A 278,439-nucleotide genomic window follows, 5' to 3' on the forward strand; every position below is an offset into this window, starting at 1 on the left:
TGTGTGATTCACTTAAAGGCAACAGTATACATGGATGCAAAATCAGGGCACTGGATTTCCTGGAGCTGAGTTACAACCTGATGTGAGCTGCCATGTGGGTGCTGGGCACCAATCCAGGTCCTCTGCAAGAGTAGCAAGTATTCTTAATCACTGAGCAGTCCCTTTACCCTCCCTGCCCCACCCACCTCCATCTTGTACTTGGAGATAATGTCTTCACTAGCCTGGAGCTTGCCAGGTAGAATGGCTAGCTGGGCAACCAGATCCCGGAATCTGCTTTCCCTCGTGTAGGATTTGGGAGCTGGAAAGAGGGCTCAGCTTTGAAGAGCACTCATGGTTCTTGTAGAGGACCTGGATTTAGTTCCCAGCACACCTATGGTGGCTCACAACCCTTCATAACTCCAGTTCTAGGGCATCCTATGCTCTCCTCTGACCTCTGCGAGCACCTGGCACACATGTGGTACATACACATACATGTGAACAAATCTCATAAGATAAAAATAGGCTGGCGGTGGTGGTGCATGTCTTTAATCCCAGAACTTGGGAGGTAGAAGCAGGAGGATCTCTGTGAGTTCAAGGCCAACCTGGTCTACAGAGTGAGTTCCAGGACCAGCAGGGCAACACAGTGCAACCCTGTCTTGAAAAACAAACAAACAAATCATCATCTTTTTTTTTTTTAAGTGAGCCCTGGGCTGTCATGATGGCTCAGAGGGTGAAGGTATTTGTAAGCTTGGTGACTTGAGTTCAATGTCCAAAATCCACAAAAAGGCAGAAAGAGAAAACTGAATCCTCAAAGTTGTCATTTGGCCTCCCACCCCCAAAAACACATACAATCTACACACACACACACACACAAACACACACACACACACAAACACACACACACACACACACACACACACAAAACCTAACTCCAGCAAGATTGATTACTGGATAAAGACACTTGACACTAAGCCTGATAACCCGAGTTCAATACCTGGGAGAAGTATCTACCATGGTGGAAGAAGAGAACTGAGTCCCAAAGATTGTTCCCTGACCTCCTCAAGTGCACTATGGCACACACATCCAACCCCCTCTTCCAAAATAAATAAATGTAATAATGAAAAAATTTCAAGTTAGATCATTGCATGTTCTCATCAATTTCCATTTTATCTGTGTGCTTAATAGGCTAGTGGTGGCCAAGGAGGAAGCACAGTGCATCCCCAGGGGCTCCAGTTACAGGAAACTTATCCAGTGCTACCTGACCAGTTTTCATGGGCATGAGATAACCAGGAACTTGCTTAGCTTATTACAGTGCAAATAAACCCGTAAGAAAGGCGGCATAAAGAGAGTTGGTGGAGGGCTGGAGAGATGGCTCAGTGGTTAAGAGCACAGGCTGCTCTTCCAGAGGTCTTGAGTTTAATTCCCAGCAACCACATGGTGGCTCACAACCATCTGTAATGAGATCTGGCGCCCTCCTCTGGCTTGCGGGCATACGTGGAGGTAGAATGTTGTATACATAATAAATAAATAAATCTTTTTTTTATATTTATTTATTTATTATGTATACAATATTCTGTCTGTGTGCATGTCTGCAGGCCAGAAGAGGAGACCAGATCTCTTTACAGATGGCTGTGAGCCACCATGTGGTTGCCGGGAATTGAACTCAAGACCTTTGGAAGAGCAGGCAATGCTCTTAACCACTGAGCCATCTCTCCAGCCCCAATAAATAAATCTTTAAAAAAAAAAGAGAGAGAGAGAGAGTTGGTGGAAATCTTTGTTCTGAAATGGGCATGGCATCATAAATTACAGCAAAGATTTTTAAAAATAAAATTTTATGTGATGTAATAGTATTGCTCAAATTTAATGTTTTGATGAGGCAAATTATATTGTTATATAATTACCAAGAATCAGGAAAATTGCTGGAGTTTGATGGCACATCCCTTTAATCCCAGCATTTAGAAGGCAGAGCCAGGCAGATCTTTGAGTTCAATGCCAGCCTGGACTACCAGCCTGGTGCTGCGGGCGAATGCTCTTTTTTTTTTTTTTTTTGGTTTTTCGAGACAGGGTTTCTCTGTAGCTTTGGTGCCTGTCCTGGAACTAGCTCTTGTAGACCAGGCTGTCCTCGAACTCCCAGAGATCCGCCTGCCTCTGCCTCCCGAGTGCTGGGATTAAAGGCGTGCGCCACCACCGCCCGGCGGGAGAATGCTCTTGTACACTGTAAAGATTTGTTACTCATACTGGTTTAATAAAATGCTGATTGGCCAGTAGCCAGGCAGGAAGTATAGGCAGAGCAACCAGACTAGGAGAATTCTGGGAAGGCAGAGAGATGCAGACACCAGCCTGATGCAGAGGAAGCAAGAAGAGAATGTCTCACTGAGGAAAGGTAAAAAGCCATGTAGTTAAACACAGATAAGAATTATGGATTAATTTAAGTTGTAAGAGCTAGTTAATAACAAGCCTGAGCTAAGAGACCAAACAGTTTATAATTAATATAAGCCTCTGTGTGGGACTGAATGGCTGCAGTCCTGGTGGGACAGAAACTTCAAGCTACAGCCTGCACTACAGAGCGAGTTCCAGCACAGCCAGGGATACACAGAGAAACCCTGTCTCAAAAAACAAACAAACAAAAAGTATCAAGAAAATCAGACCTGGAAAACTGCTTCAGTGTTATCTAATCCAAGTCACTCATTTGACATGAGGCTTAAATAACAGAGGCATTGGGGACTTCCATACTTACAGGTAGCCAGGTTCTAGTCAATCACAGGAAAGAATACCCATCATCTCTCTTTACCATTTGTCTATCATCTATCTATCTATCTATCTATCTATCTATCTATCTATCTATCTATCGTCAGTTTCATTTGGGAGAGTTACCAAGAACCCACAGGAAAGATTCTAAATTGACGTCTTAGAAACAGAATCCTGAGAGGCTTTGTTGCCTACTGTGGTATTGGAATGAGAATGCCCCCCATAAGGTCAGCTGTTTGAATACTTGGTCCCCAGATAGTGGTGCGTTTTTTTTTAAAACATTTATTTAACTTTATGTGCATTGGCATCAGATCTCCCGGAACTGGAGTTACAGACAGGTGTGAGCTGCCATATGGGTGCTGGGAATTGAACCCGGGTCCTCTGGGAGAGCAGCCAATGCTTTCAACCACTGAGCCATCTCTCCAGCCCCAGATAGTGGTGCTTTTTGTGTAGGTTTGGAAGGTGTGGTCTTGATGGAGGAAGTATGTCACTGTGGATAGCCTGCGAGATTCAAAGCCACATGCCATTCCCAGTTCTTTTTTTCTCTGCCTCCTGCTGATGGCTCCAGACATGAGCCCTTGGGCTTGGTGCTCAGGCTTCCATGACTGCTGTTACCCTGCCGTGACATACTTTTGTCCCTCTGGAATCATAAGCCCAAACAAGCTCCTTCTCTCTACACAGCTTTGGTCATGGTGTTTGTCACAGCGATAGAAACGTAACGGATACAACTACATTGTCCCTACTCTTGGGGATAAGATGCTCCCAATCATTATTCTTAGCCATTGCCACAATTTTCCAGAATCCTACTGAATAAAAAGAAATAAGCTGAGCACCAGCGTTCATCTCTTTCTGCTTCCTGACTGCAGATGTCATGGGACCAGATGCATTGAGCTCCCACTGCCATGACTTCCCTGCTGTGGCATATTTTGATCTCACTCTGACACTCCTGAGGTTGCCAATAAAGTTCACTTTGAATCAGAGAGCAGAGCTAGCTACTAGCTGACCGAAATTAGCTGTAGAGGTTTTGGAGAGCCAAGGGCATATAGAGAGACACAGGAAGTAGTAAGGATAGTTTAGAAGGATTCTTGGCCTTTTTTGGATTGAGGAAGGAAAGAGGGAGGAGGTCACTGGTCACTTCTCCACAGCATCTCTGATCATTCAGGTTCTCACCCGATATCTGACTCCTGAATTTTTATTGATAGAGTATAATTAGATAAACTGTTCACATTCCCCCTGTGATGGGCTGTGCCTGGAACCGCGAGGCAGAATGCACACCTCTTCAGGTTGCTTGTGACAGGGTGTTTGATCATAGTGACAGAAAAAGTGACTAAGATCAGTGATATCTCATTGAGCTGTTTATTTTTTTTAGGTCCATTTATTATTTTTAAGTATTTGTGTATTGAGGGGGGGGTGTTCACATGAGTGAATGTGCCCACGAAGAGAAGAAGAAAACATTAGGTCTCCTGGAACTGGAGGTCCAGGTAGCATTGGGTCTCCTGGAACTGGAGGTCCAGGTAGCATTGGATCCTGGAACTGGAGGTCCAGGTAGCATTGGATCCTGGAACTGGAGGTCCAGGTAGCAATGGATCTCCTGGAACTGGAGATCCAGGTAGCATTGGATCTCCTGGAACTGGAGGTGCAGGTAGCTGGGAGCTGTCCGCTGTAGGTGCTGGGAACCTAACTCCTTTATCTCCTGTCTGTTGAAATGTATGTTAAGTATTTTTCCATTTTGTTTTTTTTTAAATATATTTATTTATTATATATACAATATTCTGTCTGTGTGTATGTCTGCAGGCCAGAAGAGGGCACCAGACCCCATTACAGATGGTTGTGAGCCACCATGTGGTTGCTGGGAATTGAACTCAGGACCTTTGGAAGAGCAGGCAATGCTCTTAACCTCTGAGCCATCTCTCCAGCCCTCCATTTTGTTTTGTTTTTGTTTTTTGATACAGGATTTCTCTGTGTTATGGTCCTAGTTGTCTTAGAACTTGCTCTGTAGATTAGGCTGGCCTCTGCCTCCAGAGTGCTGGGATTAAAGGTGTGTGCCACCACCGCCCGGCTTAATAAAATATTTTTTAAAGTGTATAATGGAGTTGACAAGGAGAAGTAAATAAAGGTCCCCCCATCAATGTTTGCTAAGATAGAGCAAATGTTTGTTGTGTCATCGGGCTTGGTGGCAAGTGTCTTTATCAGCCTCTAATAATATCTTAAAAGTGAAAGGAAGAATTTAAATTCTTATGCCTTTTGGTACCCATTTGTCTTGACCAGATCACCAGATAGCTCCCTACATCCTGTCTGTGGTATCTGACTTAACACATTGTTTTCAGTACAGAGGGTCAAAGTTGAGATTCCTCCAGGTGACATGCCACAGAACGAAATGACCAGCGCTGTAGAAGGGTCAACGTGAGTGGCTTTCTTTCCTAAGAAAATGGAAATTGTTTTTGATCTTCTCTTCTGATCAGGTGGAAAAGAACACACTCTTTCCATAAGTAACTAGTGGTGAAGCTGCCCACACATGCCTGAAGCTAACACTCGTGCACAGGGCCACCAGGGAACAGTCAGAGGTCAGATTGTACTAGCTGCCTTTCCCCTGCTGTGATGTGTGTTGGTTTTTGCAATAGTCAGACACAGGATGCAATGAGCCTAGTGGACCCCTCCTCTATTCAAGGCTACAGTTTTGCCTGAATGAAGCATGACTGCTTTATCCTTCGAGGCAATATGTGGTCTACTCACCAGAATGAATTTTACTTCACTTTACTTTACTATTTATCTGCCACTGCCCTGCACATCTGTCATAAGTTTTATCACAGACCAGGAAAGTGATGATGGAGTAAGTGCACAGGACCACAACCTACGTAAGATGGGCTCAGTGATGGAGTAAGTTCACAGGGCCACGACCTACGTAAGATGGACTCAGTGTTTCCCAGTTGGTTATGAAAGTTATAGCTGACATTTTTTTATCACCGTGGCATCAGAGGGAGCTCATTGTCTATATCTCACTGCACTCAATAGAGCTAGGATTATTCCCTTCTCCAGTGGAAAGTCCCATAGGTCCCGCTAGGCAAAGACTAGGTGATAGATGTTCTCTATACTTGCAAAGGTCCATTCTCAAGAACATCCAGACAATAGGCTCTGTGTGTACGACCGAGGAATGTAATTTTCTGCTTGATGGCTGACGTGAGTGTTCTGCACGCCTGTTCTTTGTTGCTTCCGTCTGTAGATCATAAAGTCGTTATCAACATCATCTGTGTAGCATTATTCCCAGGACCAGCAAGGCCTGCTTGCCACCGACATAAAACCTGGTAGCTCAAGGCTCCCAAGTTGCAAAGACAGCCTTGTTTCTTGCTTCAGCAACTGTACCTCTCCTGCTTCTGACAGTGAAGTGTTACCTCTAGACCCATGTTAGATAGAATTCCATCATCTCGCTGGTACCCAGGGAACCCAGTTTCTTAGTAGCTCTCCTGCCCTCACCTGAAGACACAGTAGAGATGGCAGAGCCCTCTCAAGGATGCTCCACTCATTTTAAGAGTCCATTCTGGGTTGCTTTGGGGACAGATGTGGCTAGGATAATGGATACTGAATGCTAATTTAGGTAGTAGTTCAGTAAGGTCCACATGACCCCATGTGGGGGACCACAAAAGAAGCGTCAAATTCCCTCTTGGGTTCTAGTAATTATGCCTTAGATACACTGTAAGTGTGCTGTTATTTTGTGAGCTTGTATTTATTTTTATAATCTAGTCAGCATAGCTTTTTTCCTTCTTTTTTGTGTGTTTTCATATGTACCTGTGTGTTATGTATGCGTGTACATGAAGAAGTCAGAGATCAATATGGAGCCTCTTCTTTAGTCAATTCCCTGCCTTACCTTTGACATGGCGTCTCACTAAACTTGGAGCTCACCAATCTGACCCAGTTAGACTGGTTTTCTGACTGGCCAGGGACCTTCTTCCTTCACTGCCTCCTCAGTGCTGGGACACGCACGCTTCTCTTCCCTCCTGTGTGCTGGTTACTGAACCAAGGTCCTTTTGCCTGCACAGCAAAAACTTGACACTGAGCCAGTATTCTTTTTTTTAAAGACTTATTTATTTATTATACATACAATATTCTGTCTGCATGTATGCTTGAATGCCAGAAGTTGGCACCAGATTTTATTTTATTTTATTTTATTTTATTTTATTTTATTTTTTTTAACTTTCCCACTTTTAATATTTATTTATTTATTATGTATACAATATTCTGTCTGTATGCCTGAAGGCCAGAAGAGGGCGCCTGACCTCTTTACAGATGGTTGTGAGCCACCATGTGGTTGCTGGGAATTGAACTCAGGACCTTTGGAAGAGCAGGCAATGCTCTTAACCACTGAGCCATCTCTCCAGCCCCCTTTATTTTATTTTATTATTATTTTTTTTAATATTTATTTATTTATTATGTATACAACATTCCTTCCATGCCTGCCTGCATACCAGAAGAGGGCACCAGATCTCATTATAGATGGTCGTTAGCCACCATGTGGTTGCTGGGAATTGAACTCAGGACCTCCGGAAGAGCAGTCAATGCTCTTAACCTCTGAGCCATCTCTCCAGCCCCCGGCACCAGATTTTATTACAGGTGGTTGTGAGCCACCATGTAGTTGCTGGGACTGAACTCAGACCTCTGGAAAAACAGTCAGTGCTCTTAACTGCTGAGCCATCTCTCCAGTCCCTGTCCTTTTTCCTTTTCCTTAATTATGACCCTATAAACTCTCAGCAGGGTTTTCACATTCCACATAAGCAGAATATATTTTTGAAGTACAGTTCTTTCAAAATCATTGTGAAGGGCTGGAGAGATAGTTCAATGGTTAAGAGAACTGATTGCTTTTCCAGAGGACCCGAGTTCAAGTCCCAGCAATCACATGGTGTCTCACAACCATCAAGAGTGGGATCCGATACCCTCTTCTGGCATGAAGGCATACCAGCAGATAGAGCACTCATACATAAAGTTTACAAAAAAAAGGTAAATGTGAACACAAAAGTTATGAAAAGGGCATATCAACTTTGACAGTGTTTGCTAGACAGATGTGCTAGGTGGCTCATGCGTGCAATCCCAGCAGTTGGAAGGTGAAGACAAGGAGTTTCAGGAACTCGAGGTTACCCTTGTCTACTTAGCAAGTTCAAGTCCAGCCTGAGCTACGTGAGACCATTTGTCAAAAACAGAGATTGAGGGTTAGAGAGATGGCTCGGAGGTTAAGAGCACTGATTGCTCTTCCAGAGAACCTGAGTAAAATTCCCAGCAACCACATGATGGCTCACAACCACTTGTAATAAAATCTGGTGCCTTCTTTTGGCCATGCAGGCATACATGCAGGCAGAACACTGTAAACACAATAGATGAATCTTAAAAACAAAAACAGAGACTGACTGATTTTGAGATAATTTATCACTTATGTATGACTGCATGCCAAACCTTGCAAAAACCTCACAAAACCTCACAACTTTAAAGAAACCATTTAGCTCACGTGGGTTGGTGCTTTGACCCTGGCTCAGCTGACTGGACCTGTTTCTGATTTAGCTCCATCTCAGCTGGGCTTAATGCGTGTATCGGCCACCAGGTGGCAGGTCACTGAGGGGCTACTCATCTGGATGGTGATCCTTGTGTGTCTGGAGGATGGTGATGAGTAAGTCCACGGGTCTCTGTCGTCAGACTAGCCTGGGCACAGTCTCCAGAGACAAGAAGCCGGCCTAGCCTCTTAAGGCATAGACTGCCGTTTGCTGCTTTGTGTTAGCCAAGGAAAAGTCACAGCAACAAACCTGACTGAAGACATAGATGGACTGGGGTACAGTTCAGTAATGGAGTGGAATATTTGGCATGGTTAAATCTTGGGGTTCAGTCACTAGCACCAGAGAGGAGAGTGTGTGGGGCACAGGGAGTCAGAAGTGGGGAGGAAGGAGGAACAGGCATAATTTGGATGGGAGGAGCTACAGGGTCTCATTGTAAAGCGGGGCTCCTCTCCTAAAAAGGCCAGGCCTTTTTTAGGCACTCTATTGTAATTCCACACTGGAGATGCGTGGTTGCTCAATGCTCACAAGACAGATGGCTTAGCCCAATCATTGAGCTCCCAACTAATGAGAGATTGTCCCAAAATAAGGTAGAAGCTGCTTGTGGTGGCACACACCTTTAACCCTAGCATTTGGGAGATAGAAGCAGGTGGATCTCTGGGAGTTCAAGGCCAGCCTGGTCAACAAAGTGAGTTACAGGACAGCCGGGGCTACACAGAGAAACCCTGGCTCAAAAACCAAAAACAACAACAACAAATGATGTAGACAGTACCTGAGTAACACCCTGAGGTTGTCCTCTGGCCTCCATACTCACACACACACACACACACACACACACACACACACACTCACTCACACAAAATCAGAGGAGTGCTTAAAAAGAGGCATGGATGCTTGCAACCATTTTACAACCTCTGCTGAGTCTTTTTCTTCCTCTCACTTGGAAAAAAACTTTAATTTATATCTTTTGCCTATAATCAACCCTTTGCTAATTTTCATATCTGCCCTTCAAATAACAAAGGGTCGACCCTCTTTGTGAAGCTTTTTGGTAGCTGCCACAGGAAGCCTCCTGTGTAACATTGTGGACTTATCACAATATTTTTATGTGGGACTGGCAAGGTGGCTTTGTGGGTGAAGGTGCTGCCTGCTGCACAGGCCCAACAACCCTAGTCCAGGCCTGGAACTCACAGCGGAAGGAGAGAACTGACCCTACACTTGTCCTCTGACTGCCACACATGCTGGGACTGCCTTCCCCATACAAATGTCATACGCACACACATGAAATAATTCAGATATGTTTATTTGAAAGAAAAAAGCAGATCTTTTCAGGGAAAAAAAAAAGGCAGGAGCAGCCTGTGCGGAATTGTACATCAATACATTTTAAAAAATATTTTATCGGCCGGGCGGTGGTGGCGCACGCCTTTAATCCCAGTACTTGGGAGGTAGAGGCAGGCGGATCTCTGTGAGTTTGAGACCAGCCTGGTCTACAAGAGCTAGTTCCAGGATAGGCTCCAAAACCACAGAGAAACCCTGTCTCGAAAAACAAAACAAACAAAAAAAAATATCACATTATACTGAGTGCATTTATTTAATTCTGTAGTTCTATCTTTTTATCCTCATGAGATGGTTAAAAAAAAATACAGCCAAACCATTCCAATTTATGAACATGGATCTCTGGCTGTTATTTCATTTTTGTTTCTGCCGGGTGGGTGTACTTAATATTCATTTTGTCCTCAAGAAAAATAATTGTCCCTATTTTGGTCAGTATTGGGAAATACAGCTTTGTCGGGTCTTCTGAGACAGAATCTGGGGATGTAGAGGCTGGCCTCAAACATCTTTCTGCTTCAGCCCCACAGGTGGGGAATTATAGGCAGGTACCTCCATGCCCAGATAAATATTTTTTTACATTTATTTATTTTTATTTTTGTTTTGTTCTTTGTTTTTTTCAGAAGATAATTATTTTTACAATATTAATTCTCCTATCGTAAGATGGGAGATCTTTCAGCCTTCTACCGTCTTCCTCAATTTCCTCGGTGTTTTAACATTTTTATTGTAGGGATCTTTTACTTCCTTAGTTAGGTTTATTCCAAGCTAGGTAGCAGCCACCTTCTCTTCCCCTTTCCCACTCTGTCTGGGATTTTTTTCTTTTCTTTTAAAGAATTATTTATTTCCGGATGAGTGTTTGGTCTGCAAATAACACCTGCAGGCCAGAAGAGGGCATCATATGCCATTACAGATGGTTGTGAGCCACCATGTGGGTACTGGGACTTGAACTCAGGACCTCTGGAAGAGCAGTCAGGGCTCCCAATTGCTGAGCTATTTCTCCAGCTCCCTGTTTTTAGTTTTTAAAGATTTTATTTATTATGCATATAACATTCTGCCTGCATGTATGCCTGCACTCCAGAAGAGGGCACCAGAGCTCTTTGTAGACGGTTGTGAGCCGTGTGGTTGCTGGGAATTGAACTCAGAACCTCTCTGAAAGAACAGCCAGTGCTCCTAACCCCTGAGCCACCTCTCCTGCCCCACGTTTATTTATTTATTGTTTACATGTGGGAGTGCACGTGTGTAAATTCAGAGGACAACCTGAAGGTGTTCATTCCCTCTTCCTACCACAAGGGTCTCAGGGACTGAACCCAGGTCCTCAGGCTCTGCAACAAATGCCTTTACTTACCGAACCCTCTCACCGGCTCCCAGCTTAAAACAAGCCATTTTCTCCACCCAGAAACCTTTACAAAGATAAGCCAGAAAGAAAACTTTAGTAAGGAAGACGCAGGCTGAGCTTATCCTTCTACGTGGCCGCGCAAACACCACCTATCACACAGATGCTCTTTGGAGCCCTGCCTGGTGATTAGCCTTCACCAGTCCTCCAGTAAGAGAGTTTGACAAGGCCATTTGTTTATCCTAAATTCACCTGGTAATTAGGTCACCATCTGCATCAGTTAATTGGTTTTATACGATGGAAAAAGAAGTTTTCTTTATGAACGAGCTTGCAGTTTTACAATTGGGAGCCAGACTTTCACCTGTCAGGGCTCCTGATCATCCACAGGAACAGGGAGACGTGGCCCTGGTATAGCTCATCAGATTATGTCTCTACTTATGCAATGAAACATTTTATAATATAGTGGTTATTTCATATTAAGAAGATATTTAATAGAAAAGAATAAATTCATATAGAAGTGTAATAGGTTTATATATACTGTATAATAAGATTTCAAGTAAATCTGAATGACATCTTCAGAGAAGTAACTAGACAACTAGAATTTGAGTGGACAGAATATTTAAAGGAATACACACCATTTTGAGACATGAAGAACTTAATTTTCTTATCTAAAGAACAGTAGGGAAATCTTTCCTTTGTTCTTCGGGGGGAGAATCGCACTCCATTTCAATCTGTCCTCACCCTTACCTTGAGCAGAGCTCCTCTGGGTCAGCCGTGGTCTTTAGTAACCATGGTGTTCGGCATGCTTCTGTTCTCATCAGCCTGGGATTGATTAATCCAGTCCCTCGTCCATCAGGTCATAATTAGATTGCATGCGCCAGAGACAGGTCTGGACTATGTTGATTCATCTGTGAGTCAGAGGCAGACTCCTTTCATTACGGAAATTATGTTGCATAAAAGGAAACATAATAAACAGATAAATAAATGTACTTAATAATTTATTTACAGTCTAATCACAGGTGCTATTAAGCATAACGAGGACAAACAAAACAGCATGAAGGCCTGAGCTGGAGGGGGTATTGTAAGAAGGACAGGGGTGTTCGAACCGTGAAGGATGTCAAGGAAGACCAAGGGAGTCAGTGTCACAAGCAAAGAAAATGAGATTTTTGGCCGGAGGAAGGGAACAGATGTGAATGGTATTTGGCTATGAGGAGGAATATGGGAAAATGATCTGTGGGGCCAGAGAGAATTCTGCTTTAAAACATGTAAAGTTGGAGTTTTCTCTTTTTATTTTTTTATTTTTTTTATTATTTTGATTTTCGAGACAGGGTTTCTCTGTAGCTTTTTGGTTCCTGTCCTGGAACTAGCTCTTGTAGACCAGGCTGGCCTCGAACTCACAGAGATCCACCTGACTCTGCCTCCCGAGTGCTGGGATAAAAGGCGTGCGCCACCACCACTCGGCTAGAGCTTTCTCTTTTTAAAAAATGTATTTTATTACTATTATCATTGAAACATTTTATGCATATGTCTCTGTGTGCAGGTGCCCATGGAGGCCAGAAGAGGGCATTGGATCCCTTGGAGCTGGAGTTATAGGCAGTTGTGAGCTGCTTGATGTAGGTGCTGGGAACTGAACTTGGCTCCTTTGGTAGAGTGGTGAGGTCCCCTAACTGCAAAGGCATCTCTGCAGCTCCTGAGATGCCTTTGAAAAAGAAAACAATAACAGCCAAAAAAAAAAACCTACCTCTCTTTTGATTTTACGTACATGAGTGTTTCCCTTGCATGTGTGTTCATTGTCCTAGCATGTTTGTCTATGTAGCACCAGTGTGCCTGCTACCTATGGAGAGCAGAAGAGGGCATCAGATCCCATGGAACAGGAGTGGTGAGCAGCCATGTGAGTGCTGAGAATCAGTCCTGGGTCTTCTGAAAGATCAAGTGTTCTCAACAGCTAATTTGCCTCTTAACATCAAAACACAGGCTAGCCTGTGACTCCGCCTCCGGGTGATCTAACACACTCTTCTGTCTTCCTTGGACACCCGTTCACACCTAACATATGCGCACATGCAGACACACCCTCATAAACAACTAAAATTTTAATTAAAAAATCAAAATACAGATGTTGAGGAGACAAGGGGTTAGCTTTAATCCACATTAACTGTTAGCAGGCGGTAACGTGAGAGGAAGCAGGGTACAGACATGGTTGAAAGCAGGGATCCAGACTTCCCTTGCTGGATACGATGGTGTGGTTTGTGGAGAATGCATGCTCCTATGAAAACAGATTAAAATGGAAATCAGATTTTCAAAACTTAATCTTTATGATCTCTTCAGAGAGCTGCCTGGCTAACTAGGACCTGAGTGGGCAGAGCATGAAAAGGAAGTGGAGTGGAAGCCAAAATTCTTCATCTGATTTCGTCCTGCCGGCATCTGGCTGTGACTAGGAAGGCTGCTGAACCCAGTGTAAGGAGATTGGGTAGCTGGGCGGCTGCAGAAGAGATCAAAATAAGTGGCAAGGGTGAGCTGTGGAAGGTCAGACTCCGGGAGACAGGGTTCCAGAGAGGAGGCGGGCAGGTGGAACCTGAACTCTGACTTGAGGGAGGTCCCCTTCCCTTGAAGGCTTTCATCAATGCAATACTGCATTGCACAGGGGAACAAAACTGTGGGTGAGAAGCCTCTAATATCTGCCAGGCTCTTAAGGTCAAAGAAGAAAACCTTGGGTTTCAAGACCTAATCAAGAAGAGGAACCCTTCAATAAACACACTTCTTTATGGTTGTTGTTGTTGTTGTCGTTGTTTTGTTTTTTTCAAGACAGGCTTTCTCTATGCAACAGCCCTAGCTGTCCTGGAACTCTCTCTGTAGACCAGGCTGGCCTTGAACTCACAGAGATCCACCTGCCTCTGCCTCTTGAGTGCTGGAACTAAAGGCATGGACCATCACTCCTGACCTGTAAATGCTCTCCTTTAGGGACTGAGACAGCTCAGATTCACATAATGAAGTAACATTAAGGTGTCCCAGAAGACCTTAAGAGTCACATAGCTGGAGACTGGAGAGGTTGCTCAGCAGTTAGGAGCTCCTGCGGTTTTCCAGAGGACTGAAGTTCATTTCCCAGCACCCACATCAGGCAGCTCACAACCTCATGTAGTTCTAGTTCCAGAGAATCAGATGCCCTTTTCCAGGCATCAGCACATTTGTATACACACACACACACACACACACACACACACACACACTCAAGGGGCTGGAGAGATAGCTGCAGTTAAGAGCATTTACTGCTCTTGCAGAAGACCCAGGTTTCGTTCCCAATTATCTGTAACTCCAGTTCCAGGAAATTCAACAGCTTGTGCTCATACATACACTCAGGCATTCCACATACACATAAAATAAATAAATATTAAAAATAAAATTTAGAAAAGAAACCGAACTTTGAAACTACAAATCTGCTTGACATTAAGATCACTTTTGTCGGGCCAGGTGTGGTGGTGTACACTTTTAATCCCAGCACTCAGGAGGCAAAGGCAGGCGGATCTCTATGAGTTGAAGGCCAGCCTGGTCTATAGAGTGAGCTCTAGGACAGCCAGGTCTACACAGAGAAACCTTGTCTTGAAAATCAAACAATCCAAAGGATCACCTCTGACCGGCTTGATAAAGAGGCAAATAGATTTACTACTTAAATGGGTCACTAGACCATCACAGCAAATCCAAAATAGATCAGCATGTATGCCATCAGCTGGTTTCCCATTTAAGAACTCAGTGCAATGTGTTGAAGAACATACAGTGATAGACTTGTTGGATGTCCATGCGGAAAAACAAATTCACAATGAGCCACAAGCTTAAAACAGAAAAAGGAAAGGGGGGTGGATAAAAGGCTGGAGAGATGGTTCAGTGGTTAAAGCACTCGCTGCTCTTGCCAAGGACCAGAGTTCTGTTCCCAGCATCTACTTTGGGCAGCCCACAGCCTCCTGTAACTCCAGCTTCAGGGGATCTAACGCTCTCTTCTGGTCTCTGTGGGCACATAGAATCTTTTAAAACTTTTTGTTTGGAAGAGGGTCTCTATTGTGCCCAAAGTGGCCTGGAATTCTTGAGCCTCCTGTCTCAGTCTTCCATGTGTTGGGATTATATGTATCCATCACCATGCCTGACCTTTCTTCCCTTTTGTTTATTTGTTTTTCTGAGACAGGGTTTCCCTGTGTAGCCCTGACTGTTCTGGATCTCATGCTATAGACAAGGCTGGCCTTGAACTCAGAGATCCATCTGCATCTGCCTCCTGCGTGCTGGGATTAAAGTGTGCACCACCACCGCTTGGCTCCTAACTTTATAGATACTTAGGTTTAATTTAGTCATTGTTGAGAAGATTACCATTTTCCTTATGGAATGACCTTGGTAACTTTATTGAAAAGGTACAGTTGCCCACGTGAGTTTTTGCACCTGCTGCTAACGCCAAGTTCTTAGAGTCATGTTGTCTTTCTCTCCCTTGCTACCTATTTAGTCTATCACCAAATCTAGCTGACTTTAACTTCAAAATATTTTGTTCCTATTGGCACATCACTCCAAAACCATTGGCTGCACCGTCGTTTTGCTTGTGTATCTTGCAGTCGACAGGTCAGAGTAGGAGAGCGTTTGATTAGGGTCTGTCCTAGGCAGGGTTTCTATTACTTCAATCAAACACCATGGACAAAAGCAAAGTGGGGGAAAAGGTTTATTTGACTCCCATTTCCAGATTGCAGTCCATGATTGAAGGAAGTCAGGACAGGAACTCAAACAGATCAAGAGGCAGGAGCTGATACAGAGGCCATGGAGGTGTGCTGCTTACTGGCTTGTTCAACCTAACCCAGGACCACCAACCCAGGGATGGTATCACCTATAATGGCCTGGGCCCTCCCCCATCAGTCACTAATTAAGAAAATGCCCTACAGGCTTGCCTATGGTCAATAAATTGGAGGTATTTTCTAAGTTGAGGTTTCCTCCTCTCAGAAGACTCAAGCTTCCGTCAAGCTAATGTAAAACTAGCCAGGACAGGGTCTGACGTGGTTGCAGTTGGGTGGTGTCCCGGGCTGCAATCATCCTCAGATTCTTCTGTATTCATATGTCTGCTGCAGAATCTGAGCTCAGGCATCCTTCTTCCTGTCTCTCTGTAAGGGTCTCAGGGTCTCTTGATTTGCTCTCTCTTTATGGAACCGCAGAGTAGCCAGATTCTTACATGGAAGTGGAAGATTGTGAGGGCAACAGCTTGGTAAAGCTGCAAGTCCATTATCAGCATCTGCAGTCGCCGGCTTCCTGCTGCCCTCAGCAAGGTCACAGCTGCTTGCATCAGGAGTGGGTGAAGAACCTGGGTGCTTTCTTGCTCCGAGCCCCTCGCTGATGTTGTTGAAGTGGTTATTATGGGATTCCCAACCAAAGTGAACATGCAAATGTGTCTTTATTCAATAGCTGCGGTGGATTGATTGGCAATGCCTTCTAAAAGATACAGCCATGCCCCAAACCCTGGAACTTGTATCACTTTTGACGACAAAGGTGTGAGTGTCCCTTAATGTGATAAAACATCTGGCTCGGTGGGATGGGGGATGGGCAAGCAATCGAGAGCATATGCAGCTCTTACAGAAGACCCAGGGCCCTGCCGATTTTGGACAAGCAGTGACTAGACCTGGGAGAGAATGTATTTTTCCCCACATACCCCATCTCATTTACACTTATTTGTTAATGTGCCTCAAGAAGCTAGAGCAATGACCATCTTCTGCTCTCACTGTGTGCCGAATATCAGGGCCACAGAAAACGTTTCTCAGCCCGTCTCTCTAGTCACTTGATGGTGACGTTGCTGGATGGCCTGTCAGTGGAACTACTGATCTCAATACAACCAGTAAAGTTATTTCTTTAGGGACTGGAGAGATGGCTCAGTGGTCAAGAACACTAACTGCTCTTCCAAGACTCTAGGTTCAATTCCCAGCACCCACATGGCAGTTCACAACTATCTGTAACTCCAGTTCCAGGAGATCCAATGCCCTCTTCTGGGTTCTGCAGGCAGGAGGCTTTCATGTTTGAATTCTAGGCCAGTCTGGGTCATAGGATGGCACCCTATCTCAATCAATCACACACCAAAAAAACCTTAAGCAAGTATACACTGTAAAACTAATCAAATCTCACAGGTGGATGGAAAATGTCTGTTGCTAAGGGGTTTGGGGTAGCAATGCCTCACCTTGTTATAAGGAGTAATAACAGCTTCTTGTTGAACAGGTACTCAGAAAAGGAGGTCAGAACCATCCTCTGGCTCAGCAAACATGCAAACAGAAAATTCAAAGCCAGGCATGGTGGTGCACACCTTTCAATCCAGCACTTGGGAGGCAGAGACAGATCTCTGAGTCTGAGGCCAGCCTGGTCTATATATCAAGTTCCAGGCTAGTCAGCCAGGGTTAGATAATGAGACCCTTTCTCAAAATAAAATAAAATAAAATAAAGGAGAGAGAAAAGAAGGAAAGGAAGGAAGAAGAAAGGAAGAAGGAAGGAAGGAAATTGACAAAAGTATAGCACAGGAGGCATTTAACTCCTCCTAGGGCCTGTACTGTGACCTGTAGCCCTGTCTTCTGCTGCTTTGGCTTCTCAGGGCACTTCACGTTCTAACCTCCAACTCTGTGGTAGCAAAGCCAGTGGTGGCATCTGCAGTCCTCAAAATTATTTTCAATCTGAATCAGTGGACAGCATAGTCTAAAAAGCATATCTATGTGTATATATGCCATGCCTATGACCTATGTAGTATGCGTGCATGTGTCTTCGTGTATATGCATATGACCATAGTGTATATGTGTGCATGCATGTGCCTATGTGTGTGCTGGATTATTTGAGTTTTTGTCTTAAAGGGCAAAGGAGCCCAGCTTTCTAGGGTCCAGGACACAGGCTCTACCCTGCAGATGCACAGAATGTGATTTTGGAACAAAAACATATTCTGATTTCTGATTAGTAATATATGCTTGAATAAAATCAGCACGAGGCTTTTGGTTTTCTTTTTTGAGACAAAGTCTCATTCTTTAGCCTAGGCTGAATTGGAATTCATGTGCAGTGATGGAATTTATATGCATGAGTGCGCGTGTGCATGTGCGTGTGTGTGCACGCACGTTCGCACGTGTGTGTGCAGAGGTCAGCAGCAGGCTTCAGGTGTCTTCCTCGGGTGCTCCTTTCTACTAGAAAGCTAAGTGCACACATGAAAAATCTCAGAGGCTGCACTGGCACTGAGAGGGAGACTAGCCATCAGCGTGAAAAACAGATTCCCTGCCTCGTAATGGGCGTCACATAATCAACTGAACCTGTTGAAAATGAGCGTGTTGCTTGATATTTTGTAGAAAGTTCTGGCAAGTACATCAGGCTGAGAGCCTACAGGCCCGCAGCTGACTTCAATCAAAGCCTCACGAGCTGCAGGTGGCAATCCCACGAAATGCTGCCATCTTTGGCCAAGCCTTTAAAACCAGAGCAAGTCAGGGAGAAGAGCGAGTGTGGGCTTAGGCCGGGAAAGATGGAGATTTTTTTTTTTTTTTTTTTTTTTTTTGCCTAGTGTGCCATTATGAGAAATCTTCTCCTATCTGCATGCTTTCAGCTTGCTCCAGGCTGCCCAGGTGAACAAGGTAAAGACTCTCCGCTTTCTTCCTGCTGTCTAATTGACCAGCTCTGGGCCTGAACGCCTCGAGTTTGTGTATTCTTACGAAAGGCCCCGTTGGCCTTCCCCTCCCCCAAGCCACGGAGTTAGCTACCCCAGCGTCACGCTCACAGCCTTTCTTCCTCCTTAAACTGACTTTATTCAGCCCTGTCCCCGACGCACTAGCTCGCAGCTCGGGGACTCCTTTGCTTCTCTTGACCACTGGGAGTATCGAGCTACAGGACAGCAAAGGGATACGCTGAGGGTTTGTGGGCTAGCGTGGGCTAGCATCATCCGCTCTGAAGACCTCAAATCCTGGTAAATAAGCCAGGCGTGCTGGCGCGCACCCGTAACGGAAGCACGTGGGAGGCAGAAGCAAGAGGACCAGAAGGTTGGGTCATAGCCAGCGAAGTGGTGAATTTAAAGCCGTCATAGGCTATGAGAGACCCTGTTGCAAAACAGTAATGATAACAACAAAATTCTGCTAAATTAAAGGAACAAGCTGATGGGTGGAGTTGTGCCGCTGATATGTGAGACCCTTGAGGCTCCCAGGTCAAAGGTTTAGGGACTGGCCCTCCTTCCTCCAAGCCTGGAGAGCTGGGACTGCGTTTGATGAACCTGTGTAGGCCGGCCCAGCACAGAACAAATAGAGCAGGGGGGAGGCTTGCTGACTGGCTTAAGGACTCCTTTCTCTCCTGCAGAGCTGGCATGAGATTTCAGGCAGTGATCTCCTGTGGAGGTAAAGAAAGGGGCAGGACAGGGCTTCTGAGTCCACCCCGCACCTCTGGTGTGTGAGATACACTCAAGAAGACAGGCTCCGAGGAGGTGACCTGACTGGGATGTTGTGACTGTGCCTTGCAGGAAGCTGTGTCTGAAAAGATGGCCCTGTTGCGACATCCGTCTAGAACTCCTGAACGCACAGACTTGGAAGCAGTTCTTCCTTCACCAAACTAGGCAAGAACACTCTATGACCCGGAGCCAAGCCAGAAGACTTCATCTACAAAGAAATACCTGGGGACTTTGGTATGGACACCCAGTCGGTATTTCCCCCAATCTATGCAGTCTTATATTCTCACTGGCTAAGAGAAGGGGAATTAGAATTTAATGGCTGAGGTTGCCGCCTAGCCGTGGAACCAGTCCTGATTCTTGTCTTGTCTCCTGTGATCTGGGGGAAAGACCCAGAGTGATGGGGTAACAGCGTAAAGCCAGCCCAGCCCTATCTCCCCATTTCTCCAGAGCCTTCCTACCCTCCCCACAATATACAGAAAATTGAATTGGGAAAATTACTAAATAGCATAAGCTGTTATTTCCCTTTCCCTAAAAACCTCCTTGACAGTTTTCTGATGGGGAGCTACTTTAATTTTTACATTGTTCTTAGCATGTGCATATGTGATTATGTAATACACATGTGTATGTCAGAAGACAACTTTGTGGGATCCATTCTCCTGATAGAAAGTCTTGTTGTTCGAGACAAGGCCTCATCATGTAAACTGGCCTGGAACTCGATATGTGGACCAGGCTGGCTTCAGACTTGAGATCTGCCTCTTTCCTGGGACTGGAAGTGTATATACGTATCGCCACGCCTGGTTTTTTTTTTTTTTTTTTTTTTTTTTTAAGAAGGGTCTCATGTACCAAAGGCTGATGTAAAATTCCCCATATAGGAAACAGCAATGACTTTGAATTTTGGATCTTTCTGCTTCCAAATGAGGGCTGGGATTAGGGTTTATGGGATTCTAGGAGTCCCCAGGAACCACTTGGTATCTCTAGAAACAGATTAAAGAGTAAAAAATCTGAATCAGAGGCCAACCTGCAGCTTGTTTGGCTGCCTCTCTTCGTCCTTCCACAGCTGTTACCCCAGCCTTCCTGCAAAGAGAGAGGGAAATGGAAACCAACCTTTTTGAGTCACTCCTCAAGTATCTAGTGTCCAAATATTGTTGGGGTTTCCTTGCAGGACTGGGTAATGTGAACTATCTCTCGGGGAGTGGCTTGACCAGAGAAGAACAAGGAAGATCGGTTGTCTGCATGGTAATAGACTTGACTCCGCCTTTCTGCCTGGGATCTTCAAGAGGTGAGTCTGGCCCAGGAGCAGCTAAAGGGACCTAGACCTGAATCCTGAATTCATCTCTTGTTGCAGAGACGGGGTCTCCTTGTGCAGCCCGGGCTGTCCTGGAACTCCCGATGCAGATTAACCTGCTTCTGCCTCCCCAGCGCTTGGGTTTAAGGTGTGCACCACCACTCCTTTTTTTTTTTTTAAGATTTATTCATTTTATGTGTACAAGTGGTGTTTTTCCTGAATATATGAATGTGTGTCACCTGTGTGCCTGGTGCCTGTGGAAGCCACAGGAGGGAGTCAGATTCCTTAGAACTGTAATTACAGATGGTTGTAAACTTTGGGTGCTGGGCCCTGAACCCAGGTTCCCTGCTGATTCATTCTCCGGGGCCTCTCCATGTCTTAAAGTTTTCATTTTAGAAGCTTTCACTTACTCAGGTTTACACTCAGATATATATATATATATATATATATATTATTTCTTTTTTACTTTATATGTGTGTGCCTGTGAGTTTACAACTGGGGGCTGGCAGAGGCCAGAGAGGGCTGTGGGATGTTGGGTAGGCTCTGCGAACCCACCTGGGGTCCTCTGCAAGCGCAGTGACTGCTCTTCTGAACCACTGCTCTAGCCCCGTTCTCCAGGTTTGGTTGTTGTCTTGAGGCTGTGCTTCCTTACTTGCTCCTTCGCTTTGTTTATTGCTAAGAGGAAGGCCACTGGTTTGTTTTGTTTGATGTTAACTTTGTAGCCTGTCAACTTGCTGGGAGCTTTTCAGTCCTAAGAGTTTTCTGGTGGAGTCTTCAGGGTCTCTTAAGTACAGAATCACAGCTGGGTGGTGGTAGTGCACGCCTTTAATCCCAGCACTCAAGAGGCAGAGGCAGGAAGGTCTCTGAGTTCGAGGCCAGTCTAGTCTATGAGAGCTAGCAGAATCACCAAATAAGGCTACTTTAGCTTCTCCCTTTCCTATTGGCATTCCTTTTGTTTGCTTCTCTTGGCTTATTACTCTGGCTAAAATAATACCATAGTGTGTTAAGAGTGGAATAAGCATGGCTTTCCTTGTCTTGTTTCTGATGTTGCTGGAAATGCTTTTGAGGGCATCCAAGAGGGAACAGTAAAGGAACTGCGGATGTGACTGCTCGTATGACTATGGTTTTATTATAGATATGAGAACAGCCAGAGGCATCTTAGAGTCCAGAGCAGAGAGAGGAGGGAATCTGAACACGGCCAGCAGGCTGGTCATGGCCAGAGCTCAGGAAGCAGGGGAGCAAGAGGGAGTAGTGGAGACAGCACGGGAACAGAGCACAATGAGAGTAAGAAATGGAATAGTGAGTTAGAAGCAGGTGAGTAGTGCAAAGGGCCGCGAGACTGGATGGGTGAAGGCGGAGAGATCGGACGCTTATGAAAAAAGGAATCCCACACTGGCTCAGAACTAAGAAATAGACCGATGTTTATTAAGGGGTAAAACTTACAAAGTCAGGATTCTCTGTTTGAACCATGGATAAAGATCAGATCCAAAGCAAACTGAACAGTAAATGGGCCCAGGGGAAAGCAGAGAGGAAGGGGCCTTCCACATCCGGGTAAATAGTCTGAGGCCATGTCCCAGTAGGCGGGTAGTTGCGAGCTATACACCTTCCCTCAGTACCTCCCCCTTTTGTTTAAATAAGAGAGTTCTAAAGCTACTATAAAATTTTATACAATAAAAACAAATATCCTATTCTAACTAGCTTAAGTCTTATAAATAACTTGGCCAAGTCCTGAGAGGAAAGTAACTACATTCATCTAGTCTTCAACCCCATCGAAGATCCAAGAAGGGAAATAATATTACCTGAGTAATTAGGAAGTTCAATTAAACAATTTCCAAAACATGCAATAAATCATAGAGACAACTGGCTGCCTGGGCAATCACCCAAAGTCACATTTGCAACTTTGAAGCAACCAACTTTGGCTAAGGCCTAGAATAACTGACAGATGTTTTTTTTTTTTGTTTTTTTTTTGTTTTTTTTTTTTTTTTTTTTCCGAGACAGGGTTTCTCTGTAGCTTTTGGTTCCTGTCCTGGAACTAGCTCTTGTAGACCAGGCTGGCCTCGAACTCACAGAGATCCGCCTGTCTCTGCCTCCCGAGTGCTGGGATTAAAGGCGTGTGCCACCACTGCCTGGCAACAGATTGTTTTTAAAGGCAAGAAAATTTTCAAAACCGTCTTACCCTGTCTTGGCAAGATTTGACAGTTCTGCTTATCCATTTCCGGATACTCCATGGCTTGCTCAGTTCTAATACCACCTAGTACCACCTGCCCAGGAGTGGCACTGCCCACAATTAGGAAAATGCCCTCCAGACTTGCTTAGAAGCAATCTGATGGAGATGGTTTTCCAGTCAAGCTTCCTCTTCTCAGATAGCTTGTGTCAAGTTTACACACACAAAATCACCACCAATACAACAAAAACTAACGAGGACAGTTTGTCAAAAAACAACCCTTATTGTGTTGAAATATGTTCCTTCTATTCTGAGTTTCTTCAGGATTTAATATCATGAGATGTTGGAATATGCCCTTTTCTGCATCTATTGACATTCGATTTCTATCCTCGAGTCTACTATTATAATTTATAACAGTTATTGATTTTATATATATTAAACCGTGTGTGCATCTTTATAATAAAGCCAACTTAATTGTGGGAGTGATCTTTTTGGTATTATTTTTTTCTATTTCCCCGAGACAGGGTTTCTCTGCATAGCCCTGGCTGTCCTGGAACTCACTCTATGGCTGTCCTGGAAGTCTATTGACTAGGCTGGCCTTGAACTCAAGAAATCCACCCAAGTGCTCAGATTAAAGGTGTAAGCCACCACCGTTCAGCTCGGTATATTCTTTTTCTAAGACTTATTTTTATTATTTTTAAATTATTTCTATGGGGGCAGATATGTGCACATGAGTGCAGGTACCTGTAGAGGCCAGAAGAGGGAGGCAGATACCATGGAGCTGAAGTTACAAGACAGTTGTGATTACCCTAGGTAGGCACTGGAAACTGAACTTGAGTCTTCTGGAAGAATAGTATTCTCATAACCACTGAGCTGTTTTTCCAGCCTCCTGGTGTACTCTTGAATTTGGTTTGCAAGTATTTTGTTGAGAATTTATGTATTTATGTTCAACAGGGAGATTGACTGTTACTCGCCCCCCCCATACCGCTTTTTTTTTTTTAAGGTTTATTATGTATCAAGTGTTCTGCCTGCATGTATCCCCGCAGGCCAGAAGAGGGCACCAGATATCATTACAAATGGTTGTGAGCCATCATGTGGTCGCTGGGACTTGAACTCGGGACCTCTGGAAGAGCAGCCAGTGCTCTTAACCTCTGAGCCATCTCTCCAGCCCCCAATTCTCCCTCCCCCCTTTTTTTTTGGTTATGTCTTTTATCTAGTTTTGGTATTGGGTAATAATAGCTTCATAGAAAGAATTTGGAAGTGGGGCAGTGGTGACGCACACCTTTAATCCTAGCAGGTGGGAAGCAAAGGCAGGTGAAACTCTGAGGTTGAGGCCAACTTGGTCTACAAAGGGAGTTCCAGGACAGCCGGGACTGTTAACAGAGAAACCCTGTGGTGAAAAGACACACACATCTATGGCCATACCACCCTGAACTCGCCCCATCTCATCTGATCTTGGAAGCTAAGTGGGGTCAGGCCTGGTTAATACTTGGATAGGAGGCCACCTGGGAATATCAGGTGCTGTAGGCTAAAAAAAGAACACACACATAAAAGTTTGGTAATGTCCCTTCCTAATGTCCCTATGGTGTACAGTAGTTTAAGAAGAATTGGTGTTAGTTTTACTATGAAGGTTTGGTAAAATTCACCGGGGTAATTAATCTGGCCCTAGGTATTTATTTGTTCATCTTTTTTGTTTTGTTTTTTTACCTTTTTGCATATGTATGTATGTGGTAATGCATGTGTACATTCCTGTTCATATCTCAATTTAATTTTGGCAGGTCATGTACACCTAGAAATGTATCCATTTTTATTAATTTATTGGAAAGCATTTATTTTTAAGGTATAACCTAATGAGTTTCAGAATTTTGCTGATATCTGTCATCATGGCTATCTTCTGTCATTTTATTGATTTGGGTAATTTACTTAGTTTTTTATTTTTATTTCATTAATTTCTCCATCTCTTTATTACACACGTATTTGTGTATGTATGTGTACATGCATGTGCCTACAATACCATGGCGTGTGTGAAGGTCAGGACAACCTGTGGGAGTCATTTTCCTCCTCTTATCTTGTGGGTGTCAGTTCACTGAACTTAGATTAACTAGTCTTGGTGGCAAGTGCCTTTACCTGCTGAGTCACCTACCTCACTGGCCCCGTTGCCCGGATCTTAGTGATTTATTTACGTCTGACTTTGGGGTTGCTGTGTTTTATTTCTCAGGCATTCACTTATTTGAGGTTTCTCTGAAAAGAGATTGTTTTGAGAGAAGCTCTCACTATGTAGCCTTGGTTAGCCTGGAACTCCGAGATCCACCTGCCTCTGCCTCCTGATTTCTCTTCTCTCTGGTGTTCTCTCATTAATGGAGGAGCTTGGATCTGTGAGCTTTCCTCTCAGGACTGCTCTTCACTATATCTGATGGCTTTTCTATGTTGTGGTTTTGTCTTCAATTCAATTCTAGGAATCTTTGTTCCCTTTTGATTTCTTCAATGACTCCACTCAGTATTCGTCAGTTTATTTGATCTTCGCAAATTTGCATATGTTCTAGAGATCCTGTGACTGTTGGCTATAGCTTTACCCCAGTGTTACCAGAGAGAACACAAGCAAATCTCTTAGAATATACACCATATATTCTGCAATATTTGGGTAGAATGTTCTATAGATGTCTAAGTTTTTTTCACTTATGAAATAATTTAATTCAGTATTTGTTGAAATAGGAGCGGCGGGGCTGCATCCCTGGCACCCGGCCGCCCATAGGCTAGCTCTAGCTTATGCTCCGAAATAATTACACGGAAACTGTATTCTTTTAAACACTGCTTGGCCCATTTCTATCTAGCCTCTTCTAGGCTAACTCTCGCACCTGGACTAGCCCATGTCTAATAATCTGCTGTAGCCCACAAGCTGGCTTACCAGGAATGATCTTAACCTGCGTCTGCCTGGAGTGGGAGAATCATGGTGACTCCTTGACTCAGCTTCTTTCTCCCAGCATTCTGTTCTGTTTACTCCGCCTACCTATGTTTTAACCTATGAGGGCCAACCAAGCAGTTTCTTTATTACTTAACCAATGAAATCAACAGATTGATATATGGTTCTAGAGATCCTGTGACTGTTGGCTATAGCTTTACCCCAGTGTTACCAGAGAGAACACAAGCAATTCTCTTAGAATATACACCATATATTCTGCAATATTTGGGTAGACTATTCTATAGATGTCTAAGATTTTTTAACCTATGAAGTAATTTAATTCAGTATTTCTGTTTATTTTTCTGTCAGTTGGTGAGTTTCGGCCAGTTGGTGAGAGTGGGGTATTAAAGTCACCCACTACTGTCGTGCTGGGATACATCTAACTTTCCAGGGGTATTCTGATGTGGGAGTGTCATATATCAATCTGTTGATTTCATTGGTTAAGCAATAAAGAAACTGCTTGGCCCTCATAGGTTAAAACATAGGTGGATGGAGTAAACAGAACAGAAGGCTGGGAGAAAGAAGCTGAGTCAGGGAGTTGCCATGATTCTCCCACTCCAGGCAGACACAGGTTATCATTCCTGGTAAGCCAGCTCTTGGGCTACATAGATTATTAGAAATGGGCTAGTCCAGGTGCGAGAGTTAGCCGAGAAAAGGCTAGATATAATGGGCCAAGCGGTGTTTAAAAGAATACAGTTTCCGTGTAATTATTTCAGGGCATAAACTAAGCTAGCCATGTGGCGGCCGGGTGCCAGGGACGCAGCCCCGCCGCTCCTATTTCAACAGTATTCGTTCTCCAAGCTTGAGTACCCCATTGTTTGTTGCATATGCTTAAAATTGTAACGTCCCCTTGATAGATCATTTTCTTTCTTCCTTTCTCTTTCTTTCTTTCTTCCTATCTTTCTTTGTTTGTTTTTTTTTTGTTGTTTTTTGTTTTTTGAGACAGGGTTTCTCTGTAGCTTTGGAGCCTGTCCTTGAACTCACTCTGTAGACCAGGCTGGCTGGGATTAAAGCATGTGCCACCACTGCCCGGCAATGGATCATTTTCTTAATCAGAATGAAGTGATTTATCTCTTCTGGCTAGTTTCAGTTTGAAGTCTATTTTGTCAGATATTAAAAGAGTACTTGTCTGTTTCCTAGATCTATTTGCTTAGAATTCCTTTTTCAGCCTTTTACCCTAGAGTAGTGAGTAGTGTCTGTCTTTTTATGGTGAGGTGCATCTTGGGAGACCTTTTGTTAAGAGCTTTGTTTTGACACCTGCTCTTGATCTGTTAAGTGTTTTTATATCTCTTGACTCAGTTTTAATAGATTTTACTAAAGAACTGTACAAATTTCTTTCTGACTTTATAGAGAGACCGCCATGGTACCAGCACACAAATTTTGTCATGGCACAGCTTGGTCAATTTAGGGAACCCACGTAGGTGTTGTAGAAGCAAAGTTTGTGTGATTTTTAGATCTGCTGATCCTGTATGTGCCTAACTATGAGCTGGAGCTGTGCTCTACTGGGGATGGGACACTTGACACTTGACCAGGAGCTAAACAGAACAGAATGTGGCTGGCACTGGGCGTAGTTTCTCTTGGGACCTTAAGCTGTGTATCTTAGGGGAGGAAAGGCAATGGAGCTGTGCCAACATTGCTTGACACAGTACCAGTACACCTGTGTGTGGGAGAATCAGGGAAATCTTGGTTCTCTTTCCCCATCTGGTTTGTTAAAGATTGGAGCCCATATACAGACCTCTGGGAGAGGGATAGTGTGAACCATACAGGACCCTACTCTTTACCCTAGTCCCTGTGGTAAAGTACACAGGCCTGGCTATGCCTGTGGTTCTTGAGGGCAGTACCCATGGTTTGCCTCTGCATCATAACACCAGATCCCCACTGTGCACTCCCTGCTGGTTTGGGCAAAAGTTTTCTTGTGTACTCTGACTTGTGAGACAGCCATGTGCTGAGCCAGTATAGTAGAATGTCTATGAGGTCCCAGGTAGACTTATCTGACTCCCATGGGTTGTGTAGGCTTTCCCACTCCCAGAGCAGTCTATGGGGTCCCAGATTTGGGTTTGCAGCTTTTCTCCCAGAACAGTATAAACACAGGGCTAGCTTTGTTCTTGAGGAGACTCCAGGATACAGCCTTCTATGGGGGCTCTGGTAGGTGAAATTCTTTATCTCTGGAGGGAGGTGACTGGTCCTCTTATAAATGAAGTAGGTGGCCATATTCCTTATCTTGCTATGACCTTCCCTGTTCTGAGTTTGCAAGGTTTCAGTTTTTCCTATGGTTAAATCCCAGTGCTCAGTAGTCCTGTATCAAAGTACACGGCTGTGTCTGTGGCCCCCACCCCCCAGGGAGAAGTGGGTGAATGAATGCTGAATGCTTCTAAGAGTACATACTGCTTAATCTCTGTTCTCAAATATTTTTCTTTTTATTTTAAAAGATAAAAGAGTCTATGATATAGTGATGGAATGAACATTGTTTGAGAGAAAGTCTCAACATGTTGTCCTGACTGTTCTAGAACTATGTAGACCAGGCCTCCAACTAAACAGATCCGCCTGCCTCCTGAGTGCTGGGACTAAAGGCATGAGCGCACACACCCAGCAAATGTGTTTTGTTTTTATTTGTTTGTTTAGATAAATCACTGTTTTGTTTGGCTTGTTGGGTCACAAATGTTTAGAAACATTGTCAATTGTCACAACAAAGTGGAAATGTACTATAATGAACTGGATGATCTTGAGGTTGAAGGTTTTATTTTTTTAATTGTTTTTTGGTTGTTCTCTTTTGGGAGATTGTTTAAGACAGAATATCAGAAGGTCCTAGAACTCACTAGGCACCTAGGCTGGCCTCAGACTCACAGGAACCCTCTTAGTTCTGCCCCTAAGTGCTAGGATGCAATGGTGGATCAGGATCCCTGGCAGAGAGCTAAGAGTGGAACTTGACTTCAGCCTCTTGAGATTTAGAGTCCTGTGCTACACGGTACCAAACCCTGACAGCTTACCTTTCAAAGGGATAAAAGTGGGAGTCGCATTTTAGTGAAAGGTTAACTCCAAGGGGAGATTGTGTTTAGGGGAAGAAGGGGTTACTAATAGTTCCCATGCAAACGGAGTTAGGGCTTAGAAATGGTCATTGATTGTTGTCTATATTTTTATTAAATTCCCTTAATATTTATGCTTTTGGCTTTTTGGGTGGTGGTGGGTGGATGGGTGCATTTGTGTGTTTGTGGGTGGGGTGAAGAGTGTTTGTGTGTGTGGTGTGTGTGTGTGATGTTTCTAAGTTAAAGAAAAGCCTGGAAGAGAACCTGGTTTTGTTTTCAATGTATAAGAGTTGATGATACAATAACAAATTTTGTGATGATTGAGTCATTGTGAATAGGTTTTGTGTGTTATAAAGCAATTTTAAGTTGGTGCATGTTTTTAATCCTAGCATTTGGGAGGGAGAGGCAGGTGGATGAGGTCAGCCTGGTCTACAGAGTAAGTTCCAAGACACTAGGGCTACACAGAGAATCCATGTCTTGAAAACCCAACCAACCAAAGTTGATACTGCCAGAAGTGGTGGCCAAGGCCTTTAACCTCAGCATGCAGGAGGCAGAGGCAGGTGGAAATCTGAGTTTGAGGTCAGCCTGGTCTACATATAGTGAGTTCCAGGGCAGCTGGGATTGTAGAGAGACCATCTCAAAAACATAAATAAAATAAATAAATAAAAAACCAAACACTAGCCCCATGAGACACAGCAATAAGAAGGCACTGCACGCTGCAACTGTTAGGAAAAGGTAAAACTGGCCTGAGCACAGGGTGACTGTTCTTCACACATGTTTGTGAGAGTCAGTTCTCTCCTTCCGCCACGTGTTCTGGGGATTGCACTCCTATCTTCTGGTTTGCGGGCAAGTGCCTACTGAGGCGAATCACCAGCCATGTTTTTCTTTACAGTGTGTGGAGTGAATGCTTACCTCTGAGCATAGTGCATATGTCCTATTTTCATGTCCACTCCTGCCCCCGAGTAATCTAGATGTTTATAGTTTTCTTTTTTGTTGTGTCTCTTTTTCTTTTTTGAGATAGCCTTATAGTAGCCCCAACTGGTCTGTAACTCGATATTGTAAATCAAACCGGCCTCAAACTTACAGTGTTCTTCCCACCTCTGCCTCTCTGGGCTGAGGTGACAGGCGTGTGCCACCATGCCTAGCTAGAGATGCTTAGAATTTTTGTGTCCTTTGCGTGTAAGAAGTGGTTCCAGTCTGGAAAAGGCTTCCAATTAAAGTTAGTGGGTGAAAGCAGTGGAAATAGCTCCTCAGACACATGGCTGCCCTTGTTCCGCAGGGTGTTATGACCTGGGCAAGCCCAGCACAGTCTGCCAAGATTGAGAGAGTGGCTACCCTCCCTGAGATGCACATTGCAGTCACCGTGGATATGGAAGCAACCATCAAGATGTGGAACTGTCATGACAGGGATGCTCTGGTGACTAACACCATGTCCGCTTTTTGTGGGTCCCTGGAAGCTGTCCTTACAAAGGATGGCCCATTCGTCTTGGTAAATGACCCCCCAAATCTAGAGCAGGCATACAGAACAAAACACTGGCCAGTCTGAGGTCCCATCACCGTCAAAACTGTCCTCTCGGAGTCGTGTCTGCAAACCTGAGAGTCAGTCACAGCACACGGGTAAATGGCAGCCGACCTAACCTCATGGACCTTTCCTAAGCCATCTTGTCTTTCTTTGTTTTGGTTTGGTTTGGCTTTTCAAGACAAGGTCTCTTTGTGTAGCCTGGCTGTCCTAGAACTTGCTTTGTAGACCAGGCTGGCCTGGAACTCAGAGATCCTTCTGACTCTCTCTGTCTCTCAAGTGTTGGGATTAAAGATGTGTGCCACCCTCACTATGCTCTTAAGCCGTTCTTTTAAAAAAAAAATTAAAAATTTTTCTAGAGGCCTGGGGCGAGATGTCTTAGTGAGTAGGGGTGTTTGCTGTGCAAGCGTGAAGACCTGAGTTCAAATCCCTGGCAATCACATAAAAAGTAGATAATAAAAAGTACCTAACTGCCAGGTGGTGGTGGCGCACACCTTTAATCCCAACACTTGGGAGGCAGAGACAGGCAGATCTCTGTGAATTCGAGGCCAGCCTGGTCTACAAGAGCTAGTTCCAGGACAGGAACCAAAAGCTATGGAGAAATCCTGTCTCGAAAAATCAAAAAAAAAAAAAAAAGAAAAAGTGAAAAAGTACCTAACTGTGTTGGCGGCTCCAGTGCTGTTGGGGTTGGAAACAAAAGGGTGACTGGGACTTGCTGGCTGCTAGTCAGCCTTGCTCCAGGCTCAATAAGAGACTACCTCAAGGGAATCAGGCGGAGACCGAGGGAGCAGGATGCCTGACACGTACGCACAGGTGTGCACATCTACATACCCATGCACAAATATACATACAACACACAATTTTTCTAAGTGATTTTACATTTTTGTGGTGTGGGACAATGGTCTGTATTCTGTCAATTATATTTTAAATAAACACTGATTGGACAGTAGCCAGGCAGGAAGTATAGGCAGGACAACCAGACAGGAAGTAGAGGTGGGTCAATGAGAACAGAAGAATTCTGGGAAGAAGGAAGTCATTCCTCAGCATTCCTGGCCCAGTCACAGAGCAAGCAAGCTGTGACTGCCTCGCTGAAAAAGGTACTGAGCCATGTGGCTAACATAGACAAGAATAATGGGCTAATATGTTATAAGAGTTAATAAAAATCCTGAGATAATGGGCCAATCAGTTTATAACTAATGTAGACCTCAGTGTGATTTCTTTGGGACTTAACAATTGTGGGAACCAAGCTGGACAGAAAACCTCAGACAACATTTTTGCTTCTTTCAAATGTTTATTATTATTTCTAATGTTTTATTTATTTTATGTGTATTGGGTGTTTTGCTTGCATGTACATCTGCATGAAAGTGTCAGATCCCCTGGCACTGGAGTTACAGACAGTTGTGGACTGTCATGTGGGTGCTGGGAATTGAACCCAGGTCCTCTGCAAGAACAGCCAGTGCCTTTAACCACTCAGCCATCTCTCCAGCACTCAAATATTTACTAATGTGGACTCCATAATTTGGACAGAGATAGTGGAGAGAAAACTGTGAATTTTATCAGATAATAAGGAAAAAGGATAATGTTGACACCCCAGTGAGTCGTTGGGAAGAGTGGTTTAGGACTTAGAAAATCTCTCTCCTCATATATGTGTCTGTGTTTGAGTCAAAGTCATATGATGTAGTCCTGGCCGGCCTGGAACTCACTGTGTAGATCATGCTATCTTCAAACTCAGAGATTAGCCTGCCTCTATCTCCTGACTGCTGGGGTTAAAGACATATGCTGCTATGCCCTGAAAAAGTTGTATTGTTTTGTTTTGGGGTGTGTGTTTGTTTGTTTTTGAGAAGGGTTTCTCTGTGTAGCCCAGGCTGGCTTGAAACTCACTATGTAGACCAGGTTGGCCTCTGCCAAGTATTGGGATTAAAGGTGTGAAACACCACCACCCAGCCCTGTAAACGTCTCTCTAAAAAAATGTGTAGCCAGGCAGTAGTAGCACACGCCTTTAATGCCAGCACTTGGGAAGCAAAGGCAGGTGGATCTGAGTTTGAGGCCAGCCTGGTCTACAGAGCTAGTTCCAGGACAGCTATGTCTGTTTCACAGAGAAACCCGGTTTTGAAAAACGAAAAAAAAATTCATCCTGGGCATGGTGGTGCACTATGCTGAGTGCCCTTGGAGGTCAGAAAAATAAGTCATTGGAGCCCCAGGGACTGGAGTTAACAGTTGTGAGCTGCTGTGTGGGTGCTGGAATTGAACCTAAATTCTCTAGAACAGGTGCTCTCAAAAACCGCTGATCCACCTCTCCAGTCCCACCTCTCCAGTCCCAGAAGTTCTCATTTTTTTTATTTCTTAAATTTTTTTTTGGCTGTAAAGATATTTTTTTTTAAAAAAAAAAAACAACTTATTATGCCTACAGTGTTCTGCCTGCATGTATGTCTGCCTGCCAGAGAGGGCACCAAATTTCATTACAGATGGTTGTGAGCCACTATGTGGGTGCTGGGAATTGAACTCAGGTCCTCTGGAAGAGCAGCCAGTTCTCTCAACCTCTGAGTCATCTTTCCAGTCCCCAGGTCTCATTTTTATTAAAAAAAAATCTGTTTTGTGTTTTGATTTGTTTAAGACAGTGCTTTTCTGTGTAGTTTTGGAGCCTGTCCTGGAACTTGCTCTGTAGACCAGGCTGGCTTTGAACTCAGATCCACCTGCCTCTGCTTCCCGAGTGCTGGGATTAAAGGCATGTGCCACCATGGCCCGAGTTAAAGGTCTATTTTTAATAATGCGACTGTGTGCAGGTCTGTGCATGTGAGTATAGGTGCCCACAAAGTCTAGGAGAGATTCAGATCCCTTGGAGCAGGCAGAGGTGAGCCACCCGAGGCAGACACAGAATGCACTGAGCTGTCTTTGTGGGATTGTCTGAGCCGCTCTGGGGGGCAGGCTGGTGCGTCTTGGAGTTGCCAATGCTGCTTCCTTCACGTTTCAGGTTTCCCTACTGATCGACTGCTGGTGCTTTGATTTCAGGCAGGTGATGTTTTCGGTAGCCTCTACATATTTAGGATTCCCGAATTACAGCTTATTTCTAGAGTCCCTGCTTTGAAATACACGATTGACACTCTCCGCTGCTCTCCTCAGAAGAAATGGGTCTTCTTGAATAAGAAACATCCACACATCTCTCCAAAGGTAGTACTGTTCTAGCAACTTCAAGTTCCGGGGCAGGAGAGTCAAGGACGGTCCAGCCCTCTGGGAGGACTAGACAGTCTGCTGCTCTCTTCTGGACCCTATCTGGGCAGAAGTGATGCTCTGGGAAGCAGTACTGCTCAGTCCCGTTGGCAAGTGTCTATTAGTGTCCTTGAAACCCGGCTCAGCCAAAGGCAGGTGGAATAAGGGTCCCTGGAAGCCTTTACTTTGCTGGCCTTGAACTCACAGCAACCTTCCTGGACTGTGCTATCCTCCCCCGGAATCCACCTCTAGCACAGAATTTCAGATTTCATACCTGTTGGGAGGCCCTGCTGGTCAGATGTTGAAGTCTGCCATGATCATGGCCTGGCAGTTCTCTCTGAACTAGGCACAATTTGGAGAACTTGCCCCGTGCTCCCCCTTTTCCTCTCCTCCTCTCCCCTGAATTCTTCCTGCTCTCTATCTCTAAGCATGGATGCCTGACTTAGCTCAGGTGTGACCCTTGACACAGTTCCCGGCAGGAGTTTGAAGCTTCCTGCCTGTTGCCCAAAAGGTGATCAGACCTTGTGTTGTACGGAGCTTTAGGATAGGACCCTGCTGCCACATAAGGAGCCTTAGGGTGGGAGGGTGCTGTTTAATACTAACTAGGTAATGCCCAGCCACTGTCCCCTTCCTGTGTATTTTCCTTACTCTGGAATAAAGCTGAACTCCAACACCAAAGCAGTCTCCCGGAAGGTATTTCAGTCTTGCTCACAGCCCAGACAAGGCCTTGCTTGCTGCTTCTGCCCCTGTGGTTGATGGACCATGGGGAAGAGGGGACCCACATGTACCCAGCACTCTTTATACTCCCTCCCTCTTAACTCCCTGCTCTCTGGTGCTCATTCATGGGTACTGGAAGGCAGCCGGTCTGCTCAGAGCCAAGCCCTTGCTCAGGGTCCATGCATATTTATTTGCTTTTGTACATGGTTGTACTTTCAGAGCCAGTCTGGGTTATGGTAAGACCGTCTCAATGCCGCCTCCTTAAAAACAACAACAACAAAAACCAAACCAACCAAACACAAAACAAAACAACAACAACAAAACTCTTTATTATGGGACCGGCAAAATGGCTTAGAGAGGTGGCTCTCAATCTGTGGGTCATGACCCCGTTGGCAAACCTTTCTCAAAGAATATTTACATCATGACTCCTAACAGCAAAATTAGTTATTAAGTAGCAATGAAAATAATTTTATGGTTGGGGTCACCACAACATGAAACATTGTATTAAAAGTCTCAGCATTAGGAAAGTTGAAAACCACTGGCCTAGACACAGGGACATTCAACTGCCAGGCCTGATAACTTAGTTCTCTCCTTCCACCATGTGGGAATTAAACTAAGTCCCTCAAGTTATCCCTGACTGTCACGTGTGCCTGTGGCATGAATACTTACACAAACAATCATGTTGAAAACAATTTTTAAATTTAAAAGAAACGCTATTTTTTTATCTCTCCCAGAAGTACTCATATGAAGCCATAAATGCATGACTTTGGTTGTTTATTTTTTTATTTACTTATTTTTTTTGAGACTGGGTTTCTCTATAACCCTGGTTGTCCTGGAACTTGCTCTGTAGATCAGGCTGACCTTCGAACTTAGTTATCCACTGGACTCTGGAATTAAAGGCGTGTATCCCCGTGATGATTGGACTCTGGGGTTTAAGGCGTGTATCCCCATGATGATTGGAGTCTGAGGTTAAAGGCGTGTATCCCTATTTTGATTGGACTCTCTGGGGTTAAAGGCATGTATTCCCGTGATGATGCAAGTCTTTATAAAGGGAGCAGAAGGTTCCTTAGCTAAATGTGAACCCAAGCCTCTTTGCTGTCTACACTCAGCTGGTCACTACACTCTACCCTGCTCTCTTGGGCAGCATATTTCCATTTATGTTGACAGAGGTTTCTGTTCTGCCTGGTCCCAAAGAAACACACAGAGGTCTATATTAATTATAAACTGGTTGGCCTGTTAGCTCAGGCGTCTTATTAACTCTGACATCCTACTTTAACCCATAGTTCTTGTCTGTGTCAGCCATGTAGCTTGGTACCTTTTATCAGGGAGGCATTCTCATCTTGCTTCCTTTGTGTCTGGTTTTCTCTGTGACAACTACAGACTGACTCTTTCCTCTTCCCAGAATTCTCCTGTTCTCATCAGCCACCTCTACTTTCTGCCTGGCTGCTGGTCAATGGCGTTTTATTAAAACAATACAATTGACAGGGTACAAGGCCATTGTCCCACAACACATTTATATCATGTATTAGGCGCTGGGTTCTAATGTCCTTTCTCGGTACAGGTGTCTTTCCAGTGTTCGGGCTATTATTGATTGTTCAAACTGTCATTGTCATAGTCCGCTTTTCCATGATCAAGGCCATGGATCTGTCAGTCCACTGGACTGTCTTTATGGTCTCTACCAGGTTAGAGTCCCATGGAAGTAGGGGTATGATTCAGAAGTTGCCCACCTACTTTGCGTTTTGCATGGAGCAGTTCATAAAGTTGCAGCCTTCCGGTTACCATATTACATGGAGAGCCTAGGATGGATGGGAGTCAGCGATAAGAATGCAATTGTGTTTTCAAGCAAGTCATCTCTATTCGTCTATAGCATGCAAGGCATCCAGCTGCAGAGATTTGAAGGCTGCCTGCAAAGGACCATGAAATTACTAGTGGTATGTCTGGGGTGCCTCCTTTCCAGTGGTGGGTTTTTGTTGTTGTTGTTTTGTTTTGTTTTTGTTTTTGTTTTTCACTTTTTTTGAGACAGGGTTTTTCTGTAGCTCTGGAGCCTGTCCTGGAACTAGCTCTTGTAGACCAGGCTGGCCTTGAACTCACAGAGATCTGCCTGTCCTTGCCTCCCAGAGTGCTGGGATTAAAGGCGTGCGTCACCACCACCTGTATGGAATTACATTTTTTAGCTTATGACTATTGGGACATGTGCATATGCATGCCCACGCAGAGGCCAGAGGACATCTTTCCGGAGTTAGTACTTTTCTCCTTCCACTCTTCCACTGACTCGAGGGATGGAACTCGGAGTACCAGGCTCACTAGCAAGTGCCTTTACCTGATGGGCCATCCCATGGGCCCTTTCCCTGTATTTTGATGTCACTTTGACTCCTGTCCACTCACATCTGGGTGTCCTTTGAAGGATCCTCTCCACGTCATCTCTTTATCTACTGATGGTTCTTTGGATGTGTACACGTGGGAGGAGAGAAGGCTATACCTCAGGAAGTGTTACCGCCTACAAAACGAGACACATGTGGGACCAACAAGGTAAGCTCTGCTTTGCAACGTTTAAGTATACCTTAATAATAATAAAAAACCCTTCTGAATAAAAATGCATTTTACTTTCTGTAAAAAGATATGACTAGCCGGGCAGTGGTGGCACACGCCTTTAATCCCAGCACTTGGGAGGCAGAGGCAGGCGGATCTCTGGGAGTTCGAGGCCAGCATGGTCTACAAGAGCTAGTTCCGGGACGGGCACCAAAGCTACAGGGAAACCCTGTTTCGAAAAACAAAACAAAAAAAAAAAGATATGACTAGGTGTATGATCCCAGCATCACATAAAAGCCGGTATTGTGTTGTGTGTGCAGAGGAGGGAAGAGGAGAAATGGGGAGAGACAGAAGCTGCCTCTTTGAGAGGGAGATGGGAAGAGACTCAGGCTGGAAGCTGAAGATCAGCTTGCCTTGGATGGGGGAGGGAGTGGGCGTGGCCTGTCTCTTAAAGGGACAGAGCAGTCCATTACTCACCTTCAATCCTAGCACTTGGGAGGCAGAGGCAGAGGCAGATGGGTCTCTTGTCAGTTCCAGGACAGCCAGGGCTGTTACGGAAAAACACCCTGCCTTGTGTGTGTGTGTGTGGGGGGGGGGGCGGGGATTGCTAGTTCTTGTGACTGTGGCACATACAGCCACCTGTCAGCAGTTTGACTCCCACAGTAGAACCCAGACTGTGCCCTTCCTAGTTTGTCTTTAATGGCAGGATGGGCCTCTGAGTTCTGTGCCCACTTAGGTTGCTTCATTCATGGAGTTTTTTTTTTTTTTTTTTTTTTTAAATCTCCTTTGGCTAACTTTTCCCAAGAGTTTTACTTGCCTTCATCCAAATTATTTTCACTGAGCAAGGTGTGCTGGCACATGCCCAGTTCCTAGCTCTGAGCACACCAAGGCAAGGATTGATTGCAAGTTTCAGGTCATCTTGGACAATCTAGTGAAACACCCCCTTACCCTACTCCCAATCTCCAAAAGAATGGAAAAGTTTACTTTGAATTGTTTTTTGTCTTTTTTGTTTTTTTGTTTTGTTTTGTTTTGTTTTGTTTTTGAGAGAGGGTCTCTCTGTATAGGCCTGGCTGTCCTGGTACTCACAAGGCTAGCCTTGAACTCAGAGATCCACCTTTCTCTGTCTCCTAAGTGCTGAGTTTAAAGTGTAGGCCACCATTGCCCATCCCGAGTCCATTTTCAACAAGGGTCAACAGCACTTGATAACTTACCAATATAATTTATATTACATGTATGACTCAATGATATTTTCTCCCTATGGATATGGGAGCATACACCTATAATTTCACAGTCAGGAAACTAAGGCAGAAGGATTACCTCAAGTTTGAAACCAGCCTAGGCCACATTCAAATTCAATGCTAACCTACACAGTGAAACCTTACTTAAAAAAAATTTTTCCACTCTGTAGGCTTTCTCTTTGTTTTGTTTGTTTTTGTGTTGTTTTTTCCCCACTTTGCTGTGGATAAGCTTTTTAGTTTGATTCAGTCTCGTTCTCCAGTTCCTGGTTTGGTCGCCTGTGTCTGGCTGGGGTCCTAGCCAAGAACTCTAGCCTAGCCCAGAGTCATAAAAAGTTTCCTATAGATTTGCTTTTAGTTGTTTACAAGTTTTGGGTCTGATCTTATCATGAATCTGTCCTGAGATAATTATTGAATTACTGATTAGTGGGTGGTACATGGATGTGGTGTTTAGCTAACTTCCTCTACACCGTTTATTGGAGACTATCATTTCCCTTAAACCGGTCAACCATGAATGTGTGGATTCTGTGACTGGGCTCTGATGGACCCGTTTCTATGGCAACGCCGTTCTGCTTTGCGCACAGTAGCTTCGCGGGATGCATTTTAAAATCGAGTATTGTGATAACTCTTAGTTTTGTTGTTTTGGTCAAGAAAGCCTTCGCTATTTAAAGTGTGTGTGTGTGTGTGTGTGTGTGTGTGTGTGTGTGTGTGTTGGTTGTTTTGAGACATCCTTTATATCCAGGCTGGCCTGGAAATTGCTATGTAGCCAAGGCTAGCCTAAAGTTTTATGTATCCAAAGATTGCCTTGAACTCCTGATCTTGCTGCCTCACACAATCTCGGTCTTTTAATTATCGTCAGTTTATTCTCTTTCAGAATTTGGAAAGGGCTTTGCTATTCCTTCTGCCTTCTGTTGATGTGCCGGGAGAGCAATTGTCATTGGAGTCTGTCACTCGTGGATCCAGGTGTCATGTCCCTCTGATTTCAAGTCTTTTGTTCAGTGTTGTGTGTCATCCCCCTCCTCCCCCATGACAGGGATTCTCTGTAGCTCTGGCTGTCCTGGAACTCACTCTGTAGACCAGGCTGACCTTGAACTCTGAGATCTGCCTGCCTCTGCTTTCAGAGTGCTGGGATTAAAGTTGGTGGTGTGCCAAATTTTGTTCAGTTTTTAGAAATTTGATTATGACGTATCTAGTGTGAATATGTGGAATTTAATGTGTTTGGGCTTGATCAGCTTTTGCCAGATTGGTAGATTTACCAATTTGGGGGAGGTATTTGTCTTTCTTATGCTGGGGGAGTGAATCCGGATCTTGCACATGTAAAGTGTGAATCCTGCTAATGAACTTTACCTTTAGGGCATTTTGCTGTGTTCTTAACATGCCTGGTATGGGGAGAGGGAATGGTTGCTTTTTTTTTTTTTTTCTCAACTTAGTGCAGAGGAAGAAAAGGATGACAGGGCTCCCTGAGTCTGCAGGGCCAGGAGCAGGGGAGGTGTGGACTTGGATTTGCACTCATGCGGGTCTGACATTTATGAGCTCCTGAGAGAGCGTGGTAGATATGCCCCTCCATGATTGACAGGACTGCGCCACACTGTCTCCACGTCACCTGATGGGAAGGGACACATTGATGCTTCTACTATATCCACTTTGAGTAGACCAAGTATAGCCAAGGGAGCAGAATTCAATTTTAAATGAATTTATAAATTAAAAATCTTTTTTTTGGTCTGTTTTTGAGTCAAAGTCTCACTGTGTAGCCTAGACTAACCTCAGACTGCCTCAAACTCATCTGTTTTCCTGCCTCAGCTCTAAGTTGATGTGATTTAAGGCATGCGACATCACACCGGGCTTCTCTCGTTGCTAAGTTCAGATAGCCCTGTCAGAACTGAGGACTGTGGCCGAGGCCTAGCACAGGAAGCTGGAATTGGCACTCGTGCTAGGAAGGCTACCTTTGCCAATGTGTGCAGCTAACAAAAGTAATCTGAGCTGGATCAGCAGGGAAGGCTGCTGCCACCAAGCTGGCAGCCTGAGTGGAGTCTCTGGATCTTGCTTAGATGGAGAGAGCTAATTCTCACAGGTTATTCTTTAATACACATACACATGCCGTGAATAAATAACTTAAGTTTTTTTTTTCTTCCTTTTTGAGACAGGGTTTCTGTGTTGCTTTGAAGTCTCTCCTGGAACTAGCTCTTGTAGACCACGATGGCCTCAAACTCACAGATCCGCCTGCCTCTGCCTCCTGAGTGCTGGGATTAAAGGCGTACGCCACCACTGCCTGGCAAATTCTTAAGTTTTAAACGTTTAGGACTGTGAATAAAGAGCCAGCATCAGTTGGTGCTGCCCCTCCCACCTGTGCACTGACGTCTTATTTGCTTTTTCCCCTTTGGCAGCATCATCTCCAAAGCACAGTGCAATAACGTGAGCATAGCTCGAGTGGTGGGAACGGGTTCCAGATGCCCCTTTCTGTCGGTATATATTTTGAAGTCTGCTCCTGAAAACTAATTGAATGGGCTGTGTGTCCTCTTCCTTATAATAAACCTCTATTTGCAAGACCAAACTTGTGATTTTTAGTGTTGCTAAGAAGTGATGAGGACAGATGTGGTGTACACCTTTAATCCCAGCACTCAGGAGGCAGAGGCAGGTGGATCTCTGAGTACGAGGGCAGCCTGGTCTGGCTACATAAGGCGACCTTATCTCGGAAACAAAACCCATGGCTAGATGTATATGCAATTTGTCAATCTGTCATCAAGAGTTGACCAGGTTGTGTGGGCAGATGTCCACCTTCCCGTGCCTATTGCTGTAGTAGCTGGGCTCAGATGAAGAGCGTTACTTTCCTGGATAAAAAAGCACCTTTTAAGCCAAGCAATGGTGGTGCACGCCTCTAATCCCAGCACTTGGGAGGCAGAGGCAGAAGCAGAGGCAGAGGCAGAGGCAGATCGATCTCTCAAGTTTGAGGCCAACATCATCTACAGAGTGAGTTCCAGGAGAGCAAGGAGTACACAGAAAAGCCCTGTCTTGAAAAACAAAATAGGCACTTTCAAATTATTTTTTGAGATTGTAATACAACTCTACCATCTCCCCCTTCTTTCTTCAAGCCTTCCTATATCCCCCCCCCACTCTCTTGAATTCTTAGCCTCCTTTTTTCACACCATTTTTTTTCACACCTGCTCATAGTAACATACCTCCTCCAGCAGGGCCATACCTCCTAATGCTTCCAAGATAGTTCCAGTTAGGGACCAAGTATTCAAACACTTGAACCAGGGGTGGGGAGGAGATTCTTATTCAAGTTGCAACACATGCACACCGCACGCATGCACACCGCACGCATCCACATACAAAAAGTTCATGACTAAGTCACTTGGGAGGTGAAAGCAAAAGGGTTCTCAGCAGTATGATGACCAAGGTTAGCGTGGGTTATATGACACCCTGTTGCAAAAGAAATAAGACCAAGGCAGTTAAGACCGTAGCTGCTCTTCCAGATGTCCTGGGTTCAATTTCTGGTAACCCACATGGCAGCTCACAACTGAAAATCCAGTTCCTGGGGATCCAATGTTCTCTTCTGGCCTCCAAGGGCCCTACATGCTTCTGGTGCACAGACACGCAGTCAGACAAAACAAGGCAGTCAGACAAAACAAGGCCGCTAGGTGTCTAGGGAAGGATGGCGCATGTCTGCAGTCCCAGTACCCAGGAGGCTGAGCCTGGTCACAGCAAGTTCAAGGCAGCCTGCACTGTGCAACACCCTAAAAGTAAATGAGGCTAGTAAGGATAAATGTTCTGAGTTGGAGAATGAAAATAATACAAAGTGGGGGCTGGAGAGATGGCTCAGTGATTAAGAGCATTGCCTGCTCTTCCAAAGATTGAGTTCAATTCCCAGCAATCACATGGTGGCTTACAACCATCTGTAATGAGGTCTGGTGCTCTCTTCTGGCCTTCAGGCATACATGCAGACAGAATATTGTATACATAATAAATAAGTAAATAAATAAATATTTTTTAAAAAATAAATAATACAAAGTGAAAAAAAGCAGGCAAAACAATATCTTCATATCTTCATAGAAGTCCAAGGAATTTCACAATGAAATTCAGGGCTTCTGCCAAATTAGAGTCCTCATCAGAACTCAGACTCCAGACTCCTAGAAAAGCAATGCTCCTGGAGATGAGCTGAGGGGACTCTTGCCACTGGAAGCGAGTGATGGTGGCGGCTGGCTCAGAACAAAACCAGAAATGACTCTCCAAAGTTCAAACAGAAAGGACACTCATTCTTGGCACTGGGCTTCCTGCTAGTTGAAGTCCCAGCATGATAGAGGCCCCACAAATTGACCTGAGGATTTTATGAAAACACCGTTTGAAGCTGTGTCAGACGGCTCAGTGAGCACTACAGGCAAGCCCGATGACTTGAATGTCCATTCCCTGGGCCCCACCTGGTGGGAAGATCTCTAACTCTGAAGCTGCTCTCTAGGCTCCACTTGCACGTTCCGGCCTGAGTGTGAGCATTTGCTGTCGTCACTACCCACACACAGACTGGCCTCAGAAGAGTTAGAGAAGCCGCAGGAATCAAACCGATTGGAATCTTAGCCTCTATGTAGCCACCCTGTGGTAGAGGATGCTTATGTCCACTTCTGATCCGCTGGTCCAGGCCAGTCCAGGTTCTTCCTCAGTCACAGAAGCCCGCCAGTCGGCACCTGCCAGTAGTCACTGATCAAATCCTCGCCTCCTGTGTGTGGTTGATATTCTCACACTGCACCCGTGTGTGTGCATCGGGCTGACTGAGGGGGAATTCTGGGACTGCTCAGCTTGGCTCTCCAGATGCCTGGGGTTTCAAGCTGTAGATTATATCCAATCTTTTAGCCTGTGCCTTTTTGTAGGTGAATTGAGCCCATTAATATTAAGTGATATTAATGACCAGTGGTTGTTTACTCCGGTTATTCTTATTGCTTTTGGTAGTAGAGATTGTGTGTCTCCCTTCTTTGAGATGTGCTCGTGAAGGGTCATTAGATGCCTGGGTTATTGTAGGCAGTGTTGGCAGTGTTGGATTCCTTGGGTTGCGATTTTCCTTCTATTACTTTCTGTAGGGCTGGATTTGTGGCTACGTATTGTTTAAATTTGTTCTTATCCTGGAATGTCTTGTTTTCTCCATTGATAATGAACGATAGCTTGGCTGGGTATAGTAGTTTGGGTTTGCATCCATGGTCTCTTAGCTTCTGCAGAACCTCTATCCAGGACCTTCTGGCTTTCATAGTTTCCATAGAGAAGTCAGGTGTAAGTCTGATCGGTTTACCTTTATAAGTTACTTGCCCTTTTTCCTTTGCAGCTCTTAATATTCTTTCTTTAACCTGTATATTTTGTGTTTTGATTATTATATGGCGAGGAGATGTTTTTCTTTGATCCAGTCTGTTTGGTGTTCTGTATGCTTCTTGAATATTTAAATGAATATCTTTCTTTAAGTTGGGAAAGTTTTCTTCCATAATTTTGTTGAAAATATTTTCTGGGCCTTTGAGCTGTGGCTCTTCTCCTTCTTCTATTCCTATTATTCTTAGGTTTGGTTTTTTTATTGTGTCCCATAGTTCCTGAATGTTTTGTGTTGAGAATTTGTTGGCTTTGCTGTTTTCTTTGATCTGTTCGTTTATTTTCTCTATGGTGTCCTCAGCATCTGAGATTCTTTCTTCTAGCTCTTGTATTCTATTGATTATGCTTGTTTCTGTAGACTCTGCTCGTTGGCCTAGATTTTCCATATCCAGCTGGTCCTCAGTTTGTATTTTCTTCCTTGCCTTCATTTCAGTTTTCAATTCTTGAACTGTTTCCATTACCTGTTTGATCGTTTTTTCTTGGTTTCCCAGGGTATCATGTACGTATTTACTCATTTCTTCAAACTTTTTGTTATACTTCTCATCCATTTCTATAAGGGCATTTTTTACATGTTGTTTAAGGGACTCTATTGTCTTCATAAAGTCGATTTTTTCCACTTCTTCTGTGTTAGGTTGTTCACATACTTCTGTTGTAAGATCATTGGGTTCTGGTGTTTTCATGTTGTTTTTCAGATTATTGGGTGAATTCCTGCCTTGGCGCCTGCCCATCTCCTCCTATTGATCCTATCCAATGGGTCCTTTAAAAACCGGATCAGGTTTCCCTGCTGGCCAAGTGCTCCGCTTACAAAATGCCCTCACTCTCTTTCGTGGTTCCTGCTGCAGGCCAAGAACCCTCTCACCCCTCCGAAGGATCTTCAGGACAGGACCAGGCTCCCCTTGTGCCAGTGACCTGGCCAACCAAAGGCCTACCTCTTTGATTCAATTGTAGTAGGGCGATCTGCTCTCCTTATTGCACGCCTGTCCCCGCCGGCTGCGCTGGTCCCCGAAGGCCTCTTCCTGTATGCGGTGTCGCTCCGCCGCGTCTGGCCGCCGCTCCGCCTCTCTCAAGCTGTAGATTATAGAGAATCAATCCATGCCATCCCTTTATTAAAGCTCTTTGACCAAATAACCATTTAGTGACATTTAAAATAGCATAGGGAGGGGCTGGAGGGATGGCTCAGCAGCTAAGAGCATTTGCTGACCTTACAGAGGTTTTAGTTCCTAGCCCTGCAGTTCACAGCCTTCTGGATCACCTGTAACTCCAGTTCTGGGCAATCCAACACTGTTGTAGGAACCCTCTTGTTCATTCCTGGTTGCCCAGACTCAAAATAACTGCACAGAAACTGTATTAATTAAATCACTGCTTGCCCTATTAGCTTGTGCATATTTCTAGCTCACTCTTATCTCCTAAACTAACCCAGTTTTATTATTTTATATTTTACCATGATGCTCGTGGCCTATTGGCAAGGTTCCAACTGGCAGCTCATGTCTTTCTCCTCTGGTGGCTACATGGCATTTCCTGCCTCTGCCGCCTTCCTCCCAGCATTCAGTTTGGTCTTCCCCACCTAGCTCCATTCTGTCCTATCACAGGTCAAGACAGCTTCTTTATTCATTAACCAGTAAAAGCAACACATATGCAGAAGGACCTCCCACACCACGACATCCTCTCCAAGCTCCTCTGGTACAAGGCAGGCACTTGGTACACATACATGCATTCAGAACACACATTTCAATTTCAAAAATGAAAAACCACATACCCATAAAATTAACTTTTAAAAAATGGTCCTCACTTTAAAAAGTATAAGTAAATGGTTTAAAGCTATAGATCTGAGTACCCTCGCCTGTGAGTGTGCACAGGGAGGCCAGAGAGCCGTGTGGCTGTTTCCCTCTCTTGCTCTACATCTTTAAAAACAATACATTTATGGGGGGGGGTAGTGTGCATGTTATAGTGCACATGTGAAAATCAAGATAGCTTGCAGAAGTAGGTTCTCTTCTACCTTTTGGGTTCCAGAGGTTTTTACTTCCTGGGCCATTTTGCTAGCCCCTCCAATTTTTTTTTTTTTGAGACCGGATATCTCATTGAACTTGGAGTTCACCCTTTCCTCTAGGCTGGCTGGCCAGCGAAGCCCACGGCAAGGGGGTTAAGGACACACTGCAGGGGATCTGAACTCCTGCTTCATTTCATGGCAGCTCTGCACTCATTGAGCCAACTCCCCAGCCCCAGACTTGACTAGTGTATTCTGTACGGTAACATTTCCAGGAAAAGCCATTCTATATCGCATAAACTTTGTGTTAAAGGCACTTCGGGACGATCTGGACCTGCTCCTGCCCCATAGAAGCGTGGTCTGAAGTTGTCTTTTACCTATTAGCATCTATTATTTCATGGTAAACAGTCTGAAAATCTTAAGTGGAAAGTTCTGGAACTAGGCTGGGGATATGGTAAAGTGCTTGCCTAGCATGCCCCAAACCCTGGATTCGATCCCTATTGACACACACACACACACACACACACACACAGACACACACACACACACACACACACACACACGGTGTAAAGTTTTACCCTGCAGGTTGGAGAGATGACTCAACACTTACGCTCCTGCAGACAGTCTAGGTTCGATTCCCAACACCCATAGAGTGGCTCACAATGGTCTATCTTCAGTCTGTAGTTTCAGAGAATCTGACCCAATGCCCTCTTCTGACCCCTGTGGGCACTACATGCATGTGGTACACAGACATGCATGTAGGCAAAGGCACACATATATAGAATAAAAACCTCTAACCTACTGGACATAGTGTCACACACCTTTAATCCCAGCACTCAGGAAGCAGAGGCAGGTGGATCTCTCTGAGTTCAAGACCAGCCTGGTCTACAGAGAAAATCCCAGGAGAGCTAATTCTGTGTAGGAAACCTTGTCTCAAAAATAGTGAAACAAAAAATAAATCTTAAAATTATGCTGGTTGATGTAGTAGAACAAGCTTTCAATCCCAGCAATCAGGAGGCAGAGGCAGGTGGATGTTTGAGTTCAAGGCCAGCCTGTTTCACAGAGTGAGTTCCAGGACAGCCAAACAGTACACAGAAAAACCTGTCTCAAAAATAAAAAAAAAAAAATGGGCTGGAGAGATGACTCACTGGCTGTTCAAGAGGCCCTGAATTCAATTTCCAGCAACCACATGGTGGCCCACAACTATCAGTAAGGCGCCCTCTTCTGGCCTGCAGGCATACATGCAGACAGAACACTATGCACATAATAATTGTTTAAAATAAAATAAAAAGTATACTCTATTGGTTACTTTTTTCATTGATATAACAAAACATCTGAAAATGCACCTCAAGGGACAGTTTATTTGGGCTAATGGTCTACGGGGAGACAGTTCATAATGGCATCATGGTGGCGGAGTGTGAAGAAGTTGCTTACAGTGTGTCTATAGTCCAGCAGAGCAGACACTCTCTGCTCCTTTGTCCCTTCTTACTCAGTTCATGGGATTGTGCTGCCTGGATTCAGGGTGGGTGCCCCCTCAGATACACCCCTCAGGAAACAACCTCAGACTTGCCTAGAGGTATCCAGACAGGCTGACCTTGAACACCTCCCACATTCTAAGCAGTGTTGAAAACATGCTTGGTTTCATCCAGGGCATGAATCATCCTTTTGTCCAACATGTGCCCACTCTATACACTACCCATTCATTAGTCGCTTAGTGGCTGCCTGCCTTCTGGGACAAACTGTCACAGTGTATCAGTCAGTGGCAATGAACACAGCCGAGAGCATGAAGAACAGCGTCCTCCTCAAACAAAGGAGCTGCGGGGATTTATTCAGGGCTTCTGTATGACTCACAAGGGAAGGCACTTAAGGGTCAGGCACATTTTTGAGTATGATCAGTTTAAAGCCCTAATCCAGGAGAGATGGGCTTGAGTCTGTATTTCTGGGTGAGCTCAGCTCAGTGAGCACCTGGTCAAAGGATATGAAGGTAAACAAAAGGCTTCTGCTTTCTTTCCAAAGCGTTTTTTTGCTGAAACAAAAGGACCTTTTCTTTTTTTTCTTTCTTTCTTTTTTTTTTTTTCAAGACAGGGTTTCTCTGTGGTTTTGGAGCCTGTCCTGGAACTAGCTCTGTAGACCAGGCTGGTCTCGAACTCACAGAGATCCGCCTGCCTCTGCTGGGATTAAAGGCGTGCGCCACCACCGCCCAACACAAAAGGACCTTTTCAAGGCACCTGAAGGTGGCTGCCTTGTTTTGTCACTAACAGCAGGGCCACTTGCGGGGTGCCTCCATTGTATGACTCACAAACCAGCTTCGCTTTGTTTGTACTGTCTGGCTAGATTATCTATCTATCTATCTATCTATCTATCTATCTATAATTGTATTGATTTATTGAGCTATACATTTTTCTCTGCTCCCCTCCCTGCCTCTCCCCTCCCCTTCAACCCCTCTTCCAAGGTTCCCATGCTCCCAATTTACTCAGGAGATCTTGTCTTTTTCTACTTCCCATGTAGATTAGATCCATGTATGTCTCTCTTAGGGTCCTCATTGTTGTGTAGGTTCTCTGGGATTGTGATTTTTAGGCTAGTTTTCTTTGCTTTATGTTTAAAAACCACTTATGAGTAAGTACCTCTGATGATTGTCTTTCTGGGTCTGAGTTACCTCACTTAAAATGATGTTTTCTAGCTTCATCCATTTGCCTGCAAAATTCAAAATGTCATTTTTTTCTGCTGTGTAGTACTCCATTGTGTAAATGTACCACATTTTCCTTACCAATTCTTCAGTCAAAGGGCATTTAGGTTGTTTCCAGGTTCTGGCTATGACAAACAAAGCTGCTATGAACATAGTTGTGCACATGTCCCAAAAGTGGTATTGCTGGGTCTTGAGGAAGGTTGTTTCCTAATTTTCTGAGAAATTGCTACACTGACATCCAAAGGGGTTGTACCAGCTTGCATTCCCACCAGCAATGCAGGAGTGTTCCCTTTTCCCCACAACCTCTCCAGCACAAGTTGTCATCAGTGTTTTTGATCTTGGCCATTCTTACAGCTGTAAGACGGAATCTCAGAGTTGTTTTGATTTGCATTTCTCTGATGACTAAGGATGTCGAACATTTCCTTAAGTGTCTTTCAGCCATTTTAGATTCTGCTGTTGAGAGTTTTCTATTTAGGTCTGTACTCCATTTTTTTATTGGATTATGTGTTCTTTTGATGACCAGTTTGAGTTCTTTGTATATTTTGGAAATCAGAGCTCTGTCTTATGTGGGGTTGGTGAAGATCTTTTCCCATTTTGTAGGCTGTTATTTTGTCTTGTTGACTGTGTTCTTTGCTTTACAGAAGCTTTTCAGTTTCAGGAGGTCCCATTTGTTAATTGTTTCTCTCAGTGTCTGTGCTACTGGGGTTATATTTAGGAAGTGGTCTCCTGTGTCAATGCATTCGAGTATACTTCCCACTTTCTCTTCTATGAGGTTCAATGTGGCTGGCTTTATGTTGAGGTCTTTGATCCATTTGGATTTAAGTTTTGTGCATCGTGATAGATAAGGGTCTATTTTCATTCTTCTACATGTTGATGTCCATGGATTTTTTTCCCTCTGTTTTGATTTGGTTTGAGGATGTTTTGGTAGGGGTGTTGGAGACAGAACTTACCATGTGGCCCAACGTACTGGTGGGTACAAGAATTCTCCTGCCTCAGCCTGCTGAATGCCGAGGTTATAGTCAAGAGCTGCCATGACCAGGATGTCTTTCATTTTAAAAAAGCTTTAAAAGTATTTTAATTATGTGTACAGGGGGTAGCATATGCACGACTGTGGGTGGCCTTGAGCCCAGGGATCTCCCTGGAGCTGTAGTTACCAATGGTTGTAGATTTACAGGTGGATATCGGTACTGGGCAGTGAATTCATGTCCTCTTCCCAGCGGTGCGTGCTCTTAATCCATGAACCGTCTCAGCCCCATTAAAAGTTTTTTTTTATACTTTATTTTTATTTTATATACATTGGTGGTTTTGCCTTCATGTGTATCTGTGTGAGGGTGTCAGAATCTCTGGAGCTACAGTTGCAAGCTGCTATGTGGGTGCTGGGAATTGAACCTTGGTCCTCTGGAAGAGCAGCCAGTGCTCTTAACTGCTGAGCCATCTTAATTACTGTTTTTAATTGATTGGGGGCAGACCTGCCATGGTGTACGTGTGGAAGTCAGAGGGCAACTTTTGAAAGTTGGTTTCCTCCTCCTACAGTGGGGGTCCTAGAAGTTGAACTCAGACTGTGAGTCGTGGTTGCAAACGCCTTTACTCTCTGAGCAGGAGAGTTGTCACCTGCTCCGTCTGTCTCTTTTTTTTTTTTTTTTTTTTTGGTTTTTCGAGACAGGGTTTCTCTGTGGCTTTGGAGCCTGTCCTGGAACTAGCTCTCTATACCAGGTTGGCCTCGAACTCACAGAGATCCGCCTACCTCTGCCTCCCGAGTGCTGGGATTAAAGGCGTGCGCCACCACCGCCCGGCTGTCTTTTTTTTTTAAATGACAAAATTCTGTAGTGATAGTTAATTTAAGTCTTTTTTTTTTTTGAGACAGGGTTTTTTGGGCAGTCTTGGTTGTCCCGGAACTCACTCTGTAGACCAGGCTGACCTCAAACTCACAAAGATCTGCCTGCCTCTGCCTCCCTGAGTGCTGGGCTTAAAGGTATGCACCACCACTGCCCAGTTGACAGTTAATATAAATTTTCTAATTTTTCTGACTGTTGATTTCCTGTGAATTGGGATATAGATGAGTGTTTCAACTAGAAGTAGAGATGCATCTTGTGTCCTTTTAAGCATACTATAACATGCAGGGATTCACCGTGACCGGACTATAGCCATAACTACTGTGGTCTGGTGTCCTCCCTTTGTTCCCCATTGGATGATGTGAAGCTTTAGACCCTGCGCCTGGTGCCAACAGTGCCAGGAACCATCTTGACATCTTTAATATTAGCTTGAGAAAAGCAGGCATTAGCTTAAATTGTGTTTGTCCTCACTCCAGAAGCTCCTTTCTGCTCGCACAGATTGGGGGGGGGGGTCCACTGGTCTTGTTGCTACCCACAAACATGCTTTTGGCAGTCTGGAATCCTGCTTTGTCTGCCTTTTTCCGGGGTCTCATGGCATTTGCAGCCTGTCCACACACCATGGTTCTTTCTCCACATGATGGCTATGCACCAGTAATTTAATACTGATTGCAACAGCAGGAGAATAAGAAATTAGCCCTAAAGTTATTAGTCTTGTGTTAGACCAGTTGTTCAGAGAATTGAGGACAATGGAAATGACTTCAATAGTCAATATTTAAAAACAAGGCAAAGTAAGCTGGGTATGGTGGCACACACTTTTAATCCCAGTACTTGGGAGGAAGAGGCAGATCTCTGAGGTCCGGGACATCCAGGGCTACAGAGAGAAACCCTATCTGGAAACAAAAGATACAAAGCAAAGTGGGTGAAGGGAAATGCCCTTCTGCACTTGCAGGACCTAGAAATGGGATCTGCAGTTAGATATTACCTCAGTTTGTCAACTTTATACAAGCTAGGACCTGGGGAAGTCCTTCAACTGAGAAAATGCCTCTGTCCTGCTAGCCTGTAGGGAAGACAGTAAGGCATTTTCTTGATTGATGATTGATGTGGGAGGGACCATCCCACTGTGGGTGCTGCCACTCCCACCCCACTTCTGTCCCCAGGGCAGTATCCCGAATGATGTAAGAAAGCAAGCTGGGCAAGCTCATGGTACTGATCTCTGACCTCTGCTTCAGTTCCTGCCTCTAGGTTCCTGCCTTGGCTTCCCTGATGATGAATGGACTGTGACCTGCAAGCCAAATAAACGTTTTCTTCCCCAGGTTGCTTTTGGTTACAGTGTTTATTACAGCCATAGCAACCTAACTGGGACAGCTTAGCAACTGTCTTACCAGGGACTTTCCTGTGGCCATGTGAACTCTGAGAAGGACATTCTGAGAGCAAGGTTCTCTGGGTGGCTGGCACTCAGTAAATGCTTCTCCCCATAGCAAATGATGAGACTGGGACCTCTGTGGTCTAAGACATCTGCTGGCCTTGGGCTGTATCTGCTGGCCAGGCTGTATGAGTTTTCTTCAGCTGGCTGGGCTCAGAAAGAAAACAGTTGTACTGACAAGGGAATAAATGACAACCATTTGATTGAGCTCCCTTGACACTGAAAAAAATCCCACCAAGAGAGTGGCGGTGGCACACGCCTTTAATCCCAGCACTCAGGAGGCAGAGTCAGGCAGATCTCTATGAGTTTGAGGACAGCTTGGGCTACAAAGCAAGTTACAGGACAGCCAGAGTTGTTATACAGAGAAACCCTGTCTCAAAAAACAAAAACAAAAATCCTATTGAGAATGCCACTTACTATAAAGCCAGATGCTTGTGTGCATTTGAGGGCTTCTTTGCTTTTTAAAAGGGCAGACGGGGCTCACTAAGATGCCTGATGACCTGTTTTTGATCGGACCCACGTGGTGGAAGAGAACTGACTCCCTCTGACCACATGAGCATCATGACGAATTCTGCTTAGACCCTGAAAAAGCCAACCAGGCAAGGGACAGGTGGTGCATGACAAAGAATTTTATTGATGAGCTAGCTGCTCACAAAATGACCAGGCAGAGGACAGTGCTGCTTGGAATTGGATTATTTTCTAGAAACAGGTAACTGGAGACCGGTGGCACGTTCTCATGGGTGATGTCAGTGACCAGGTATGCAGACCTGACCTCATTACTGGTCACAGATGTTTTTCAGCTCTGCAGATCTCAAGAAAAACAGTAATTGTTTTTGTCCAAATGACTGTTTCTTCAGGTTGTCCTTACTGGTTAGTTGCGTAGAGTTCCTGGCATATTACGCAGTGGACAGACTAGACGGGTAGCTGCCCAGAGGCCTGTTCTGGCCCAGCAAACACATAGTGGTAGCACAGTACTTTGGAGGCAGAGGCAGGTGGATCTTTGAGTTCAAAGCCAGCCTGGTCTACAGTGTGAGTTCCAGGACAGCCAGGGATATACACAGGGAAACCCTATCTTTTCTTTTTTGTTTTGTTTTTCGAGACAGGGCTTCTCTGTGGTTTTGGAGCCTGTCCTGGAACTAGCTCTTGTAGACCAGGCTGGTCTCGAATTCACAGAGATCCGCCTGCCTCTGCCTCCCAAGTGCTGGGATTAAAGGAGTGCGCCACCACCGCCCGGCTGAGAAACCCTATCTTGAAAACAAAACCACTTCACCTGATTACTGTAGAAGAAAAGGCCAGGCAGAGTTAAATATGAAGCCAGGCATACTGAGAGGAAGGAGGAGGAGAAGGAGAGAGAGGGAGGCAGAGGACCCCCTGTGTAGTATATGAGGGGGACATTGAATCTCAACGAGGACCCAGGTCTCAGTTTCTGCCCTTCCACGTGATCAATGTGGCTACCTTAGGAGGGCTCAATGTGGAACTTAGACTTTCTGCTCCCTCCCCTTCCTCATCTTCCGAGAAACCTGTGTGGAGTGGATCAGCCAGCAGGCCTGGTCTCTTGGCAAGGAGAACCCGGAGAGGACCTGGGTTCTGTCCTTGCAGCGACAGCTTTCCCACGGTGACTTCTCTGGCAGGTGGTTAGGGCATGACTTATGGAAGCAGGGGCTGAGGCTGCGTAGTCTGTTCTGTGTGGCCACTGCCAGGTGAAAGTCCAGTTCTTACACTCTCAGTCCGTGGGGCTTTCTTCCAGGGCGACCACACACACACACACACATCACACATGTGTGCTGTTACATTCAAACACAATGAGGAGCCTGGGAGGAAGCGGCATTATACATGGGGCTCCAAATGCCGGCATGTACCTCGGTGGGGGGTGAGCCATGCAGATATACTGGCTTTCCACATCCCTGGGGGCCTGTGCCTTTGACCCACAGATGAAGCTATAGACTGAGAACCTGTCTTCCGCAGCCCGAAGCTTGCTGCTGTTCTTGGATCACAGCCCGGAGAGACAGCACGGGGGCACCGCCAGCTCTGAATGTTGAAATTTCTAAGGTCCTGCAGGTAGAGTGTGTGGCTCCTCCCAAGGAGAACCAGGACATGGGGGAGAGGGAGGGTCCTAAAAACCAGGAGACTTGGGGCCAACTCTTGCTATGGCTGGAACAGTCTTGCACAGAGATCCTGCTGGTCACTTACAGAGTTGGCATGAAAGGTGCTCATGTTGGTCCCATCATTTGTCTTTTCCATTGCTTTCCTCTCTGCTCTGCACTGCAGAGCTGCCCTCAGACAACCTGAAAGAAGTTCGTTCAGCAAGTGGGAAGAGCATCCTCCTGTCATGGCCACCTGCAGCAGATGCGGTGCCTGAGCATCACCCCTGCAGCTGCGGTAGATGCATCACCCCTGCAGCTGCTGTAGGTACGGTGCCTGCGCATTGCATTGCCCCTGCAGCTGCGGTAGGTGCGGTGCCTGCACATCGCATTGTCCCTTCAACAACATTGCCCTCCGTTCAGCTGCAGTTTTCCACTCGCCCCAGATGCCTGCTTTTGTCTCTTTAAGCTCAATGCTGGGGACAACTGCTCCACCTCTGGTGTGTTGACCTGGCCTGAGGAAGCTGCAGTTCACACCCCCTCTCTAATGCCCGCCATCTGTGAAGTGGCTCTGGACAAACTGTCCTTTCCTGGTACGTACGACCAATGCCCTGCCTGGACCTGACCAATCTAGTGGTTGTTACCTCATTAAACCCTTTGAGATGCCAGCTTAAGAGGTCATTCAACACAGGACGGCCCCCACCATTCGCCAGAATGATGCTTCCCTTCTCTGAAGATATCCAGCCACTCAGGGAGGTGAAATTAGAACCCGGGTCTCCTACCTCCCATGGCTGGGCATGCGCCTTATGTCTGGGAAGGCAGTGAAGTCTGGGGTGGAGGGAAGGTTCAAGCAAGAGGGGCTTGAATCCTCGTGGTGGCAAACATTCACCATGGTAGTGAAGCATCCTGGCACCACCAACCTATCTAACCACAAGCCTGAGCCAAGAGCATGGTGTCAGCTTCCCTTCCCACCACAGCCGTGACAAGTAGAGACACACTGCGGGCAACAGAAGCAACGGTGGCCCCTTCTGTGGGCGACTTTCAGCTTCTCTCTTTCCACCCTTCCACCAACGTACGATCACTACCACTGCTGGGAAGCCACAACGGTTTTCCTACTGGCTACTCACTGCTACAGGATCATTTTCTGTCCTGAGCTGGGGTGCTCCTAGAGGCCAGAGGTGTCACAGCTCCTGGAGCTGCAGTTACAGGCGGTTCTAAGCCACCTAATATGGGCGCTGAGGACCAAGCTACTCTGGAAGAACAGTGCTTGTAACTGCACAGCCATCGCAATTCTACACTATGGCCAGAAGATGGCAGTATGAAGCCAGACACCAGCCATGGGACGGCACATTCCTTTTTCTGCAGGTTCTCTGTGGGGTAGACAACTCATAGGTCTCAGGAACAGGTCCTCCAGATGATCCAAGCACTTCTGCCTCCCCCAATCATCTTGCAGCCAAGGAAGAAATTTTCTTTCAAACACCACCTTCAATTTCTGGTAAGTTTGGAATGGGATAAACTATCACTTTTTTTTTTTTTTTTAAAGATCCCTGTCTACCCTTGACTGGTTTAGAATTAACTGTGTAGACCTGGCTAGCCTTGAACTCGGAGTGACTGTCCTACCTCTGCCCCTCAAATGCTGGGACTACAGGTATCCACCACTATGCCTGGCAAGAACAGACACCTTCTTAAAATAATAAACTGGGCAGTGGTGGTGGTGTACCACTTTAATCCCAGCACTCAGGAGGCAGAGGCAGGCGGATCTCTGAGTTCTGAGACAGCCAGGGCTACACAAAGAAACCCTGTCTTGAAAAACAAACAAAACAAAAATAATGAGCTTTGCCTATGTGCCTGCCTGGTGCCCACAATAGCTCTCCTGGGCCTGGAGTAGCTACCATGTGGGTGCTGGGAATAAAGCCTGGGTCTCCTGCAAGAGCAGCGAGTGCTCTTCTCTGCTGAGCAGGCTTCTGAGATCCAGCCGGGCCTGGTGGCGCTGAGCTGTCATCTCTGTAGTCAGGGGGCTGAGGCAGGAGCAATACTGTGAAAACCAGGCTAACCTAGGCCGAGACCCTTCCTAAGAAAATCTGCATGTAGGTATGAGAATTTATCAAGACTTGTAGTCATGGGAAAGTGTGTCAGTGAAGTACCCACAGAGGCCAGAAGAGGGCATCAGATTCGCCGGAAATGGAATTTAAGTGGTAGTCACCTAATGTGGTTGGGAGGAACAGAACTCAGGTCCTCTGAAAGAGCAAGTGCTGGTAACCACTGTGGTCTTTCCAGCTTTTATCTTTGACACAGGATCCTGAAGAAAGATGAAGCCATGAACCCCTGCCTTAGCAGACCGGGGGTGGGTGTGCACTTTAGTGTCTTCTCTGCCAGTAACACAGGCACTGGTGGGCACTGCTGCCCGGGGAAAGACAAGGTGGGTCTACGCTGTGGCCCAGCATAGTCTAGACTGGACATCAGTCAGTGGTCTCCTGTGCTCTTGTCCCTTTCCAAGGTTCAAGGTGACCTCGGTGCTCATCAGCACAAATCCAGGTGTTACACACCCACAAGCACCATTCTTTAGTTAAAATACACACACACACACACACACACGAGTGTGGTGATTCACACCTTTAGTTCAGCTGCAGTATGACGGAGTTCAAGGCCAAGCTGGTCTGCTTAGCAAGTTCCATGGCAACCAGAGAGAAACAGTGAACCCCTATCTTGAAGAATTAAAAATAAATATATGTAAAATCCAGACAATTACTCCAATATTTAAACTGGTGGAAAGTGAGATACAAAGGGCCTTTGTGCACTAACAAGTCCGTGAAAAACAACGAGAGCACACCTTTGCAAACTTGGAGCGAAAGGGGGAAGACCGACCAAACTAAAGCGGGCTTCGACCCAAGTGAGCCATCGCCAAGTCCTGTTGGCATGGGCACGGCCATTCTTGGCCACGGTGTTTGAGTCAAGACTTAGCTTCCTATCGTATGTGGTAAGGTTTTATTTTCACGACATCTTTTATCACAGTGTTCTGTGAGGCTGAGACATGAATGATTCAGAGCATCTTCAGGACTCGCCCTTCCCGTGAGTGCACGCCCAAGCATGCCGGTACTCGGCCTTCCTCCCCAGGAACCCCAAAGACCGCAGAAGCAAGCCTGGAGCAGAGGTGCAGCTCTCTCCCCATGTTGATTCAAGCTGCCTCCCTCTCTGTGCCTGTCTGAAGTCTAGCCAAGACCTCATTCAACCCCATGGTCAGCCCTGGGAGAGGCAGAGACTCTGAGTGAGGATAGAATCTGGACTAAGACAGCTATTATTAGTACTGAGGTTCGCAGCTCCCAAATGCGGACCCGACTGCTGACCCCATCTGTGGATGTGGCTCCCACATCGGACCGGCATGGGCAAGACGGGATGTTAGCGCTGACAGAAACAGCAGCTGTGGTTACCACTGGAATGAAAACCAACATGGCTCCTGCTCTCTTGAAGACAAGGACTTTGGAGATGACAAAGAAGGCCTCCTCTTGGAAATGTATCAGCCCATCTCTTCAAACCTTCAGGTAAGACCCCAAAGGTGGCTGGCCAAGGGGGTGCTCTCTGAGGACACTAAAGCCCTCACCTAGTGGGGCCCAGGGCACTTCCCACCTCCAGCTCTGCTGATCCAGGCAGACACCTCAGTACATTGGTCTTGAAGCTCACCGGCAACTTCAAACAGGAAAATGCCATGCAAATGGGCCACCTCACAGGCAGGTGGTCGGCTTTGAGCCCCTGCCTTAAGGTACCTCACCACGGACAGCAATCTGGAAATCCAGAACCAGGGCCATAGACAAGGACCCTTGATACCCACGGTGCCTGCAGTCCCTTTTAAAGATGCCACACTTTCTCAATCCCTTTCAGAATCATGGACCATGAGTGGAGACATGAGCACAGCCTGCAGACAAGGTGCAGCCCTTGACGATGGAGAACCTGCCCTCCCCGTCCGGCCCCTGCTCTCCCTGAGTCCTATCATGCTTCAAGTTCTCTTTTCCAGGAAGCAGAGCCTGCCACCTGACAGTGTAAGGCCTTTCATAGGGGTCGGGAGACCCTTCAGAATGTACTGTGCCCATGTCCCCAACAGTTGCCAGTTAGCAAAAGGGTTGGTGAGTTCCCGGTCAGACTCCACACCACGTGTTATCCTTTCACGACGAGCTGCATCATGGGTGAGCCACTGCTCTCCCTCCCCACCAGCCTCCCAGAAGCGAGGGTGGGCCTGAGGCACCATGGCTGTTGAGGCAGCAGCAGCCTGGAAAGGCATTTTTTTTTTTTTTCCTTTTTCCTCTCAGGCCTTGCAATTGGCACCAGGGAACAAAGACAGAGGAAGCTAAACTGAGGCCAAGGAGGATGGACGAAGAGGACAGGAAGTAGGAGGGCTCTCTTCCTTCGGCTGTGAGAACTCATGGGACACAGGCCAGCGCAGAACAGTACAGTGTCCCCAGGGGCCCGAAGGCTCTACCAGACATTCTCTGGAAACCCTAAGTCCCCAGCTCCCTGTAGGCTGGCGTCACCCAGGAAGGATGTCAGAGTCAACAGGCTTGGGGCAGGCCTGGTACTACCCACTGAGCCACTAGGTCCTAGGCCTACAAGGTGGGCCCAACGGGGCTGAAGCCAGCAGGAGACTGGGAGCCACCTTTCATTAACCTCTGCTTGTCAGTCACTACAGGCATCTACGAAGGTGGCTCCCCCTTGAGATTCCAGGGCTGCCCAGGAAGGTACAGCAGGCCAGGACTCCCTGGTCCCCTATAGATCCGTGACCTTGTTTTCCACGGCAGCAGCGATCTGCTGGAGCCGGTAAGCCAGCTGCATCTTCTGGGCAGTGCCGTCCTCCTCCAGGGCAGTGATGATCTGGAAGACAGAAGCAACAGACTCAGGGGAGACGTCTCTGAACCCCACGATGACTGCAGGTGGACTTCAGCCCAAGGGCTGTACCGCAGTCAGGGGTAAGTACAGAGAAATCCAGTAAATCACCTCACTTACTGTCAGGGTGAAAATAGAACAAAGTCACCATGGCTTGCTTTTCTAGGGTTTTATTTTGGGGAAGGTCTCGGTGAGGCCTTACACAAACTTCCAGCCTCTGGTGCTGAGAATAGAGTCCAGCGTCACCACACGGAGATGCTAAAGACCAGGCAGTTGGAGACTGGCATATTTTACTCATTACTTAACGTTCTTTCCCGGCCCAGCTCATTTCATGTAGGATCCAGCCTTACACACGCACTGGCCTTCCCGCAGGTCTGCTGCAGCCATCCCCACTGCCCTGCCTGCCAGCTAATGGCATTTCATGAGTCTTATGTGCCAAGACCAGGAGGATATGGTATGTGATTCTACTGGAAACTCATAGGATAACTAACAGGTACTCAGAACAACAGGCCTGCTCAAGAGAGGACCCAGAAGAACCCCTCCATGACTTTGCTGTACCTCACTCATTCATTCTTTGGTTCCAGAAGCCCAGCCCAGTCTGTACCCACAGAAGTGGTAATATCTGGGACAAAGCCAACCCTGGAATCTTCAAGGGATGGCAACTAAGTGGTCTTCCAGCACATCCCACACACAAGCTCCAGATCCTAGCAAATTCTCTAGGTAGCCCCAACCACTACTACCATGTCTGGAAGCCATACTGCAGGACCAGGATGGGGAATTGTAGGGATAGGGAGAGAGGAGCCAACATCACTGAACCAGTCTATGGAGCCCCCCTCAGTTTCCCAAGGGGCACACAGAGAGCAAAGTCCGCCTTGCAGTCGGGGCCCAGGGTGTGCTCACCTGGTCATAGTATTTGTTGATATACTTGTAGAGTTCATGCAGAGCCACGCGCGCCCCAAGGTCACCAGAGTAGTTCTGGGGAAGAGGGCAAATAAAAAGGGAGAGAAATGAGAAGGAAACGGGGGGAAAGAGACCCAGGACCCCAGAGAAGGATGAGAGCAGAGAAAGGGACCTGAAAAAGAATGGGTCCTGTGATGGGAAGCCTCTCTACAGGGCAGGGACCCAAGATTACAGCTCAGGCCAAGGCCAAAGACTTCCATGGTAGGGAGAAACCCCAGGACTAGTTTCTGCAGGGCTGGAGTTTGTGCTGGAACCCACCTGCCTCTCCCAGGTAAGGCTAGAGCTAGATAGTCCTCCCATTCATCCCAGGTGACTTCAGGGCCATGGGACTGGCTGGGAACTCCATGTCATTTTGCTCTGATCTTACTCAAACGTGTCCTGAGACCAGTCCAAAGTCTTACACGAGAACATCAGATCCTCAGCCTCTTTCTCTGGACAGTAATGGCTGATTCAGCCTCAGTAACTCATGGAGATCTTAGGGGATCCAGGGCAGAAGCACACCCCCATGAAGGGCTTGGCACAGCTATCATTGGTAGTGTGAGTGTCCTTGTAACCATTTAAGGAACACTGTCCATAGCTCCTAATGTCCTCACGTGGGTGCTACGGGTGTCACATGGTAGCAGAACAGTGGGCAGTGTGGGCAGCTGACTCAGAAGGCCCAGAGCTGAACCCCACCTACTCCACAGACCCTAGCAAGGGCTACAACTATACAAGCACCTGCTTAGATCAGTTAGGTGACAGCTATCAAAACAAAACCCCTGCTCACTCTGAGATGCCAGGATGCCTGGCCTTTTGCAGTAACACCGGAACACACTGTCCATATGGTGACAGGGTGTCTGTCCTCTCCCAGACAGATCACAGAGGTATAGAGGTGACCAGGGCTTTTTTATATTTGAGATGTATGAAGGGAGGCCTTACCCGGGACAGCTCGGCTAGGACCGAGTTCATCTCTTGGTCACTGGCCGGGACGGTCTGTCTGATGTCTGTATAGTATCTGCCAGAAAGCCAGGGACAACAGCTGCTAAATAAACCATTTCCTTGGTGCCACCAGGGCTCACCTAGGGCTTCAGCTGCACACACACCTCCACGCCTCCCCAGACCCACTTCCTCCCTGGTACCTTTCCACCATCTGTTTGTAGCGGGGAATATCTCGGGCATACAGAAGCTTGTTGATGGGAGAATCCTAGACAGCAGCAGAGAGGAAGGGTCAAAGTTCAATAGCGTGATCAGCACACAGGGTCCAACCAGCACCAGTTTTATAACTAAACGACCCACATCCCAGGACCCTCTTAGCAACCAAGAAACCAGGATTATTGGTCACCCTAGCCTACTTTTTTGTTTTTACATTTTATTTTTTGTATGGGCAGAGGACAACTTGTAGGAGCTGGTTCTCTTCTTACACCAGGGATTGAACCAAGGATTGAACCAGGTCATCAGACTTGGCAGCAGGCGCCATTACACCACAGCCCTGGCCCGGGGACCCCATGTCAGAAGACTGAGCTGTGACTCCTAGGACATTGTCCCACCTCTGGTGTTCTGCCCACAGCCTCTCCCCAGCATGCTGCTGGCTCTTCCCCGGACTCTCATCAGTGGTGTGAAAGGAAAAGACCTCCAACACCCCAAGAAACCAAACCTGCCAGGCATCTGGAGGGATTGCTCTAGGACTGGGGAATCCTGACTCCACCAGGGACCACTAGTGACCCCCTGCAACTCCTCAAGCTCACCCCCAAACCTGAGCTCACCATAGTCTTGGGGCCTGGAGTCTTGCCTCACCCTTCAATATCCCACACTGCTAATCCACACCTGTACCAGAGCTGGCCTCTGCCAGACCACAGGCTAGGCCACCACCTACAGGTAACTGCCAGGAGTTGTTGCTGAATCGCATGGCTTACTGTGGCTACCACTTGCCCTGATGGTGATCCCTGATCAAGTGGTACTGCTACACATGACTGTACGTCAGTCTGTCACCACATCCACCCCAACTATATGAGGCTACACCTACTGCCATCTCAAGTCTGAGCTGATTCAGGTGCCACACCGCCTCCCCTCCTATCCCGAGACTGACTACGGCCACCTTCTGAAGAGACTTTAGGATGAGGCCTGGTGTGAGAATGCCTTAGGTTAATGGCTGCTCCCCCAAGCATCATCACCTTTCCAACTATGTCAGGAACCTGAGTTCTGTGCATCCGACACTGTCCACACCCACCTGGGTAGCCCCCTCCTCCCTTGTCATGTCCCAGCCTGCTCACCCTGCCCAGTTTGTGGTCGGCCAGGGTGCAGGCATCCATGAAGGTCTGTGCAATGACGAGGAGCACGGCGTCCATGTTATCGGACGTCTGCACGTCAAACACAAACTGGGGGTTTTTGATGATGTTGATCCAGAACCTCAACGGCAGGCTGCAAGTTGGGGAGAAGGGGGCCGGTAACTATGCTGGGGGGCCAGGAGGCCCTCACATCTGTCCTGAGCCCTGCTCCTCCCACACCTGTTGGTCTTCCAGATGTGGATGGTATCCTGGTCAGAGATGCCATGCTGCTGAGCCTGTTCATCCAGCAAGTCAAAGAAGTACTTGACAGCTAGAGGCACGGGGCGGCTGGTGCTGAGGATCACCTGGAACAGGTCATCCACAAACTTCTGCAGTGTACCCTGCGGGAAGACAAAGAGGCTCAGAGCCCAGGCAGGGAGGATACCAGCAGCCACTCCCTTGTACAGGCTCCACACCACCCACCCCCACGTCCTCTGGGTAGCCGTTCTTCCTAAATAGCCCAGACCTACCTTCATGGACAGCAGGCGTGTCAGGTAGATCTCAGGAATGGCCTTGGCTCGCTCACGTTCCCCACTCCGAAGGCTGCCCCTCCGCGGCCTGGGAGGCTCTGGCTCCTCACTTGGCTTTACCAGGTGCCAGGGCCGGATGCCCCCCTCATCTACATCCTCTAGCATTGGGGTCCCTGTGCCAAGATGTAAGAGTTGGGTACTCCCCCAGGAGTAGGAGCACCTGGCTGGGGCTCCTCTGAGAAAAAGAGACACAGGTTCTCCCTCAGTCTGAAGGGCTTTCCCTGCTACCCAGGACTGGACAAAACTAGTGCCCACAAAGGGAGAAGGTGGGTACTCACGTTCTCCAGGGACATAATCCTGGTTTTCCCTGAGAACATGCTTTGTAAGGCAGGGGACAAGGGCCACCGTTGCTCCGTCTGGGACCTGCGAGCACAGCTGGTGACCCTCCCGTCAGTCTGTGCCCACCCTCTCCCGCCTCCAGCTCTCACCCCTCCCACCTTGTAATGCTGCAGGGTATTCAGACGCCTCCACAGACCCTGGATCTCAGAAGTGACATCCTCATCAGAAAGGACGAGGTGCCCGGCCACTCCAGACCGCCACTCTGCAAGGATAAGAGAGGACCTGGCTCAGGGCTTCCCGCGTCCTCTTTCTGCCATGCAGCTCATCCCATCCTAGGAGACAAGGCCCCTCCATCCTCTCCAGGCGAAAGGTCATCTGGTAATGTTCCAGAGCCAGCTTTTGTAACAACTTCCAAAACCCCACCTGCCCCCACAGCACCAGTCTTGGGCTATCTCAGGGTCCTCATGCCACCTTGCTCCCGCCCTCACCAACATCCAAGGTGCGAGAGTCTGGCCGCTGGGCAAGAGGCAGTCCCTTATACAGCTGGTCAAGCATCTTCTCCTTGGCCTGAGAGATGGTGTCACAGTCCAGGACTTTCACAGGTATACCCTGGGCCTCTCCTGCCCCAGGCCCCACAGCCAGAAGAGCATTTAGAGTCTACACAAGAAGTGTGAGTGATTTCAGGACTGGTTCCACAGGCAGGATGACCACCAAGACGCGCAGGGACAGGGACAGGGACAACCCATGAAAAGACTGCAGGCTCTGAGGCCAGCCTAGCACCATGCAGTCCTTGACTCCTCCCCCGTCTGCCTCCCTGCTGGATGCAAATGCTCACATAACCCTCCATGTCTCAGTCTCCCCCTGCAACCTGATGTGTTAGCCATTCTGCACAGACTAGCCAGGACCTCCAGAGGAACCCTTGTGTGTGACAGGGAAGCTCCAGGCAGGCCTGCCTGTCAAGTGGCTACGGACTTAGGGGACAAGACTGCATCCCTAGTGAGACGGCAAGAAAGCTACTCAGACTCAACATGGATCTGTGCTTCCCTCTAAGTCAGGGACCCTCTGAGACTCCCACCTCAATCCTTCCATGCTAGGGGTTGTGGCTCAGCGCTGGAAGAACAATGCTAGCCCATGTGAGGCCATGCGTTCCTACTACAATAAATGAATAAACAGCCTCTCCAGCAGGCAGCAGAGGTCAGATAGGATCTATATCCAGCTACAGACGCCAGAAGCCGGTGGAAACTGATGGTGTAGACCAGACACACGTACACCTGCCCAGAGCACACCCTCACCAGGGGACGGTACTCCACATCCTCTCTGAGCAAGCGGTTGTCATTCAGGGTGTACTTGGCTTTGCCAGTCACACTGTCCACGGGACCCTTGTCCACTTGATGCTTAATCCCTCGGAAGAGCATGTACAGAGGCTCGCCCACGGAGTCCTGTGAAAGTGTGGGCAGTCAGGGCCTCTGGCAGGAGGCGAAAGTACATGGGCATGTTGGGTAAGGTCCTGTCTCTGGCAGTAGTAGGCAAGGTACATGAACTGCTGGGGACTCGGTGTCCTAAAGGGCCCGACCCTCCCGCTCTCACCCGCACAAAGGTGTAGAGGCAGATGGACATCCAGTTGGTAAGCAGCTTCTCCACCACAGTCTCTGTCCTGAGACGGCAGCAAAAGGAAGGCCAGGGTCAGCAGGGGGCTACAGGGCTCTGTTCCGCAGACCACCCAAGACCCTGGCTCTACTCCCGTGCTCCGGCTGTCCTACACCCTGACAACCACATACCTTCGCAGCATCAGCTTGGGGTTCTTGGCCACATATTGGGCCACCAGGTCACTAAGCAGAGTACGGAGGATGTCAGTGAAGTATTCGAGCTTCCCGTGAAGCGCAACAGTGAGTAGAGATGCCACATAGGCACGGTCCCGAGCGGAGAAGGTACGCTGGCTCTCCAGCGTGTGGATGAACTGAGGTCAGGGAGAGAGAACGAGTTCAGAAACAGGCGGAAGAGACTAGGCCCATCCAGTTAGGAGCCAGGAGGGATGGGGAAGCCAGGCGGGGAGTGCACCTTGGTGAGGAAGAGCTTGCTATTAAGCAGGTTGGAGAGCTGCCCCAGGCCCTGTTCCACAGTGGGTCGCCTGCTGTCAGGCACGCCGAGGTCCCTGTGCAAGGGTGATTCCCGGTGCCCAGGGAAGAAGACCCTCTCCGCATACACCTTGTAGTCAAGGAAGGGGATGCCGCTGCCAAGGAGGTCACTGGTGAGATCAGTCATCTCAGTCATGAGGTCTGTGAAGCAGAAGAATGTCAATGGACCCCTTGTGACCAGAGCAGCCTGGGGCAGAGCCCTGCGGCTACTCCCACTGAGTCTCACCTGTAAACTCCTTCTTACAGCGGTCCCGCACACTGCTCTCCAGATTCTCCAGCTGGATCTGCACTTTCTTATAGTCCCTCAGGGCCTGCTTGCTCTTTCTCCTACTCAGCAAGGGCAGAAGGGAAAGAAAGGCCAGCCCTTGCTGGGCTTGACTTGGCTCAGGCCTGTTTATCTCTACTCCAGGCCAACCCCAGTCAAACCTGACCCACACCAATTCATCCTATCCCATCAAAGCCCTTTCATCCCTCACTCCTGTCCCCAGCAGACTCCGACTATGCCATATAGGCCCACAAGCTGATTTTATAAACCCAGTTTGTTAGAACTCAGCTATAATCAATGGTTTATTTATTGCTCGTGGCTATTCTTATGCCCAAGAGCAAAACAGAGTATTTTGGGAGACCACCAGGCTGTTGCAACCATTCCCAGAGGTCTGATCGTTCATGTAAAATATCTGCAGAGGGACGCTGGAGAGATGGTTAGGAGTACTGACTCTACAGGACCTGGGTTCAGGACCCACATGGCAGCTCACAACTGTAACTCATCGTTCCAGGGGATCTGACACCTTCACACAGACACCAATGCCCATAAGATAAAAATAAAACCTGGGCAGTGGTGGCGCATGCCTTTAATCCCAGCATTCTGCAGGCAGAATGGATCTCTGAGTTCAAGGCCAGGCTGGTCTACAAAGCGAGTTCCAGGACAGACAGGGCAACACAGAGATACCCTTTCTTGAAAAACCAGAACAACCTCTGCCCATTTCCCTGCCCGTCAGAACTGGCGACACCCACCTGTAGATGAGAACGATGATGACGACACCCAGAGCCAGGAGAGACGTGCCCACTCCCAGACCCACTTGGGCTGCCACGGGAAAAGCCACAGGGCTCTCGCCATCATACTGCACACGACCCAGGGAGAAGCGCAGGTTCCCCATCTGTACCTGTGTGGGAAGTTACTTGTGAGCCAGCACCCCAGACACCATGATGCCCAGCTGTGCCCAGGTCCTGCCCACTGACCGTGAACTCAGGCAAAGCATCTGGTGTCTCCTGGGAGGCGTGCTGCTGTGGCAGGGGCTGCTCCACAGGGGGCTCACAGTACAGGTGGTGCCGGGTCAGTGTCTTCACCACACAGGGGCCGTCTCCTATCATGGCCACCACCTCCTCCTTAGACATGGCGAGGTCCAGATTCTCCCCCTGGAACAGTGGGTCACTGATCTGTTACTCAGAACACTTGCCACCCGGACCCCATCTTCCTGAACGGGACAGGGACGGCCAGGAGACCACTGCTCAGCATTGCTTCCCTGCAGGCAGAGCCCATGGTGAGAGATGGCCTTTGGATTGCCACCTTAACCGCCTGTGCTTCTACCTCCTAAGCTGAAACTACAATGATTCCCCACACCCTGGGCAGTCAACTGTTGAGTTCCCCTTGGCTAGGGGATGATGGATTATCTGACTCTGACCTGTCCAAGTGCCCGCACACTACATACGTACCATGTGTGTCATAACAAGCATCTAGTGTCATCCATGTAAGCCCAGTTTTCAAATGATGACCAGCCAGTTACCTAATGTGTACCCAACTACTGAATACACCAGATACCTTTGTGGAATATAGGGACCCAGGCCACCAAACGGCTCTCTGCCTTGACCTAGACTGGCACCTGTCCTGTACCACCCCCTTCAGGGCCTGTTCTTTCAACCCTGACCTCTCCAGCACACACACACCGTTCTCCTATAAGCGAGCCTAGGAGGGCACCTTACCTCCACAGAGAACACGCTCCCCGGCTTGTGCCGGAAGGGTGCGCTGGTGTCCTCGGGGTTGAGAGAACGTAAAGTGGGGTCAGCCTCATAGGAGAAGGGGGTGGGGCTCAGTGCGGCAAAGTCGAAGACCATGTTGTCCAGGATAAACTCCACCTGGACCCAGGGGTCCTCTGGCGGGCCTGGGAGAGCGGGTGTGTGGCATATGATAAGATGGGAGGAGTTCACGAGACACGGCTCCTCAAACTGTAGGGGAGATGAGGGCAGGTCAGCTGATGCACCTCCTGAGAGGTGTGGCTGCACAGAGGTGGGAAGCATCTCCTCTGGGACTAGCTTCCCCACGGCAGCCCACAGGTGAGGGAAGAGGCTTGTGGGCATGCCATGTGCTGAGGGCTCTAGAAGAACATACTTTCTCAGGGACCCCATGATGCCTCTGTCCAAGCCCCCCGCCAGGCTGTAGCGTTCTTGGCACCACAGTTACTCGGATTCTTGGCGTCTGCACCACATCCAGATTCTGGCCACGGACCCATAGCTCACGTCCTCCGCTGAAACACAGCCGAGGAGCCATTCATGACTTACACAAACCAGGACCTAAAGCATAGCCCGGGCCTAGCCAGCTCACCCCCAAACCCAAATTCATGACCCATTCTGTCAACAGAAAGGGGTTCACACAGCTCCCATTCCCAGAACCCCACCTCTCCCACCATAAGGAGAACTGCAAAGACTTTCCACACATGCTTTTGGCCCCACACCTGAAGAAACTCTTGGTGGGGCCCACAGAGGTGATGTTCGGGTCCGATGTGTACTTGAATTGGCCGTGTTGCAGCGTCCGCTCAGTGGTCCCAAACCACACAGCCACCGGCAGCGCAGCAGGCACGGGGTACGAGTTGGTCTCACAGTACAGTTGCTCAGACTGCTGCTCCAGGAGCCTGGGGAGGGGTAGACAGGCCAGATCCAGGTGTCGGCGGCCTGCTCAAATCTTGGCTCACTTTGCTTCCTTGCCAACCACAGATTCCAAGTAACCCTGCCTGATATACTTCTCCCACAGCCCCAGCTTTGGCACAGCTGGCCAGAACTTTCTTGTTAGACAGACTTGACCCATTCCACACTGGCTTTCCCCACCACCCCATCTGCTCCGTGGGCACCATGGATTTTGTAGAACAGGAAAACAACCCTTACAAGTGGCAAGGCTGGTCACCAATCACCACACGGATGTCCTCTAGTCGCCCAGTCAGGAGCTTAGAACCATGAAGAGTGAGGCGGGTGCCCCCGGCTCTCGGGCCATGGCCTGGGAAGATGGAGTGTATTTTTGGATCCTGTGTTGGGTGGGGGGAAAGACAGACAAAGTCAGGCCAAAATAGAGGCCAGGGCGCCTCAAACAAACAAGGCAGCCTCAGGGAGGGGCGCTCTATGAAGGCAAAACCAAATGGGCTAGGACACCCACAGAGGGAGAGGCCCGCTGGCAGCTGGGGGTTGGCTGAGCAGTCAGGCACCTGGTAGGCAAAGTTGAACTCTGAGACACTGTGTCCTCTTCCAGCCACCTCCACTGCCACAGCGCCAGTCACTTCCTCCCCACTGGTCCCGGTGATGCACACAAGACTGAAGAAGGCACAAGGCAGGCAAGGGCATAGCACGCTGCACAGATGTCCCTCAGAGTGACCCGGCAGATCCTCTCCCTGCTACTACCCAGGTGGTGTGCTGTGCCCATCCCCCGTAAAATGGGTCAGCATCCCCTCTAGCTTTGGAGGGGATGCCCTATAGCACACTAGCAAGCTTTGGCATCAGAGAGGTCAGATTCCTGCTTTAATCATGAAGGTACAAACCCCAACAAGGAGGAGCCTCTCTCTCTGATGTGACAAAGGAGCTCAGAGAGCCGATTGTGGTGGGGCCGCTGAGCGAGTAAGGGGGCTCATCAGCCACCCTAAGTGCCCCACCATCACCGCATGGTCGGCAACCATTTGCAAAGTGATGGAAGCCTGACCTGACCTTGAACAAAAGGTCCCTGAAAGCCTCTAGTCGGGACTGGGGGCAGATGTGAGCAGTCGAAGAACTCTGGTTCTTGGCCAGATAACAGAAGCCTGAGGCACATTAACTTCCAGAAGGTTAGGCCTACAGTGGCTAACATTGTTACGGTCACCACAAACACTAGCAAAACAGAGCAAGTGGTGTGAACTAGCCAGGGGGCTCCAGCCAGAATATATCTTACACTTCATAATCACCCAAGCCTGATGCTTCTAGAATTATTAATAGTCTAAACCGTGGGGCTCTGCAACAGCTCTTCTGAGGGTGCAGTGAAGAGGTCACCCTAATATCCTGCCAGGTTTGGGAACTGCTGCTCATGGGCATCTCCTGGACAATGTTCCATATTCGCCTGTGGCACCCTGGAGGTGTCCCACAGGAGTCCCTCCCAAGAGCCTTGCCAGGGTAGGTCTTAGAGAAGAAGGGCCAGGGAGAAGGCTGCTGAGAGGAACCTGCTACAGGATATCCAAGGCCACTAAGAAAGCAAGAAGTACATCTCAGCAGAGCCATCAGCAAGCTCCAGGCAGTGACTCTGCCCTGTAGTAATTAGGAGCGGCGGGGCTGCATCCCCAGCACCCCGGCCACCTGGCTAGCTTATGCCCCGAAATAACAACACACAAATTGTATTCATTTAAACACTGCTTGGCCCTTTAGCTCTAGCCCTTACTGGCTAATTCTGATATACCGATCAACCCATCTCTAATAATCTGTGCGCACCGGTCTTACCGGGAAGATTCTAGCCTACGTCCATCCTGGGTGGGAGCTTCATCGTGTGTGTCTGCCCGGGAGCGGGCAGCATGGCGTCTCTGCTCCAGAGAGCAGAGCTGTCCAGTCTGAGCTCACTTCCTCTTCCTCCCAGCATTCTGTTCTGTTTACTCCACCCATGTTCTAAGCTATGAGCCCAAGCAGTTTGTTTATTACTTAGCCAATGAAATCAACAGATTGATATATGACACTCCCACATCACTGCCCGACAGACTAGAGTCCCCGAGCAGCTCAGGCTAGGGGCCTGAACCAGGTCCGCACAGGAAACCAGAGTTCCAGGCCTCCGTGGTAGCCCAGCGCTAAGACACGGACACCATAATCAAAGACGGAAGAAAGCGGGCCCCCCCCCCCCCGGACAGAAGCCGTCTAGGCATGACGCCGCCCGCCCCCCCCATGCTGGGCCCAATCTGCTCACCTGCTGGAGACCTCGTATTCCCCAGCATCAACAGCACAGGGCACTCCAGCCACTCTGACCATGTCCAGCACATCCTGGACCTGCTGGCCCAGGTTGGAGCCCCTGATGGTGACGCGGGTGCCTCCATCTATAGGTCCAGTCAGTGGCTCCACCTATTCCAGGACAAGGACATTGTCAGCCTCTGTGCTCTGAGGCAATCCCAGCTTCTTCCCTCCAGGGGCAAACCTCCCTCCACGGGCAGTAGTAAGGGAGGAGACATGCCAGCATTCCAACATACCGAGTGAATGAGAGGCGCAGGGCACTGAGTGGCCACAGTCTCAGCCTCATGACAGGCTTCCCGGGCCACACAACGTGGATGTTCCCCTTCACACCACACACAGCCATACTGGGGCATGGCAGTTTGGCAGCGGCTGCAGTCCCCATGTCCCACAGAGCAGTCGTACAGTACCACTAGAGACAGCAGGAGTGACGTGTGATGGCGAGGCCTACCGGAGTCGATACTACCCCCTACCCTGCCTGCCCTGTGGTCCCTGGGCAGCTCACCGTACAGCCCATCAGCACTGTCCACACGCAGGCCACCTGCCCAGCGCAGGAACAGCCCCACCTGGAGCTCCGGCTGCAGAGCCTTATAGCTGAACTGGAGAAACGGGAGTGAAGTTATGGTTTGGGCCAGGCCTGCGGAGGGTGTGGCTTAGGAAAGGACCAAAATGACCAGTTATCAGAGCAGTGCTGGAGGTCAGAATTGGAATTGTGGGGTCCCAGAGTGCAAGGACAGGATCAGCAATGGAATTAGAAGATAGAACCCCTGAGACATCAACTTAGAGGTCAGGCTGGGAAATGGGGACCCCAGGAGGCACATGGCACAGTTGGGGTAGCCATCTGTTTCAGAGTGTCAAAGCTTGGGCTGTGACAAGCACAATGTAGCCAGCTGAGGTTGACAGCCAGTCTATGCCCACCCAGGCTCCTACGGTCCACACCTGGTGCTGCTGGCACTTGACGTGACACCAGGCACCTGGAGGTGGCTCACACTCGACCTGGGCCTCAACCGCCACCTCGAGGCCCTCCAGCTCCATCACACACTCGCTGTTCCGTGGGCCATCCTGGGGGCAGAGAACACATTGTTGTTCAGGCCGCTTTAGAAGCTAGACCCTGCAGGCCACAGAGCAGGCCCCTGCTCTGGTACAGCCCAAGAAAGGAAAGAGAGCTGGGCCTGGCGATGCTCTCCTCCTGGGCAAGGCTGGTCAGTAGCCAAGCAGTCTGAGGGGAAAGAGGTCAGCCGGACAGCAAGCACACCTGGAAGAGCCACAGGTTCCTGCCGCGAAGCTGGACTTCTCGCTCCACGTGGACCGGTATCAGCAAGGAGCCTTGAACATTCTCCACACAGGGGCAGGAGCTCACCCTCTGACTCATCTCTCCCTGCGGGCACAGAGAGTGAGGCAGTCTGTGGCTCCCACCCTGCCCACCTCGGTCCTTTTTACCTTGCTTGACTCCAGAGGGCAGTCCTCTGTCCCCACCCTCCCAAAGCAGAATCACTGGGTGAACCACCGGCTGCATCTTCCCATCCCCTCCCGAGGCCTCCTTCCTGGGCTGGACCTCACCAGCTCCCAGAGCCCGGGGGTGTCGTACTGGTAGTCGAGGCTGGACAGGAGGATGAGGGGGGCAGGAGAGCCCTCGCGCTCTGCTGAGTCTCCATCACCTGAGAGGAGTGTGGAAGTGGAGAAGGCGGGCGTGTCACCACCTGTCCACTCATCCGCCTCGGGCAGCTCGCCGCCTTCTTTCATGAGCCAATCCAGAACAGGCTTCATGGAGCCAGTGGCCCCTGGGAAAGTGGTGGCTGGAGCAGTGCCAGGGGGCTGGTCCAGAGCCACGGAGGAAGGCAGGGCCTCAGGGCCAGGCTCTGCAGGGGACACCGTGGCTGCATCTGAGGGGAATCGGTAGGAGGCCGAGAGGTCCTCAGGTGTGGTCACTGGTCCCAAGTCAGTAGGGGCAGGGACAATGGTTCCAGGTGTGGTAGGGAGGTCAGGAAGGAGGGGCTTCTCATGCACAGGTGTCTCTGTGGACGTGGGGGAAAGTATGGGGCCAGGACCCACCCATGGGCCCCAGAGGCTGAGCCGGGAAGGCCTGGCCCCAGGTAGGACATCTGGAGCTATGGAGGGAGCCCTAGGTTCCGTTGGGAAGGTGTTGGGAGTAGGGGTAACTGTGGCTTTGGGGACTGTGGGTGGGAAAGGGGTGAGTACATCCCTTGCAGGAGGAACTAGGGACAGAAGTGGGCTCTGAGAGGGAAGGCCAAGAAAGACAGGAAGGGCCACTCAGCAGGCAGGTGCAGGAGCAGGCAGGCAAGGGGATGTCAAGAGGGAAGAAGACCAAGGAAAAGAGAAACAAAAACATCCCATTAATTCTCTAAAGCAGAAACACAGAGGGCAGGCTCCACGGGGTCTGTGCTGAGGTGGGGAGTCAAGGTCACACCTCTTGCCTCTCAGCTTAAATGTCCTCTCCCAAAACAGATGGGATGGACAAGCAGCCACTCTCCAGGTGTCTGTCACACAGAGCAGGTGCTCAGGACAGAATGTCCCAGGAGGCCGGCAGGCACACAGACCCCAGGCCATCAGAGAACCTCACCCTACCCCCCCTCATCCTGGAGACCCACTCACCTGCTGGCTTGCCACCATAGGCCCGGCGTCACACGAGGCCTTGTGTGTGCACAGGTGCTGCCACACACACCAGTTGCACCCCCAGCGGCTGCTCACACAGGCCCGGCACCTGCACATAGCGTAGTCATGAAATGGAGGTCAAAATACAGGAGCCCAGCGCTAGGGACAGACAAGGTAAGGAACTCACGGCGCAGACGGGAAAAACTCAGTAACTGCCATACAGTCATAGAAGGAGACAGAAGTGTTGGCGATCACCACGGCACCAAACCTGAGCTCCACATTCACGGAGACATGGTCTGCAACACGGGGGAGAAAGGCGGAAATGAAGAGTAGGGAGGGATGGGATCCATACGGAATGAGGCTAATACCCCAAATGGAGACAGGAACTAGGGTCAGAGAACAAAGTCCATAGGACATGGCATGGACACTTGGGGTACAGAATCCAGTGAGAGGGCTCAGAGCACGACCAGGGCTATGTCTGGATTCACCTTACACCCAACAAAACCCGTTAAAGCAAAATGAAAGCAGGGTGCGGCTCCCAGGTCCGGGGCTGGCCCCTTCTCTCACCCACCGGCTCCTCTCTGCAGCATCGGAGCCTCGCTAGGGTCTGGGGAGGGGCACATCACACCAGAACCAGTCAGTAGAGCAGGGCTTTGATGGTCTCCAAAGTAGCAGAAGTACGATTCCCCTGGCCAAAGAGACGGCAGGCCTGGCACCGACAAGAAAACCTACCAAGAAAGCCAAGGGCCTATCTGGACCCACTGGGTGGTAGACCGGGGCACCAAGTACAGGCTGGCACTAGCACCCCATAGCCCTTGAGGCCTCACAAACACTCTGACCTTGACTATAACAGAGAAATCCAAGGACCAAGAGAAGTGCCTGGGCAAGCCATGTGGTATTTCATGCAATGACAAAAATCCAAGGTCTCCATCCATCCCAGAGTTCATCCATCCCCACTGGGGCCCGGACTATTCCGGTCATTTACCTCCCTCTTCTCCTCACGACTGATATTGGCAGGGCTCACAGCCACCACCTGAAGACAGCCCAGCTCCGACTGGAAGCTCCACACCCACTGCTCGGGGCCCTGGCCCCTTGTGCACTCCGACCGGCGGCTGCATCTAAGAACCAACATGTAACCGTAGTGGCGTAAATAAAGCTTATCTGAGGATCAGAAAAGTAAAACAGCCACACTGGCCAGCCTTACAGACCAGGCAGCGAGGACACACACCTTTAATCCCAGTAGCCACACTAGTTGCCACAGAAAGCAGGGGGTAGTGGTGCACACCCTTAATCCCAGAACTAGAGAGGAATATACAACGGGAGGAGACAGCTCTCAGGCTCAGTCTCATCCTGCGGTTTCCTGGAGGCAGGATGATCACCATTCTCAGACAGAGGTTGAGGTAAGAGCCAGTGGCTGGCTGTTTTGCTTTTTTGACCTTCAGGTTGAACCCCAATTTCTGTCTCTAAGTTTTTATTAATCGTGCTTCATGTAATTGTGACCCTCAAGTAGCCACCAAGAAGTCACAAAGCCAATGCATCTTTAGGCCTAAGGCCCTGGTCACAGCCCTCACATGGGGTTGATACCCAGCTCTTGAGTCTGCTGTGGCAGGGAACCCGAGCCCTGAGCATGGGACTAAAGAGCAGGGGCGGGGCTAAAGGGCAGGGGCGGGGCTATCCACAAGTCAGAGGTTCAGAGTTGCTGGTGCAGTTCCAGAGGCACAAGCCCAGGTCAGCAGGTGGAGCACTAACCTGCCCAGGAGGACACACCATCCACAATAAGGGTCCCTGTGGGCAAGGCAAGAGTCACAGTCCAGACGCTGAGCACAAGGGGCCACAGGAACCTTCACAAGCTGTGACAGCAAAGAGGACCTGAAGCTGGCAATCCAAAAACCAGTGTCTCACCCACATACGGGTCCCTGTACCTGCCCAGAGACCCCTCCCAGCAGTCATGCCCTAGCCTGTGTCCAGGACTTACAGTAGTCTGGGTCGCTACATACAGATGCTCGAAGGTACCATCAAAGGTAAGGTCTCTGCTCACGGCAGATCCCGGCTGGATGCTCTGGGTAGAGTACGGGGCAACACTTCCTCCAGGGCCTAAGTAGACCTACGATGAAAGACCACAAGGTCTGGCACCAAGCCCAAAGCCACAGACTCAAGACCTTCCTCCGCTTAGAACAAAAACAATTTATGAATAAGGGTTTTCTCTTTGGGCGGGTGTGGTGGGGCAGTCTTAAAACCCAGCACTCTGGAGGCAGAGACAGGCAGATTTCTAGGAGTTTGAGAACAGCTTGGTCTATGTTCTAGGCAAGAGAGGTTATTACAACCAGCCTTGGGTAGGGTGTACGTATGTGGGAAGAATCATGGGTAAATACCACCTAACCCTGGGAGGAGCAGTATAAGCCGAGCTGGGACAGGGAAGGGAGGCATGTAGTATGTCACAGTTCAGTCTTGATACTTCCTAAGGATGTACCCTATGCAACTGTCCTTGACTGTCACCCAGGAAAGCAATGGTGTGTCCATCCTCTATGGTGACCGCCACAGCTGTTAGTTGAACCCCTGGCAGCTCCAGAATCGGGGTGGCTTCCAAAGGGACACAGCTGACCATGGGGCTGGGTGTGTGGTCTGAGCCACAGGGAAAAGCATCCGGGGTATCCTGCAGGCAACAAAAAGCATCACTAAGACCCCACCTGGATAACCTGAGGACAACCTTCTCCTAGGCCCAAGCCTCCCCAGCAGTTCCACCCGGGCAGCACGCTCTTACATCCGAAGCTTTACCTCGGTGCAGTTTCCAGAGGTTCCTTCTCCTTTTCACCCCCAGCCCAGCTGTGGCCCCCAACTTCTGCCATCTCTTTCCTGGGAGCTACTGCCTCCATGTGCTACACTCAGTACCATCTCCTGAGCCATGCCCTAAAGCTCTCATAGCCTGGCTCCTCAGCTCCCAGCACACTGGCCTGGGCCCTCTGCACCTCACTGACTCAGTGAGTAGTGTTTCTCCATCTGTCCTTCCTAGGCTACAGACACACCAGTCTTGACCTGTCCTACAGCTCCAGAACCTAAAATGAGCCGGGCGATGGTGGCGCACGCCTTTAATCCCAGCACTCGGGAGGCAGAGGCAGGCGGATCTCTGTGAGTTCGAGACCAGCCTGGTCTACAGAGCGAGTTCCAGGACAGGCTCCAAAGCCACAGAGAAACCCTGTCTCGAAAAACCAAAAGAAAAAAAAAAAAAAAAAAGAAAACAGAACCTAAAATGAGACGGCTCACCCCAACACTCTCTCCTTACCCTTGAGCTCAAACACTCTCTTAGCCAACTTCTACGGTCCCTTCTTTAGCACCCTGACTCAGCCACTGCAATAATGCAGTCTTCTTACTCAGCCTAAAAGGAAAGACCTAGCACCTGGACGAGAGCCACTCCACCCACTCACTCCCTGCTCCCCTCAGCCTTTCTGGGCAGGTGCGTGGTGGCAAACACCTGAACTCACCACTGGCAGCTGTGCACAGTCAGAAAGGACATCATACGCAATGCCAGCCACCTTTGTCCCGTTCTCAGCGCGGCCTTCCCGGGTGTAACAGGCATCTCGAGTATAGTTAGCAAGCTGGTCTACCTCATCCAGGGGGAAGGCACAGAGCACAGAGGTTCCAGATGCCCCAGTAGATGCCGACAGGGGCCAGTCCACAGTGGGAGGAGCCACGGAGGAGAAGGCAGCAAAGAGCACATCCCCACGGGCCACCTCCTTGGATGTGGCAACAGCTGCGGCCTGGATCAAACCATAGCGCCCACCCTGGCAGGCCAGGGGCAGTTCTACATAAGAGTAGTAATGCTGGTCCTGAAGGCACACGCGGGACACATAGGCACGGAAAGCTCTAGAAGGGGCCTTCAGGTCTCGCCGCAGGAACAGGAAGTAGGCACTGGCCCCACGTACAAAGGCACTCACAAAGTGGTGGCTGTACTCAGAGAGGCGGCCCACTGCCAGCTTAGCTGTCTCTTCATAAGAGAAGGCAGCTTGGGGGTCCGGTGGTCGCAGGGCCCGGGTTGTAATGGGAGGAATGCCACCGCCCACGCCCCTGCTGGTGTATCCCCGCCCCACAAACAGGAGCGGCTCCCCCGCCAATCCCTGGGCAACTAGTCCCACTGTGCTAACTGCAGGGTCATTTGCAGCCACATACTGGGTGTCCCCAGGCCGCTCTGGCCTTAGCAGCAGTTGCCCGATCTGTCCCAGGCTCCTTAGTTCACAGATGCCCTGGTGAACACTCCCACACACCACCAGAGCCTCTGGGCTGACCAGGAGCAGCTGGTTTGGGTTGTTAGTAGGTTGGGCTTGGGGACATTCGTCAGGTATCACAGGTGGCAGACAATCTCGGCTGTCATTCACAGGGCCTGTGGACACCACGGCTTCCAGCTGCAACCCAGGGCTCAACTGGAACAGGAAGTTGGTGGCCCCTACATAAAGGGTACCTGAGGTGGGGTCCCTTGCCAAGTGTTGTAGATGTGTGCCATTGGCAGTAAACGCAGCTGGTAGAGGGGACGGTAGGGTGAAGACACACCCGGCCCAGAGCACCTGCAGAAGAACTGGGCCGAGGACAGGCATGGTCACCTGGTAGAGAGAAAGGCTGGGTGAGGCTCACATGGCCAGGAGAGTACTCAGAAGTCACTGATGAGGGACAGGCATTGCCAAGATGCTCCTCCTAACCTGGCTACGCAGACATTCCCCGTATCCACTAGGATTAGATGCCTGGGGTGATCCCAGGACTACACACTTACCACTGCCCTTGGGAATCTCAACACTACCCCTTCTCTGTAGACTATGCTCTCAGGGGACCTGCACCTACCCATACTCCACCCTAGCTCCCCACCTGGTCTCCTTGTTCCTTCTAGACCCTGCTCTCTGACTCGGGTGAAGACGTCTCTGAGGATGGACAGGGCCCCCTCTGTGTGGGCGCTAGGTTCCTAGGCAGGAGGAGGAGTGATGAGGTCATATGGACCACCAGCATGTCCTAACGATGCCAGAACTCGATGCAGGATGCGTGTGATGACACACTCAGGAGGCAGAGGCAAGTGGATCTCTGTCACTTTGAGACCAGCCTGGTCTATATAGCGAGTTCTAGGACAGCCACACCTTGTCTCAATACAACAACAAAATAAACAAATGAAGAAAATAATTTGGACACAGAGCCTTGCAGGCTAAAAATCCAAAAGGGTGATAACCAATAGGCTATGATAAATGGGTGAGGGCTGAAGGACAGAGCCCCACCTTGGGGAGCCCTGTGACAAGCACACTGTTCCCCATTAGGGTCAAGTCTGGCTCACCTGGCAGGGCTGGATGGATCAGGCGATAACAGCATGACCTGAGCAGGAGTCACCTAGCCAGTGGGGGAAAGCAGAGTATAAAACCGGGGGGCTGGGCTGCAGGCATGCGGGAGCCCTAGGCTCCCCTCCGTACTCCCCAGCCTGCTGGTGGAGGCCAGCCCAGCCTGGCCCTCAGCCACCAAACACATTCCACAGAGGACGCCTCCTCAGAGCCCACACAGGGAGGGGGAGGGCAGCAGAGCCAGGCACCCGAGGGGCCTGGGAAAGGTCACCTAGAAAGGAGCCCCATGGGCGTCTGGGCCCACTCAGGCCCCTAGCGCCGCGGTCCCTCCTCGGCATTCTTCCCATCCCATCCTTTGCTTTAACTCTGTTCTGTCACGGCACCCACACCAACCAGGGGCCACCCTAACCCAATCGGGTGCCAGCACACCAGCAGGTACCACTCACATATACTAAGATGTACGCATACCACCTACCCTGAATGCACCCATCTCCACACAAACACAGGAGCACTTGCACATACAGACACATGTAGGTATGACCTATGCACACAGAAGATACATACACACAAATATACAGACACATACAACATACACACAAACATAAACACGCCACCCAGGGCACACGTATCTATGTTCAGACACCACATACAAAGCTCTGCCCTCTACAGACACTGCATCGACACACCTCATACCCACCCACCAGAGACAGACACACATCACTCACATTAGATACCCGCACACACAGACTCACACACACTTCCCTGGTTCCAGCACTAAGTCCTAGAAAGCTGTGGGAGGCAGGCCATCTCCTGGAATTTTCTCTCCTGCAGGCTGTAGAGTCAGAACCCAGAGTGCAGTAGGAGTGGTAGGCTGGGTATTCTGAGGGAGGCATCATGCCTAGCTGTGCCCTGCAGCCCAAGTCCAACCCTAGGACCAACTCCCCAGACTCTGAGTGCCCACTTTCCAATTTTGCAGGCCCCAGCTAAGGCTCCTAAATCCTAGACCTAAGTAACTATGGCAACACTACCTTTCCCCAAATCCACTGGTCCTCAAGCAGGAACACAAAGTGTGGTTAGGTTATGGGGCAAACCATTCTACACTGAGGAACACTCTTCCCTCCTAGCCTGTGCCCAGGCCACATTGTTCAGCCCCTCCCACCACCTAGCTGCCAGGCTGTCTATGCAGAATGTTCCCAAAGTTCCCTTTCTTGCGCTTGGATTGGCCCATACTATCAGAGCCTCAGCAGGGCGCTCCTGAGGTTGCCCTATCATAAGCAGGGCTGAGCACAAGGCTAAGAGGAAGGTCCAGCAGCCTGGTGGAAGCAGGGACGCTGTGGTCACAGCCCAGTGGGAGCAGGGGGCCATGGCCACAGTCTGGCTGGGCACTGCTCCCAAAATAGCTTGGGGGTTTCCATTTTTAGTGTGCAGAGAACAGGGCAGCTCTATGGAAGCGGGAACAAGGCTGCCTCTGTTTGCCACCCAAGGGGGTGGGAGGGAAGAAGGCAGCAGGGAAAGTCTTGAACCCAGCCAGAAGCCCAAGACTGTGGCAAGGCCAAGCTACTAAAGAGCCCCCCACCTTGTTTCCAAGGGATAGAGAAAACACATTTCCTCCCCTGGAAAGGCAGAAGCCACCTTCTGCACTGCTACTGCCCGACCCTCCCACCACCTTGGCCCACAGATGTGCCTTGGGCACAGGGTCCCATAGTGAGACCAGCATTTGCTGTTCCATTAGCTCGTAAATATTTGCTCAGAGCCTACCACATGCCAAAGTTTCCCAGCCCTTAAGGGGCAGTAACAAAACCACTCCCCAAACTGAAATTACAATTGCATTGAGGGGGACACTGAGAGAAATGCGAGGGCTCCAAAGAGCTCAGCACACAGGTCAGAGGTTGACCCACTCTAAGGAACTACGTCAATGGGCCTACATACCATGGGCAAGGGCAGGACAAAGGGTAGTGACTTTTCTCTCCTGCATGCGGCCGATAGATTTTACTTCACTTCAGCTACCCGCCACAGAGGGATCCCTAGTCCCTCCCATCTAGGAAGAGCTCACTGGATTTTCTTTAAACAAAAATGGAGTGCACACACTCCTCAAGCTTTTGGGGTACCCTGGGTCTGGAGGGATAAAGGTCAGGCCCCTCTGTCTACAACCACCCCCACAAATGCTCTTCGTTCCTGCTTAAACTGCAGGCTTGTTCTTCTCTCCCGGCCATCACAAGGGCTGTTTCCTAGGCCTGGAATGCCCACTCCCTCTCTCTCCCATTACCTCCCACGCCCAGCCATCACCTCCCTGGAGAGCCTTCCTAGGCTTCCCAGGCTAAGGAGGTGACCCTGTGTGGTAGAAGAAATGGACACACCTAGTCACCAGCCTCAATTTCTTCCGGCTCTGAGCCTCAGATTCCCATTGGTGGGAGAGAAGGTAGGACCACTCCAATCAGTAAATGTGGTGGAGCCCAGTGGGCCTCAAGACCATTTTCTCCTGCTGCAGCCTCCCTCTCTGGACAAGGCGCAGAGTTCCCACTTTTAACTAGGAGACCCCAGCAACCGGCAACCCCAGCGCAAAGTAGGTGTTCCCTACATGGTGAATGAGCCCCCATTTCACGGCCAAAGAAGGGTAGGGGTAACACGGAGCTTACACACTGCTTTCCAAGCCTCCTGGCCTCTCAAAACACAAGGAATTGGCCCAGTTTTATTAATGATCAGACTAGAGCAGACTGAAAACGCTTATTTGGAGCCAAGCCTCACGCCCCTAACTTGCACTGCCAGTATCTCCTCCCAACTCCCCACATCTCAGACTCTGTCCAGGCTCATAGCCAAAGTCTTAACTCTGCCTGTGCCCAGGCCTGTCCCACAGGCCTCTTCAGAGCCCACACTCCCTGAAACCCCAGCGGGGCCCAAGACTGCTTGCCTGACTTCTGCAAAGGGCAAGCGCCACCTGACCCCCACTCCTGCAGCTGCTCTCACTAAGAAGGCTTCCAAATTCATCCCATCTGCACCTGTACATGTATTGTACCTGGGAGTTGGAGTGGGAAACCGGCCTTCCCTTCCTGAGCCCCCGTCCCAGTATCCACTTAAAGGAGAGCGTTACTCATTGACTGTGAAATGGTGTGCATTGCACACCTGCTTTCTGGATGTTGAGTGGGGTAGAAGGATGCCATCGTTGACCAAACAACCGCGATAAATTAAGGGGCTCATCAAGCACCCGCTGGGTATGTCGGTACCAAGACTGAGTCCCAGAATTAGAAGGCTCGTGGTCTCCCTCCTTTGTCGGCCTCAGCCTGAAGGGTCTGTTACCCTCTGGGGAAGCCTCCACTTGCCCGCTTCGGCTCATCCTCAGCCCTCCGCCCTCCACCGCGCCACGGGACAAAGACCCCACCAGTGGCCCTGGGAGGGCGGGGAAGGGGCCGGCCGGTCCCGACAGCGGCGGTGGCGGCAGCGAGGAGGGGGCGCGGAGGAGCAGCTCCACCTCCTCTATCTCCCAATCGCGTTACAGGCGGTGCCGCCAGAGTTTGCCTTCGCGCGCACGAGTGTGGTCCCAACTCTCTAGACCGAAGCCGCCCACCACTCCACTCGGGCTGCCCGTGCCCAGCGGGACCGAGGCCTCGGGTCGTTGCACCTGGGTGCGCGCGGCTTTCGGCCCGGCCCCGCCTTCCCAGCCCAAGCCCCGCAACTCACCGCCCGACCTGCCTGCGGGATGCGCGCGGCGAGGCGTCAGCGGGCAGCTCCGGGCTCGCTCGGGATCTGCGTGCGGCGACCTTCCCTCCCCCCGGAGGTGGGTCTGGCGGAGCCGCAGCTGTTACCCGGAGACCGAGGGGCGGAAAACTGCGCCCGCTGCCCGCCCCTCCCGCTGCGGCGCTGCCACCGCTGGGAACAAAGGAGACAAAGCCGCGTCGGCCGGCCCGGGCTCCGCTCCTTCCACCACCCCCCTCCCGTCAGGCCGCCCTCCCCCCGCGCGCCGCCCGGGTCAGGCCGGAAGCAGCCCGGAGAGCGGGGTGCGCGGCCCCAGCCCCCCGGGACCCTTCATTCCGGTCCCGCGGGATCGGAGTTTGTGAAGGGCCGGGGTGGGGGGGGTAATCAGCCCCTCTCGTTAAGTGGGGGTTGTTGCAACCCCGGCGGTAGCCATGGCTACGCGGACGTGTAGGGTGAGGAGCCGAGCCCGGAACGTGGGCGGTCCGCCCCGCCCAGCGGGGGCCTCACCTGCGCGCGGCTCGGGACCAGCCGCTCGCCCCACTCACCGAACGCTAGGGGCCGCGGCCATGGTTGCTTGCCTTTCTCCTGGTTGTAGTGATACAGCACTTGCCCTGCCAGAGTTCGATGGGACTCGTGTCCCTCACCTGCCCGGCCTGTTTCCAAACCACCATCTTCACTACCCGCTACGCGCCTCGCTCTGCGCCCCGAGCGCCCTCTTTCCCTTCTAGTTCCTGGCCCTTGTAGTCATCTTCCCCCAACTTTCTTCACCTGAACTCCTAGGGGCCAGCTTTCTCCTCTTCTCACCTGGCCCTGCCCACCTTTCCTTCTCCCAGGACTCCGCAACACCCAACCTCTCCTTCCGGCCCCCACCCCTGGCTGTTTGAGGAGAGCCCGGGCTTTGGACCCAAGTTTGCGCCACCACTAAGCCATGTAACTTGACACCTCTCCCCCAACCTATTTGCTCACCCACAAGTGGGGGTGATACCACCCATAGGCAGGGAAGTGAAAGCAGAACACGCTGCCTGCCTAAGTGGGGTCTCAGTTCCTTCCTTTCCTCCAACGCCCGTACCTCGAGCTATCCAGAACTCAGAAGCTTTGAGCAAGTCTGGACTCCCTCCTTGGAAAACACCTGGGTCTTCCTGGGCAGAAGTTCTCTCCCGAGGCGCAGTGCGCTGAGTCTTATGCAGGGCCTTTCACACCCAGGCTTGCCGACGGCAATCTGTGGAGCCAGGACCTGACCCATCCTGAGGGCTTTTGGAAGACTTTAGCTCAAGGGCATCGGCACAACATCCAGAAAGGCAAAATTTGCCATATATAGAAGCCTCTAAGGTTAGAGGGCTCTTCAGCAAGGAAGCCTTCCACGTAGGTCATGGCACTCAGAGCTGATGCCAGGATCCTCTTCCACCACACCCTTCCGCCCCGTCTCAGGAATGGGGTGGGGGCTGCGCTGGCTTGTTTTTTGTCAACTTGACCAAGCCTGAGTTATCTGAAAGAAGGGAACCTCAGCTGAGAAAAATCCCTCCATAAGATCCCGCTGTAGGGCATTTTCTTAATTAGTGATTGATGGAGGAGGCCCCAGCCCCTTGTGGGTGGAGCCACCCCGGCAGGTGGTACTGCATTCTATCAGAAAGCTTGCTGAATAAGCCCTGAGGAGCAAGCCCCTAAGCTGCACCCCTCCAGGATCCTGCCCTGTTTGGGTTCCTGTTCAGACTTCGTAAATGATGAACATAAGCCAAATAACCCTTTCCTCCCCAGCTCGCTTTTGGCCATGGTGTTTCATCGCAGCTGTTGAAGCTGTAAGATGGTCCTTTCACTATCTCCGTGCTGTCTAAAACAGCCTTCCCCTGAGGTCCCAAATCACCCCTTTTTCCTCCACCTCCACCTTCAGCACCTGATTTCAGTCACCTAGGGCGTCGTCAGCACATCGTGACAACCCTTCCCCGTTCCCTCACCCCGGCCTGACATTCAGACCGCCAACCCAGGACTCCAAGGCCTTTTCCCCACCCTCTAGCCTTATGCTCCACAGCTCTCCCAGATCTATCCCCACCTCAGCGGGGACGGTCTGCCCTGACTCCCTCGCTCCCACCCACTTCTGCAACTTACAGGAGAGCCCCTTCCGTGTGTGGGGAGTCCGCTTAAACCCACTTACTCAAGTGCATTCTCCTTGGAGCTAACTTTATCCCAGAGGGGAGCCTGGCCTCATCCATACAGCTAGGATACTTCCTGGCCCTTCAGGTGCTGGGAACCACTGTATACCGAGAATGAAGTGTCCAAATGACCAAGAGACTAGGTTCTCAGAGGTTCTTGAACTCGAGGAGCCATTTGGGCCATGCTTGCTGTTTGGGGATGAGCACAGTTCATCCAAGAGTAGAGGCTCCTGGTGGGAAACACTTCTGGCTCCAAAGGCACAAACAAGCTCCCACCTGAAGTATACAGCTGTGGTGACCCTGGGGGTGAGGGTGCCCTCTGGGGTGCAGATGCACTCTGGGGAGTGCTATTAAATTGACTCCCCACTACGGTTCTACACCCCTAATACTCAGGCACCGAACAACACTCCACAAATTCTGTTTACACAAGGCCACCCACGCCATTTAACTGAGGAAGTCAAGGGTCACTGTTCCTCTGAAAAGAGGTCAGAGTTCTCAGGGCAGTCCACACCTGTTTTTCACTGTACCTTTAACTACTTCTCCGTGCTGCTACCAGCATAGGTCTGAACTAGACCCATGCCTTTCGAAGGTCCAGGCGCATGGGGAATACTTTGCACCAGGGCATCAAGGATGCAGACAAACCATGGATCTGTAATGATGTCCTCCATCTCTTCTTTTCTTCTGAGCACACTTCAACATCAAAACCAGTAAGTTCCTCTCCTCCCTACCCCATGGCAAAAAGCTATGCACCAGGCTAGGTTCTGTTCACTTGAACAGACAAAACAGGAAGACAGGAAGGCCCAGCAATCAGAGGGTAAGTCAGTATATTCAAAGTGAGAATCTAGACCTTAGGGCTAACCTCATCTAACACAGTCCTGAGCTAGGACCAAGATGAGGTAAGAAAGGGTGAGTTCTCTTACTTCAAGCAGAACCCCACGTCCCAGATTTCTGAAGTCAATGACAAAACTGAGTCTGACGTAAAACCCTTTTAAATAATACAAATTCTTAGATATTTTAATTGAACATTTACAGAAAGTTTTGATAATTATGTAAATAAGTATTACCTACAAAATAAAAAAACACCTGCTGGTCAGCTCCTTAGATGACACTCAGTCTGAAGCTATATGCGCCTCAAGACTGATTATATCACCAACAACAGCCACCTCCACCCTTAGGCCCCTTTGAAGAAGGATCCCAGGGCTAACTGGTCTTGAAGAGCATGTACAGCACAGGCAATGTGGCCATAAAGGTCACACAGGTGACCAGCGTGCTGCAGATAGTATTTCTGTTGACTTGTGCTTCTAGCCTCTGCCCCATATCGGACAGGGCCAAGACCACGCTCCCTTGTTCCAGCAAAGAGCTGGGCAGGGTCCCATCTACTGGATCCACCGGGCCTGGATGTGCCGCAGCCTTTGCAAGCTGAACCACCCCAGCCATCTGGCTGCAAGTCTTTTCCAGGCCATCAAGCTGCTCTCGTAAACCCTCTAGGCAGGAATGGACCTGCCGGGAATGACTGAGCTGTTCTCTCATGGCAGCTGAAAGGGTTTCTATGTCCTTCCCTTGGGTAGAAGAGGACCCTGTTGGTGACCCAGAGCCCTGGCCCTGCCCAGTGTGCACCAGGCCCCTCAGATCCACTATAAGGTCCTTGAGGTCTCTCTGCTGGAGGGAGTAGCTAGAAGCCTGTTCACGGATGGCCTCCTGGAGACTGACAGGCCCTTTCTGTGCCTCCAGGAGTAAGGCCTTCAGTTCTTGTAGCCGGACACGGTTAACATAGGTGGAGCCAGCCACACCGATCAGAGCTCCGAGGACTGACCCAATGAGGGACCAGTTCTTAGTTCTCTCGGCCCTCGTGCGCTCCTTCTCATGACTCTCCCGCACAGCTGCGGAGAAGAGAGAGAACTTCTCCCGCTCTGAGTCTTCTGCACGCACGTACGCTGCTCGGAGCCTCTTCTCTTCCTGTGGGAGCAAAGTGGTGTCAGGCAGCAACCAGGAGCTTGTGACTGCAGCCAGTGCCACAGGGCCACTCCCCTGCCCCTGGCTCCACAAACACCTGCTGCCTGAAGAAGACAAAAAACACCTGGCTGGTGGTAGGAGCAGAGCTGGGAGGTGGGGGGAGTGTGAAAGGCGGCCACAAGATCTTCCCACTGGGCAGTCATGCAGAACACATCTCTAGGGAATAAGTGGGCGGCATTCCCTGAGCCAGCACCTCCACACACTCTTCAATCACTCGGGTGTCAGTCCTTTGCTGGACTCTTCGCCCAGTACTCAGGAAAGAGCAGGTACACAGGCTCCGGAAGCCTGGGGCCATGGCCACCATAGGAGCATCTAATTAACAGTCAGGGTTAAACTCCTCCACAACCTGCTGTGCTGGGGCCTAGGACCCTGTGCAGGTGCCTGAGGTGCTCACCTGCAGCATCCGGTGCTCCACAGTGGCCAGTTCCAGGTACTGGTTGTCCTCCCTGGAGACCCGATCCAAACGGTCCCTCACCTCCTTCAGCTTAGCCTGCTGTGCCTCTAAATTCTCCCGAGCCTCTCGGACAAGGCCACGAGCCACCATGAACACTTTCTCTGCCTGCAGAGAGAACGTCAGATGCCATCAGACCTTTGTCCATCCCCATCCGGGCTCAGCTTCACAGCTAACAAGGCCACAGCTGAACAGAGGTCACTGGGGTGTCACTGTGAAAGGTAGAAACAGTTCTTGGACCTTAATCCCGGCTCACTCTGGCATGCTCAACATGCAGCCATAGGCCACGCCCATGTGAAGCACTGGATTTATTCATTCAAGCAGAAATAACATGCCCCTGAGAAACTTGCAAAAAGCAAACAGTGACACAATCTTTGTCCACTAATACCAGCCAACTCCTGTCGGATGGAAACCACCACGAGGAACCAATGTTCTTATGCTGTTTACAGTGTGCTGCTGAGGCCTACAGTACCACCACCAAAGCATTGCTACAGCCTCCAGCTGATGGCCCTGGAAATTCCAACTCAGCAAAGCTCACTGGTACAAACAGTATCCAAGGAGAAGAGACACCAGTGCCTAAGCCTCAGTTTCCTCCTCCCTTGCCACACTGCTCTGTATCTGGGTGGGGGCAGGTGACGGGATGTACTTCCGCTGCCACCAAGGACTTGAAAACCACAGGCGGCTCTGTCTACTTCCCAATATAATGTTTCCCAGTGCCCTCTGCCTTCACACCATAGGCAAAATCCACAAAGGACAATTTGCTGGCCTAATACAACTGGGGAGTCATAGGCTAGGGCATTTTAGCAGAGAGCAGTAGGTATAATTACAGAGAGACCTTCACCCCAGTAAAACAGACCCAGATTTTTGCGTGAGAGAGTCAAATGTTTCTACCAGTGATGTTCATTTCAGAAAAGGCAAGTTTGAGCTGGTGTGGTAACCCACGCCTATAATCTCAGCTCTGAGGCAGGAAGATCACAAGTTCGCAACCAGCTAAAATATACTGTAAGTTCCGGGCCAGACTGGACTTTGGACAAAACTCAGTCTTAGAAAGAAAAGAAGGCCAGCTGTGGTAGCACACAGCTGAAATCCCAGGCTCAGGAGGTGGACACAGGAAGATCAGGAGTTTGGCTACAGAGAGACTCCAAGGCCAATCAAGGACATGGAAGGCCTGGTCAAACAGTGTTCACACCGTTCCCAGCTGTCATCACGTGTGCCACTGGGAACTGTTTTGTTAGGAACCCAAGTCGTATTTCCCCAAACGAAGGCAAAGGCAAGCACCCTGGCTCCTCTCCTCACCTCGGTTACATTCCCCTGGGCCTCGCGAACTTCATTGAGTCCCACAAACTCTTCGTATCTGTCCCACCAAGCCTTGGCTGTGGAGGCCGCTTGCTGCTGAATGGTGTGGCCCAGTGTTCTTCCCAGTGCGGGGAGGCGGTGATACAACCCTAAGGCTGCGGCCTCTGGTCGCTTCTCTCTGGGCTGGTTGGGACCAGGACTGCACAGAGTCCTTGTCACAACGAGGTCCATTCCCAAGAAGCTTTTCCGTACCAGTACATGGGGCACGCCCACAATGTGCTGCATGGCAAACACGGGGCTGTACCGTGTCATTGGAGGAGCTGTGAGGAAGAGACCAGAGAGATGAGCCCCTGACCAAGAAAGGCTAGGCTTCAGGAGGGTCTCCAACGCTAGGCCTGGTGCTGAACAGACTAAATTCCGCCCCTACAGCAAGGGGAAGGCCAGGCTTTACTATGAGTCTGCAGGAAAAAGCTCATCAGGGCATCATGCCTTTGCTCTCTTCCCATGAAGCCTTAAAAACCACCTCCCCTGCTGTTTGGTTGGGGGCTTCACCCCAGCCCCCTGGCATACATATATACAAGGAGTCTAAAAAATGTTTAGTTAAAAGCGTCACCTCAACCCCTAACATCTTTATCCAAAAAATCCTGGAATGTTTGGCTGGGGGCTTCACCCCAGCTCCTGGCATAAGCCCCCTCCCCTGGGAGTGGCTGCAGTCCAGATTCCACCTCCAAGAAAGACCACCAAATGGTGACCCCCCCCCAGAGTCAAGATCACTCCCACAGGCTATTTAAGCTGCCCTCCAGAGAGTGAACACATGGTCTCCCCTTTTCCCTCTCCAGTGGTCATTCCAGTTCTCCTTTCACCCCCTCTGTGTTTTTCTAGGGTGCCACCCGGGAGTGCTGGCATTTTTTTTTTTTGTTTTGTTTTGTTTTTCGAGACAGGGTTTCTCTGTAGCTTTGGAGCCTGTCCTGGAACTACTTCTTGTAGACCAGGCTGACCTCGAACTCACAGAGATCTGCCTGTCTCTGCCTCCTGAGTGCTGGGATTAGAGGCGTGCGCCACCACTGCCCGGCATGCTGGCATTCCTAAACCTGAGCATTTTCTAATTCAGTCTAATTGGGATTATTTCATCGGGGGAGAGGTTTGTTGGTCAGAAAATACTTAACACCTCTCACCCCCCCAACTACATACATACCATCTCCTAGGTCTCTAACAGGACCTAGGTGAGAATCTTGGTGCTTGCTTTTTCTGCTAATGCCAGAGAAAATCCTCAAACCTGGGTTGCCCATGCTGACAAAAAGATTAACAAAGGCCCTGTGGACTGGTCTGATGGTACAGGTTTGTAATCCTAGCTCTTTGAAGCTGATGCAGAAGGCCTGAAGTTCAAGGACAGCCTAGTCTATATAGCAAGTTGTAGGCTAGCCAGGACTACACAGTGAGACCCTGTCTCAAACAGCAATGGTAAACAAAATAATAATAATGATAATAATAATAATAACAAAAAGTAAAGATGCGTTTTAAGGACTAGGCATATAGCTCAGTGACAGAGCACTGCCTAGCATGCCTGGAACCCTAGGTTCAATCCCCAGTCCTGCAAAAACACAAAAAAACTCCCTTGGGAGTGGTGGAACTAAGAACGAGGGGGAAAGTTAACTTCCAGAGTCGTTTTTTATCCAAGTCCCTCACATCTAACTTCCAGAATTACTGAGCTAGCCACTAGCTCTCCTCTGAAAGGACAATTCCAGGGAGGGAAAACCTGTTTTCCCCTGCTTTTCTTAGGTTCAGGTCACACCATCACTCTGCCCTCCCACTGACTTTTCAGGCTCCCAAGTCCCTGTCTCACATTTCCCAGCTTCCTCCCCAGCTCCAGCCACTGCTCAGCATGGCAGGCTTCTCTGCTCACTTTCAGGTTTGGGCCCTAACAACACCTACTTCCTCTGACCTGAACAGGACAGGGAGTACCCAGAGTCAGGCACTGCCCCAGCCCAAGAACAGAATGGACTCAGAACCCCAAAGGGAGGGCTAGGTTACCCAGAATCTCAGAAAAACCTGGCAGTGTCCTCTGGTCAAACCACATTAAGCCCTAAAACGTTGACCAGAGCGACATCTGGTGGCCAACCAGACAAAGCAAAGGGAGTCGGCCACAGAAGAGGAGGAAGGGCCAAGTGGAGAACACAGAAAGGTTTCCTCAAACTGTGGCTGGGATTTTTCCTTAGTTTCAAGACATAAAGCTTCTCACAGGTGGTAACTACGAGATGGCAGGATAATTTTGATAATTTCTTCTTTATATACATACTAACTTGATCACACGGAAAGGATATATGTAAACAAACACAGGTATGGGGGGGCTTCCTCATGTACAGACCTGCTCGCAGCATCAGAGAGACTTTTGGTCCTTTTGAAAACAAAGCTGGATAGCCAGGGACACACCCTCTGGTCAAAGTAGGCTCCTGCTGAGAGCCCCAGAAGAGGGCATCTCTGTGACACTGGTTCCAAGCTGGAGCTCTACCTGAACTCTGGAGGACCATGCCCAAGGCAGCCTACAATATTCATGCCCTGGTGGTTGGGTGATCATCCTAAGCCCCAACACCAGGGCCTTCAGAACAGAGGTTACAGCCCCAGAATAGTTCTGTAAATATACTTTTCATTACAGCCAAGCACAATCCCCACTGTCCTTCCCAGCAACACTTGGTAGGAATGAGTTGGCCGTTGCATATACTGCAGCCTCACACCTCCCCCTCTATCGCCCTCCACAGCCCTCTCAGTGTTGAGGACCAAACCCAGCAGAGCCTGGCACTTGCTGGACAAGCCCTGTATCACTATACCCACAGCCGCTTCCCAGCTCTCTTGACCCCATTCTATGGTTCAGAGGTCCCCGAAATTAAGAGGCACTCAGACATCTCTGATTGCACTACAGCCTTCAAAGTCCCCATCTCTTCCTGAGGTCACTGCTTCCTTTCAACTTCCCCCAGCCTTTCAGTCCAGCTCCTGGCTTGTCCTCCGCTGGCTGTCTGCTCTCAGTGCCCTGGAATGTCACTTATACCTGGCAGAGAGGAGCCCGAAACCTTGTTTCTGACACAGCAGCTCAAGGGGTTGCTAAGACATGAGGAGGAGCAGAGTCTCCAGTTTCCAAGTACTTGGCATAAAGAGATCTGGCAGAAGTCAGTAAGCTCAGGCCCTCCCAACCTCCCCCCTCTTTCTTCTTTCCATAGCCATGTTCTGCTCCAACCACTTTGACACGCTAAGCATGACCTGCATGACTCTGTGCCCTGCCGTCTCCCCCAGCGACATTCTGCTTCCTCCACGAGACTATGTGGCTCATCTGTCTCCTCAATTGTCCCCTTGCAGTAAGGTCTTCCTTGACGACCTCCTTACCAGTCACCTTTCCTGCTGTCTGTATCAGATATGTATTTCCTCGCACAAACAAGCACTTGGTAATAGCAGAAACTTCAAAGAGAAAAATGTCAATACTCCCAGCTTGTTGCCCTCTCTACGCCCTCCTTCCAGCCTCTCCTTGCCACCCCATCACACACTGCTTGTCTCTCAATTTCAACAACATCCATCCACAGGCGTCTTATAGGACCCTCAACCAACAAGGGAAAAATTATGCTGGCAGAGGAAAAGCTGGGAAGCTCTTGGAGTTGTCTACAACACGGAAGGTGGCCAATGCAGCTAGCAGGTAAGGCAGAGATGGGTTGAGGGGGCGAGGCTTGACAGACGGACAGAGACCATACTAAGCAGGAGCCTAAGAACCGAGTTCAGATTCTTGTCTTTTCAGATCAGGTCTCCCACTACCACCAGATGGCTGCTTGCTTCCTACCCTGCCTTCTTCATGCTTTTGTCATGTGGCTTTTTTGTTTTGCTATTTTTTTTCTTCAAGACAGGGTTTTTCTATAGCTTGGGAGCCTGTCCTGGAACTTGCTCTAAACACCAGGCTGGTGTCAAACTCACAGAGACCTGCCTGTCTCTGCCTCCTGAGTGCTGGGATTAAGGCGTGTGCCACCCCCACCCCCGGCCTGTCATCTGTCTCTTACCCTCACTTGCAACTGATAGTTTGCTTGTTTCTCACCAAGAAACGTGAAATGGGAGGGGGCACGTCTACAGATTCTAGCAGCCTTTCTCAGCTGTCAGTGTCTGCCCAGCCACAGCCCCTTACTGCAGTGCTGGGAGTTAAACCCAGAATCTTGCCGGGTGGGCAGTGATGGCGCGTGCCTTTAATCCCAACACTTGGGAGGCAGAGGCAGGCAGATCTCTGTGAGTTTGAGGCCAGCCTGGTCTACACAGTGAGTTCCAGGACAATCAGGGTTGTTACACAGAGAAACCCTGTCTCAAATAGCAAGAGAAAGAAAGAAAGGAAGGAAGGAAGGAAGGAGCAAGAAAAGAATAGAAGTCAGAATTTTGCACATGCTAAGCAAGCAGTGACCTTGATCTCTAGTCCTCACTTTCTCCCGCCTCTTAGGAAAAGCAACACGCAGCCTCCGACACTGCTCAGTCATTGAGACACCTCATCTAGCAACTGCCCCATTTCTTTGTCCCTGTGTGCCATCAGATGCTTTGACAGATTGCCAGACCCTCATCTCCACTGTTCTCCTCCCATTTAAACCCTCTCTGCAATGGCCTTTGCGCCCACCCTTGTCCAGATATGTATCTGCTCAAATGTCACCTGTTTCATGTAGATCACCTCCTCCACTAAATGTGATGGCCAGTCCTGGATCCTCATGGCATTTGCCCTTCATCAGCCTGTGCCTTGTGAGAGCTACCTCTTCATTCAAAAGCCACTTCAATTGGCTTCACTTGTCCTCATCTCCCTAATGGCCAGACACAGTGCTCAGGTTCCTCTTGCATACAGTTTTCTGGATTTAAAAATGCTAGAGGGGGCTGAGACGGCTCAGTGGTGAAGACAGCGTTCTGATCTTGCAGAGGAGACAAATTTGGTTCCCAGTATGCAGATGGGTGCTTGCCACCACGTGTGACTCCAACTATAGGGAGTCATCACCCTCTTCTGGCTTCCATGGGCACATGCATTTATGTGCACATTACTCCAGACAGACACACATATGTACATGTGATTAAAATAAAATATAAGGGTTAGGAGTAGTGGTACAAGCCTTTAATCCTAGCACCCAAGAAGCAGAGGCAGGCAGATCTCTATGAGTTCAAGGCCAGACTGGTCTAGATAGTAAGTTCCAGGTCAGCCAAGGATACAGAGATGCTGTCTCAAAAATAAATAAATAAAAAGCTGGGCATACAACTTTAACCCCAGCACTCGGGAGGTAGAGGCAGCCATATCTCTATGAGTTTGAGACCAGCCTGATCTACAGAGGGAGTTCCAGAACAGCAAGGACTACACAGGGAAACCCTGTCTTGAAAAACAAAAAACAACGAACAACAATAATATATATCACACATATATAATATTACATTACACACATATATAATAGAGCATATTTTTAAATAATTTACATTATAATTGGGTATGACACACGTCTTTAATCCAAGCACACATAAGGCAGAAGCAGGCAGATCTTTGTGTGCTCTAGACTAATCCAGACTACACGGTAAGCCCCGGTCTCTAAAACAAACTCAAAAAACTGGTTTTGGGGTTGGACAGAAGCCTCAGAGGTTAAGGATTATTGCTACTCTTTTAGAGGTCCAGGGCTTAGTTCCCAGGACCTGTATCACATGGCTCACAATCACCTGTAATTCCAGCTCTAGGGGCTCCGACTCCCTTTTCTGGCTTCCAGAGGCACTGCATGCATGTGGTACATGGATGGACAAGCAGGCACACACACATACCCATAAAAATTAAAAATCTATTAATGAACCAAAACAAAATGCTACAAGGCTAGAGATGTAGGTAGGGGGTACAGTATTTCCCTCGCATGGGGGAAGTGCTGGGCTACATCCCCAGTGTTGGAGAAGAATGCAAAAGCATTCCTCATACTCAAAACGATGCTCATACCCGCCATCCCAACTCTCGGGAGGCTGGCAGGCAGGCAGACTTCCAAGTCCCAGGCTAGTCCAGTCTACACAGTGAATCTGTTTTTTTTTCTTTCTTCTTCTCCCCCCCCCCCCCCCGCTCCAGTTTGTTGAGACAGGATTTTTCTGTGTAGCCCTGGCTGTCCTAGAACTCACAGAGATCCTCCTGCCTCTGCTTCCTAAGTGCTGGGATTAAAGTTGTGTGCCACCACTGCCCAGGGAGTCTCTGTTTCAAACCCCAGAGAGAGCAAGAGGAAATGCTTCTATCATTGGTTGTAGTAATATTTGCATAATCTTTCATGCATTAAAAAAATCACTGAATTGTACAAATTAGGTAGCTGAGTTATACAGTTATATAGTGAGTTTTAGATCAGTAAAGCTGTATTAAAGAATAATAACTGTCTTGAAAAACAAGAAGAAGAAGAAGAAGAAGAAGAAGAAGAAGAAGAAGAAGAAGAAGAAGAAGAAGAGGAAGAACTGGGCTGGAGAGATGGTTAAGAGGGAATATAAGCTAGAGTTTGGTTCCCAGCACTCACACTGGGCAGCTCGCAACTGCCTGAAACTCCAAGTCTGGGGTACCTGATGGCTCTAGCTTCTGAGCGCTCTCTTGTTCGCTCACTCTCTTTTACACACACACACACACACACACACACACACACACACACAATGGGAGAGAGTCTTCTGTTTTGTGTTAATTTCATTGGTTAAATAAAGAGACTGCCTTGGCCCTTTAATAGGACATAAAATTAGGTAGGCGGAGTAAACAGAACAGAATGCTGGGAGAAAGAAGCTGAGTCAAGGAGTCACCATGATTCTCCTACTGGACACAGACGCAGGTTAAGATCTTCCCTGAAATGGGGCTGTGTCCCCGACACCCAGCCGCCCACATGGCTAGCTTATGCCCCAAAATAATTACACGGAAACTGTATTCTTTTAAACACTGCCTGGCCCCTTAGTTCCAGCCTCTTATTGGCTAGCACTTACATTTCGATCTAACCCATTTCTAATATCCCTGTAACACCACGAGGTGTCTTACCAGGGAAGATCTTAACCTGCGTCTGTGTCCGGTAGGAGAATCATGGCGACTCCTTGACTCAGCTTCTTTCTCCCAGCATTCTGTTCTGTTTACTCCGCCTACCTAATTTTATGTCCTATTAAAGGGCCAAGGCAGTCTCTTTATTTAACCAATGAAATTAACACAAAACAGAAGACTCTCCCCCATCACACACACACACTCATAATTAAAAATAATATTTTTTCCAAAAGCTGGGAGTATAGTTGTCTAACATGTGTAAGACCCTCGTGCACACACACACCCCACATCTGTGACTTCTTCAGTCAAGACTTTTTCTCCAGATTCTATATTACCTAAATGTCCAGCCCATATCACTGCTTGAAAATCTAATCTAACTTTATCTACCAAACTGCTTTTTCCATGCTCTTCTCCACCATGGTTTACGGTAATTCATGTACAAATGCTAGACTGACAACCTCACATAACCCTAGACCCTCCGTTTTATCTCTGATCTCAATCCATTCCATTAGCAAAATTCCACTGACTTTCTAAAACCAGGTGCCCGTCCCTTCTAGCTCTGCCAGGGCTACAAAGTGGTTTCAATGACCAACACTCTTCGGCTGGACTATCTCTGCTGGGCTTCTCCCTCTCTACTCCAGTCTCTGAGGTCAGCTATCAACAAACAGCCAGTGGTCTTTTCAGATGCTGGCAATCTCAGGTCTCTGCTTAAATTCTTCAACAGTCCCATGTTTCTTTCAAGGCAAAAGTCAAAGTCTTCACAGCTTACAGGGGATCCGACTCATTCCTCTGACTGCACTTCCCACTAGGGTCTCTTTTCTCCCTCCCTTCAGTCATGAAGGACTGGACCAGGAGAGGCAAGCCCTCACCTCAGGGTCTTGGTACTGGTTCACTTAGAGGTGGCTCCGTGGCCTTCGTCAAGTCCTGCTCAAATAGTCCATGAAGTCACCCTATCAAAAACGGACATTCTACCCCCGCCCCAGGGAATATTCCATAACCACTTTCTTTGTATCTTTTTTCTCCCTAGACAGGTCACATATAATATGTGATACATAGTTTACTTATTTGCTTTGCTGTAGGTTTACCTTGCTACAATGTCAGCTTTGCTGAATCGCCCAGTCCAGAGTACTGTCTATATAGTACAGTCAACAAGAACAATGTCAGTACAGAGTACTGTCTATATAGTACAGTCAACAAGAACAATGTCAGTCCAGAGTACTGTCTATATAGTACACAGTCAACAAGAATGAACTAGAAGAAGAATTTGCAAACGGTTACACTCATTATTTCATAAAGTCCAAACTTCTTCCCGCGGCTTCCAAAGCTGAGGACCAGGTGAAATTGGCCACGGCCATCTCCCATTCTCTATCGTTCCAGCCAGCTGTGCTTTCCTGGGTTCCGGAAAGGAGCTTCGCACGCGCCTGCCCCTCTACCTGCACCACTTTCTTTCTGTGCATGATGACAGGCCTTATAGCCATACGCCCCCCAGTCGTACCCCCCCCCCCCCCCCCCCCAGGTTTCGGATCGTCCTTCCGCCTCGTACCTTAAGAGCCTAAGCCTATTAGGCTCCAGCGGTAAGGCCCGCGGCTGCCACTCAAATGACCTCTGACCGGGTAGCACCCACCCCTGGAGAGCGCGTCCTTTAAAAGACGTGAGGGTAACTTCCTGCTTAGAAGCCAATCAGCGAGCCCGCCGCGCGGCATAGGCGCCAGTAGTAAGCTCCGTTTCCGGCTTAGGATCAGGGTCTGGAGAAGGGGGTGTCTGGAGGAGCCATGTCGGGCCGGGAAGGTAAGGCTGTTTGGGGTCTGGGGGACGGATGGACGGGGAAGAACTAATAGGGCGGTAGATGGCGGGGATGGGCCGAGCATGCTCGTGTCGCCCACAGGTGGCAAAAAGAAGCCCCTGAAACAGCCCAAGAAGCAGGCCAAGGAAATGGACGAGGTGAGGACGGGAGCGGAGGCGCGGGCGGGCGCAGAGGGAGTGGGCGACTGGCTTCGAGTGAACCTGCTCTGCCTCTCCGCAGGAAGATAAGGCTTTCAAGCAGAAACAAAAAGAGGAGCAGAAGAAACTCGAGGAGCTAAAAGCCAAGGCCGCGGGGAAGGGACCCCTGGGTAAGTGAGGGTGGAGCGCAGCTCTGAGAGACAGATGCTCGGAGCCAGTGTAGGTACGAGGGCCAAACAGGTCTTCTGTTCCTGGGGTCCTTGGTGAAATTGCGGGACCCTCGTGTCCACGCTGGCCAAACCCCCGGCCTGTCTTGGCTTTGCAGCAGTACGGAGGGATGGGAGTGGAAATGTGGCCAGAAAATAGTATCTCTTGCCTCGCGGACACCTTGGGCTTCCAGTCCGTAGGGAAGCTACAGAAATGGAAACACGAAAATGTACACCGAACAGATGCATATAGCTACGCTTTTGAATATTGTCCAGTTTCTGGCTTCTTTATAGTTTGTTACATTATAACGTAGAACTTTTCCTTGCTGCTTACATATCTGTAATGTTGAGTTCTGAGTCACCTTTGGGTGTGTCTAGACTAAAAGATAAAAGTCCAGGGATCTTAGTATGTATTTTTCTCTGCTTGCTATTTTGTGTTTATTTGTGACTATGCCGGGAAACAGTGTCCTATGCCCCACGTTTCTCACTCTACCTTGTTAACCCAATCTTCCCCATGGTTCTGCCTCTTAGGAGTGAATTACAGGCCCAGCAGTCCTAATTCTGCATTTAAAAAACCTTTTTATTTTTGTGTTTTCTGTGTATGAGTGTTTTTCGTGCATGTCCCTGTACCATGTGTGTGCAGTGCCCTGAGAGACCAGACAAGGGTATCAGATCTCATGAGACTATAGTTACAGATGGTTGTGAACTGGGAATCGAACCCAGGTCCCCTGGGAGAGCAGCCAGCACTCTTAACTGCTGAGCTGTCACTCTAATCCCATTTTTTGTTATTTTGTTTTTTAATTGCTTTGCCTCTTCGTATTCTTTTTTATTGCATTACTTCATGCATGCTAGACAAGACCTACACCGTCATTATTATTTTGAGACATGTTTTTGCTAATTTTCTCAGGCTGGCCTTGAATTTATGATTCTCCTGCCTTCATCTCCTACATAGCTGAGGTTGGAGTTTGTGCCACCAGCCTGGCTTTGTGTACATTGTAAAAGCACTATTTTGCATTTTCTAACTAGTGCTGATTCTGCCTGGTATCATGTGGCACATACTGGAAACTGTCACCCCAAGACCTATTACAGTAGGCTTGATCTCTTGTTATCTACATGGCAATGAAGTCAGGTACCTGGTGCCTTCCTTTAATCTGTGTTTATGTTAAAAAGGTTCAAACCTTGAAGTCCTATACAGATTGAGCATTTATAATCTGTAAATCCAAAATGCTCCAGATCTGAAACCTCGTTAGAAGTAGAAAATCTACTCCTGACTTTGGGTGATGAGCTGCAGCCAGAATGCTGAGGAAATGGAAGTGTTATTACATTAACTTCACACTATATGCATTGGATGTGGGGGTGGAAGTGTTATATTACATTAACTTCAAACTATATGCATTGGCTGTGTGTGAAGTATAAATGAGCGTTGTGTTCATAATTGGGTCCCATCCCTGAAATGTGTATATGCAAAAGTCCCCCAAGCCCTAAACACTTCTGGTCCCAGGAATTTCTGATAGGGAAATCCAACTGGTAATACTTCTTATTGAACACCATCTTTTTTGAGCTTGCTTCCTGTTTGTTTGAAACAAGGTCTCCTGGTATGACATGAGCTTGCCTTGAATTCCTTATCCTGCTACCTTGTCCTCAGAATGCTGGGATGTGACTCTGTGCCAAATTTTATCAAGAGATTTGTCATAGTTCTTTTACACCCTCATCCTTTTTTCCCCCTCAAGACAGGGTTTCTCAATAGTCTTGGCTGTCCTAGAACTCACTATGTAGATGAGGCTAGCCTCAAATTCACAGAGATCCACCTGCCTCTGCTTCTCGAATGCTGGAATTAAAAGCGTGTGCCATCACTGCTCCGCTGCACCTTCAGCCTTATGTTAGGCATAATTAATTGTACAAACATTTCACTAATTACCTACTTAGTACCAAATGTAGTAGCTTTCATTTTGTTTTGTTTTGAGACAGGGTTTCTGTGTGTATCAGCCCTGGCTGTTCTGGAACTCGCATTGTAGACCAGGCTAGCCTCAAGCTCACAGAGATCTGCCTGCTTCCACCTCCCTGAGTGCTAAGATTAAAGCCACCACTGCCCGGCTTTGGAGTGGTATTTTTAAATTGAAGGCATAAAAGCCAGTCCAGGAATATAAAATGGGATATAGTGTGTTGTAGTGTGGCAGTTAAGAATATGCAGTTTTTCCTGATGGCGGTGACTTGGCAAGCTCTGGGTCAGTGAGATAAACCACTAGGTTGATGGGGAATACAACCTAGGGTGAGCTTCTGGCCCACAAATGCAGGCACATAAAATGTGAAAGGGAAAAAAGTATGCAGTTAGAAGTTAGGCTTCTTAGGTAGAGCCCTGGCATGGTGGTGTATACCACTAATCCTAACACCTGGGGAGGCTGAGAGAGACTGAGGCAGAAAGATGAATTTTTTGAGATAGGGTTTCTCAGCATGTGGGTCACAATCCCTTGGGGTTAAACCACTTTCACATGGGTTGCCTAAGACCATTTGAAAACACTGATATTTGGATTATGATTCATAACAGTAGCAAAATTACAGTTATAAAGTAGCAACAAAAAAAACACAAAAAAAATAAAGTAGCAACAAAAACCATTCTGTGGCTGGGGGTCATCACAACATGAAGAATTGTATTAAAAGGTTGCAGGTTTAGGAAGGCTGGAAATCACTGCTATCTGTAGTCCTGACTGTGCTGGAACTCAGTATGTAGACCAAGCTGGCCTCAGACTCGCCCCTGCCTCCCAAGTGCTGGGGCTAATGACATGTACCACCATACCTGATTAAAACCTTTTTTTCATACAGTATACGTTTGTTGGCGGAGACTGCTCATTTGTTCCCGGCCTCCCAGACCCAAAATAATCACATAGAAACTATATTATTTGCAATACTGTTTGGCCAATAGCTTAAGTGTATTTCTAGCTAGCTCTTACATCTAAAATTAACCCATTTCTATTATTTTATATTTTACCACGAGGCTCATGGTTTACCGGCAAGATTCCGGCACATCTGTCTCCTGTGGTGGCTATGTGGAGTCTTTCTGACTCTGCCTACTTTCTCCTCTATCTCTGCTTGGAATTCCTGCCTTGTTCTCTTCTACCCTGTGATAGATCCAAGGAAGCTTCTTTATTAGCCAATGGTATGCAGGGGGGAACCTACATCATATTTTGATCATGTTTTCTCCTCCCCCAGCTCTTTCCAGGTCTTCTCCACCTCCCTACACACCAACTTCTGTGTTCTTTCTCTGTTTTAAGAAGGAAAAGAAAATCAAAACAAAAAACCAATGGGGGGAGCCCACAAAAAAAGGAGAGTGAATTCGAAGCCCACCCTTACTGTTTTAAGACTTTACTGTAAACAAAAAATAAAACACTTTAAAAATAGAAAAGACAAACCACCAGATGAGAATTGAGGCTTCTCACATACTAGTTTATAACCTTGAAGTCACCAAACATCCAGAACTGCTTATCTGTAACGTGGGTTGCTGTGAGGAGCATTAATAAGCCAATCTGAAAGACACAATAGTATAGAGAGTAGTCCGCAGCTCTTGAGTCATGGCCCCTGCCTCAGCTATGCTCTGTCTTTGTAGGAGAGATGGTGTTGATGAAGGAATTGTGCGTGTTTGTGTCATAGCAAATACCCAGCACAAGAGCCAGGTATTACCAAGACCCTTGAGGCATTTTAGCCACAAGTATATTTTTCCCTGAGCGACTTTTCTTTTTGCAGCCACAGGTGGAATTAAGAAATCTGGCAAAAAGTAAGCTGTTCCTCATATCTGAGATGATGGTGACCCTCTTCCATTCCTATTTAAACATCTGGATTCCCTGCCATAACATCTTTGCCATCTACAGCTAGAATGAAGTGTTATCCTGGAACCTGTTAAACATCTGGATCCCCTACTATAACATCATTGCCACCTATAGTTAAAATGAAGTGTTATCCTGGAGCCTGTTGTACATTGTAGTAAACTTTTGTAAAAAAAAAAATAATAATAATAAAATAAATAATACAATGGCTCATTGTCTTTAGTGTTCAGCAGTCCCTACCTCAGCTGTGAATTGAAAGTGAACCCAGTTTGGAATCCTGCCAGAGCCTGCTGTTTTGTCTTTGTTCTCTGATTTCTGTATCACTTTGAATTAAACCAACTCATTCAAAGGCTATCATTCTTGTGTGGTTCTTTATCTGATGGTATGCTTTTTCAGAGACTAATAAAAGAAGTATACTTTATAAAGAAAGCCACCTGTCTTTCATGATATTGAAGTTGCCATATGTTCATGTGTTTAAAGCAAACTGCAGTTCAGGCAGAGACAAGGGATCCCTGGAGCAAGCTGGACAGCTAGCTAGCCATATGGGTAAGCTCTGAGTTCAGTTGAGACACCCTTCCTCAATGAATAAGACTCCCAAGCCTGGGCTTCAACACGCAAAGGAGGAAAAGGCTGATCTTGTTAAACTTCAACTCATAATTGTTTTTCGTTGGCTTAACATTCTTCAGTACTTAAAAAAAGAAGCCAAAGTTCTTAAAATCAGGCTCTAAGGCAGTTCTTCTCAACTTTTCTAAGACTATAATCCCTTAATACAGTTCTTGTGGTAACCCCCAATCAAATTCCTTTCATTGCTACTTAGTAACTAATTTTGCTACTGTTATGAATCGCAATGTAAATATAGGATATGTGACCCTCAAGGGTGACAAGCCGCCAGTGTTGCTCTAAGTGGTCTGGACACCATTCCTAAGCCGCCACTGTTGCTCTAAGTGGTCTGGACACCATCCCTTGCCTTCTGATTTCCACTATGCACCCTCTAGTCCATTTGCAGCCACAGTAGTCTGGGGTAAACACAAACCTCACTTGTTTTTTTGTTTATTTGCTTGCTTTTGGTTTTGTTTTCCAAGACAGGGTTTCTCTGTGTAGCTTTGGAGCCTGTTCTGAAACTTGCTCTGTAGACCAGGCTGGCCTCGAACTCACAGAGATTCACCTGTCTCTGCCTCCCCAGTGCTGGGATTAAAAACTTGCACCACCACTGCAAGGCTCTTGGTGTGTTTATTGTTTGTTTGCTTGCTAGGTTGCACCCCATAGAGCCCTGACTGTCCTGTGGAGACCAGGCCTGCCTCCCAAGTACTGGGATTAAAGGCATGAGGCACTAATGCCCAGCTCTGTTTTCTGTTTGTTTTTGTTAGTGGCTAAAGAATACACAATAGGGCTGGAGAGATGGCTCAGAGGTTAAGAGCATTGCCTGCTCTTCCAAAGGTCCTGAGTTCAATTCCCAGCAACCACATGGTGGCTCACAACCATCTGTAATGGGGTCTGGTGCCCTCTTCTGGCCTGCAGGCATACACACAGACAGAATATTGTATACATAATAAATATTAAAAAAAATACACAATAGCAAGCACACACAAAGAGATCCTTGCAAAGCAGTGAGGAAGCCCAAGCCCTTCACCGTGTCACCAACTCGATTCCTTCAGTCTTACCTTTAGTAACTCCTTGGGAAACTGAGGCAGGAGGATCACAACTTGAAGGCATGATTGAGTAACAGTCAAAAAATGTAAAAAATGGGGCTAGGGATGTAGCTCATGTGAAGAGCCCTAGTTTTCAGACTCCAGTTCTGGAAAAAATTAGTGACTCTTCCCTGATTATACTCTGTAAAGCAGTAGTTCTTACCAGATGTTATCTGCCACCAACCACTAAGTAAAAAACTCTGGACTAGAAAACAATCTTGTTTGGGAAGGAGGGAGTTGAGATAGGGTCTAATCACAGACTGGCCTGGAACTCGGTCCGTATAGACTAGAAGGGCCTTAACTAAAATCTTTCTGCCTCACCTGGGATTACAGGTTGGTGCCATCATGCCCAGAAATGTGATCCTATTTTAGGGGAGACAGGATGCCGGAAATCAAATCCAGAGCCTTGAATATTCTAAGCAAATAACTTTAACACTGTCCAAACCCCATATATATTTCCTGAAAAACCTAATTGAGAGGCACAAGACTTACTTTCCCTCTAGGCCATTCATACAACTGGGAATAGGGTCTTATTAAGTAGCTCAGGCAGACCCTGAATTTGTGATTTCCAGCCCAAGCCTCCTGAGCAGTTGGAATTACAGGCATGCCTAGCTCTCACACCTGTAATCCCAGCACTCGGTCAGTTGATGCAAGAGAATCAGAAACCAACTTGGGGGCTGGAGAGATGGCTCAGCAGTTAATAGCACTGGCTGTTCTAGAGGGCCAGGGTTCAATTCCCAGCACCCACATGGTGACTCACTATAATTCTAGTTCCAGGGGAGCTGATGCCCTCGTCTGGCCTCTGACATACATGTAAGCGAAACACTCATACACATAAAAAACAGCACCTTCTTTGAGCTTTAGGACCATGGAGTCTTGCCAGCTGGCTCCCAGACCCAAGCTGCTGGAAACAACAACAATAACAACAACGAACGACAAAAACAAAAAGTCAGCAGTCATGGCTTCCTGCCCCCTAACGGAAGTTACTTCTCTTTTATTTTCTGGAATCTGATCCTACCTGACAATGAACAGTCCAATCTCTTTTCTGAACCACAGACCTTAGTAAGACTTGGGTATTCAGTCAGGCATGGTAACTCACACCTACAATTCTAGCACTTGGCGACTGACACAGGAGGATTGGAAGTGCGAGGCCATCTCAAGAAACAAAAACAGCTTGACGGTGGTTCGGGTCTATAATCCCAGCAGTCAGAGAGAAGGAAGGACATTTTGGAGTTTCAGGCCAGCTTTGGTTACATGTCAATTATATTGGAAAGCTAAGGGAAACTATTAGCAGTTGAATTAAAAAAAAAAAAACTAAGGTAGTTCTAAGTGAGCCATTGCCTTCCGACCTTTGTAGGCACCAGGCATGCGTGTGATGCACAGACATACATGCAGGCAAAACACTCATATACATAAAAAATAACAAATCTAAAAAAACAGAAGACCTAAGGCATTCTAGACCTGAGCACTCTCTGACCCGATATTTTAGCAGATTGATAGGCTCACAAGCTAAGTCTGGCACCAAGCAAGAGTCTTGATCCTGTTGCTCTCCAATCCCCCATTCCCGCTAACTGTTCCGCCCACCACTTCTGCTCACACCCAAGCAAAACCCAACTCTTTGCTCCCCTGTAAAGTTTTACCTCCTCTCTCTGCCGCAGTAACTTCCACCTGGTATCCTTGTCGAAGTTGAATATTTCTCAGTAACATCGCGCATCACCCTCTTACCCATTTTTCTTGCCAATCTCCCCTCAACCTGTTGGGCAATTCAAGGACCGCTCACAGGAAGCTTTCCTTGACTTCTTGGCCTTCATTCATCTCTATACAACCAGCGTTCGGAACATAAAGACTCTCCGAGAAATAAACGAAAGCTAACAGTCCGAGAAGTTCTGAACAGGCACACCGTTCTCGAGCTCACCCTTCCCAGACTTTTCTCAAATTCACACATACTCGAAACATTCGCTATTCTGGAAGATCCCCGCGTTCAGAAGAACCGCTGCATTCCTTCTCCCTGAGACAGTCTCGGAACACAGGCCAGGTGAGTCAACCGCGATGCGTGAGGTGAAATAGAGCTGACCCCTGAATGCTGCCCGTCTCGATTCAAGGCGAACTGCTCCTCGGAGGCTCAGTGTTCTACACAAGCCAGGGGGACAGTCACAGGTGCCGTTGGTCAGACGCTCCGCGATCCCGCCACACGAGTAATCCCGGTAGAGCTGCACAGCGCCCCGGCACAAGCGGCGATTTAGCGGTCCTGAGCCGAGACAGGCAGGAACCTGTCAGGTGTGACGGCGCGCTCTGCTTGCGTCATCTCTCTGCGCCCACAAGCTGACTGCTGATTGGCCGGAGGCTGGAGGGAGCGGCGGCGCGCGGGCGGTTGGGCCAGGTTGGGCTTGCCGCGGACAAGGCTGTGCTTGGCGTCCACGGACGCTGCGGGTTGAAGGAATTCATGGCTGGGACCCCAGCACCGAACAGCCACAGGAAGCAGAGCGGCGGCCCGGCGCCTCTCCCTGGCCTATCGCGGGCCTTCGAGAACCCTCCGAGCAAGCGGGCCCGGAGCGTCACTGAGACTACGGTCCCGGACCCCGAAGACCCATTCGGCGCGCACGCGGAATTCACCGCCGACGACCTAGAGGAACTCGACATCCTCGCGTCACAGGCCCTGAGCCAGTGTCCGGTCGCGCCTCGGAACCTGTCCAGTGAGTGCTTATGGGGGCGCCTTTTCCCCGGGGGTGGTGCATAACTCGTTAACGCGGTGACTTTGGCACTGGAGTCTTGCACCGCTTCCCTTTCTCTTTTTAAGACGAAGGAGCACCCCGATCTAAGGGCGGTTCTGTTTCAAAAAATCCTTCGATTTGGTGGTTAAAACAGCTGTCAAAAGGCCTCATCCACCCAGATTTGAAATACAGACAGCTAGACTGTTGTTTATTTTCCTTGAAACATGACTACGACTACCTCAGGACTGTTACAACCCATGTGAGAGTATTTAGATTTTACGCAGCCCACTGTATGTAACCTTTGGACGGCATGAGCATGGGAAGCCTCTGGCAGAGGCAAGAGATTTTTTTTTTTTTTTCGAGACAGGGTTTCTCTGTGGTTTTGGAGCCTGTCCTGGAACTAGCTCTTGTAGACCAGGCTGGTCTCGAACTCACAGAGATCCGCCTGCCTCTGCCTCCCAAGTGCTGCGCCACCACCGCCCGGCTGCAAGAGATGATTCTTATTCAACCAATGCTAGTCACCCAAACAAAGGTTCGGAGTGGCAACGGCCATAGGCAATGAACAAGAAATACCAAAACATCTTAAAATCTGTGGACTGTCAGGATTCAATGGGCCGTTTGCATCTGTACTTAACACTTAAGGCATCTGAAACATAGGATTATTCCTGGAAACACGGACCCCCATCTCTCCAGCAATACTGCCAGGAAAACCAGGCACTAGAAAACGCACATTGCTGACCAGATGTTTGATAGGGCAGTGGTTAGCACTACTCTCCATCCGGTGGCACAGGCAACTCCTCCTCTTTCCTTTACCTTAATCCATCCCTGGAGCCCCATCTCCCCCGTGGAATATATCCATTTTGTTCACCATTGTGTCTTTAAAGACTAGCAGATCCTATGCCTAGTCTACTGCAGTAAATAATATTAATGATATATTAGAGTTACAACCAGTGAAGTCTTAGCTATTAGCTGAGACTCTTAAAACTGGGTGAGGGTATAAAGGGAGAGTATCCAGATGTGCTATTTCATAAGGGTTCTTCATGAATTTATATCATGTTCTGAGACTGAAAAGTACTGATAAATATTGTCTACCGGGTCTTTCTCAGTTTGTCTCTTAAGACAAGCATTTTATGACAAGGGTGGGTATATACTGAGTCCTGAAGTATATATATGGAAGTATATATGGGATTTTCTTTCCAAGACAGGTTCTCACTCTATAACTAGGCTATCCTTGAACTTGAGCTCCCTGTACCTCTGCCTCCCAAGAGCTGGGATTATAGTTCTGTGCCACCATGCTCAGTTAATGGGAACTGTTTTTATACAGGTGCTGATAAGATTCGTCAATTAGATGGGTTATCAAATAGTCCTATGAGGAAAAACAGAGAAAACATTCCAGTTAAAGATAATTTTGAATTAGAAGTACTTCAGATACAATACAACGAACTTAAAGAAAAGGTATGTAACTTGTGAGGTTTCCTTCCTTGCTTATTTAGTCTAATGCTGAGAATTGAACCCAGGACTTTACACATGCTATAAACAGAACCGCTCTACAGCTAAACTATACTTCCAGCCCTAACTTGTTGTAACTTGTAGCTAATTCATTCATTTAGGTATTAAAAAGAATTGTGTAAAATATATAAAAGTTGGGGGCTAGAGAGATGGCTCAGTGGCTAAGAGCACTGGCTGCTCTTCCGGAGGTCCTGAGTTCAATTCCCAGCAACCACATGGTGGCTCACAACCATCTGTACTGAGATCTAGCGCTCTCTTTTGGCCTTCATGTATACATGCAGGCAGGATACTTCACACATAATAAACAGTTCTTTTTTAAATATATATATATATATAAATAATATATATGTAAACTTTAAAACAAGCATCTAGATTCATCGTCCTGAAATGAAAATATTGGGGGGAGAATGCCACCACATGCATGCAGAGGGTGTTGGATCCTCTGGAACTAGAGTTACAACTGGTTATGAGCCACCTGATGTGGTTACTGAGAAAGGAACCTATGTCCTCTGCAAGAGCAGTAAGTGCTTTTAGTAGCTAAATCTCTAACCCCCATAACCTGTCCCTTTATATGAGGAACACCCCATCATAGAGGTTACTATTTCATTAGTTTTGTAAGCAATTAGATATCTTTCATATGGTCATCTGTAGATACCTCTAAGAAAATCAGGACTATAACATGGAATTTTAGTTCTGTGAAGTGTGTGACCCATAGTGTTAAATCAAAGCTGAAAGAATCTATATATAAGGGGCAAGTGTATTCTAAAACAGTTCTTGCTGAATATCAACTGGTTGGGCATAATTTACAGCTGAAATCAATGGAAGAAGAAGTCCTAATTAAGAATGGAGAAATTAAAATTTTGCGTGACTCACTGCATCAGACAGAATCCATTCTAGAAGAACAGAGAAGATCACATTTCCTTCTTGAGCAAGAGAAGACTCAAGCACTCAATGAAAAAGAAAAGGAGTTCTCTAAAAAGGTGACTCAGAACATTTGCTTTGATATGGACAGTAGTTTTGCCTATTTGCTAAATTCCATTAGAAGCAATAACCAGGCTGGCTGTGGTGGTGCATGCCTTTAATCGAAGGAAGCAGAAGATGTCTATGAGCTCTAGGTCAGTTTAGTCTACATAGTGAATTCCAAGCCAGTTAAGGTTACATAGTGAGACAATGTCTCTAAAAAAAATAAACAAAATAGAAGCAATAGCCAGTGTTGCCTGGAAATATTCAACCATTGTATGTCTTAAATACTTTCTGCTCTTAATAAACGGTGTGCACCTTTCTTCCAGGATGTGCATTTGGTTTGGAAAAGGACTAAGATGAAACTCTGCTTTCCTGTGGTTGTTAGTCGTGGCAGGAATAAATCACTAGCTTAGAGTGTTTAGGAATAGGCTTGAATTAGGGTTCTTTGTTAGATAAGAAATTCAGTTACTCAACTTACCAAAAAGGAAATATATGAGCACCATGTCCAAAGTCTAGGAAGACAGGGATGTTCTATGGCTTCAAATGACTTAAACCTTACCAGGATATGTTTTGGGTCTCTGTTAAAGAGACCTTCTGCTCTCTCAGTAGTGTGTTCTGACTCCCAGGCTCATGAACATACATTTCAAAACTCCAGAGTACAATTAAGACTTGGGCTTTCTCAGCCAGGCATGGTAAATACATGTTTGTAATGCTAGCACTTGGGAGGCTGGAACAACAGTGTTACCGTAAGTCCAAGGACAGCCTGGACTACATAGTAAGACCCTGTTTCAAAAAAAAAAAAAAAAAAAGAAGAAGAAGAAGAAGAAGAAAGGCTGAGGTTCCCTATCTCTAACTTAAGATTTTTTAAAAAGCAAATGACTGGCATTAAGCCAGGTACCTTATAAAAGCAAAGGATAACTATCATTTAAATCCCAGCCAGAGGTAGGAAAGGGAGGTTGTGTTCTGCAAAGAAAATGATTGGTGTCCAGTATCTACCACCACTTTCCTTCAGAACATCTTTGTTCCCCCTTTTTACTGTGTAAGGGAGCAGTGAGGTGGACAATAACAAGTAGTGTCTGCCTCCATTACTTCCTTTAGCAAATTATATATGCACATATACTCGTACCTTCACAGAACAAATGTTGTTGGGAAACATAAATGTGACTTTTTCTTGACATGGTAATGTAGCCCAGGCTGGCCTTAAAGTCACTTTGTGGCCAAGGATGCCCTTAAGCTTCTGCCTCCTGAGTGCTGGGATTACAGGTGTAGTTGCTGCCATGCCCTGTTTGTTTAGTGAGAGGATTAACCTAGGGTGCATGCTAGGCATACACCCTTCCATTTGCGCTTCCAGGTCCCTTTTCCTCCCCCACTCAGTCCTTCCCTCTGCTTTCCTATCACACGCATACCAATACCCAATTTCCCAGCTTAAAATTTTTCTCCCTCTTAGCACACTCCTTCTAGTTTCGTGACACACATATACACAGGTTTGGGCAAAACTTCCAGGCACCCTGCTCAGACTTTCAAGAAGCTCTAGGATTCTGTGCTGCTAAGTTAATTAGCAGGTGAGCAGCCAAGGCCTGTGAAAGTAGAGGAGAATTCAGAGTTTGACAGCAGTTTGGGGAGCAGAGCATGTCTCGTGGTGTGTTTTTTTGACTCCCCAAGCTCCATGCTGAGTGCTATACAGTTATCATTTTACTTAATCCCTAGTCCCAGCCAAGGACCTATAATTAGAGATTCAGACAGTCTAAACAAGTAATGGGGCTTGTTTTTAGCCCTCATAAACTGCTTCCACAATAGAGTCTGACATGTCTTTCTAGAGTATTTTTCAATGGAAAAACAGCTAACATTTGAGGACATTTATATTGCAATAGACATAGATAATGTGTTTTGTTTTGTCTTTGAGACAGACTCTCACTATGTAACCCTGGCTGTCCCTGGAACTCAGTATGTAGATCAGACTGGTCTCAAACTCAGAGATTCACCAACCATACCTACCTCTGCTTCCTAAGTGTTGGGATTAAAGACATGTACCACCATATTTTGGGGTATGTGTATTGTAGTGCTACCAATATAAATATCTTTATAAAGATACTACAAAATATCTTTCTTTGGCTTTTTCAGCTTCAATCATTGCAGTCTGAACTCCAGTTTAAAGATGCAGAAATGAATGAATTAAGGACAAAGCTCCAGAGCAATGAACGGACAAACAAACTCGCTGCCCCCTCCATTTCCCACCTCAGGTAAGGAGGGTGCTGCATGTATAGTTTAGACTGGCAATGATTTTCAAAAAGCCTGACAACTATCTGGATTGTTTTGACTGAACAGCATTTCCTGATGGATGCAAAGGTGGCTGGATGAGGCTGAATGGTCTGAGCCATTCAGTGTAAATATTTTCCCTCCAGGAGTGCTTACCCTGAATGGGGCAGTAGTAGCACAATTCTGTGAGACTACAAAGAGCTGGAAAGATAATATCTATTTTTTTAAGGGAAAAAACGTTTATTTTGGGTAATAGTTCAGGGAGTACAGTCTATCATGTTGGGGAAGGCATGGCAACAGGAACTCAGGGCAGAGCAGAGAGAGATGCATGCTGGTGCCAGCTGGTTTCCTCGCTTTCCCTTTTTATTCAGTCCTAAAAAGTCTGTGCTGTGAGCCGGGCGGTTGTGGCGCACGCCTTTAATCCCAGCACTCGGGAGGCAGAGGCAGGCGGATCTCTGTGACTTCGAGACCAGCCTGGCCTACAAGAGCTAGTTCCAGGACAGGCTCCAAAACCACAGAGAAACCCTGTCTCGAAAAAACCAAAAAAGAAAAGAAAAGTCTGTGCTGTGGTGCTACCCACATTTAGGGCAGGCCTTTCTTCAGATTTTGAAAACAGACCTACCTTTATTTTCATGTAATTTATTTAATTAACACTCCCCTCCCCCAACCCCTAAAAAGAAGCAAGTATATTTCAGTCCTGGCTGCTTAAAGTATTTTTGCTCTTTTGCTATCTGGCACCTTTGTCTTATAGCCCCTCCTTTGCTGCCAGAAGTGCTCAGCTTGTTAATGACCTGTGTCCTGCCCTCTGCCCGACAACAGTCTGTCACGTGTCAGAATCAGCCTTGACATTTGAGCTCTTTCTGGTATAGACATTCTTTTGCCTTTGCTCACACTGGGCAGGGTGAAATGGAACTCCCCTTGCCTTGCATGCTTCAGTGAGGTGGGAGAGATGAGGTCTGTCAGCATTCGGAAGACGTCAGAGTAGTGGATACTCTCTGATATCTGGCTCAGACTACTGTCTAGCATGAAGCCGTCAGGGCTGAGGAGCTTACTCAGTTTTCAGTATACTTTCTAATAGACTCTCTTTGTCTTAAAGATTTTTTAAAAATTATGTACATCTATCTGTATATGTTTGTGAACAGGTATGCATTTATGAACGCAAGTTCCTACAGAGGCCAGAAGAGGGCATTGGATTCCATAGAGCTGGAGTTATAGGCAGTTAGGAGCTGCCAGACATGGGTACTGTGAACAGAACTTAGGTCCTCTGCAAGAGCAATATTCACTTTTAATGCTGAGCTATCTCCAGCCCCATGATAAACTCTTTTGAAAGTTTTTGGACTCACACACTGATTACTAAAAACTGAGCTGTTCATTTAAAAACTTTTTTGGGGGGTGGGTGTGGAAGTGGAAATAGTAAAGACTAACAGCCAGTATTTTTGGGTGATTAAAAATAAATACTACCTTCAACACAGACCAACATTCATAATAGATAAAACCTCTAGTCAAAATGTCTAGCCATGAAAAGTTTAATTTATATTAGAACTATTCTAACCAGGTATTTTAAGTGGTTTTAACAGAGTCATAACTTTGCTCTCATAGTTAACTCTTTGCAGTCCTAGGAAAGGCTCTTCTGTGGTTATAAGGTCAGAAGCATGCTCTCCACACGCTGGAAAATCAACTTTCCCTACAAAGGAATCTTTTAGTGCTAACATGCCATTCTCCCATCCCTGCCAGTCTGAGGCAGGATACAAATTTCTGATGGAACAAGAGGGTAAGTCAAACTAATATAGTTGATTGCTGTGTAATTGACTGCCCTACTAATGACCTAAACAACAATACTTACTTTCTCAGAATTTCTCTGATTAGCAGTTTGACACATGGAGACCATATTGGGGTTGGAGAGTCTTTTTTGTTTTGATTTGTTTTTCCAGACAGGGTTTTTTTGTGTAGTCCTGACAGTTATGGAACTTGCTCTGTAAACCAAGCTAGCCTGGAACTCAGAGTTCCATCTGCCTCCCAAGTCTGGAGAGTCTTCTCTTTTTTTGTTTTGTTTTGTTGTTGTTTTTTGTTTGTTTGTTTGTCAAGACAGGGTTCTCTGTAGCTTTGGAGCCTGTCCTGGCACTTGCTCTATAGACTAGGCTGGCCTCAAACTCACAGAGATCCACCTGCCTCTGCCTCCTGAGTATTGGGATTAAAGGCATGCACCACCATCGCCTGGCTTGGAGTCTTCTTCTGAGGTGGCCCTGAGACTGCTGTGCTACATTATTTTATAATTAGATGCATCACCACTCTTCCCACATCAGCCTTTTCAAATCGCTGTTACTGCTCTCCTGAGAAACTGCAGCCACATTTTTGGTGTCTCCAACTAACAGGGCATCGCACTGTAGGCAAGAGCAGCCTGGATATAAGTCCCAAACACACTACCTACTAGCTTATGTGATCTGGGCAAGTCTGTTACCTCTGTGCTTCAGTTCTTCATATGTAAAACAGCTAGTTATGACCTCTAGTCATAGGGCAGCTCTATGAAACTAATGGGTTCATCTGTGTAAAGTTAGTGATTGCTGTTTTCACCATATTGTTTCATTTACAATGAGGCAAATAGATACATTTTCCTTTTAGGGATCTGGAGGTACTTTGGCTCTGGTTTTGATAGAGTTTGAAGAAAAGATTATCCAGTTTTTTAAATATTATATGTATGAGTTTCTTTTATGGTCAGCTGTTGACTAACGTTTTTTCTAGTTTCAGATCATAAACCCCACAGTCTGAGAGGTAGCCCCACGAAGCAAGATGTGCAGCAGAAAACTCTCTCTGACAACTGGATGCAGAGATCAAACAGTCAAGGTACCAAAATGCCTGCTTTTCTGTAGAAGCCTGCCTGGGTTTCATTTTCTCCTGTGATACACAGAATTGCCTAGGGGAACTGTCTGAAAAGCCCATCCCAGGCAATCTTTTCTAGTGTTCAGGCACATAGGAGTCTGCGACTTAGAAAGAAAAACAAAGCTGGGCGGTGACACTTGGCACTTGCCTTTACTCCCAGCAAAGGCAGTTGATCTCTGAGTTCAAGGCCAGCCTGGTCTAGAGAGGACGTTCCAGAATAGCCAGGGCAACACAGAGAAACTCTGTCTCAAAACCAAAGGGGCAGAAAAAAAGAAAGGGTGGGAAGGAAGAGCTCTCGTCAAAACATTCTGGAGTTACCTTGTCTTTTGCAGGTTCTATTTTGATAAACCTGCTCCTGAAGCAACCTTTGGTCCCAGGGTCATCTCTAGGTCTTTGTCATCTCCTGAGCAGTTGTTCCGAGGTTCCTACTGGCACCCTCTTGCAGCCACCGGGGCTCAGTAGGTAAGCTTGTTTGGGAAAGTATTTCCAGAAATTGTGTGTCTTTCTGGTTCTGGCCCAACATGGCTTGTTCGGGGAGACTAGAGAACTTAGCAGACAGGTGATTTGGGGTCTTTAACCTAATTTGTTTTCTTTTGTTTCCAGTACCTTGGCTGGGATTTCAGGCCTCAGGACCATCAGTTCTCGGGATGGGTCATTTTCCCCCTCTGCCCTGAGAGAAGCACAGAACTTGGCATTCACTGGATTAAATCTGGTTGCCAGGAGTGAGAGCTCACATGATGAAGACCAAGCAAAGGGAAGCAGGAGAGTCTTCCCGCTCTGCCAGCTTCCTGGAGCTGTGCACCTCCTCCCACTTGTACAGTTTTTCATCGGCTTACACTGCCAGGCTCTGCAAGATTTAACTCTAGCTAAGAAGAGTGGTGTGCCTGGGGACTGTCCGACACATACCTCCTGTGTGAGCTCTGGGGTGGAGGCCAGCCCAGAGGACTCGATCTGTCACCTGGAAAGCTTCTCTGTGGCCTCACTTAGCCTTCTTCAGCACCTGGTATGCCACAGCGGGGCAGTTGTCTGCCTATTACTGTCAGACTTGGGGACAGATGCCACTGCCAGGGAAGGAAACACAGTTCAGACTTGTACAGATACGACCTCAGCCTCCAGGGAGGATGCTCATGACCAAAAACAGCATCCACTATTGACGATGCTTCTTCAGCTGATGGCTTTCTCCTCTACAGCATCAGGTCATTTTCAAGCCAGTGTCCTGAGCCAGTGCCTCAAAGTTTTGGTGAAATTAGCTGAAAATGCTTCCTCTGATTTCTTGCCCAGGTATAAAGACTCACAGGAGGCATGATTCCCTAGGGGTCTGCCCTGACCTCTTGAGGTCTGACCTGTGGCTCTGGCACTTTGTTCACATCTTGACTTCATTTTACTACTCAGCTGTGGCTTAGTTCAGGGGAGTTCTGAAGTGATGGGAAGGGGGCTGAATAAGCGAAGCACATGGAATAAGGTACCATGAATGTCCTGCCCCCCGGACAAAGGTTGACTTAGAGCCCTTTGAAACTGAAATGTGGATTAGGTGAAGACTGTGGCACAACATATTGAAACTTGGTAGAGTTCTGTAAGGAAGCAGAGACTCCAGGAGTATCTGCAGCCATGAGCTGACCTTTCTAGGAGTCTGTCAACCTTGTGTCCACATCTACTATGAGTCATGGGTTACTTGCTTCTTAAGAGGAGTTTGTTAGAAGTCATGGTACAATGAATCTAGCTCACAAAAAATTGTTATAAATCACTAATTTGGGGTGCTAGAGAGATGGCTTAGCAATTAAGAGTGCTTGCTTTTTCTGCAGAGGGATCTGGGTTCAATTCCCAGTACCCACATGATAGCTCATAACCATCTGTTATTCCAGTTCCAGGGGATCCAGCAGACATGCATGTGGTGCACATACATGCATGTAGGCAAAACATGCATAAGTGAATGAATCTTTAAAAAATTATAAATTCCTAACTTGGGAGTTGAGAGCATCAAGGACAAGATAGGGAGAATTATAATCAACACTGGCCAGCCTGCCCTTCCATCCAGCCATCCATTTGTTTCTCTCAAACCATGCTTGTAAGAGGCCAAGTGTTTTTTTTTTTTTTTTTTTGTGCATCAGTATTTTGCCATGGGTGTCAGATCCCCTGAACTGGAATTAGAAACAGTTGTGAGCTGCCATGTGGTTGCTGGGAATTGAACCTGGGTCCTCTGGAAGAACAGCTAGTGCTCTTAACCTCTGAGCCATCTCTCCAGTCCGGAGGTCAAGTGTTTTTGTGTGTGTGTGTGGGGGGGGGTTGCTTTGTTTGTTTTGGTTTTTCGAGACAGAGTTTCTCTGTTTATATAACAGTCTTAGCTGTCTTAGGACTTCCTTTGTAAACTAGGCTGGCCTCAGACTCACTGAGATCTTCCTGCCTCTGCCTCTCAAGTGCTGGAATTAAAGGCTTCTACCACCACTGCCTGGCAAGAAGCCATTTCTTTTTTTTTTTTTTGTAAGATTTATTTGTTTATTGTGTATATAACATTCTGCCTCCATGTATGCCCACACACCAGAAGAGGGCGCCAGATCTGATTACAGATGGTTGTGAGCCACCTCGTGGTTGCTGGGAATTGAACTCATGACCTTCGGAAGAGCAGCCCGTGCTCTTAACCACTGAGCCATCTCTCCAGCCCAAGAGGCCAATTTTTATATTAAAGTAATACCACTGTCTAGGTCTAGTCTCTGCCAGACATCATGGTCTATGCTTTTAATCCAGCAATTGGTAGACAAGAGACAGGTGGATCTCTGAGTTTGAGACCAGCTAGAGCTATACAGTGAGGCCCTGTCTCAAAAAACAAATTCTTACCTCTGAGCTTATTCCTTTTACTTTTTTGTGTTTTTTTTTTTTTTTTTTTTTTTTTTTTAAAGACAGTTTCTTGTGTAACCAGGCTGGCCTCAAGCTCGGAGATTTGTCTATCTCTTGTCTCCTAAATGCTGGGATTAAAGGTTAAAGGTGTGTGCCACCATTGCCCACCCAACATTACTATTTTCTTTTTTAAATTTTTTAATTAACTTATTTATATTTATTTGTTTAGGTTTTTCGAGACAGTTTCTCTGTAACAGGCCTAGCTGTCCTGGAACTAGCTCTTGTTCAGGCTGGCCTTGAACTCACAGAGATCCACCTACCTCTGCCTCCTGTGTGCTGGGATTAAAGGCTTGCGCCACCACTGCCTGACTACATTCCTATTTCTTTTTTCTTTTTCTTTTTTTTAAAGATTTATTTATTTATTGTGTATACAGTATTCTGTCTCCTTGCTAGCCATATGAGGACACCAGTCTCATTACAGATGGTTGTGAGCCACCATGTGGTCGCTGGGAATTGAACTCAGGACCTCTGGAAGAGCAGTCAGTGCTCTTAACCTCTGAGCCATCTCTCCAGCCCTCCTATTTCTTTTTTTTTTTTAATTTATTTATTATGTATACAATATTCTGTCTGTGTGTATGCCTGAAGGCCAGAAGAGGGCGCCAGACCTCTTTACAGATGGTTGTGAGCCACCGTGTGGTTGCTGGGAATTGAACTCAGGACCTTTGGAAGAGCAGGCAATGCTCTTAACCACTGAGCCATCTCTCCAGCCCCCTCCTATTTCTTAAAAGTGCTTCTGGGTCATGTTTTATCTGTCCCAAAGTGATGTATGAAATTGAACAGAGCACTTCAGTACAGTATAGACAATACATGGGGCAGAGTTGCCATCCACAGGCCCAACTTATACTGGATAGTTGCCTGTTTCCTCTGTGCTTAAAGATGAATCCCAGAAACCACATTTCCCATTTCTGTTAGCAGACCCCTCACTGTGCTCCTGTTCTGTTGACCCACAGATATTCATAACTCTCATGTAATGGATGCTTCTACTGGCCAGATACAAGTGTTTCATTCACTGGCTCAGGTGACAGTCCTGGAGACTCTGGATTCTATACTTCACACAGAGCCTGGCTCAGTCTAAATGCTCAGTCAGTGTTTGTTAAATAAGCCCTATGTTGAAGTAGAAAAGCTTGTCAAAATGCCATAGGGTACATTGATGGGACAGTCCCGAGCCAGTTATTATTATAAGCCACTGCTCCATCACTTTCAGACAGAGCCCCCCACAAAATACTTCTCTGTAGATTTCATTGTATTCATGTGCTCGGGATGAACTGCACAGCTTCCTCTCTGCCCTCTAGTGAAAGCCAGGGTGGATGCTATCAGAGCTGCAGAGCAGGTGTAAGTAGCTGAGAACCCTACAGTCTGCTCAGTGGCACTGCCTCCCAGCTTGAAAACCCCTCACCTGGAGATCTGGATTCATCTAGTTTTCTAGACTGGTGCTATGTGTAACTTGTCTGTTTCCTTTTTGAGACAGTCTCATTATATACGCCCCCCCCCCCAACTTGGCCTGGAACTCACTCAGTAGACCAGTCTGGCCTAGAACGCGGAGATCCACCAGCCTCTGCTTTCCGAGTTCTGGGATTACAGGTGTGCGCCCCCATATCTAGCTTAACATTGTAAAAGAAGTTTTTACAGATACGGGAGGGAAGAAAAAAACACTGGAAACCAAAGATAAAATCTCTCCAGGTACGTTCAATGGCCATAGTGGGATAGATAGGAATAGTTAGGCCAGAAAGCAACTAAGTTAAACTCCATTTTCCCAGAGATCAACAGTACCTGTCAACTTGAAGCCCAATTTCTTGTCTGTAGAATGTGCTGTAAAACGAAAGCTGGAGAGATGGCTCAGTGGTTAAGAGCACTACTTATGCAGGGTGGTGGTGGTGCACACCTTTAGTCCCAGCATTCAGGAGGCAGAGGCAGATGGCTCTCTGAGTTTGAGGCCAGCCAGGGCTACACAGAGAAACCCTGTCTCGAAAAAACAAAAAAGAGCACTTGCTTTTCCAGAGGTCCCTGGGTTCAGTTGGTTCAATTCCCAGCACCCACATGGCAGCGGTCACAATTCTGTAACTCCAGTTTCAGGGCATCCACCACCCTCATACAGACATGCATTCAGGCAAATACCAATGCACACAGAAAAAAAAGGAAAAAACAAGAATGTGTTATAAAAAGAGTGTGAACCTTTGCTTTCTAGTGACACAGATAGGCAGTCTCCGCTCTATGCTCTGTGCTGAGATGCCCTGTATGTGCAGACTGCTGCAGATATAAGCCTCGGTCCTAGGTGGCCTCTCTTTCACCCTATCACTTCTCCCTTGTGTGGGTAGAGCAAATCTAGTCCTTGGGACCTCGTTCCTTGGCCATAGCCATCTCTCTTTGTCTCTGAGACCTAAGGGGAAATAACATTCATATCCATTCTCTCTCCTCCCTGTTTCTCTCCTTCTTTTCTTTTTTTTTTTTTGAGACAAGGTTTCTCTAGCTTTGGAGCCTGTCCTGGAACTAGCTCTTGTAGACCAGGCTGACCTCGAACTCACAGAGATCCGCCTGCCTCTGCCTCCCGAGTGCTGGGATTAAAGGTGTGCACCACCACTGCCCAGCCTCTCTCTCACACATGCACACTGTGTACCCCGTAGTAGGTACCTTTTCACACTGGTAACAGACCAGTGTTTTCTGACAAGTGCAGAAAAATGGCTTTCTTTGTTCTATGAATGACCTCATAAGACAGCTGCACATCCTTGTTACTTTTAAAGCCCTGGCCATTCCTGTGGTATGAGACAAAAGACATTTCTCATGCTGAAGATATGGACCTACATCCCTGTTTGAGAGCAAATGCAGGAAAGGGCCTGGGGTGTGATCATGCAGCCCAGATCCAAGGAGTCTTGTCCCTTTACTTGATAAAAAGCCACATAAGGCCTATCTTCTTTAGGGTGAATGAGGGTTGTGATACAGTGGTAAGACTCGTCTGCATGTAGGCCAGGCTCACCTCCAACTCATCGTGTGGTGAATCCTGCCTCTGCCTCCCAGGTACTGAGATTATAGACATGTACCCTGCCCCCCACTGAAGGCCTGTCATTTTTAAAGGTTAATACCTGTCTACCTGTGACAGTCTTGAAGCAAGTAGGCTATGGTCAGGCCAGCATTTGAAACCATGTCTCACTGCAGTAAGTGTCCTTTTGGAGAATGTCCTAACTGTGCCCATCCTTCAGGTTCTCCTGTGTGTTGCCGATGTTGCCACAGTGCCTCAGCTCAGAGCTGCCACTGCCATGTGTGCTGCTAGCTGTTGAGCTGCTCTCTGTTCTGGTGGACCATGACAGCCTTGCACAGCAGCTGTGCTCCAACTCAGGTAAGTCAGGGCAGGCTGGGTCTCAACTATCCTGAAGCGGGAGGGAGGGAGGGAGGGATTGGAGCAGGGACAGGTTCAGAGGCTCGCAAGGGCTTCTGCACTTGGACCCCAGGCTGCTATGAGAAGGGAGACCCTGAGTAAGGCTGGCCATCCTTTTCAGAAGGCTGCCTTCTCCTGCGGCTGTACATGTACATTACATCAAGGCCTGACAAAGTGGCCTCAGAGACACAGTGGCTTCAGCTGGAACAAGAGGTGAGACTGCGCACCCTCCAACCCTCCTAAGAGCCCAGGGTCTCCTTTCCTCCTGTGGGAAAATGGGAGTGACAGTTAATTTTGATTATCTAAGGACAACAAGTAAAATTTAGGGGTTCCTTACTCAGATGCAATACAAATGTACCAGGATTACAATGGACTCAGCAGAGTTGCCTGACAATGCTGCCTGCGCTTTGGGGCCAGATCCTGGTCCCAGAAGTGGGTGAGCTGTTGATGAGATTCAGGTCTGAAAGCCTCAGACCCCACTTGTGCAGGCAAGCAGTGGAGAAGTAGTGAGAGCCTAGAAATGCCTGTGAGAGCCCTGGTGGCTGTGTTTGTTCTGCATGGGATGAACCGTCTCTTCTTGTTCCAGGTGGTATGGCTCTTGGCCAAGCTGAGTGTGCAGAGCCCTTTCCCGCCAGGCATTGGTTCTGACTGCCAATGCAATGTAGAGGTAAGTGGCCGGGGGCTAACGACATGGTACAACAACGTGGGTAGAGATGTCCTGCCCCCTGAAATGGCTAATGAGTAAGTCATTAGACCTCAGTCTCTGCCCTCTCTTACTCTAGGCAGTCAGAGTGCTCACCGTGATGCTGCACAGACAATGGCTGACTGTGCGGCGGGCAGGGGGCCCAAGGACCCGCCAGCAGAAGCAGACAGTACGCTGTCTGCGAGATACTGTGTTGCTGCTGCATAGCCTGTCTCAGACGGACAAGCTCTTTACTGTGCATTGTGTAGAGGTCCTGCATCAGTATGACCAGGTGATGCCAGGGGTCAGTATGCTGATTCGAGCCCTTCCTGATGTGACTGACTGTGAAGGTAAGCCAGCAAGAGAACCCTGTCCTAGCCTTCATGTGCCTTGACCATGAACTGTCAGACTCCTTTGCTGGACTTCAGTGGGGCTCCCCTACCACCAGAGCCATTCCTGCCACATTACCTTCCTGCCTGGTTCTTTGAGTATGCTAGGCTGTCCCCTTTGATAATGTCTATTGAATTGCCCTAGCTGAGCCATGGTTTTTCTAGAAATATCTGTCCGAATTGCTTTTGTATCACTTTTGCCCACAGTAGCTGAGGGAGCAAAGCCTGGGTATGGAAGAGACTGGTTAGTTCCCGTGTTGTTAGGGGGATGGGTAGAACTCCCAAACCTCAGCACCATCAGGCTTAACCTCAGAACCCCCTTCCTTTTGGTGCAGAGGCAGCCCTGGATGACCTCTGTGCTGCGGAGACAGATTTGGAAGACTCTGAAATGGACTGTAGCTGAGGGCCTGAGAGTCTGGCCACAAGGTGGCACCAGCTCCCACCACTGTCTTTGCCTATCCACTGATTAAAACTGCAGTTCCTGCGAAGACAACAGCTTTGTTCCGGAGTACAATCTGTGTGGCTGAGGGAGGGACAGGGCAGAGTAGGAAGTAGCTTGATTAGGTGCCTCCCTTTCCCTCCCCTACAGGAGTTGAGATGGTCTCCTTGGTGACTAATCCGCCTTGAGGAGAAACCCTGCCTCTCTTTGGGAATTATCCTGAGTCATAGCTTTTGGCTGGGGCCATGGGAAGAAAACTTGGTTGTGTAGCAGGGAAGGCAGCCTTTTCCTAGGAAGGCCTGGGAAAGTGGGCCAAAGACGGGAAAGGCAAGGAGAGTCATGGCAGAGACTAGCAAGCATGCTTGAGTCCATGGGACAAACCTAGGTTAAGTGGGTTGTCAGTGCGGGAGCACTAGTCTGTTTCACCAGTCAGCAGAATCACAGCGGAGGATCTAAGGCCTTTGGGGTGCTAGGAGAGAAGGGAGGGCTTTAGCAAATGAGGGCCAGGCCTAGCAGGCTGGCTAGCTGGGCGGGCCTTGTTCAGGAGGTAGGCCTAGAGGCGGATCCAGGCAGTTTTACTTCCTGAGCCCCTGCTGCCAGCAGCAGAACCAACACGGTGCCTTGCTGCCTGCTTCTCGGTAAGTGTGGACCTTAAGGGGATGGGGTAAGACGGAAAAGGATAAGTTTCCCTCACTCCAAAGGTGGTCAGCAGTAGGGGAAGGGCTCCTCCCTCAAAAGGATAGCAGTTTGCCCAATCCCCTAGGAAAACAGGCCTGTCTTCTAGCTTCCTGCTCTGAAAATGGGCCCTGGATAGTGCCTGACAGAAGGGAAGGTCTGAGCTGTGCTTTTGCCCACACCCTATCCCTATCCCCGTCTCTGCCCACTTGAGATTCTGCTGGCACTCATCTACCCCATGCTCCTCCCCAGGATCAGCATGGGCTCACATGCTCTGCCCCATGGTCCCATGCAGACCCTCATCTTCTTGGACCTAGAAGCCACTGGCCTGCCTTTCTCTCAGCCCAAGGTCACAGAGCTGTGCCTGCTGGCTGTCCACAGATATGCCCTGGAAAACACCTCCATCTCTGGGGGGCAGCCACCGCCAGTGCCCAAACCACCTCGTGTGGTGGACAAGCTCTCTCTATGCATTGCTCCAGGGAAAGCTTGTAGCCCTGCAGCCAGTGAGATCACAGGTCTTAACACAGCTGAGCTGGAAATCAATGGGCGTCAATGCTTCGACGACAACTTGGCCAACCTGCTCCATGCCTTCCTGCAGCGCCAGCCACAGCCCTGCTGCCTTGTGGCACACAATGGTGACCGCTATGACTTTCCCCTGCTCCAGGCAGAGCTTGCTATGCTGAGCATTGGCAGTCCTCTAGATGGTACTTTCTGTGTGGATAGCATTGCTGCCCTAAAGGCCTTGGAACGATCTAGCAGCCCCTCCGAGCATGGTCCGAGGAAAAGCTACAGCCTGGGAAGCATCTACACCCGCCTGTATGGGCAAGCACCAACAGACTCACACACTGCTGAAGGCGACGTTCTAGCCTTGCTCAGCATCTGTCAGTGGAAGCCACGGGCCCTGTTGCAGTGGGTGGATAAACATGCCCGGCCCTTTAGCACCATCAAGCCCATGTATGATACTGCAACTACTGCTGGAACAACCAACCCAAGACCATATGCTGCCACGGCCACTACATCCCTGGCCACAACCAACACAAGTCCCAGCCATGGCAGGAGCAGGCAACGCAAGAGTCTTCCTCCGGCAAAGGTCCCAGAAGCCCCATCACAGGAGCTTCTGGCCCCACTGGGCCTGCTGGCCTGTCTGACCTTGGCAGTAGCCATGCTGTATGGACTCTTCTTGGCCTCCCCTGGGCAGTAAGTCAAGAAGGAAATCTGATTAATAAAGACCTCTTACAGCACTGACTGGTACTTGTCAGATCCACTTCTTCTCAGCCTGGGCCTCTGCCCATACTCAGGGCCCTGAGGACAAGGCACAGTTTCTGTCCTGCTAAGAGTGGGACAATCAAACCTGCTAGGCTAATAAAAGTAGGGGAAAAACAAGTTCAAGAAGTAGATAGGAACAGTATTTGGTGTATAGCAAAGGCTAGCAGCCAGGCTCTGAAGGAAGAGGAAATGGGTCCAAATGTTTGCATTTATTATAAACAAGGGTGCAGAGCCTGGATGCTCAGAAACACACCAATAGACACAAAGCTAGGGCAGCTGGTGGAACGGCAACCAACAGGGAACACCGAGATGAGGTATTCATGTCTGGGCCAGAGCTACCATCTGGGTCTTCCACCCCCATTTGGTCCAGATAGCCCCTTGGCCCTGGTGTCCCTGTTGCCAGGACAAACTGGACTGTTCTACAGGAGTCAGGTGTCAAGGGAAACAGACTCAGAGGTCAGGAACCAGGGATTTCAATCTCACACCAACTATCACACATCTGGAGACAGAAAACAGGCAAAATGTTTGGCTAAAAGTAAAACAAGATACTGCAGAGAGAAACAGGAGTGTGAGGTGGACAGAGACCCCTTGCCTAGTGGCAGGAGCCAGGCCAGCAAAGGCTGAAAAGTATCCCCACTGAGTAGCAAGTGCACATGGCCCTCTACAGAGTCCCAGGGAAGATACTGAGTAGTTCAGACAACAAGTGGTGGTAGATGAGGCTCTGCCTGCTGTGCTTTGACATCAGGAGCTGACCCATAGCACCGAGCTTCAGCCAGGCCCCTTGTTCTGCCCACCTACCTGCCTCACTGCAAAATGCAGCCAAGCCCTGGGGACAAGCCATGGCCCTGAGCAGCAGCTAGCTGGTTACTCCCCAGAGTAGGACATGTGCCCACAAAAAGCTTACTCTCCAAGTATGACAGGCCATGGTTGGTCACCCTGGGGTGAACTGGGAAATACCTCCCCCCAATGTTTTTAGTTTACTTGAGACTTCAGAAAGTCTAATTTCAAGTGAGGAAGAAAGCAGGTTGGTCCCACCCCACACTGGTAAGGATCTGTGCCTACCTGGTCAGTGTCAGAGGAAGCCACATGTTTAGACAAGGCACACACACCACAGCAGAGAGCTCCACACACCACTCACTCGCACATGACATAATCAAATGGCAGTCAGAGAGGTGGGAGGCAGGCTCAGGGGACGGCCTTTGGGGGCTCCATGTAGGCTGGGTTGTATGGAGGCTGGCTGGCAGAGTAGGGTGTAGCTGAACCTCCTGAAAGTAAAGAGGACACAGGTTAGCTGTGGGGACATTGGGCTGCAATGTAAATGGGCAGGCAAGCTAGCAGGAAGAGACCCTAGGGGCAGAGGCCTGAGATGGGGAGTCATGCAGGGTACCCACAGTGGTACTTACCAGCCAAAGTCTCATGATAGGCTGGTGGCCCCATGGGCTGGGCCAGGTAGGGTGGTGGGTACTGCGTTGGGTAGGGTGCTGCTGACATTCCTGGCTGGGGAGGCATGGGATGATAGCCCTGGTACGTTGGTCCAGGGTAGCTGGGGGCCACACTTGGAGGCTGAGGGTAGGGGGTATGAACCACGGTGGTGGTTGTGGTGTTGGTCACGACAGCTGCAAAGAGAATCCTGATTAGTCAAAACCTTATGGCTCTCTAGGCCAGGAGAGGCCAGGCCTGCCCATCCATCCCTTCAGCTTAGCCCAAACAGGTTCCTGGTCAGCAACCCTTGCCCTCTCTGGGATCAGCATGTTCACGCAGGGAGGGGCACAGGCAGACAAGGTAGGGAAGGGCAAGCTTACGGCGTGGTCGGCGGCACATCTTATACAGGCAGCAACAGGAACAGGTGAAGCATATGATGATGGTGGCAATGAACAACACAAAGATGGTCAGGCCAATGGCGACAGTCGCTCCAAACCTGCCAAAGAGCTCGTTGTAACCACCTTTTACTCCTTCCTATGACCAACGATCCTCACCTCACTGCTCCCAAGGGCACCCTTCTCAGCAACACAGACTCTAAGAGACTTCCCAGTTATGTGGTAGAAATCTGTTTCAGCCCAATTCCTCACACAGGCAGCAGGGATGTAAAGCTCCCCTTCCCCATGTCTGCTCCCTGTATCTTCCTACCTACAACCCTGTCCTCCCCTACCAAGCCAGCAGCTTATGGTTGTCAGGCATATGCCACAAGCCAGGTAGGATGGGATCAGAGTCAAACAGGCTGCCAAGTGCTGAGGAACCCCAGCTCAGCTCACTGCAGGCTGTGTGACATCCAGGGCTGCTCCATGGTTAACTAGCATGGGTCCATCCCGGGGTGGCTAAATGGAGGGAGCAGTACTTTCTGGAAGAAGCTGCCTCCCTGCCCTACCCAGGCACCCACAGAATAGAGGTTGCCCTTTGACAGCAACCGCATAATCTGGAAGTCTATCTCTTCCCCCAAATGGTTCCCGATAGCAGACAAGGCCCCCAGTTATCCTCCCATAGTCCCTGGGCCCACACTGGATCCTAATAACAGACAAATGTTTGCTAACTGCAACAGGCACATTCCAAGTGTGAACTCCAGAACATCTGCCCCTCTGAGGTCAGAGAGGAAGGATGTAGGTGCCACTCCACCCTACATGAGGCTTCCAGCTCACAGCCACAACAGGGCCTCTCAGCCAAGGGACAGACTTAGGGACAGGGCCCCCACACTCCAGGCTTCCAAAACTGGAGCCTTCACCAACCAGAACAAGCATTTAAGACAGGACCAGAAGCACAGGTGTCCCCCTGAGCAGTCAGAGGCAGGAAAGGACGAAAACACATTCACGCAATTGGTGGCATGCAGCAGAAGGGCCAGTGTCTCTCTGCCTCTCTATAGAATGTGCCTCGCTCACCCCATGTTAGCCTCCGCCTTCACACAAGGGGCTCCTGCAGCCCAGGACTTCCCCTCTTTTCATCAGGGGCCACTCAGTTTCAATCTCCTCCCTTTTCAAAGAAAAGGAAATCGAATCTTCTTCTCAGTCTTTCCCAGTCCTGACGTCAGCGGCAGGAAGGACAGATTCACAGGCCCAGTAGCCTCCCTCTTAAAGACACAGCATGAATGACTCAAACACCCTTTACAGCACCAGCAGCCAGAGAGGCACTGAGAAGGGCTGGAGGGGCAGGCAGAGGCCCCAGGTCACTTTCCCAGCCCTGTGTACCCAGGCCTCTAAATGCAGCCTAGCCCCAGCCCTGAGCTAGTCTGTTTGTCTCACCCTCTACCCGCCACCAGCCTGAGCATGCATGGGCAAAGCGGGACCTGCTGGCTCTGGCTGACACACAGGCCGCTGATCCTCCTCTCCCACTCCCTGCCCCTGCCAGGTCTGATCATGTTTCCCTGGTTTTGATGCCAAAGGCTCCCCCAGCCCCGGGAACCACACGATGTTGTTTCTCGTAATCATTAGTGACATGGTGTGTACCCACCTTTCTGTGGGTATAGTCTAAGTATATAGTTAACAACTAAAATCTAGGGTTTGTCTAACCAGAGAGTAAAACTTACAAAAAAGAGCCAATTTCAATCTTGAATTAAAAGTTTAGCTAGGTGTGCTAGCGCCCAGGTAATAGTTGAAGTCTGGAGGCTGTTGAGGCAGATGATGAGTTCTGGGCAAGCCTGAGCTACATAGAGAATTCCAGGCAAGCCTGGATTATACTGAGAAACCCTGTCCCCCAAAAGCCTAAAGAAAAAAAAATAGACAAAATTCCTTGTGGAATCCACCAAGCCAGGTGGGGCCAAGAACTCACCCCTCCCTCTTTATCTCCAATCTAGCCAGCTCACTAAGCATCAAGCTGTTTCTGCCTGTAGGGTCTCTACACATTCACATCTTCCTGCCGGTGGTGGGGGGGGGGGCTCATTCCCAGCTGATTATCCCTGTTCACCTCTCAGACCTTAGCACAGTGTCACCTCCAAGGGGACACATTCCTCAACCACAAAATCACCAGAATCCTTGGCTCCTATAGACAGGTGGAAGATCTCTGATTCTTGAGGCCAGCTTGGTCTATGTATGAGTTTCAGACCAGCCAGGGCTACATAGTGAGATCTGTCTCAAACAACTAGAAAAAAAAAAAGAAAAGAAAAGAAACCAAAGTTGAGCACACTGAGGGAGGGCACATCCTGCACAGGATGTGAGAACTTGGGGCTTGGCAGGTGCAGGTGTGCACCCTTGCGGACCTCTGTGCTGACCTGTGGCTCACAAGGTCAACGGTGGAATATGGGGGCAGGGTCTGCAGACCTCGGGTCCCAGCATCTTTGCTCTGGGGGCTTCTCTGGGCAAGTCATGGCCAGGTAGCAGGGACTGAACCTGTACCATGGACTCCACTCTATGGGATCTGTGCTACAGAGGCGTCACACAGGTGTCCAACGGAGTGTCTCCCTAAGAGCGCTCCCAAGAGAAGTGCCATGGACAGCCCTGTCCCCAGCTTCCTCTGCTGTGCACAGTTCTTGGGCTCCGAAGAATAAGACAAAAAGAAATCCCAGCAACCCATTCTTCCTCCGAGCATTGTCCTCCCGCCCCCCGCAATACTTCTAGCTGTCTCTGCCATAGCCAGAAAGAGCCTTTCCCCACACTGTCAGGCCCCGAGTATCTCTATGGCATTGTTTACACTCATACACTGCTTCCAATTTCATATGCTATGCTGGGTGGCTCCTGCCAACCATGCCATGCTGGTGTGGAGTGCCAATCTCACCCGAATGCAGTCCACGGTGCTTTGGGCCAGCTGCCTTCTTGCTGTCAACCCCAGCCCTCCCTCTTGCTCTCCCTGACACTGTTCCTCAGATACTGCTGTCCCCTAGGTTCCATGCTCTGCATGTTCTTCTCATCTAAACCTTCAAGACAAGGCCCCTCTTCCCCAATCCCACTAACGGGCTGGACCCGTCTCCAGAGCGGAGGCCAAGGAAGCCAGCCCCTCTGTTCTCTCTCTTCTCTTGCTCCTTGCTGGCAGGGAGCTGCTGGACGCCAACAGCCCACCTCCACCCTGGCCTCCTCCCAACGGCTCTGTCCAGGAAGTCACAGCCACTCCCAATGGTTGCCTGCCATGTTGACACATGTGTTTTTTCCCTCAGTGCTTGCTTTGTGGCCTCAGATGATAACAAGATGACAGTTCAGGAAGGGAACATGGAAGCTCATACCTGTAATTCCAGCAATCAGGAAGCTGAGGCAGGAGGATTACACATTCTGGGCTAGTCCAAACGACAAAGTGAGTTCCAGGCTAGCCTGGGCTACAGAGCAAGAGGCTGCTTCAAAACAAACAAACAAAAATGCTAGGGCTACAGCTCAGTTGACAGAATGCTTGCCTGTATAGAGATAAATTATTCTAGTCCGATGATGCCACATGCCTAGAGTGCTAAGACTCACAACTGGGCAGGGGGTCTAGGTCCCCCGCCCCCAGGCTGGCAGCTGGCCTGCCAGTCTCGGAACTCAGACTTGGAAAGTTGCAGGTGTTAGCTTTGTAATCAAGCCCCAGATATTCACTAGATGAGGCTTTGCATTCCGGACCAACAGGACAGGGATCCTAAAGAGCTGGAGACTAACCTATACCAGTCATTTTAGCCTTTTCTCTATGCTGGTGCCCGGATCTGCAGAACCGTCTGTTAAAAACTGCTTTACTTTCCCTAGTCTCTTGAATTTGTTATCATAAAGTAAGGCTCTTGTTTCTCCCACCTACCACATGGGAGGCCCTGGGTTTGACCCGCAGCGCTGCATAAACTTGGGGTGGAGATGAACCCCTGTGATTTAAGCATTGGGGAGGATCAGAAGTTCAAGGTCATCCTCAGCTACATACCCAGTTCATGGTTAGCCTGGGCTACAGGAGACTTTGTCTCAGGGAGGAAGAAAAGGAAGAAAGAAAGATAGGGCAGGAGCCTGATCAAGAAGTGTAGAGCTGGGAGAGTCAGGGGCCTCTGTGAGCGTGAGGGAAGAATTACAGCTGTGCCCCTTCTTCCTACGGAGCCACCCCGATCCTGAGGCTGAGATGCCAGCACAGTGACTGTGAGCCACAAACATGACTGAGCATTTCTGCTGTCTCAGCACCTTGACTCAACATTGTCATACCGGCTGTCACCTCACTGTCACCACCCTTCCACCACCAGCATGGCTATCATTACGTCACCACCATCAACCACCCGACTACCACTGCCTCATTACCTCACAGGACTGTGCCGCCACCAAATGTCACTTCCTCCTCTGTTCCCTCTTTCATCAGGTTCCACTCCATCACTCAGGTCACTATGGACCCCATCCCTGGACCTTCAACTATCCGTCCCCAACCAGGTACCCCCATCATCTCCCTCCCCAGAACACAGAGGAAACCCAGCTCCCTGGAGGTTCAAAGGTCCCAGTGGGAAAACACGGTCACAACATCACTGGGACACCATCCCAATGATTCTGTGTCATTTAGGTATGTAAAGGCCACCCCTAAGACCACCTGATCCCTTGTTACTTCTGCCAGGAAAACAGACCCAGCCAAAAGGCTTTATTTACCCTGACGTGGAGTCATCCTCAAAACTGGATCGAAATCTCAGGGCCGAACCCAGCTGCTCAAGTGCCTCCGTGGTGGTGGAAAATCTGCTAACAGAAAAGAGAAAGTTCCTGAGCAACACACCAGATCCCCATCCGCACACATGACCTTCCAAGAATGAACGGCTACACACCAGAAGAGATCCGTACACTCTTCCCCAACACACCAAAGACAGTCTCCAGGGCACAGTACCTATGAGGCCAGGAAACAGCAGATCTCAAACTTAAGATTTGCAGCATACATACATGACCCTGACCACAACAGGATGGAGGGGGAAACCTAGAGCAGAGGCCTGCATTGCTACAAAGTTAAAAAAACAAATGCAGGGGAAAAAAGACCACTACCAACTCTTTCCACTGGAGACTGAGGCAGGAGGATCACAAGATTGAAGCCAGCCCAGACTGCATGACAAGATGTTTTCTACGGAGGGAATGAAGGGGAGGGAGGAAATGGGAGAAAAGGGGGAGGGAAGAGAGGAAAGGCAACACAGGACGGAATGAAAATGCTTAAGTCAAAATTTAGCAAGCAAGAGCCACGGTGATGCACAGCTGCAACCCCGGCGCTCAGGAGGCAGAGACAGGAGAGTCAGGGGCTAGGGTAAGCCTGTGCGGGAGGAGACCCCATCCCAAACAAAACAGACCATGGGCATCAAACAGCTGAGCTAATTTAGAAGGAAATGAACTTCATTACTAGAATATGTCAAGGACAAAAAACAGTAAGCCAAAGCTGGGCGTGGTGACTCATAACCCCAACATCCAGGAGGCTGAGGCAGGGGTTGTCTAAAATTCGAGCTCCTTTTAGGCTACAGACAGACTGGGGCGGGCGGGGAGAACAAAGCTAGACAGTGTAATACACACTTAGAATCCTAGCACACAGAGGAAGGACGATCAGAACTCGGGATCATCCTTTGCTACTCCGCAAGGTCAAAAGCAGCCTCAACTACACTACAGCAGACCATTAAAAAAACAAAAACAAAAAAGCCACAACTGCAAACACACACACACACACACACACACACACACACACACACACAAAACAACAAAACTCAAGAAAAGTCAGGTGTAGGGTGCATGTCTACACTGGGAGCCTGAGGATGATTTGGAGTTCAAGGGTATTCTGGGCTACATAATAGAACCCTGTCTTCTCTTTCTTTATCCTTTTTTTCTTTTCTTTTCTTTTCTTTCTTTTTTTTTTCGTATTTCAAAACAAGGTTTCTCTGTGTATCTCTGGGTGTCCTGGAACTCACTCTGTAGACCAGGCTGGCCTCAAACTCACAGAGATTTACCTGCTTTTACCTCCCAAGGGCTGGGATTAAAGGCTTGCGTCACTACGCCTGGCTATTCTTTTTTCTTAAAAAATTAATGTTGGAGCTGGAGAGATGGCTTGGTGGTTGAGAGTACTGTTTGTTCTTCTAGGAGACTCAGGTTCAATTCCCAGCACCTGCATGGCAGTGCACAACTGTCTGTCATGGGCTGGAGAGATGGCTCAGTGGTTTAGAGCACTGGTTGCTCTTCCAGAATTTTTACAGTTGTTTATTACATGTACTTACTTTTATGCCTTATATTTTTTAGTAATGAATATTTTTTCCAGCCCGATCACTTTTTCTTTACCAGCACCACCCCCCCCCCACATCCCCTCTTCCTTTTTCTTCAGGAAAGGGCAGGCCTCCCATGTTTATCAGCCAGCCATGGCATATCAAGTTGCAGTAAGACTAGGCCCCTCCTCTCCTATTAAGATTGGATGAGGCAACCCAGCAGGAGGAAAGGGTCCTCAAAGTTTATGTGTATGAGTGTTCTGCATGCATGCATGTCTGTGCACCATATCTGTGTAGTGCCTGTAGAGGTCGGAAGGCCACTGGATCCTCTAGGACCCAAGTTACAGACAGTTGAACACCCATGTGGGTACTGGGAATTGAACCCTGGTCCTCTGAAAGAGCAGTCAACGCTCTTAACTATTGAGCCATCTCATTTCTCCAGCCCCACTTCCCTTCTTTTAAAGCAGAGCAAATGAAACATTACTAAGGAAGCCAGGCGGTGGTGGCGTACACCTTTAGTCCCAGCACTTGGGAGCCAGATGCAGGAGGATCTCTGTGAGTTCAAGGCCAGCCTGGTCTACAGAGTGATTTTTCAGGACAGCCAGGGCCATTACACCGAGAAACCCTGTCTCAAAAAAAAAAAGTAAAATAAAATAAAAAAATAAAAAGAAAGAAGGAAGGAAAGAAAGAAAAAGAAAGGAAGGAAAGAAGGAAGGTAGGAAGGAAGGAAGGAAGTTAGTTTATTAAGGAAAAGAAAAGAACTCCCAAGAGTGGGAGGGATCCAAGAGAGGAACACCACCTCAGACCCTGTTTTTTCTTTTGTTTGTTTTGAGACAGGGTCTCTCTGTTATGTAAACCTGGTTGTCCTGGAACTTGCCATATAGACTAGACAGGCCCTGAACTCACAGAGATCCACCTACCTCTGTCTCCTCCTGAGCACTGGGATTAAAAGTGTGTGCCACCATGCTTGACTATAGACCCTATCTTAAATAATAAAATAAAACCCAGGGTGAAGTCTTCAGAGAGCAGGGGCTAATAGAGGCTGGGAACAGACAGTGGAGATGCGCCTACTACACAAATCCTCTTCCGGCAGCTTCCCAGTTTCTCTGAAGGACATCTGGGAGGCTGAGCATAATTTCCAGAATCTTTGAGAGACCAAGGTAGGAAAAATGAAGTTCCTCCAATCAGGTTAGGTTTTTCCTTTTCTTTTTTCCTTCCTTTTTTTTTTTTTTTTTTTTTTTGGTTTTTTTGAGATAAGGTTTTGCTGTGTTGTGTTATACCTCTGGCTGTCCAGGAACTTACTCTGTAGACCAAGCAGACCTCAAACTCACCAAGGTCTGCCAGCCTCTGCCTCCCAAGTGCTGGAGGCTAAGGGAGTGTGCTGCCACCACCACACTGTTTTCTTACTAAATTTTCATTCCCTCTGGTTTAAAATAAAGGAAGTGGATGTGGAGAGCTGGCTCAGTAGTGTCAGACACATAGCTAAAGACTTCAGGAGCACTAAGAGTAGATACTGCAAATAGAAAGCAAGAGCGATAAAGGGACAACGAAAATATCCACAGGGACCAGGCATAGTGGCGTACACTTTTAATTGCCAAACTCAGGAGGCAGAGGCAGGAGAATCTCTGTGAGCTTGAGGCCAGTCTGGTCTACAAAGCGAGTTCCAGGCCATCCAGGACTGTTGTACAGAGAAACCTGTCTTGAAAAACCAAAGAAAGAAAGAAAAATAAGGGGGCTGGAGAGATGGCTCAGAGGTTAAGAGCATTGCCTGCTCTTCCAAAGGTACTGAGTTCAATTCACAGCAACCACATGGTAGCTCACAACCATCTGTAATGGGGTTTGGTGCCTGATGGGGGAGAGTCTTCTGTTTTGTGTTAATTTCATTGGTTAAATAAAGAGACTGCCCTGGCCCTTTAATAGGACAGAAAATTAGCTAGGCGGAGTAAACAGAACAGAATGCTGGGAGAAAGAAGCTGAGTCAGTGAGTCGCCATGATTCTCCCACTCCAGGCAGACGCAGGTTAAGATCATTCCTGGTAAGCCAGCTCGTGGGCTACACAGATTATTAGAAATGGGTTAGGTCAATATGTAAGAGCTAGCCAATAAGAGGCTGGAACTAATGGGCCAGGCAGTGTTTAAAAGAATACAGTTTCCATGTAATTATTTCGGGGCATAAGCTAGCCATGCGGGCGGCCGGGTGCCAGGGACGCAGCCCACAGCTCCCTATCTCAACAGGTGCCCTCTTCTGGCCTGCAGACATAAAGACAGAATATTGTATACATAATCAATCGATCAATAAATAAATAAATAAATAAATATTTTTAAAAAGAGAAAGAAAACAAACAAAAAAGTGAGATAAAACAAAAAAGGTTCACAGGGCTTTGAGCATGAAATTAGTAGATTCTGATATCAAGGGACAAGACAATGTTATTAAGATTTACTTATTTACTATGTATACAGTGTTCTGCCTGCATCTATGCTTACATGCCAGAAGAGGGCATTACTATAGATGGTTGTGAGCCACCATGTGGCTCCTGGGAATTGAACTCAAGACCTCTAGAACAGTCAGTGCTCCTAACCTCTGAGCCATCTCTCCAGCCCAACAAAACGCACTATTTAAAGAATACACAGAGGGGCAATCTTACCAAATGCAATCTACAGATCCAGTGCAATGCCCATCAAATTCCCAGCAAAATTCTTCAAAGACCTCGAAAGAACGGTACTCAACTTCATATGGAAAAGCAAAAAACCCAGGATAGCCAAAACAATCCTGTACAATAAAAAAACTTCCAGAGGCATCACAATCCCCGACTTCAAACTCTACTACAAAGCTACATAACTGAAAACAGCCTGGTATTGGCATAAGAACAGACAGGAGGACCAATGGAACCGAATAGAAGACCCAGATATTAATCCACACACCTTCGAACACCTGATTTTCGACAAAGAAGCAAAAAATATCAAATGGAAAAAAGAAAGCATATTTAACAAATGGTGCTGGCATAACTGGATATTAACATGTAGAAGAATGAAAATAGATCCATATTTATCACCTTGCACAAAACTCAAGTCCAAATGGATCAAAGACCTCAACATAAAGCCAGCCTTATAGAAGAGAAAGTGGGAAGTACACTTGAACGCTTGGTAGAGGAGACCACTTCCTAAATATAACCCCAGCAGCACAGACACTGAGAGAAACAATTAATAAATGGGACCTCCTGAAACTAAAAAGCTTCTATAAAGCAAAGGACACAGTCAACAAGACAAAATGACAGCCTACAGAATGGGAAAAGATCTTCACTAACCCCACATCAGACAGAGGTCTGATCTCCAAAATATACAAAGAACTCAAGAAATTGGTCATCAAAAGAACACATAATCCAATAAAAAAAAATGGAGTACAGACATAAACAGAGAACTCTCAACAGAGGAATCTAAAATGGCTGAAAGATACTTAAGGAAATGTTCAACATCCTTAGTCATCAGAGAAATGCAAATCAAAACAACTCTGAGATTCCATCTTACAGCTGTAAGAATGGCCAAGATCAAAAACACTGATGACAACTTATGCTGGAGAGGATGTGGGGAAAAGGGAACACTTCTGCATTGCTGGGGGGAATGCAAGCTGGTACAACCCCTTTGGATGTCAGTGTGGCAATTTCTCAGAAAATTAGGAAACAACCTTCCTTAAGACCCAGTAATACCATCCAAAGGATGCTCAATCGTGCCACAAGGACATGTGCTCAACTATGTTCACAGCAGCTTTGTTTGTCATAGCCAGAACCTGGAAACAACATAAATGCCTCTCGACCAAAGAATGGATAAGGAAAATGTGGTACATTTACACAGTAGAGTACTACACAGCAGAAAAAAATAACGACATCTTGAATTTTGCAGGAAAATGGATAGAACTAGAAAACATTATTTTGAGTGGAGTAACCCAGACCCAGAAAGACAATTATCACATGTACTCATTCATAAGTGGTTTTTAAACATAAAGCAAAGAAAACCAGCCTACAAATCACAACCCAGAGAACCTAGACAACAACAATGCGGACACTAAGAGAGACATACATAGATATAATCTACATGGGAAGTAGAAAGTAAAAAAAGACAAGATCTCCTGAATAAATTGGGAGCATGGGGACCTTGGGAGAGGGTTGAAGGGGAGAGGAGAGGCAAGGAGGGGAGCAGAGAAAAATGTAGAGCTCAACAAAAATCAATTAAAAAAAAAGAGAGAGAATACACAGAGGAAGCCGGGTGGTGGTAGCGCACACCTTTAATCCCAGCACTTGAGAGGCAGAGGCAGGCAGATTTCTGTGAATTTGAGGCCAGCCTGATCTTTAAAAGCTAGTTCCAGGACAGGCCCCAAAGCTACAGAGAAACCGTGTCTCGAAAAAACCAATACACAGAATACACAGAGGCCAGTGAGACAGCTGTAGCCGCCAAGCTGCCTTGGAGGTTCAATAGCATGGTGGAGGGAAGAACTGGCTGCTAAAAGTCGTCCTCTGACTTCTACACATGCATTAGGCATTTGTGTGCCCATGTACATAAAAAACAAATTAATTTTTAGCCGGGCAGTGACGGCGCATGCCTTTAATCCCAGCACTCGGGAAGCAGAGGCAGGTGGATCTTTGAGGCCAACTTGATCGACAAGAGCTAGTTTCAGGTCATGCTCCAAACCTACAAAAAAACCCTGTCTCGAAAAAATAAAAAAAAATAATTTTTAAAGTGTTTAAAGAATAGACACAGGCCGGGCGGTGGTGGCGCATGCCTTTAATCCCAGCACTCGGGAGGCAGAGGCAGGCGGATCTCTGTGAGTTCGAGACCAGCCTGGTCTACAAGAGTTAGTTCTAGGACAGGCTCCAAAACCACAGAGAAACCCTGTCTCAAAAAAAAAAAAAAAAAAAGAAAAAGAAAGAAAGAAAGAAAGAAAAAAGAATAGACACAGGACCAGGCAGTGGTGACGCATGCCTTTAATCCCAGCACTCAGGAGGCAGAGGCAGGTGGATCTCTAAATTTGAGGCCAGCCTGGTCTACAGAATGAGTTCCAGAACAGACAGGCCTCACAGAGGAACCCTGTCTCCAAAAACCAAGAAAGAATAAACAATAAACACTGGCTAGAAGAAGCTACGATTGGGCCAATGAGATGGCTCAGAGGTAAAGACTTGCTGACAGTTAGAGGCTGCTCTCCACATGCTGTGCACAGCACACATACACATACCAAAAGTCATAAGCAAAATGTAATAGGAAGAATAAACGGAAACTACCAGGAAGAACTTAAGGCGAGGTTAAAGACTTAGCAACTCTGAGACAGCGGAAGCGGTTGCTAAGCAAATGTGGAAACCCGGTGACTGCCCTGACTGCACGGGAAATGCAAGAGAAAGCAGAATCAAAGATGGGGTTTCAAAGGAAGAAATCAAAATGTCAGGAAAAACAAGAGTGTAGCTCAGAGGTTTGATCCCCGCACCAAAAAAGAAGAAAAGACGTGGAAAATTCTCAGCCTACTTATATTGTAGGCAATAAGACTGCAGTCCAAAGCCCACCTGATATGGAGATTAGAACGGGGGTACACCAGGTTAGCCCAGCAGAGATGCTGCCAGTGGAACTGAAGGAGGCAGAGACCAGGGTGTGAGGGACACCGCAGGACTCAGCTCCCACAGGACCTGACCGTAGTGCTATGACATTGTGTGCCACTCTCCAGGACAAAGAGAAGTCCTCAACAGCAATCTAGAGCCCGTGGAAGCTGCATGGCCTAGGCGGGAGGGTGCAATGCACAGGCTTGTCACAGCCGGTCTGCCGGAGACCATTCTCAAGCCTTAAAGCCTACTGGTGGTCCTGACTTGGCGCACATCTTTGGAGGCAGAGGCAGGCGGATCTCTGTGAGTCTGAGGCCAGCCTGGTCTACATAGAGAGTTCCAGGTAAACTAGAGCTACATAGTGAGACCCTGCCTCACAAATTCAAAATAATAAATGCAGGATCTAGAGAAATAGCTCAGTGCTGAAAAGCATTTGCTGTTTTTACACAGGACCCAGGATTGGTTCCCAGGCCCTATATGGTGGCTCACAACTGTGGCTTTCTACTCTGGTGCCAGGAGAACCGACACCCATTTCTGTACTCTTTCATCACTGTACATACATACATACATACATACAGGGAAATGCATACATGCATGCAAAAATACTCACACATATAAAAAAATAAATCTTATATAAATAAATACTGTGGACAGTGCCTGAGAACCAGCATCTGAGGTCTCCTCCAGTCTCCACACACACTTGAGGTACATCTGCACACATCCTCTCAGCATCTGAGGTCTCCTGCAGTCTCCACACACACTTCAGGTACATGTGCTCACACACATGCCCACATTCTCTCTTTCTGTCTCTCTCTTTAACAGAGTTTGCCTTGATAAGTTTGGGGCTTTTATTTGTTTTATGTATATGAGTGCTCTATCTTCATGTACAACTTTGTGCCAGCAGAGGGCACCAGATCTCATGACAGATGGTTGTGAGCCACCACGTGGCTGCTAGGAATTGAACTCAGGACCTCTGGAAGAGCAACCAGTCTGTGCTTTTAACCAATGAGTCATCTCTCCAGCCCCTCGTCCCCCCCAATCAGGGGGCTTTCTTGCTGGGAACTGTTACTTCTTACAAGTCTTCCCCAAGTAAATATTTAAAGAGACAAATAGCGGCTAGTGAATCAGTCGGTCAGCACATGGTGCTGATAAATCAATTAATGCAAAGGTGTTCTGAAAACATACGCTGCCGAGTGGCTAAGCTGAACTAGTTAACACATGCATTACCTCACACACTCGGCATTTTCTGTGAGAAGAACATGTAAAAAGTCTATTATCTTCCCAAGCATGACAGTGAATGCTTATAATCCCAACATTCAGGAGGCTGAGGCAGGAGAATTGCCTAGAAGTTCAAGACTACCATCAGCTACATAGTGAGTTCAATGCCAACCTGCACTGACCATCTTCAAAAAAAGGGGGACACCCCCAAAAAGTCAACAGCATTAACAAAAAAAGCTACCATATATAATATCTCAATTAAAAGATTTACAAATCAGGGGTGGAGGAAAGGCTCAGTGGTTAGGACCACTTGCTGCTCTTGCAGAGGGCCTGGGTTTTATTCTCACCCCACAGAGCAGCTCACAACTCCACAGTAATCCAATGACCTCTCCTGGCCTCCACAGGCACCAGGCACACAGGTGGTGCACAGACATGCAAGCAAAATACTTATGCATATAAAAATAAATAAAATAGAATACAATGATAACCAAAGAACCTTGATTCACAATTACATCTATTTCTTTCAAATACATATTTTTTAAAAGAAACCTATTTTGGAGCTGATCTTCAGAGGTAGGCATGTGCGCATGCGTGTGCACACACATGCATAAAGAAAATCAAAGCTGGGGCTGGAGGAATGGCTAAGTACTGACTGCTTTTCCAGAAGACCAGGGCTCAATTCACAACACTCACACGGTGGTTCACAGCAGTCTGTGGCCCCAATCCTAGGGGATCCGAGGCCCTCTTCTGGCATCCAAGGGCACTGCATATCATGTAATACAGACATACATGTAGGCAAAACACCCATACACATAAAGTGAAAGAAAAAGTCGAAGTTATACAAAAGTTAAGGTAACAGCTACTATTTGGGGGTTGAGAGAGAATCAAAGAGTGGGCTTAAGAAGCCTCTGAGTTGTTCTAAAGACTAGCCTCGATCCAATGATAGATTACAGGGTTGCACGTTTATTTTGTACATATTATATTACGTACAATACAACCATATAAAAACTTCAGTCATGGAGCTGGAAAGATGACTCTGGCTAAGAGCACTGACTGCTCTTCCAGAGGTCCTGAGTTCGATTCCCAGCAACCACATGGTGGCTCACAACCATCTGCAATGAGGTTTGGCGCCATCTTCTGGCATACATGCAGCAGAACACTGTACACATAATAAGTAAATCTTTTTCTTTCTTTCTAGCCTTGGCTGTCCTGGAACCCACAGAGATCTGCCGGTCTCTGCCTCCCGAGTCAAGTGCTGAAATTAAAGGAATGCACCACCACTGCCTAGCATAAATAAATCTTAGAAACAAAACAAAAAAAAAACTTCAGTCAGGCAATGGTGGCACACACCTTTAACCCCAACACTCAGTAGGCAGAGGCAGATAAGTCTCTGAATTTGAGGCCAGACTGGTCTGCAAAGTTTCAGGACAGCCAGGGCTACACAGAGAAACCCTGTCTTGAAAAAAACAAATAACAACAACACCATCTCCCCTGAAAAAAAAAATTAACAAAAACCTCAATGAAAATCTAGCATGGTGGTGCACATCTTTAACGCCAGTATTCAGGAGGCAAGAGGATCATCGCAAATTTTAGCCCACCTTGGTCTACAAAGTAAGTGTCAGGCCAGTGACAGGTATATACAGCAAGACTCTGTCTCAAACAAACAAAGGGGCGGTGAGGGAAAAGAACAGATGGTTGTAAGCTGTCCTCTGACTTCCACAGATGACCTGTAGCACCCGTCCACCCATCCACATGTGCGCGTGCGCACACACACACCTTTAATTTGAGCACTAGGGAGGCAGAGACAGGTGGATCTCTGTGAGTTTGAGGTCAGCCTCGTCTACAAGAGCTAGTTCCAGGACAGGCTCCAAAGCTACAGAGAAACCCTGTCTCGATAAACTAAAAGAAAAAAACAAAACCAGAATTGTGTGATCTGAGCCGTTATAAAACAGTATCCAGACAGCAGGAAACAGATGAAAGCAGGAGAGAGGCTGAGAGTCCTGGACCCTGGAGGACACACAGTACATGTCTCCTGGAGTTCCAGGGAGAAAGGAGAAGGGCAAGAGCAGTGTTTCAATATGGCAGACGCTGTCCAGAGCTAGTGAGACAAGCTAGCCACAGATTTCGGGAGTTCAACAATCCACACAAATAAAGAGAAATCTGTAAGCCAGGCAAGGTGGTGCAGGCCTTTAATGCCAACACTAAGCAGGCAAAGGCAGGCAGATTACCACAAATCAGAGGCTAGCCTGGTCTACACGAGTTCCAAGCCAGTCAGGGAATACAAGAGAAATCCTGTCTGAAAAAAATATGTAAAGGAAGGCTAAAACTGGGCAAACATGAAGTTCAGGAGTGTGTTCAAGGCCCTGTATTGGCTTCCTAGCACCACAAAAGAAAAATAATCCCTTACCCTTCTATTTCTTTAGAGATTAAAATGAAAATTAAAATGATTTTCAAGCATATGTCTCAATGGAAAGATGAGAAACTGAGAGGCAGTGCAATGGGATTTCTATATGCCAAGAGAGAAAAGGCCACCAACCTAAGTTAATATATTTTGATGTTTTAATTTTACATTTAGCATGGACACACATGCAGAGGTCAGAGGACAATTTTCAGGAGTCAGTCCTTTCCTTCCACAGTGTGGGTCCCAGGGACTGAACTCAGGTTGTCAGGCTTGGTGGCAAGCACCTTGACCCACTGAATCATTTCAACAGCCCATTATAAAATATTACTTTAGGGGCTGCAGAGATGGCTCAGCAGTTAAGAGCACTGGCTGCTCTTCCAGAGGACCTGGGTTCGATTCCCAGCACCACAATGGTTCACAACTGTGTGCTAACTCCAGTTTCAAGGAACCCAGTAATGTCTTCTTCTGCCTTCCACAGACACCAGGTGTGCAGGTGACAGACATGCATGTAGGCAAAATACTCAGACACAAGAAATAAAAATAAAGGCCGGGCGGTGGTGGCGCACGCCTTTAATCCCAGCACTGGGGAGGCAGAGGCAGGCGGATCTCTGTGAGTCCAGCCTGGTCTACAAGACCTAGTTCCAGGACAGGCTCCAAAACCACAGAGAAACCCTGTCTCGAAAAACCAAAAAAAAAAAAAAAAAAAAAAATAAGTAAAAGACTGTTTTAGAATGAGATACACATTATTTACCACATTAAGAGAATAAAAGCAGAAAGCCCACGACAATATCAGAAAACAGTAGAAAAGCATCTCACAAAATTCAAATTCCTCCATCTTTAAAACTCCAGGAAAAGTAGAACTAACAAGGAACTTCTTCAACATGAAACAGGATACCTCCAAAAAACTAGCATTCAACCCCTAAAACTGGAAACAAAACATGGATATAAGGCTGGAGAGACGGCTCAGCACTGATGAACACTTGCTCCTCGTGCAGACTAGAGTTCTGTTCCCAGCACCCCTACAGCAGTCCATAACTAGCTGTAACTTCCTCTCCAGAATACCCGACAGCCTCTTCTGACCTCTGAGGGCACCATACACATACGGTACACATATGTACATGCATATAAAAGTAAAAAAAAAATTTAAAGACATGGCTATCTACATCTCTCCAATGCAATAAGGCAAGAAAAAGAAATAAAGTAATAAGATTGTAAAAGAAGCAAAATAAAGAGAATAAAGCCAAACAGAAATAATACAAGAAATTTAAATGTACAAAACAAGAAACTAACAGAAAGCTAAATAAAAAGGCAAATATAATTTCATAATATTAACAACTACAATACATGTGATGGCCCTTTTTGAGGTGCTACCAACGGAACCCAGGGCCCAGTGTACTACTGAGCTCCATCCTAGGTGATCTGTGACATCTAAATGGAGTAAATGCACCTTCTTTCTAAAAAGTGACTGTTTGGGTCTGGCTTACCTCACTCAGGATAGTGTTTTCTATTTCCATCCATTTGTATGCAAAATTCAAGAAGTCCTTGTTTTTTACTGCTGAGTAATACTCTAATATGTATATATTCCATACTTTCTTCATCCATTCTTCCATTGAAGGGCATCTAGGTTGTTTCCAGGTTCTGGCTATTACAAACAATGCTGCCATGAACATAGTTGAGCATATACTTTTGTTGTATGATAGGGCCTCTCTTGGGTATATTCCCAAGAGTGGTATTGCTGGATCCAGGGGTAGGTTGATCCCGAATTTCCTGAGAAACCGCCACACTGCTTTCCAGAGTGGTTGCACAAGTTTGCATTCATGAGATGTACTCACTCATATTTGGTTTCTAGCCATAAATAAAGGACATTGAGCTTATAATTCACGTTCCTAGAGAAGCTAAATAAGAAGGTGAATCCAAAGACAAACACATAGGCATCCTCATGAATATTAACCTTCATCAGGCAATGAAAGGAGACAGAGACAGAGACCCACACTGGAGCACCGGACAGAAATCTCAAGGTCCAAATCAGGAGCAGGAGGAGACGGAGCACGAGCAAGGAACTCAGGACCACGAGGGGTGCACCCACACACTGAGACAATGGGGATGTTCTATCGGGAACTCACCAAGGCCAGCTGGCCTAGGTCTGAAAAAGCATGGGATAAATCCGGACTAGCTGAACATAGTGGACAATGAGGAATACTGAGAACTCAAGAACAATCGCAGTTGGTTTTTGATCCTACTGCACGTACTGGCTTTGGGGGAGCCTAGGCAGTTTGGATGCTCACTTTAGGAGACCTGGATAGAGGTGGGCAGTCCTTGGGCTTCCCACAGGTCAGGGAACCCTGATTGCTCTTCGAGCAGATGAGGGAGGGGGACTTGATCGGGGGAGGGGGAGGGAAATGGGAAGCGGGTGCGGGGAGGAGACAGAAATCCTAAATAAATAAATTAATTAAAAAATAAATAAATAAAGATGTGAACAGTGTTTCCAAAAAAAAAAAAAGTGACTGTATGCTGGGTTTAATGCATGTACCATAATATCTACTACTTAGTAATCTCAGATGGGAAGGTTGTGTGAAACCAATCTGGGTAACACAGCAAGATCTTGTGTCAAAAAAAAAATGTCAAAAGAGGACTAGAAAGATGGCTCAGCCGTTAAGAGCACTGGCTGTTCTTCCAGAGGATCCAGGTTTGATTCCCAGCACCCACACGGCAGCTCACAACTGTTTGTAATGTAACTCCAGTTCCAGGGGACTCTGGGTTTTAAGGGCACTATCCACACGCGATGCACAGAAATACATGCGGGCAAAGCACCCATATACAGGATATAAAAAGAACATGAAAATGATGGGGTAGAGATGCAGTTAAGCTGGTAGAGTACTTGCTGCCAGGTACAGGCACTGGGTTCAACCCTCAACCCTGCATCACTCCAGATGGAGTCGGGCACTCCTGTAGCCCTAGCACTCCTGAGGCAGAGACAAAAGAATCACAAGTCCTTGGCTACATTCAGCATTCAAAGCCAGCTTGGGGGTGGGGGGGAGAATGATGGTTAAAAAGTTTACAAAACTTTAAGCTCCCTCAGAACTTTTGCCAGTGTGGAGGAAAATAAAAAAGAACTTACAAAAACAAAAACAAAACCAGCTTGGGCTATATGAGACCCTATCTTAAAATAAGTTTTTAAGTTGGGCAGTGTTATTACATGCCTTTAATCCCAGCATTGCGGAGGGGCAGAGATAGGTGGATCTCTGAGTTCGAGACCAGCCTGGTCTACAGAAGGAATTCCAGAACAGCCAGGGCTACACAGAGAAACACTGTCTCAAAAAAACAAAACAAAAAGTTTTTTTTTAAAAAAAAAAAAAGGTTAATAAAAACTAACTAATGAAAAATTTAAATACAATATCTTTAAGTTAAGCATGGTGACATACACCTTTAAACCCAGCTCTCAAGACTCAGAGGCAGGTGGAGCTCTGTGAATTTGAGGCCAGCCAGGGCTATATTGTGAGACCCTCTCTCTCAAAAAAAAAAAAAGACATCTATAAACTATAAGGACAAGTAATGGTTATTCTTAGTGACCATGTGGCATTTCTGGGACATCTGGCAGTCCCATGCAAGTCTCCAAGAATGTCTTACAAATTCCTGAAGAGCAGGAGGAAGGGGTACAAGGACCTCACTGCCGCACTTCTGATGTCAGCAGCTTTGGGCTCACACCAGAGAAGGTCACAGCAGTGACAATTGCTGTGGGATAAATGCTGTAAAGCTGTGTCTCTGCCTGTGGCACCTTCTGATTGGTTTAACAAAAGCTGAATTAGGTGGGCAGGAGAGGATAGGCAGGACCCCTGGGAAGAGAAAAAAATTGGGAGGAGCAACCTAGGTGCTCGGATTCCCTCAACGGACCCCAAGCAAGTCGGATGTGCTGTACTGCAGGAAGGTAAAAGCCACACAGCAGAATGTAGCTTAAAAATATGTGTTAATTAAGTTATAAGAGCTAGTTAAGACAAGCCTAAGCTGGGGGCTGGAGAGATGGCTCAGTGGTTAAGAGCACTGGTTCCTCTTCCAGAGGTCCCAAGTTCAATTCCCAGCAACCACATGGTGGCTTACAACCATCTGTAATAAGACCTGGCGCCCTCTTCTGGCATGCATACATGGAGGCAGAATGTTGTATACATAAAATAAATAAATCTTAAAAAAGAAAGAAAGAAAGACAAGCCTAAGCTAAAGGCAAGCTTTCATAACTAATAATAAGTCTCAGTGTCACTGTTGGAGGACTGGCGGTCCCAAAGAAAGCCGGACAAGACCTACTATAGACAACTGTCTTATGAACACTGTCCTGAGCTCACAAAGGGCATTCATTGGAACACCCCCAAAAAGTGCCCATAAAATAATAATAAACTTTTTAAGAATACAAACAAAAGAATATACCTCAGACACAGACTAGGATGCCCATGGGATGGGAGGGGAACAGAATGGCCATGAGAAACTGAAGCGAAGACAGATGGTGCGGTCTGGACTTGTGCAAAACAGTGACAAGCTAGGAGCTACGTATGACACTATGACTCTAAATCTGCGGCCAAGGCCAAGGAGAAACACAACCTGATGATGTGCGGCACATCTGGGTCCTCACCAATGACAGCAGCCTATACCAAAGATGGAATAGAAACACATCTGCTTGGCCGGGAGGACACAGCCAAGCTCACCCTGTGCTCACCCTGTGCCCTGCATAGCACACACATAACCACAGCACACACACAGCGTGGGGCACGCTCATAACCTACCCCGAGGACCTGCAGGTCAAAGTACACACTCAGAGCCAAAGCCAGCTGAGGCCATTGGGCCCAGCAAAAGGCTGAGGGAAACAGAACCCTTGAGGGTGGGGGGGTGGGGAGCGTGGCAGAGTGGAATAGCTCTAGGTAAGGAGCCCTAGAACAGGGCCCTCACACACTCTGGTTCAATGCTGAGCCCTCTGTCTTGAGAGGCCAAAGGGGCAGGGCACATTCCAGGGCTCAGACCGGGGCTCCTCCCCCTCTGCCTCCCCCTCCTTGCACCCACCTGGCCTCGGACTTGGTACACACATCCTCACTCCACTGGACTTTCTTCAGCTCATCAGAGCAGCAATATTGGCTGGAACAGGAGCCGCAGCAGAAATCAGGACAGGATTCTGGGATCAGGTCATCTTCGTCAACAGGCCTGCATAGCTCACCATGGGCTGAAGCAGAGAAACAAGCCTGTTCCCCTTGTCCCATAGGCCAGGTCTCATCCACACCCCAGCCAACGACAGTGATTTCCCCAGTGCAGCTACCAGGCAAGCTTTAGGCCACCCCAGGAGACCAGCCACCTACCAAGCCTCCACCCTCTCCTTGTGGCCACACCAAGGTGCATCAAAAGATGCCCTCTGTCCCTTAGCAGTTCCTTGGTTTCCTGGTAGAAAACTTACTTTTCTACTTGTAAGTCTGACGGGACTACTTGCTGCTCTCAGAATCCCCCTTGATTAAGACCTCAAGGCAGAGTATCAACTGCAAAGGCCCTAGGCGATTTCCCTTTCCACTTCAGGGGACACTCCACTCCACCTTCAAGGCCTTATTCCAGGCGACCTCCCAGAAGCTGCCAAGGTGAATAGAAACACACCTGCAGGCACAGGACTGTCCAATATTTAATCCTTATTACCTCCATAGCAGCCTCACCTGCTGGGCACAAATGCACACACGCACAGAGACAGAGAGAGAGAGACAGAGACAGAGACAAACATGAGGAGGGGAGTAGAGGGGAGGAGAGCAGGGAGGGATGGAGAGAGGCCTAAATCTCATAGCGCACACTACCAGCAGGCTGAATCCTAACCCCTGCACAAGTATCCGGAAAGTACTCATCTCTAGGACAGGCATACAGCAGGCATCAGGACATTTTTGTGCTCTCAGTGGCACCAGGCGACACCCTGTAGCCCTCACAAAGCTCTCAGCCTAAGGGCAAGTGGTACCCTTGCAAATATCAACAAACAAAGTCATGCTGAGGAATATGGGGAAGGGCACAGGGCTTTGGCTACTCACAAGCTTTGCAACACTCTAGGAAGATGCCACACACATGTCCCTGTGTGTCATCAGGCTACACTAGCAGACCTGGAGCCCACACACAGGAGACCCCCACATGCAACCCAGAGCGTCAAGGCTCATCAGATGCTCTCTGTGGACAATCACTCAAGCACTGGTCTGGATACAGTCTTGGTCCAGCACATGGACCATGGTGGAAACGCCCAGCCAGAGCAGTAGAGCATGCACCCTGGGGCTGTCAGGAGGAGCCCCGAGGGCACAGGCACTATGAGACTCGGAGGAAAGGTAACTTGGAAGTAAGGAAGGCTGCGTTTCGGTAGCACCATACAGAACCTTGCTCTGGGCAAAACTGTAGAATGGGTATTTCTGACCCTTGCAAGCCCAGTTCAGCCACTGGCCACCGGAAAGTGAGAACAGCCACAGCCACAAGCCAGGCTGTGCCTGAGTCAGGCTGAACAGACTACACACCAGTGAGACTTTCTTTTATGGCAGGGTCCTACTATGTGGCCCTGACAGGCCTGAAAACTCACAACCTAGACCAGACTGGCCTCAAACTCACAGGGATCCTCCCGCCTCTGCCTTCGGAGTGCTGAGACTAAAGACAAGTATCATCTTCTGGTGCTCACACCCGAGGGTCTTTCAGGCTGGGTCCCAGGCACAAATGCTATTCTCAACTCCAGACACCGAGCAAAACTTTCTAGACTGGAGACCCATCCTCCCACAGGCTCACTCCAGGGGTAGGCTGACTACTCTTCCTTCTCATCTCCCCACCCCAGATCCTCCAAACTCATGTCAGCTTTCAGGAAACACAGTTCCTTTCCTCTAGGAAGTCAGCATCCCACGGAATCATTAGCTCCCCATGGCTGGGCTGGGGGCTGTTCCAATTCCCATCCCAACAGGTCCCCAGCCTACCCTCCCACCGGAGTCATCCCTCAGGGATGACAAGGGAAAGCGGCGTTTCCTCCCCGTAAGAGGCCAGACTCAGGGCCCAGCTTCTCCAGGAAAACAAGGTCTGTAGAGGCAGCGGATGGAGGGCTGCCAGCCAGGAAGCAGGCTGCAAGGGACAACCTCTGCAGGAAGGGCCAGGCCTCCCTGAGGTCCTCCTACCTGGAGCTAACTAACCCCAGGCGGGGAATCCTGCTCCAGCCCTGGAACATGTAGGGCCTACCCACTATGAGGACAAAATAAAGGTGGCAGTTTTGCGGGGCACTATCAGTTCAGGAGGGTAGGGATGACAGGATGAAGTCAGTGATGGGATTTGCAGACGCCCCCTCTGTTATCAGGAGCCAAGTCGAAGCACTCCAGGGCTGGTGCTTTCTGGCTCGTTCCATAGACAACTCAGGGAAGTGTCCGACCCGACCCAGTCCCTGGGCAGCGCACACCGCCCCCTTCTCCCAAGCTCACCACCCGGAGGCGGCGGCAGCAACAGCAGCAGCAGCAACAGGGTCCGCGGAGCGGGCGCCGGGTCAGCCATGGCGAGACAGACAGACGGGCGGACAGACGGACCAAGCACACCGCCGCGGTACAGCGGCAACCTCAACGACCCGAGCGGCCCTAGCCTCCTTGCCCCGCCCCGGCCGGTTCCCGGAACCCCCGCCCCAGAAGGAGGAGGAGGAGGTGGGAGGAAAGAGGAGGAGGTGGGAGGGAAGGGAAGCGGCCACCCCTCCCAGTCTGGCTGCTGCTCTCCCGCCCCCCGTCGGCGAAATCTGGAGACAGGTTTTTTCCCAGGATTGGTACACCCAAGTTGCTTTCTGCTCACGGGAAACTTTTGTGGGGAGACCCCCCCTTCTTGCAGCTGACTTAAGGGGCTGGGACAGGATCTCCGTGGCAACGTTATCCCAACACTTGAGCGCCAGCTGTGTACAGCTGTATGTATACTCGTCCCAACTTTGCATTTAGGGAATCTGCGATTTTCTCGCTGGCTGAAGCCTCACACAGATTCACGATTCACCTGAGGACCATGAGGAGTGATGCGGGGGTGGGGGGAATAGTACTCAACAGATTCAAGTTCCTTCTAGAAGATTTCCAGAACCTTAGTCTGATGACATCCCTGAGATGACAGACACATCCATATAACCCCCCACTCTCCTCATCCCCCTCTAACCCCCCCCCAAGCCCCCGCCCAGGAAGCTGCTCACTCTTGCCCAGGGGGCCAATCCTGAGGGTAAGAGCTAACAGCTCTAAGGGCACATACAGGCCACCTCCTGACAAAGTTCTGACAGGCTGCCTTTTCCCCTCAGTGTGGGGCAAAGTTCCTAGTGCGGCCTGGAAAGGGAGGTATGGTGTTCTTGTACTGCCCAGAACCTGGAACAGCTAGTATTTCCTCCTCAAGGCTGAACCCACGAACCGTCTGCAGTGGACCACTTGAGACAGTATGTACTCAGCACTGTGCAACGATCAAGCCCTAAGGAGAGTGGGGGGGGGGGGCTCCCCTCCCCCAGCCATCCTGCCTGCCTATAGGATTAGAGGGAGCCAGAAAAGGAAGCAACACAAACCCATAAGGCAAAACTAGTTCCTTCCGGTCAAGATGCTGACATCTCTAAACTATGAGACATGTAAAAGAGTTACTCCAGTTGGCCAGGCCACAGGATTACCCTGGCAGTGAGGCAGGGCCACCCCTAGGAAGACAGGCTCACCTTAAGCTGTGCTAAAGGATGGGTAGACTAAATGTCCCTTTAATGAAATACTATACCTTTCCTTCCCAGAATTCCTGGCCACCGGGTTCCTACAAGCCTCAGTGAGGTTCTGCTGAGCCTGCCTCGTTTTGTCCTTTCGGAAGCTTGTCAGAACGTATGTATGCTGTTGCTAACACTTGGGCTTCCTCTAAAGCTCTGCCCTCCATGCTGGTTTAACTCAAAGGGAATGGTGGTTTTTCGTTCTCTTCATCCCCATTCTTCAGATGCAGAAGGGGTTTTGTTTGTTTTTGATAAAGGTCTCACTATGTAGACCTCGCAGAGATCCGCCTGCTTCTGCCTCCTCAGTGCTAGAATCAAAGGTGTGTGCCACCACACTCAGCCAGATTTTGCTTTTAAGATATAATAAATTTGTCCTCTTTGGATAAACTTGGACTTTTCTTGACTAACCCACTTTTTCTGCCTTTTAATTCGTAAACTGGTGAAAAAAAAATGAACCCATTCCTGCATGCCTGGATTCCTGCATGCCTAGATTCCCGCATGCCTGGATTCCCGCATGCCTGGATGGCATCACCACCTCAGTTAGGATAACTGGTCCAGGGCTGGAGGTGGCTCAGCAGTTAAAGGCACTAGTTGCTCTTGTGGTTAACTCCCAGCATCCACATGGTGGCTCACAACCATCTGTAGCTCCATTGCCAAGGGATCCCATGCCCTCTTCTGACCTCTGTGGTCACTAGGCACATACGTGGTACACGTATGTATGTGGAGGCAAACACTCATACACATAATCGTAAGAAAAAATGTACAGTTTGTAGCTGCGAACTGTGCACGGACCTAGCAAGTCAGAACAACACCTGGTGGTGCTCAGCTCTGACAGGATGGGGACGCTGGGTGTGGTAAGTGATAGTCCACTAGCCCGAGGGGCCTTGTTCTCACCCAGCACTTGGCCCTTTTCATCCATTTTGAATGATGGTGAGTCAAACACTCCTTCCTCGCATCCATGGCACCTAGAGCAAGGGCTTTTGCTGCAGGCCCAGCTGGAGCAGCCAGTGAGCTGCACCCCAGCCCTGGCAGTGTGGAGGAGGGAAGGGAAATAGCCAGGCGGAAATCCACAGGCTTGGGGGTCAAGACGAGATCCTGTTTCGTTCATCTTTGGATCCCACCTCCTGTGTCTCAGATAATCTTGATGAAGGAGGAAATATTCCACTTGCTCCTCCTCAGACACTGAAGACCCAGCCATTAATCAGCAGCGTAACCCCCTCTGCAATAGCCCTGCCAATAATACCCTTCTATGAAAACAGCAAGAAGTTCCCTTGCCCAGGCCTTCCTGGAGAAAATCCTGTGCCGCAACCTCATGGGATCTGCCAGAAGACGGAGAGAAACATGGTACACCTGAAGCCATATTCAAAGGCTCAGTGACGACCTGGGTAAAGACACCTGCAGCCGAGCCAAGCCTTACCACCTGCTCAGAGCCCAGGGCCAATGATGGAGTCAAGAACCAACTTCTACCTACAAGTGGTCCACTTGAATGCCTGACACCATTGCCCCTGCGACCCCCAAATGTAAAAAAAAAAAAAAAAAAAAAAAAAAAAAAAAAAAAAAAAAGATGTTGAAGATGGAAGGAATAACTGTTCCTTCAGTGAGGTCCTTCTGTACCCCAAAGGTCCTTCCTGGACACTGTTATTTACAGGCACGCTCTGTGAAGTCCATTTTCTGGCTTCTCAGAAATTTCTCCTTCCTCTATGTCCCCCTTTCAGATTCCCACTAACATCCCAAACCTGCTCACTCAGACATCTCACACTCTTACCCTTTCTCTTTGGGGACCCCCCCCCAGCAGCTGCTCCAACACTGCTCTTACTCACCTGCCTGCTTTCTTGACTCAAAGAGCATAGCCTTTTCTCCTCCTCCTCCATCTCCCTCCTGCAGCTGCAGAGATTCCCAGCTTGCCTTTTCCTTCACACAAATTAAAGGTCTTCTAGTTACCTTCTCACACACCCCACACACACACCTTTTATTTAAATCTAGGAGGTCAGCCGGGCGGTGGTGGCATACACCTTTAACTCCAGCACTCAGGAGGCAGAGGCAGGTGGGTCTCTGTGAGGTCAAGGCCAGCCTGGTCTACAAAGCAAGTTCCAGGACAGGCTCCAAAGCTACACAGAGAAACAAAACAAACAAAATCTAGGCAGCTAAAAGTCTGTAGAAAGAGCTTTGTGTTCCTGACAGACTACAGTCACCTGCTCTAAGATAAAATGCTTCATGATCTACTGCCTTCTTAACACTTCCCTCGCAGACTGGGATATTGCTTAGTGGCAAAGCTGTGAGGGGCCTGGGAACTGCTACGCTGTCCTCTAACCCCTCCCCCAAATACGCACAAATAAGTTGGGTTTTTTTGGGGGGGGTCTTTTTGTTTGGTGTGGTTTATTAGAAAGATCATGTGACCAATTTTTAGGGTTTTAGGCTAAAAGTAATCATTAAAGTCAGAACAGATTTACTCTATGTGGCCATGCTGGGAATAGGAACAAATAAAGAAGGCCAGGGACCACCACCCCCAAATCCATTTTCAGGGTACTAAAGAGAGGTTTCGGTTAAAGAGAGGGCAAAAGGAGTGGAGTCCAGCCCAAGCTGTTGTCCCTGCCCAAGTCTGTCTGGCAAGGTTCTATGGCAAGTTGTCAGAAAGAACTGTGAGAAACCCCTCCTCTGGCCAGGACCAGACTTCACTCAACCCTGAGATTCTTGGCAAACTGCAGTTCTTTGAGGTCCATTGTTCTAGTAGTTTGATATCCAGATAGGAGGGACACAAGGGTCACTTAGAATAGCTTTCTTCCTGCCAGTACTGCAGGGAAGGGAGGGAGAGAGAAGGAGGGGAGGGGGTGAAAAGAGGGAGAGGGGGAAGGAAAGATGGAATCTAAAACACCCCACTCCTCCTAAATCTCACCCTTTATACTCTTTACAATAAGGCAGTAAATGCTAAGTTCCTGAGTCCTGTGATCACGCTAATCATAGAACCACTGGAGGCGGTTGTGGGTACCCAAGATTCATAGCCAGCCACTCTTGAGTATGAGTGACTTTGCCCTTGAAACCTGAACTGGGGACAGTCTTGGGGTGCTAAGTCTTTAACCTCTGGGGTCTGAGTAGGGACTGAGTTACCCAGATGATGTTAACACCACAGACAAGTGATCTCAAAAGCCAGAGCAGAATTGCTCTGTGTGGCCATGTTGGGATTAGGGACAAAGAAAGAAAGACATTCAGGGACCCCCCCATGCCCCAAATCCATCTTCAGGGTATCAAAGAGAGGATTTGGGTTAAACAGAGGGCAAAAGCACAATCTTGTGCTAGAAAGGACATCAGACCATGGGAGGCCAGGCCAGTGAGGAACACAGGAAGACTTTAGACGCAGAGTGTTTAAGAGGTCCAGATGTGATGTCAGGTGGTCGCATTTTGGAGGAGGCACAGCTTAGAGAATGAACAAGGTCAGATTCTTAGCCACAGAATCAAGGCACAGAGCGAAAACATGCTCCAGTCCTCGGGAAGAGTCTACCTTCAGTGAGAGCATGGATCGCTTCCCAGCCTCACATCAGGCGGCTCCAAACACCTGTGACTCCGTGTCAGGGGATCTGTGGCCTCAAGCCTTCAAAGGCACCGTGCATGCACACAGTCCACACGGCTACACATGAAGGCACACCCACATACACGTAGAAATAAATGAACCTCTCAAAAATTACCTTATCTCTAACCATGCACACAGTGTATTCCATCTGTGCATGGGTGAGCTGGATTTACAGGCAGTTTGGAAATATCTTGTGTGCTGGGTATTGAACTCGGGTCTTCTGCAAGAATACTCTATGCTCTTAACCACTGAGCCATCTCTCCAGCCCCTCAGTAATTCTTTTAAAATGATAAGACCTCTAGCCACAGTTCCCCTGTGGAACCTGATGCACCAATCCAGGTGAGGATGGCCACGATGTGGACAAGGCTTCACTGCATCAGGATTGGCTTATTTGTGGTGCTGGGTGTCCACCTGAGGCCCCATGTCAGGCACGCACTTTATTTTGCATATATTTAGAAGGCAGTGCCAAGACTGACCGATACTGTATAGGACGGCATGTGAGAAGGACCATGAGAGCCACAACATCTTCTGTGTTCAAAGGGATGCCTGGGTGTGGGAGCTGGGGAGAAGGCGGCAGCAATTTAGTGCGAATGAAATTTGAGGGACAGCATGAATGTAAATAAAGGAAAACAATGAAGTCCCAGGAAGAGCCCTAAGCACTCTACACTGTGCTTGGTTAAGACCCTGTGTTATAGCTGGGCAGTGGTGCACACCTTTAACCCCAGCACTTGGGAGGTAGAGGCAGGTAGATCTCTGAGTTCAAGAGCAGCCTGTTCTACAAAGCAAGTTCCAGGACAGCCAGGGCTACACAGTAAAACCCTATCTCAAAAGAAAGAGAGAGAGAGAGAGAGAGAGAGAGAGAGAGACCACCCTGGGTTAGAGAGATGGCTCAGTGGTTAAGTACTTGTCTTCCAGAGGACCTGGGTTCAATTCCCAGTGCCCACATGGCAGCTCACAACTGCCTGTAACTCTAGTTCAAGAGGACTCAATGCCCTCTTCTGGCCTCTGTGGGGACCAGACATGCACATGGTGAATAGACATACAGGTAGGCAAGCACCCATGCACACATACATACACATAAAATAATTAAATTTTAAAAATTAAAAAAGAAAGAATCTATTGATAGATTATGGTGGTTTGAATAAGAATGGCTCCCATAGCCCCTGGGTGTCAGGGAATGGCACTGTTTGAGAAGGATAAGGAGGTGTGATCTAATTAGGAGGAAGTGTGTCACTGGGAGGTGGGCTTTGAGGCTTCAAAAGCCCAAACCAGGCCAGTGACTCTCTCTCTTCCTGCTGCTGCTGAGGATCCAGATGTAGAGTTCACAACTTCTTTAGCACCAACTCTTTCTGCATGCCAACATGCTCCCACCATGATAATGAGCTAACCTCTGAAACTGTAAGCCAGCCCCAATGAAATGCTTTCTTTTATAAGAGTTGTCATGGAGCCGGGCGGTGGTGGCACATACCTTTATTTAATCCCAGCACTCGGGAGGCAGAGATAGGCAGATCTCTGTGAGTTTGAGGCCAGCCTGGTCTACAAGAGCTAGTTCCAGGACAGGCTCCAAAGCTACAGAGAAACCCTGTCTCAAAAACAAACAAACAGGGGCTGGAGAGATGGCTCAGAGGTTAAGAGCATTGCCTGCTCTTCCAAAGGTCCTGAGTTCAATTCCCAGCAACCACATGGTGGCTCACAACCATCTGTAATGAGGTCTGGTACCCTCTTCTGGCCTGCAGGCATATACACAGACAGAATATTGGGTACATAAAAAAAATAAATATTTAAAAAAAAAAACTAACAAACAGGGCCAGAAAGATGGCTCAGTGGTTAAGAGCATTGCCTGCTCTTCCAAAGGTCCTGAGTTCAATTCTCGGCAACCACATGGTGGCTGACAACCATCTGTAATGAGGTCTGGTGCCCTCTTCTGATCTGAAGGCATATACGCAGACAGAATATTGTATACATAATAAATAAATAAATACTTAAAAACAAACAAAAAAGAGTTGTCATGGTCATGCTGTCTCTTCACAGCAACAGAATCCTAAAACAGAGATTCTCCTGCCTCTGCCTCCAGTGAGCAGAGATTACAGATATGTGCCACCACACCTGGTAGTTTTCAAGGGGGAACATCTGGGCAGAAGCTGACTGAAGGACTCCAATACACACACACACACACACACACTGTCTTAGGGTTTCTGTTGCTGTGAAAAGACACCATGGCCACAGCAACTCATATAAAGGAAAACATTTGGGTGGCTTACATTTGCAGAGGTTTAGACCATTATTGACAAGATGGCGTGTTGGTAGACATGGTGTTGGAGACGGAGCTGAGACTTGCAGGCAACAGGAAGTGGTTGGAGATACTGGGTGGTGCCTTGAGCACATGTGAGACTTCAAAGCCTCCACAGTGACACAGTCCCTCCAACAAGGCCACACCTCCTAATAGTGTCATTCCCTTTGGGGGTCATTTTCAAACCACCACACACACCTGTGAGAAAGCCTGCACCAGGTGACGACAGAGCTGGAAAAGAGCATCACACATAAACATACATACACACACACACACAAAGAGAAGGAAAACGCTACAAAATCCCACATCAAATTACGTTGTTTTTTTTTTTTTTGGTTTTTCGAGACGTTTTTTAAAAAGTATTTATTGCAAAGAACACTGGACATAGTGCAATGTACAACTGAAATCCAAAACCATATGTTCTCGGAAAAGCAGAACAATGTCGGTGATTCTGCCCATGAATCATCTCAGCTAAGAGCCGGTGGCCAGCCTGCCTACTGCACAGAGGCCACTTCCTGCTGCATGAGGGAGTGTTGCAGCACACGCCCTGCTCCACTGGCATCCTTCTGCCCCAACCCGAGGCTCTTACCTCTGCATCCAACAATTCCCATCTTCCCAGGCACAGAGGAAAAAGGCTTTGGTGGTCTTCACCTCAACTGGCATCCAGCTATGTGTTCACAGCTGCTGACCACAGGGTCTGCTCTGGCGAACATGCGTGTGGAGGCAACATGACAACAGCACTCAGATTCTGAGAAGGGAGCAAAGGGTGCAGGCCCCACATCCCAAAGGCAGTGCTATGGTCTTCTAGCTCCAAGCTAGGGCTTGGAGGTCTGATGAGTCCAGGAGGGTCATGCCCCAGTCCCAGCACAGCAGCTGAGAGACACTGGCTAGGGATAACGGCACTGACTTCTCCGAGGCAGGTGGCATCTGCAAGTTATACAGCCCAGGGCTGGCAGCATTGGGCTGCTCTGCCAGATTCAGGCCTGGAAATGCTCTTGGATGCAGGGCCTGGCTTCCCCATGGCTGCTGTGTGGATATCAGAGCACTGATTACTGCTATAGGCAGGCTTCCAGCCTGCTTCAAAGCCTGCTTGTCATTCTGCTGGTCAGCTGAAACATGGAACCTGACCTTGCTGCCTGGACCCATAAGAACTCAGGGCACGAGAGGCACCAGGCTTCATAAAGCTGTTTCGCTAGGCTTAAGTTGTCTGTGCATCAAAGCTGGAGTGGGTCTGGAGGCTCCTCCCGCGACTGGGACCGCCTGCCTCCGTATTTTGTCTCTCCCTCCTCAGTCTTACAGGTAGAAGACAGTCTGACAGGACTACCAGGTCTGAGCCATTTATGACAAAGGTATGTCCCAGTCACCAGTGGTCTGTCCTGTGTGGACCTGACAGCAACAGCCAAGCAGGGGAGACCAGCTCCATGAGCACTTTGGTGCCCGGCCACTGCACGCCCCCTGGGGGAGAACTGAAGACAAGGCAGCCTGAGCTGTAGCTGCCCCACGTTCCAGTGCACGACTTGGTAGACATAGGAAGGCACCACAAACGCTGCCTTCCACACTTGTCCAGTGTCAAACGCCAGAAACAACATGCTGTCCCCATGAGCACCTACAAATACGGTGACAGTTCTTCTGCGCCACTCTGTTCCAGGCAGGGAATAGCATACACGAAGGTCCCGCAAAGGTCTGGCCTCTGGCCTCTGGCCTCGAGGGTGGCTACAGAGAGGGCAGCAGAGCTCTGCCGTGGTCACCTGGCCCATTTCAGGCAGCTGGGCCACAGTGGGGGTGTTCTAGTGAGACTTCTGTCTCATGTCACATTTAAGGTTGCATACTTCATGAGGCAGCGGGCAGGCTGCTTGAGAGCTGTTGCAGAGGAGCCAGCAGAGGGGCACAAGGCCCAGAGAACTCAGCAGCAGCTCAGCAGCCGTCCCTAGCCCTGCTGCTGGTGGTCAGCAATGAGGCAGTGGGCTAGGCTGAGAGTTCTGAGTGTTGCTAGGCACCCATGGCTTCAGGAGTGCTCCTGCTTGGTGACATCGTCAGTACAGCAAACACCAAGTAGGCCTGGAGTGACCCCTGGGGTGACCCCTCTGCAGAAGTCAGGGCCTGCCAGGGCTTTTGGATGAGACGTGGTCACTGGTGAGCAGGGACTGTGACAAGGGCTTCCTCTGAAGGCCTGGAGATGTCTACATTCTGCATAACAAAGACAAAGAATGTCCACCCTGCTCAGGAAGAGAGGGGACACCTCACCCCTGCTGTCCTGATCACTGTGGCCAGACAGATACCCATCTCACCTCAGGAGCCCCAGCTGAAAGACCCTATCTGCCGGAAGTCTGAAGTACCACGTGCTTGGTTCTCAGATGACAGGACAAGGGTGGGGTGAGGCTGCTAACTACTCCAGGCCCCACTGCAAGCAGGTCAGGTGCTGCCCCAAGCAAGGCTACTCTACCTCCTACCTGAGGACTGGTAGCTGACGAGGCTCAGTCCCTGCCTGGGTGTGCCTCTTTCCCAGCTCTAGCAGCCTATGGACATCTAGTCTGTAACATGGCTTAGCTCCTCAGGACTGAGTCGTGGGACCCCCTGAAGCCCCTGAAGCTCTCACTGTGAATGACCTCCATAAGTCATAAGGTCCAGTTCCATCCTTGGCCTGCTAAGCCTTGGGTATCTCCAGCCTGAGGAATGGAGTCTTGAGACTTCCCTAAGCTCCACGAGGCTGTTCTGTGAGCCCTCAATGGCTTCCTTTGATTCCAGAAGCTCAGGACTAGGTCAGGAGTGGTAGCCCTGTGCAGCATACCATAGCCATCCCTTCAGGGACAAAGACACGCTCCTCTTGGCCTATGCTGAGCTCATAGACCAGCCCCAGGTAGATTCCTACTTTGAGGTAGGGTTGGTTTGTTATTGTTTTGTCTTTTGAGAGAGAGTCTCATGTAGCCCATGTTGCCCTCAAACTCACTATATAACTGAGAATGACCTTAAACTTCTCATTCTCCTGCCTCTGTAAGCTGGGATTCTAGGCATCTGTCACTGTGCACTGTTGGGGATCAAATTCAAGGCTCTGTGTGTGACAGGCAAGCATTCTACCATCTTAGCCACAATGCCAGGCCCATAATACTTTTAAAGTTCAAAGGTGCCCAGTTACAAAGGCTCTCATGATGCCTGGACTGGTAAGGGAGGCCAGAATCCCCACCTGCTGTGGGTGGGCATCTAGCCTCTCCCTCACCCCGAACCAGCATCTGGTCCAGATCTGGGCAAAGCTGTTGAGTTTGTGGGGCCTTAAGAACTGGGAGCCAAACATACCCAGTTCCAGGCCCTCCCCAGGGCTGACCTTGGGAAGCACCTAACTACCCAGACCACAGCACTACCTAGCCACAGGAGACAAGAGAAAACAGCCTGGGAAGAGATACCCAAGTGGGAAGCCTGAAGATAGAGAGTCAGGACACCCCCAGGGACCACGTCCACCACCCCAGCAGTGAGCCCAGCGCTACCTGAGGCCTGTCTCGGTGTGTGTTCACAGCTGCCACGTTCAGGAATATGGACTCCACTTTACAACCTGCCGAAGGAAGAGGCCAGTGTCGTTTCCACACAGAGGGCAGCAGAGCCACAGTGGCAAAAGCTACGCCAAGGAGGAGGCCAGAGTGTACAGAGCTCAGCTTTACCCTGTCCATCCTTCCCCAGACAGCTCCAGGGCCCGCCAGGAGGCAAGGAGGACTTGCCAGACTCCTGCGGATGCATGTGTGCCTGCCCATGTGTGCCACAGGGGGCCCAAGCTGCCTACACAGCGACTGGGGGTGGCTGGGGCAGCAACAGGTCTGTGATCAACATGGAGTCCCTAACTCTTGGTGCTCCCACACCAGCAACACCCTCCATCCTGCCACAGACAGTGCAGTAAGTCCAGGAGGGGGAGTAATCCCAGCTCCCCTGAAGCTTCGTTCTCCACAAGCGTGACTAAGGAGAGTGGACTATGGCCTGAGCATCTGCCAGTGTAGTAAGAGGCGGGGGAGACACAAATGTCCTGCATTCAGAACATTCTAAGGCTAAGGAAAGATCAAAGATCACTAAGGAGGCTTCCTATGGTCACAGGAACTTATGTTTGTTTGAGACAGGGTCTCATTTTGTAACTCAGGCTGGCCTTGAACTCACTATGTAGCCAAGGCTAGCCTCAAACTCTTGGCAATCTTCCTCCTGATTACAAGCACAAGCTACCATAATTGAATACACAAAGTTTTTTATAAACTAAAAAGCAAATTAGGTGCGTGATTAGAAAGAATTCCAGCACTGGTGGGGGTGGGGCAGGAAGGAACTGAGACAGGAAGTTTCTGAGCAAAAACCTGCCTCAGAGCAATGAAAGAAGAAAATGGAGAAAGGGAATTGGGAAAGGCAGTGTGTGGGGGAGAGTCGGCATGAATGAGGCCCAAGGGAAAGCAGAGATCTGTGGACCATCCTAGACCCTACAGACAGTCAGGGTCAACACGGGACGCCCCCTTACCGTAGGCCACGGGTGTGAGCTTCAGGACTGTGTGCAAGGGGCACTTGAGGTAGGGCAGCTCTTCTGTGGACAAAGAAGGACAGGGCTCACATGCCACACAAGCCCGATGTCCCCATGTCATGCCCACAGCCCACCAGCCGGGCCAAGGCCCCTCACCAGCTGCCTTGTCAAGGAAGTAGGCCAGGAGGCAACGCATCACAGCCTGGTGACAGATGACCAGCACGTTCTCCTGTCTCTCCAGTTCCATGATGACAGGCTCCAGTCGCTGCACCAGGTCTTCATAGGACTGCAAAGGCAGCAGAGATGTCCTTCAGGCCCGGCTCCAGGGGTAGGAACGGAGTCAGGAGTTGTTCTGACTAGACTTACGTTGACTTCACATATAAACTAGAGTTGTCTGAAAGGAGGTGAGGTGGTTTGAACAAAAATGGCCCCCACAGGCTCATAGGGACTGGCACTATAAGGAGTTGTGGATTGCTGGAGTAGGTGTGACCTTGTAGGAGGAAGTGTGTCACTGGGAGTGAGCTGTGAGGTTTCAAATGCTCAAGTCAGGCCCAATGTCACCCTCTCTTCCAGCTGCCTGTGGATCCAGATGTAGACTCTCAGCTACCTCTCTACCTGCGAGCTGCCATGCTTCCCACCATAATGAACTAAGCCAGTCCCAGGTAAATGTTGTTCTTTGTGAGGGTTGTTGTGGTCATGGTTTCTCTTCACAGCAAGAGAAACTCTAAGACAGGAGGTTACCTCAATAGAGAAAATCCTGCTGTAGGACATTTTCTTAACTAGTGGTTGATGGGAGAGGGCACAGCACATTGAGGGTGGTGCTAGGCTGGCGGGCCTGGGTTCTGTACCCAAGCAGGCTGAGCAATCCATGGGAAGCAAGCCAGTAGCAACACCCCCCCCCCCCACACACAAGCCTCTGCATCAGCTCCTGCCTCCAGGTTCCTGTCCTGTTTGAGTTCTGTCCCGACTTCCTTCAGTGAAGAACTTTAACGTGAGGTGTAAGCCAATAACGCCTTTCCTCCTTGGCTTTCTTTTGGCCATTGGGTTTCATCCCAGCAATAGAAACCCTACTAAGACAGGTGTGCTAGGCAATGGGCCACCTGCCGCCCCCTGGAGCTGCTCACTCTGCTAGAGGTTGTGTTTAAGCTCCCTCCAGCCAGGTCCTGAGGGGATGGAGTGAGCGGCTTCCCTTGGAGGGCTGCTTTAGTGAGATGCCTAACCTGGACAGGCGCTGGGGACAATCTGGGAAGGGAGCCACCTTCTCCTTCTGGGGCTGAGTCCTGGTAGGACCAAGAGAGCTAGGCCTCAGACATATCCCAAAAGGCTACTATCAGGTCTCAAAGAAACTCAGGATAAATGGCTGTCTGTGGTGCCTATTAGTATACTGAAGCAATGCTGGCCTCCAGGCTTCCTCGGTATCAAAAGTCCCTATGGCTCTTCTTACCCATCCCCTACCCTAAACTTCTCCAGTTCCTAGGCTTCCCTCCCCCAGTTTCTCATTCCCTGTAACCCCACTATTTTGAGAATGTTCTCTCTTGGTTCCCTCTCTTGCCTGTCTCTCTTGGTCTTGTCTCTGTCCCTCCTTCCCTCATTCTCCTCTCGTGGCCAGGTCTAGTCTGCTGGACATGTTAAGTCTACAACTTTCTCCCTGCTCTGGACTCTTCCAGATGCCTCTGGCTGTTCTCTCCCTCATAGTTACGATAAGAACTTTCCTTCTAACCATACCTTGGAGTAGTCCTCAATTTACACAGCTACCTCATGCCATCCATAGGGCCTCTGCAGCCTTCACTACAGGATTCAGTAGCGGGAAGCTGTGACTGGCGGAAAGGCCACAGCACTTGAGGAGGGCAATGGACTTCCCGGAGTATGACAACTGTCAGGAACCTATAGTCCCCAGAAACAACCTTGTGGTTGTCTGCTTACCTGTCCCCTCCCCCACTGTTGTGGTAATGTGGACTTTGTGTTTCTGCTGGCTCCTGGGGCAACCCTAGCTCCATTTTAACCCAAGAATTAGGTATGGGGGTAGGGGCAGGTCCGTCTCTACAGTTACCCATTTTTCAAAATAAACCCCCAGCAGAGTCTGCCCACACTGTGCCTGGGCAGTGGCACCAACGCCTGACCCGTGCCGACCTCCAGCAGTTCTGGCACAATCCTTTTTTGCTTCTCTTTTTTATTCTTTTTTATGTGTGTGTGGAAGGATATATGTTCAATGATTATATGTATGCATGTGGAGGCTCTGAGGTCAGCCTCGGATGTCGTTTATTTTTATTTATTTATTTTTTTTGGTTTTTCGAGACAGGGTTTCTCTGTGGCTTTGGAGCCTGTCCTGGAACTAGCTCTGTAGACCAGGCTGGTCTCGAACTCACAGAGATCCGCCTGCCTCTGCCTCCCGAGTGCTGGGATTAAAGGCGTGCGCCACCATCGCCCGGCTTTATTTATTATTTAAGGTACTGTCTACCTTATTTTTTGAGACAGGATCTCTCATTGGCCTGGAGCAGAGTAGAGAAGGCTTCCTAGTTAGCAAGTGCCAAGGATCGACTTGCCTCCACCTCCTCAGTTCCCGGGATTACAGGTATCCATGCTACACTGGGTAGTTTGGTTTTGTTTTTTACCTGGACTCTGGGGATCGAGTTTAGGTCCTCGTGTTTGCAAGGCAGACAGCTGACTGCACTGGTTCCCTTTCCCCCTTCTGGGATGGCTCTGAACTTGAACTCTGCCTCACAGGACAAGGTGAGAATTATTCATGTCACCCAGAGCTACATGAGACACACATGTGTCTCAGGGCCATATTTAGTCACCATCCTGGGGGCACCTCCCTGAAGCAGGAGACTCTTACTTTCTGACCTGGGGCCTGGAGTGACCAGGGATTCTCTGGGGGAAGGTGACCAGTGTGGTCACCTTGGCCAATCTCTTTGGAGAAGATCTCCATGGATCTGGAGGCAGGGTAGGGTTGGCACGTGGAGCCCTGGGAAGGATAAGATCACCTTGTGCCAGGGGAAGGCGTCTAAAGAAAGGCCAAAGGGGGGGGGGGGCGGCTGGAGAGATGGCTCAGAGGTTAAGAGCACTGGCTGCTCTTCCAGAGGTCCTGAGTTCAATTCCCAGCAACCACATGGTGGCTCACAACCATCTGTACTGAGATCTGGCTCCCTCTTCTGGTGTGCAGGCATAAATTGAGGCAGAATGTTGTATACATAATAAATAAATAAATCTTTAAAAAAAAAAAGAAAGAAAGAAAGAAAGGCCAAAGGTCCAGGGCAGAGAGAAGGGTGGAAAACCTAGGAGTGAGGCCTGGCCACTGAGAGCACTCTGGGAAAGGCTGACAGTTCCCTGAAAAAGGAGCTGGCCTGGACATCCCAGGAGACCATGGCTAATCTACAAGTCCCAGAAAAGCCAAATCTAACAGAGCCAGTGACACTGAGCTCAGCCTCTGCCCTTGCCAGGTCTGCAACCCTTAGAAAGGAAGAAAAGACAGAGAGGCACCCAGCATGGCTAATCCCTGCTCAGTAGCATTGGCCTCCCACCGCCCGAGGAAGAACAAAGGTCTGGGAGGCAGAGCTGGGAACTGATGGAGAAGAAACACACACCTCTGCTGCCGGCCCTAAGGTCAAGCCTCTGAGCCCCGGCCACAAACAGCACTGCCAGGCCGGCAGCAGGAACTGCAACTAAGACCCCAGGCCCCACCTACCTCACCCTTCGGGTACCGGTAGCGGTACTTGTCCTGATCCCGCAGGGCAAATTCCAGTGGATAGTGACCCTGGATCTCTTCGTAGGTCATCTCCTCACAGACACCCTAGGAAGACACAGCAGCCATCACACCACCCATGCCAGGCTGAAAAGACCACCCTGGGGTTGGAGGGGCAGACGGAGGAGACCAGCATTTCCTGGGCCAAGGGGCCACTCTAAGCACAAAGCTTACACTGTGGAAAAGCAGACCTTCTCGGGACATTGAGTGTGCTGGTAGCCAAGCTGTAGGAAGCTGTCAGAATCACCCTTACCTCGCCCTCACACAACGATCCAGGGAATGATACAGGACTTAGCACAAACGTGGGTCCTTTCCTTAGTCTTTAATTTTTTTTTTTGTCTGTTTTTTGTTCTTTGAGATAGGTTCGGTTCTCTATATACAGCCCTGACTGTCCTGTAAACCAGGCTGGCCTCAAACTCAGAGATCTGTTGTTGGTTTTTATTCTTCTGGTTTTTTGGGAGGCCAGCCATCCAGCTCCCCCACACACAAAGACTTATGATTACTTATAAATGCCCGACCTTAGCTTGGCTTGTTTCTTGCTGCTTTTCTTAAACTATCCCATCTACCTTCTGCCTCTGAGCCTTTTCCTTTTCTTACTTCTGTGTATCTACTTTAACTCTCACACCACGGCTGGTGTGTGGCCGGCCCCTGGCCTCCTTCTCTCCTTGTTCCTGTTCCTTCTCCTCTGCCCAGATTTCTCCTATTTGTTCTCTCTGCCCACCAGCCCCACCTGTCCATTCTCCTGCCTCGCTATTAGCTAATCAGCTTTTTATTTATTAGACCACCAGGTGTTTTAGACAAAGAATCACAGCTTCACAGAGTTAAACAAATGCAACATAAACAAAAGTAACACACCTTAAAATAATATTCTACAACAGAGATCTGCCTGCCTCTGCCTCCCGAGTGCTGGGCTTAAAGTCATGTGCCACTACAATGGCTTAAAATCTTTTTATTGCATTTATTTGTTTGTTTGTTAGTTTGTTGTGTGTACCCATGTGCTCATGACAGGGCACGGTTGTGGAGGTCAGAGGACAACTTACAGCAGTCAGTTCTCACCACAGGGACAGAACCCAGTTCCCAGGCTTGTCAGCGAGTGCCCTCCTCCTCCCACCAGCATCGCGCTGGTCCTTAATTCTTGTCTATTATGGAAGTGCTAAGTATGAGTAGGAACTGCTGTGGGAACTGTAATAACAAAAACTCATTTGTGTCCCTGAGGGAGAGACCAGGCCACAGGGAACCAGAGAAAGAACACAAGAACGGGATCTTCTACAAAAGTCAAAACAAGCCAAGCTGAGCACACCAGGAGGTGAATCAAGCTTGCGGGGAGCTGAATGAAGGTCAAAGCTGAGGTCAGCCTAACCTACACAAGACTCTGTCTCAAAAACACAACCTGGGGTGCTGGAGAGATGGCTCAGCGGTTAAGAGCATTGCCTGCTCTTCCAAAGGTCCTGAGTTCAATTCCCAGCAACCACATGGTGGCTCACAGCCATCTGTAATGAGGTCTGGTGCCCTCTTCTGGCCTGCAGGCATACACACAGACAGAATACTATATACATAATAAAATAAATAAATAAATCTGGGTTCAGTTCCAGCACTCGCTGCAGGCACCTCACGACTGCCTGTAACTCCAGTTCTAGGAGATCTCATCCCCAGGCCTGCACAGGCACCCGGACTCTGCTGCACACACACACACACACTCACACACTCACACACACAATTGAAACCACAATGCACACACACACACTCTCTCTCACACACACACACACATACATATACACAATTAAAACCATAACAAAGGAGCTACAGATTCTGCTCAACGGTTAAGAACGTTTGCTGCTTTTCCAGAGGGCCCAAGTTCAGCTCCCAGAAACCATGTTGGGTGGGTCACAGTCATCTGTAACTTAAGCTCCAGAGGGCTCAATGTCCTCTTCAGGTCTCTGAGGGTGCCACACACCCACACAAATTAAATAAAACACAGTCAGCCACCAGTAGACAAGACAGGTGATGGAAAGTACCGAAAAGGTATTTAAGGCCCAGAGGCAGTGAAGCCTCAAGCATTTCATGAAATACATCCACCAGAGTGAGCCATCGCTATGGGGCCCTAAGAACTGAGACGTGTTCTGATACCAGGAAGTGAAGCTCTGTTGTAATAAGTCCCTAAGAATGTGGAAGTGGTTAGTTACTGAGGCAGGAAGAATGTTTTAGGTTGACTTGAAGCACCTGTTGATAACAATGTAAATGTTAAAGGGCATTGTGGGAAGGCTTAGAGGGAAGCAGGCCCGTAAACAAAGCCCTGTTCAGGCTGGGAAGATGGCTCAGTCAGGAAAGCCCGTGCTGACTCCTGAGAATCTGAGTTTGGATGCCCAACACATGTAAAAAGCTAATGTGGTCACACGCATTTGTCGTCCCAGCACTGGGCAGGCAGAGGCAGGAGGAGTCTTGGAGCACCAGGTCCAGGGAGAGACCCTGTCTCAAAAAAGTCCCAGCACTCGGGAGGCAAAGGCAGGCGGATCTCTGTGAGTTAGAGGCCAGCCTGGTCTACAGAGTGAGTTCCAGGACAGCCAGGATTGTTTCACAGAGACACCCTGTCTCAGAAAACAAAACAAGAGAGAGAGAGAGAGAGAGAGAGAGACACAGAGAGAGGTCACTGCTGCCTCCCGCCTGCCTGTCAGACTGGAGAAAGGCCATCCTATGTGCACTTCTGCGATGGACGGAGACTAAGTGCATCAACTTTCCTGCAAGAGGAACAAACAGACCTAGATCACTGAGCCCAGTGACCTGAAGCCTTCCACTGCAGAGGTGATTCAAAGGACGATGGATGGGCCTAAGGCTGGGCAAAGGAGGCCAGCAGCAAAAGAGTCACCAGAAGCCTGTGGTGACAAAGGGGGAACCATCACTCTGAGGGCTCCAGCCACAAAGCAATAATCAGTCAGGCTTTCCACACCAGAAAGAAAAAGCAGAAGTGAAACTGAACTTAAAAACACAAACAGCAATAGAGACTACCCACACAAAAGCTCAGAGAGAAACAGCAGAAATCTCACCACACCCTCAAACAGACCGACCGGGGCACAGGCAGATGGTCAGTGGGTAAGAGCACTTGCTGCACATGCAAGGAGGCCTGAGTTTGAATCCTCAGCACCCATATAAAAGCTAGGCAAGGCCACATACATCTGCAATCCCAGTACTGTGGGGCAGAGACCAGAGGGTCACTGGGCATGCTGGCTGCCAGCTAATTCAGTGAAATACTGTCTCAAGGGGAGAAGGCAGAGGGTGATGGAGCAGGGTACCCAACTTCTTCCTCTAGCCACGGATGCCTATGTGCACACAAACATGCATATACTCCATACGCGTGCACACACACACTGAGCTCATGTGCAGAAGATTAAAAAACAAAACAAGCCAGGCAGTGGTAGCACATGCCTTTAACCCCAGCACTCAGAAGGCAGAGGCAGAGGCAGAGGCAGAGGCAGAAGGCAGGCAGATCTCTGAGTTTGAGGCCTCCCAAGTGCTGGGATTAAAGATGTGCATCACCACACTCAGCTGAAACAGCAGCCTTAAAGAGGTGCTGGGGCTGACAAGATGACTCAGTAGATAAAGGCACTTGCCACCTAATCTAGTGACAGGAGCTCAGTCCCCAGGAGAGAACCGACTCCAGCAAGTTGTCTTCTGACCTCCACATGTGCTGTGGCACATGTCACAGACCCCCCAAGGAAAAATACACAAATACATTTAAAATTTAAAAACACACAAGAGAGATGGCTCCGAGGTTAAGAGCACTAGCTGTTCTTCCAAAGGACTCAGATTCAATTCCCAGCACCTACATGGCAGCACACAGCTATCTGTAACTCCAGTTCCAGGGGATCTGACATACTCATACAGACATACATACAGGCAAAACCCTAATGTACATTAAATAAATAAAATTTAAAAACAAAAACTTTAAAGGAGATGCTGGGCCGAGTGTGGCGGTACACATCTTTAATCCCAGCACTTGGGAGACTGAGGCGGGTGAATCTCTTAAGTTTGAGTCCAGCCTGATCTACACAGAGAGTTACAGGACAGGCAGGGCTATCCAGAGAAACCTTATCTAGGGGTGGGAGGGCGGGTGATGCCAACTGGGCCATCTCATGTGTGCCTCCAGATTCCTCGTCCCTCTCCCTTGCTCTTACCACATTCTGAACTACACCTACCAAGCCATGAGGGATGAGACCACAGGAAGTGAGCGGGTCACCCTATCTCACAGGCTGCTATTTCCTCCTGCTCTCCTCTGGACGGTGACAGCAATGGTCCTGACTGTAGGAGGTCAGCCCCTGTGCTGGTGAGGCTGCATCCTGTGGCTGCAGCAATTATCTCTTAAGAAGTAGTCTGTTCTCAAGTGGTGGTCACTGCTTCTCCTGAGCCACTTTCAGAACTAGAGAGCAGTCAGTGACCAGACCACTGGCTTGACCAACCAAGACTTCCTGTTCTGGCAGCTGTGCAAACCCCAAACCCTTTTCTCTCGTTTATTTACCCTTTATACAGAATCTCAGACTTCCTCTCAGTCTGTGAAGATGGACTGAGGGATCAGTGACCACTGCATCCGTCCATGTCAACAGAGGTCACATGGACTACATCTCCTTTCTGCCATTGGCCATGTCTCTGATTGTCATACTGGACTGGGTGGAGAGGCTCCCAAAGCCAGAGCTTTTGCCCTAAAACTCCAAGAACAAGCAGGAACGAGAATCTGTTTCTTTTTGTGGACCACAAATTCAGATCACTTAAGTTTCTCTTTTTAGTCCAGGGTCTCGTGTAGCCCCAGATGGCCTCAAACTGTAGCCAAGGTTGACCTTGAACTTCTGTCCCTCCGGCCTCTGCCTCCCAAGTGCAGGAATTACAGCTGCATGCCACCAGGCCAGTTGATGCACAGCTGCGGATTCCTCCAGGGCTTCCTGCACGCTAAGTAAGCATTCTACTAATGCAGCTATCCCAACCCACAAGTTATGACAAATTATCTTATATTAGAAAGATCAAAATATGCACAGCAAACAGGAAAATATAAAGAGCAAAAAAGAAATGTGAGAAAAACAAACAGAATCATAATTATAGTCTAACAACACTGAACTATTAGTCTATGATGACCAAGTTCACACACACAAAACAAACAGAATCATTATTATAGTCTAACAACACTGAACTATTAGTCTATGACGACCAAGTTCACACACACACACAAAAACCCCCTAAGGTTGCAGAGAATTTGAAGGGTATAATTATAGATTACTGAAACTGATGCATTATACATACACACTTTTCATGTGAAAATTTCAGTCACATAGAGCATCAGAGATAACAGTAAAATGGCACCTTGCCCATTCCTCCTAGCCGTGACTAGTAACAGCACAGCGAGTGTCTTTCAGCTAAAGTGGTAACTGCTTCCTTCCCCTCGGGAGGGCGAGAGGAACAGAAAGTGAGAAGGCAGACACAGTAAAGGCTTGGCTGCGGAACCCTGCTGTGATACACACACACACACACACACACACACACGTACCATGAGTGAGTCAGGCCTCTTCTCTGAGAGCCTTGTGAGCAGGAGCAGGGTCCGAGACCTGCTTCTAAGCCAAAAGAGTGTGGCAGAGGGAACAAGCCGTCAACCACATGGTCACACTGTATTGTAAGATTCCAGTTTATTGACTAAAGAGACAGGCTCCTTCTTACTGACTGAAGAAATGAGTTGCCAAATTCTAAGAGGTCCACATAGCAAGGAACTATGGTTGGCCTGTATGACTTAGCTACTGGCAAGCCGCAGCTAAGATAGTAGGCCCTCATCCTGTAGCCGAGGAGATGAATAGAGGTAACAAGCATGCGGGCTTGAAGGAGACCCCAAGTCTCTGCAGAGACGCTTCCCAGCTTATGCTGTAATGGCAAAGAACCCGGCTACACCTGCCAGACTGGGAACCACAGCAGCAATGAGTCATAAGTCTGTGCCTCAAGTAGCTTGTGTGAGATTCCTCTGGAAGGCTCTCTTCCGGCCTCCATGGACAACCACAAGGCATTCACTCACTCACACACACACGTAAAAATAAAAAGTCTTAAAAATGCACAAAAGAATACAGAGCCCTCCCTAGGCTCAGAAAAGATGGGAAATCCATCAAATTCCTATTCTAGTATCAGATAATTCAGGTTTCTGTACTCTACCTGTCAGATTCAGGAAAACCCTACCCCACCCCATCTCTGGACTCCTCTACTCCTAACTTTTCTTTCCTTCTCTCTTTCTCTTTTCTTTCCTTCCTTCTTCCTTCCTTTTCTTTCTTTTTTCTTTTTTCTTTTTCTTTTCTTTTCTTTTTTTTTTATTGTCTGTTTTACCAAGACAGGGTTTCTCTGTGTAACAGCCCTGGCTGTCCTGGAACTCAAAGAGATCCACCTGCCTCTGCTCCCCTTAGTGCTGGGATTAAAGGCGTGCACCACTACTGCCCAGCTTTAAATTGGTTTTGTAGTTTGAAACAGTTCTCTCTCTACAGCCCAGGCTGGTCTGAAGCACATTACATCCTCCTGTCTCAGCGCCACAAGTCACAAGTTTATAGGTGGGAGCCATCGTGCCTGGTGCTAATGACTATTCTTTAAAGTTTTCCTAATGAAGACATGATTCTGTTAATGGGAACAAGGAGTCATTAATTTATTCCCAGCAATAAAACAGAAACGAAATATTATGCTTGAATTTGCTTTAAAATAGCTCAGTAGAAAAAGAGATGGTGTAGTCAGAAGAAGACCAAGGTAAGCTGAGTGTGCCGAGCCACCTCTCGTGCGGAAGCGGGCCATGTGACAATGACACTAAGTGCTGAGCCGCAATCTGTCGGCCACTTACTATTTATCCTTTGACTTCTGGCTTGGTATACATTTAGGAAACTTTTTCCTTTAAAACTGAAAGTAGGACCAGTAAGGTGGCTCAGCAGGTAAAGGCGCTTGCCAGCAAGGCCCTACATAGGTGGGAAAAATAACCAATCCCTGTCGGCTGTCCTCTGACCTCCAGGAGAGCAACTGGCACCAACTTGCAGACATACAAACAGAAAATAAACTAATAATTTTTTGAACCCCAGAAGTATGACTATCGAGATTATTCTCCAGATCACACTAAGCACAGATTAAGGTTTTCCCTGATCCAGAGGACAGTGCCCAAGAGGCAGGCAGGGGAGGAAGGGACAGTAATTACCGCGTCGATCTCGTTGAGGACCTTCCACTGCTCATAAGGCACACTCAGCGCCTCCGCTGTCTGGATCGTCCTCTTCATCTGGCTCGTCCAGACCTTCAGGTCCTTGATGTTCTGATCACTGATGAACTCAGCCAGGTGCTTGGCAAACTGAAACACATCATGGCACCTTCAGCCCCACAGCACATGGGCTGCCTCAAAGGACACCAAAGCATGGGGCCTGTGGGTTCTGTTCAACCTCAGGAAATAGGTTAAAAACCTCACTAACTTCCCAATGATGCCGATACCCAAGTGCTGTTCTGCGCATTCTCCCCAGGCCCCAAGAGCAATCCCATAATTGTCATGTTCCCCCATCTTGATCCACTGTCCTGAGGCCATGTGACCTCTTCTGAGTCCCAATCCCTCCCTGGACTGTGTCAAAGCCTTTAACAGCACAATTTAGACTCAGCCCGCTGTAAAGGTCCTGTGACCCTGGGACTCAGGGCACTGTAACGGTTGTCTGACCCTCCCAGAAAAGGACTCAGCTGCACATTGACTACAGAAGACCCACTACACTGTCTATATCCATTCTGCCACCCAAGGGTAACAATGCATACATGCACACATGCGCGTCATGCACGCACGCACGCACTGACCTCCCTGCCCCGGGGAGACAGTCCAGGATCCCCACCAATCCGGCCCTTGAGGTTGAGTTCACTCTCCCCATGCCGGCAGAGGTAGATGGAGCGGGGTGTCACGTGGATGTTCATGAGGTAATAAACGATGCGACTCTGGATGTGGTCAGCCACACGGTTCACCACATAGCTCTGGCCCACGTCCATGATCTTGATGTAGGACAGATCCCTTGCCAGAGAGAAGGTAGAACCGTGAGGGCGGCTGGGCCCTTGGGAGCGCATCGGCAGCCACAGGGACCAGCTCTAAACCTGCAACTCTCACACTGGATTTGATCACAACACACAGGACTGAGTTGGTGTGCAAGTGACAGGGGTGAGAAAGCGGTGACACACACACAAGCACCGTGAGACTTCAAAGGTGACATCCGGAGAGGTGGTCAGTCAAATCACGTCAGTTCCCAGACTGCTGCCTGTGAGTTTGCCTCCCTCTGAGCTGTGAAAGCTGAACCGAGATGGCTTTTCCTAGGGCTGACCCAGTAGCTGGCCAACACTCCACTCCCCCAGGTTCCTGGTCAGCTTTCCTTCCCGGTGAGCTTCTCCCCAGGGACACAGTCAAGGTCACCTATGTGCCGAGGAGCGGCCATCCTCCCGCTAAGGAAACCAGTGGTTGAGAAGTACAGGAGGATGGCCCTGGGACAGCAGCCGGCACACCCGACTTGGCCGCTTCCCCCACTGTGCACGTATGAGAGGCTCCTGCCTGGAGAGCGCGCTTAAGCTGGCAGCAGCGGGGACCAACTGTGACTTAGCTAACAGCCCCTGGATGTTCTCTTCTGAGTTCTCACGGGTCTCATGGGAGACCCGATATGTTTGTTGCCTTGATATTACCAATAAAACCAGGAGCAACATTGCTGTCGGCCTACCTGGGGCTGCTCCGGGTGAGCCCCACTAGTGCAGAGGCATTGCAGAGTGACCAGAAGCAATGCTGGGGAGACCAGGGGAAACAACAGAGTCACAACGGAGAGGCCCAAGTGCCACTCAGCTTCAGCCTGGCTGCAGAGTCCAGTAGAGGGAAGAAAGCTGTGTCACCATGGCCGACACAGGCACCGCTATTCTAGAAGCACCCAGAAGCTATCCCTCTAGCAGTTGCTTGTGTTCCTTGGTTCGTATGCATGACATATTCTTATGTAATTATAAACATCCAAACATATATTTATAGTCCAGCCTTTCACTAATGCCGTGCAACCTACACGCCCACCTCTTCCTGTAATTATGATTTATGGCGACCGTGAGACTTGGCCAACCTCTCGCTGCTACTGATTTAACTACTGTTGGTGACACTTACGCCAAGAGTCAGGAGCAGACAAACCACTGCCGACCACTCAGATGCTGCCCACGAACTGTTTGCTATAAAGTTTCAGTAGAACACACCGATGGTCACTTATTTACACTGTCTCTTTTGCAGGACAATGGCACAGTCATTGACTGCAGCAGGGAACCCTCCAAAGCCTAAATAAACTACTCGCTGTCTGGCCTTTGGCAAAGATATTGCTGGTCCCAGCTGTAGGACCCTCAGTGGGCACCTGCTATGGCACTCAGCACTCCTGCTTGCTCTTCCGTGCCAGAGGGAGGCCGATGGGCCTGACAAGCACTGGCCACTGGCTGCTGTTCACAGGCACGATCTGCCTGGCTCCCCTCCCCTTCCCCAGCTGCACAGTGAAAGAAGCACATGGAAGGTTTGCAAAAGCCTTTTGAAAAGAGGCTCAGTTTTATGCTGGGACAGAAGAAGTCCTGACTTGTAGAGCTCCAGATGAGGCAGCAGGTGTTCTGTATGTCACCTCTGCCCCAAGGAAAGAAACACAAGAGATCAGACCGCCTCTACCTTTCGGTGCGCTTCCCCAGTCACCACCACAGGAAGCCACAGAGAGGTGGCCAAGGGGACACCCACACACACACTGCAGCGGCAGGCTGCGGGTTAGCTGCTCACTTGTCCAGGTCTTCATCCAGTGACTCGTAGGAGTTTTCATAGCACTCAATACGCCTCATGAAGTCCTCGGTGGCTTCGTCGCTGTCCCGGTTGACATAGTCAGGACTGCCCAGCTTCACTTGCTGCCAGAGCCAGACACAGAGCAAGGACACATCAGGACTGGAGTCCAGACAGAACCCAAAAGCAAGGACACAGCTAGGCAGGGATCAGGAGGGTGGGGCCAGGACAGGCTAGGGCTGGGGTCCTGAGGCTGAAGTCAAGCCGGGGACTGCTCCCATCAGGGGTGACTCTGAAGCGTCCAGGTCTGAGTCAGTCTCTCACCCCATGGCCCAGAGGAAACCTAAGGCTCTTTCTCTACCTGAATTATCTTTCAAACCAACATGGCCTTTTTATATTTTTTATTATTATTATTTTTAAAAAATATTTATTTATTATGTATACAATATTGTCTGTGTGTATGTCTGCAGGCCAGAAGAGGGCACCAGACCCCATTACAGATGGTTGTGAGCCACCATGTGGTTGCCGAGAATTTAACTCAGGACCTTTGAAAGAGCAGGCAATGCTCTTAACCCCTGAGCCATCTCTCCAGCCCTATTTTTTTTTTTTTTTGAAACAAGGTTTCTCTGTGTAGTCCTGGCTGTCCTGGAACTCACTCTGTAGGCCAGGCTGGTCTCAAACTGAGAGATCTGCTTGCCTCTGCCTCCCGAGTGCTGGGATTATAGGAGTGTGCCACCACTACCCAACTGACATGGCCACTTTTTAGATAACCAGGGAGTATAAAATAAGAGTGGGAAACCAGTCTGAGTCTTAAATAGAAACACCCAACCCACACGTGGCAGCAGCTCCTCCTGCTGTCGAGGGATTGTGGGAGAGGAGAAGGGAGAGAGAAGGAATACAGGCCCGTGAGGCACACAACCCTCCTCTGCACAATTGCTCCTCAGGACTCCAGGCTCACCTGCCTCCCCACTCCCACAAAATTCAAGCTCAAAGAAGGTCAGCCCAAGCAGCAGCCCAGACCTGGAGAGGCACCTCACTGTCACCATCACCGTCGTCCACTGCCACCCAGCACCTACCTGCCTTGTCACCATCCCAGGGAGGTCAGATGCAGCACTCACCACGATGTTGGCAGCTATGACCTCAGGATCCACACAGATAGATTCAACAAAGAAGGTCTACAGCAAGGCCAGAGGACCAGGGAAAGGAGGACAGAACCACAGACATGGTTAGTGATCTGCGCTTCCTCCCAGGGTCTCTCCCTTCCACCCATGGCCATGCTGACCAGGCCTGAGCATCCTCTAGGGGATGTCACTGCATCCTGAACTCCCCGACTATAGCCTTGGAGAGCAAGCTCCAGGAGAGGAAACTACAGCTTCATCTCAAATTACACTCCACAACCCTAGGGCCCAGCACCAAGAGCCTGAGAAAGGAGCAGCTGAGGGCCCAGATGTGACACCCAGGAGACCTCACCTTGTAGCCGTTCTGTTCCCCAAAGTTAAAGACCATCGCTCTTCGTTCTCGCGTGGTATTGGTTGCATCAAAAACCTAGGACCGAATTAGGGGGTGAACTCAGGACTCTGGTCCTGGGGAAGCAAAAGGCTACCCAAGGCTGCAGTACAGACATCTCTGTGGACTGGGCTTCTTGCCCAGGTAACTGCGGCTCGGGCCACTAGCCTGCCTGCCTCTGGCAGACTCCACAGAGGACAGAGTGGGCGCTCAGTTCATGTGTGGCCAGCCAAACGCTAGCAGAACTGGTTAAGCCTGGTACTATGGTCTGGATGTGGTTTTTCTCCTAACGGTTCATGGTCAAGTTCTCCCAAGAGAGATGCAAGTCTGGCCTACCCAGCTCTGTGGTTTCCTAGCTCCAGATGTCATCTTTTCCTCCCTCAGGGACTCCTGCCTTGATGCTATCAGATCCTTAACAAGGGTTTGGGGGGTGGGATGGGATGGGGATGCCCAATCTAGAACTTTCAGTCTCAAAACTGTGAGCTAAATCTGTTTTGTGAGGGGCTGACACAGGGTCTCACTATGTAGTAGGATGGCTTTGAACTTACTGTATACGACAAATTGGCCTAACTTGCAGCAATCCTCCTGCCTATGTTTTTCAAGTGCTGGGAATACAAGTGTATTCCACCATGACTAGCAAAAACCTTTTTTCTTTTCCTTTTTATTTTATTTTTGTTTTTTATTATATTTAAAGAGAGAGCGGAGCTGGAAAATGCTAGCGCAGGCCTTTAATCCCAGCACTTGGGAGGCAGAGGCAGGTGAATCTCTGTGAGTTCAAGGCCAACCTCTTATACAAAGAACAAAGCGAGTTTCCAAGACAGCCAGGGCTGTTACACAGAGAAACCCTGTATTGGGTGGGGTGGGGGGAAGCACTGGCTGCTCTTTCAGAGGTGCTGAGTTCGATTCCCAGCAATCACATGGTGCCTCACATCTATAGTGGGATCTGATGCCCTCTTCTAGAAGCAGAGGCAGGGCACTCATACATAAAACACAAATAAATAAATCTTAAAAAGACAAAAACTGGAGCCACATTAAAGACGTGGTGACTTCCCAGCACTCGGGAGGCAGAGGCAGGCGGATCTCTGTGAGTTCAAGACCAGCCTGGTCTACAGAGCTAGTTCCAGGACAGGCTCCAAAGCCACAGAGAAACCCTGTCTCGAAAAACCAAAAAAAAAAAAAAAAAAAAAAAAAAGACGTGGTGACCTACACTCAGGAGGCAGAGGCAGGTGGATCTCTGAGTGTGAGGCCATCTGGTCTACAGAGTGAGTTCCAGGGCTATAGGTCTACATAGAGAATCTCTCTCTCTCTCTCTCTCTCTCTCTCTCTCTCACACACACACACACACACACACACATAGAAAGAAAACAAATTAAAAACTGGTTCCAAGGTTTCTAAAAAAGGCAGCTAAAAAATGGGAGGTAGAGGGAGGCTGAATTGCCAGAAAACAGTAAATGGTAGAGGCAGTTTATTAAAGAAATAATTTTTGAAGCTGGATGGTGGTGGCACACTCCTTTAATCCCAGCACTCAGGAGGCAGAGGCAGGCGGATCTCTACGAAGTAGAGGCCAGCCTGGTCTAGATAGAGCTCCAGGACAGCTAGAGCTACATCATGAGACCATGTTTTGGAGAGAAAAAAAATCAGAAAAAAAAAGATACTTCTGCTAGGCCTCACGCTAAGTATTTCCCAAGCACTCTGTTGTTGTTTAGAAGTGGGGTCACAGGCATCTCAGGCTGGCCTACAAGTCCCTAGACTTGTCAAGGGTGCTCTGATTCTCCTGTCTCTACCACCACAGCACTGAGCTACAGGCTCATACCACACCTCACAGTAATGAGCTACAGGCTCACACCCCACAGCACTGAACTACAGGCTCACAGCACACCCCATAGCACTGAACTACAGGTTCACACCCCACAGTTCTGAACTACAGGCTCATACCACACCCCACAGTACTGAACTACAGGCTCATACCACACCCCACAGTACTGAACTACAGGCTCACACCCCACCCCACAGTACTGAGCTACAGGCTCACACCACACCCCACAGCACTGAACTATAGGTTCACACCCCACAATACTGAACTACAGGCTCACATCACACCCTACAGTACTGAACTACAGGCTCACACCCTACAGCACTAAGCTACAAGTTCACACCTCACAGCACTGAGCTACAAGTTCACACCTCACAGCACTGAGCTACAGGCTCGCACCACGCTGGAGGTCGATCCTAGGTTCCACGCCTGCCAGACCAGCATCTACCCACTGTGCTACATCTGCAGCCACTCTACTGAAGAAAACATATCTGTGGAGTTCACGCTAATAACACGAGTCAGCTGGCTGGAGAGATGGCTCAGCAGATAAGACTGCTCTTCCAGAGGACCCGGTTCAACTCCCAGAACCCACATGGCAGCTCACACCTGTCTGTAACTCCACTTCCAAGGGAACCTGACACCCTCACACAGACATACACACAGGTAAAACACCAATAAACATAAAATAAAAATAATATAAATTATTAAAAAAAAAACGAGCCAGCCAAGCAAAGTGAAGGGGACCTGGGTTACAGGACCAGAGCTCGTCCCAGAAGAGAAGAAAAAGGAGGGGGCTGGAGAGATGGCTCAGAGGTTAAGAGCATTGTCTGCTCTTCCAAAGGTCCTGAGTTCAATTCTCAGCAACCACATGGTGGCTCACAACCATCTGTAATGGGGTCTGGTGCCCTCTTCTGGCCTGCAGGCATACACACAGACAGAATATTGTATACATCATAAATAAATAAATAAATATTTTAAAAAAGAGAGAGATGAAAAAGGAGCCCACAGAGTGGTGGCAGTGCCAGAGCCATGAGCGCAGGCTGGAGCTGGGCGTCAGAGAGCTCCAGCAGGCACAACTCCAAGAGCATGGTGAGGAGGACACAGCTCCGGAGCTTGCATGTCCAGGCTGGACCCTTCCTCACACATTCCCCAGCTTTGCCCGGTCACACACTTCATAGGATTGCAGGGTCACCACTCTGGAAGATTTTCCTATCTGGCCTCAGCTGCTTTCTGGAATAGTAACCTATGGGCAGGCAGGGCAGGCAGGGCAGGCAGGGCAGGCAGGGAGGGCAGGGAGGGCAGGGCTCCCCACACCAGGGGACAGGTCATATGTATGAAAGATAGGTGTGCTTCATGTCCTAACTTCTAGAAGGAAGAACCACGCGAGTTAAATACACATCCAGGAGCAACGGTTGGACACGTTTCCTTCAGCATAGCTTCTGCATGCTTCTCCCTCTGGCTGGCACCCTCGGGCATCCAGGGGCACAGCCACCCCACCCTGATTTCCTTCTAGGTGCCTGATGAGCAAACAGCAGACAGGGTGGTGGTGAGGCATCCTATGTCTCACTGCCGGCTGTTTCTAGGGTGTCACACTCACCGCCACGTGTCCTCCCTCCTCACTGAGGAACTTCCGGACATCACAGAGGGCTGCCAGGGCACACTGCCTTCAGGAGAGAAGACAAAGTCAGTCTAGCCTACTGCAGACAGGCCTGAAGGCAGCCCGAGGGACCCAAATGCACCCAAGTATGCAGAGGCACACAAGGGTGAGCATGGGTGTGACTCTGAGTAACGCACAAGCAAGAATGAGGTCACATGTGCACACAGCACACTCTCACAGACAGCATGACTAAATGTGTCCAGGGCTTATGTATGTATGTGAACACACCCATGTATACTTATGCCATGTAGGCTTATGTGTATGTAGATGTGTGCATACATGTGCGGTTATGTGTCCATGGTGTACATAGAGAGCTCGTGGATGGTAAGAAAACAGAACAGGAATGTGCCTGATGGGATGTGTGCATGTGCCTTTTCATATGCATACCTGATTGTCCCTTCCTCTTGTCTAGTTTCATGTATATGAATATGGTCTAGCTTTTGAAACCTCGGTAATGTGTGTGTGTAGCTAGGCGTCTTGGAAACACAGCCCTTTCTTCCCAAGCTTCTCATTTTTAAGACTCTGGTCCCACCACACACAGTGGCAATGTCTGAAATCCTAGCACTTGGAAGGAGGAGACAGGAGGAAAAGATGTTCAAGTCATTCTTGGCTATGTAGCAAGTTCATGGCCAGCCTGAGCTATATCATGACATCTATTTCAAAACAAAATAGACAAAAATGCCTTCTGTTTCTGGGCTGGGGTGCAGGACGATGGAAAGTTGTTGTTGTTGTTTGGTTTGTTTAATGGATTCTTGGTTCTTGGTCTTTTGAGGCATGGACTCATGCTGCCCAGGCTGGCTTTGCGCCGTGTGACGGCTGCTGACCTTGAACTCCTGATCCTCCTGCCTTCACCTCCCAAGTGCTGGGACTGCAGGCATGGAACCAAACTCAGCTGTGATGGACGGTTCTTAGTGGTAAAGACTCGGGCTCAAAATTACTCAGCTACTTCAATCGTGAAGTAGCCTGCACAGAAGGGTGTGAGACCCCCGGACTCTTTGAGCCTCAGTCCCCTTACCTATAAAATGGGGACAATGGATATCAGACATCAAGCGCACAGCAGAGTCAAGAATTAGTACATCTCCTAGCTTCTAGTCTTACCTAAATGTCAGACTCCCTTTCTAGGTGCCTCAGCCTCGTCCCACCCCTATGATGCAAGAGCAAAGGAAGCAAGTTCAAGTACACAGTGTGGTGCTCCTGCCCCCTCGTGGCCATAGAGGGGAGAAGTAGCTGCACAGTGGTCTCTAAATTTGAGGAAGTCAGGAGAGCCTAGCCTAGCGCAGCCTCTGGTACTGTCCTACCAGCATGGCGAGGCCAGAGCCAGTCTGTGCCACCTCAGGCTGGCAAGAGGCATGTGGCAGTTAGCCTTCATTGTCAACTTGACACAATGTTACAATCACCTGGGAAGAGGCTCAAAAGACAGGCCGCCCAGGTCAGGTGGGCCTGTCTGTGAGGGATTTTATTTTTAAGACTTGTTTATTTTATGTGCAATGGAGCTTTGCCTGCATTTATGTCTGTGTGAGGGTGCCAGGTCTCCTAGAACTGGAGTTATGGACAGTTGTGAGCTGCCGCATGGGTGCCGGGAATTGAACCCAGATCCTTGGAAGAGCATTCAGTGCTCTTAACCAGTAAGCCATCTCTTCAGCCTCTGGATTTTACTTTAATTGGCTTGACTGAAGTGGGAAGGCCCACCGTGAACATACGGTGACACACTGTCACGGCCGGGTCCCTCAAGTGTGCGCTGAGTGAGAAAGTAGGCAGGGCAGGTAAGCACACACGTATTTACTGTCTCTGTTTGGCACGGTAGCTGTGACTAACTGCTTCAAGTTTCTGCCTTGACTTCCCTCGGTGAACTACAATCTGGTCCAACAAACCAAACAAACATTTCTCCCCTAAGCGTTCTTTCGGGTGTTTCTGCCTGGTGATTTATCACAGCAGCTGAAGTGAAAATAGGAGAGGGCTTTTGTTGCTGTTGTTGTGAGACAGGGTCTCACATTAGCCCTGGCTGTCCTGGAACTCACTATGCAGACCAGCCTGGCCTTGAACTAACAGAGACCTGTCTGCCTCTGTCTCCCAACCGATGAGAGTAAAGGTGTATGCTACCACCACCCAGCAGGACAGGGCTCTTGACCACCCCACCAACACCTTCTCAAAAAATTCAAGTCTGAACAGGGAGGGGAAAATTTCTATCTCATGAGTGTCAACCACTGACTCCACAGCACCCAAGCCACGCTAAACTAAAACTAAGGTACGTGCCAGGCACAAAACAAGCATATTCCCGTACTCATGAGAGCGCCTCTCCTGGGGCAGAAGAGGAACTAACATGCATCCTCCACAGAGGCCTGGAGTAGACTACAGCAGACCACCGACCCATACAATGGCCCCTGACATGCCCTGGCTAGCCCTCCCCTCTTCCCTCCCTGAAGCTCCACCCTCCCTTCCCACAGAATGTCCTTACCAAAGTCCTTAATACTAGGGAGGGATGAGACAGCCATCAGGAGGCTACAAACAACTTCCCCCTAAACCCAGCATAAGCCAACCTTTCCACAATCTGAGAGGTTAAGAAGCCAGCCTAGAGCTGGGCGGTGGTGGCGCACGCCTTTAATCCCAGCACTTGGGAGGCAGAGGCAGGCAGATCTCTGTTCGAGGCCAGCCTGGTCTACAAGAGCTAGTTCCAGGACAGGAACCAAAAGCTACGGAGAAACCCCGTCTTGAAAATTAAAAAAAAAAAAAAAGAAGCCAGCCTAGAGCTGGATGTGGTGGTACACGCCTTTAATCCCAGCACTCCAGAGACAGAGACAGAGGCAAGCTGATCTCTGTGAGTTCGAGGACAGCCAGAGCAACATAGTGAGGTCCTATCTCAAAAAAAAAAAAAAAAAAAAAAACTAAAGAAAAGAGAAAGAGAAAACAAAGATGCCGGCTCCTTCAGTCTGCAGCATCTAGCCAGCCCTATCAGTCACACAGCTTGGAGCCAGCCCTGTCAGTCACACAGCATGGAGCCAGCCCTGTCAGTCACACAGCTTGGAGCCAGCCCTGTCAGTCACACAGCTTGGAGCCAGCCCTGTCAGTCACACAGCTTGGAGCCAGCCCTGTCAGTCACACAGCATCAGACTGAGCTGCTGGAGCTCAGCAGTAGCTCGTGCACTCGCCAGTAAGCAGGCTCCGGAGGCAGCGAGAAGGGGTGCTTCTCAGCAAACGGGTGGTAATTTATCAAGCCATCTATCTCTACAGCAACGCCCCACCCCAGCCCTCACCACACTTACTTCCTGATTTTCAGGCCTTCCTCATTCTCTGGGAGGAAAAATTCAAACGATTTGTACGTCTTGACCACGTCCCGGCGATACTGGCCAACGTTGAATTCTAGGGGGAGAAGAGGCTTAACTTTCACAGGACAGCAACCCTACCATCCCCTGCTCAGGGCCCCTCGCCAGGCCCTGCCACCACCAGCCTTCTCTCTTCCCTCCCTCTATAGTCCTCCCACAATTCCACTGGAGCCTCACCCCGAGTAGGCACACCAATCCAGTTGAGGTACCGGGTCAGCTTCTTAGAAATGTAGGTCTTGCCCCTGGCTGGTAGGCCCACCATGACGATGAGTGTCGGGCAGTTGGTCATGCAAACTGGAAGGCAAGCAGCACCGGGAGGGTTAATCTGGACTGTCACCTTGATGAGATCTAGAATCACCATGGAAACAAATGTCATTCTATGAGGGAGTTCCCATTAACTGAGGTAGAGAGACCATATGTAGGCAGCACCATTCCCTGGACTAGGGTCCTGGACTGCAACAACAACAACAAAAAAAAAAAAAAAAAAAGGAAGAAAAAAAAAGAAAAAAGAAAGAGAGAGAAAGCGAAAGTGAGCGAGCGGAGCATCCATTCACCTCTCGCTTCCTCACCTAGGAAGCAAGGCTACCAGCTACCTCAGGCACACAGGTGTATGTAAGGCACAACCAGCCAGACCAGCAGCTAAACACTCTAGGGAGCTGCCCACTACCCAGAGGACAGCAAAGCCAATGCCTGCCTCCCTCACCCAAAACTCCACTCCCTAATCTCCCTATCTCCATATGTTGTGACAGCTGCACTGTGGTCCCCCTTGAAGTTCTCTTTCTCTTCAAAGCTCCGCCTTAAAGTTTTCCCTTCTGCAGGGACCTCCTTCCCCAAGGGCACCTCCATGTGCCCCTGGGGCATTTCATCCCCACTTGGCCACCTCACAAGTGACTGCTAGCTCTGGACCAATTCTGATTATTTAGAGTCTTACGTGTGACTATCCTCCAAGCTGAGCAGCTATCAGCTGCGCCCCTTTGCGAAAGCGTTATCCTGGCTAGGTTTGCTGGCTGCTTACGTCCCCTCATGGGGGGTGCGTAGGGTCTAGAGACCCTCCCCTGAGAATCCTCTGCTTTCTACCCTGCTGGATGCACCTACACCCACGTACGTAACCCCTCACTTATGCTCTGGAAGGAAGTCCAATAAACTCATTGGCTCTTCAGAGGGAACTTCTGTAGAATTGTGCGCTAGTTTGTCATTGGGACCTTGGGAGGAGGGGTAGACCTTGTTTATGTCCCCCCAGGGAAGGAATTGTGACCCAGTAACCCTGGAGTGCCCGTGCCACTCTTGTTCCTACCCTGGCACTGCACTGATGCTCAGTAATACGAGCAGGGAGGCAGCTAGGAGGACAGCAGGGTGGGCCACAAAGGACCAGACCAGAGGCCCAGCAATGATGATCCTCTTCACAACCTCACATGCTACCAAGCCAGGGTGTCAACCAGAGAATCTGCCAAGGTTGGAGGTAGGGAAAGACCTGCCCACAGCTTCCCTGAGCGTCAGCGGCCTAGGACTGACACCAAGCAGCAGGCCTGCCTGTGACTCAGCTCAGCTTCCAGCGTGGCCAGATGTGGTCCCAGGAGTCCCAGGAGCCTTCTCTGCATCACCCATACCACAGAGCCGGTAAAAGCATAGGGGGCAGACTGCTGAGCGGATGTGGGGAGCTGGCCCTCCTCTGTCTGCACACTAAGTTGCCCTCTTTTGCCAGACCATCAGGAACCTCCCTCAGCTGTCTCTCTTTGGACATACAGACCTGGGGACAGCTCTGCCTGTCAGCAGTCAGGAGAGCCTCGGTTCCTATTTTGGTTGTGATACCTTCTGGTAACTCAGAGTCTTGGTGACCTCACCAGCATGATCTTGCACTTTCCCCACAGAAAAGCTCTGGGAAACTGTGCCCTTTGCCTCGCCTGGCAGCATCCTGGACTACGGACACAGGTGTACTCAGCACCAACTGCACTTAGGACCCAGGATGTAGGCAGCATCATTCCTGTGCATGACCCAAACTGGGAACTCCAGGTGAGGACCGAGGGGACGTGAGCTGAAGGAAGAGTGAGGACATTTGCAGAATAACCTCAGTATTGGCTAAGGTGAGAGGAAGCTGAGTTAAGCAAGTTCCTGCCTCCTCAGGGCCAGCAGACTGCTCAAGTCTATTTGCACAACTCCTGCCCACGCTGACCAGGAGCTCTGAAGCAAGTTAAAGAGAGTACATCAGCCATTTACCATGGGAATCTATCCGCCTCCCCATGCTCCTCCTGATGGGTCCCTACACACACACACACACACACACACACACACACACACACACACACGCATGCACCCACACCATTGCTCCCTCAGTGTTCATGACTTCAAGATGGAGGTACTGTACCCATTCTTCACATCTGTTTTAGTCAGGGTGACCATTGCTGTTATAAACACCGTGACCAGAGCAACTCGGGGAGGAAAGGGTTATTTGGCTTCCACATCACAGTTCATCATTAAAGCAAGGCAGGACAGGAACTCAAACAGGGCAGGAATCTGGAGGCAAGAGTTGGAACCGAGGCCATGGAGGAGCACTGCTTACTGTCCTGGAGATCATAGCTTGTTCAGCCTGCTTTCTTATAGAACGCAGGACCACCAGCCCAGGGGTATCACCAGCCACAAAGGACTGCCCCCCCCCCACACCAAGTCACTAATTAAGAGAATGCCTTATAGGCTTGCCTGAAGGCAGACCTTCTGGGGATATTTTCTCAGTTGAAGTTCCCTCTTCTAGATGACTCTAGCTTATATCAAAGTGACATAAAACTAGCCAGCACAACATCTATTTTCCCGGAGCAGACCTGGGCCCCTCTCATGGCCACAGCCTCCTCCCACAGTCTTTGGTAACTCCACTCCTCTTCCCTACTGCCATCCACGTGCAAGGTGGGCAGTCAGCGGAGCAGACTGGAGCTGGGCACAAAACAAGGCAATAAATTAGTGATCACCTCTGCTCCTCAAGATAAGCTCCCAAGAAATAACCCAAAGCAAACCAAAGTTCAAGAACATTCATGGCAGCTCTGCTTACAACAGCATAATGTGGTGATAATCCCAGGAGAGGAAAAACTACATACAAAGGCAGAACAAAGAAGGATACACTACAGACCTTGAGCGCCACGGTCCACAGTGGGGGTATGCAGTCAAAAGACCAGTCCTGAGCCCACAAGGACCCCAACATCTAGCAGCCAGGACAGCAGAACACATTGTCTGTAATACCATCCACACAGAGAGAAAGAAGTCTGAAGACATGCCAACTCAGCCCTTTCTGGTTCCCTTCCCATAGATCCATGGAAGGCCAGAGAGCTCTAGGAGCACCAAGGCCTGAGACTGGTAGCAATGGGAGTGGCTGCCAGCCTACCTACTTCCAGACACTTCCACCAAAGGCACAACCAAAGTTCCTGGAGTGGACTCTGGGAAGACTCCCGAAATGACTGGACCTGCTCCCACCATCTTGGCCAGACTGAGGAGGGAAGACTTCTTAAAAATTAAATAACATGCTGGTGGTGGAGGCAGGTGGATCTCTGTGAGTTTGAGACCAGACTGATGTATAGAGCGAGTTTCAGAACAGGATCTAAAGATACAGAGAAACCCCGTCTCAAAAACAAACAAAAAAATTAAACACATGGCGTGGCAGTCCCACTCAAGGACAGAGTTGTCTCCCCTGCTGCCTTGTGCACACACACAAGTCCTGTCCCACAGGGGAATCATGGCATCTTTTCACATTTTGGCTGAAAAAAAGTCATCAGAAGTTGGACATAGTAGCACATGCCTTTAATCCCAGCATCCGGGAGGCAGAGGCAGGAGGATCTTTGTAAGTCTGAGGCCAGCCTGGTCTACATAGGGAATTCCAGGGCAGCCAGGACTACACAGAGAAACCCTGTCTCAAAACAAAACAAACAAACAACAAAAAAACCCACTTGTTCTCGCAAAGGACTGGGGTTTGAGTCCCAGCCCACATCCAGAGGATTACAAGATTACAAGGGTCCCTAACTCCAGTTCTAGAGGATCTGATGCCCTCTCCTCACCTCTAAGGACATCAGGCACACACACAGAGCACAGACACACATGAAAACAAAACCCTCATACACATAAAAGAAACAAATATAAAAAAAGTAAAAAAAAAAAGAAAAGAAAAATGATATCTTGTTATTAAGGAGGTGGAGCCAAGAGATCCATCCACAAGGCCATCAACAGGAGGCCTACATAGTGGGTTCCCTGGTCAGCTGTCCAGAGCCTGCTCAAGGAGACTACATTCTCAAAAGCAAAGGAAAAACAATGTCCTAACTGCCTTGGTCCTGGGGCCCCTCCTTATCACCTGTCCCACCTCCTCCCCACAGAGCTCCTAAAGGTCTAAGCTGGCATTCCAATGGAAAGAAAGGTTAAACAGCTTCCAGACATGCAGGTGTGCATCTGAATTTTGTAAATTATAAAATTTTATCAACTGCTTATGATGTCTGAGGGTGGAGAACATGGCTTTGCCATTCATCCCCAGTACCCCAAGAAGCTGGAGACTAGACACCAGAGGGAACCTACTGCCTGCCCCTATTAGCAGTAGGCACTGCTTCTTCCTTCCCATACACCCCTGCGGTCATACTAAACTTCCCCACCCTGGGTCTTTACTGTCCTTACCTTCTTGCAACCCGACCCCGAGCTCACTGTGCAAAAGGCAGAAGGCTGCACAGGTGCACAGTGGATGGGTGTGTGCTGTGTGTGACCTCCGGAACCTCCGGCTGGGGCCCAGACTCTCATTCCCAGGCACACATCTGCAAGCTTCATCTCTGGCCATGTCACCTCCTACTCCAGAAAAGCAGGAGTCTACAACCCAGACTATTCCAACACTCTGACACTGACAAGCCCTCCACTTACACAAGAACCACTTTGGTTGGTTGGTTTGTTTTCTCTGTGTAGTCCTGGCTGTCCTGGAAGTCACTCTGTAGACCTCGCTGGCCTCAAACTCAGAGATCCGCCTGCCTCTGCCTCTCCAGGATTAAAGGTGAGTGCCATGGCCGCCTGGCACAAGAGCCACATTTTAATCCTAAACTTAGAGCTTAGGAAAAGACATACAGTCCTACCTCAAGAGCAGGTCCTGAGCAGGTCCCTCCTCTGGGCCTCAGCTCCTGCACTGAGGGGCTGGCTCAGGCTGATAGCTCAGTCCCTTACTCTGAAGAGCGAGAGGCAAAAAGGAGATTGGTGGTAATGAGATTTGCTTCTATCTCTTTCTTTCTTTCTTTCTTTCTTTCTTTTTTTCTTTCCTTTTTTTTGTAGCCCTGACTGTCCTGGTACTCACTACATAAATTAGATATATTCATGGAGATCCTCCTGCCTTTGCCTCCTGACTGCTAGGATCAAAAGTTTGTACCACCATGCCCAGCTTGCTTCCACATGTCAAGTATCCATTCATTAGAGGCTCAGGCAATGGTGGTCTCATCATAGGGTTGGGGTCTAAGGTGTTAGCTCCTTGCCCAAGACCACAGAGTTGGTCCAGGATGTGACCTGAGTACTACTGGCCCCACAGTCCAGGTTCCTACTCCTCCTGTAGCAGGTGCAGGCACCCTGGTCAGGATCACGGTACTAACAATGGCTGGCAAGGATCTGCCTCAATGCTTCCAAAAGGACGGCTGGCCAGGCTAACACCACAGTCCCTGGGGACTCAGAATGTGTCTGGACAGCTATGGCTCCACCAGTACTGTGGTCAGAGCCACCACCCACAGGAACACAGTCTGCTTAGGAACCACAGCCATCTTACACACACCTTCCCACTCCCACTCTCCTAGGACTCTCCTTATGGTAAAGGTCAAAGTCGTGGCCTCAGGCTGGCCTTGGCGACTGAAGCCTAAAGGACCCTCCTCTCCCTTATCACACACAGCAGCCTTCAGGATGGCCAGGAGACCTGGGCACGTCACACAACAGCCTGATCTCCTTTCCATATCTGCGCCACCAGTTGGACTAGATGTTCTCTGAGGTCTTTGCCAAGCTACAAATTCATTACAATATTTGAATTACTCCTGAAACATTTTTTCTTTTCCTTGTTAATAAAAAAATCGCAGAACAAACAGAAGGCCCAAGGAAGTCGGTGAAAACACCCAGCATCCCAGAAGAGGTGAGTCACTTAGCAATTCGCAAATTTCCGCACATCCCCTGGACATTCCACCCTCCTGTGCAGTCACTACCTATGAACTCAGGGGGGTGCTTCCAGGTCCGGAGGCACAAAGCTAGGGCCATATGGTGTGCTGTCCCCACTGGCTGACAACTGGACTCCCCTGAAGTTCCTCCCAGAACTTTGGTTTTAAGGCCAAGGAGCACTTGTCTTGCTGAGGACTACTAGGCTTTCAAAAGTCCTCGGCTCAGAGACTTCAAGTGCCCTGTCCAGAGCAACACAGCTCGGTTTCCAGCCAGCCTAGCTGGCAGCCCACTCCGGGGCCAGGAGCGAGGAACGAGCAGCAGTACCATGACGCCAAAGTCGTCTCTATATCCAGGCACTGGACAGCTTGGGTCATGGTGGCCAGACCTGGTCTCCAACAAACTGACATGTCCCCTCACACCTGTCTCCACTCCTGCTCCACTACACTTTAGCTTCTGCGGGCCACTGTCACAGCACCACTGTCAGTCACCCCGCCTCACCTGTCCCCGACTCCGCCCATCAGGCACAACTGCCTCACCTTGCCTGTTTCTCTACCTGTCTCCTGCCTTTCCACTGGAGACCCTCGCCCAGGCCGTCTACCCACCTATCCGGGTTCATCGCCCTCCTCCTCTCTCTGCGGACCCCGTCTTACCACCCCGCTGACTGGCGTGCAGAGCGGGTCGTCCATTGCTATACGGCATCCAGATCTTCTTCAGGGGATTCTGGGTCAATTCCCGTGGGGACGCCATCCCCCGGCTGCGATGAATCGGACTGCGCTGCTTCGCACCCAGCAACCGGGCCACCTCGGGCCACCCGAGGTCCCGCCCCTCGGCCCCGCCCCTCCTCTAGCGGCTCCTACTCCTGTCCATCTTCCCGCAGGCCCGCCCCAGTACTATTAGGCTCCACCCAAACTGAAGAGGCACTAGCCTACGACTACGCATGCCCAATTTTCCTACCGCCTCTTTTTTGGACTAAGTGCGCCCCGTCCTTCAAACCAAAGCTAATAACGCGCATGCTCGATTCCCAAGGCGTTTGACACCTAGTTTATGCAGGCCCCACCCCGGATGTGAAGTTTCCAGCGCTCAAGCGGCTCGTTCATATTTGCATAGCCCTGCCCACGGTCCCCTTTAGGGCTCCCTATCCCCCTCCTCCAAGACGTGTGCGGTCTCTGCTCCCTGAGGAACGTGACCTGACGGTCGCCTGGTGAACAGGGTGTGAGGCCGGGCGGGGCCTGCGTGACTCTCAGAGCCAGGATCGTCTAGACTGCTTGGCTCTTGGCCCCGAGTGGCTCTAATGTCCTGGCAGTCAACCTCCGCTGCGCCCTCCTGGACCTTCTCGGGGTCCTCTCAACTGCTCCCACCCTCGAAACTTCCTCCGTCCACGAGAACAACTTGTTCAACCACGCAGAAAATGTTCCCTTATCTCGGGGACAGGAACACAGGATACATCTCCAAATCGACCGTGTTTGGCATGGCTCTTGGGGAACGTGGGCTGCCCACCTGGTACAAATATATGACCAAGCTATTTGGGGACTCACTAAGCCCTGGCAGTATTTTGATTCTCTTCCCAGGATTTACATTTTACCAATTACAATTTTTTTTTTCTTTTGAGGGAGGATGGTCAGGGTCCCTTGTAGCCTAGGCTGGCCTGGAATTCAATATGTAGCTGAGGATAACCTTGAATTCTGATCACCCTGCTGTTATTGCTGCACAATGTTTATACAGGGCAGGGAAGTGAACCTAGGGCTTTGTGCATGCTAGGCAAACACTATCAGCTGAGCTACACTCCCAGTGCCAATTACAGTTTTAGTAACGAGTTTGTGCATTTTTTAAAATGAATTTCTGTCTCTCCATCAGGAAAACGAGATGCAGACATCAATTTTACAAGATTGTGGTACAGATTAAATGTATCAGTCTCAGGAATCTGCTCCCGAACGTGTGTAGGCGTTCTCATTCATTATATTATCGCCCTCCCTGCCTTTGGAAATGTACCAGCGCAAGGACCAAGGGCCAAGCTTTGCAGCTCAGGCTTAAAGGCTAAGGCGCTGATAGGAATAACTCCCCACCCTGGGTGGGCCCGGATGAACATGACTCTTCCGTGTCTGACCCCCACCACAGTCTCTCAGAAGCTCAGGCCTCTTCTTTCTGCCCAGCCCCACCTCTCCAAACCACACTTGCTGCTCCTGGCCCCACCGGCACAGCTCGAACCTCCATCTCCGTTTGCTGCCATCTAGTGACGGTTTCCTGCCTCCAGCTCTCCAGATGCCCAGCCAGAGCTAGGGACGTGAAAAACAAGGATGACCTCATTCCCAATCAGTGCAGCATCCCTTCCTGTCACCTCCTGTCACCTCTGCTTTGGTCAGGTCACCAGGTCCCAACCCAGCTCTAGACAGTTGGTAGGGACCCTCAGGACCACTGTGACAATGGTAACCACTACACAAGGAGGTATAAGTGCAGGAGCCCACCTTGTGCCTCCCTAGTACCAGTTTTAGCTGGTTACTTTGAGAAATACCCTGCTCCAGGCAAGTGGTTTGTTTCCTCTTCCTCGTTCTCCTGTTGCTGTGTCCTCATCCCCAGCGGGAGATGGGCGGCTTGGAGCACACCCACAGATGGCTCATATGAGCAGGCTTCCTTGTGTGCACATCAGCTGCACCTACTTCTCCAAAGTCACTCACTGTGTTCCTGTTTGTCTCTCGGTCACTGACGAGGTCATCTTGGGACCACATTTGGCTTCAGAAATCTCAGTGTGGCTCACTGGGACTCATCACAGGGTGACCTCTTAACATTATGGGTACCCAATCCCCAGAGCGCCTGGATGTTACTCAAGAGCTGGTAGCCAGGGCAGAGTAGGGCAGGGCCAGGGGCCAAAGACATCTCCACACCCAGTCTGAGCCTGGTTTCAGGAAATGTGGCTCTATACCTCCCACTCTTCTTGGCTCACCCTGGGCTGACCCAGACACACCCTCTCAAGTCCATAGATCCATCTAGGAAGCCATAGGTCACCATCATGAGCCTAGGCAACCTTCCCAATGCCAGGGTCTACATCTGCTCTAAGGACTACTCCCCATCTCCCCTTCCATGGCCTCATTTCTTAGGTAAGAAGCTGAGGATGCAGGCGGGGAGGAGACAAGATAGCAGAGCCAGCCCACTGTGCGAGCGAGCAGGACTCAACTCATCTCCCAGCCTTCACCCTCACCTACGACTTCCTTCATCGCCTCACTTCTCACACCTAGGCTCTTGCTTGTTCCCTCTGCTGAGATGCCCTGGAATCCAAGCTCTCTGCTCCCCCAACATCAGCAGATGTTCAACAGACTAGCCCTTGTGGCTTTTCCCTCTTCAGGGTATCTCATAGTGCACCTATTACCCTGTCCCGTGCACAGGACATGTTGGGATGCCATTGTGCACTCAAGTATGAATACGGCTAGCTCAGCCCTTCTCCACCATGAACCTAACTGGCCTGACCCTGGATGGCTCCCTGGGCACCTTTTGTACTGACCAATAGGCCGCCTCCTAGTATCCCTATTATAGAAGCCGTTTGATCCAAGTCTTCAACCCTCGCTTCTCAAGGCTCAAAATCTTGCCACTCTCTATCTTCTGCCCTGTCCTGGCTGAACCAGTGAGCCACCATTTACAACAGCAAGATGCAGGGCCCAGCCCTACCACACAAATGCACGCTAGCATGCTCATGCATACACACAGAACATACATATTCATTAGTCGGCCCTTGCTCTTCCTCTTTATTCCCTGACCAGATGCTGCTTTGCTGGGTTCAGGGACTTCCCAGGAATCCTAGCTTCCTCTAGCCATTTTCAGAACTGTCCCCACCATCCTTCTGAGCCCAGAGTTCACAGTGTGAGGTTCCACTCTGGGGATCCAGCCATGTGAGTGGCAGCTTGGGAACCCTGATCTGTACTTCTTGATTCTAGCCTGGCACAGGGCACACAGTAGGTGCTGCAAGTGATTCAGAGCTAGCCAAGGTGCCAAAACAGCTCAGAAAGGCTTATGGAAAAGACAGAGTACACAGTAGGTGTGTAGAGAAACTCAGGACCAGCACAGAGCACACAGTAGTTGCCCTAGAAATACAAGCTTAAAGGCTAAGAAGGCACTATCTGAAAAACTTCCCAGACCGGGTGACCCTGATGAACAAGACCCCTTGGAGGCCAGCAAGGGGTATATTGGGGAGAGCCTCAGGGAGTTCCAGCTGCCTGGCCCTCCCCCTTGGCTAAAGGAAGATACTATTTATAGTCATCCCACCTTGGTCCAGGCCCCTGTTCCCAACGAGGCCCCAGTTTTTTCTCCCCCTCAGGCCGTTGATAGACTGATGCCCTCCCAGAGCACTCTGAGAGACTCCCAGCGCCCTCATGCCCCCTCCAACACCATCTTCACTACACCCAGGTCTTCTCCCAATCCCCACCGTCCCCAGACTACCCAGTGCCTACCCTGCCCGTCGCTCTCCCGCCCAGGGCCAGTCAGAGAGGTGCCTCCTAATGTACCTCTGTCCATCCTGCCACCGAACTGTCCAGGGCCGCCGCCCCCACCCCCCAACCCCTCCCGCGGTTCGGCAAGGCTAAGGAAACCCCGCCCCCCCTTGCAGGCTCAGAGGAAAACGGCCCCGCCTTTCCAACCGTCCTAGACCCGCCCCCTAGGGCTGCTTTGCCCAGTGAGGTTGCCAGGCCCCCATCCAGACAAGCAGCTGCACTCTGCGCTCTGGCCAGTAGCACTTTTTTTCCAGTCGGAGCTGACGGTAGCGCTCAGGATCTATCCGGTCGTCCCTCCTGAACGTGTTGTCGACACCACTGGGAGCTCCTGCCTCATCCACAGTCAAATAGAATCACGCGCCCCAGAAAGTCAGTCTCTCCAGCCCAGCAATGGAATGGGGGTGAAACCTACTTATTTTACAGTGAGCAGGTCAGAGGGTAGGGAGCGAAGGTGAATGGAAGGGCAGCAGAGAAGCCAGGTGTGACTCAGCCCTGCCTGGGTGACTCGGTGCATCCTACCTTTCAATCATCTCCCATTTATTGAGCGCCTCCTGCAGCCACAACTTTCATGTACACCATGTCACTCTGAGCTACAAGAAGCTTGGTGGCATCACTCTGCTTTACAGTTGAGGAAGTTGGGGCTCAGAAAATGGGAGCAGCTTTGCTTCGGACAGTTCATCAAGGAGAGCATAGAGGTGGAGCTCCAGCTGTATTCACCCCCTCTCTGAGCCAGGCTGTCCACTGACCTGGCAGGGCTGCTGGCTGTATCTAGGACAATGCTTGGCTGGGTATTGTGTGCAGATTTGGGAGTCAAACACCCTTTTTCCCCAGTCCTTCTCACGTGTCTCTAACCCTTGCTCACACAGAGCTGTCAGAGATTTATAGCAGGCAGACACACACACACACACACACACACAACAGCCAAGGTCAGATTTCTCACGTGTGGCCATCTATGCCTCTGCCTGGGGATGTCTCTGATAACCACATCCAACTAAGCGGGGTGCTGCCTAACAGAGTGCAAAACACAGGGTGACACATATTTGTAATCCTAACACTCAGAGCAAAGGCTGAAGGATTGCTACAAGTTTGAGACCAGCCTGGTCACATAACAAGTTCTAGAACACGCAAGGGTTCCATTGTAAGACTGTCTTTAAAAACAAACACACAAGACAAGCATGTGGCCCTTGCCAGCACCCTCTTCTGTGGAGACCTCAGGTGGGGCCCGGGCCGGTGGGCTTTAGATGGATCTTGGGTGTAGTCCTGGAGTCCTGGCCTCAACATTTAATGATGGAGCTCACATGATAGTATCTTGATGCTCTGTGACTGCCAGGTACAGCCAGGCATGACATGGTTCTATATAGCAGACATACATGCAATGTTCAAGATGCCCAAACACATGTAAGTATGAAGGGCACAGAAGCATGCCACCACATAGCCAAGCTGTCTGAACATACTGTGGACACTCTGAAGCTCTGGCAGTGACCCACTATGGTAAAGTCTGGGTATGAGCTCTGCCTAGGTATAGTACTGTCCAACTTTATGGCTGTCCTCCAGATCTTCCCATCCAGGGTCACCTCATCTTTATGACCCCCTTCTCTTGGTCTCAGCGGCGGCCAACACGAGCTAGTATCCGGGCGTTAGTGGCAGCCTGATCCCTGGCAGCCTTGGTCCGAGCCTGCTCCAGTAAGATCCGCAGGAGGCCGATGGGGACGTCCAGGGAGAGTGTGACACGCGTGTCCAGGTGAGGGTTAGCTTTGGAGTCGCTCCAGGAAGCTGAGGGCCCTGTGGTGGCAGCTGAGTGGCTCTCCACAGCCACAGAGTAGGGAAGAGTCTCCAGATGGTTCTGAGGGAGGAGCTGGGAGGTGGGGATAGGGGTCCCTGAGACAAACAGGACCATGAGCATCACCAGGGCCCACTTGGCCGTCATGCTGTAAGGCTGTAAGGAGAAAACAGACTCAGGGTCTGGACGTTCTTTAGAAGGAGACAGGCTGCAAGAGGCAAGAGATGAAGAGGGACTGGAGAGATTACAGAGGCCAGGCCAAGGACAGAGACAGTGTAAAAGAAACAAGAAGAAAGCCAAGACAGGACCAGACAGAGGAAGGAGCCAGATAGAAAGAATGAAAACGTGTCCTGCGGCATGGTGGCGTGCATCTATAATGTGTCCTGAGGCATGGTGGCGTGTGTCTATAATGTGTCCTGAGGCATGGTGGCATGTGTCTATAATGTGTCCTGCGGCATGGTGGCGTGTGTCCATAATGTGTCCTGAGGCATGGTGGCGTGTGTCTATAATGTGTCCTGAGGCATGGTGGCGTGTGTCTATAATGTGTCCTGAGGCATGGTAGTATATGTCTATAATGTGTTCTGAGGCATGGTAACGTATGTCTATAATGTGTCCTGAGGCACAGTAATGTGTGTCTATAATGTGTCCTGAGGCATGGTAGTGTGTGTCTATGATCTCAGCACCTGGGAGGCTGAGGCAGGATCAAATTTGAAGGCAGCTAGGTTACATAATGAGACCCTGTCTAAAAACTCCAAAGACAACAGAATGAGGACAAGTAGGAGCTAAGGACAAAGATAACCAGGGGCAGAGAAAGAAGGGGGCTGGGCTGGCAGGGGGAGGGGCAGGGGAGGAAGAGAGGAAGATGATTGGGGCGGGGACAAAGCAAATGGGGAAGAAAAGAAGAAAGACAAGGCAGGAAGAGAAAGAAACCGCCTGGAATCATCTAGAGGAAAAGAAAGACTCAGAAACAGAGACAGTCCACATGACAAAATGGAGACAGGTTCTGAGTGGCAGTGGGGACAGAGGGGGACAAGAGACCCCAGAACCTCCCAGTCTCCCAGACATCCCCACTTACCCAAATCCCAGGACCACTCAACCCCAGACCCTTCCAATCTTGACCCAATGTCAGTCATACCATTGCCAGCTTTCTCCAGGGAAGGCCGGGGACACTGGAGCTGCTGGGGCTAGGGCCAGGCAATGCTCTCCTGTGACCTGACCCTTTACTCCACTTCAAGGCCCATTTATCTCCCCCAGCCTCCTGGGGTAGGAGCTAGGGCATGTTTCCTGGCATGAGGCAGCCCCCCACCTATGACTCATCCCCTCTTGGGGAGCAGTAAGGACATCTCCTTAGCCCCCACCCTATTTACATCTGGGGGGGGGCAAACTAGAAGAATAAGAGCACAGAAAAGAACCAGGGCCAGGTATGAGGACTCTATGCCATGCAATATAATGCTGACTACCCCTCCCTGCAAGGAAATTTGTTTCCTGATACCCCCGTCGCACCCAAAAAATCAACAACGAAGGCCTTTTAAAAGAGCAGCTTTAATGTTCCCCCCTCCCCGAATCAGCACCATGGCATCACAGCCTTGGGTCAAGGGGCAGGTTGGACACCAGTCATATCCATTCACTGCCCACAACCACCCCCCATGAGTCATCTGCCAGGAAAGCAGGCGCCACAATGGGGATTTGTCCCTAAGGGGGAAAGCTAGACCCACAGGACCAAGTCACTGAAATTGTGGACACCACACACGCTCACGTGCACACAGAACTCTAGCACCAAATGGAGATCAGCAGGACCCTGCTGAGCCCTGCCACCTCCAGGGACTGCTGACCATCAAACGCGTCATTCAGGCCTCAGCCCTAGGCAGCACCTGTGTGGAACACACCAGAAAACATCCTGACCTTCTTTCCCAACATGAAGCCTGCACAGAAACATGGCAAAGTATTCGTGAGGGATTGAGAGTGGGCTCTGACTAAGAGAGGGACCCTTGACAAAAAGGAACATGGAGAGGAACCACGCAGCCTCCACAGCTGGGGAAATATAGCCACACTGATACATGTAGGCGCAGCATCACTGAGACAATCTAAGCCCCTACCTGTTTTCTGGCTGTGGACCACTTGAGGTGGGCAGCGGCGCTCACATGCCTCACGGGTTCCAAAACGGTTGGCATTCCCTCCGCAGCCACCATAGACAAAGGGATGACAGGCTGTGCCACCAGGCACAGCCCGATGGTACCAGCGCAGGGTGTAGGCAGTACAGGAGCCCTCATCCAGTGGTAGGGAGCAGGGGTCTAGGGTTATTGGTGGTTGGTCATTGGGGATAGTGGGGGGTCAGAGGAATCCAAAATCAGCAAAAGATCAGCAATGGGATGGGCTTCATATGCCACTACCTGAACCTCTCTGGTCCCAGCCCTTGCTATCACCGTCGCCATCCCAGGGAACCTCGGGGTCCTGGTAGTCTTCCACAGAATACACCGAGTACTCAGAGAAGTCGTCGTCATCTTCAGGGGGTACCTGGCCTGCAGGCAGGGTGGGGTATGCTTTGAGGAGGTCCCTGCTGGCTCTGGGATAGACTAGATAGCATCTATCTCCCCCATGTGCAGAAATGACTCTGTATATGTGCAATGTGCACTGATATACGTATCTGTACCCAGTCTGTATATGCCCCATGGGCTAACAGCCTCACCTTCCTCCTCTACATGAGAGACCCGGAGCACAGGCACACGGTGGAGCTGGGGGCCAGCTGTATCCGCAGCATAGCTGGGGAGGGGTCCTGGAACAGGGCAGTGATGACGCTCTTGGTTATCATGGTCAGCCACCCTAGCCACACCCCTGCTGAGAGGACCCAAATGATAGGCAGAGCATCAGTGCCTTAGATGAAGAAAGTTCTAGATACAGAAAGTTACTCACGTGATCCAGATGCAATAAACTGTCCCTGGCAGGCTGGAAGGGACAGAAAAAGGGTAGAATGAGGTCATGAAAAGTGAAGAACAAGAGACAAAAAGATGGGAAGATGGAGAAAGAGAAACAGACAAAAGACACACACACGTGTGGGGTAAGATGTACAGAGATACAGCAGGAGAGTCAGTGAGAGCCAGAGGAGTCAGAAGGGAGAACAGGCAAGAGATGAAGAAGGGAAGGGAGGAGAAAGACAGGAAGAAATGTAGAGATGATGAGCCGGCAGGAAAGAGAAGCTGGAAATAGACCAGGGAAGCGAGGGACCATGGAAGTCGGGGCAGGAGGCACAGAGATGAAACCAGTTACAGTAGGAAAAAATGGGGTCCCAGAATCATCACTCCCCACCTGTGCCACATCTTTTGGGACAGCTCTGTCCCCCACTCTACCCCTCCAAATGCAGCTAGTCACCAGACCACATCTGTCCCCCTCTATCAAGGGAGTCCTATTAGCATGTGGCCCTCTGTGAGTTCTGGGAACTTGCCAGCTCTAGGTGTCCTAGGATGGAGTTGGGGCAGGAGACTCCACATGAGACTCACTCACCACAATGCTGACTCATCTCCTGACGCACAAAGCCCCGAATGTCATCCTCCTGGGAACACAAGACCACAAGGCCCCCAAGAACCCATGAATCATGGGTCACATAATGCAGGGATCAAAGACTAGTCATATCAAATCAAGAGCTCTGGGACCAGGGAGTCAGGGTGCCGGGTGACCCATCCCACCCAGGCCAAACTCACAGTCAGTGCAGCTTCTCCTTTCTCCCCACGAGGGCCAGCAGGTCCTGGTCGCCCCTGTGCACAACAAATGTGACCAGGTCGTGACAGATCTCACAGGCACCAGAGATCATGCCAATCTCTGACTCCAAACCCAGGAACTGACACTCACCTGCTCCCCTCTCTCACCGGGGATACCAGGAGCACCAGGAGCCCCCACCACACTCTCTCCAGGGGGACCTCGCTCACCCTGTTAACACAAGGACCAAGTGGGCAGGGTCAGTGACAGAGTAGAACACAGGCAACGGGAGGACCATGGCTCCAGAGACTGGAACATGGAGATCAGAGCACGGGTTGTAGGATCATGGCTTAGAGAGGTGGGGATGGCTGGGAGAGCTTGGAGTGTAGCTCAGCAATACAGCACCTGCTTAGCCTGTGTAAGGCCCTGGGCTATTCAAAATGAGAAAGCCAAGCTGGAGAGAGGGCTCAGCAGTTACAGCATTTGCTCTTCTTATAAAGGACTCAGGCTTGGTTCCCAGTACCCACTTGGTGGCTCACAACCTTCTGAAATCCAGTTCCAGGGGATCTAATGCCCTCTTCTGGCCTTCTCGGGCACCAAGAAGACATATGGTACACAGACCTATGTTCAGGCACACCATTCATATACATAGAATAAAACAAATGTAAGAACACAAAGCCAGCATGGTGGCACATGTCTTTAATCTCAGCACCTGAGAGACAAAGGCAGGAAGAATTCTGAATTTGAGACTAGCCTGGTCCACACAGAGAGTTTCAAGCCACCCAAGGCTACATAGTGAGATCCTATCTAAAACAACAACCAAAGCAGGGCGGGTAGGGTCAAGGGTCAGGAGTCACAGATGAAGAAACGTACCTTCTGACCCTGAAGTCCTTCAGGGCCTTTGGGACCAACCCCGCCAGGTGGCCCTGGGGGACCACTAGAGCCATCATTCCCTTTGGGACCTGGGAAGCCCCCAACTCCTGGGGGCCCCTGTGGATAGAAAAGCGTTAGTTACCAAATCCCCTTCAAGATGAAACCGCTCCCCTCAGATCACGGACCCACATCAACTCACCCTCTCCCCTTTCTGGCCTTGGTCACCCTTGGGTCCTGAATGCCCATCAACTCACCCTCTCCCCTTTCTGGCCTTGGTCACCTTTGGGTCCTGAATGCCCATCAACTCACCCTCTCCCCTTTCTCGCCTTGGTCACCCTTGGGTCCTGACTGCCCATCAAAGCCTCTGTCGCCCTGGAAACAGAAGAAGCAGAAAATACACTCAGCCCTGACATCCCTCCCTCCACTCCTGCACATCCTTGAGCTGTGCAGGTCCAATGCCCTCTACAGTGGATGATCCAGCCATCTGTTAATGTTTCAACTGTAATCCCACGACACCAACCCCACTCAATCCAATACAACATGACCCCCTCTCTCACCTTCTACCCTTTTACCCTAACTTTCTACTGTGACCCCAATCTCTCCTGAAATCTCAAGAACAGCCACACAAGTTCCCCCAAAGCCACAGTCCTCCTTGATCCTATCATGACTTTCTCTATCCTGCCTGACTCCACCCCCATCATGTTCATTATCAAGAGTTGCTGTACCTTGGGACCGATCAGACCCTCTTTGCCAGGAGCCCCGGCCTGACCGGGCATGCCAGGCTCCCCCTAGAGGAAAGAGGAAAGAAAATGTAAGGTTGATTCACCAGCCAACTGCCCCTTGTCATTTAGGGTGGATCCTACCCTGACACTCACTGCGTCTCCTTTCCGTCCTGCCAACCCAGGGCGGCCAGGAAAACCAGCTTCTCCCTGGAGGCATCAGGTAGAGGAGTAAGCCTTGGGCCACAGCCCCACAGCCCCCCCGCCCCACATCAGCCCCCACAGCCCCCGCATCAGCCCCCACAGCCCTTGCTACAGCCCCTGCATCAGCCTCCACAGCCCCTGCATCAGCCCCCACAGTCCCCTTATCTCTGATAAATTTATACCTTATCTCCTTTTTCTCCATCAAGGCCACAGGCTCCCTTCATTCCTCTTTCGCCCTAAAGAGGTAGGGAAGCAGATGAGAAAGCAATGTCTCAGTCAGGTATGGCACACATCTGTGATCCCAGCACTTGGGAGGTAAAGGCAGGAGGGTCAGGAACTCAAGTCCAGGCTTGGCTACATAGCAAGTTCAAAGCTAGCCTGGACTACATGAGAACTTGGGTTCACAATTTTTTTAAAAAGAGCCACTTCTACCTCATCTTGAATCCTTGACCTTAAAACCAACTCTTACTACTCATTTGAGACATTCCAACCCGGGGCTAACACTCTATGTAACCTGAGCCCCCAAATCGGACCCTAGGTCCCTTATTCTCTAACACCAGGACATCTTGAATAGAAAAACAATAGATTTGTTCTCACCTTGAGGCCCCGGGGACCTGTGAAGCCAATATCTCCTTTGACTCCTTGGAAACCAGGGGCTCCATCCTTTCCTGGGGTTCCCTGGAGGAAAGTGAGGCATCCAAAGGGATCAACCTAGACTGCAGGCTGGGACTCCAGCCACCACCCCATGCCTTGGGGACAGGCTAGGGTCACCATCCTAGAGTTCACTAAGAGGTGGAGCTTCTAGAAAAAGGAAGGCCATAAAAACGTAGGTCCCTAAAAGGCCAAAGGCCACATGGGCAGGGCTATCATGGGAACGGGGGCCTCGTGAGGATAGGGGGGTCTCTGTGGGACTGGGGCATCTTACCGGCTCACCCGGGATCCCTGCAGCGCCTGGCTCACCCTGTGGGAAACAGATGGGGCCGAGTCCTTCAGTGTGGCTGTGCCCCACGTTGGCTTATCTGTGCTCACGCAGTCACAGTCAGCCAGGGAACAGGCTAGCTACACACAGATCCCGTGTGAACACACGTGTGACACGTAAGAAATCCCCACAGCAGGTATGAGAGATATGGGAATAAACCTGAGATGGAACGTGCCTTGGGTCCCGTGAGGCCTCGAACTCCAATTGATCCAGTTGAGCCTTTGTCACCAGGCTCTCCTTTGGAGCCCTTTAGGGGTTGCCAGAAGAAAGAACAGAGTCAAGATACCCACCGTCTGGAGCACCCTAACATCCAAGAGCTCCCTTGCTCCCCTTACAGGGTCATAGCCCAGAGGCCCCCATCCCCCGCCTCTCACCCTGAGGCATTGGACTCCTCCCAAAAGTCCCCATCCTCTCTGCCACCCTTAGAGTCACCACAGCCTAAATTTCCCTATCACCCACCATAAGTGTCACCCCTTCCCGTATCTCTGTGGAACACATACATAGCCTGTAGGACCCCCAAAGGAAAACCCAGCCTTTCCCTATCACCTACCATAAGCTCCGCCCTCCCTGACTCTCTGTGGAACTTGTACATGACCTGCAGGACCTCGTGAGGAAAACCCACTCTCTTCCCTGTACCTTGTCGCCAGGATTCCCACTGTCTCCCCGAGGTCCTTTGTCACCATCTGCGCCTCGAGGGCCTCTTTCACCCTAGGTCAGAAGTCAGAAATCGGGGTCAGGAGCTGGAGGCCCCTCGTGTTCTGGAAAGCCGAGCTCTTGGCTCTCCTGGGCCAGCCCCACAAAACTCTTCCTCCAGCCAAGAGAGACCCAGTTCATATGTGAACCAGGCCTACTCACCATGTCTCCTTTGGCACCTCGCGGCCCTGGAGGCCCCTCAATCACAGCTGAGTCACCCTGAGGGGCAGGAAGGGATCAGCAGAGGCAGGAGCACCCCTGTCTCCTGCTCCAGCCTCCCTGATAACCACACATACCTTGTCACCCTTTAGCCCTGCAGTTCCAGCATCACCCTGTTAGGTAGAAGAATGAATCTCACCCAAGCTGGGGAGGCTCCATCACTTAGTTACCGCATCCATCCTCACCCCACTCACCCCAGGGGCCTTTCCCCCACATTCTTACCTTCTCCCCTCGGTCTCCCCGGCTGCCAGGAGGCCCCTGTGCGAAGAAAATACGATTATGACAATGGATGTGGGAGGACTAGGGAGGAGGCATAGAGGACAGAGAAGGACAGAGGACCAGAGAGGAACAAAAGACACAGAGGACCAGAGCCAACAAAGAACCAGAGGGCTAGCACAGACTGCAGTGCCCCACGGGCACAGAGGAGGTCAGGCAAGGAACTGAAGTCGCACAACAGGACCTACCATGAGTCCCCGAGGTCCTTCCTGGCCGGGGTGGCCATCTTCCCCCTGAACGGTAACATTGGGTTCACTGACTCAGAGGCTGGGACTGAGGCAGGAACTGTGATGGTGAAGAGGAGGTGAGCCCTGGCTGTGGTGAGGACATACGTACCCGGACACCTGGCTCGCCACGCTCGCCTCGGGGCCCAGGCAGCCCTGCTCCGGGGTCTCCCTAGAGATCAACAGGACACCAGGGAAGTGTAAGGGGACTCAGTAAAGGATGGAGGGCTGTAGAAGCTCAGTAGAAGCTGGAGAGTGACAGTGGCACAGGAAAGAGCCAGCAGCATTTCATCTACCTTGTCTCCTTTGAGTCCAGAGGCGCCAGGTGCTCCCTGTGGGTCAGAGTGAGGTGAGGAACCTATGGGCTCAAAGTCTCCACACACCCAACCTCATGGCCTGGCCACACCAATAACCCTCACGTGGGCAGACTTGGGGCATTTGGGAAGTCCTACTCACCGCTAACCCTGGTGGTCCAGGTGGCCCCAAGGGGCCTGGGGCGCCTTCTCTCCCCGGAGGGCCTGCCAGACCCTATAGGAAAATGGGACAAGGGAGATGGGGGTGATTTGAGAACCCCCTTCTCTTCCTCTTAAGACGGAAGGGCCTGGGTTCCTTCCTCACCTGCTACCAGATCAGAGGTCTTGAGATCCCCAAGTTCCCACATGCTATTCCCAGCCCTCTTACCCGCTCCCCCACCGGCCCTGGCTGGCCCATCTCTCCTCGAGGTCCTGTCTGACCAGGGAATCCAACGACACCAGGAGCACCGGGGGCACCAGGGGAGCCCAAGTCCCCCTGAAACAGATGAAAAGGAAGAGTGGGTACAGAAGGACACCTTCCCAGGCCAAGGCCCAGAATGCCTTCCTCCCATCTCTGGGAATTGTGATGAGATGCTGACTTACCTTCATACCTGGAGGACCAGTTGGCCCAGGGGGGCCTTGAACCCCAATTCCTGGCTCACCCTTTAAGGGAAAGAAGGATCTTATCAGGCTCAGAGAGTCACAAGACCATAGCCCCAAGCAAAAGCCCTTCCATATAAATGTACCTTGAGACCTTTGAGTCCTGGAGCCCCTTTTTGACCCTAAAAAATAATAAAAGTAAAGATAAAATCCAAGCTGGAGCAGTGACTTTATGGTCAAGAGCCCTGGCTGCTTTTCCAGAGGTAGTGTGGGATATTGTTTGAACTGGGCGAAGATATGCTACATTTGTTTGTGCTGCAGAATATTACTGTAACTGTGTAAAGATGTGTCCCATTTGTTTGTGCTGCATTTGTTTAATAAGGACCTGTGTTTAATTATGTAAGGACGAGTTGCATTTGTTTCACTTTGCCTAACTAAGGCACCTGATTGGTCTAATAAAGAGCTAAATGGCCAATAGCTAGGCAGAGAAAGGATAGGCGGGGCTTCCAGGCAGAGAGGATAAGTAGAAGGAGATATCTAGGCTAGAAAGAGAAGGAACAAGAAGAGGGAAAAGAAGGAGAGAACAAGGGACACATGGCAGCCGCCAGCCAGCTAGACATGAAAAGCCGTGAAAGTAAGATATACAGAATAAAAAAAAAAAAGCAAAAAGTCCCGAGGCAAAAGGTAGATAAAATGAAATATTAATTTAAATTAAAAGAGCTAGCCAGAAACTTGCCTAGGCTAGGCTAAATATTCCAAAGTAATAATAAGTCTCTGTGTCATGATTTGGGAGCTGGTTGGAGACCCCAAAGAAAAAGCCTGGTACACAGAGGACTCGGGTTCAATTCCCAGGACCCACATGGCAGCTCACACTCATCTACAAGTCCAGTCTCGAGGGATCCTGTGCCCTTTCTAGCCTCCGAGAACAACGGGCAGGCCAATGATGCACAGACAGACATGCAGGCAAAACACTCAAAAAAAGTGTAGGTGTGAATGCTAAGCCTCTATACAGACCAAAAATATTCCCAGGGGAACTCAGATGAGTATGAACACAGGCCAAGGGAAGCCCAGATGTGACCACAGGTCCACAGAGCTCACACATGAGCGTGCAAACAAGAGGAACCGCGGATGTGGCGCTCAGTGGAAAACTCCCATCAGGGAACTTCAATGTGACCACAGATGTGTACTCAGGCGGGGGTGGAAGACAAGATTATAAACATATGACCAAGGAGAGGCCTGCAGGAAATCAGCTGTGTCCCAAGACCTGGGAGATGAAGTGGTAACGGACATGCATGGGCTCAGCCATGGTAAGGGACAGAAGATCAAGCAAGGGCACACAGAAGCCAAGTTTGGGTCCACAAGTGTGGCCATGTGTCTTCCAAACAGAAACCTGAGAACCTAGGCATAGAGGTTATAGAGATGTGACCAAGCCCAAGAATGGTCCTTGTTTTCACGGTCAAGTCAGGCTTGGTCCTGCCCAGACCCCAGACTCACATCTTCTCCAGGGTCTCCAGGCTCTCCTGCACGACCAGCTTCACCCTGCACACAAAGGATGGTAAGGGTCCCTGGCCTCCCAGCCTCACCCCTACTCTGCCCAGCACTTACGCTGGAAGCCCAGACCCACTCACTTTCTCACCCCGGGGTCCTGGCAGTCCTCGGTCACCTTTGGCTCCCTAAGGACGCAAGGGCCATGTAACAACACAGGTGTCAATCACAAACAGATGCATCTTGAGGTAGGCCTGAGGCCAGGGTAATGTGGGAGACACTGTGAAAGCTAAGACTCATGGGGCTGGATAAACTATGGGTCAAAAGACACCTACTGTCAGGGGTGTTCCACTCACCGGCTCACCCAGCAGCGCTCCAGCAAGGTCTCCTGGGGCTCCCTGATAACAGAGGGGGTCAGTGGGTCCTTCACTCCCATTCCTTGGCCCTTTCTTTCAGAACTCCTCCCTACTCACCTTCTCGCCTTTTGCTCCAGGGGGCCCAACCACCGCCTGTGGGGAATGCCATGTGAGTAGCCAAGCCACCCTCCTTTCCATCCCTGCCCTGCCTTCCCAGATGATAGGTAAAAACTGGGGCTCAGGGGTGAGCAGAAGGCAGGAAGCAGAGCCAAAGGTCACCTGTCCAGGGGCCCCCACAGGCCCAGGTTCTCCTTTAGGTCCAACAGGGCCAGGCGAACCTGGCAACCCCTGGAAAAGAGCATTGTGAGGAACTCAGTTTCTTTATCACCCTGTTCCCAATGTCCCAGCTGCTATCCAGCCAGCTGGGCATAGGACCCCACAACAGGCCCACCACCAGCTCCCCCAAAATACATACCGGCACACCAGGACCTCCCCTGTCTCCATCCTTTCCACTGGTACCATCACGACCTGGGGGTCCTGGCTTCCCTGTCTCCCCCTGAAAAGATGGAGCTCAGTCAAGATCCTGCATGAAGACCCTTTACCCTTGGAGCCCAACCCAAGACTGCCAGGACTTACCACTTGTCCAGGCAAACCTGGTGACCCTTGTGGACCCTGGTGGGGGGAGCAGATACAAGGGTCACGTGGGGTGAAGGACAAAGGACACAGGAGAGTGTGGTACCTGAGGAGATTATGGTAACCCTACAGCAACTCGCTTACCACAAGGCCTGAAGGGCCAGGAGGGCCAGGAAGTCCCACAGCTCCAGTAGGTCCAGGCAGACCCTGGAAGAGGAATTCGGAATGGTGACAACCCCACAGGTGTACTAGTAATGTGACCCCAAGAGCTACACTACTCACCCGTCCTGGGGGTCCTGTTTCTCCAGGCTCCCCCTGGAAAAGAGCCAGAAACCACATGCTCAGCTCCATCATGGGAAAAGATATGTCTGGAATTCCCCTCCTTCTTCATATGTACTGACCCATTCCCCTCTCATGTCTACACTCACCTTCAGGCCTGAAGGCCCCTGGGGTCCTGCAGGGCCAGCAAGACCCTAGAGAGGAGTGTGAAGGCAGGAGACAGGTCAGTGCTGTCTGTCCAGGCTCCAGGATCCTCATGACCAAAGCCTGGCTTGTCAACAGTGCCAGAGTCTGTCCCCTCCCTCCCCTCCCCTCACTAGGCAGTGCTTCCCCATCACTCACCGGGGCACCAGGTGGTCCGGGGTCTCCATGGCCACCCTGTTGGGGACAGTCTGATGAAAGGGGCCAATCGCACACAGGGAAAGTAGCTAATGATTTTCACTGGGGTTTGGCACAGGATGGGAACAGAAGTGAGGGTTCTAATGTACTCACCGCTGGGCCAGGGGTCCCCCTTGGGCCCTGCAGACCCTGCAGAAGGAAGGGGCTGATGAACCTGGGTACGGGCTTCTCTTTAGCCTGTTCCCACCTTCTGAGGGCCTTTGCCTGGAGAGTACTGTACTCTCCCCACTTCTTAGGCATAAATGAGCATATATTCCCATGGACTGCCCATTACAGACAGACACACAGACACACACACATAGTAAACCTGTCAGACATCATGCACCTGAGCCTACAATTTGTACTTGGGCATAGCCTTATTCCTCTTGAGTAATGAACACAGTGAGGGTCTCAAATCCTAGGCCAGCTACTCCTGTGGTTACTCACCGGCTTTCCTTCAGGCCCAGCCACACCACGTTCTCCCGGGAGACCCTGTAAGACAATATGTCTAACATCACCTTGCCGTTACGCCCAACCCCAGCTTCTTCACTGCCCACCCTGTCCCTGATGGCCAAGGGCAGGACAAACAGTGCTGACTCCAGCCCTATATATGAGACAACAGACGTAAGAGTCACAGCCTTGCACACATGTGACCTATGGGAGAGGAACGCACCGGGCTGCCATCATGACCTCGCTTCCCAGGCTCTCCATGGTCTCCTTTGATGCCTGGTACACCCTGCAAGCAAAAAGCCATGCCCTGAGTGCCATTCTCCGCCATGTGTGTACATATGTGTGCCTACTACTTATGGCATGCCCCATAGAGAGTACAGTGGGGTAGCAGGTCTCACCCTGTCTCCTTTGGGTCCACGGTCACCATCGCTGCCTGGCTCCCCCTGTATAGATGAGATGTCAGGTCAGGCCCAAGTGTTATGGTGGGTCACAAGTTGACCCCCTGTTGGGTGGTGGTGGCACATGCCTTTATTACCAGTACTCGGGAGGCAGAGGCAGGCGGATCTCTGTGAGTTCAAGGCCAGCCTGGTCTACAAGAGCTAGTTCCAGGACAGCTAGAACACAAAGAAACCCTGTCTCAAAAGAACAAAAACAAAAACACAAGTTGACCCCACACTGACCTTAGCACCTTTGAGTCCAGGGGGTCCTTGTTCTCTAGAGGGTCCAGTACCTGGGTCCTCGACAGCCACCTATGAGAACAAAGCAATGGATGGAAGATGAGTCTGTTATATGGATTACGGGATCAGTACAGGTCTCAGGATTGCATAGAATTATGGGATTGAAGATACTGCATGGAGTTTCTAGGGCCCAGTCTCAGGGTAATATCATCACCAGTCACAAGGCTGGGTGATCACCTTGGGGCCAGGAAGGCCAGGCGGTCCAGGGAGGCCAGGAAGGCCATCTCTGCCCTGCAGAAGAGAAGACAATGGAGGTTGTGCCAGCCGGTACAGGTTCCAGCAAGGACTGCTTTGGGGTGTCTCCCCCAACACACACCTGTTCTCCACGGTCTCCTTTCTCTCCTCGTTCTCCCTGGATACAAAGAGCAGTGTGAGGCCAACTCAGTGGGGAGGCCAGTTGCTCTAACTATTGTCCTGGCTCTCCTGGTCAGCCCCAGACTCACCCTCTCTCCTGGCCGTCCTGCCTCCCCCACACCACCAGCCCGGCCTGGGAGTCCAGGAATGCCAGGCTTTCCAGGTTCCCCAGCAAGGCCAGGTGGTCCAGGTGGACCCCTTTCCCCAAGAGCCAGACCGGGAGGCCCCTGAGGGCCAGGGTCTCCACGATCTCCCTTCAGCCCGCGTTCTCCAGGAAAACCAATGGAGCCCTGTGGGAGGAGAAGGGTGGATGCTTATGTCTGTTAGACCATGGCCTCCACAGGGCATCTCCACTGAGCAGCCACCAGCCACACTTACCTCCTTGCCCGGAGGGCCTCGCTCACCGGGGTCCCCCTTGGGGCCAGGCCTCCGCTCAGGCACAGACAGGAAGCTGCCAGAGCTTTCATCCCAGGTCTCCACAATGTCCCGCAGGGCTGACACCTGAGGAACAGTGAGAGCCCAGAGGAGCAGGGCCTGTAGCTGACACAGCTCATCCACATGGCCCTGTGGACTTTGCTTGTCTCACAGGGCCCCACTAGACCCCACCTCAGCTCTGAACAACCTACCTTGATGCCAGCAGTTTCCAGCAACCTCTCTGCATTCTGGAGACACAAAGATGGTGAAGAGCTAGGGATCCACGAAGGAGAAGGCCCCGCCTCCTGCCCTACATTGTCCCCTAGGCGCGTTTCTACATCCTCTCGGCCTCCGTGGAGGTCAAGTGCAAGGCCACTGGAAGCCTATCTTTGGCATTTCTCTACCACCTGTGCTTCCTTCAAGGGAAGCGTCAGGAATCCCAAGGGACAAGAGACTGAGCACAGAGGGCAGAACCCACAGAGTCCCACGGCAAGGGGAAAGTGAGAGAGAGGTAAGCAGACAAGGGTCAAGGGCCAGGTCTGGCTCACCGGCAAGCTCCCAGGTTCTCCTCGTAGGCCACGTTCTCCAGGAACGCCCTAGAGACAAGACATGGGTGCTGAAACCCACCCTGTGGGATGTGTGTGTATCCGGGGAGGGTATAGTTACATGAGCCCCAGCCTCACCTGTTCCCCTTTGGATCCAGTCTCTCCACGGTCACCCTGGAACAAAGCATGATCAAGGGGGGACATGTCTCCTAATCCTGAGTGTCCCTTCTCATACACTCTATCCAATATAGACACATGTACTCACCTTAGGACCCACACTTCCTGGGACACCAGGGAAACCCTGAAATATGAGGGGACAGGATCAAGGCATCCCAAGAGGGTAGCCCAGGAAACATAATGGACCATTGGTTTTCCAAGTCCTAAAATTACCCTAGACACTCACCTGGCCAGGGGGACCGACCTGTCCTGGGAGACCTGGAGGACCCTGGAGTCCAGGATTACCAGGAGCTCCACGTTCACCCTTGGGACCATCAGGACCCTGTGGAGCGTACAGTCAGCATCAAGGGCCTCAGGGAAGAGTGGAAGCAGATCCCTCACAGGGTCATGATCGGGGTCACAGAATATAAAAAACTCAAGCACTCACTTCTCTTCCAGGGGCACCAGAATCTCCCTTTTCCCCCTAAGGAAGACAGGGATTTTTAGATATGGTCCAATCTGAAGCCACAGCATCCTCCAAGGGGAGGGGCTTACCTTCCTCCCATCTTCTCCAGGGTCTCCAGGTTCTCCCTGTGGGCAGAAGACTCATAAGCCTAGATGGTCCAGCTTTGAGACTGTCTGTATAGATTTCAGATGACTGTAACTGAATCTGTGCCTGTAACTTCATGGCTCTGTGAGTCTTAAAGTGACTGTGTCCATCCCAGACAACTGCTGCGTGTCTATGGGTATGCCTATATGTGTCTGCATTCATGTATATGTATTCATGCCCTCCTCCTTTAGCTCTCTATATGCAACTCCACATCCAAGCAGACATAGCAGGTGTCCATGTCTTGTGAGTCACATGCCTATATGTGTCTTAGCAGGTATACACAGGGCTTTGCATGTCCTAGAAGGTGACTTTCCCTGTCTGTCTGCATATCATGGCCTATGTCTTAGCATGAATTTATATGTAAGGTCTTCAGTTCCTTAGAAACTCTATGTTTTGGCTTGTGTCTGCCAACCTTATATGATTTTCAATATATATGGTCATACGTGTGTTGGTGACTGTTGCTATAAACACATCGCCAGCATGTCCTCAGATGTGTCATGGCACAGCTATGGGACTTTGTCTAAGTAAAATGTCAAGTGTTAACATGTCTCTACATGCCACTGAATGTGGCTTGATGCCCACAGATCTGTTGCTCCTAACCTTTTTTTGTGGCTCTTTGACTGGACAAGTGGCTGTGCCTTATTTTGTCACATACTAGCCCTTCTGATCGGACACACACACACCTAACTCACAGTGTCTGGCCTTTCTGAACCGACACACGCACCTAGCTCACCGTGTCTGGCCTTTCTGAACCGACACACGCACCTAGCTCACCGTGTCTGGCCTTTCTGAACCGACACACGCACCTAGCTCACCGTGTCTGCAAGGCCGCCCACATGTGCACTAGAACACACTTCAGATCATCTTCACACGGGGCTGTGTTTGGTGTTGGTGCATGTTACATGTGTTAGTACATATGTTTCATGTATTGTCTATGTTTCTGGGCTATGTGAATGCGCTGGCCTTTCTTGGCAGGTTTGGTAATGCTTAGAACACTCACGTTTTTCCCATTTAGGCCAGGTTTGCCATCCTCGCCTGCCTTTCCCTGTGGGAACAGAGTATTGGTCAGCTGTCAGGGCTCAGGTGGCCCTAGGAAGAGGCTACAAGGACAATATGAAGCCGGACTCACAGGTACTCCAGGGGGGCCAGGGGGACCAGGTTGGCCAGTGGGGCCGTGTTCTCCTCGAAGGCCTGGAAGCCCCTGGAAAAAATCCATTGCTAGGATTGAGAGGGTCTCTGAGATACCAGTTAGGACATGGCACCCCATTGCCAAGGAGGGACCCCAGTGATGTGTAATGCAGAGGTCAGCAAGGGAACTCTACTGACCTGCTGCCTAGGGACTGAGACCTAACTAAGACCCAGTAGGACCAGCTGGCCCTATTTTCATTGATGTGAGACCTGAATGGAGTTTCTGCTGGGCCTCCAAGCCACCCTCCATCCTGGCGTCTCCCCTAACTTACATCTCTCCCAGGGTCTCCAGCTTTGCCTGAAGCACCCTAAGAAGACATTCAAAGTTAGATACATGGGATGAGGGTCCCTGCCCACTGGGAGGACAATGGTTTCTGTGACCCCCCAAAGCCTGGTAACCGTGATATGCCCCACACAGGAAGGCTCTGAGAGGAAAGCACACAGCTGGTGCCAGAGCTCAAGGCCAAGACCAACCAAATAAAGTAAAGGGAACAGAAATGGAGCAACCACTACTCACATGTGGCCCTGGGGGGCCAAGTGCACCTGGTTTCCCATCCAGCCCGTTCCGGCCATCCAGACCTGGGGGCCCCCGATCACCCTGAAGAAAATAGAGTGGCAGGAAGCCTTGAAGACCAAGATGGGCCCAAGAGCCAGCTTCACTTCCGGAAAGAGATCACATTATCTCACCTTGTCTCCTGCAGGGCCTCGGACACCTGGGTCTCCCTGGAGGGAACAAGGTCAGATAAAAGGTGCTGGCAAGATGGTGATGCAAGTTAAAGGACAAATCAGGTACTCACCTGTGGGCCAGGGGGTCCCCGAAGCCCGTCAATGCCCTGAGGACAAAGGAAAGAGGAATCAGAGTGAGGTTCTCCAGGACTACAATTCCCACAGGCCGTCACACTTACCCTCTCTCCAGAGGCTCCAGGGGGGCCAGGATCACCCTTGGGTCCTCGAGGACCTTCCTGTCCAGGCTCTCCCTGTGGCAGAGACAGGCTTGCTGAGGGAACACTCCTCAGCCACTAAGTACATTTGAGCCAGGTCCCCTCGTAAGGGACACCCAATCATTCCCAGATTTCCAGCTTCACTTTACCCACAAACCCCAGTACCTTGTCTCCGGATCCAATTCCTGCATCCACCTATAGGGGAATGAGCAATTAGAACACTTCAAGAGGAAATCTGAGGCTGGAAAGGGGAAACGGGGTCCGTGAGGGGCTGTGAAGATCGATAGAGGAGTTAAGGGACTGGGAGGGGAGAGCTTGGGGTAAGAGGAGACAAGAGTCCACAGGGCAGGAAAGGGAGATGACAGAAGACAAGACTCAGCTTAACACCTACCGGCCGTCCAGGGGGACCTGGGGGGCCCTGGGAAAAGAAATTACAAGTGTCAATAGGAGCCTTGAGGTTACCTGGACATCAAAGTTCATAGTTGCCCCAGGTTCGACTCTGCTTCCCAATTCCCTAAAGCACCCCAATGCCAGCTCCTAGAGGGCAGCTAGGCCCGTGAGTGGCCATGACCATCACCATTTCCCCTGATAACTTCCAGACCCCTTGCATGGTCAACAGCTACATGACAGCCCACACAAGCCCAGGACGGGTACTACTCACCGGCTCCCCACGGTCACCCTTGGGTCCAGATGGTCCAGGGCTGCCCTGCAGAAGGCCAGGGAGTCACTCAGGACAGACAGCAACTGGGGGGAGACTTAGAAGTACCATGAAGGCTCGTGGGGTCCCAATGGCCTTTGGGAAGTTCTCACAGAAGAGGCGAAGGGAGTGAGGGCAGTGAGTGCTGAAAGACTGAGCGGGAATTGGATGGATGTGATTGAGACTGAGGTCGAGGGTAAGGGGCCAGAGGCTGTGACTCACATTCCGTCCGTCTTCTCCAGGGTCTCCCTGCTCGCCTTTCTCACCCACAGGTCCCCGGGCCCCAGGGGCGCCCTAGGAAGAACAACTGGTTTGAGATGGACTCTGGCATCTGCAGATTTTCCCATGAGCGGCACTGCCTATATTCCACATCATCCCGAAGTCCATGACAGAGTTTCCCATCACCCCACACCTCCCTGTAGATTCCCCTCTCCCCTCCCATCCCTCCCAGAGCCTCCTACCACCTTCTGGTCTAAGTGTCTTCCTCCTTTTTGCTCAACCCCTCATTTCTCCCAACCAACACTCACCCGAGGGCCACGCTCGCCGGCTTTTCCAGGCAAACCTGGGTCCCCCTGGTGATGGAGAGAAAAGTCACTCTGGTGCAGCTGGGTTAGGATCTAACTGACTCAGTCAGTGGAGACAGAGATGGCCTGGACACTGACTGGACAGGGGGAGAAGGGGATGGACAAGATGACCTCTTAGGGCCCCAACCATCCTTGGGGTCATGGTTCAAGGGTAAAGGATCAAAAGTCACAGTGGGGAGGAGTCTCACCGGGGTGCCCTCATCGCCTTTCTCTCCAGCTTCACCCTGAGAGACATGAGTCAGCTTGGTACCAAGACCCCAGTGATACAAGCACCCATTCTCCCTATTCTCCACCCCCCACAACTCCAGCCTCTTACATCTCTTCCTCGGGGGCCGACAGGTCCTGGGGGGCCAGGTCGCCCAGGATCTCCCTTCTCTCCAGGAGGTCCCGAGTCGCCCTGCCAGGGAGACAAGAAAGAGGTGATGAAGAACTCAGATACCAGGCAGCTTTTGAGAGGAGGGAACTCCAGAAACTCTGGGGTCATCCAAGGTTGTAGATACTCACTGTGGGTCCGGCTCTGCCAGTGAGGCCAATGGGACCCTGAGAGAGAGCAGGAAGGGTAACGGGACTTAGCCAGAGTTTGAGGTACCTTTCCCTCCACCTTCTGTTACACGCCTTCCCCCCATTTATTCACCCGGTCTCCAGGGTCTCCTTTGGGCCCAGGGTCTCCAGGAAGAGCCAATCCAGGTGGGCCCTGTAGATGGGATTAGCAGAATTCAGGAGAGGGTAGCCTCCAGCTGTGCCTACCCACAAACTCTCTGGCCTCACTCACTTGTTCCCCTTTGGTTCCAGAAGCTCCTCTGGGTCCAGGGAGTCCAGCATCTCCCTAAAGATGACAAGGAGTGTCAGCATTAGTACTAGGCTCCAGGTATTGCCACAACCCAGCAATCATGCTGCAAGCCTTGTGATTTCTAGGTAGCACCCAAGATAGACCCTGTGACCCTGTGACCTTGACCTCACCCTTTAACAACCCCCAGACATACCTTTTCTCCTTTGACTCCAGCACCATCAGGACCCTGAAAACAAACAGGACAGATACAGCTCAGCCTTCTCTAGGGATTCATAGGATCAGGCTCCATGGGGACGGAGATAAATGAAGCTAGATGTCACAGGCTCAGTCTCTGCCTGTAGGTCACAGGCTCACTAGCAAGAACAAGGTAAGGGCCACACACAGGGACTGACATATGTCCATGACTGCAGAATGGTTATGGGGCACTGGGGCACAGCTGGAGGTCTGAAGATTACCGCGCAAGGGGAATCACCAAGCTGAGCTACCCAGGGTTGAGGTTGTGCAGCCCCAGCCCTGAGCAGTAGTTCCTATGCCACTGCTCCAGGACTATGCTGGCCTCAGGACCCCGTCTGTCCCTCACTTACCACTGCAGGGTCCCCGGGGCGACCAGGCTCCCCCTATAGAGAGAGGACAGAAACAAGTCAAAAGGCCACCTAGGAACCCAAAGTCCAAGTGTCCCATCTGCCACATCCCTGCTGCCAGGAAGTGTGACATCCAACCCATAAGTTACCTTTTCTCCTCTGCGGCCAGCAGGTCCTGGTGGCCCCTGTACATGGAGAAATTGTGAGTCCGAACAGGGAGAGAGGGACACAGGAAAGTCCCATTCCTGATCCCCTGCCAAAGTCACAGACTCACCTCAGGACCCTCCACTCCAGGATGTCCAGCAACCCCGGGGAGTCCCTGGGGAAGAAGAACATAGGTGGTGCTCCAGGTGGGTGGGGGTGGGTTAGAAAGGGGTCTCAGGAGATTGGGATTGGGCAGGGCAGGAGTCAAACTTGGCAAGAGACAGAGAGCAGTGAAAGCCAAGGGCAGTTTACCCAAGTCAGAAAATTGAAAGCTCAATCCCTGAGGCTGAGCACTGTATCCCTAAGGTTTGGGTGTCTTGGGCTGATGAGTGGAAGGGCGGGGGTAGAACGGATCAAGAGCAGGAAATTAGAACGAGGAGGGAACATAGAATCCACAAGTCAGTTAGCACTGGCTGAGGTCAAAGGGCTTACCTGGGGTCCCACTGCACCAGGTGGTCCCCGTTCACCCTGACGGAACAGAAGAGGTTAGAGCTGAGAATGGCCTCGGATCCTCCCAAGGCCCCCAGGTTGCACGTACCTTTTCTCCAGGTTCCCCCAGGGTCCCTGTCTGTCCCCGGTCACCCTAAGGAAAAAGAAGAGAGGGGCTTTCAGAGAACACCAAATAAAGTGTATCGACCTCCAGCTACTAAAACTACCAAAGCCTCTGCTCTCTCTAGGCCCATAACCTTCCAGCCTCCGCAACACTGTGGGAAGGTCCAGACTACACCTTACATCTGCACACAATCCCTGCCACAGCTGGGACTTACTTTGGGCCCAGTAACTCCAGGAGCTCCCCGTAGGCCCTGGACAATGGAGAGTTCAGAGATTTGGGTTAGAGCATACGGGTGAAATAGGAGCTGACGATTGGAGGCAGAAACTAGAGCTAACTCACCGGTTCACCTGGGGCCCCAGGTTGTCCTGGAAGGCCTGGGGATCCATCCTCACAGTCACCCTGAAGGAGAAAAAAATGACATGAAGACCCAGGGGAGGCCCTGCCTATGGGCCACCAAGAGGTCGGGTTCCTACCTTCTCTCCCTTCTCTCCAGTGCGGCCAGCCGGGCCTTGGGGTCCAGGGCTTCCAGGAAGACCCTAGAAGGAAGTAAACAAACATATAAGCCCAAAACTAGGAAGCCCAGCACTCAACCACTGCCCAAGCAGAAGCCCATAGTCTTCTCACCGGAAGTCCAGGCTCGCCTTGTCCAGTGCCACCAATTCCTGGTCCTGGGGGACCCTGCAGAAGGACAATGTGTCAGGAAATGGCCATGAGACTTGGACTCCAAGTCATCCCCGGGACACCTGGTCCCTTACTTACCCGTTCCCCACGATCACCTTTGTCACCCTGGAAGACAGATCATGACCCCATGACTATGGATCATACCCTTCCTCCCCAAGATACAAGGAGAGTTATTGGGTCAAACTTTATTACAGAAATAATGGGAGCTGGGTGTGGTGGCGCAGGCCTTTAATCCCAGCACATGGGAGGCAGGCAGATCTCTGTGCGTTCAAGGCCAGCCTGGGTCTGCATAGTAAGTTCCATGCTAGCCCAAGTTACATAGAGCGATCCTGTCTCAACACCCCCACCCCCCAAAGAATAATGGGGAACTGAGGAGTGGGAGTTAAAGGCCAGAGTAGTAAGGGTTGTATGGACTCCAGCAGGGTCACCAAGTCTCTGAATCACACAGCGTTCATAAAACTAATAGGGGATCATGGTGTCACCTTCACTGATGTTCCCGGAAGTCCTGGGGGACCACGGGGTCCCGGTTGCCCCGAAGAGCCACGAGGTCCAGGGGGTCCCTGATAAAGGAAACAATACATAAAGTGTTTTAGACCTCACTTCTCCCCCCCCCCCCCCAATCGGGTCTTCTCCCTCTCCCGTATCTCTTGCCATCACATATCTTGGGACTTACCGAAGGTCCAGGGTCCCCTTTCTTTCCAGGAAGTCCTGGCCCTTCACCTCCAGTGACTTGCCCAGGCTCCCCCTGTGTGGGCAGAGAGCACTTCTCAGGGTAGGGAAGATAGAATAAGCTCCTAGAGGTATCCCAGTTCTTCCTTAGCAGGCTTTAGGCCTTGTATAGGGTCTAGCCTGGGGTACCCCTGCTCCTCCAGGGAATATCCTGGCCCCCTCTCCCTTTCCCTTTAACCTACCGGCTCTCCCTTTGGGCCTCGAGGCCCTCGCTCTCCCTGAGGACAAAGCAGAGGAGAGGAGTAGTAAATTCAGTTGAGTCTCAGGGTAGCTCTCATGAGCCATGGCTAACCCCAGCCTTAGACTCTTCACCCCATAGAAAGAACCCCAGAAGGCACTGGAAAAGCAGAGAGCACTTACCGGTTCCCCAGGAGGGCCAGGCCACCCAGGAGAGCCCTGTAAATGGAGGTCAAAGGCAGAACAGTCAAAACCATAGCACCCAGTCAGGCCATGGTGCCTTTAATCCCAGCGCTCGGGAGGCAGAGGCAGGCGGATCTCTGTGAGTTCGAGGCCAACCTGCTCTACAGAGCAAGTTTCAGGACAGACTTCAAAGCTACAGAGAAACCCTGTCTCAAAAAAACAAAGCCAAGCCGGGCGGTGGTGGCGCACGCCTTTAATCCCAGCACTCGGGAGGCAGAGGCAGGCGGATCTGTGTGAGTTCGAGACCAGCCTGGTCTACAAGAGCTTGTTCCAGGACAGGCTCCAAAACCACAGAGAAACCCTGTCTCGAAAAACAAAAAAAAAAAACAAAAACAAAAACAAAAAAAAACAAAGCCAAAACCAAAAAACAAAAACAACAACAAAACAAAAACTCATAGCACCTGTTCAAGGAATTGTCCCCCTGTGACCAGCAAAGGCAAGGTTGACTCACCTTAACGCCAGGAGACCCAGGAACGCCAGTGAGGCCAGGACTGCCTGGAGGCCCTTCTGGGCCAGGAAAGCCCTAGAAAGGCAAGGAGGTCAGAGCAGGGAAAGATTCTCCACCCCTGTCCTGATTTACATCAAGAGCCCCATTCTGTCGCCAACGGCTCTAACCTCCAGGATCCTAAGTGCTACCAGAGGTGAGCAGTCTGGGAGAAGCGGCATTACCAAACTGAAGGGCGCTAATCCCAGGCAGTGAAGAGGCAGAGGCCCAGCCTCTCGGGGATCTCAAAGCCTTTACTCTCTCCACTTCAGAACCTCAGCCTAATTTGCTATGGTTTATAATCTTCACCCAGGCGTCTAAGAATATCTGTGGGTATTTATTTATTTGAGATAGGGTCTTGCTGTACAGTCTAGGTTAGCCCCAATGCTGTGGCTCCCCTTACCCCTGCTTCTTGGGGGCTAGGATTACAAGTGCGCATGCCCAGCTCATCCTGGGGTTCTAACTCCTCCTCCTCTTCTTTCTCTATGCCCTTGGAGAGCACCAGCAGGAGCACCCTGGAGATGGCTGATGACCGCCACACTCACCCTCTCGCCTTTTGCCTGGGTACTTCCCGGGGGACCCTGTGGGCCAGGAGCACCGGTCCTGCCCTGAATGAGGAGAACAGGTCAGGAGGCTGCAAACCAGTCAGGGTAGGGACAGGTGTGGAGAGGAACTCACCGGGAGACCGGGGGGACCTGGAGGTCCAGCTTGTCCTTGCAGTCCCTAAAAGGGGTGACCCATGTGAGTCCTGTGCTGTCAACCAGCTCAGCCTCACTGACTCCTGGTCTGTTTACCTCTACAGGGTTACTTACCGGTACTCCAGGCTCCCCCTTATGGCCCTAGGAAAAGACATGTCAGCAGAGGGTAAGAATAAACAGCCTAAATGTGGCCTTTCAGGCATTCAGCCCTGGTCACTCACCTGTGGACAATGCACAGTACAAGGCTCTGGTTGTGGCTGTGGACAAAGAGGCTCTTTGAGACCAGGAAGCTCCCTTAAAACAGCCCCTAGGTGTCGTGTCCCGTCCCCTGGCACCCCCCCCCCCCACTACCGGTTCTCAGGAGGCCTTGTCCGAACCTGTATGGTCACAGCTGCCCGACACAGGGCTACTGCCAGATCACTGACTGCTCGGTCCAAGCTTGGGCCATTATCCAAGGCAAAGAAGTTCTGGATGGTGTCCGTGCCTGGTGCCAAGCGTCGCAGCTGCTCTGGGTCAGCGCCCGCCATACCCAAAATCATCACCTTGAGCCCTAAGAAGAAATCCAGCAACCTACATGTCGACCTCACTGGGGCCACCGCTATTCCCAAGGCCCCATCCCATCAGCCTTACAGCTCACCAGAAGCCTGGGCCTCACGAATGGGGCTGAATATGTCCCCTCTCAGCGGCTCATCCACTAACAGGACCATCACCCCTGGTACTCGCTGACGGCGACCAGGAGCGTTGGGTGCCAAGAGGTGGCTGTGAGCTGTGATCACGGCTGTGCCTGCGAAGAAGGGCGTGTCAGAAGCCTGAGACATTGAACTCCTGATGGGGAAGCCCCAGGAGCCCATGCCGTTTGCAGCCCTTACCTAGGTTGTTTCCGCTTGGGTCCACATAGGGGATATCTCGGATCTTTTGCAAGATGATGCCAAGATCATGGGAACTATTCAGGGGGAACAATGGGGAGGGCCGGTGACTGTAGGACAGCAGGCCAACCTGGGTGGGGACAGACAGAGAACATGGGGGGAGTGAAGGAATAGGACAGGGTCCTCAGAGTCTGGAGAAAAAGGCACGGGTGGTATGACCAATTCAGAACTGTTAATTAGAGGGTCTGTAACGATGGTAGGATGGGGGTCACCCAGCAGGTGAGATGGTCTGGAGCTTGGGGAGGAGCTAGAAGCACCTAAACCCCCAGAGGGATGGGGAGTTGTTGGCTGGTGAGGAACCTGCAGAGAGGAGGGACAGAGACAGTGGAGTCTGCCTGTCTTTAGAGCCAAACCTGGGCAGCCTGTGGACCAAGAGGCCCGAGTGCAGACACCAGCCTCTCCAGGACCCTCCTGACAACCTCTGCATTGTGTGCATTGTCTCGGGTGGTACGTAACAGGAACACCGCGTCCACCTGGCCATGGGGACACACTGCACAAAAAAACCGAGTTGCTAGCATCATTAACCATGTCGTGGTCCCCGCCCCCCCCTCCGGGCTTCTCCCACCGTTCATTCCATACCTGGCTTTTGTGTGACAGAGACCTCAGGACCTCGTGTACCCCTCTGGATAGGTACCAGAGAGAAGACATAGGAAACACCAGGGTCTAGGCCTGTCACCCTGTGGGAGCTTGAGGTCCCTGGCAGTGTCTGTGGAGCCCCGGGCACTTCTGCAGAGGCAAATTTGGTTAAACAGGAGCTTCTCTATGGAGCCCTAAATACTACACACCCAACTCTGGCCTTCACCTCACCCTGGCCAGTTCCTCTGAGGGGCCGCCAGGACAAGATATAGCTGGATGCCTCAGGTACTGGGGTCCAGGCCAAAGTCACTGAGTCAATAGAGGTGTCCACCACACGGAGGTCAGTGCTCAGGACACGAGAGGGCTCTGAAAGAGGAATCGGAGACCAAAGAATCAGAGCCTGGATGCAGAGAACAAGAGCGGCAGGATCTCCTGAAGCAGGTTCGCTTTAGTGAGGCATTATGGGAGATCATGGTGGATTCTCCCGCAGGGCCTTAGGGGAGGGGCTTAGGCCACATCATCAATGAGGGGAAGCGCACACCACAGCCCACAGAACTCTGGGAAGGCTCACCAGTGTGTGCAGACACCTTCCTAGGGGGCTCTTCTCCCGTTTGCCCCAGGACACTCAGCCATACATGGTACAGTGTGGCTGGCTCCAGTCCATCCAGGTTGTAGCTGTTAGACTCAGGTCGCAAGATCAGGGACTGTTCCTGGCCACCTGAGACAAGTAAGGACCAGGACTATGCAGGAGGGGGTGGTGATTAACAGTGACAGACGCACCCACCTCACCAACTCCCACCAACAACACTGACCACTGCTGATCAAGTCCATCCTCCTGACGGACCTTCCTCTCTCATCTTTACCCTGGCCTCTCCACTGACCTACCAGATGTATCCCCTCAAGCCTGATTAGCCCCGCCCACCTTGTCGATTAGGCCCCCTGCTGTTTTTGTTCCTGCCGACCTCCTCCCCTCCTTTCACCCACGTTGATGACTTCGCCCACTGGCCCTCTGCCTCTATTGATCCCAACCTATTGGTCCTACTAGGGCACCTCTCACCCTCAGGTTGCCAATGCAGACGGAAGCCCAGGGCTCCAGGTACCGGCTCCCAGCGCAGCCTCAAAGAATGCGCTCCTCGCTGCACTACTTGAAGGCTCTCCAGAGGTGTTGGAGCTTCAGGCGCTTAAGAGAAAGCACTACAGTCAGGGAGGTTTTGCCCCATAGGCTGCACCAGTCCCAAGTACTACATTCCCCACCTCCCCCAAGATTTTGCCTACACAGGTTAACTACAAATCCTTGATCCCTTCTCCAATCTCCGGCACATGTCCAGCCCCATAAGCTCCACCCCTTGGACACTAGCCCCAATCCAAACCCCAAATCCTCCTACGTGTGGTGACGACAATAGAAACTGGTGCGCCCTCTCGGTCCCCAACCAGTGCCGTCACTCTCACTGAGTAGCTGACTCCGCCTTCCAGATCCCGTATCTCGGCAGAGTCTTTGTTTCCTGGGAGTATCTGGTGCCTCATAGGGCCGCCTGTCCAGGCCAGTGAAGAGTAAGAGTTAGGGGAGTTACCAGAGAGGGCGCTGTAACCGGGGAGGACAAGCATGGGGTCATGGAGCCGTACCTTCACTCCGTCCCCATGCCAGTCTATAGGCTGTGGCTCCAGGGACTCCTACCCAAGTGACCCGTACAACATCACTGGACGCATTAAGGATTTGCAGTTTGGACACACTGCCCACAGGCTCAGGAGCTAGAGGCAAAGGCAAGGGAAAGGTCAGGGGTCACTGGGTATCTAGCAGGGGCAGGAGTGGCCAGGCGAGCATGGGTAATGGAGGCTAGGTGAGGTTAATGCAGCTGGGTCAGTGGAGGGAAGTTTAAGAGTGAGGAGGCCAGTGTTCCAAAGTAGGAAGTATGGCACGGCCAAGGTCACCACCGTGGGTGGACACTCAGTCACCATGGGTGGTTCAGTGTGGACAGGAAAGTCACTGAGCAGCAATGGAGTAGTAGTTAGAGCAGGCAGAAATACACAGCAGGGTGGGTCAGCCGACAAGGTGAGAGAAGAGCTGGCCAGGGTCACTCACCAGTCCTCACAACCACAGAGGCAGGGGGGCCATCCACACCAGCGACATGGGTTCTCACATGCACTGTGTACTCTGTGTCTGGCTCCAGCCCATCGATGTCAGCCACCGTGGCTTCCCCAGAAACCAACTGAGATTTCTCTGGACCTAGAATCAGGGATAGAGGCAACACCAGGACTTGGCAGACTACCCGTACTCCACTTAGACCCCAGATCTCCATCCGTCTTCCTCTCAGAATCACCTCTCAGCCCCCCTTAAACCCCTGCCTCCTACCATGGCCTGAGTGCCAGGAAACCCTGTATCCTGTGGCTCCAGGAACACCGGTCCAGGCAATGCTGATGGATGAGGGGCCAGACTGAGTCAAATGGACTCTCCTCACGGGGCTCAGTGGGTCTGGAGAGGGAGACAAGGGGAGTCTGGTAAAGCAGGCAGGAGGTCTAATTGGATGATTCTAATTCTACAAGTGTTTAAAGAGGCAGAGATCTCACAAAGAAGGCAGTGAAGCTTTGACAAAAGGCACCTAGGAAGGCTAAGCAGGCAGGCGGCAGCAATCTGAAAGACAAGGTGTGATGGAGCGGAGTCTATGGATGAGTAGCAGGAATAAGAAGAAAGACAGTGGGAGCTGAGGGGGAGCACGGGGGAGCTGAAGGAACGACTTTCTTAGGGTGGAAGCGGCGGGCATGTAAGTGATGAAAAGGGCAGTCTGAAGGGACACTGGAGGCGAAGAACCAAGAAACTGGGTCAGGCTCTGACCAGTTCGAGCCACGATGACCACAGGGGGGCCCTCCTCTCTTCCTCGAAGTGCTGACACAGCCACGTGATAAGAGGTTCCAGGCTGCAGCCCCAGGATGTCTGTGGTGGTCGAGTCTGGGGTCAGTGTCTGACTGGACTCTGGACCTAGGATCAGAGAGAAACGATGGCCCGGTTTCTGGCTGTCCTCTTAGTTCTCTCCTCAGTGATCCACACACTCTGCACTGACCGCTGCCTGTCCTCCAGCTAATCCGAAATCCACTGGCCCCAGGTACAGGTCCCCAGGCCACTCTAATTCTTGTTGCATCTGACACCACAACCCGCAGTCCTGGAACAGTAAGTTGGGTTTCTGGATCTGGAGATTAAAAACAGGGGTCAAGGGTCAAGATATGGACAGCAGCAAGTCATTCACCAGTCCCTACAAGTCTCCCAAAGTGCTCACCTCTGCGGATGGTCAGGATGCTGGCACCGCCCTCATGAGTGCCCATTCGAGCAGACACCCGCACTGTGTAGCTGATCCCAGCTCGAACATCATCTAAGTCAAAGGTCGTCTGACTCCCAGGGAGCAACAGGGTTCGCTCAACTCCTGAGAGAAGGTAGGGTGGACAGGCAGGGGTCAGTACCATACAGGGATATAAAACAGAAATCGGTGATGGGCAGGAATGCAAGACAAGGGGTCTCATGGGAGCTGGAAAATTGGATGGGGAGGGGCAGCGAGAAATGAAAGCAGTAAGAGAAAGGGATGCAGGTTAAGGGGACCAGTCATGGAGGCAGCACGGGACAACTGGAGTCACCAGTGAATGGGGACACTGGGTAATAGAGGATGTAGTATGATGAGAGTCCGTGACAGCGAGTGGACAAGCCGCTGATAGACATTGTCACGGATGGCAGAGTCCGTGACAGCGAGGCGAGTGGACCAGTCACCCAGCAGAGGTGAGTGGACCAGCCGCTGATAGACATTGTCACCCAGCAGAGGTGAGTGGACCAGCCGCTGATAGACATTGTCACCCAACAGAGGTGAGTGGACCAGCCGCTGATAGACATTGTTACCCAGCAGAGGTGAGTGGACCAGCCGCTGATAGACATTGTTACCCAGCAGAGGTGTGTGCTGGGTGAGACATGAGAGATTAGATTAGAGGACTCTTAGTGGGGGGGCAGTGGGAATGTGAGGGATTGGGGGACACATGGGAGTCTGAAGGAGCGCTCGAGGCAAAGAATCAAGAGACTGAGACAGAATCTGTCCAGTTTGCGCCACAATGACCACATGGGGGCCCTCTTCTCCCTCTTGAGAAGGACAGCAGGAGGGAGGACCCCAGAGCTTGTGGTGGAGGAGGATGAGCCATGGTAGGGTGTGGGTGGAGTGGGGAGAGACAACTGGCGAGACAGGCAGGGTAGAGGAGAGGAAAGACAGACCCTGGGGCAGTTCTGGGGATGACAGTTGTCAGGATGTAGATGGGCAAAGAGATGACGGAAGTTGTCGGAACCCAGAGGAAGGGGTGTGAGGGTGCTGCTGGCTGGGACTTCAGGATGAGAAGACTTTTCTGACTGCTTCTGCCTTACCCTGGCTACTGCGGACAGTGACACGGTACTCAGTGGCACCGGAGACTGGGTGCCAAGACACTCGCACCCGGTGCCCGGGCAGTTCTGTGGCTCGTAAATTCATCACCTCGCTCGCTGGCTGCTCTGGGCCTGGGAGAGAGGAGACTGTAAGCTTGACTGGAGTCTGGAGCTGCTAGATTTTCCCAGTCACTTCAAGCTCCAGAGCCCTCACCTGTAGGAACGACGGTCGCAGGAGTGGCCACCTCCCGGCCCTCCAACAGAGTGTAGAGCGTGAAGCGATACTCAGTGCCCGGCTGCAACCCATCCAGCTGGTGGTGGGTCACATCAGAGGGCAGGACCACTTTCTGTGGTGCTTCCAAGCCTGTAAGATGGCAGGGTCATGTTAGCTGCAGCCAAGCCCAAAACCCTGCCTGCCCAGCCATCCAGTTGCACTGACCACTTTCACGATGCCACTCCAACCGGTAGCCACGGGCCCCAGGCACCAAGTTCCAGGAAAGGAGGATGGATGTGGGGCTCAAGATGACAGGGTGCAGGGTCTGCTCAACCGAGGAGTCTGCCCAGGGCACATGGGTATCAATGGCCTCTACACCCTGCCCTGCCTGCCCATCCCAACCTGAAGAAAGGACCCAGACTTCTCACCAGTGCGGCCAGTCAGAGAAGTGGCAGGCCCCACGCTGTGGCCAAATAGGGCGCTCACAGTCACCTCATAGTCTGTGCCAGGCTCCAAGTGATATAAAAGCATTGACCCCTGTCCAGGGCTCAGGTCCTGCTGCTGTGTTGCCCCACCTGTATTGGGGCCACAGAGGGTTCAGTGGGACAGACGCAGGACTTTATCACTTTGTTAATCCACACCTCTCACTTACCACGGAGGTCTCGCCATGCCACACGGTAGCCAGTGGCACCTGGCACTCTCCTCCAGGCCACCAGAAGGCTGTGGGATGTGATGTTCTGGATGCTCAACTCCAGCCCTTCCTCGGCAGCTGAGGGAAGGTCCACCGGGGTCAAAAGTAGGAAGGGGTTTGGGGGTCTGGGTGGTTAGGAGAATGGGGTCAGAGGTTAACAGAATTGCTCACTGGTCCGAGCTGTTCCACTCACGGCCTCCCCGATGCTGTTGGCGTAGAGGGCGACCACAGTCACTTGATATTCAGTTAGTGGCCGGAGACCCTGTAGTCGCATGCTGGTCTCACCAGCTGGGACGTTCACCTGCCCAGAGCCGGAGGTCATCTCATATTGCTGGCCAAGCCCCGTAGCAGCCATCACCGCTGACAAGCCTTACCTCCTGTCGCTCACTCGGCAGTGGCTGTCCCAGTCCTGTCAGAGGGGTGTACTGAACCTTGTAGCCAGTCACGGGGCCACTAGCCGCTGTCCACTGTACTCGCAAGGATTGACTACTTGGCTCAGACAGCACCAGGTCCCGGGGCCCAGACGGAGTGCCATCAGCTGCGGATGGGGTTGGGGCAGCATCAGGTCATCAGGAAAGAGGGTGAGGAGCACCTAAATCAGCACTCCCAGGCCGGGGTTAGGATAGGGACCCAGGGCCAGGGTACCCAGCATGGGCAGGAACTTACGGGGCAGGGTCACAGGCACACCACCAGCAGTCGTGCACACCCTCCGAGAAATGAGGGGCAACAGTGTCCTCAGGATGCTGAAGTCGTTGACAAAGAAGAAGAAGTCACTGGTTGGCTGTGAGGCAACCCGCTTCAGCTCCTCGGGGTCAGCATTCTTGATTCCTGAAGAGATGCCCAAACAGGGCTCAGTTACTTCCTCATTCTCTGCACGGTCCCCACTCCAACTGACCTCTCGCCTCAGCTTGGTTCTCACCCACAGCAAACAGCTTGACTCCCTGCCCCTTCAGTTTTTGGGCAGCTGGGTCCACTAAGTCTTGGGACTTCCCATCTGTGATCAGGATACAGACCTAGAATAGATGCCAAGACCAGTAAGGGATGCTTTGAACATTTATTTTGGATTCCCATTTGGAGGCACGGTAAGTTTAGGGAACACCTTGGGTATGCCAGGTCGTGTTAGATGGGGCAAAAAGACATGGTCAGAAACGTGACGAAGAGCGGCCCCTGTGCGTGTGTTGCCACCCTTATAGCTGAGTTCCCGGATGGCGCGGACGGTATCACCTCCAGAGCCGAGTGCATCCAGACCAAATTCTGTTCTAAGGGGAAGAAACAGAATAACAAAAGACAAGGATCTCTTCCTGTCCTGGCCTCTGGGATGAGAGCTCTTGAGAGTGCCCTTGGTTCTGAGATCCCAGACCTCTACCAGGAAGCTTCCACCTTAACAGACTCCACAGGTGCCGCGCAGTCCAGCAGTGCTGCGGAACTTCAACGGACTGTGAACCCTTAAGGTTCCCAGCCTCGGGGGGGACAGGATATCTGGTTAAACAATTATAGGAGGAAGGGCCCAGTGGTAGGACAGTGGACACTGGCGGGACAGAAAGTCTTTCTGGTGAGCTGAAGGGGTCAGAAAGCCCAGACATGACTGGACTGTGCATCTCTATTCAGACCAGAAAACAGAATCATCCCGTCTAGCTCACCCTACCTCTGACCCCTCCAGGACACTGGCTTAGGAGTGCTTCAGGACAGGAACACTCTTCCCAGTTATCCCTACCTCTCTCCAGAGGAGGTCTCTGCTAGGGCCTTTCTGGACTCCCCAAAGCTGGTTTCTAGACTCTCTCCTATCTGCGGAAAGGGGTCTTGGGACCTACGATCTTGGCCCCAAGCCGGCTACTCACTGTGGATCATCACTGTACTGCACCGTGGCAAATCGGACGCCCTGCGCACTGGCTGCCCCTGAAAAAGGCAGCACCAGCCCCTCCAGGAATCCTCGCACTTCGCGGAAGTTGCTGCGGCCAATGGATGAAGAGCCATCGAGTAAGAACACGATGTCAGCGGCGTAAAGGCGCGTGCAGGTCACTGAAGCGGGAGGAGAGATCGTGACCTTTCCTAGGAATCCAGCCATCCTCTCTAGGCTCTGCGGTCCCCTGGGACCGAGTGGACAACAGGCTTCATCTGCCTAGCAAATGGGGCTCCGGTAGGCGTGTGCCTGCTAGCTTTGGAGGAAGCCGCAGTGGGGCTCAGAGTAGAGCTTGTCTCAGGGAGGGCAGAAGCACCGTGGGGGAGGATAGATCGCAAGCAGGGTGTAGTTCTGGGGCTGAAGTCAGCTTCGGACGGACTGTTGCCGGGTGGCAAAGGGCAGGGGATTCAGCATGCATCTAGAGAGCTAGAATTTGGGTGCCAACGGGATAGGAGGCAATTTGGGGAGCCCAGAGTGGAAGTTGGGAAGCCTGGGAAGAGTTAGAGGCATCGATGAAGAGTTTGGAGGAAACCTGGGTGGGAAGGTGTCAGGAATAAAGTTTGAGTAGATGCATGGGTGACAGGGTGCAGAATCCCGGAAGGTGCCCACCTCTATCTCTGGGCTGGGCCCACACTCCGGGCGCCCCCACCAGGACCTCGGCAGCGCAGAGCGCAGCGACCAGGAGCCGCAGCCTCATCCTGGGTGATAGAAACCGTCAGGCAGGAACCCCACCTCTGTTCCTTCTCCTGAGCCTTTGGTGGGTGGAAGCCCAGTGCCCCCCACCCCAAGTCCTAATCTTGCCTGCCCGTCAGCCTGCTCCCGCCGCAGCCAGTCCTAGTCCCGCCGGCACAGAGGAGAAAAGTTCCAGATCCCAGGAGGCGGAGCAGCAGGCGGGGACCAGGAGGCCCGCCCTCACTCCCCTCCCCAGAGGTCTCTTCCCCCACCCCACTTCTCCCGGATTTAAGTAAGATATGACGCTCTTAAGTGCAAGGCCCTCTCCCATGTTTTCTGGAATCATCCAGGTTTTTTTTTGACAGACGCTGAGAGAGCACCCCAACCTCGCTTAGGGTTATAGGTCTTGACTGCTTTTTAGACAGTGACCAATGAAGTCATTGCTGCTTTCTGAAATGTGGACAGGTTCCTGCAGACCATAGGGGTAGCAGCCCGATGGTGGGACACTTTGCAGCTGGAACTGACTCACCCCCAACCCGTGGGGGTGCCCAGACAAAGCCTCAGGCCATAGATCCTGACAAACCCAAATCTTGTGAATCAGCCATGCTTCTGTCTGGTGGACCTCCTGTGCCCCACCCTAGCCTCTGCGACAGGCAGGGCAGCCCCCAGCAAATGAGAGACACCGGGACTATTTTAGGGACCCCACATTGTGTTGGGGATCTAAGCAATCCACCCTTGCTTTGGAAGAGAGAACCTGTGTCATGCTTACTCATGCTTGTCCTACCTAGTGCCCTTCACTCCCCACTATGTCTTGAACCAGTCCTAGACAGATGCCATCCAGCTGTGTTTGCAGTGAGGGAGGGTTGTCCATATGTGAAGGGATGGACCACCCATGCTGACAGCTCAGCTCTCAGGAATCCACCTAATGCCATGTTCCCACTGGCAGGCCCTGTCCCACCATCTAACCTGCCTTCATCCTGGCTTGTAGGAATCCCCTCCTTCAACCCACTGTAGCCTTTTGACTCAGTTCCCTGAATGGGCCTGGGACCACCCTGTGACCATTTCCTTTCCTCATCGCCTCAAGGTACCTAACATTCTCCTTCCTAATTGACCCCTCTTGGTCCTTTCCTATGGACAGTCATTCCAAAGCCCAGGTCAAGCCCATTTTCCTAATGAGGTCTTCAGTTAATACCTATGTTACGAGGTGGGTGACATCAAGACAGAGAGACACGCCTAAGAAAACTAGCCCCCATTTGGGCCTAGTTTCTTTGTTAGTCAGTCCTGTATAGTTCAGAACAATCCCATAAGTTTATCTTCATTCACCGTTGCTGCTGGGTGTTTCCAATATGCCTGGCCCTACACCCTCGCTCCTTCAGACCCTTAGGTTAAATGGAAGTTATGTTTCCCCTGGGCCTGGCCAGAGTGGAGTTTTCTAGCATGGGCAAACCTCAGGGTACAGGGACCATCTATTCCTATGTCCCTGTTGTCAGGAAGGCTGGAGCTCTGGTTGTCACTGAAGACACCCGCCCCCAGAACTATCCAGGTACACAATGCTGTCTTTACAGGTCCCAGAAACACTCCCCAACATCATGGTCTCCAACCCTAAAAGGTATGTTCCAGATGAGGGCGGTAGAGGCATGTTCTCATAGAGGAAATCCCTGCCCTTAAGACCATTGCCTACTCTGGCAGTCAAGGGTGGGTGGTAGCAGGATAAAGATGGCATGTATGGACATACATGTATATGCGGGCCTGGTCTTTAGGGGAAATAGGAGACCAACTTAAAGAGTATTAGCATCAAGATAAGCCTCACTAGAATTGAAGCACTCCCTCAGCTAAAGGTTCAGTGTGGGCCAAAGGAGGCTCCTGGAAAAGCAGAAGGCTGGGGATGACTAGGTCTATAGCAAGAACAGGGGTGTGGCCCTCTAAGGCCCCTGGCTGCAGCATCTCAGTAGGCTTGCAGCTTTAGATACAGTACTGGAGACCTGTACCCACCTGAAGCTCTTCCATCAGGGCAGTGGAACCCAGAGTGTGAACTCTTCGCTCTCATGCTCCCCTGAACATCATCTTCCTTGGTGTCATGTCTCACCAGATGGAACTATGTCTCCAACTAGGACCCACATCCCACTGTATCCTCAATACCTCAACAATCCTCAGCAAACTGGACAGGGTGTCCTCTGACCCTCTCTTCCCTCTGCATCTCCCAAGACTACTGGGAGCATTGCCTTGCTCATGCTTCCACAGCTCACTGCCTCTCCCTGTGGCCACAGAAATGCAGCCCAAATCCCGTGCACTCACGGCTCTTACCATGCTATTTTTTTTTTTTTTTAATTTACAAAAAGATCAGATTTATTCTGTGTAGTGTGAACACTGTGAGGTCGGCATCCGGTCAAGGCCTTCTTGCTGTAGCACCCCCGGCAGAGTGGGAAAGCACATTACCATGCTATTTTTATGATCCCCTGTAGGCACCTGTCTGCATGCTTCTAGCTCAGAAGCAAGGAGTCAGAAACTCCAGCAGCTCCAGCCCTTCTGTACCCTTTGGGGTCAGACATGCGCTTAAGAGAAATCAAATCTCATTCCATGAGCAGAACAGACTTGTTCCTGGACCTACGTGGGTGCTCTGTATCTACACAAAGCCAGGGTTGGGCCCATCTAAGCTGTGTGCTAAGTTTCCTTCCAGATGGGCACACAGTAAGATGACCTGTCCCCTGACAACTGAGGGAAAGGCACTGGACAGTCTACGGGCCAAGGCTTGTTTGGCTACATCCAGTAGAGTGTGTTGGGGAGACTTTGGAACAGCCCCTCTCAACAAGCTGCCCCAGAACCCTGCTCATATTCAAAGGTTCAGGCCCTTTCCTTCCACCTTTCCTTCAGGCCTTCTTAGGAATCTTAGAGAAGCCTGGGGGAGTACAGGAAGAGAAACCCAAGTCTCTCCCAGATCAGAGCTTAAAGGGGTAGCAGAGGGATAAAGCAGCTGAGAGTTTTATTAGGTGAGGGTTAGGTCCTGGCTGCCTTTAGAAAATGGGGAGGGGACCACTAGGCCAACAGCTCAGGACTTGCCTAGGACAGTCCTAGAGGAGGGAGGGGGCTTGGGCCCCACTGAGCTCAGGGCTATTCTTGGAGCTTGAGTCAGCGGCAAACAGAGGCAAAGGATTCCTGCGTTGCCTGTCCAGACAGCAGTTAGAAACCAAATCAGAACACTGTGCCCCAGGCTATTCTCTCCACAACCACAGCACACACTCAGAAGTGGCTTCCTCTGGGACACTGGTAACCCCTCCTAGTCCACTCCAGCAGAGAACAGAGGCCACCAGAGGGTGACTCTGTACAGTGTCTTCAGTGAGGGGTTTCCCATGTAAGCTCCCAGATTCCACACTGGGACATCAATAGGGTAGAGACTGGGCCTAGAGTTTCCGTAACTCCCACATCCCACCCCTGGGACAAGATGGCTAAGGAATGTCCCCCATGTAGCTGAGTGGAAACAGCTGGGCGAACTCCCTGCAAGCATCAAAGGCTTCCGGCCTCTGAGTTGCAGCCTCCACACTTGCCCCTGGCTGAGGACACATCAGACGAGGGCAGGATTCAGAGCATACAGAATGTGAGGAAGTCTTTGCTCCCCAGTGGATTCCATGCCAACACTAAAGAAAGGACAACACAATTCTCAATAGGACTTTATTGGTGGTAATTGGCTGCATACGTCTGAGCAGCAGGAGTGGTAGTTTGTGGCAGAGGACCCCAGTCCCTGGCCCCACCCTCTTGCCTGCCAGCACAGACTTCCTGCCTAGAAGCGCAGCCAGAACATGCCGCTACGGATCCGGTTGTAGTCTGGGAGCTGCTCAATGGGGCCTGTGGGGATAGGGTGGTGAGTCAGGGTGGAGTGCCTGGCCTGCACAGGGACACCTGGCCCTGTGCCACGCCCAGCACAGAGGCTGCCCAGAGCAGCACAAGACAGGCTTTGAGTGGAAGAGGCAAGAGCACATTCCCCATGGTGCAGAGCCTGTCCTTTCATGCTCTGGCCCTGGCAGCCACACCCCACATGCAGGGTACCTGCTGCCTGGTGGGCTGGGGGGTGGGTGGGGTATTAATGGAGGAGCTTGGCAAGGAGTCAGGGAACTGTTGGGACAGGTTTTCTGAAAAAGAACTTCCCTGGCAGCCAGGTGACTGGAGAGAACCTTAATTTCCTTCTCAAAGAATAAGCTGGGATGGGGGAGCAGAGGCGGGAGAGGAGGACAAGATAATAGCCAGAGGAAAGCAACAGCAGAGCAGACCTTCCAGACTACTCACCAAATCCAGCCACTGCTGGACACTGGTCATAAAAATACTTGGAGCAAACCTCACGCAGCATATGGGCATCCACCTCCTGTAGGGGAAGCAGAGACAACACTGAGTAACAGGTACCAGGCAACCCTTTAGCCAGTATCTTCTTGTGTCAACCACACTTCCTATTTGTCCTTTGGGGTTGTTCCTCTACCTAAAGGGTGAGTAGGTAGGGTTCTCCCTACCTAGTCCACAGTCATCTGGTTACCCCTCTGGTTACCCCCACCCCTACAACTGGCAGCTGTCTTGGGTAACAGAGATGCTTATGGGAGCAATTTTTGTTGTATCAGAGGCCCATCAGCTCTAGACCCTCTCCTGGGGTCCAATTACCGCAATCCGGCTCTCCCACTCAGCCAGAGGGATGCGGCGGCCGTAAGTCAGGAGGCTGCGACCAATGTCTTCACACACAGGAGTGGTGCCTTCAAGGAAAGGGGAAAAGCTTACAAGTCAGTCTAGTCCAATCTCAGACCTACAGAAGCCTCTAGGACCGTGCTCTGATCCTATCACCATAACAACCTGCCGCAACAATAGTGCCTACCTCCACTGACACCCAAAGTTCCAAGCCCTGCACCTGGGGTTTCTCTCCCTTTCTTCTGTTTTCTTGCTATGTACCTTAGCTGGCAGGTCAGGCTTGCTTCTAACTCAGAAGATCTGCCTACCTCTACCTCCAGAGTGCTGGGATAAAGGCATGGGCCACCTTGCCAAATTTTTTTTGTTTTATGTTTTTTAAAGATATGGTCTCATACTGGGTAGTTGTGGTGCATGCCAGGATCTCTGTGAGTTTGAGGCCAATCTGGTCTACAGAGCAAGTTCTAGGACAAGCTCCAAAGCTACAGAGAAACCCTATCTCAAAAAAAAACAAAAAAAAAAAAAAAAAAAAAAAAGGTCTCAAGTACTACTAAGTACTACTACAGTCTGGCCCAGAACTGACTGTGTAGTTCAGGGTGGCTTATCCCCCAAATGCTGGGATTAGAGTGTGAAACACCACACACGGCCAAGGCCTACGTCACTGTGATCACTACAGGACATATTGTCTCCTCACGGCAGGAATGAGGACTCACCATCCAGATGAGACACCAAGGCATTTCTGAGGATGTTTTTGCCCCGAGTCACCTCGCCTTCTGTAGCACTGGTGCACAAGCGCATCCTAAAGCAGGGTGGGGGTAGAGTGGGCTTGGAGTGATGTTTGTTCTGGGAGACCGTGTGTGGTCTCTTAGCTTCCTACTAGCCCGGCTCCCGTGGCAATACTGAGGTGACACTCACCACTGGGCTTGGAGGAAGAAGACCATGTCATCGATGCTCATGCCGTTACAGACAAAGTGTGCGCCCAACAACCCAGTGTCAGAGTAGGAGATGTTGAAGGTCTGGAAACTCTGGCAAAGCTTGTTAGCCACAGCAACAGAAGCCAGTGGGCTGGACAGGTGCTGCGAAAGGCAAGGACCATCAACACTCCTCTTGTCTGTGGCCCAGTCCTAAGCTCCACAACCGGCATCCTCTTCTCCCTGGAGGGAAGGTCCCATGCCTGTCCTGGCACTTACCGCTCCACCACCGTAAGTGCAGTCATAGTGGCCAATGATGGCATTGGCTACTTGGAGAGCCACATTGTCCGGGTTAGCCCAGCCAGGTCCCTCTACTGCAATAGCCACGTGGGCTAAAGGCAAGGCGTCATCACGATGGCGGATCTGAAACAATACATGTCAAGGCTGACAGAAAACCAGACCTGAGTAAACAGAAAGAATGGGAGATGCCAGACCCTTGCCGATTCATTCCTGAGGCATTTGACATCACACAGACAACCATGCACACAAGGATCCTCCCAGAGGTCACCGGCTTAGAGCATCAATCCCGCCACCAGGCAGCACACCTCACTGCCAGTGAAACGACATGAAGTCACACCAGGTATGGCATCCTCTTCATACACACGGGATACGCTGCTGAAGTGCTTCTGGGCAAGATCAAGCAGCTGCCGGTGTTCCACCCCTGTGGGGACAGAGTGGTGTCAGCGGTCACCCAGAGTCCAAGCACAGGAAGAGGAGAGAACACACGGAGGGACAAGGACGATCCCTAGGCAGATCCTGTCTCAAAGGCAAGCTAGGAATCCAGGGCTAGGAAGCCCATGGCCCAGGCACACTGAAGTCAAAAATGGACTTGGAGGGTAGGGATCTGGAGAGATGGCTCAGCAGTTAAAAGTGCTTGTTCCTGCAGACCAGGGATTGGTTCCTAACACCTACATGGTGGTTTACAGTCATCTGTAACTTTAGTTTCAGGTCTGATGCCCTCTTCTAACCTCTGTAAACACCAGCCACGTGTGGTACACAAACATACAGAAAGGCAAAACGCTCTTACACATTGTCGTTTTTTTTTTAATTAATTTATTTTTACTTTATGTGTATTGGTGCTTTGCCTGCATGTATGTCTGTGTGAGGGTGTCAGAACTTGGAGTTATAGACAGTTGTGGGCTGCCATGAGGGTGGTGGGAACCAAACCTGGGCCCTCTGGAAGAGTAGTAAGTGCTCTTAACCATTCAGTCATTTCTCCAGTCCCCACAAGAAATATTTTAAAAATTATTTTAGCTAGAAAGTGGCCTTTAATCCCAGCACTTAGGAGGCAGAAACAGGTAGAGGTAGGAGGATATCTGTGAGTTCACGGCCAGCCTGGTCTACAGAGTGAGCTCCAGGATAGGTGTTCAAAAAAAAAAAAAAAAAAAAAAAACTACAGAAACTCTGTCTTGAAAAGATAGATAGATAGATGTGCATGTATGTATTTATTTTAAAAATGGTGAATGGGAGGATATCTGAGTGCTTAGAGATCTTGCCTAACATGCACAACACCTTAGGTTCAACCCCAGCACCACAAAAAAAGTAGAGCTGGAGAGATGGCTCAGCAGTTAAGAGAGATTCCTGCTCTTCCAGAGGACCTGAGAGTTCAGTTCCCAGCACCAATGTCGGGCAGTTCACAACTGCACATAACTCACTCCAGGGGATCTAACACCCTCTCTGACTTCCATGAGCACCACATGCTTTCTGCATACATACACAGACACATGTAGTCACATAAATAAAAAATATAAATAAATTAATCTCTGGGTCAACCAGCAGCTCAGTAATAAAGGCACCTACTGCAAAGTCTGGTGACTGAGTTTGATCCTTGAGATCCGCATTGGTTGGAGAGAACCAACTCTGTGGTTGTCCTGGGATGTGCAAGCAAGGACATGAGTGCACTCACACACACACACAAACACATATTTAAAAAATCAGAGAATCAGACAAAAGGGGCAATGGTTTGTCATATGCCATGAGCATCGGCCCTCCCCCCAGAAGCATCGTCTTGCTTGCACTGAGGGAACTGGTACAGGCTGAGCACAAGGCTATGGCACTGTCCTCTCAAGCTCTACCACAGACCTCACTGACAGCCCTGAAGGTGTGGCAAAAAGAGGTGCTCCTGCAGGGCTACAATTTACCCTGGGAGCCTGGGGAGCTGAGGTCAAGGACAAGGAACATCATAAACACACACCTTAGGTAGGACTCTGTGCCAGACACCTCATAAGACGCCATGGGGCATACCCTGACAGGTGAGCACCATTACAGGACAACCTGCCTTAAGCCTGCTAAGACTCAAGAAAGTCTGATGGGTTAGTAATTGTCGCTGCTCTTGGTTCCCAGTTCCCTGTTGTGTTCTTCCTGGGCTTTTTCTCCCACCTTGGTGGCAAGTTTTAAGCAAGTCTGCTTCCCCAGCCACAGCTAGACCTACACAAGACCTGCATCAGAAACTATGTGGGATCCGTCCACTGCTCCCCCTTGCTCCTGCCATCTCCATAGGGGACCTGTCACATCGTCCCTAGTTAGCCCGCCTTACTCTGACCCCATCCGGGAACAGAGCAAGCCTTAAAGTAATCCAGGTCGGGGTACTACCTTTCCTCTTTGTCCAGGTCCCCACTAACTGACAACTACCACCCTTTAGAAATTTGTTCAAATGACATATGCTCCCCACCCACCTCTAAGCTCTTATTAAAACCGCTGCTAAATTCTGTGCCTCCCTTTTAAGGTGGCCACAGTCACCATCAAATGTACATCATCAAAGAGCCACTGTTGGTGGCACTCAATGGCAAGGCTATAAGGAATTGGCCCACAAACAGGGTATTCTAGGACTAGGTGAGGCTAAGAGGTTTGAGGCACAGGCAGGAGCTGGCAGCCAAACTGAGGCACATACTAAAGGGGTATCCCTGTATGGCCAGTGTCAGTGGTGGCAGCAGAATGAGATCCCAGCCCATCTCAAATCATAGAAGGATCACATACCTCAATGACAGAACAGGCACAGAGCTCACTGGAGTCCTCTATGGTCAGGACCAGAGGACACAGGCATTGATAAGCAAGGTTTAGGCCCTCCTGGCCAGGGCTTCAGCAAACCCATCACTCACCTCCAGCTGCAGCCAGCACCATTCGAGGAGCTTTGTAATGCCTGTTGAGGTAATCAGTCAAGTCTGCGCGCGACAGCCTCCTGCAAAACATGTAGCTGAGTCACCCAAAATGTGGCCAAGAAGAGGTATGGCATCTCTGCAGAGCAGGCTCTAACACACCCCTCTCAATCCAGCCTCGTCACCTACCCTTCAGGACCCACAGGGCAACACGCTGAGAAAGGTGTGAGCTAATACTGGGCTCTGAAAGGGCATCAGATTCCCACTGTGTACACTCCCAACAGAGGACAGTGGTACACAGAAGGCACACCTAGATGCTCCCTCCCCTAGACTGTCAGGATATCCCACACAGAGTCCAAGACAAGTGAAGACCCTAGACAGGGTCATAGGACCAGAAGGCAACACAACAATTCTATGAATTGGGAAAACAACAGAGGCAGCTAGACAACCTGCACTCTGGCTGATGGGGACATGCACTGCTTCAACCTCACCCAGCTCCTCTCACCTGACATTCTCACTGGGCCCCTCTACAGCCTGGCCCAGAGGTGTACCCTGGAATGCTGTGGCATGCAGGTAATCAAAGACCACGTTCTGCATAGAGGCATCATTTTCCTGCATCTCCCGCAGGATCACATCTCGTTCCTTCTCGATCTGGGAGTCTTCCAGACTGCAGTTCTGCACAATGTCTGCCAGGAGTTCCACAACTGGACACGGAAGGTTGTGTTAGCCGGGCATCGTGCTACACACCCCAATCCCAACATTTGGGAGGCCAAAGTAGGAGGATTACCAAGTGTTCAAGGACGCCCAGGCTACACAGTGAATTCAAAGTCAATTTTGAATTATATCAAATTGAAGTTATATCAAAAAACTTAGGAGCTGACTCAGTGGGTAAGGACATTGGCCACCAAGCATGCTGATCTGAGTCTGAGTACCAGAGCCCACATGGTGGGAAGAGATAACTGACTCCTGCTAAGCTACCTCTGACCAAGCTTACACCAACACACATACAGTTTAAAAAAAGAAAGAAAAAAAAAAAGCTTAAAAAGCTGGCACATCCCAGCTAGGTGGTACTGGTGCTCACCTTTACTCCCAGTACTCAGGAGGCAGAGGCAGGCAGATCTCTGTGAGTAAGAGGCCAGCCTGGTCGCAAGAGCTAGTTTGAGAATGGGTTCCAAAGCTACAGAGAAACCTGTCTTGAAACATGGAAAAAAAAAAAGACATCTCCCACTGGTCTACACTCAGATTAGTTGCTTTCAATAAGGCCACAGCCCAGTGGGAAGTCCAGTTCTGGGGACAGTCTGGAACTCTTGGGAGCCTGACTTCTGCAGCCCTGGAGACCTACCCTTCTATGCCCATGCCTTCCTCCAGGGGTTACCTTTTGGCAGGTCCTTGGACAGCGCCTTGATGAGGTAAGCAGTGTGCTCCCGAGTGGTATAGGCATTAAGATGAGCCCCCATACTCTCCACCTCCTTCTCTAAGGCATTGCCAGGACGATTCTTTGTTCCCTGGAATCAGACATCAAAAGGATCAGGGGCTGGAGCTGGCTCAGCGGTTAAGAGCACTGGCTGCTCTTGCAGAGGATGCAGGCTTGGTTCCCAGCACCCACGTGGTGGCTCACAGCCATTCCTAACCCCAGTTCCAGGAGATGCAATCGGCAAATACACAGTGTACATTTATGTTGTGGGAATGCCTTCAGCCAATAGCCTCTAAGGTACTGGCCCACTTTGGGTGTGGTCTCATGTACTGTTAAGTGCAGATGGAAGCAAGTGGAGGAGGGGGCGCTTTTTCTGCAGGATTCGGTTCCAGTTTCCAGCGCACACAGAGAACTGCAGATTGCTACCCTTACTGTGAGTTTATCCCCAAATAAATAAATCTTTGTTATACTCCATTTCTTTTTTTTTTAGTAAATTCTGCAACTTTATTTTTTTTTTACATTTATTTATTATATATACAACATTTCTTCCATGTACACCTGCACACCAGAAGGGGGCACCAAATGACATTACAGATGGCTGTGAGCCACCATGTGGTTACTGGGAATTGAACTCAGGACCTCTGGAAGAGCAGTCAGTGCTCTTAACTGCTGAGCCATCTCGCCAGCTCCTACAGTCCATTTCTTATTATTGTGGAACTCTTTGATACTACTACAATTTAGTGTCCAACATTTAAAAAAAAATCCAAACCAGGAGCCACAGAATACAGGATCTGCCTTCAAAGGTTGAAATTCCAACACATACCTCCCTCAAGCGTCTGTATTCAACACACTGAGTAGGCCCTCAGTTGAGCAGACAGTATCATAGGCTGTTTAGAGCCAGTTAGGGACAGGACAACAGGGCTGAGCAAGTGGTGCCTAATAACCAGAGTTCTCTTGACAGCCTAACCTGCCCTTTGCTCTTTTTTTTTCTTTCTTCGAGATAGGGTTTCTCTGTGGTTTTGGAGCCTGTCCTGGAACTAGCTCTTGTAGACCAGGCTGGTCTCGAACTCACAGAGATCTGCCTGCCTCTGCCTCCCAAGTGCTGGGATTAAAGGCATGCGCCACTACCGCCTGGCCTGCCCTTTGCTCTTGACTGCGGATGTAACGTGATTAGCGGCTCCAAGTCCCTGCCACTGTATGTGGGACTGCAACCTGGAAGGGGGACCTCAGTCAAGGACTCACCAGATAAACACTCAGAAAAAACTACGCCCATACTGCTCCTTCCCAAAAGCATAGCCAGCAATTATGCCCCAAAAGTTCCACAATCAGGAGACTAATTTTTTGGACTCTGGTCTTTTGAGACAGGCGGTCCACACTGAGGGGAATCATGGACTTCAAGAGACTTACCTTGAAAGCCAGATGCTCCAAAAAGTAGCCTGCCCCATTGTTCTTCTCAGTCTCATACCGGCTGCCAGCATCAATCCACACTCCCACCTGTACAAGAAACCACCAACAAAAGGAACCAACAAATCAGCCTAGTTCCCAGCCACGAAATAACCCTAACATCCTCCTAGGCGGCACTGTGGACAGAGCTGCTCCAATAAGAGCCCCACAGAGACAGGAGAGCCCACAGCACAGGGAAAGTCCACATGACTACACTGCCTCACCTTTTACCTGACACAGGTTTCTGCATGGGCTATCAAAGGCAACCAGGAGCATTTCTGGTGTTCATCTTTAAGGCACTGCCATGCTTTGAAGCCTAACCTGGCTTTGAATGCACAGAAATCCCCCCACCTTATTCTCTCAACTGTGTCCATTTACCTGGCTCCACAACTAGTTAATTCTCTTTTCTTCTGTGCACGAAGCCTATCATTCACAGACAACAGTCCATGCTCTACACTCTAAGAATTATATGCAAGTTAGGGTATGGTGACCTGTAACCCCAGCACTATGGAAGGCAGAAGCAGGATCATGAGTTCGAGGCTAGCCTGTGATAGGAGGAAAGCTCCTGACTTAGACACCTTGCACGTCATCATTTTAAAAAGGTGCTGAAGGGCTGGAGAGATGGCTCAGTGGTTAAGAGCACTGACTGCTCTTCCAGAGGACCCGGGTTCAATTCCCAGCACCCACATGGCAGCTCACAACTGTCTGAAGATCAGTTCCAGAGGATCTGACACTTCACACCAATGCACATAAAATAAAGTTAAATAAACCATAAAAATATTTAAAAAAAAAAATAAATAAAAAGGTGCTGAAGCAGGGTGTGGTGGCACACACTTTTAATCCTAGCAGACGTAGGTTTGGGGCCAGCCTGGTCTACATGGCAAGTTCCAGCCCAACCAGGGTTACATAGTGAGACTTTGTATGAAAAACAAAGAGAAAATAACTTCCATAGTGAAACCCTATAACTCAGTAACTTTTCAACATGGAGTCTGGCCATGCCACTAGGCTGGTTCTGAACTTCTGGGTTAAACAATCCTCATCTTTCAATCTCTCAGATGTCTAGGACTGTAAGTACACGCCATTGTGTTCAGCTTCAGGGAAGACTTCATCCTATTACAGTACCGGAGTTCAAACACAAAGCCTCAGGAATACTTAGCAATTGCTTTACCACTGATGTACACCTACAGACGTCAAAGAATTTTTTTTTAATGATTTATTTTTATTTTATGTGAACTAGTGCTTTCCTGCATATGTACATGAGGGTGTTGGTGACCCCTGTAGCTAGGGTTACAGACAGTTGTGAGTTACTTGAAGTGGGTGCTGGGAATAGAGCTTGATTCTTCTGCAAAAACTGTAGAAGTTTTTAACCACTGAGCCGTCTCTCCAGTCACCCCTTCTACCATGCCTCAGAATCTTAATATTCTAACTGGGTGGTGATGGCACATGCCTTTAATCCCAGCACATGGGAGGCAGAGACAGGTGGATCTCTGTGAGTTTGAGGCCAGCTTGGTCTACAGAGTGAGTTCCAGGACAGACTCCAAAGCTACACAGAGAAACCCTGGCTCAAAAAAAAAAAAAACAACTTAATATTCCTAGGTCTCACTACTATGTACTCCTGGCTGGACTGGACTCAGAGATCCACCTGCTTCTACCTTCTGAGTGTGAATCTTATATTCTTTTTGGGTTTTCTTGTTTTTTGAGAAAGGGTATCATGTAGCTCATGCTGGCCTTGAATTTATTCTGTAGCTGAAAATAGCCTTGAATTCCCAATCCTCCTGTCCCCACATCCCAGTACCAGGATTATAGGTAAGCAAGAATTGAATGTTTCCCAGCGTGCTGCGAAACACACTACTTACCCACATGAGCAAGCTTTTTATTATCTGTTCATTGTTGCCTTAAGTTTTCCACATGCTTTGCAAACAGATGTTGATACACTATTGTGTAGTATACATGTGTTTTGCTCTTTGTGTGAATGCATGTGCACCTGTGTGCACATGGTGGCAGGAGGTGGATACCCTATCCATCAAGGCTGGAGCTGCAGACATTCGAAGAACTCCTAGCTTGTTATCTGCGTGCTGGGATGTGTTCTCCTCTTCTCGTGGTTGCACAGTAAACAACTTTAACCATAGAATCATCTTGCTAGCTCCAAACATTCACCTTAAATGACTACAATCCACAGCATCCTTTGATTTTAACTGATACCATTCTTTCTTTGGAACTCCTCACAATCATAGTACCTTAGAGTCTGCGGAATAAAGCATGATTTACTAAGCTTTCTTAGAGTCAAGTATCTCTCAAGTATCAAGCAAGTTGCCTACCACTATGCCCTGTGTTTGGCAACAATTTAGATCACAAGACATTATTTGTCCCTGGAAAACTAAATCAGTCAATAAAAACATAAAGCCCTAACCAGGTAGTGGTGATGTATGTCTTTAACCCCAGCACTTGGGAGGCAGAGGCAGGTGGATCTCCATGTTCAAAGCTAGCCTGGTCTATAGAGTGAGTTCCAGGATAGCCAGGGCTATACAGAAAAACTGGACAGGAAAGAAAACTTTTATTTTTAAATATGTGTCTATGTGTATGTGGCATGGTAAGATGGTGGAGAAGAGCACTGGCTGCTCTTCCACAGGATCAAGGTTCAATTCCCAGCACCCATATGGTGGCTCTCAACCATCTGTAACTCCAGTTCCAGAGGATTTGAAGTCTCTTTGGGCCTCCATGGGCTTCATGCACACATGGTACACATACATGCATGTGGGCAAACCACTCAAACACATAAACAGTAAAGACTAGACACACTAGTCTCCACCTTCCTCAGTACAGGTGTCAGACCCAAATTGCCACATTGGGGATCCAAATTATGTAGGTATATTAGAGTTCCACAATTCAGGCTCTCATGCTTGAGTAGCAAGCACTTTACACACTCGGCCATCTTCCCAGCCCTTCAGAGGTATTTTTTATTTTCATTTATTTTTTTAAAAAATATTTATTTATTTATTATGTATACAATGTTCTGTCTGTGTGTATGCCTGCAGGCCAGGAGAGGGCACCAGACCTCATTACAGATGGTTGTGAGCCACCATGTGGTTGCTGGGAATTGAACTCAGGACCTTTGGAAGAGCAGGCAATGCTCTTAACCTCTGAGCCATCTCTCCAGCCCCTCAGAGGTATTTTTTGAAGTGCATTCCTGGTATAGCTACAGATTATATAGCATAGGTGGTGAGTCTAATAGATCTGGATGTCTTTCTGAAAGTCACCTCAAGTCTCTGAAATATAATTTTTTTTTGTCATTTTAAAACAATAATCACTTCTCTCTTGCCGTTGGTACAAAAAGCTGGAAAAGAATTGGGCCCCGTCCTTGGCAAGCACCGTAATGTTGGCTGGAGGGCTGCCGCTATTAAGTTAGGGCAGGGCTGAAGTCAGGTACACGGACAAATCAAATCTGGCGGCAGTAAGCCAGTCTCCACCCAAAACGCGGGAGAAGGCGGCCCAAGGTCATATCCCAACCTGGGAACACACTTCGGGCCCGTCTAGAGGGCTGGCGATAACTCACAGTGCAGGTAGGGTGGGAGGACTGCTCCGAGGCCACGCGCAGCCCGTTGTCCAACACGCTGACCTGGGTCTCCGGCACGCTCTGGAGCGCCTGGGCGAAGGTGGCGGTACCCCGCAAGGCGGGTGACCTCAGCAGGGCCGGCTAAGGAAGAAGACGACCCTGTAAGAACTGCTCTCCGAGCCTCTGACAGTGGGACCCCGGCTCTCAGGCCCAAGCCAGAGAAGGCAGCCATCCCCGCCCTCCGCGGTGACCTTCCCACGGCCCTGACCCCGCGACCTCTCCACTCGGCGCGGCCACTACTGACAGCCTGCTCCTCGTCTGCGTGCGGAAGCCCTGAGCCTCGCAGAGCAGCGTTCTCGCCGCCAGCTCACCGTGCGGCCGGAGCGAAGGAGCACTTGCGTCCCGGAGCAAGCAGCCCGGCAGACTGCGGACGCCGCCATCTTCTACTTCCTGTCGGCGTAAAGCCGCGTCACGCATGCGCAAAACTGAGAAGGCGGAGTCTGAGGCGGAGACGCAGGCGCCGTACGGAAGACTTGGCGCTCGATCGCCCCCTGACGGGCATCGGGTCTATTCGCAAGAATTAATGTTCGTTTTTTCCTTTGGTTCTAAGCCATTGATAGACTCTGCTTAGCCGGCTGTCCATCAGCCTGCTGCTGGCCCTTCTGCTGTCCCGGTCATGCCTTCTTCCACCTGAGGGAGGCGCTGTGCACTGTTTCTCTCCAGCTGCGGGAGCGCGGTGTGCACTGCACGCCAGCAGCAGCAGCAGCAGCACTGCCTGGGCCTGGAGGGCGGGGTGCACAAACCCGGGAATTGGCTGAAGCGAAGCACCAGCCTGCCAGTGATTCCCTAGCAACAAGGTGACCACTGAACTTAGTTTGAAAGAATAAAATGTCTAAATGGTTGACCTGAAAAACGTTTAATAGTATATTGCCAAAGCAATATTGAATGTCAGCACTTAGGAAATGGAGGCACAGAAGTAGCATCCTGCCCTGTGTAAGGAGTTCAAAACTAGCCTGGGTTGTGTAAGACAGTGTCTCCAAAGGGCGGGGGGTGGGGTGGGGTGTATGAAAAACGGAACATGTAAAGGTTAATTTGTGAAACAGGATTTCTTTGTTTGGCAAACCAAAAACTAATCCCCTCTCTCTCTTTTTTAATGAAAATGATTTTCCTACATTTGTGATCTTTTCAAAACGTTTTTAAAAAATTTATCTGGGCAACCTGGTGTACAAAGTGAATTCCAGAACAGCCAGTGCTGTCACAAAGAGAAACCCTGTCTTAAAAAAACAAAAAGTAAAACAAAACAAAAAAAACTTATCTGAAATCAAACAAAAGATGCTTAGTGTATATTGATTGAGAATTTGTGTACCAAAATTAGGATTTAGAGAGGAAATAAAGTGAAACAAAATCTTTATTTATTTATTTATTATGTATACAATATTCTGTCTGTGTGTATGTCTGCAGTCCAGAAGAGGGCACCAGACCTCATTCCAGATGGTTGTGAGCCACCATGTGGTTGCTGGGAATTGAACTCAGGACCTTTGGAAGAGCAGGCAATGCTCTTAACCACTGAGCCATCCCTCCAGCCCCGAAACAAAATCTTTTAAATTTCTGAGTTGCTGGATATGGTGGTAAATGCCTTTAATCCCAGGATTCAAGAGGCAAGAGCACATAGATCGTTTGCCTTCCAGACTAGCCTGGTATGTACAGTGAGCCAGGCCTATATAGTGAGAGCCTGTCTCAACTAACACACAAAACAAACCTGCTTCTCTTCTTTGAAAGACAGGGTGTCCTGTAGACAAGGATGACCTTGAACTTCTGAACTCCTACACCCCCCCATACTAAGATTTCTGTGGTGCTAAGAAGAAAAGTCAGTGTCTCAGGAGTGCTAGGCAAGCACCACCACTGAGCTACGACCTCAGCCCTCTATCAGCTTTTTGTCGATGTTAATTTTTAATTTAAAATTGTTTTTATTATCTGTTACTTGTATATGTGTACTTGATGGGGGGGCATGTCCCTACACGTGTTCAAAGGTCAGAGGACAACTTTGGGGCATCAGTTCTCTCCTTCCACCTTTACATGGATTCCAGGGATCAAATGCGGGTCACCAGGCTTGTACAAAAGTGCCGAGTCACTTATAGAGCAGCCTTAAGTTTACAGAACCGGTGAGCAGATGGTACAGAGATCCACCATGCACTCCCATAAGCACAAGGGAGCAGCTCCCCTTTTATTGACATCTTACATTGGTATAGGTCATCTATTATTATTAATGGGCCATTATTGGTTCATCATTAACTAAAGTCCACAGTTTGCACAGATTTCCTTGAGTTGTGTTTTTTTTTAAGCTAATGTCATTTTTCTGTTTCAAGACAGTACCTTACATTTATCTATGTTTCTCCTGTTTATGACTCCTGTGGTTTTTTTTTTTTTTTTTTGCCATCCCAGACTTTAATGTGACCATTTATAAGACTTTCAGCTACATGCTATAATGAAAATGGAGTGTGCTGTTTGGAAGCCTGTGCGGTGCAACCAAAAACAACAACCAACCTGATCTTCCTTCGCAGGTCCTCCTGAGACCTTAAACCCCGAGTGGTAAACCAGATGGCCCTCCTACTCAGTTCTGTCTGTGCACCTCACAGAGCTTCAGAAGTTGCATCAGCCAAATGAGAAGACATTTCAATATAAATAGAAAGACATTTACAAGGCCCTTTTCCACCAGAATGTCTCTTTGCAGTGGTTTAGAATCTGAATATTTGACAACTCTTGTATCATCACATCAGTAGATCTCATGGTGTTGTTTTAGAGGTTTGCTTTTTTGTTTTTAATGTGGAAAGGGTTTGTCTGCCTGTATGGAGGCTAGTAGAGGACTCTGAATCCCCTGGAACTAGAGTTGTAGACAGTTGTGGACTATTGTGCTGGGAACTGTACCTGGGTCCTCTATCACAGCTGCAAATGTTCTTGACCACTAAGCCATCTATCTCTCCAGCCTCTTGTGGGCTTTTGTTTTTTTGTTTTTTTTTTTTTTGTTTTTTTTTTTTTTTGGTTTTTCGAGACAGGGTTTCTCTGTGGTTTTGGAGCCTGTCCTGGAACTAGCTCTTGTAGACCAGGCTGGTGGCTTTTGTTTTTTAAAAGATTTACTTTTAAATCTTTTATGGGTATTGAGTGTATTGCCTATTTCCTGAGTGTATGTACATGTACCACGTGTGTGGCTGGTGCTCTCAGAGGCCAGAAGAGGGAATCGGATCCTCTGGAACTTGCGTTATAGATGGTTATGAGCTGTTGTGTGGGTGATGGGAATGGGACCTGGATCCTATGCGAGAGCAGTAAATGTTCTTAACTTCTGATCCAGCTCTCCAGCCCCAGTTTTGTTTTTTTTTTTAATTCATTACTGGGCCAGTGAGATGGGTAAAGATTCTTGCTGTTAAGCCTGACCACCCAGATTCAATTCCTGGAAGTCATATTGGTGGAAGGAAAGAACTAACTCCACGAACTTGTCCTCAGACCCCTCATGCACACACAAATAGATAAAAATTTAAAACATAATTATTTGCCAGACTGGAACATGGTTTAATGATAGTTCGTACAAGATCCTGCGCTCCTTCCCCAGTATCACATAACTGGGTTTTGTTTATTTTTGTTTTTTGTTTGTTTGTCTGAGACAGGGTCTCAGCTGGGCACAGTGGTGCACACTTTTAATCCCAACACTTGGGAGACAGAGGCAGGAGGATCTCTGTGGGTTCAAGGCCAGCCTGGTCGACCTAGAGTTCCTGAGCTATGTAGTGAGACCCTGTCTCGGAGAGAGAGGGAGAGAGATAAAACATCACTATGTATCCCTGGCTGGCCTAGAACTTGCTATATATATATAGAGAGAGAGACCAGGCTTTCCTCAAACTCACAGAGATCCACTTGCCCTTGCCTCTAGAGTGCTGAGATTAAAGGCCTGGCTACCATGCCTGGCTAAACTAAACAATAATTATAATTATTTGTCATTCTATGAGAACAAACCTCCTTTGTGTTCAGTACTTCTTCCCATCAGGATTCCCACGCCTGTGTGATCTTTACCTTGTAGCTGGATCATGTGTTGGAAGAATAAACAGCTAGAAAATATTTCAGAGTCAAACATGCTCTTGGCCTTAGGACTGTCTCCCTCATTCAGACTTCTGCGCCATGAGAACAGAGTGGAGGATGAAGCCAAGACTCAGCTGAAGCCCAAAACCAGAGAGATGAGGCAGGGCCTGGGTGAGCTAGATTTTTTGGGACAGACACAAGGAATGCCAGAGGCCTGGAATGCTGGTAAAATTTGTCTCAGCCGATCTGGGACTTGTATCACCTCCTCACTGCCAATGTGTGAGAGCCCTGCCATGCTTGGAAGTGAAAAAAATTCCTGTTGGTTCTCTGCCCTGGACCTACGGCATTCGGGAGTTCAGTTCTCATTCATGCCCAAGCACAACAGGTGCAACAAACCATTCCCTTTGCTGTCTCAGCTGAAGACTTAAAAAAAAATCAAACAAATAGATTTCTTGAGTGACCAGTATGTGGACTATCATAATAATGATAAGAGCTTTCCAGAAACATGAAAACAGAACGTTACTCAGATCCCAGTCACGGAGAAGCATCTTAAGTGGTAAACACCAGACTCATGGGAGGACTATGAAATGCTCAAGTCCAGAGGGCACGAGCAGGTTCTCCCAGAGGTGGGGCATGAATTGACTGTGAAAATGAATCAGTAGCAAATTGTCTTTGGAGAAAACTGGCTCCGGTGAGACCCTCCACAGACACTGCCTTCCTTCTCCTCTAGCTATTCTGCCTGTCAGCTTGCTAGGGGATTCCTACCTCCTGCCCTGTCGGCTGGGGTTACACACAGCCCTCCAGGCCCACCCAGATGTTACTCAGATGCTCGGGATCTACACTCTACCTGAACTTCTGTCCCACTTAGAGCAAGGCAGGCAGGTGGTGGTGCAAGTCCAGATCCACTGAGACAGCTTTTACCAGAGCTTCTGGCCTCCAGCATTTTTTATTTCTTCCCTGAAGCATCTTGAGGGACAAGTCAAGTTACTTGGGGCTTTGCCCCATCTCTTCTGTTTTGTGCCTCTTTTTTTCTTTACCCCCATATGTTTTCTTTCCTATAATTTGGATGAATTAATTGATTTATTTTTAATGACCTGAATGCATACATTATGTGTATGTTTGTGCACACGAGTACAGCTGCCCTCGGGGTCGTGGAGCCCCTAAAGTTGTAGTGAGCAGTTGTGAATCACCCAATGTGGTGCTGGGAACCAAACTCAGGTCCTGTGTAAGAGTAGTACTCTCTCTCTCTCTTTCTCTCTCTCTCTCTCTCTCTGTCACATACACACACACACACACACACACACACACACATACATACACTCTCTCTCTCACATACACACTCTCTCTCACACACACACATACACACTCTCTCTCTCTCTGTCACATACACACACATACACACACACACACATACATACACTCTCTCTCACACACACACACTCTCTCTCACACACACACATACACACTCTCTCACTCTCTCTTTCTCTCTCTCACACACACACACACACACACACTTGTTTCACACAGGATCTTTTTGTTTTGTTTAGTTTTTTAAGACAGGGTTTCTCTGTGTTGCCTTGGCTGACCTGGAACTTGCTCTGTAGACCAGGCTGGCCTCAAATCACAAAGATCTGCCTGCCTCTGCCTCCTGAGTGCTGGGATTAAAGGCGTGTGCCACTACCAACCAGCTATGCAGGATCTTGAAAAGCAGCTGAGGCTTTCTCCAAATTCACAATACTACTGCTTTAGCTTCCTAAAGGCAGGGATTACAGGTGTGAACCACCAGCTCATCTGTACAGGAAACATTTCCGGGTATCAGCTGCAGTCTGGTCTATGTGAGCCCCTGATGAAAGAAGAAAGGAAGAAAAGAAGGAAGGAAAAAAGGAAGGAAAGAAGGAAGGAAGGGAGAGAAACAGAGAGAGGGAGAGAAAGGAGAGGGAAAGAGGGTTGCTGAGGTCATAGCTCAGCTGGAGAGTGCTTACCAAGCAGATGATAGACGAGGTTTGTTCTCCAACACAGGAAGAAAAGAAGCCTAGTGGTGGTGGTGGAGAGGCAGGTGAATCTCTGAGTTAAAGGCCAGCCTGGTCTATAGAGCTGCTTCCAGGGAAGCCAGGGCTACACAGAGAAAGCCTGTCTAGAAAAAACAAACAAAACAAAACAAAAATTAAAAAGAGGAGGAGGAGAAAAGATGGAAAGACATAGAAAGCCAAAAAAAAAAATCACAGAGGGGCACCTTCAAGGTTCTCAAAGAAAGCATAGCACTGCGGGCACAGATGTTCTTGGAGAGAGGAGGGAGAGATGATGGAAGGGCCTATGGACAGGGGCCTCTTGCCTCAGGTGATAGTCACTCAAGAACTGTGTTTCTATTATGAAAACTCACCAAGCTAGAGGCTTATAAGTGGCATCAGTGCTTTTGTTTAACACAGACTTCGTGCCTAAAGAGCCTGGGGAGACAGCTCAGCAGCTGAACACAGGGAGGACAGGAGTTCAGGTCAGAGTTCGGATCCCTAGAGCCTGAGTAACAGCTGGGTGGACATGGAGAGTCATCTGTAACCCCAGCTCACAGGGGTGGGAGTCAAGGAATCCCCAGCAAGCTGTCAACCAGACTAGCTGAAAAGGTAAGCTCCAGATTTACCAAAACGTCCTGCCTCCATGTTATATAAGAAAGTGAGCAGTCAGGGAGGTCACCTGACCCCTTCCTCTGGCCTCCAATTTAAGGTACATGTATGTGCACACACACACAAATCTGCATACACACATGTAAACATACATGCACACATGCTCATAGAGGAGGGCATGTGTTTGGGCCCAGCCCTGGTGAGGCAGAGGCAAGCAAACTGATGTAAATTCAAGGCCAACCTGGTCTACACAGTGAGTCTCTTGGCTAGTCAGAGCTACATAGCAAGAGCTTGTCTTAAAAAAGAAAAACAAAACAAAGCTAGGAGTTATCCTTGGTTCTTCATCTTCATAATCTACACTTAGTCCTTCAGAAAATCTTCTTCCAATCTCTAGAATAATTTTATCTACTTATTTTTTTTTAGACAAGGTTTCAAAAAAGGTTACCTTACTGTCTGTAACTGGGGTCCCATGGGTCCTGATCACCTCCTCTGACCTTTCCAGGAATCAGGTATGAAAACAGTGCGTAGACAATAATAATAAATATAAAAGGAAAGCTCATTCCCGAAAAGAACGTGGTAATTGCTGTGAGGGTGATTACCCGCTTTCTGAATGGATTTGCTGCCAAGAATGCATGTCTGATTCTGTAACCTGCTCAAAACTCTGTGGGGCAGGAGAGTTGGCTCAGCACTTAAGAGCACTTGCTGCTCTTGCAGAGGACCTCGGTTTGATTCCTAGTACCCACAAGGTAGCTCACAACCATCTGTAACTCCAGGTCCAGGGGATCCAATCTTCTTCTGGCCTCTCTGGGCACCAGACATACACATGGTACACAGACATCCATATAGACAAAACAAACATACATATATAATAAACACATCTTACTTTTAAAAGCCCACCACTAATCTGGGCAAGGTGGCAAACACCTTTAATCCCAGTAGAGACATGCAGATCTCTGAGTTCAAGGCCAGCTTGGTCTACAGAGTGAGTTCCAGGACAGCCAGAGCTACACAGAGAAACCTTTTCTTGAAAAACGAAAACAAATAAATAAATTTAAAAATAAATATATAAAAAGCCCATAGTTGAGAAAGTTACAGGCCTTAGGGGAAAACTTACTATTTGTGTTTTGTTAAATAGGTATGTAGTCAAACGACCTTGTAAAATGTTGGTATTTATGCCCTTAGACTGGTGATGCTCTCGGCCTTAGTCAGAGAAACTTCTGTCTGCAGTGGGTAGCAGTTAATGCAGAGGTTCATAAAGGTCAGAGATGATGAGGATAAGTGACAGTTGAAGGTTTCGCCCTAAAGGAGACATCTCCATCACCTCTTCCACGGCCCTCAGAACACCATGGGAGAGGGGACAGAAAGACAGAGCAGGGGTAGGGATTTAGCCCAGTGGGAGAGCACTTGCATGGCAAGTGCCAGGCCTTGGGTTTGGTCCTCAGCTGGGGGATGGGGGTGAGGAGAGTAGGAGTAGGCAAATAACAAACAGCCAGGTTCATGCCCGTATTCCCAGTGCTGGAGAGTCAAGGGCAGATGGAGCTCTGTGAGTTCATGGTCAGCTCCACATAGTAAGTTCCAGTACAGCCAGGGCTATGTAGTGCCTGGGGGTTGGGGGGCGGGCAGAAGGAGGATGGGAAACAGTGTTGTATGGAGCGGCGGGCCAGCTTCCCGCCACCAGGCTCTGGCCACCGGCTAGCTTTACCCAAAATAATTACATGGAAACTATTTTTTTAAACACTGTCTGGTCCATTAGTTTTAGCCTCTTATTGGCTCTTTTTTTTTTTTTTTTTTCGAGACAGGGTTTCTCCATAGCTTTTGGTTCCTGTCCTGGAACTAGCTCTTATAGACCAGGCTGGCCTCGAACTCACAGAGATCCACCTGCTTCTGCCTCCCAAGTGCTGGGATTAAAGGCGTGTGCCACCACCGCCCAGCTTATTGGCTAACTCTTACATCTCGATTAACCCATTTTTAATAATCTGTGTAGCACCATGAGGTGGTGGCTTACCAGAAGGGATCTTAACCTGCGTCCATCTTGGAGAGGAGAGCTATAGCGTCTGCCTGGAGAGGAGAGGCATGGCATCTGTGTCAGGTGGGAGAATCATGGCGATTGACTGACTTGGCTTATTTCTCCCAGCATTCTGTCTGTCTACTCCGCCTACCTAATTTTCTGTCCTATTAAAGGGCCAAGGCAGTTTCTTTATTAACCAATGAAATCAACACAAAACAGAAGACTCTCCCACCTCAAAACAGTGTTGTGAGCCACTATTCTCTGAACATGGCATGGCTGTTACAATCATGAACTCACAGCATCTGTGGCTACCTGAGCACACACACACACATGTGTAATACACTTATGCAAACACACACACACACACACACACAAATAAAATGTATACTTTCTTTTGAGACGGTCTTTTTATGTGTCTCTGGCTGTCCTGAACTTGCTGGATAGACCAGGCTGGCCTTGACCTCAGAGATGGCTTTGATCCCCTAGTGCTAGGATTAAACGTGTGCACCACAAGTCCTGGCAGTAAAATCTTAAAAAGAAGGGAGCCCCTGGGGGCTGGAGAGATGGCTCAGTGGTTAAGAGCACTGCCTGCTCTTCCAAAGGTCCTGAGTTCAATTCCCAGCAACCACATGGTGGCTCACAACCATCTGTAATGAGGTCTGGTGTCCTCTTCTGGCCTGCAGACATACACACAGACAGAATATTGTATACATAATAAATAAATAAATTAATTAATTAAAAAAAAAGAAGGGAGCCCCTCTAATCCTAAATAGTCAAATCAAAACATACATGCACACGAGTGACACTAACTAGGCTCATCAGGTTGTATTTGTGTGTGTCTGACAATAACAGCTAAAGAGATTGTGATGGGCGGGGGGCACAGGAGGAACTGGAGGGGGAGAGGAGGGCATGGTGTAAAAACAGGACTCATGTATGAAATTCTCAAAAAAAAAAGTTAAAAAAATAAAATCCCAGGTGTGGTAGCACACACACACTTTTAATTCCAGACATGGGGGGCAGAAGCAGGCGGATCTCTGTGAGTTCAAGGCCAGCCTAGACTACAGAGTGAGTTCCAGAACAGCCAGGGCTACATAGAGAGACCCTGTCTCAAAGAAGAAAATGAAATGAAATAAAGCGAAAGGTCAGTAAACGTCACAGGGAGATGAGAGGGAGGACGCTGGGATAAAGGGAACCATAACACTTGGTACACATCTCCGAAACTACCAGAGAAGCTGGTGAAATGAAAAGAATTGATTGACCCAAGAAGGAAATGCTATTGCAAATTGACATATAAGCAGCCAGAGGTCACGTGGCTGCGGCAGTGATTTGTCAGGTCTTTAGTGACTCATTAATTAATCTTTTGTCATTTATCGGTTGTAAAGAGTGAAGTGCAGTCGAGTGCTCCCACACACCCACTCAAACTGAATTTGGTAGCTGTTTCCTGACCAGACTTCCTTTCTCCACCTGCCTCACCCTGCTTTCAAGCCAGGTGTGTGGCCTCTGCGCTCCTTCGGAAGGGCCTGGCATTCACCTTACTCTCTTTTTGGAGGCAGGACCTCATGCAGTCCTGGCTGGCTACACAGCCGAGGATAACGTCAAACTGCTGATCCTCCTGCCTCTGCCTCCCACGCGCAGGGATCACAGGCACAAGGCCTGCTTTGGGCTCACATCAGCTTCACTCTTTGCTCAATAATTAATACATTCACCTGTTCTACATTTTTCTTTATTTTCAATTTTATTTTGTGAACAATACGTTAAACTATCCAGGACAGGATTTTGCAGTCTCACTATTGGTGAGACATGCCCATAATTTGTTGGTATTAAATACCTCTACAATGTTGTGTAACCATCATCACTGTTTCCAAGAATTTTTCATTGTCCTCAACAGACACTCTGACCCATTAAGCAATCACTCCCCATTTCTGCCCTGCAGATAACCCTGCTGCTGTGTATCTTTATGACCGCCGGTTCTGATGCCCCACACAGCGCAGTCATATGGTATTCACCCTTTCATGTTAATGCACTTGATTCAGCGTAATGGGCTCAAAGTTTGCCCGTGTTGTAACATGCACAGGCATTTTCATTCCTCACTGGTGTGCTGGTGCAGGCCAAGGATCTTGGTACTCGCGAGGCTGAGGCAGAAGGATCACCGAAAGTTTGAAGCTAGCTGGGCTGCATATTGAGTTCAGGGCCAGTCAGCGCTACTGAGTGAGACAGGGTCTCAAAAAAACAAATAGGGGCTGGGGATGTAGCAGGCTGCTTGCCTACCATTCGCAAAGCCCTGGGTTCAACCCCCAGTACCATGTAAAGCTAGGGGCGGCAAGTACCACTAATCCCCGCATTTGAAAGGCGGAGGCTGGAAGATCGCACATTTAAGGTCATCCTTAGTTAAGTTGTGAGTCCAAGGAAAAGCTGGGGGCAAACTTAGACCTGGTCTCATAAGGTAAATAATAAATAAATAATGAAAATACCTGGATTCTTAGACAGACATAGGGGTGCATGTCTTTAATTCCAGCACCGCAGAGGCAGAGGAAGCACGATTGTGGGTTTAGGGCTGGCCTGAGCTCCATAGTAACGCTTTGTAGTAAAATCCACACAATAAGGGTCAGGCATGGTGATGCACACCTTCAATCACAGCCCTCAGAAGGTGGAGGAAGCTGAATCTCTGGGAGTTCAAGGCCAGCCTGGTCTACATAGCCAATTCCTGGCCAGCCAGAGCTACACAGTGAGACTCTGTCTCAAAGCAAACAAACAATAACAAATATATTACTTACATACATATATGTATATCACAAAAAAGCTTCCCATCATGACTCTTTTGTAGGACAGTGTCGGGAAGTCAAACTTAGGACAAGCACCTACGTTAAGCAAACACTCTGCTACTGAGTACACATCCAGCCCAGTCATGGGACGGTTTAAGTAGCATGAATTGCATTCATAACGTTGCGCAATCACCACCCTTTTCTGTTTCTAAAGTGTTTGCATCATCCCAGACAGAGCCTCTAGCCACTAAGTAACTTCTCATCTTCTCCTCCTTCTAGTCTCTGGGCACCCTAGTGTACTTTCTCTCTCTAGGTGCCTTGGATGAGAGCAATGCTACAATTCTTGTCTTTCTGTATCTGGCTAATTGAAATCACCAAATTATCTTCAAGGTTCATCTGCTTTGTACCGTGTATCAGAAATTCAGTATGGGGTGTGAAGCATGGCTTGCAGGTTAAAAGTGCATACACATCAGAGTACGACTGTCAATAGTTGGTTCTCTTCTTCTGCCTTGTGGGCTCCTGGGATCAAGCTCATGCGGTCAGACTGGGCAGCAAATGCTTTTATCCTCTGGGCCATGCTGCAGAACCGTTCCCTTTCTCAGCTTTTTGAAATGTACCATTTGATTTCCCTTTTTCCTTCTTATATTTTCTTGGTGGCTCTCACCCACACTGTATGTGCTCGTGTACGTACAGGTGGACCTGAAGCAGCTGATGTTGAGAGTGGTCCTTGATCACTCTTTCCTCTCCGTTGAGTCCAAAGCTCACCTCATTACAGCTAGCCAGCTTGCTCTGAGCATCTCCAGCCTCTGCCTTCACCATGCTGGAATCAGGTGGGTTCCCTTGCTCACTCAGAAGTTGTATGGGTTCTGAGGATGTAAACTCTGGTTTTCACACCAGTGCTTCATTCACAGATCTATCCCCCCAGCTTCACCAGCTTCCTGCAGTTTTTTTTTTCTTCTGTTTGTTTATTTGGTTTGGTTGAGATAGGAGAGCACTACACAGCCTTGACTGGCCTAGAACTGGCTGTGTTAATCAAGTTGGCCTTGAACTTGTGATTCTCCTGCTTCTCACTAAGGTGCTAGGATTACAAAACACCCAGTCACCCCTCTTTAAAGTATCTATTTTATTTTTATTTATTTAATTTATTTAGCTGTTTAATTTTTTTTTTCCAAGACAGGGTTTCTCTGTTTAGCCCTGGCTGTCCTGGAACTTATTTTGTAGAACAGGCTGGCCTCAAACTCAGAACTGGTGGGGGTTGTATGTACAAGTGAGTGCAGGTGCTGGCTAAGTCCAGAAAAGTGTGCTAGATGCCCCAGAGCTGGAGTTACTGGCTACTGTGAGCTGCCTGATATGGGTGTTGGGAACCTAACTCGGGTCTACGAGAGTAGTATGTGCTCTTAACCACTGAGTTATTATTCTAGCCTGTACCCTGCCCCCTCCTAAGAGTTTGAATTCTGATTATCAATATTCTCAGAACTGGCATCCTGAATATCAGGTGTAATGCTGCCTATCCTTAAAGGGTGCTGGATTGTGTGGCTTTCCAGATACTGGCATTGTAGGTGTGAGCCAACACCCCTGTCCCAGGCTCTTTCCAAAGTGCATGCTCTCTATTGTGCATGCTCACTGAAATTTCTGCTCCATTGTTTCTGAGGTCAGTCAATGACCTGGAAAAAAGCCTGCTTTACATGGCTGACATGGAAGCGGATGGGAAAGAAGTATTGTGTCTTTAAATTCCCTGAACCTGGGAAGCCCCTTCAGCTTATGGGGTGGAGCTGGGGCGAGACTTGGAGACAGCTGAGAGTTACTGAAATTTACCAGCTTCGTTACACTCTCCTGGATGCTACAGTGTTCACCAAGACAGCAGGACCCAAAAGAAGTTGCTGTGGGCAGGTCTTGCTGACTTGAGATGCAGAGGGATGGATTCCAGTGCATCCTAACCCTCCATCTGTTGAAAGGGGCTGCTAGTTCGTCCCAGCCGCCCAGAACCAAAATAATCACACAGAAACTGTATTAGTTAAATCACTGCTTGGCCCATTAGCTCTAGCTTCTTATTGGCTAACTCTTACATCTTAATTTAGTCCATTTCTATTAATCTGTGTATCACCACGTGGCTGTGGCTTACCGGGTAAAGTTCCAGGTGGACATCTGTCTCCAGTGGGGCTACATGGCTTCTCTCTACTCCACCCTTCTTTCTCCCAGCATTCAGTTCCATATTCCTCGCCTACCTCTGCTCTGCCCTGCCATAGGCTCAAACCAGCTTGCGTTATTAACCAATCATATTCACAGCATGCAGAGGGGAATCCCACTTCATCTGTCCATTCGAGTGTTGTTTAGTTTTCTTTGAGATAAGGTCTCGTGTAGCCCAGGCTGATCTGGGATTCCCCTGTAGTAGGGAATAACCTTGGACTCCCAATCCTCCTGCCTCTATCTTCTAAGTGCTAGGATCACAGGCATGCGCCATCACTGCCCGGCTCTGCCTCACATCTTAAGTGTGAAATTACAGGTGTGTGCACAGTAGAGAGCAAAGCTGGGGTGTGTACACTTTCTGTAGGTGAGGAAGCAGTCTACCAACCTGGCCATGAGTCAAGATTTCATCTAGCGTTTGAAGACAATCTTGGCTTTCTCTATAATCTTCCTCAATATGAATTTTTAAATTTTGTTACATTCATATTTATTGTGTGTAGGTACACACATGTGTAGGGTCAGAGGACAATTTGCAGGAGTCAGATCTCTCTCTCCTTCTACCATGTAGGACTTGGGATGGGACTTAGGTCGGCAGGCTTGACAGCAAGTGCCTTTACTATGGCCATCTCATCAGTCCCTTTCAGTGTTCCTTAGCCTTTGTCCACTGCCTGATTCCAAAGCCCACTCTGGAACTTGCTGCAGCAGGACCTGATTCTTGGTATCTATATTCTTTTTCTTTAAATGATTTATTTATTTATTATGTATACAACATTCTGCCTCCATGTATGCCTGCACGCCAGAGGAGGGTGCCAGATCTCATTACAGATGTTTGTCAGCCACCATGTGGTTGCTGGGAATTGAACTCAGGACCTCTGGAAGAGCAGCCAGTGCTCTTAACTACTGAGCCATCTCTCCAGCCCCCAGTATCTATATTCTTACTAGTTTTTATTAGTGATCAGTTTTTCCACAGTTTTGCCATGTAGCCCAGGTTGCCCTCAAGCTCTGGGTCTTCCCCAGTCTCCCCAGGATGGGGACTAACATGGTTTGCTGCTCGGTCTGATGCACAGTTTCACGACTTTTCTGTTGTGGCTGCAAGAATGAGCTGGCCCTGGGCTAAGGGGTGGAGATCAGTCATAGAGTGTTTGCCCTAGCGTGCATGAAGCCCTGGGTTCAAACTCTAGCACCAGAAAAAAAAAGCCACACCACAAATTTAGTACTTGGAGCAACACAGATTTATTGCATCAAAATCCTGTTATCTCACCATTCTGTAGCTGATGTGGGTTCCATGGAACTCAGATCAGAGCCATGTTTCCCCAGGGGCTGTGGGGAGTGATCGGTACATTTCAATCCTTTGACTGTAGGTTACTTTGCTGGTTGGTGCCTGATTGTCCCTGCTTCTGATGCCACCTGGATTCTTTAACCCCTGGTTCAGGATAAAGGACCTCTTTCTCTGAATAGCTCTGATTCCTGCCTGCTTCACCTGCTTCCCCCCCTCCCTTGCATTGGCCCAGCAAAATGATCTGTTATAAAACCTCTAATTTAAGATCCTTCTCTCTAATTCATCTGTCAAATTCTTTCCGCCACCTACTGCCTTAGGCACCAGGACATGAATGTCTTTGTGGGGCCATTTTTCTGCCTACCACACCCCCTCTAGGAGCCACTAACTGTGTCTCTCCTTCCTGCTCCCCACACTTGGAATCAGAGCACCCTAGATCTGGCACAAGTTGAGATCTGGGTCTCCGCCGCTTGTTTCCCCTCCTCTACTCACTCCACTCATCCTGAAGGTCCCAGACCACAGCTGGCCGTAGTTGCTGCCTCAGAGGAATTGTGTTTTCAAGTCTCTTTCGACAGCAGATGCACCTCCGCTTGTGAGCAGGCGAAGGAGGAGCCAGGTCTGCTGTACCCATGGAGTGAATGCTCATACACACTCACACCCGCTCATACCTGCTCACACCCACTCATACACGCTCATACTCGCTCATACATGCTCATACATGCTCACATATGCTCATACACACTCACACCCGCTCACACCTGCTCACACCCACTCATACACGCTCATACCCACTCACACCCACTCATACATGCTCACACCCACTCACACCTGCTCATAACGCTCATACCCACTCATACACGCTCATACACACTCAAACACGCTCATACCCACTCACACCCATTTTGTACGGCCAGCAAGCAGGCGAGCTCATCAAGCCCTGCAGGATGCAGAGGGGACCTTGCAAGAGGCTGACGAAGCTTTATCTTCAATGTCCTTCACTCTCAGGCCTTGAGAAGGGCTCAAGGAACATGTCCACATGGACGTGTCATTGTGGAAAACCTACAAAGTTAAGATAACCTAAGAACTGGCAAGATGGCTTATTGGGTATAGAGGCTTCCAATTAGGCCTGATGACCTGAGCTTGACCCCTGGAGAGAACCAACTCCTGCAAGCTGTTCTCTGTCACATGTACCCATCATGGTAAACATCTGTAAGCTTGCGCGCGCGCGCACTCACACACTCAAATCAACCTAACATGTCCTGATTTCACTCATGATCTCTGTCCTTTGCCCTCAGATTCCTCTGGAGCTGACATTCAAATGTCAGCTGGAGAACAATGGAGGAAATTACCCAACACTGACTGACCTCTGGCCTCCACATGAAATTTAACAACAATGCTACCAGCAACCCATGTGTAACATTTATGCAACACTGTCAATAATGAGTTAGGAGAAACAAAATAACTTTCCTAAACAATCAACAAAATATAAATTTCCATGTTAGAGAAGGCTGAATTATCTTCCTAGTCTCCGTATGAAAAAATTCACCTCCTAAATTATAAATGGGTTATCCTATTTTATTTTATTTTATTTTATTTTTTTGGTTTTTCGAGACAGGGTTTCTCTGTGGTTTTGGAGCCTGTCCTGGATTTAGCTCTTGTAGACCAGGCTGGTCTCGAACTCACAGAGATCCGCCTGCCTCTGCCTCCCAAGTGCTGGGATTAAAGGCGTGCGCCACCATCACCATGCATTTTTAAAAAAGATTTATTCTAGGGACTGGAGAGATGTCTCAGTGGTTAAGAGTGCTGGTTGAAGCTGGGCAGTGGTGGCACACACCTTTAATCCTAGCACTTGGGAGGCAGAGGCAGAGGCACGTGAATCTTTGAGTTCGAGGACAGTCTGATCTACAGAGTGAGTTCCAGGGCTACACAGAGAAACCCTGTCTTGAAAAACCAAAGAAACAAAACGAAGAATGCTGGTTGATCTTCCTGGGTTCAATTTCCAGTATCCATACGGTGGTTCACAAGCATCTGTAACTCCAGTCCTAGAGGATCCAGCACCCTCTTCTAGCCTCTCTGGGTACCAGGTCTGCATGTGAAACACAGTAAGTGTGCAGGCAGAACCTCATACCCATAAAATAAAAACAGAAAACTTTTAATTTATTGTTGTTATTATTTTGTCCTTTTCTTTCCTTCCTTCCTTTCTTTCTTTCTTTCTTTCTTTCCTTCTTTCTTCTTTCAAGATAGGGTCTCACTGTGTAGCTTGGGCTAACCTCAAACTCACTGTGGACCAAACTGGCTTTAAGTTCATAGAGATCCACCTGTCTCTGCCTCAGGCCTGCACTGGCATGCCTGGCTGGGATTTATTTTAGTTTTTCATGTGTATGTGTGTGGGTGGTTATGAACACGTGAGTGTGAGTGACCTTACAGGCTGGAGATCTCCTGGAACTGGAGTTACAGCTGGTTGTCAGCCACCTGACAGACATGGGTGCTGTCCTTCAGGTCCTTCAGAGAACAGAACACACTCTTAATCACCAAGCCATCTCTCAAACTAAAATTTATTTACCTGTATTTGTGCGTGCATGCGTGCGTGTGTGTGTGTGTGTGACAGAGATAGAGAGAGGACATGAGCAGGCCAGTGTGGGCATAACACAGTGAACTTGTGGAGGTCTGAAGATAACCTTTTGGGAGTCAGTTTCTTGCCTTCCTTTTGAGGCAGGATCTCTCTTATTTCTGTCACATATTGTGTCCAGGCCATGTGATTCTGACAGGCGACTTTTCCTGCCTCTGTCTCTCACTTCACAGAAATGCTGGGATTTTATGAGTACTATTACATCTAGTTTTCCACACAAGTTCCCACTCATGTAGTCAGGTTTACACAGCAAGGAAGTAGTTTTAGGATTTTTACTTTTTTTTGTTTTATGAGACAGGGTTTCTCTGTGGGACAGCTCTGATTGTCCTGGAACTCACTCTGTCGACCAGGCTGGCCTTGAACTCACAGAATTACACTTGCTTCAGCCTCCTGGGTGCTGGGATTAAAGGCATGCTCTATGACTGCCCAGAGTATTTTCCCCTCTTGAACCATCTCCCTGCTCATAGTTATTTTATGTAGAAGCCATTACACCTAGTGGTTGGAGCAGATGAAATTCAAGACCAGTTTGGTCCACATAGTGAGCTCTAGGTCAACAGAACTACCTACCAAGACCTTGTCCTAAAACAGAACAAACCAAAAGAAGTCAAAGCTAGCTGGGCGGTGGTGGTGCACGCCTTTAATCCCAGCACACCCCGCAGGAGGCAGAGGCAGGCGGATCTCTGTGAGTTCAAGGCCAGCCTGGTCTACAGAGAGAGAGTTTCAGGACAGGTACCAAAGCTATAGAGAAACCTTGTCTTGAAAAATCCAAAAATGAAAAAAAAAGAGCTATGGCAGGAAAAACATTACAGGAATGTAACATGAAATTGCCATGAATGTTATTTTTTCTGGATTTACTATTACAATATTTGTCAGTTTAAGCCCCTTTTCTAGCCAGGTGTTGGGGCACAAACTGTACCTGCACCTGGAAAGAGGAAGCAGTGGGGGAGACACCAAGATCAAGTCCAACCAGGGCTGTACGGTTAGAGTCTGTCTTGAAACACACACACACACACACACACACACACACACACACACACACACGCAGACTCTTAAACTTGTTGTGATTTTTCTCATGTTGTTTCTTCTCAGAGATCAAAGCCAGGGCCTTGTGCACGCTAAGCACAGAACTTGCCAACTGAGCATCAGCCCTGGCCTTTCCTCATCATTTTGATTTTCTTCCGTGTCTCTTTGGTTTGTAATTGGGATTTTCTTTTCTAAAACATAGGACTCTATAAACACCTGTTCGCAGGGACCCCTTCAACCTGAATCACCAATGGAAGACAGAGGGAGTAAAGGAGTGAGGGCCAACTCTCTCTTATTCCAGGGACCTTGAAGTTTCTTGGGCACCACAGCAATGTCTGAAGTTGCCACACAAATAATGGCAGGTAGGGATACCTGATGGACCTAGGTTGGGGCTCTACAGGCTGAGCTGGGAGTGAGGATAGGGTTAGAGTTGGGAGCTTGGGTAGAGTCAAGGACCTAAGGAGCGGCGACCCTGGAGCAATGACCTCTTGGGGAGAAGAGACTTGCAAAGGAGCTGGAGCCAGCTGCTTTCTGCTGGGGGGTCTGTTTACTCATCCACCTGCCTGAAATAGAAACAAGGGAGTGGACCTACCCCACTGAGAGGGCAGTTATGCCTGGGACCACCCGCCCATCTATCCTTGCACTGCAACTTCCGCCTGCTGCCGCCTCAGCAGTGGGAGGGTCTAGACAGTCCCAAGGACGCACAGGCTGGTGCGCCAGCATAGGGCCCTGGGCCATTCCCCACCGCAGCTGACAACCAGAGAAAGAGGAGCATCTGTTGGATCACCCAGACTGGGTGGGGGTTCCTTTTATTTGAATTTGTTCCTGGGAAGCCAGGCGCTGTAGGTGGCCCTCAATGTGGAGCAGGATGGCATCCAGCATGTGGAGGACCCTGAGGACCAGGGTGCGGTCTGAGACAACGGCCGCCTGCCGTTTCCAGTGTCTGCAGGGACTGGGAGTCACCTGTGGGAGCTGCGGGTATAACAGCAGAGTAAGGATGGGAGGGGGCCAGGATGGACAGCAAAGCGGCTAGAGAGAAGAGACGCGGGGCAGTGCCAACGAGGCGGGAGAGACAGGGCGATGGGAGCTACCAGGGGCTGCGTGGTCTTGGGGCCCGTGAGGCTGAACGCAGGATGGGAGTATTAAATGGGGCACATGTGTCAGAGTAATGGCCCTGAGGAATGGCTGGGGATGGACTGGTTGTAGCCTTGTTCCATAGAGATGCAAGGCTAGGACATAGGGGCGAGGACAAGGTCAGGCAGGAGGGCCCACAAGGCCCTAAGTCAGGTTGATAGGAGGACATGGGCCCATGGGGTGTGAGCAGAAGCAGGGATTATAAGGGACAGAAGGAGCTGTACTCGCCTGATCCTTAATGACCTGAGATCGCCACCGCTGTAACATCATACGGCTGATAACCAGCATCATAGTGGTGGTGATCGTGATGCCAGCCACGGGGTAGATGCGACTTCCTCCCAGGGCCATCCAGTAACCAGGGCAGCCTAGACTGCTCCTGCAGCCATCCAGGCCATTTGGCTGGCAGCCCCATGGCTGCAAGTCCAGCCCCACTTGGTACCAGAGGGGCCGTGACCAGGCATGGCTAGGGACAGGCATCACCAGCAGGGACAGCGATGGCACTAAGAACAGCGAGTACAGCATGGCTGTGGCTACTGCGAGAGGCCGGAACCCGGGTACCTTGGCAACGGGCAAACACCCCTCCCCCAAGAGTAGGCCCCGCTGAGGCAGCAGGTTCCAGCTAGGCCCATAGCCATTCAAAATACAGTTTGGCCACATGATGGGACATGGGGGCTAATAGTGCAGGTCTAGTGCCTGGGGCCCATCCTCCCAGGTGGACTAGGTATGATAGGAACACCTCTTCCATGCTGGCCTCCAACTCCCCTGTCATCCCCCCAATCTAAGCACCCCAATGCCTATGCTTTTAAGGTTCAACATCCTCTACTGGGCTAGCAACTGCCGGGCCGGTAAACCAGAGTGCACGGGAGCTACCAGCAGCCTCCCATACCCAGACCAGCTCTTCTCAGCATCATGCACTGCAAGGACTCACGGGTGTGGCTCCCTTGAAGGCCCCTGCTGGTTGCTGCCCCTGCCTTACCTAGGCCTCTTTCCCTGCTGGCTGCTGCCCTTCCTCACCCAGGCATCCCTTAACACTCTTCCTTGTTCAGGGAGTATGGTTTCCTTCCTGCGAAGTCATCTTCTTGAGGTTAGAGCATCATGCACCGCCAGCACCCCTCCCATGACCTCCTCGGTGGTACGGTCCACTTTCTCTAATATGACCCCACATTCTTTCCTTTGGAGCCTTTCTGGCTACCTACCCAGTCATCTTTAGTGTCCAGCTATAAAGAACACATCAGCTTCCTCCTAGCACCCAACCAAGGCCAGTCTGACAAGTTCTTGTTTCAAGTCTGCCTCTGGCTCTACGTCTTCATTCAAACAATATCTGTCGATTGCCCAAGCCTGGGGCCAGAATGCTGCCTGACAGAAGTCAAGCTCTGCCTTCCTGGGCTGAAGTTTTGGCGGGAGCAGAGCTGGCTTGTAAACACTACAGTGCTAGGCACAGGCAAATGCCATGATAAAAATAGAGACAGGCAAGGGTGCCTGGGATATTTGGAGGGCAGGGAGCCTTCATGTGCCGTTGGGAACTTGCCCGGGGCCTAACACTGAGCTTGGCACCTGGAGCGCACCTGATGAATAGAGAAATTCATGTGTTCTGGGCAGGTGATGTGGGTACTACATTGTTCTTGACATTTCCACACGTCTGCTTGGTTAACTCAGCAGGCCACTCAGGAGGCTGGGCTTCCTCACCCATCCGGGGCCCACTGCCCCGTCCTTCTCCCCACAGGATCAGTGGCCTCACGTGCTGTCGGTGTCTTATGCCAGAAATCAGCCAGTTCTTGGTCGATGGTGTCCAGCCAATCTCAAGGCTGAACTCTATGAGTAAACACTGACTTTTAAGTCCAGCAGCAGACCCTGAGAATGGCGCTAGTGTTTAGCTGAAGGCTCAGGGGTTCACTCTACATCCCCCAGAAGCACCAACTCTGCCTCTTATCGGGTTATCCTTGGGAATAGCTTAGTCCTGAGCTACAGCTCTGATTCCATTCATTTTTCCATTTAAAGCTAAAGGACAGTCTATGCGAAACGGAAGACTCCCTGAGTCTTACCCCCAGCTCTGTCTACTGTAGTGTTTCTAAGATGGCTTGGGAGTCTGAGAGTTGAGGACGACGCTCTAGCCACACCCTGACCACACCACAGCAGGGCCTGAAGTTGGACAGACACATTTATTTCCAGAGCTGTAAATCCACATCAGCTCCCTCCCAGCACCCAGCCAAGGCCAGCCTGACTGCAATACCCTGCCCCAGGCCTGTAGCACTGAACTTAGGGCATCCATGTGCTATATGTGCACAGACATGGACCGGAGTCCTGGGGGGCACCTGGAGGTGACCCAGAGGCAGGAGTTTCATGAGGGTGACCTGTCACAACCTCTAGAGGTAGGCAATCTCCAGCAGCAAAGTCAGAGTTTGGTGGCCTGTGCGGACGGCAGAGGAAGTTTCAGTTAGTTTCCAAAGGACATACATGAAGCCCTGCTTCTAAGTCAGTGCGTGCGCGCGCGCACACACACACACACACACACACGAGGGGAGAGCAATGGGTTCAGTGTAGCCAGAGCCCTGGGCAATGGCATGGACTTTCTGGAGTTGGGGTCAGGGTGGGGATAAGCAACAGATTAACAAAACTGCTCAGTGGGCCAGAGTCAGCTTACCAAAACAGGGCTCTTAGGGCCAGGCTTCCGGTGGTGGAGGGCAAAGGTCACAGCGTCATGGACAGAGGCAAAAAGATGCTGCTTAGTGATAGAGTCATCGAAGAAGTGTCCAGCCTCAAGCTGGGTGACCACAGGACCTGTGGGCAAGGAGATCCTGACACTCAGTCCACAGGAGACCCAGTCCCCAGGCACCCACAGGATTCTCTGACCCCTGCTATCCGAGGCTACTTAGAGCTAGAAACCCAGTCACTTCTATATGTCTCTGTGTGTCTGTATGTCTATGTAAGTCTGTGTGTGTGTCTGTGTGTGTGTCTATGTAAGTCTAGGTGTCTGTCTGTGTGTGTGTGTATCTATGTAAGTCTGTGTGTCTGTCTGTGTGTTTGTGAATATGTCTATGTGTGTGTCTGTATGTCTATGTAAGTCTGTGTGTCTGTGCGTGTGTCTATACGTCTATGTAAGTCTGTGTGTCTGTCTGTTTGTGTATATGTCTGTGTATGTGTGCCGTCTGACAAACCCTTGACCAGAAGAGTCCCACCCTCTGTCTGATGTTATCGCTATCCCCAGTCAACTCACTATAACAGGCAGCGATGTACACTTCCACCTCGATCTCCCGGAAGTCATGGAAAATCTGCAGCAACAAAGAGGACTAGCATCAGAGGGCAGCAGTTGGGCAAGATTTAGTGGGGGAGTTCAGAGGTCTTGGTTTCGGGGGGAGGGGGGGGGAGGGGGTAAGCTATGTGGTCAGTGTGAAGGCTCAAGGGGTCCTAGCCCGCCCACAGTTCCTTACGTTCTTCAGGGTCTTAATGCACACAGTGTCCACGAAGGAGAGAGTGCTCAGGTCTAGGACGAGGCTATGGAAGTCTGGTTGGGGTAGGCCCAGGGACTTCAGTGTGTTCACGGTTGGGGCCTTGACATCTTCTTGACTGCTGGTGACTGCATCCTCCAGCTCCTCCCTTTGGTGCACCTGCGGGGGATACAGATGTGCTAAAAGACCATCCCTGATAGAGCAAAGGCAGGGCATGCACACGGTATACAGCGACACACAGTTAGATGGAAGCTATAAATGCATGTAAAAATGCAGATATATGAAGGCATGCATGGGACACATAAGGACACAGACATGGGTTGAAAGGAGACAGGTGGATCTGTAACACAGGAGGACATGTAAGGACACAGGAACGCATACTCCAACATGCATAAACTTCTTGGACCAAAGCTTAATAGAGACACAAGAAGGGAGAGTGCTGGGAGATCATGTCCCAGCCTTAGCTAAACAGGGTGGAGTGCCTAGGAGCCTAGGAATAGACAAGATGGCCACAGCATTGTTGTGCCCACACTCATTCACACACACCTTATCCCCTGACCTGTCTGAGTCTTTGGTTGAACTTGGTATCCCCCTCCCCTCTGCTAGATTTTCCCAATATTTCCATAAGCGTAGACTGTGGGGTCTTGTTATACCTATAAATTCAAGGTCAGTCTATAAAATCTAGGTCAGTCTGAGATTATAGACATGAGCCAGGAGAGAATCTGGTATCACAAGGGTCTTCCTGCAGCGTCTGAGCCATCATCCTGTTCCTCCCATCATTAGCCCAACACTTTCAAGCCCACACTAGCGGCTTTTCTCATGTAATATGTGTCGGCACCCGCATCTTCGCGGTTCTGGGCCGTTCCCTCCTCCCATTTGTAGCCTCACCTTGGCCTCGGAACCCTCCACATCATTGCTTTTGATGTCTTCGAAGCCAGTGTTGATGTTGACTGAAACTGAGGCGATCTTGGAAGGGGCATCCTACGAGGGAAGACGGGTGATTCGGAAAGTCATCCCAAGTGTCACATGACAACCATGCCAGGTGGACCTGGTACTGCCCCTGGCGTTGGGCAAGGAGCCACAGTAGGACAATGAAAGGGACCCTGCTGTGGTTCACGCTGTGACTAATACAGGCGAGGGGTATAACATTTCCAGAGCTTTCCCTGCCCTGCCCAGGGCTGAACCAAGGTCTCCAGGGTGCTGAGAGAGAATGGGGAGGGACAAAGAGTAGTGAAGAGAAATGACGGGTGAGGGAATGGGACAAGGACCGGACTGGGAGAAAGGCCAAAGAGGATCACGAAATGGCTGGGGGTCAGGGTTGGGTCCCCAGTAGGGCTGGGCCAGGAGGAGCTGCTGAGGGGATGAGGGGGAACTCCACCTGCTTCTGAGACTTCTTGGCTTTCTTCATTCGCTTCATCTTCATCTCCTGTTTTTTGATTCGCTTCTTTTTCTGGGAGACGAGGTGGTCCACGTCCACACCACACTAGAGACACAGTCAGAGGTAGGCTCTGGTCCTCTGGGGAGAGGAGCGGCACTCAGACCCCCGCACACACACCAAGCAGGGGGACCCCGGCCTCACCTTCTGTTTCAGTGAGTCACAGTAGAGCTCAGCATTGGCAAAGTAAATGGTGGCTGAGGAGCGAAAGACCTTCACACCAGGGACCTCCTTGGCCTGGAGATGAGTGGAGTTGGGGTGGCTGAGCCTTCCTAGCCTTCTCCCGCATCCTCTTCACTCAACTTGCCTCTCTTAGACAGCCTGCTACCCTCAGGCTGCGGCTGATATCCTTCCAGGAGTCTGGGCATATGCCTGGCTATACCACCCTAGCTCCTGTGCTGCACAGGTTCAGTCCCTCCCAACTCTCCTGTCTGTCACCAGGTTTCGGGGTTCAGCTCTCAGCCCTCCTGTCCCTGAGTCTCCTGTCCCTGCCCTCTGCTGTTTTCTGCATGCAGACAGAAGAGCCACCCCAACCTGGCATTCCACTCCCACCTTCCCCATTCCATCCACAGCTCAGGTCTCCCCTGAGCATTTGGGCCTGGACCATGTGGGCCGCCTCCCAGCCCCACGCAGCTGCCTGCTCCCCTCATGTCTCCCACACCCAGACCCCTCACTCTACTCTTTAGCCTGCCTAGTCGTACCGCACTCGGCTTTCAAGGCTCCAGGCCGAAGTGACGGAGCTTACTTTATTCCAGATTCTCATAAAGCCTTTGTTCGCATGACATGATATAGGGTTTTACACAAACTAGCAGGCGGGGACTTTTGATTCCCACTGAGCAGACCAGGAAACAACCTTCTCTACATTCTGTGCCCCCCCCCCCCCACTATCCCATTCTTTTGACCCAGGGGTATTCTACAGCATAGGGCTTATGAGTCTGGCTCCAAGACTGTGTCAGTCACTCATGCAATGAATAGGGTCACACACTCAAACTCCTCTCTTCAAATTCGAAGAACCAAAGTCAAAATGCTTCCAGTCTGGGTGTGCACCTTGCATGGAAAGACATTGGCTACCTCCCTCTATGGTTCTTCCCCTTTGAGACAGGGTCTCTTACTGAACCTGGAGTTTACCAATTGGCTAGACTAGCTGGCCAGAGGGCCCCAGAGATCCTCCTGTCACTGCCTTCCGAGCACTGGGGTCACAGACATGCATGCTGCCATGCCTGGCATTTGATATGGGTGCTGGGGATCCATATTCGGGTACAGCAAACAGTTTATCCAGTGAGCCATTTTCCCAGCCCATCCCCCAGTGTTCTTATCCATGTGGAGGAAATAAAAAGGGCCCATTTGTCTTGTCTGCCCCACCTCCCATTTAGCCCTGCCACTCACCCCTGAGTATTCTGCCACGTCTCTATAAATATCCGTATCTGGCACCTGCCCCAGGATAGAGTAATGGGGCCTGAGGAGAGAGTTGGGGGGTGGGGATGGAGAGGAGGCAAAGAAAAGGCCATGAGAGCGGAATGAGGAACTTGGGGTGTCCCCAGAGATGTAAGGAAAGTTGTGGAGAGCCAGTGTGAAACTTACTCCCTCACCAGGCTGGAATTGGGAGTACCAAAAATGGTGGACTCACAGCTGCATTCGGATCACCACGAGCAGCAGGGAGAACACTATGGAAACCGCCAGGCCAATATCCAGGTTCAGCAGGATGGTAGCCACAAAGGTCACCAGCCAGATTAGCTGATAACAAAATGTCAGAGGTCAAAGGGTCCATTGGCACTAGAGGCCCCAAAGCCCAGGGCTGGGCTCCCAAGCTTCTCACCAGGTCCACTCGATTTGCCTTCCAAAGAGAGCAGATGTCAGAGAACTGCTTCATCATGCCCTTTAGATTCACAATAATCACAGCTGCCAGGACGGCCTGTAGCAGGGACAATGTCGCCAGGGTTGCTGAGAGGATTCACTACCCAGGCACGACCACCCATGCTGGCCAAGCATTTGGGCAGAGCCCAGCCCACAGCCAGCTACCACCCCACACCAACCTTAACCCCTTGGAGCTGATTAGAAACTTCTAACCCTTGACCTCTAATTCCAGATTGTATCCCCAGAGCTCAACCTCATATCTCTGAGTCCCTTAGATGGAACTAGAGTGACTGACTTGGGTCTGGCCAAGCTGAGGCTCTGAAGGCTAGCTGTGAGGAGTAGAGGCTCACCTTGGGCAGGTCTCGGAAGAGTTCCCCGAGTTTGACGATAATGAGGAGGATGAAAAGGGAGGATACAGCTCCGGCAACCTACAGGGTGGGGGTTAGCAGGGAGTGAGAGTGAGGAGAAGCAGAACCACCCTGGCAGAACAGCATGCATACCCAGATGGAAACATGCCCACACACACACCATGCTCACACCAAGGCCCACCTGTGTGTTGCCCCCGGTACCCTCCTGTACCAGGCTCCGAGACATGGAGCAGCTCACAGGGAAACACTGGAAGAAGCTGCCAATGAGGTTGCTGAGGCCAAGGGCCACCAGCTCCTGTGGGGGAAGTACGGTGTGAGAAGTCTATCTCTAGGCATATCTAGGATGACATACTCCCAATCCCCATCCCCACTCAATGACCTCCAATGTTTGACTGTTGTCCCAAACATCCTATTCTCCTGCCCTCAGTCATTTCTAAGTACAGTCCAACCCTTCTCTGTTTCTCTCCTATCATGTGGCCTCGTGTTCACCAGCATGACCCACATCACAGACCTGGTTACTGTCCACGCGGTAGCCATGCCTCAGGGCAAAAATATTCCCAAGCGAGATGGCGATGGCGAAGCCAACCACAGCAATGGCAAAGGCATTTCCCACGAGTGTGGCAAACAACTCTGTCTTGGGTGGCACCGGGGGTATCAGCCTAGGAGGAACACCTGTGAGGTCAGAGGATGGCCCTGGCTCTACCTGCCCCCCCCCGCCCCGCCCCGCCCTGCCCCATCCCTGACAGAACCAGAGCTCACCCTGTGGTGATGTTGCCCACCACGTCTACCTGGAATCTTTCACGAAGTTGAGCACCGAAGGAAATACCGGTGGCCCCAATGAGCTGTGGGGAAAGGATAGAATTAGGGCAGGGAGGTCCTGGCAATATCCTAAGGGAGAGAAGCTTAACCATTACGGGGGACAAAAGCTTTGAGGAATGAGAAGTTATGGATAGGCTGAGAGGTAAGCACTACCATTTGAGGAAGGAGATAAGCTGTCAAGGGTGGTAAGAAGCCAATCTAGGGCAGAAACCCTGACAGTGGTCACTCCGTCTGGCCCTGAAATACCTCGAGGTTGTATCCTGGCCGGATCTACCCTAACATCCGCCCTTCTCCTCTGTCCACCATTCCCTGGTACGCGAACCAACCGTGAGCAGTTCCCCAGGTATGGGCAGGGGCAGATAGCGCTTTAGCTTCTCATTCAACAGCTTCACCAACACAAGCACCACTCCTGCTACAAGTGCTGTGACCAAGGTGCCGGGCACCGTCTGGGGCAGCTTCGCGCAGACCTCCAGCACTGTCTGAGGAGAAGAGGTGTTACAGCCAGCATTCAAGGTCATGGGCGCAGCACCTACCCACCCTGGCCCCCACCCTCACTCACATAGATAACGGACAGTGGCCCAGAGTGACTGTTCAGTTTGATGCCAAACACATACTTGAGCTGTGAGACGAGGACTTGCACAGAGGCGGCTGTGGTGTAGCTGCGGACCAGAGGCTCCGACAGGTAGGTGACCACAAAGCCGAAGTGCACCAGGCCCAGCCCCACCTGTAGGCCAGTCAGGGAACATCAGGGGGCAGAAATCATGAAGCAAGTGGAATCAGAGGGAATGAAGGAACAGCGAGAGGACACAGTGTAAGTCCAGGCAGCTAGGGGGACAGCCGTGCTGTACCTGGAAGAGGCCAACCAGGAAACTGAGCGTGTAGGCCACCTGCACCCGGGCATCATCAACTGTGGCGTTCAAGCCTTGCACGAAGGCCTCGTCGGCAGTCAAGGATTCTGTCACACCGCCCACCATCACAGACATGACAGCAAAGGTCCCTGAAGGGGCAGGACGGGACAGGTCAGAAGGGAAGAGGATGCTGTCCCGCTCTGGAGCCCCAGTCTTAGCTAAAGAGGCCAGCAGACAGATATCCTTGGATTACGGTTGTGCAAACGGAGGCGGTAATGGTCAGGTACGGCCAAGGTCAGAAGCGAACCCTGAGCTCACAAGCTTGCTCCTAAGGCTAACCGGGCTAATCCTGGCCCCATCTCACCACCTAGTCTCACCAGTGTCCAGTGTTCTGCGACACAGACTCTCTGGGAGCAAGAGAAGGATCAAGGACAGGCTGGACAGGCCTCTAGGAATTTCCTGGCCCCATGGACTACCTCATCCACCCTGAAGCCAGAGTTTTGAGATATCCTGAACCTGTAATCCCTACAGTCGGTTCCCTAGGACTTCTTGGGGTGACCCATATGCCATTCTCTTAGTGATCTAGCACCCACACCGCCCTAGTCCCCAAGCTCCCCTGCTCAGCCTGCCACTCCCCTCCACAGAAGACGGCCTCTATGGAAAGCTAGGCCTGACTCCACTTACCCACAGAGATGTGTCGAGAGGTACCAAATAGGAAATAGACGAAGACGGGGTAAAAAGAACTGTACAGGCCAAACATAGGAGGCAATCCCGCCAGGAGGGCGTAGGCTAAGCCTGCAGGTAGAAGGGTGCAATGCAGACTTGGAGAGAGAGTAGGGTCTCAGAAAGGTGGGGGGATCCAAACCCTGGGTTCAGGGGCCATAGTTCCAAGGGCAGAGGTCGTGGCTCCTGGTTTGGCCTTTCACAGACCACAGAGCTTGCAGTCCAGCTGTTGAAGGGAGCTCACCCTGTGGAAGCTGCATGATGGCCACGCTCAGGCCAGACAACAGGTCACCCAGGAGCCAGTCTCGCACAGGATAGCGGGGTAACCAGCCCAAGACCGGAACGTAATGGAGCAGAAGAGCATGGGCCCGAGCACGGGAGCACCTGGGGACATGAAGAGTTCATCAGAGACAGAACTCGGACCCTGCCACAACACCCCATACCTCAACTCCTCATCATTACCGAAACCAAGCTCGCCACTGGTAGGTCTTGGTCACCGGGCCCCAGTGTCCCAGATCCTCTAACTGCTCCTGGTCCAGCAGAGGCCTCTCCACATGGTAATCTCGCCTCTGCAGCTCCATTTCTTGTGTGGTAGACAGCAGTGCCTGTGTCTGCTGTGTCCCGTGGTCTAGAGAGGTGGGACCAAAGACATACACTGAGGATTGCCCGTCCCAACCTTTCCTTCACTCTACCTGGGTCCACAGAGTCACATACCTGAGTTTTCCAGGCTCAAAGATCAAGGATAGAGCCAACCCTGCTGGTCTCTGAGGGCCCCGTGTTCACACCCAGACAGGGGCAGTGCCTGAACTTTGGCTGCTGGAAGCCGCTTTCTGGGCCAAAGTCTCTCCGGGAGGGAGAGTGGGATGAGCATGACCTACACATCCAGCTCAGGTGTGGCTGCTCAGCCCTGAGTACCACTTCAAGTCCACGTCCAGGTCGGGGTCCACATTCAGATTGGCAATTTCTCCTAGCCCCTACCTCTCAGCCCCTTGCCTTCCCTGAACCAATTCCTCTTCCAGCTGTACCACAGAGCCTGCATCGCTGGCAGGGAGCATGTAAGATCTGTAAGCAATACTGCCCCCAGGCTTCAGGACAGAACCCACCTAGACACCTCAAGTTTCAGGGTCCAAGCTCTCACCTCCAGACACCCCCTTGAAATAGGAAAGATTCGCCTGGAAACAGGCGTTTTCAGAAGCCAATCCAACCTAGAGGGAACCCTACCCAGACAGCCATCACCAGCCAGGCAAGTTCTGACCTGGGGGTGAATCCCTCACCTATCGGGAGGCACCTCTGGGAGAAACTTTACCAAAGAATAGGGGCTGGGGGAAGGGAAAGGTTCTCTCTCATGTGGGGGAGTTCTCTCAGAAGAAACTGAGCTGGGGAGACTCCATAAGGAATGTAGCTCTCCTCTGCGAATTTCGGGGGTGGGGGTAAATCTGGCGGGAGAACTAACATTTGGGGAAAGTTTTGACCGGTCAGTTGTGATCTGGAAGCAGCTATAACCAGGGGAGAGGATCCCACCAGAGGGGTAGGAACTCACCTGGGAAGAGCCTCTAGCCTGGGTATCCACGTTGAAGGGAGCAGAGAAGGTGCAAGGAAGATCCTCAGAGGTTCTGTGCACCTCTGGCTCACGGAGACCTCAGGGCCCCCTCTCCCTCTCCTTCGAGAGCTCTAAGTCTTCTTAAAGGGCCCTCCCCTTACCAAGCAGCACGCGCCCGGGGGCGGAGCCTTACTCTGGCACCGCCCTTTGGGAGGGTACAAAGGCCCTCAGCACCAGAGGGCTCAGAACCACGCGGACTCCGGCCGCGCCTGGTCCAGGGACTGGCTAGAACCTGTCTTGCAGCGGTCTGCCTCCCGAGTCCAGGCACCCAGCCGGCGCACCTCCAGGACCTGGGCTCCTTGGCAGGCAGCAATCTCCCTGCGGCCCCCTCATTAGGACTCCAGGGACTTTCGGTGCAACCCTCAAGAGCTAGGGTCGCGCCGGATCCCACACCCATCCCTCGCGGCTGATGGACAACCACCTGCGGAAAATCGGCAAGGCGGTAAACTGAGGCTGTGGAGGCGGAAGATGCCTTCTGGGAATTTGGCTGTTCCCTTTCACAACTGATCTAGGCCGGGAGTCACAGTACTAACACTTCGTGGACACGCGGAATTCGGGCGGCGCCCTGAAACTCACCGGACCCATCGGACAGCCCCATGGCCCCCAGATAGCTCAAGTGCCGCGGCTCTGACAGCTCCCGCGGGAGGCCACTGCCGGCGCGAAGGTGGCGCCAGGCCGAGAACGAGGCCGGCAGCACGCTCCACAGCCGGGATGTGCATGCTCAGCCCAATGAGAATTCGAGGGCGGAACCTAAGTCATACTCCCCGGGCGGGGGGGGGGGGGGGGGGGGGGCGAGCCCGGAGAAAGAAGGTTTAACCCATTCCTTCCCAGAGGCCAAGTTTAAGTCCTCGCCTGCAACTCTGGTCGGTTTCAGCTAGCTAACCAGCTGCCTGGAGCTGGGGGACTGGAACAAAGGACCCGTGGCTCTGGGCCCCTGAATGGATGGATCTGATCTTACGTTCTGGCTTTGTGAAGGTCTGGCTTTGTGAAGGGCCCCGTAGTGCGGGGGAGAAATCCTTGAATGATCTGGATGCTTAGATGTGTAATCTGGGGCCCTAACCTCAACTGTGGGAGATCTAGGTCTGTAGAGTCTCTCAGGGACAATCAAGCTGTGCACACCACCCCCAGACTTTCCCGCTGAGACCTGGCACAGTGGTCCTCAAGTCCTCCTACCTGCCTCCACCCACCAGACAAGTTCTCCGTGTAGCCCCAGCTATCCTGGAACTCTCTCTAGACCAGGCTGGTCTCCTTATCAGAGATCCACCTGCTTCAGCCTCCTGAGTGCGGGAATTAAAGGTGTGGTCAAAAGTGTTTGCCAGCCGGGCGGTGGTGGCGCACGCCTTTAATCCCAGCACTCGGGAGGCAGAGGCAGGCGGATCTCTGTGAGTTCGAGGCCAGCCTGGTCTATAACAGCTAGTTCCAGAACAGGAACCAAAAAAGCTACGGAGAAACCCTGTCTTGAAAAATAAAAAAAATAAAAAAAAAAAAGTGTTTGCCACCACTACTGGCTTCTCAAGGCCTCCCTTTGGATTCTGGCTACCTAGACTGGAAATGAATCTGGGAGGGAAACCCACCCCAGACTGATCTCGGAAGGAAAGGGAAGCTCCTCTGAGTTTCCAAGCTTCTGGCCAGATCCAAGTCAGAGAGACCAGGAAGGGTCAGAGTGTGGGTGGGTAAGGTACACACTGGGAAGGCAACTCCTAGGTTTGGTTTGACAAATGGGCAGGGCCACAAATCAGGCTCTGGAAATCAGGAAGCCCTCCCATTGCTGCCTAGCCCCAGAAAAGGCTTCTCTTGCCCAGCTCCTATGCTCTAAGTTTGGTCCAATCACAAGGTGAAAGGCCATACTTCAGAAAGCAGTAGGAACCTGGTCCAAATCTGCCATGAAATGAACTAAAAATAACTGGATATTTTGGAGGGAGGAGGGCTCAAATTCCTTCCAAGGTCATTCTGGGTGATTCACTTATAGCAACCATCCCTACATCTGAAACAGAAAGAGCAACAAGTGTTTTCTATAGAAGTTTATTCTCAAAACAGAGCGCGGCTTCACGGAACAATTTACACAGACAGGAAAGAGGGCCACTGTGCTGGAGGGGGACCCCAGAGACGGGCATCTACAGAACCTAGGACGTAGCAAGGACACTCTCCCACTGACAGGCCACTCAGCCCTTTAGGGCAGAGGTCAGCTCAGTCTGGGTAAGGAGAGTTAGCGACCGCTGGTGGAATTTGGCACAGGCAGCGAAGTGGGGTTTTGAATCTCAAAAACTGCCTCCCAAATGTATACACCGGGTAGAGGTGAGCGACCTTTGCCCAGAACCCCAGCCCTGAGCCTCCTTCAGGGTGTGCTGTTAAACAGAAGACTCAGTTGACATTTGGCCTGGAAAGGGTCAGGGTTAGACGCCCCCCTCAAGATGACCAGGTCCAGGGATATCACAGGTGGGTCTTCTAAGCCCCTCTCCCACTTCTCCTACCTTTCACTTGTAAACAAACGGGAAACCATTCTCAACTGTAAACAAAGTGTGGAAGTTCACCGTTTTACATTGTAGACAGTAAATAAAAACCAACACTTTAAAAAAATAATCTTGACCTGTAAACAAGGTAACAAAAATTTAAAGTCCCCAGTTGTGGACATCAGACAAATAACAAAAGAGGTTTGTGAACAGGATCCTAACAGTCATTTTTCCCTCTATAAGGGAATAACAGACTGTGGGGCAGTCACTGCTACAGCCTGGTGCCAGGGAGGACCCTGCAAACAGTGGGAGGCCGAGGCACCTACATTCCGGGTCTTGGATTCCCTTGTTTCTGCTCCTTTGTTCACCCTCCCACTCATCCCTCCAGGGGGCAGTGTAGTGAACAATGGCACCACAGACTAGAGTTGCTTAAGCAGAGGAAGAAGCAGAGACAAAGGAGTGTCCCCTCTACTCACACCCTGGTAGGAATGTCTGATTAGAGGCCCGAGTCCCTCCCCAGGGGAGGAAGGGAAGCCTTGATCTGTAAACATGACGTCTGCTGCTCTCCCAGCGCCCACAGCATCAGTCCTGGGTCTTAAGGCAGTAAGTGGCAGGGACTCCAAGAAATACACATCCACATAGCGGAGTAAGGGCACGAGTAAGCCCTCAGGAGGGAGTGGGAGGACCCCTGTCTGCAAGACCAACCCCCACACACTGGAGTTTGGCCTGTGGGGCACTGGAGAAAATGCAAAGATCAAATTTGCACTCTGGGCTCCAACACTGTTCAGATCAATGTGGGGAAGAGGCAGGGGAGGTGTCCCACTTGTCCACCCCACCCATAAGATGAAAGAAAAGGACCCGGATGAGGCCAACTGCATCTCTCCCCCATCCCCTCCCAGCCCAGTCTGGGACCCCTGGGACACAGAAGAGCTGAAAAATAACATAAGCATATCTCTCTGGTTACAAAGTTACAAAATGTATAAAAGTCCTCCCTCCAACCCCCACCCGCACCTGTCACACTCATGCTCACAGACGCATGGGACTGTCACACTGCACTGAGGAGGGCCTCAAGAGGGCTGCCTTGGGATCAGTCACGACGTCTCTTCCATCGGCCCAAATCCTCTGCTGTCCGTGGTGGCTCCTCACATGCTGCCAGCCCCTCAGGAGTGACCTTCACTTCTGGGAATTCTGTTCAGTGTGGAAATGGAAGGCCATGGCTAAGACGACTTCCCTCTCAGCCCTCAGCCCCCTCATGCCCACTCCATGGTTCTGCGCCCTGCAAACACCCATCTGGACCTCCACAGCCTAGACCTATTAGCAGGTGGCTGCCTAGGTCTCGGCGCTTAAGAAACTACCTATGCAGAGGCTACATGAAGCGTCCGTAATTCAGACAATACCACAAATCTCCGCATCCCAAGGCGTTTGTTTCTCTAAACTGAGTCTACAGATGAAGGGCTACTGTGTAGCTTGAATTATGCCTCACCTCATCAAGGAGATGTGAGATGGGACCGAAACTCAGCTGACTCTGAAGCTCGAGTCCTCAGTCCCCTGGCACTTGTGCAGCCCCCAAGGCCAGACTGCAGAGACCCTGGCGGGTTGTCTCTTCCTCACCCTTCCCTTTCAGCGTCCCGCTACAGCTCTGGTCCTCTAAGCCCCTGCTTCCTACCTCCTCTGTCCTCTCAGCGTTGGGCCCTGCTCAGTCTCCTGGTCCCCTGCCCTATCCACAGAGGCCTACTTCCCTCCCAGTCATGTCTCCTCCAGAGCTTGACCTGGCAGTTTCTCCTTGACTGACAACTCTCCATTGTCTTCTTAGACCTGGCAACTCCCCCGCGGGGCCCTGCTTACTCTGGGTCTGGCCATGCTCGTTCCTGCTCCCCTATACCTTCGTGGATTCCTGTGTGTCCGGCCACTTCTGGGTGTCTCTGGCATCCTCAACCCCACAGATGCCTTGTGGGCCTTTGAGTTGTACTGTGCCTAACCCCACAGCGCCCACAGGTGGGAGCAGTCTCACGTCATGGAATACAATAATGAGCGAATGATATTCTCAGTCTGGCACAACATGCCACTATTCCTCATGACCATCTGAACAAAGATTCCTCTCGTTGTCTCATGCAAATGCCAGGTTATTTCGTACTTTGATGCCCTGACTCCTGCCTGCCCCCTCCACTAGTTCCAGTCTTTGGCAGCACTTTTCTGGGATGTGTAAGCAAGTTCCAGCTAGCCCTGTTCCCATCTTCTGCTAGAATTGTCCCTAATGTGGTCTCTGAGCCTGGAGTGGCCCGTATCTATAGGCTAACTCCCAATTCATTCTACGGTGGACTCGGGTGTTGTACGTGGGGCAGCTGCTCTAAGCTGACAAGAGTGTGAACAGGTGTCTGGGCCCTGCTTACTCTGAATCTGGTGACAACTCCGAGATGCTGTGGGATGTGGCTGAGCGAGGTGTGGAAGGCCCAAGTGCAGAGGCTGTGGCAGAAGGCGTGGCAGTGGTGTGAGGGTGCGAGGGCGTGCTTGAGGACTGCACTGAAGACAGGGCTGAGGAGTTGAAGGAGGCCAGGATAGAGGAGAGGATGTCGAGTTGCTCCGTGGAGGGGCCATGGCTAGGGCCACTGGCTGGGTCCTCCCTGGCTCTGAGAAGCTGTGGGGCTGGTCCAAGGGCCTCTCGTGAGGGATGCCGACTAGGCACCTGGTCCAGCTGCTCCCGAGAGTTCGAGATCCTAGACAGAGAGTCCAGGGGCCGAGATGGCAAGAGGGGGTCCCTTGAGAGTTGCCGCTGTGGAGTCAGGGGCAGAGGTGGGTGCTGTGGGTCAAGGTCCCTGTTGCGGCGGGGTGGGGGCAGTGTGTTCAACCATTCTCGGGGTGCCCCTAAGTCCAGTGGATCCCGTGACCCAAAGCGTCCAGCCATAGTTCCAGGGTAGTCCCGGGGTGGCTGCCTCCGTGGTAGGGTGCTGACCCGATCTCTGGGCTCTAGGCGGCTTGGTGCAACATCCAGGTGTTCCTGGGAGCCTGGCCGGCTCAGGGGACGCAAAACAGGGGCGGGAACTGGAACTTCCTCTAGTCTCTCCCGGCTCAGTTGCCGCCTTAGCAGCAAGTCCAGCTGCTCTCGGGAAGAGTAGCGGCTGGCTGGCTGTGAAAGACTACCTGTGCCCCCGCCTGCATAGATGCGACCATAGGAGGCAGCTGGCACAGCCCGGTGGCCCAAGGTAGCTGCACGGCACCAGGACAGCTCAGGAGTGCCTCGAGTCTTGGGCACCAATGGGTACTGCAACCTATTCTTTAGGATGCCTGTGGAAGAATTGGGGACAGATTATGTATCAGAGAGTAGGCAGGGATCTAGTCAAGGAAGTGCAGACGTGAGAGGAAACTGCAGAGGTCCTACACAGACAGTGGAACAGGGTCAGAGTAGGAGACAGGAATCTTGTGGGTCAAGCTAGGGCGGTCACTGTGCAGGGTCAGGGCAGACTTTCAGGAAGTCAGAAGCGGGATAACCCTAAGTCCTGGAAATACAGGCCTGGGTCAAAAGGGTAGGAATTCCCTTGGCTGGAGCAGAAGCAGTCTCCAGTGTTCCTGTGATGCAAGACCAAGGGCAAAACCCTCTTTGCTGGTGCAAGGACAACCTCAGGATGCTACAGCCAGTGTGAGAGACAAAGACCTAGAGCAGAGCAGCAGCTCTGGACTCCAAGGTCACAGCTTCTGTGGCTTGCAAAGTGAGTGGGAATGCAGAAGCAGAGGGAAGATGGCTTCTGAGGATGCAGGAATACAAGCCAGGATATGGAGGGGGCAGGCAGTCTCTGGGGACCATGAAGCAGGTTGAGGAGCAGGAGCCTGTCAGAGTAGAGCAAGATGACCTCCGCACTTGGGACCAGGAAGCTCAATTCCCATCAGGTCTGGGCCCAAGCAGCCTTCAGGACTCCTACAGCCAGGCCAAAGGGTTAGGAAAAGGCCTACCTTTCCTCTGCCGCTGGGCCCGGCCCAGGGAGGTTTCATCTCCGCTAGTCAAGGCCAGATCTGGCTGGTTGTTATTGGCTGCATCTTTGTTGGTGTCTAGTCCAAGGCGCCTCTCAGAGCCCCAGGCCTGCAGAGCGCAAGGTGCTGCTGCCTCACACTCTCCCAGGGCTGGCCAGTAGGACAGGAGGTCATTGCCGTCCATATCTGTGAAGCCAGAGCAGGTTACAGGAGCCTTGGGCTTGACTCCAGTGCTTTCTAAGACCTGTGAACCAGACTCTGTGACCCCTGGACCTAACGACTCTTCAAGCCCTGGCTGTCCTCACTGAGAAATAGGAACAGGAGAGATGGAGAGATGGCTCAGCAAGTGAAAGCACTTCACCGCCACCAAGCTTGTTAGGCTATGTTTGACTCCCAGGACCGTATGGAAGAGAGAACTGACTACCACAAATCGTCCTGTGACCTCCACCCGAGGACAGTTGGCATACACACCTACTCACACATATACAAAATAAAAGTATTTTTTTTTTTTTTTTTTGGTTTTTCGAGACAGGGTTTCTCTGTGGCTTTGGAGCCTGTCCTGGAACTCGCTCTGTAGACCAGGCTGGTCTCGAACTCACAGAGATCCGCCTGCCTCTGCCTCCCGAGTGCTGGGATTAAAGGCGTGCGCCACCATCGCCCGGCAAAAGTATTTTTTTAAAAAGGAATAGAAACAGGAGGGTGTCCCT

At 49.7% G+C, this 278,439-nt stretch overlaps 13 protein-coding genes, 1 long non-coding RNA gene and 1 pseudogene across 31 annotated transcripts in view; 5 read left to right on the forward strand and 10 right to left on the reverse strand.

Moving 5' to 3' along the window:
* Positions 1–18,443: 18,443 nt before the first annotated feature.
* Positions 18,444–57,332, forward strand: Fbxw12 (F-box and WD repeat domain containing 12; the record flags this gene model as incomplete). The annotated part of the gene is given in 17 exon segments (XM_041677565.1): positions 18,444–18,518; positions 19,231–19,268; positions 19,391–19,505; positions 19,507–19,552; positions 20,481–20,569; positions 20,571–20,597; positions 30,029–30,238; positions 33,278–33,436; positions 35,828–35,891; positions 35,945–36,123; positions 36,597–36,721; positions 40,341–40,419; positions 53,187–53,427; positions 53,490–53,668; positions 53,772–53,895; positions 56,771–56,841; positions 57,312–57,332. Coding segments are annotated over 17 exon segments (1,842 nt in total), but the record flags the coding sequence as incomplete, so codon positions are not given.
* On the forward strand, positions 24,179–24,297 carry LOC121464582 (annotated as a pseudogene).
* Positions 56,274–81,209, reverse strand: Plxnb1 (plexin B1). Of its 2 annotated transcripts, none has more exons than XM_041677200.1 (37): positions 81,190–81,209; positions 75,688–76,800; positions 74,679–74,861; positions 74,184–74,312; positions 73,958–74,058; positions 73,194–73,326; positions 72,780–72,936; positions 72,396–72,504; positions 72,209–72,317; positions 71,156–71,830; positions 70,851–70,973; positions 70,535–70,657; positions 70,101–70,194; positions 69,835–70,007; positions 69,558–69,709; positions 67,852–67,957; positions 67,538–67,674; positions 67,111–67,287; positions 66,768–66,903; positions 66,362–66,604; positions 65,621–65,797; positions 65,396–65,544; positions 64,608–64,708; positions 64,305–64,522; positions 64,025–64,203; positions 63,834–63,900; positions 63,539–63,685; positions 62,735–62,903; positions 62,405–62,508; positions 62,246–62,330; positions 61,908–62,080; positions 61,618–61,778; positions 61,384–61,531; positions 60,253–60,317; positions 60,053–60,128; positions 59,075–59,149; positions 56,274–58,162 (listed from the first exon to the last, which is right to left on the reverse strand). In XM_041677200.1, exons 2-37 carry the CDS (start codon positions 76,792–76,794, stop codon positions 58,058–58,060), a joined length of 6,366 nt encoding a protein of 2,121 aa, XP_041533134.1. In that variant the 5' UTR covers positions 76,795–76,800; positions 81,190–81,209; the 3' UTR covers positions 56,274–58,057. The 2 variants fall into 2 exon arrangements, with proteins under 2 accessions (XP_041533134.1, XP_041533132.1); XM_041677198.1 differs by lacking the exon at positions 81,190–81,209 and adding an exon at positions 77,514–77,570.
* Positions 81,210–84,351: 3,142 nt separating this feature from the next.
* On the reverse strand, positions 84,352–104,007 carry Ccdc51 (coiled-coil domain containing 51). Of its 5 annotated transcripts, none has more exons than XM_041676914.1 (4): positions 103,724–104,007; positions 87,112–87,431; positions 85,759–85,923; positions 84,352–85,307 (listed from the first exon to the last, which is right to left on the reverse strand). In XM_041676914.1, the coding sequence occupies exons 2-4, from the start codon at positions 87,421–87,423 to the stop codon at positions 84,552–84,554; spliced, it is 1,233 nt and encodes a 410-aa protein (XP_041532848.1). In that variant the 5' UTR covers positions 87,424–87,431; positions 103,724–104,007; the 3' UTR covers positions 84,352–84,551. The 5 variants fall into 5 exon arrangements, with proteins under 5 accessions (XP_041532848.1, XP_041532845.1, XP_041532847.1 ...); XM_041676911.1 differs by having other exon boundaries at positions 103,417–104,007; XM_041676913.1 differs by lacking the exon at positions 103,724–104,007 and adding an exon at positions 95,667–95,756.
* Positions 95,809–100,442, forward strand: LOC121464203. The gene is made up of 4 exons (XR_005976498.1): positions 95,809–95,911; positions 96,009–96,064; positions 96,147–96,234; positions 100,009–100,442. It is a non-coding gene; the product is annotated as an uncharacterized LOC121464203 (long non-coding RNA).
* A 117-nt stretch (positions 104,008–104,124) lies between the features above and the next one.
* LOC121464200 (ATR interacting protein) lies at positions 104,125–119,901 on the forward strand. 2 transcript variants are annotated; one of them, XM_041676909.1, is made up of 13 exons: positions 104,125–104,469; positions 105,812–105,942; positions 106,806–106,976; positions 109,081–109,199; positions 110,829–110,986; positions 111,955–112,056; positions 112,425–112,554; positions 112,696–113,373; positions 118,179–118,315; positions 118,476–118,567; positions 118,941–119,021; positions 119,137–119,386; positions 119,761–119,901. In XM_041676909.1, the coding sequence occupies exons 1-13, from the start codon at positions 104,220–104,222 to the stop codon at positions 119,826–119,828; spliced, it is 2,367 nt and encodes a 788-aa protein (XP_041532843.1). In that variant the 5' UTR covers positions 104,125–104,219; the 3' UTR covers positions 119,829–119,901. The 2 variants fall into 2 exon arrangements, with proteins under 2 accessions (XP_041532843.1, XP_041532844.1); XM_041676910.1 differs by having other exon boundaries at positions 118,479–118,567.
* Positions 119,902–120,378: 477 nt separating this feature from the next.
* Trex1 (three prime repair exonuclease 1) lies at positions 120,379–121,773 on the forward strand. Its single transcript, XM_041676917.1, has 2 exons — positions 120,379–120,502; positions 120,792–121,773. Exon 2 carries the CDS (start codon positions 120,799–120,801, stop codon positions 121,738–121,740), a length of 942 nt encoding a protein of 313 aa, XP_041532851.1. The 5' UTR covers positions 120,379–120,502; positions 120,792–120,798; the 3' UTR covers positions 121,741–121,773.
* Positions 121,774–121,963: 190 nt separating this feature from the next.
* On the reverse strand, positions 121,964–146,680 carry Shisa5 (shisa family member 5). Of its 2 annotated transcripts, XM_041677172.1 has the most exons (6): positions 146,504–146,680; positions 144,108–144,264; positions 128,297–128,380; positions 123,608–123,723; positions 123,209–123,421; positions 121,964–123,070 (listed from the first exon to the last, which is right to left on the reverse strand). In XM_041677172.1, the coding sequence occupies exons 1-6, from the start codon at positions 146,571–146,573 to the stop codon at positions 122,991–122,993; spliced, it is 720 nt and encodes a 239-aa protein (XP_041533106.1). In that variant the 5' UTR covers positions 146,574–146,680; the 3' UTR covers positions 121,964–122,990. The 2 variants fall into 2 exon arrangements, with proteins under 2 accessions (XP_041533106.1, XP_041533107.1); XM_041677173.1 differs by lacking the exons at positions 128,297–128,380; positions 144,108–144,264; positions 146,504–146,680 and adding an exon at positions 124,676–124,830 and having other exon boundaries at positions 121,965–123,070.
* A 7,286-nt stretch (positions 146,681–153,966) lies between these two features.
* Pfkfb4 (6-phosphofructo-2-kinase/fructose-2,6-biphosphatase 4) lies at positions 153,967–186,883 on the reverse strand. Of its 6 annotated transcripts, XM_041677328.1 has the most exons (15): positions 186,708–186,828; positions 185,007–185,095; positions 180,103–180,219; positions 179,866–179,962; positions 176,546–176,612; positions 173,100–173,174; positions 172,706–172,804; positions 171,633–171,754; positions 169,670–169,877; positions 169,038–169,184; positions 161,795–161,899; positions 158,266–158,395; positions 158,110–158,172; positions 157,109–157,173; positions 153,967–155,816 (listed from the first exon to the last, which is right to left on the reverse strand). In XM_041677328.1, exons 3-15 carry the CDS (start codon positions 180,212–180,214, stop codon positions 155,757–155,759), a joined length of 1,350 nt encoding a protein of 449 aa, XP_041533262.1. In that variant the 5' UTR covers positions 180,215–180,219; positions 185,007–185,095; positions 186,708–186,828; the 3' UTR covers positions 153,967–155,756. The 6 variants fall into 6 exon arrangements, with proteins under 6 accessions (XP_041533262.1, XP_041533261.1, XP_041533260.1 ...); XM_041677327.1 differs by lacking the exon at positions 185,007–185,095 and having other exon boundaries at positions 172,748–172,804; positions 186,708–186,883; XM_041677326.1 differs by lacking the exon at positions 185,007–185,095 and having other exon boundaries at positions 186,708–186,883.
* A 5,252-nt stretch (positions 186,884–192,135) lies between these two features.
* On the reverse strand, positions 192,136–192,459 carry Ucn2 (urocortin 2). The gene has a single exon (XM_041676752.1). The coding sequence runs from the start codon at positions 192,457–192,459 to the stop codon at positions 192,136–192,138; it is 324 nt and encodes a 107-aa protein (XP_041532686.1).
* A 1,417-nt stretch (positions 192,460–193,876) lies between these two features.
* On the reverse strand, positions 193,877–225,417 carry Col7a1 (collagen type VII alpha 1 chain). Its single transcript, XM_041677154.1, has 118 exons — positions 225,330–225,417; positions 224,659–224,839; positions 223,920–224,079; positions 223,740–223,833; positions 223,487–223,648; positions 223,195–223,358; positions 222,992–223,121; positions 222,782–222,898; positions 222,558–222,704; positions 222,355–222,471; positions 222,130–222,279; positions 221,919–222,047; positions 220,801–220,944; positions 220,588–220,713; positions 220,362–220,505; positions 219,882–220,001; positions 219,612–219,755; positions 219,155–219,280; positions 218,917–219,063; positions 218,589–218,711; positions 218,103–218,249; positions 217,763–217,897; positions 217,535–217,681; positions 217,309–217,445; positions 216,899–217,025; positions 216,667–216,813; positions 216,407–216,579; positions 216,251–216,286; positions 216,144–216,170; positions 216,010–216,054; positions 215,877–215,939; positions 215,299–215,370; positions 214,788–214,823; positions 214,610–214,645; positions 214,372–214,443; positions 214,181–214,258; positions 213,777–213,803; positions 213,642–213,695; positions 213,491–213,553; positions 213,357–213,416; positions 213,232–213,267; positions 213,003–213,047; positions 212,897–212,932; positions 212,535–212,579; positions 212,410–212,445; positions 212,264–212,296; positions 211,873–211,905; positions 211,662–211,715; positions 211,524–211,583; positions 211,394–211,429; positions 211,206–211,286; positions 211,078–211,113; positions 210,833–210,877; positions 210,528–210,599; positions 210,270–210,314; positions 210,000–210,026; positions 209,774–209,803; positions 209,573–209,644; positions 209,465–209,500; positions 209,355–209,390; positions 209,185–209,265; positions 208,940–208,975; positions 208,609–208,680; positions 208,480–208,524; positions 207,425–207,460; positions 207,318–207,353; positions 207,117–207,212; positions 206,979–207,014; positions 206,852–206,887; positions 206,717–206,764; positions 206,381–206,416; positions 206,133–206,255; positions 205,844–206,044; positions 205,717–205,752; positions 205,578–205,631; positions 205,344–205,412; positions 205,062–205,106; positions 204,887–204,949; positions 204,661–204,705; positions 204,328–204,363; positions 204,178–204,213; positions 203,985–204,029; positions 203,839–203,871; positions 203,701–203,763; positions 203,560–203,595; positions 203,399–203,479; positions 203,203–203,271; positions 203,041–203,076; positions 202,924–202,965; positions 202,711–202,755; positions 202,577–202,621; positions 201,229–201,264; positions 201,086–201,145; positions 200,871–200,978; positions 200,646–200,717; positions 200,486–200,521; positions 200,302–200,361; positions 200,154–200,198; positions 199,912–199,947; positions 199,767–199,802; positions 199,633–199,689; positions 199,414–199,485; positions 198,953–199,024; positions 198,724–198,759; positions 198,396–198,476; positions 197,981–198,034; positions 197,751–197,804; positions 197,601–197,663; positions 197,185–197,247; positions 196,876–196,992; positions 196,156–196,233; positions 196,008–196,061; positions 195,811–195,859; positions 195,223–195,255; positions 194,999–195,085; positions 194,703–194,831; positions 194,409–194,603; positions 193,877–194,183 (listed from the first exon to the last, which is right to left on the reverse strand). Exons 1-118 carry the CDS (start codon positions 225,415–225,417, stop codon positions 194,173–194,175), a joined length of 8,844 nt encoding a protein of 2,947 aa, XP_041533088.1. The 3' UTR covers positions 193,877–194,172.
* A 3,627-nt stretch (positions 225,418–229,044) lies between these two features.
* On the reverse strand, positions 229,045–241,035 carry LOC121464397 (cytochrome b-c1 complex subunit 1, mitochondrial). Its single transcript, XM_041677332.1, has 13 exons — positions 240,899–241,035; positions 240,528–240,668; positions 236,939–237,025; positions 235,493–235,622; positions 234,623–234,821; positions 234,121–234,200; positions 231,568–231,683; positions 231,242–231,385; positions 230,967–231,127; positions 230,765–230,850; positions 230,034–230,122; positions 229,671–229,746; positions 229,045–229,232 (listed from the first exon to the last, which is right to left on the reverse strand). The coding sequence occupies exons 1-13, from the start codon at positions 240,965–240,967 to the stop codon at positions 229,168–229,170; spliced, it is 1,443 nt and encodes a 480-aa protein (XP_041533266.1). The 5' UTR covers positions 240,968–241,035; the 3' UTR covers positions 229,045–229,167.
* An 18,840-nt stretch (positions 241,036–259,875) lies between these two features.
* Tmem89 (transmembrane protein 89) lies at positions 259,876–260,748 on the reverse strand. The gene is made up of 2 exons (XM_041676788.1): positions 260,455–260,748; positions 259,876–260,064 (listed from the first exon to the last, which is right to left on the reverse strand). Exons 1-2 carry the CDS (start codon positions 260,746–260,748, stop codon positions 259,876–259,878), a joined length of 483 nt encoding a protein of 160 aa, XP_041532722.1.
* Positions 260,749–262,367: 1,619 nt separating this feature from the next.
* Slc26a6 (solute carrier family 26 member 6) lies at positions 262,368–272,012 on the reverse strand. 2 transcript variants are annotated; one of them, XM_041676762.1, is made up of 21 exons: positions 271,896–272,012; positions 270,182–270,347; positions 269,964–270,103; positions 269,681–269,791; positions 268,997–269,145; positions 268,708–268,872; positions 268,475–268,627; positions 268,089–268,171; positions 267,841–267,988; positions 267,511–267,624; positions 267,312–267,389; positions 266,924–267,019; positions 266,735–266,841; positions 266,494–266,563; positions 265,252–265,344; positions 265,051–265,155; positions 264,561–264,653; positions 263,655–263,831; positions 263,441–263,495; positions 262,868–263,004; positions 262,368–262,633 (listed from the first exon to the last, which is right to left on the reverse strand). In XM_041676762.1, exons 1-21 carry the CDS (start codon positions 271,915–271,917, stop codon positions 262,619–262,621), a joined length of 2,277 nt encoding a protein of 758 aa, XP_041532696.1. In that variant the 5' UTR covers positions 271,918–272,012; the 3' UTR covers positions 262,368–262,618. The 2 variants fall into 2 exon arrangements, with proteins under 2 accessions (XP_041532696.1, XP_041532697.1); XM_041676763.1 differs by lacking the exon at positions 271,896–272,012 and adding an exon at positions 271,260–271,715.
* A 1,351-nt stretch (positions 272,013–273,363) lies between these two features.
* Celsr3 (cadherin EGF LAG seven-pass G-type receptor 3) overlaps positions 273,364–278,439 on the reverse strand; it is a 27,013-nt gene continuing 21,937 nt past the window's right edge. For all 5 annotated transcript variants that reach the window (XM_041676759.1, XM_041676758.1, XM_041676756.1 and 2 more), the window contains 3 exons: positions 277,715–277,918; positions 276,160–277,051; positions 273,364–274,957 (listed from right to left, as the gene is read on the reverse strand). In XM_041676759.1, the coding sequence (XP_041532693.1) occupies positions 274,930–274,957; positions 276,160–277,051; positions 277,715–277,918 (1,124 nt within the window). In that variant the 3' untranslated portion in view covers positions 273,364–274,929. The remainder of the gene's footprint in view (positions 274,958–276,159; positions 277,052–277,714; positions 277,919–278,439) is intronic.

This window comes from Microtus oregoni, unplaced genomic scaffold (assembly GCF_018167655.1).
Source record: "Microtus oregoni isolate MIOR12 unplaced genomic scaffold, Mior012 000028F_ref0000031, whole genome shotgun sequence".
Classification (NCBI taxonomy): domain Eukaryota; kingdom Metazoa; phylum Chordata; class Mammalia; order Rodentia; family Cricetidae; genus Microtus; species Microtus oregoni.

Coding starts and splice junctions, on each gene's coding strand:
- Plxnb1 (XM_041677200.1), bottom strand. CDS start 76,794: ATGCCTGTCCTCGGCCCAGTTCTTCTGCAGGTGCTCTGGGCCGGGTGT. Junction 67,288..67,537: donor GGTGACCAGCCTTGCCACTT/GTAAGGGTTGTT, acceptor ACCCCTCCCCAG/GCTCCTGGAGCAGCAGTCTG. Junction 63,901..64,024: donor CCCAAGCTGATGCTGCGAAG/GTATGTGGTTGT, acceptor CTGCCGTCTCAG/GACAGAGACTGTGGTGGAGA.
- Ccdc51 (XM_041676911.1), bottom strand. CDS start 103,483: ATGTTACTGAGAAATATTCAACTTCGACAAGGATACCAGGTGGAAGTT. Junction 87,432..103,416: donor TACTGCGGCAGAGAGAGGAG/GTAAAACTTTAC, acceptor TCTTCCTCACAG/CTCCTCCAATGACACGGTAC. Junction 85,308..85,758: donor TGGAGCACCGGATGCTGCAG/GTGAGCACCTCA, acceptor TTGCTCCCACAG/GAAGAGAAGAGGCTCCGAGC.
- LOC121464200 (XM_041676909.1), top strand. CDS start 104,220: ATGGCTGGGACCCCAGCACCGAACAGCCACAGGAAGCAGAGCGGCGGC. Junction 104,470..105,811: donor CGCGCCTCGGAACCTGTCCA/GTGAGTGCTTAT, acceptor GTTTTTATACAG/GTGCTGATAAGATTCGTCAA. Junction 112,057..112,424: donor GCAGAGATCAAACAGTCAAG/GTACCAAAATGC, acceptor TGTCTTTTGCAG/GTTCTATTTTGATAAACCTG.
- Trex1 (XM_041676917.1), top strand. CDS start 120,799: ATGGGCTCACATGCTCTGCCCCATGGTCCCATGCAGACCCTCATCTTC.
- Shisa5 (XM_041677172.1), bottom strand. CDS start 146,573: ATGGCTGACCCGGCGCCCGCTCCGCGGACCCTGTTGCTGCTGCTGCTG. Junction 144,265..146,503: donor GCTGCCGCCGCCTCCGGGTG/GTGAGCTTGGGA, acceptor TCTCTGCTTCAG/CCCATGGTGAGCTATGCAGG. Junction 123,422..123,607: donor GATGTGCCGCCGACCACGCC/GTAAGCTTGCCC, acceptor TTCTCTTTGCAG/CTGTCGTGACCAACACCACA.
- Pfkfb4 (XM_041677323.1), bottom strand. CDS start 186,804: ATGGCGTCCCCACGGGAATTGACCCAGAATCCCCTGAAGAAGATCTGG. Junction 176,613..179,865: donor GAAGGCCTGAAAATCAGGAA/GTAAGTGTGGTG, acceptor TCTCTCCTGAAG/GCAGTGTGCCCTGGCAGCCC. Junction 169,878..171,632: donor CTGGATGAAGACCTGGACAA/GTGAGCAGCTAA, acceptor CTCTCTGGCAAG/GGATCTGTCCTACATCAAGA.
- Ucn2 (XM_041676752.1), bottom strand. CDS start 192,459: ATGACGGCCAAGTGGGCCCTGGTGATGCTCATGGTCCTGTTTGTCTCA.
- Col7a1 (XM_041677154.1), bottom strand. CDS start 225,417: ATGAGGCTGCGGCTCCTGGTCGCTGCGCTCTGCGCTGCCGAGGTCCTG. Junction 224,840..225,329: donor GGCCCAGCCCAGAGATAGAG/GTGGGCACCTTC, acceptor CTCCCGCTTCAG/TGACCTGCACGCGCCTTTAC. Junction 204,030..204,177: donor CCGGACCACCTGGTGCCCCG/GTGAGTGATGGG, acceptor ACTCCTCTCTAG/GGTCTTGCTGGCCCTGCAGG.
- LOC121464397 (XM_041677332.1), bottom strand. CDS start 240,967: ATGGCGGCGTCCGCAGTCTGCCGGGCTGCTTGCTCCGGGACGCAAGTG. Junction 231,684..234,120: donor GGTGCTGGCTGCAGCTGGAG/GTGAGTGATGGG, acceptor CTGTCCCCACAG/GGGTGGAACACCGGCAGCTG. Junction 231,386..231,567: donor GTCGTTTCACTGGCAGTGAG/GTGTGCTGCCTG, acceptor GTATTGTTTCAG/ATCCGCCATCGTGATGACGC.
- Tmem89 (XM_041676788.1), bottom strand. CDS start 260,748: ATGCTGTACTCGCTGTTCTTAGTGCCATCGCTGTCCCTGCTGGTGATG. Junction 260,065..260,454: donor CTCAGGTCATTAAGGATCAG/GCGAGTACAGCT, acceptor TTATACCCGCAG/CTCCCACAGGTGACTCCCAG.
- Slc26a6 (XM_041676762.1), bottom strand. CDS start 271,917: ATGGGGCTGTCCGATGGGTCCG. Junction 267,989..268,088: donor GTGGGCAACATCACCACAGG/GTGAGCTCTGGT, acceptor TGTTCCTCCTAG/GCTGATACCCCCGGTGCCAC. Junction 267,390..267,510: donor GTACCGGGGGCAACACACAG/GTGGGCCTTGGT, acceptor CCCACCCTGTAG/GTTGCCGGAGCTGTATCCTC.